We start from the raw sequence: 283,559 nt of genomic DNA, 5'->3' as shown, positions 1-283,559 counted from the left end.
TGGAGAAACATCCAAGAGTAGAATGGCCGACTTGAATGGTAGATATAGATTTAACTCTATAAGAAATTGCCAAGGGGCTCAAGTGGTAGTGCGCTTGCCCAGCTTGCATGAGGCACTGGGTTCGATTCTAGGCACCATGTAAAAATAAAATAAAGATATTGTGTCTACCTAAAACTGAAAAACAAGTATTTAAAAAAAAAAGAAATTACCAAACCATTTATCAGAGTTGGTATGCCATTTTGTATTCCCACTAGCAACATATGAGAATTCAGTTCATTCAGTTCTTTGGCAACACTTGGTATTTTCAATCCTTCTAGTTTTAAGCATTCTAATGGGCATGTACTAATATCTTATTTTTTTCTTTTATAAATTAAAATATAGATTTTTATAGTAAAGTCACGTTTTAATCTGTGGTTTTGACAAACACATATAATCATGTAATCACCACCAAAATCAAGGTCATCACGTCTCCAAATCTCCCATGTCTTGTTGTCAGCCCGCGCATGCCAGATGAGTGCGCTACCACTTGAGCCACATCCGCAGCCTGTTCAATTCTTATTAAATGGAAGGAACTTAATACATTTCTTGATTGAAAGAAGTGCTATAACAAATTTTGGCATGAAATGTTATGAAAATATCAAAAGGTATTATTAACCATCTCTGGGTAATCGGGGAAGGTTTCAGAGAGGAGATGAATTTCGATTTGAATTGGAATTTTAGAATTTTAATTAAGAATTTTAAAAGGCAACACTAAGGAATAAAGCATACTAAATAATCTCAATTTGGGGTGGAGCAGGAGATAGTGGATATGAGTCTGATTGGTCTAGATTATGAGATTGTTGTAAGTAATGCAAGATTGATGTTCATCCAGTAATCCATTAGTAAACACCTGTCCTTGGGTTTGTGTGCCTCTGTATCCCAGTCACATCCCAGATGTGTAAGAGTAATAGAGTAGAAGAAAAACAACCAGAAAGTGGTTACTGAAGACAGAGTTAGAGCCCCAGAATTTGTCACCAACCTTTCTTCTATATTGGAGGTTGGGAGAAGTTCTGAGAGGCTCATTAATCCTTGCCTTGATTTTGGCCTCATCACATAGATTTCAAATGGGTACTGGGCTCTCTACAGGCAGTCTCAGTTTTCTTCTCAAAAAATTTGGTTCAGAATAGCTGGGCAGACCTATAGACCTTAGCCTACATTCCAGCAAGACATACAATCCAAGTTGACTATACAGCCTGTGGGGCCAAAGTTCCCCCAAGTCCATTGATGATATGGTCAGGACTTGCCTGTTCCATTGGCACAATCTCCTGACCTGGAAGATCAAGAGTTGTTGGAGTTTTTCTGAATCTATCCCCACTTTTCAGCTGGCATGTAATGCCTGGAGGTGGGGAATCCATGAATATTATCCAAGTCAGCTGACTGGGTCTTGCCATGCTACAAACCCTCTTTTAAAATAACTAGGACCTATTTCTTTGTTGTTTTAAATGGATTTTCTTTAGTGCTATAGCTTTATGTTAGAAATGTATTCCGTCTATGAGTTGAACACCTAAAGTCCAGGGCCTCAACATCTGTGTGGTTCTACAGACCATGTTCTGCACAAAGGGAGGAGGGATAGGGAATTAAATCCCATCTCTGAGTCGGCAATTCAGATGTGTCTTTAGAAAGTGACTCCAGTGTCCGGTGAGATCAGCTGCTTCTGGATGGTGTGTTGTTATGGTTTAGATATAAGGTGTCCCAGCTAAAGCTCATGTGTGAGACAATGCAAGGAGGTTTAGAGGGGAAATGGTTGGGTTATGAGGGCCTTAACACAATCAGTGAATTAATCCCCTGATAGGAATTAACTGAGTAGTAACTGAAAGCAGGTAAGGTGGCTGGAGGAGGTGGGTCGTTGGGAATGTACCTTAGAGATTTATATTTTACCATGTTGAAGAGCTCTCTCTCGCTCTCTCTCTCCTTCCTGGGCCCCCTGCTCCCCACTGCTTTTCTCTTTCATACACTTTCCACCATGATGTTCTCCCAGACTTTGGGCCCAGAGCAATGGAGTCAGCCATCTATGGACTGAGACCTCTGAAACCACGAGCCCCCAAATAAACTTTTCTCCTTGAATTGTTCTTGTCAGGTCTTTTGTTCTCAGCAGTGATATAATATGACCAGTGGATCTTACGGGCCCCACTTCTGGACCTCCTTAGCTGTGAAGTGGGTCTCCCACTATGTTGTATGTGATTTCATACCTAATAATCAGGCCTTTTATGAACTCCTTCATAGTGGCACTACCTGAGACTGTGGGCATGAAAGGACCAACCATATCCCCAAACAGACATCTGTTTCTGTGAAGATGAACAGACTGGAAGGTCTTCATGTCTAGTTAGTCTTCTCAAGGAATGGGGCCATATGGATTACTTGTGTTGGTCTCTGTTGCCGTAGCTAGGTCAGTCTTTTTGAGAGTCCACGTCACTGACCCCACATGTATCCTCTCTGTCTTTCACCACGCCAGTCTCTTCATGTGCCCACTGTGCCATATCCAGGTTGAATATTGTCAATTGGTTGAGTCATTTTTCCAATTGGTTGTTCAGAGCTTTCTCTGTGGAGAAGCTTTCTGGTATTAACACAAAAAATCTTCACTTTGTGCCCAAGCCCGTGTGTTCTTCCACATTCCCTTCTCCAAGTCCTTCTTATCTCCAGTCTTCTAGTCCTTTTACTTCCAGGTCCCTGAACAAACAGCCACACCCTTGGCTACGGCCCAGGAATTGTGAGTGCTGCTCGGTGGGAAGATCTTTCTTCTCTACTCTCTTTCAAGGTCACTCCTGAATGTGGCAGCCACTATCTATTTTCAGATCATAACCACATATGGAACAGATCTATATGTGCACCAAGTTTGTGTCTTTTCTGTTTCCTCCTGCACCAGACCCTCCCCCTATGACCCTCCATATGGCTAAAAGTGTGAGCTGGGGGAGGGTCTGGTGCAACTGTTTTGGGTGACATGGGAGTTTGAACTACCTGCTCATGAGCTTGTCATGCCCTGACCTGCTCAGGCTTGATCCTAGATGTATGTTTTCATCATTTGATGGGTTGCTGCTAGGCCTGACTGACTTTATGACTTCCGACTTTATGAAAGAATTCAGCTCATAAAGGGATGTTTTGAACTCATAGTTATTGGGTGCTCTATGCAGAAGCATTTTGTATCTAACAGAGCTCAATTATTAATATGCTCCAATTCAGGACCTCCAAGAGACCATCAGAGACCAGGATTGATGTAAGCAGCAAAGAGGTGTTTATTTTGAGCTAGCTTGGTTCTCCACACGCTGACAGCAACTGGTGATGCTGAGAGACCCAGAGCCCAGGGTTTGCAGCAGTTTTATACAGTCTTTGGGGAAGGCAGGGACTTCACATACATCACAGCATCTGTTAGCAAATCATCACACATGGCGGAAAAATCAAACAACAACTCTTAACATTGATTAGCACATTCACTGGTGGGAACAAGTTGGGTAAGGGTGATTGGTTAGTACAAGAGGGGGATTCGTTTGAACAGATTGGTTTAAGCCACGAAGGGAGTACATGCTGAATTACATGGTTTCCCAACATGTTATCAACCACCATAAACTACTGGGAGGGTCATTTGGCATCCCAGGTATTTTCCCCGTCTCATGATGATAGGTGGTTGCTAGGGGGTTGCTATAGGTCCTCACCTAGCCTGACTGAGTCAGGGACACCTGGCTCTGCAGATCTCTCCTGTTATTTATAGATAAACAACTCAGCAGGGTGGGTGTGTGCCTAGGAGTGCTCCGTGGGCTTTTCCAAGGACAAGGGCCACGCCCCGTTCCTTGGACAGGCTTTGCTCTGAGGTAGAGGCTGGTTTCTCATTACATACTAGGAGCTGTTTCTCCAAAAGCCTATAATTCTCTGCTGCAGATCATGGCCTTGCTCCAGAATCCCAGGAGGATGTATTATGCTTCTTCCGCTGGGGCTCCCCATAAACTCCACCTCTCATCTTTCTCTTTTACTATAACATCTGACACCTAAGAGTCTGTTGGACTCTGGCCCAAGTGGCAAGGCTTATTGCCTTGTAGTCTGGACCTGTTATGAAGCCTTTTCTTGCTCCAGGAACTACTTTACACCGGCACTTTGCAGTGTCACCCAGTAAATGAGTTGGAGCAGTATGTCTAGGTATGACAAATGTTGCCTCCAGCAAGAAAGCCTAGAAGGAACTTTGCTTCCTCTTTTGAGGTAGAAGATACAAAATGAAGCAATTTGTTATCTACATTAGAAAGACTATCCTGCCATCCCCCTGGCCCCGAAGACATCACTCAAGCTCACTTCACTAAATCTTTGAAGGGTTTATCTCTCACTCTGTTACTGAGACCTCCAGCACCTAAGACACTTCTTATTTGTCCTGCCTAATCAGCATGATGCCATTAATGTAATGGATTGGTAAGATGTTCTGTGGGATGTCTCAGGTTTATATCTCTTTGGACTGCATTACGGGAGAGGGCAGGAAAGTTAATACAGCTCTGAGGCCAAGATGAAAATGAATATCGTCTCACACGAATGTGAACTGTTTCTGATCTTTCATAATCAGAATTGAGAAGAATGAATTTGCTAAATGAGTGGCTGCACAGCATATGCCCAAGGGCTTATTAATTGTTTTAGCAATGATACCCCGTCTGGCATAGCAGCTGTGATTTGGTTTCTAGGTGGATGAATTTGAGATAATCTATGATTATTTTTCAGGATCCATCTGGTTTCTGCAGGATCCAGACTAATGAATTAAACCGGTACTTGAGAAGAACTTCCACCCCTGTATCCTTTAGATCTGTAATGGCATTTATATCCTCCTCCAACCTGGGATATCATATTTTTCCTTACTATCTTTGCTTGGGCTGGGGGGCACTTCAGAGGCTCGATCTTGCCCATTATGATAGCTGCTATCCCATAAGCCAAGGATCCAATGTAGGGTGACTTCAACTGTCAAGTATGTTGATTCTAGTTATACACAGGGTCTGTGAAAATGCTCGCTGTATGGGTCTGGGGACACAGTGGTCCCATGGTAAGCATGACTTTAGCAAAGACTCCATTTATAACCTGGCCCCCTTAAGCTCCCACTGTAACAGGAGGCTGTAATCATGCTTTAAATCTTTGGATATCAGAATTTACCCAGACCTGGTCCAGTAGTCATGAAAATTGGCATTTCCCTTTCTCCAGCTGTTGGTCTTTCCCCAGCTGTGGGTCTCTTTTGGAGAAAAGATTGGGAATTCATTACAGTGTATGTGTTTCAGTGTTATAAGGTATTTCCTTGTAGGGACCTGGCCCTCCTTTTCCATCAATGGGATGGATAGTGCCGTGTGTGTGTGTGTGTGTGTGTGTGTGTGTGTGTGTGTGTGAGAGAGAGAGAGAGAGAGAGAGAGAGAGAGAGAGAAAGAGAGAGAGAGATATGCAGGGGACTAAACCCAGGCCTGACACATGGTAGGAAGCACTCTACCTCCAAGCTACATCCCCATCCTGGATTGTGACTCTCTATTAGGGTGACTGCCCTCAGCCTTTGCTTACTGTTTTTTGGTTGGTTGGTTTTTGTTTGTAGAAATTAGGTGGGGCTTTATTGGCTGCCTATCTATTTTGACCTTAGTGATGATATGCTCACATTAACCTCTATGACTTCATTTTAACCATAATCTAATCTCCGAGGGTTGTGAGTAATCCAGTCCCAAATCCTCATCTTACCGTTTGCTTTCTTAGACTGCTCTTGGTTGAACTTGCATTACTTCACACCTCCCAAGAAGCTGACACAAAACCAGAATTAGACATATTAGAGATTTATTAGTAGAGGGAGAAGAAGGCAGGGAGAGGCTTTGGTTGATGAAGGTGTGACAACTGTTGAAAGAGACAGAGAATGGAGGGTGACTAGGAAGAGTCCACCACTGTAGTGTGGTTTCAAGAAACCAGACTGATTCAGAGTCTTCAAGTTAGAGGGCTTCCCCATCTTGTCAAATGGGTCTGGCTTCGTAGCCTGCAGTGGTCAGGCATAGTCTATGGGAAGCATGGCCTTGACACCAACACTGAGGTAGATCCAGAGGGAAGACCTGTGCCGCAGTCTGGCTGGGCACAAATCACGAGCCACTGAAGCAGGAACAAACTTTATTTCTAAACTCCACCAGCACACTCCACACACGCTCCCAGGAACTCTCCCGAATGCCACCCACGCGGCTCCTCCAGGAACCACCAACTGGAAATCCCTCCTCCGGCACTTCCCCAACCAATGCGAACTCTTCAGGAATCCCCATGAGAGCTCAACCAGAACTCAATGGGAACTCGAGAGAACTCAAAAGTCATCATCTTAATGGCTAACTGGCGTCGCCTCTCAACCACTACTTCTGGCAAAAATGCCATGCGTCATCCCGATTCGATTCGGCTGTGGCCCTCAACAGACCTGGGTCTGTCAATCAATCATGGCACCTTCATGACTGCCATATGCACTCACCCTGTTCCCCTGTACCTGTTGCCCCAAGAAGTTCTATCTCCTATTCTATTTCCATTCCATTCTCCTGTTTCTAAATTCTCCATCTCTTTCTAACCACTCTGGTTACAACTCATTTAGATACTCTGGCTTCTGATTTGAGTTTTTCTCAAGTAAGTCTCCTAAAATGCTCCTTTCCTTTTCCTTCTTTCATGGATTATAGTTTTCAAACTAGGGAAAACCACTGCTCAAACACTGCACCCTTGTTGAGCTCAGAGCTCAGATCTTTTCTGGGAATATTTCAAACTAAGGTGAAGGCATTAGTAGAACATCTAAATTTAGTAAGACATCTACACTTTTTCCTTTCAGAAATATTCAAGTTACCCAGAGTCCCATTAATAAGGCTCTGAAGGAGACAGGAGCTACAAAAAATCATGTTAAATTATATTTAATAATCGAAATGCTATTTTAAAGGCATCCTCTGGCAGTTTGGGTGACCACATAGAACAGGATTCTAACTAACCATTGAAGGCACTCCATAGGTATCTGTTGAATGAACGAGTACTTTACAGTGGAAATATGAGGCCCAGGGAAAATAGTCATGTTCCTGGCAAATTTACCCTTCCCTGTCCCAAAGGAAGTTCACCCTTTTGTGAATCAACTTTTTGGCTGGTGGAAGGACCCTTTGTCTTTTCTCATTCGCTGTGAAGAGTCTGGTGATATGCGCATCAGTTGATCCTACTACTTGCATATTCTTTTTTTTTTAAGAGAGAGAGAGAGAATATTTTAATATTTATATTTTAGTTTTTGCCGGACACAACATCTTTGTATGTGGTGCTGAGGATCAAACCCGGGCTGCACATATGCCAGGCGAGCGTGCTACTGCTTGAGCCACATCCCCAGCCCCTTACTTGCATATTCTTATGAGTTTTATTATTTTATTTATTTATGTCTTAGTTGTATGACACAATACTCTTATTTTTATGTGGTGCTAAGGATTGAACCCAGTGCCTCGCACATGCCAGGCAAGTGCTCTGCTGCCTCCACAACCCCAGCTCTTCTCATGGGTTTTAGAAGACTTGTGTTCTTGATTCAGGAAAGAATGGTAGACCCTTTGGGATAGGAAACCAGAGAAGGTCTTCACAAGCCCCCTCTTTCTACCCATGACTCTCTGGGGTCAAGAGGATGATACCTTCACTCTGACTTTCAACAGGCTTTGTCTTCTGTTTTAAGATTCCTTGGCTGGGGTTGTGGCTCAGTGGTAGAGTGCTCGCTTAGCACGTGTGAGGCGCTGGGTTCAATCCTCAGCATCACCTAAAAATAGATAGATAAAATAAGGTCATTGTATCAATCTACAACTAAATAAAAGATTCCTGAAAGGACCCAGAAAGACATGTCCCTTGCCAATTTTAAGACTTTAATGTTCTGTTATCTCTGTAGACTCTACTTCCAACCTGCTCACTCCCAGAAACCCCAATGGCTTTTTGTATATTATTTACATTTTCTTTAACCCAGAGATTGATGTTTCTGACTATTAATCCACAGGGTAAAGTGGCTGTTACAAGCAATCTCACACATTTCACCTTCTTCCCAGAATCTTCGGATAATACTTGCTTATTCAAGATGCCATTTTCTAGCATCCCCAGAAGAATATAGTCATCGCAGTCATGGATCAGATTGGTAGAATCATAGCCCAGTTCTACTTGCCCTTCTTTTAGCTGATTCCTCCTCTTTACTTTAGAGCCAGTCAGCACTTGAACTCGATACACTGTAGCAGGCCTGTCCAAAATCACAGTCACATGGCTGCCAGCCTTAACCTCTTTGCTATAAAAGAAATTTTTATCAAAGCTGTAGGCATTCATGAGGAGAGAGTTATTGATGACATTAAGGTTGGTATAAATGGTGGCAGCAGGGTTACTGGGAAGGCCAATGTCATCGTCCTCAAATTCTTTATCTTTGAGGATATTGAATTTGCCGTCAAAGGATGAGTAACTGCCCACATGCTGAAAAAGGGAGGGGGAAAATCGGATTGGTTTTTGCTGCATGCGAAGGTCACGAAAATGGGACAAAAGGTAGTCACAGGACCTTTCTTGGTAAAAGAGGAGAAGGAAACGAACAAAATAAGGGAGGTCTTTCGTGTGAAAGAGTTTTCCAATGAAGCCCAGCTGAGAGAACTCCAGAATCACCCAAAATTTCCTTTCCCAGGCAGAGAGTGTGGTGACAATCTGGGTGACAAATTCTGGGGCACATTTTACATCATCTTCAAGCATCAGGAAGTAGTCAGAGTGGTTGGTAGCAAAGTTCATGAGGAAGGCGTAATCCATGTTCTGCTTGGAGCGAAAAGCTACATAGGCAGAGGTGTCATTAAAGGTTTTCTTAAGGTTCTTCAAAGGATTATAGCTTTCAGGAGGAGTATTGATCACTACTAGCTGCCTGGCCTGGATATGTTGTTTAAAGAGGATGGAGATGCTGGAGGTCATTTTATCAAGCCATTTGGAGTCAGGATCTCCCAGGTGTACCACAACAATGAAGTATTTCTGCTCACTCAAGGAAGAAGCAAAGAAGAGGGAATGCAGGGTGTCCAAGAGGTAGCTCCCTTGGGGACGCTGCACTGAGGAAATTCCTATGGTCATCAGTTCTAGGATTGGGAGAAAAGAGGACCTTTATCAACTTAGAGAAATGTGGAAAGTAGTTGCTAGGGATGAGGTTATGATACACTCATAGATCTTCCTATAGGCCATCTTCATATGTATGTATGGTTGTTTAAGTTTTATCTTCCCCAGGACTGAATATGAATCATATTAGGAATTACTCTCTGATCAAAGGAGAACTTTTAAAAAAATTTTTTTTTAATTATTACCTTTCTCAAATCATGTGGAAGGGAATGGATAAAGATGACATATTAAAATTTTTCTAGGAGCTTCATTCTAGAGGAAAAGACTATAGTCACCTGTTGTCTCCTGCTCCTCTCTGTTACCTGGAGTTCTTGGCTTCAGTTCTGTTCTTTCCAGCCCCAGGACTCACATCATGGACTTTCTCCTAGAAGAACTTCCGCTTTATTTATTTAGACAAAAATCCCTTAAAAGTTTAGCTTGAGAACAGATTTTCCACCACCAGCCCCTTGGTGGTTATTGACTCCGTGATTCATTTGTTCAAAGGCCAAATGCTCTAATAGATCAAGTAAGATGGAGATTAGAAGGTGACCAGTGGGTACAACAATGTGGAAGCCATTAGTTACTTACCTGAACAAGAGTAATTTTAGTAAGGTGATGAGGGTAAAAAAAATGTGTGGTGTTAAAAGAGGTTTTCTCTCTTTCATCAAGATTAGAAAAATTGCCAGGTATGCTGGTGCATGCCTATAATCCCAGCAATTTGGGAAGCTGAGGCAGGAGGACTGCAAGTTCAAATCTAGCCTCAACAACTTAGCAAGGCTTTAAGCAACTTAGTGAGACTCTGTCTCTAAATAAAATATTAAAAAGGGCTGGGGATGTGGCTTGGTGGTTGTGTGCCTCTGGGTTCAATCCCCAGTACAAAAAAAAAAAAAGATTAGAAAAATCGTAGCATGTTTATATGATATAGGAGACAAAAAAGTTGATGGCTTAGGAGCCAGATGCAGTGGTGCATGTCTTTAATCCTAACAGTTTGGAAAGCTGAAGCAGAAGAACTGCAAGTTCAAAGCCAGCCTCAGCAACTTGGCAAGGCCCTAAACAACTCAGAGAGACCATGTATCAAATTTTTTTTTAAAAGTGGTGGTGAGGGGTAAGGCTGGGGATGTGGTTTAGTGGCTGAGTGCCCCTGGGTTCAATCCCCAATACCAAAAAAAAAAAAAAGGCCCAGAAAAGAGCAACTCATTGAAGTGATGTGCATGAGTAATTAAGGTGGAATCTAGTGAAAGTGGAGAGGCTACAACTAGACAGGACCATGGACAGTCCATCTATAGGAAGAAAGGGAACTTTGCTGATGACTGACCATGAATCCTAGAGAGCACAGTGGAAAGGTGTCAGAAGTCCAGGAGATAGGATCAGGAAAGAAGGTATAGAGGAGATTGTGGGGATGAAAACTAGCCTGCGTTTCTTGTAGAAACCTATTTAAACTGGAACATGCTTTTCTTAAAATAGTCTTGAAGTACTCCCACTTCCCTCTCCATGACAATATGGATTTATTAAATGAGATGGCAAATATGAAATGTTTTGACCCACGGTTTTATTTTAGGACTGGGTTATGATAGCAACATGCATATGCAGCCTCATTCTCATCTTCTTTGGTCAAAAATTTCCATGCAGTAGAGCAAGAAGCAGTTGCAACTCTGCTATTTGAATGTTTAAGTGCCTACTCTAAAGACCATTTTTTTTTCAGGCTTTGAGTTTCTTTCTTCAGATTTGGGACTTAAGGGCATTGGAACAGGTGGTAGTGTGATGTATTGGAAAGCTGATTATGTTCTTGGACCCAAAATGCTCTTTCTAATCCAGATTTATGTGAAATGAAGGGGTGGGGGATTATTTTACTAAACTCCTTATCCAACTCCCATGTGTTTCTAAATTGGCCCAAGACCCATAGGGAAGAGAGACATCTGGAAAAATGTTAAATGAAATCTAGCTCTCTACATTGTATGACAAAATACATACACTCAGGACATGGAAATATTGAGAAGATAGTAACAAAAAAAGATGTATTGTACAAATCTTGACAAATAGAACTTACCTATTTCAAAGTTATGCATGAAATAAATCTTTAGAAATGTAAGCAGTAATAATAGATCCATAATTACACTTAGAAACATTTTACCTGTGTCAGAAATCAAGAGAATAGCCTGGTGTGGTGGCACATGCCTGTAATCACAACGGCTCGGGAGGCTGAGGCAGGAGGATTGCAAGTTCAAAGCCAGCCTCAGCAATCTAGTGAGACCCCAAGTCACTTGGTGAGACCTTGTCTCTAAATAAAATCTAAAAAAGGGCTGGGGATGTGGGCTCAGTGGTTGATTGCACCTGGGTTCAATCCCTAGTTCCAAAAAAAAAAAAGAAAAAGAAAAAGAAAAAAAAAGAAAAGAAAAGAAAGAAAGAAAGAAAGAAGAAAGAAATCAACAGACTAAACAAAAATGAAGATCAGGAGTTTTGAATAACATAATTAAAGAAATTCATGATTTATGTGTATGTGGTGTACTGCTTATCAGAGGATACATATATACTTTCAGATATACTTCAAAGATATTGACCATATATTAGACAATGAAGCCAATTTTATTTATAATTGTCCTGAAGATAGCAATTATATGGGTTATATTCTTTGACTACAATGCAGTAAAACTGAAAGTAATCATGGAAGTCTAACCAAAAACTTCCATTTGGAAATGGAAAACCACTGTTTTAAATCTCTAAGATTGATGAAGAAATCCAAATGGAAATTACCAGTTACTAGGAAGTAAATGGTATAAAACACCAGAGACCAAAACCTGTGGGAAATGGTTTAAAGTGGGACTTAGAGGAGACATAATAGCTTTCAATGTATTTGCTACAATGCAACACAAAGAATAAATGAAATGAGAAACAAAAGAACTAGGGCAAAAATAAAACTAAGGGAGGCACATGTAGAAGTAAGAAGGTCAAAGCAGAATGTAATTAATACAATAGATTAAAGGCTAAAGAAGAATAATAAAAGTTGGTTGTTAGACAAAAGATTAACTAAACTTAGAAAGAAAATACAAATAGTATTAAGAATGAAAATACATTGTAACTGGTGAAATGAAGAATTTAAAAAATAAGTATGTGTTAGGTTTTTGTGTCCCAAATGTCCAAACCAGAACAACTTAGAGGAGGAAAAGTTTATTTCAGACTCATGGTTTCAAAGGTTTCATCAGGATCGCTGAGTCCATTGCTCTAGGCCCAAGGTGAGGCAGAGGGCATATGGTGGAGGAAAGCTTCTTCCTTCATTGTAGACAGAAAGCAGAGAGACCAGGTAGGGGAGGAAGGGGCTCCAGGGAACATGAACCTGTTCAAGGCACTCCCCCTAGTGACCCACCTCCTGCAGCCAAGTCCTACCTGCCTACAGTTACCACCCCATCCATTTGAACTGGGAGGGACTGATTAGTTCATAGTTATCACAATCCAATTATTTCAACTCAGAGCATTTCTGCATTTAACACAGGTGCTTTTGGGGGACATCTTATAGCCAAACCATAACAAAGTACTAAAAAAAATTAGAAAAATGGACAAAATTGATGAATTGTCATGTCACAAAAGATAAAACATAAATGATCAATAGACAATTGCTCAACTGCCTTGGTAATCAGGGAAGAACAAATTAAAACCAAGGAATTTCAGAAATTGAAAAATCTGACAATGGTAACAGATGGCAAGGATACAGAACAACATGGATTTGTATCTTGATGGTGGGAATACAAACTGATAAGTCATTGAAAAAATTATTTTTTTTCTGTGTTTTTTCTGTCTTTCTGTGTTTCCTAGACTGGCCTTGAACTCCTGAGCTTGAGTGACCACTTGCCTCAGGCTCCTGAGCAACTAAAAAAAAATCTTTAGTATGTCAGTTTATTTAAAGCATAATTGGCAGTAGAGAGTGAACCAGTGATAACTATGGTGGGTGTACTTTTGTTTTCTTTCTTTTTTTTTTTTTAAGAAAGAGGGAGAGTGAGAGAGAGAGAGAATTTTTTTTTAATATTTATTTTCCAGTTCTCGGCGGACATAACATCTTTTGTTTTTGTATGTGGTGCTGAGGATCGAACCCGGGCCCCACGCATGCCAGGCGAGTGTGCTACTGCTTGAGCCACATCCCCAGCCCCTACTTTTGTTTTCTTTTGGTAACCTATTTTAGGGAACAATTTGGCAAAAAAATCTAACAAAGATATGCCTATCTTGTGTTCTAGCAATTTCACTCCTAAGAATGTACCCTAGAGAATTTCTCACATGTGTTTATAAGGATTTGTGTGCAAAAATATTCGTAGCAACATTCTTAGTAGTAAAAACCTAGAAGTAACCTTAGTGTTCATCAGCAGAAGAATGGGTCAAAACATTGCAGTGACTCAAGGGTGAATGAACAATTGCAATATCTTGATTATATATATAGTATAATACAAATATGATATTAAGTGAAAGAAATCTTATATAACAGGGTACTGCAAATCCTATTATATATTCTATTAATAGGATTGTAAGTGAAAAAGAAGAGAAAGGAATATCACAAAATAATACTAAATGAAAAAAGAAAGTTCTGGAAAAAACACATACACTTTTGTTTTTAGGTACTGGGGATTAAACTCAGGGTCACTCAACCACGGAGCCACATCCCCAGCCCTATTTTATACTTTATTTAGAGACAGGTCTCACTGACTTGCTTAGTGCCATGCTTTTGCTGAGGCTGGCTTTGAACTAGTGATCCTGTCTCAGCCTTTCAAGCCACTGGGATTTAAGGCTTTTGCCATTGGGCCTGGAGGATAACACTTTTTTTTTTTTTTTTTTTTTTTTATGTTGCAGGGGATTAAAACTGAGGCCTTGCACATGCTAAGCAAGCACTTTACCCCTGAGCTACATCCCCAGACCCCCTTGCTACTTTTGTGAAGTAAAAATAGGCAAAATAATATCAATTGAGGATAATGACATATATAGTAAGATTATAGAGAAATATAAGGGAATAATAAATACCAAATTCAGCACAGTACTACCTCTAAGGGAGGGGAAAACCAGGGACTGGTGCTATACTTGGTGGTAAAGCACTTGCCTTGTAGGTGTGCAGGCCTTGGGTTTAATCCCCAGTACTCTCAACAACAACAAAATAAAAAATAAGTTGTATTGACAGGTGAGAAATACAGAGAAGAACTTTAATCGTATAATTTTATTTTTAAACTTGGTATTCTTTTGGTGTATCTTACATATTGCATAAAATATTCAAAAATAAGACTACCAATTACATATCTATTATATTTGAAAATATAGCAACAATGGATGATGTTCTAGGAAAATATAAGTCATCAAATTATCAAGAATAGTGTAGAAAACCTGGATAAAATTTAAGAGTGATTAAAGAACTTTAAAAGAAAGTGAAACTAGGCATGGTGGCACATGCCTATAATCCCAGCAACTTGGGAAACTGAGGCAGGAGCATTATTATTTTGAGGCCAGCCTGGGAAATTTATCAAGACCCTATCTCAAAATAAAAATTCAAAAGGTGATTCTGGGGGAATAACTCAATGATAGAACACCCATTAGTTAACTAACAAATGCAGCGGGGGCAGGGAGAGAAAAAAGAAATTGCATAATTTAGGTCCAGATGTTTTCATAGTAAAAATGAAATACTTGAGAAATAAGTAGTTTGTTAAATGACCTGAAAAAATATGGAAAGTTTTTGCATTGATTCTACCATATTCTTGGATATAAATTCTCTAGTATTGTGCCTGGTATATAGTAGGTACTTACATATTTGTTGAAAGAAAGTAAAAACACAGAGAAATGCACATAGAACTATAGCCCAACATAAAGTAAAACTTTCAAATAAGATTATTAAATAAATTGTATTAAGGGGGACATTAAAAGAACACATAATGATCAGGTAGCACTTATACTGGTAATGCAAGGAAGGCTGTACAATGGGGTAGTAATAGATTAAAGGAGAAAAATTAGTCAATTGCCTAAATTGATTAATCAATTGATGACCCCAATCAATTGATTGCAATCCTCAGCAAGCTAGGATATAAGGTGATATCCATATTAAGTTTGTGGAAATAGACTAATACAAGTTCCTTTGTATAGTAAATGGAAAATATGAATCACCTTTTGAAAAGGCAATCATTTTTAATTTAAAGGAAACTATGAATTGAATCTTTTGGACATAAAAATATTTTTAAAATTCAGATAGTGGCTATAAAATGTTTTAATCTGTACTGTTAAGAAAGTTAAATTTATAACCTTCTGATCAAAACTAAGATCTTCAGGTAATTCATAATCAGAGGTATATTAATTGACATTAAATATTTTTTCCACTCCATTTTCTATCATGCATAAGATATTTTACCTCTTTGTTTTCCTTTTACTTAGTAAAAAGAGTTAAGGACTCTGGTTAAATTGTTTAATTGTGACAGTTTCTGTCCTTATTCATCTGAAATGTGAAACTTTGTGTTTTTACAATCATCAAGGTTTGTGAGATATGTTTCAAATAATTACAGATAATAATGATGTACAGCTAAGATAAGGTGTAATGATCCTTCACAAATTATATTTACTGTTAATCCCTTTTAAATGTTTACAGAACTGGAAATGAACTTGCTCATTTTAAAATATTTAAAATTCTCTTTCTGCTATCCGTTTATGTGTCAACCTGATTAAGTTAAAATCTCCAGTTAATCAAACACTAAGCTAGGTGTTTTGCTGTGATGGAATTTTGTAGGTGTAACTTTAAGGAAGACAGATTTTCCTGGGTGATCTGGCTGAGCTGAACAAAGCAGGAGAAAGGCCTCAGAGCCCAGTCAAGTTTCCCTAGAAGAAATTCCTCCTGTGGACAGTAGCTTCAGCTCCTGCCCTAGTATTTCAACCTGCCCTTTTTCATGGATCTTGAAAAAGTGGATCCCTTTTCCAGTGGATCTTGGAACCCTCAAAAACGGCCCACTGTATTGTTACCTCCCAACTTCTTCCTCTTGATGCAATCTCCTTTCCCCTTGTTTCCTCCAGGACTTTCCTGTCATCTCCTTATTTTATCAGAAGAGGGGATGGGAAGTTCTAGATGTCTGTTCCCCTTTCTTTCCACCTACCTTGCCTCTCTATTCTTGCCTGGATGATCTACATCCCTTACAGACACTCACTTTTTTCCACGGGAAGGGCTCCAATCAAGATGTGGGATTTCACATTTTTTAGTGGTTCTGAATTTTTCTGCATATCTTTGAAGGCTTTGAGGTATTTTGTTCCATCAGATGTGATCTGCATCCGGATTCTCTGCCAACTTACCAGCTTTTTTTCCTCCTGAGGACAGAGTAAGACTCAGTTCTGTGATTCATCACTTCTGGAAATAATGGCTGGATGAATTCCCCCTTTGTACTAAGTAATGAAATAATCTCTAGGACACAGGGCTGATTTTTCAGGCTCAAGTCAAGTTTTGTTCTTTTCTTCTGGAAAAGTTCTGTGCTAAGAATTCTTATGGATCCTGGGGTAGAGGGAGTTGGGATTTCTCTACCTTTCCTGTGATATATGCAAGAAATGATCTAAGGTCATTCTTCCCCTTCAAACTATCCCTATGGTTACAGCCTAATATGGGTCATTAATTCCATGAAGGGCATAGCATGTGTTAAGTGTGAGATGCAGGAGGCCACATAATACTACCTAGTCCCCAAACTAAAGTTCTTCTTGATAGGTAACAGATAGTCATGAGCAGTAGGAACATGAAGTTAAGGGGATAATTCTATAGACTGGGCCTATGTGCTGGCCTTCCACATGTTTTCTTTTAAGAAGCAATTTATTCAAGACCATTCCAGTCCTGCTCTGGCTTAGTCAATAAGATATGTTACATTCCTTGACAAGTAACCTGTTTTTTTATACTCAGGTTCAGGGCTGAGAAATTCATGTCTGAAGATCACTCTGATAATGAGAGTTTACCTTGAAAAAGGACATTTGTGACCTTAACACAGACCAAAGATCCTAAGACTCAGGGAAACAAGAATAATTAAAAGCAAAGACCACCAACCATAAAATATACATAAACAAGTTCCAATTAGAACTGGTCAGCATGGGCCAAGATGACCAAGAATTGCCTTTAAATCTTTAGCATCTCATTTTAATCTCATTGTAATTGAATATTTTTGTTCCCTCATGGGTTTAGCTTGGGTACCTATGGGTAAAATCATGTGCAGCAGGGGCTTAGAAATCAGATGCAATTCTACTGTTGGTTAAATGTTCAGAGGTGGTACCTGGGCAGGACTCTCTAGAAGCATCCCTAACTAAGGGTGTGATGTCACTCTCTCTCTGAAATGACCAGCTGTCTCCCTTGAGAGTGCTTTCCTCTTCCTTGTAATATACTTTGCTTTATTTCTCTTGCTTGAAATTTCTTTTGCAAGAACATGAGCTAAGAGACACACATGACCCATGGTGTAACACTGCCTGTTTATTCCCCACTCTCCCTTTTCCCCTTTGCCTTTTCTGGCTTTTGGTGAATTTCTCTACTCCTTAAAATTTTTCTTGGTTTTGAGAAATGATTTAACTTCTCTGAGGTTCAGGATCTTAAAGAAGGATAAAATGGAGAAAAACGGATAACTTTGAAAACCAAGGGATATTTTCTAAAACAAGCTTATAAAACAAGGAAAAAAATTTCCATCTCATCAGTATCCACAAAAAAGGGCCAAATCTGCTGAAGCATTAAATAAATGCTATTCCTTCCCAACTCTGATTTCTTTCTATTCCAGAGTGTCATTATCCCTTATTGAATTCATTAAAGAAAACTGAAACATTGATTCCTCAAGAATTCTTTTCTCCTTCTTTAAATGTCTGCAGTATTTGTGATAATTTCACACATTAAGATAATGTCTTTTCTTTCAATCCAAGGTTTTCGATTTGGCCCCATCTAAAATTTCTGATACTCACCAAAGACAGGAAACTTGTAGTATCAAAGGGGTTTTCATTAATGAAACAGAAGATTGAGAAAACTACCGCTGTTGCAATAATGATGAGTCTCCTTCGGAAATTTTTCATGGCGGCCAGATTGGGAGCTTATGGAGCTATTTCTCAATCTGCAATCCTTGAATGCATTCTCAGATATCTGCAGTGTGCACACTATTGAAAAAAGTTTGCATTTGATGATAATATGAAAAATACTCTAATTACAAAGAAAACCTTTTTCTCTTTGTAATTATAACTTACAATGGAAAGATATTATCATTAAATATAATTTCCAAAGCCATTGATTCTGAATCCGAGGTTCTTAGATACATATTCTTAAGAATCCTTAACAATTGTTCTCCTTCAAAAAGAGAACTATATATTTCTAACATTTGAGAAAGAGAGGTGTATAGAAATGCATGTTTAGTGCTCTTAATCCCACAACCAGGGCTGCCCTCCTCTTGCATGCAGGTCCAATCCTTCATTTCCCACCCTCTGAACAACACTGTTTAATTAAATTTCGTATTCTTTGCCACCTAGATGTCTCCACCTTCATACTCCCTGACCTGATTTCTGCTGAAGGTAGGATGAAGGGCAGAAAGCTCGTTCCAATAGGAGCTTTCAGGTGCATTATGGGAAACTATTCTCGTTCATATATTTGAATTAGACTTCATTTCTTGAGAAAGTAAGGAAGATGTGGTGAGGGAATGAGTGTGGAATTGATTTTTAATGGATGTTTATGGTAGAGGAATCATGGAAGAGACTATCGACTCCTTTGCCCTTTGACTCTCTGGAGTTAGGAAGACATTCTCTAGACTTTGCTCTTGTCTGTATCCTACATTAAGCATCATGGAATGTTCTAGAGTGAGACATCTGAAGCCTTTACTTCTCCTACCCTCAAACTCTATTCCCTCCAGAGTGTCTACTAGTCCCTCTGTTCATCCTTAATTCTTAGGTTTGATACAGATTTTGATTAGGCTCATGATGAGCCAGGAGTTCTGTGAGGTGGTAGACGTGGTAGTTGTAGACTGTACTAATTATTTATCTTCTTTCTGATCTCTGTACAATCCTCAATGAAAACAGAACATAACTAGCTCCAAGAAAATAGTGGGTCATTTTGTCCTCTCCAAACCCGAACCTTAAGTCAGCCTCTTGTTTTTCAATTGTGATATTCCCTACTGTCCCATGGTGTTTCCTGTCCTTTCTGTATTTGTCTGTCCTTTCTATATTTCTCTAGGATTTGCTTTTCAGGGACTCTGGAATAATTTCAAGTTCTTTAAGGGCACTGTTTAATTAAATTTCATATTCTTTGCCACCTAGATGTCTTCACCTTCATACTCCACCTCCAATGACCTGAAGTCTAGACCCTTTTTGGTTACGTATTCAACATTCCTGATCTTTTTCATGTCATTTTCTTCTGTCCTTCTAGATGACTCACTGAACAAAACATAGCATGGACACTTACTAAGGATCTAAGGTAGTGTATGAATGGGATTGAGTCTGTGGTCCAGGAGACAATCCCTCTTTCTAACGGAGTCTTCCAGTTCTCCAGAACTTCTGGAGAGATAATAAATAAAGAGATTAAAATGTTGGTGGCTTTCTTTTTTGTTTCAAACACAATACATAAGCATCCTCACCTTGGCTGGAGTTGCAGTTCCATCTGAGACTTCCTTGGGTCCACTAGAACTGAGATCCACACCACTTGAGTGTTTAGACCTTTCCCCAAAGATAGGAGAAAATGTAATACTGTGGGGGCTGGGATGGGCCCAGAATATGCACATTCTGAGGCAAGACAAAGTTGGCCACCACTTTCAGATGACAACCCCTGGCAACCATTATTCTCTCTGAATGGGGTCTGTTCATCAACCCCGCCTGGCATCAAGCACCACTCCTGGGTAAAGGGAGATGGTGAGGAAGGCCTTGATATGAGCTTCCTGGGTTCTAGTCCAGGGATGTGGAGTGTATCTCAGTCATATATTTCTCCAAAATATAACTATTTTTTTTTGCATTTCCCCCCTAATTGTAAATATGATACATGTTCAATGTAAACTATTAAATCAATTACAAATAAAAAAAGTAAAAATGACCCCAAATCCCAATGGTCAGAGATCTCTCGTTAATGTCTGGTTGAATATCTTGGATCACAGTGAGAAAAGTGGATTGAAATCTGACTTTATGGTAACAGAGATGAAGTCACTGAGGAACTCTCTAAGCATCATTTGAGCGATTACCAAGTGTGGCTACTCTCAGAATGTTCAGAGAAGGGGTAAGTCTCCACAAATTGACCACTTTTACCTTTTTAAGGAAATTTCCAATTCCCTTGTATTCCAGACAGGCTGTCATTTCCTCCTAAAATTCTCCATTGTGTTTCTTTATCTTGTCATCTTCTATGTCATCCTTCATATTTAATGTTCTATTTGTTTTTCTCACCTCTTACTCTCCTCCCACCGTTCCTGCTCTGGATAATATATACTTTGTTGCTACCTGAGGAAAAAAATGGCAATATAACATCACTTTTATAAGTCTGGGATTGCAATGTCCACTTTGAACCTTACCACCACCAAAAACAAACAAAAAAACACAAACCTAAATCTGCACTAAAAATCAACTTTGAATTGGGGACAATATTGCTTTGGTAACATCATTTGCTCAGAATATTAGGGTACTTTCTCTCCTTTCCCTCTTCCTCTTCATTGTTTTCTCCTCCTTCTTCATCTTCCCCTTCTTGATCCTTGTTATTCCCTTCATACACTTATACTTCTTCTCCCTGTAACTGAAGACCATGCCTAAAAAGAATGATGTAGAGAGGGATGAGCACAGACTTGGCCCCAGGAAGCTGCCTTGGGGGACTTGGTGCTCAGGCACAAGACTACTCAGTGAGCAGGGTGGCTTTGGTCTGGGGGCCAAGGATCATGGTGCCAGTTCCTGGAGGAGTACTGCAGAGGCCTCCTCTTCTATGGTGATGGTTACCTCTGTATCTCTCACCTTTTCCGCCTCTACTGCAGAATTCAAAGCAGTGGCAAGCTATTTAGAAGACAGCATGGATGAAGAGTTCCAGGTATTAGAACTCCTATTGATAAGTACCATCAGGAATTCAGAGACACGGAATAAAATTACCTACACTACCAAAAAAAATTTTTTAAATTATTTTTGTAGTTGTATATGGACAAAGTGCCTTTATTTAATTTATTTTTTATGTGGTGCTGAGGATTGAACCCAGTGCCTCATACATGCTAGGCAAGTGCTCAGCCACTGAGCTACAGCCCCAGCCTCACTACCAAAAATTTTTATTGGAATATATTTCTTTGGTAAAAAGTGTGTGGAGGAACAGCTGCTGGAGGTTTCCTGTGTTTAAAATGGTGGTTTTCACACCATTTACAGCTCAACATCATTAATCACCAGGGAAACGCAAATCAACTGAAGTGAGACACTACTTCATATCCATTAGGATGGTTATAATGAAGCAGATAGACAGCAACATTTTGGTGGAGATGTGGAGAAATTGGAAAACTTCTACATTTATGGTGGGAATGTAAAATGAAACAGCACCATGGAAAACAATTGAATTGTTCTTCAAAAAGTTAAAGATAGGGTTACTATATGAACCAGCTATTTTACTCCTGGTGTATACCCAATTGAAAGTATATGTCTATTCACAAATTTGTATATAAATGCTCAAGTAGCATTATCTGAAATGGTCAAAAAAATGGAAACAACTCAAATATCTATCAATTGTTAAGTGGATAAACAAAATGTGGTATTCTATACAGTAGAATATTATGTAGCAATTCAGGGAATGATGTGTTGAGTTATGTTGCAACACGGATGGACCTTGAAATCATGTTGAGTTATGTTGCAACAGGGATGGACCTTGAAATCATGTTAAGTAAAAAAGCCAGAAACACAAGGCTCTATATTGTGATTCCATTTATATACAATGTCCTGTCCAACAGGCCATCCATAAAGACAAAAAGTAGATTGATGGTTGAGAGAGGTTTGAGAGAGGGGAAAATGGGAAGTGTTTGATATTTGCCACAGGGTTTCTTTGAGTGATTAGAATGTTCTGGAATTAGATACTGTTGATAGTAGCACAATTTTGCAAATAAACTAAAAGTACTAAATTTTACACTAAAAGGATAATTTTTTGTGATGTGAAAATATCTCATTTAAAAAAACTAAGGGAGAGGGTGCTGGGGTTGTAGTTTAGTGGTAGAGTGCTTGCCTAGCACATGTGAGGCACAGGGTTCTATCCTTAGCACCACACAAAAATAGATAAATAAAAGTATTGTGTCCATATACAACTAAAGAAATTTTTAAAAGAAACAAAACAAAACAGAAAACTAAGGGAGAGCCAGGTATGGTGGTGCATGCTTGTAATCTCAGCTACATGTGAGCCTGAGGCAGGAGGAGGACTGAAAGTTTGACTTGGCGATTTAACGAGACCTTGTCTCAAAAAACAAAAGAAAAGAAAAGAAAAGGAGAGAGAGAGAGAGAGAGAGAGAGAGAGAGAGAGAGAGAGAGAGAGAGAGAGAGAGAGAGACACCCCGTGGGAAAAAAAGAAATAAAATTATCTGATTCTCCTGGAACCACTATTTCTTCTACACAGTGACCCTAGTACTTCTCCTAGAGTAGATGTTTGTCCAAGGTGATTCTATGACAGTTTACTGTGAGATAAGTCATGTTGAATGTTTCCCTTAAGAAGCTCCTTTTTCCACATATATGTTGGTATATCAGCATTATAAATAAAATAACATTATAAACCATCTCTGTTCCAAATATCACAGACAGGATAACATGAATTTAATAGCTTTACATTGCTGTGACAAAATACCTGAGATAAACAACTTAAAAAAAAGATGACAACATTCCTTCAGTGGAGGTTGACTAGTCCTGGGGTTAGGAAGAAGGGTTGGATGAGCATCTTCTACAAGTTAATCCTCAATTGTCCTGCTTTGCTCCTCATAGGCACAGGATTTATGCACTGTCCTGCTTTTACCTTTGAAGACCCCAGAGTTCTAAGTTGTTTCAGATGTAGGGACAGGTTATCTGTCCCAAAGCAGAGCAGGCAAGAAGCAGGAGCTCAATTCCAACAGCTCCCATTTTTTCCCTCTCAGCCTGGCTGTCTCCTATCCAGAAAAAGCCATCTGTCTAGTTCAACAGAGCTCACACCATGCCTTCTGGGATTTCTCATTATTTTCTCTGTGTCCTGGTGCTCCCCACAGGAGTTGATCTTGGGAAAGAAAGGTCAGCATCTTTGAAGGGAATATTGGGTATAGTTTTGTTTCTATGCTGTAGCTATGACATGACCCAAAATATATGGGACAGCTTCCTATGTCCTATGTCCTGTGGCCTAGGAGAGTTTATATAAGTGAGACAGATGGCCAACAGGTATCTATTTATTCCTACCTTGAACTTGGCTTTGTTCTGGCTGATGGGGAAAAAGAGTAAATCAATACAAGGAATTTGCCTTGGAGACAAACAACAGGTAAACAATAAAAGTAATGTGACAGCTTGATCAGAAGAGTGCTTAGCTAGGGTGAAGGGGAGGGTTTTACAGACGGGATATTGGAGATATGGGGAGGAGATATGTGGAAAGAGACTTTCAGGCAGAGATATCTGAAAGTTCAGTAGTCCTGAGGAAGGAATAAGTTTGGTGTACTTAAAGGCAGTATCTCACAATGGTCTGCAGGTAAAGACTTGGTCCCCAGGTTGCAGTATTGGGAGGTACCATGGACCTTTAAGAGTGGGGCCTAAGGGTAAGTCCTTAGGTCATTGGGGGTCTGTCTCAAAAGGTACTATGGGGTCCCAGTCTCTTTCTCTCCTCTCTCTGTTTTCTGGTTTAAGGTATGAGCACTCATTCCAACATGCACTCCTGCCATGATGTGCTGCTATATTTAGCAGAGGCCCAAACTAATGAAGCCACCCAATTTTGGACCTGAAACTCCAGAAACCTGACGAAATAAACCTCTTTCTTTATAAGTAGACTGCATCAGGTATTTAATTACAGTCATGCATTTTTACAGGTGGGTCTTAAAATTAAAATGTTAACTATAAAGGAAACAACACATTATTTATTTGGAATTTTATTGAGATCGCATTGAACTTATACATATTTATTACTATATATGATTATACACAAAGAAAATCCTAAAGAATCTAAAACTACTAATAGTTTTGAATACTAAGTGTTTGCCTTTGCTATTAGTGTCTTGCTAGCATTAACAATGTCTTATTCATCTTAGAATCTTTATTGCCTTGAATAGGTCAAACAGAAAGAATTCACAAAATTAATACCTCTGAATGAATATATGAAGAAATGAATGAAGGAATGGTCTCAGTTCCTAAACTATAAATGCAAAATAGGTAGTTTCATTCCCAAAGCTAATGAATTGTGTACTTTTGTCAAGAAAGTATACGGAGTGCTGAGTATAATGCATGCCTGCAATCCCAATGCTTGGGAGGCTGAGGCAGGAGGATCATGAGTTCAAAGCCAGCCTCAGCAACTTAGTGAGATCTTGTCACAAAATAAAAAAGAAAAAAGGGCTGAGAAGGGCTGGGGATGTGGCTCAGTAGTTAAGTATCCCTTACCCACCCCGTTACGTACCCCCCCAGAAATGAAAGTATATCTACCAGTTCAGTAATTTGTGTTTTTTTGGCATATGAAAAGCACCAATAAATATTATGTGCCTTTGTCCTAGAGGAATGTAGATGTGAAAATATACAAAGATTAGCATCTACTTCTAAGGACTTCATGGGCAGCCAAAAGCTCATTCTTGGACTCACAGTAAGGCCCAATGTTTGACATTTTGGAGGACTGGATCTTGCATGAAGTCAGATTTCAGTTCTATGTTCATGTTACATCAGGCCATTGCCAATACTCAAAGTAGTACTTATCTCAGGGTGAAATTTTAGACTAAGAGATCTGTGTGGAATCAAAATTGGGCAAACTGTTGGTGAATACATCCATCTCTCTGGCTCTTTGGGGCCAGGAAGAACCAGTCTTCTTTCTGCCTCTTATAAATCTGTGTCATCTATATTAAGTAGCCTGAAATAACTATGAATGTGATGTTCCTGATGAATTTAAAACCTTTAATTCCTTGACATAGATCCATTCCCAAACCTGATCCTTTCAGAATCCACACTGGCCATTTTATTTCTACTTTGTCAGACATGAATCCAGATATGAATCCCTATAATACATAAATTAGATTGCTGGGGGGCTGTCACTAGCAGTCGCACACATCTTACTTCCTCCACAAAGTCTTTGTCTTGATATACCTCCTGATTGAGCTGGCCTTTCACCAATGGTCCTAACAGGACATAGCGATTACAGATATGTCCTTTCCCTATAGGAAGGTAACCCAATTCTACCTGCCCATGTTCCAAGCGACATATCCCCCATATACCAATCCCTGTAACGACTTCTATCTGGATCACCTTGTAAGACTGTTTAAAAACCACAGTAAAGGTCTGGCCTGTGAAGACATGTTGAGTCTTGAAGTACTTGAGGTCCAGAGAGTAGGCATATTCTGGGAGAAAAAAGTCTCGGAAGAACATGTCAGTGTAGATACGGGCAGGAGGATTGTTGGGCTTACCAAGCTTCTTTTTCTCTTCTTTCTCTTTGTAACAAGAATCCTCAGAAATAAAACCATTGTCCCAAGAGTGGAAGAGTTTGGGAGTAAGGCTAATTGGAGCTGTCTGGCCCAAGAGGAAACCAAAATTTGACAGAAGCAAGTGAGTGGGAGTGTCCTTGAGGAAGAGGAGGAAGAAAGAGGCCAGGTGGGAGAGGTCACTGGAGTGGAAAACTTTCCCAGAGAATGTCAGGCTGGAGAATTCCAGGACTACCCAAGGGTATTCTTTCCAGGCTGATAATGCCCGAGAGATGGAAGAAACAAAATTAGGGTTGCAAAAAATATTATCATCCATCAACAGGAAGTAATCAGAGAGGTTGCTTGCAAAGTTCATGAGGAGGGCATAATCCACTTTCTGTCTGAAATAAAGTTCTTCACAGGGTGAGGATTGGTTTATGTTCCTCAATGAGGAGTCATCCAGAAGCCCGTGGACCACAAGCAGCTTCTTGGCCTTAATGTGTAGTGCAAAGAGGCCTGAAATATTGGCCACTGTTTGGCTGATCCACTCAGGGTCAGGGTCTGACAGGTGCACCAGCACCACTATAGACTTCAGCTCAGCTTCTGAGGAAACTTGGAACAGGGACTGCAGGGTGTCCAGGAGGTAGCTCCCTTGGGGGCGTTGCACTGAGGAAATGCCCACTGTCAGCAGCTCTGGGAGAGACAGGGAGACCTTTAGCACTTCAGGAAGGTGGAGAGTTCCTAGGACTCTCCAAAGACCCTCCCCTTCATGCCAATCCCTGCAACGATTTCACATTTTTCCCCTGGGAGTGTATGGTCCAGGTGAGAGTTACTAAGGGATCAGAAATTGTAAAGTGGTTTCTTTTGTCCAGTACTTTGAAAGGATGTCGGGGAACCTTTGTGAAGGACTAGGCTATTTCTGATGCACGAGGTCACCATGTAGCAAAGACAAATATGCTTAGCAGGACCTTGACCTTCAGAATGATCTCAGTCATCATGGGTCACTCAGACCCAGATTAGAGAACCTCCATGGACCCCTGCAAGCCCCAGGGTCTGGCAGGCAATGTATTGGGACACAGAGCCCACATGCCCCTTTTCCCTCTACCTGGATCTCTCTCCCAGGGCTCCCCTGGGCTCCTCTCTCATCCTGGCTTTCCTCCCTGGGGGCCTGCCATGACTGAGCTTCACATGGGGTGGCTCCATCACAGGGTCACTAAGGTCTTCTCATCCTATGGGGCATTCAAGAGGTAAACAGGAGAGAGAAAAATGCACCCAGGATTGTGACCTGCTTGGAATTCCCTAGCCTGGCCCTGGCTCACAGGGCCCTCCTGTGCTTGCCAGCCACCAGCTCACTCCGCTTTGCCCTCCTCCCCTTTTCTAGTTAAAGTACCTTGTCTGACCTTCGCCCAGTCTGCCTGCTCCCTGCTCCCCCCATACTCACTCTTTTCCTGGGGAAGGGCTCCAGCCAGGAGTGTGTAGTTGGCATGCTGGAGTAGAGGGGAGTTTTTCTGCATCTCCCTGAAGACCTCCAGATGGTTACTGATTTCAGAGTTGATTTGTTCCTGAACTGTCTGCTGAAGGATTTCTTTCTTCTCCTTCTGAGGACAAGATAGATATGTATCAGCCATGAGGTTTATCCCCAGACCCTCTGGAGTCAACTGAGGGGCACATCTCCCCTGAGGGCAGGCTGAATGAGCCCCAGGACCCAGTCACCAGAGAGAATGAATGTCAGGGCTCAACTACCCTCTCTCTCCACCTGGTCACACCTCAAGGTGCTTCCCAGCAGAAGCCATGGCCCTGAGTGGGGCATGTGTGGCCAGGTTTGTGTGGAATGTGTCTGGGAAGTTCCTAGGCCCATGCAGAGTAGACTTGCTCTGGCCACACCCTTTCTTTACCTTCAGCAGGCTGGTCAGTGTCATCTGCCTCTCCTGAGGCCTGGGCTGGGTTCTGAGGGAGACGCTGAAGACAAGGCCTGGTCCTGTACTCAGGGGACTCACAGCCACAGGTCAGTCTGAAGTTTGTTCTCTCGCTCAGCCTAACCACACCCAGTTCTGCACCCCTTCCCCAGGCCACCCTGTGCTTCTGTCTGGCTGGTCTGAGGCAGTCAAGAAAAAATGTGGATTCCAAAGCCTCAGTGCGCCCCATGTGTGATTTGGTCTTCTCACTCGCAGGTGTTCACAGTGGAGAAGTTACTTCAAGTCCCTTCATGTGAGAAATGGGATGAATTACATGTCCCCTGTCAGGTCCTGGTGAGAATGGTGGCAGCAGCCCTGTGGTTGTCATTGCCTGAGGTCCAGCCTAGAAGCACAGTCCTCTAGAGGTATCTGTGCACCACCCTCTTCACCCCTAGAATGCCTCCTCCTCTCCATATCCCTATTCAAGTCCTATCCATATCTCAATGACCAGTGGAAAATGGATATTTTAAAATTATGAATTGAAAAAAGTGTGATTCAAGCTGACATGTTTCATATTTAGTGATTTTCAATGGTGTAAAAAACCCTTATGGAATTTCTGAAGGGAAGCTCTTGAAATCCTAGAGTTTCAGACAACTCCCATCCTTATCCCTCTCCTAAGGTATCTCTTTGGTAACAAATTAGCCATTGAATCTCTCCACTTCTCTGTATCTAATCTTACTTTATTTTCTCCTGGAAATTTCTCCATTTTTTTGTCTATTCTTTTGTACTGTCATTACTGAGTTATAACAAATTACTTTTTCTCCTGCTTCTTGATGGGCAGTTGACAGAAAATAAATTCCCTTTTATTTAGGAAAGTTCAATTAAAAAATTTAAGTTCAATTGAAAAATTTACTTTAAAAAATTCTCCTCTCTTTTCTGAGAGAATTTGTAGAGATTTTAGAGTGTTCCACATAGACGGAGAGCTCAGTATTGACTATATTTATTTTCTCATTTAATACTTGAAAATTGGCTCCATTATCAGGTTCTGGTACTCACCCCAAAATGCTTATATTCACCCTGGTAGATTTTCTCATAGAGCAAGATATTCACGAGGGCCAGCAACATGATTACTATGATCCATTTCCAGTACATGTTAGTGTTGGATGTAGCTCTGAAGAGAAATATGCAGAGAAATATGCATCTTAAGTACCTTCTCCTCAGAGAAGCTCAAGGATGCTCTTTCTCCTTCTACTTCTATTTCTGTGGGTGTGTGTGTGTTTGTGTGTGTGTTGTGTTGTGTTGTGTTAGAGATTGAACCCCAGTAGGCACGTGCTTCACCACTGAGCTACATCCCTAACCCTTTTTATTTTTATTTTTGAATTTTGAGGCAGGGTCTAAGTTGCTGAGGTTTGTCTAGAATTTGTGATCCTATTTCCTTTGAGTAGCTGGGATTACAGGCGTGCGCCACTACGCCCTGCTTCCATTTCTATTTCAAGAAATCACTGTCTTATTCTTTCCTGAGCTTCCCCCCTATACTGACACCCCTCACTCCAAGTTTTTGCCATCTTAAAATGAGAAAGACCAACCAGGGGGCTTGATTTTATTCACTTTCTACATTCTGTACCTTCTGTATGGATGACCAGATATATTGCCATTTTTCAGAGTCTATGACAGGGAGTTAACTAAAGCTGTCTTCATTCATCCAGTTAAGCTGAGGATAATTCTTAGGAAAGGTGAGGAAAAAAAAAGATAGGGAATGCTGTAGAAGAGAAAACCTTTTTGGAGCTGGTATCCAACCAGAAAGCTGTCGTACCAAACAAAGGAAACCAAAGAAGAAGGAAAAGTGCTGAGATACTCTGCAGTATTCCTAAATCTTCCACTCAATTAGAGCTGCCTTTGGGGTTTTCTAGATTCTCCTTATCTCTCCTCTATCATGCTGCTTGATTTCTCAAGCTTCAACTCAATATCTCCTTCCATGCTCATGTTTGGTTGGGTTGGTAGGATGTTTATAGTCAAGTAAATATAGTAGAATACAAGTCCTTCATGGCAAGAACCATATTCTCCCAGAGTGACTGAGGTAGGAAGAAAATGGAAAGTAACCAGAAGTTTCTAGCCATATGAGAACCCTTACCATCACAGGAGCAGTAAGTCCTTTGGAGTGGTGGTGTCTATCCGATGACTCTCAGATCACACATACTCAAAAGGAATTAGAAGTTCCTCAGAGAGCAGGGATTTCTCTGAAACTGAAAAAGAAAATAGGCAAGGTTGAGGCCACCCAATGGCTGCAATAAGATAGCCAAACATGATCATCCTCCCCAAGAGACACCCCGTGGCAACCATTGTTCTCTCTGAATGGGGAACAGGCAGCTCCCAATCCCCGTCATCACAGTAAGACCTGTTTGCAAGTGCAGGTTACCTTTGGGTGGTGACAAATTGTTGAAACCAGTTTTCTAGTAGTGGCAGAGACAGGAAGTCTCTCCAAAGATTCCATTTGCTCCCCTACATTTCCTGGCCCTCTTGCAGTTACCAAAATAGAAATCCTGTATTCAACTTTTAAATTCTGAGCAATAAATATGATAATTATAGATAAACTTTACTTGAAGATGATATTGTTTTGTTAAGAGCTCATGTTTAAAAGTACAGCCTTATGCCATAGGTCATGGCTTATCTGACGAAGAAATAAGCTTCCTCTTCCTCTCTCTTTTCTCCTTTTACTTTCCTGCTTCTTCCTCCATCCTTTTCTGTGGAGAATGGTGACTTGGATCATGGTCTTTGATTGCCTGTGGGCTATGGCTTGCTGCTCTGGGACCTTTCGTGCAAAGGTGTAGGGCAAGATTTGCCCAGTTGCTATGGTGATGCTCAGCCTGAGGAAGTTCTGTGCAAGGCATGGAATTGTATCAGTCTTGACCTTGAGTTTAGACACAGTGGCCAGGGATAGAGAATTACGAGGGTAACTAGATAATTATAATTGCTTGCAAGAGTTTCGACCTTCAAGCCTGCCTGCTTTGAAGAAACTTTTCCACAGAAAGCCTTTTTATAATAAAACCTATATAATACATGTGCTGAGCTAGCTCTGGGTCATTGTTCCTCCATCAGAGGACCATGTCACTCCTGGTCCCAGCTTTCTCTCTGTAAGTGTTCTTAATCCCCTAGCACCCCTTGCTGGTTTCTAAGGTTCAGCTGTGTAGATGGGGGCACTTTTCCTTCTCAGTTAAAAAACAAAACAAAACATTTCCTTATCCTCTTCCCTCTTTTAACCAAAACATTTTTTTTGGGGGTGGGGTGGGTACCGAGGATTGAACTCAGGGGTGCTTGACCACTGAGCCACATCCCAGCCCTATTTTGTATTTTATTTAGAGACAGGGTCACACTGAGTTGCTAAGCACCTCGCCATTGCTGAGACTGGCTTTGAACTTGTGATCCTCCTGCCTCAGCCTCCCGAGCTGCTGGGATTACAGGCGTGTGACACTGTGCCTAGCCCAAAATACTTAAAAAAATTTTTTTTTTAGTTGTAGATGTACAAAAGCATATTTTTATAATAAGCATTTTAAATTTTTTTCATTTATATTTAACAGTGGATTGCATTACAATTCTTATTACATATATAGAGTTCAATTTTTCATATCTCTAGTTGTATACATAGTATACTCACACCAATTTGTGTCTTCATACATGTACTTTGGATAATAATGATCATCACATTCAACCATAATTAATTACCCCATGCCCCCTTCCTTTCCCTCTGTCCTATCTAGAGTTCGTCTATTGCTTCCATGCCCCCCTCCCTATCCCATTATGAATCAGCTTCCTTATATCAAAGAAAATATTTGGCATTTGTTTTTTTGGCTAACTTCACTTAGCATTATCTTCTCTAACTCCATCAATTTACCTGCAAATGCCATGATTTTATTCTTTTTTATTGCTTAGTAATATTCCATTGTGTATATATGCCACATTTTTTAATCCATTCATCTACTGAAGGGCATCTAGGTTGGTTCCACAATTTAGCTATTGTGAATTGTGCTGCTATAAACATAGATGTGGCTGTGTCCTTGTAGTATGCTCTTTTTAAGTCCTTTTTTTTTTTGAGAGAGAGAGAGAGAGAGAGAGAGAATTTATTAATATTTATTTATTTTTTAGTTCTCGGCGGACTAAAAAATAAATAAATATTATGTGGTGCTGAGGATCCAACCGGGCTGCACGCATACCAAGCAAGCGCAATACCGCTTGAGCCACATCCCCAGCCCCTGTTTTTAAGTCCTTTGGGTATAAACTGAGGAGTGGGATTGCTGGGTCAAATGGTGGTTCCATTCCCAGTTTTCCAAGGAATCTCCTTACTGCTTTCCAGATTGGCTGCATCAATTTGCAGTCCCACCAGCAATGTATGAGTGTGTCTTTCCCCCTACATCCTTGCCAACACTTATTGTGGTTTGCGAGAGCTGCCTTTCTGACTGGAATGAGATGAAATCTTACAGTTGATTTGCATTTCTCTAATTATTAGAGATATTGAACATTTTGTCATATATTTGTTGATAGATTGCATATCCTCTTCTGAGAAGTCTCTGTTCAGTTCCTTGGCCCATTTATTGATTAGGTTGTTTTTTTGGTGTTAAGGTTTTTGAGTGCTTTGTATATCCTAGAGATTAGTGCTCCAACTGATGTGCTTGTAGTAAAGATTTGCTCCCATTCTGTAGGCTCTATATTCACCCCACTGATTGTTTTTTTTGCTGAGAAGAAGCTTTTTAGTTTGAATCCATCCCCTTTATTGATTCTTGATTTTAACTCTTATGCTATAGGAGTCTTATTAAGGAAGTTGGGGCCTAATCTGACATGATGGAGATTTGGACTTACTTTTTCTTCCATTAGGCGTAAGGTCTCGGGTTTTATTCCTAGGTCCTTGATCCACTTTGAGTTGAGTTTTGTGCATGGAGATAGATAGAGATTTAATTTCATTTTGTTACATGTAGATTTCCTGTTTTCCCAGCACCACTTGTTGAAGAGGCTATTTTTTTCTTCAATATGTTTTTGGCACCTTTGTCTAATATGAGATAACTGTAATTATGTGGGTTTGTCTCTGTGTCCTCTATTCTGTACCATTGGTCTACAGGTCTATTTTGATGCCAATACCATGCTATTTTTGTTACTATTGCTGTGTAGTATAGTTTAACTTCTGGAATAGTAATGCCACCAGCTTCACTCTTCTTGCTAAGAATTGCTTTGGTTATTCTGGGTCTCTTATTTTTCCAACTGAATTTCATGATTGCTTTTTCTATTTCTATGAGGAATGTCATTGGGCTTTTTATTGGGATTGCATTGAATCTGTAGAGTGCTTTTGGTAGTATGATCATTTTGACAATATTAATTCTTCCTATCCAAGAACAAGGTAGATCTTTCCATCTTCTAAGGTATTCTTTAATTTCCTTCTTTAGCATTCTGTAGTTTTTTATTGTATAGGTCTTTCATCTCTTTGTTGATTACCAAGTATTTTGTATTTTTTTTGAAGCTATTGTAAATGGGGTGGTTTTCCTAGTTTCTCTTTCTGAGGATTTGTCACTGATATATAGAAATGCCTTTGATTTATGGGTGTTGATTTTATATCCTGCTACATTGCTGAATTCATTTATTAGTTCTAGAAGATTTCTGGTGGAATTTTTTGGGTCTTGAGGCATAGAATCATATCATCAGCAAATAGTGATAATTTGAGTTCTTTTTTAATTTTTTGGTTGTAGTTGGACACAACACCTTTATTTCACTTGTTTATTTTTGTATATGGTGCTGAGGATCGAACTCAGGGTCTCAAATGTGCTAGGCGAATGCTCTACCCCTGAGCCACAGCACTAGCTCCTTGAGTTCTTCTTTTCCTATCCATACCTCTTTAATTTCTTTTGTCTATCTAATTGCTCTGGCTAGATTTTTAAGAACTATGTTAAATAGAAGTGGTGAAAGAGGGCATTCCTGTCTTGTTCCAGTTTTTAGAGGGAATGTTTTCAAGTTTTTTCCATTTAGAATGATGTTGGCCTGGGGCTTAGAATAGATAGCTTTTACAATGTTGAGATATGTTCCTGATATTCCTAGTTTTTCTAGTGTTTTGAATATGATGGGGGTGCTGTATTTTGTCAAATGCTTTCTTTGCATCTATTGAGATGATCATATGATTTTTATCTTTGAGTCTATTGATGTGATGAATTATATTTATTGATTTCCCATTCCTATTACTGTAAAATGAATGAACAAATCAATGAATAAAATGAATAAAAAGCAGCCTACAAATAGAAAAGACCAGCTTTAGGTCAAATAGATTGAAAGTTAATAATAAAGAAGGGCATTATACATTAATACAAATTTCAATGTAGTGGGAAAATATAATAATTACAAACTTGTAAGCACCCAATGTCACATCATCAAAATATATAAAAAAATGAAAGAATTGGAGGGAGAAATAAGCAGTTCTACAATTATATTCAGAGACTTAAATAACCCATTTTCTTTTCTTTCTTTCTTTTTCTTTTCTTTTCTTTCTTTCTTTCTTTCTTTCTTTCTTTTTTTTTTTTTTTTTTTTTTTTGTGCTGCTGGGATTGAACCCAGGGCCTTGTGCATGCAAGGCAAGTATTCTACCAACTGAGCTATATCCCCAGCCCCAATAACCCACATTCAATAATGAATAGAGTAATTGAATCATGAAGAAAGAGAAAATAAGAACAGACTGATAATTAGTAAGGAGATTGAATCAATGATTAAAACAAATTCCTGACAAATAAAATCCTTCAGTCTGATGCTTCACTGGTGAATTCCACTGAACATTTAAAAAACTAACAATCCTTTTCAAACTCTTCCAAAAAATGTAAGAGGTAGGAACTCTTCCTAACTCATCATGTGAGGCTGCTAATACCCTGAAACCAAAGCCAGCAAGACACCACATGAAAACTACAGACCAATATTCTTTATGAACACTGTTGCATAAACCCTTAATGAAACACTAGCAAGCAGAATTAAGCAGCATCTTAAGAAGTATACATGGGCTGTGTGTGGTGATGCACACCTATAATCCCAGCAGCTCCGGACGCTGAGGCAGGAGGATCAAGAGTCCAAAGCCAGTCTAAGAAATTTAGTGAAGCCCTAAGCAACTTAGTGAGTGAGACCCTGTCTCAAAATAAAGAATAAAAGTGGGCTGGGATGTGGCTCAGTTGTTGAGTGTCCCTGAGTTCAATCCCTGGTACCAAAAGGGAAAAAAATGAATTATACATGATGACCAATGGTGATATGCTCCTGGAATGCAAGAATGGCTCTACATATTAAAAGTGATCAATGTAATATACCACATTTTAACAGAATGAAGAGGAGGCGCATGATTATCTCAACTGATGCAGATTGTCAAAAGCTTTGGACAAAATTCAATACTTTTTCATGATAAAAACACTCAATAAGCTAGGAATAAAAAGAAACTACCTAACATGATAAAAGCCATAGATAAAAAAAAAAAAAAAACTCATAGTGAACATTAGACTCAAGAGAGAAAAATGAAAGCTTTTCCTCTAAAATCAAGAAAAGGAAAAGAATGACCATTTTGGTCATTTCTATTCAACATCATACTAGATGTTCTAACTAGAACAATAAGGCAAGAAAAAGAAATAACAGGAATCCTAATGGGAAAGGAAGAAGAAAAAATGATCTGTTAACAGGTGATATGATCTTTTAAGTAGAAAACCCGAAATGTTTTTTAAAAACCTGTTAGACCTAAAAAATGAATTCAGCACATTAGCAGGATACAAAACCAACACAAAAAGTCAGTTGCAAATCTATACACTAACGATTAAAAGCCAGGCATGGTGGCACAAGCCTGTGGTTTCAGTCCCAACATTGTGGAGGCTAGGTGGGAGGATCACTTAAGCCCAGGAAATCAAGGCCAGCCTGAGAGAGAGAGAGGGAGGGAGAGAGGGAGAGAGGGAGAGAGGGATACAGGGAGAGAGGGTAAGAGAGAGTGAGAAAGAAGAAGGGGAGAGAATTCTATTTATTATCACATCAAAGAGAATAAAGTATTAGTAATAAGGCAAGGACATGACATCTTGTGTGATAAAACTACAAGTATTGCCAAATAAAATCAAAGAACGCATAATTCACGTTCACTCATTGTAAAATTGTTAAGATGTCAATTTTGCATAATCTTATGCATTCAATACAATGTCTTTTAAAAATCCCATATTTTTTCAGAATACAAAAACCCTTCCTAAATTTCATAAGGAATTTCAAGGAACCTTGAACAGGCAAACCAATCTTGAAAAGAACAAAGTTGGAAGACTCACACTTCCTAATTTCAAAACTTACTATTAAAGTTTCAGTAATCAAAACAGTGTTGTCTTGTCATAAAGACTTATAGACCAACAGAATCTTTAGAGAGCTCAGAAGTAAATGTTCATGGTAATGATTTTCTTTTTTTTTTTAATAAATATTTTTTAGTTGTCAGTGGACTTACTTTCTTTCTTTCAGGTGTTGAGATTTGAACCCAGTGCCTCACACATGCTAGGCAAGCACTCTACCACTGAGCTACAACCCCAGCCTAGTAATGATTTTCAACAAGGGAGCCAATGCCATTCAATGGGGGAAAGAACAGTCTTTTTCAACAAATGTTGAAAGTAGATATTCACATGCAGATATTCACATTTGCCTTATATCAAATACAAAATTAAATTAAAATGGACTCAAATTTTGAGAGATAAAACTATACATCTCTTGAAGCAAACATAGGCAAAATCTTCAAATACTGGATTTGGTAAGATTTCTTAGGTATGACACTAAATGCATTGTCAACAAAAGAAAGAATAAAACAAATTGCATTTCATGAAAATTAAAAAAATTTGATGCATTAAAAAAAAGACATCATCAACAAAGTAAAGGTGCAACCCACAAAATAGGAGAAAATGTTTGCTAGTTATGTATCTGATAAGGGGTTAGTATCCATAATATATAGAGAGCTCCTAAAACTCAATGACAAAAAAAGAATAACCTAAGTGAAAGACTTGAATAGACATTACTCCTAAGAAGGTATGCAAATAAATAATAGGCACATGAACAGATGCTCAACATGAGTAATCATCAGGCAGTACAAATCAAACCACAGTGAAATACTACTTCATACCTATTAGGATGGCTACTATCAAAAACAGAAGCTGGGCGCAATGGTGCATGTCTATAATCCCAGTGGCCACAGACGCAGGAGGTTTGTAAGTTCAAAGCCAGCCTCAGCAATTTAGTGAGACCCTAAGCAACTTATCAAGATCCTGTCTCAAAATAAAGAATAAAAATGGAGCTGGGCACGGTGGCACATGCCTATAATCCCAGGGGCTCAGGAGGCTGAGACAGGAGAATCATGAGTTCAAAGCCAGCCTTAGCAATGGTGATGGGCTAAGCAACTCAGTAAGACCCTGTTTCTAAATAAAATACAAAATAGGGCTGGGGATGTGGCTTAGTGGTTGAGTGCCCCTGAGTCCAATCCCTGGTGCCAAAACAAAAAACAAACAAACAAACAAAAAAACCCAGAACAGAACAAAAGAAAACAAACAAACAAACAAAAAACACCAGCAGCGGAGATGATCACAAGTTTGAGGCCAGGCTTGGTGATTTAGTGAGGCAACTTAGTGAGACCCTGTCTCAAAACAAAAATGAAAGAACTGGGGATGTGGCTTAGTGGTACAGCACCACTGTATTTAATCCCCAGTACCGAAAGAAGGAGAATGAGGAAGAGGAGGAAGGAGGAGGAGGAGAAGAAGACAAGGACGGAGGAGGAGGAGGAGGAGGAAGGAGGAGGAGAAGGAGAAGAAGAAGAGGAAAGCAGGATTTCCAAGGCATATTTGTGTGCTCATGTTTATAGCTACATTGTGTATAATAGCTAAAAGAAGGAAACAAACAAATGGCCACAGACTGATGAATGGGTTACCAGCCATACTCTTTATTTCTCGGCATCCCACTCTTCTTGAAACCATTTCATTGAGGATCCACTTTCTTAGCTTCCTTCCTAACTCCCTGGCCCTCTCACTGTAAGAAAGCTCTTTGTTCTTTCTCCATAAATTGTATTCTCTTAATCCTCTGTGTTTGGGAGGGGCATCTGTCCAAGTAGGTGCTGTTTACTGATTTTGCTTTTGTAAACTGTTATTAATCTTGAGAGGTTTCAGAATCATATTATAATTTACCAGAGGCATGGCCGGAGTTAACCACAAAATGGGATCAGAATTTGTATTATCATGTCTGAAGGGCAGACCAGAGCAAGTCAGAAAATGGACACAATCTTCCTCAGCTGCATAATTCTATGCTTACTGACCCAGTCAACTTTGGCAGCCATTTGGGCATTTATGTTGTCTCCTCCATCTGAGAATATCTGCTTCATTTCTTTGTTCTGGTAACATGGGATCTCTGGGATGTAGAAAACCAAACATATAGACAATGGAGATACATTTCTATCTATAAACACTCTATTTGCAGCTTATATAGCTAATTGAGAACTCTGGAAATTTTCAAGTTTTATCCATGCTGTAATACAAATCAATTAGGAGGTCATTGGTTTTCCTGGAAAGTAAGTTTCAATGGACAAATAAGTTTTGAAGCCAGAATTTGGATACATAAGAAATGACTAGGTGGTGAAGAAACAAAGACCATGAGTTAAAACTGTTAGTACTAGTCACAAACAGTAGGTAGAGAAGGTACAGTGTGTGTTATTTGGATATTTCAAAGACATAAAAGAATTGTGTATATTTGGAAATTAGAGAAAGGAGCCTCTAAGTAGGAAAAACATACTCAATTCTGTAATTCCTGATGTGTTTCAGTTTTGCAGTCAATTTTTATTAGTTCCCTCAATCTTGATGTTATACTGCCACCATGTGGTATAGACTTTACTCTAGACTAGGAGTTGGCAACCTGATGTAAAGAGCCAGATGGCAAATATTTTAGAATTTGAGTATCTTATGGTCTTTGTCACAACAACTCAATTGCCCTTGTAGGATGAAAATAACCGCAGATAGCTCTTTGAGGAAGAACTGTTCGTAGCTGTAGCAGAACTCTGATCCACTGGCTCCTGCTTCTAATTCTCTGGTGTTTTTTTAAAAAACGCAGGAAAGAAATCAGTGGAAGAAGAGGTGGAAATTCATTGAATTGGAATTACTCTAACAAGTCACAATGGAAAACCTCTGGCAAAGATGTGTGTTGACTTGATCAGAGATTCAGAGGAAAAGGATCTCAAAACAAAGGAACAGCTGAAGACCTCTACCAAAATTCTAAGAATCACTCTCAAGAAAACTCCCTGGGGTAGTTAGAGGTTCTAAGTTTCAGTAGAATCCCAAATACATCCACATGAGAATCCAGATGAGACTCTGCAAGCGGCTCACTGACTCACACAGTCCTTCTGAGACAGTGAGGAGATAACTCCCATCACCATCAGGCCAGGCGCTGAGGCTTAAATCACAATTGTAGCTGATTAATCAAGTTTTGGAAATTGGTTATCAGTTGTTTAAAAAAAGAGGGAAGGAAGTAACCACAGATAAAACATAAATGAATAGGGCTATATGTGTTCTAATAAAACCTTGTTTACAAAATCAAGTTAGGAGTCAGATTTGGCCTGCAGCCCCTGGTCCTTGACCTAAACCAGTGGTTTCTAACATATGGGCTAAATATTAAAGTTACCTGAGGAGTGGCTTCTAAAAATGTAGGTACCCAGAAACTTTGGGACCAGGTCACTGGTCCCTGATAAAAATTTCACCAGGAAGTCTGTTGTGCAGTCAAGGTTGAGAATTACTGACTTAAATGCATATACTTCTAGTTGTATGTGTGGCTAATATTTGTTGAGTATTATTATATACTAGATACTGAGCCCAGAGCTTTCTTCATGTTATATTGTTTAATCCTCAAAACTTAATGAATTGGGTACCATTATCATGCCCATTTTATAGGCAGGGAAACTGAATTTTTGTGAGATTAAGTAATTTGCTCAAGGTCAAATAGCTGCTAACAGGAAGACCAGTGATTCAAACCTAGAGATTTGCCACTGGAGCCTGAGTTTCCTATCAGAAGGCTATTCCTTTTGTTATTATGAAACACACTCAACTGCAATTTAACTATTCTTACCATATGTTATATTTTAAATAAGGCATAGGAAGTTAGTCACAACATTTTCCCCCCGGATTTAGTATTATTTTGCTAGTGGCACTGAATTGTTATTTTGAATCAAATTCTTCTCAGACCTCAACCACCTTTGGCACATCATAGAAATTCATTTTTAAGTACCCTTTTGGGTTGTTTCTATCGTACAGATTTTCTCCATTTTAACCATTTGATTATATATCTGCTTGAGCTATTAGTATATTTTCAGGCTATTAATGGCAATCATAAGGTAAAGGCTTAGTATGATTTTCTTCATTTTAGAGGTGATACATTATAGTTGTTTTATATATAGACTTTGAAGACAGTCTTCAGTTTGAATTCTGACCCTGCCATTTATAAGCTAAGCACTTGTGTTAATATTGTGTTGCTGTGACCAAAATATCTGACATAAACAACTTAATGGAAGAAAGCTTATTTTATTTTTTCAGGAAAAGCTTATTTTGACTCACAGTTTCAGAAGATTTCAGACCGTAGTTGGCTGACTCCCTTGCTCTGGGCTTGAGGTGAGGCAGAACATCATGGCGGAAGAGCATGGCAGAGGAAAGCTGGCTCAGCTCATGGCAGCCAGGAAGTAGGTGAGAAGGAAGGTCTGCAAAGAAGATAAACCCTTCTAGAACATGTCCCCATTGACTTACTTCCTCCATCTTAGTTCCATCTCCTAGTAGTCTTTTCAGTCATCAATGAATTAAACTACTGATTAGTCAGAGCCCTTGTGATCCCAAGTGCCCCACCTCTGAACACATGAGACTTTGGGGGTCATCTCAGATCCAAACTGTAACAATACTCAACAAATATCTGCTCCTCTTCTAACACTTTAATCAATTGAAATGGGCTGTTTTGCCTTTGACTCTTCCATGTAATCTCTTTATGCAGTAGCAGCAAAAAGTAATTGGTTACCCAAAGTGTCTTTAAATAGCCACACTTTTATCACCACCACCACCATCACCCAAAAATAATAGCTGATGTTTATTTAGTATGTATTATGTGCTGTTTTATATGCTTTTATGGATTTATTAACTTAATTACTTCATTAATCCCATGAAGTAGGAGTTATTTTCTCCAATTTATAGGCAAGGAAAATGGGGCTCAGACAGTTTAACTTTTCCAAGGCCACATAGATAATAAGTGGTAGAGACAGGTTTTTGAACTCAAGCAAGTATGACTTCATAATCTGTGCCATCCTCTCCTTTTAAGATATTGCTTCATATTGCTAAACTGCCTCCAAGAGGAAATTTCACTGTCATGTATTTCATCAAAAATGTGAGAGAACAATTTTCCAATGTCTCTAAAGCAATGATTGTCAGGCTTTAGGATTTCCCAGGCTACTAAAATTCAACCAATATAGATTTCTAACAAAAATATAGATTTGCCACCTTTAAATTTTGACAAGAAAGGACTTTAAAACTCAAACATTCCCTACCATTATTTACTATTAGCACAAAATAAAGGACAATTTAATAGCAAAAAAAGAGGGTAGACATAATATATAAAGATAGCATCCCACTATTATATGTATTCATAAATTATCCTTAAATGCCTTTGTTGAGGAGAAAGTTTAGTCTCCTTCCTAATTATCAGGGTTAAACAACTTCCATTTAAATATAATAGCAACTTTAGTAACTTTTACAACTCATCTTTCTAGAAAGAACCTGTATCTTTGAGTCTGGAAATTAACAGTGCCATTAATTCAGTTGTTGCTTTTTAATGAAAGGAGGACTAAAAGTTCTATGGATCTTTTGTACTAAAGTGGCCACAGGACTGAGTCCAAGAGGTCTTGCTTAAGATCTTTCCAGTCTTCAAATTTTCAAAGATGAAATAGCTTTCAGAACTAGCACTTCTTTCATTCTAGTACCTTAAAAATGGTAACTATCTTGTTGAAAATTGAGAGCACATTCAGTTAAAACCTTTAAGTTTTTTTATAGTGACAATATATTAACAGGGTCTATGTCTCTTGCATCTTTGATCCCATAGAGTTTGAATGTGAGTTTTCAACAGAGTGCCACATGAGCAGAAATCCATATGCATGAAGGTCTCATGAATTTTTTACTGATAAAGTGAATTGAGAAGGCTCAGTGCTTACCAGCTGCATTTTGAACTTAACTACAAACATGAATTATGTATACATGGAAAATTATTTGAAACAATTTTCTTTTAAAGTATTATACACTTATTTCATATTATGAATTTAGATAAATTAAAATGTTTCACAATTGTCATAAATTATGTTCAGCTTCATGTAAAATTCCTAGTTGATTCAAGCCTATTAGCATGACCCTTGCTGGTAATCTGTTATATAATGCTAGTAAAATGCCCCTGGTTTGCTCCTAATGAACTTTTTTGTCAGTACAAGCTAATTAAAGGGTCCCCTTCTAAGTGTATCAGGGTGGCACTCTCTGGTGGATCCGGCAGATAGGATGTCTGGACCTTGAGTACTGCTTCCCAAGCCAGAGGTTGTCACCCCTTGGGAGCTGCGAGGAAGTTAGAAGGACAAAGGAGAACACGAGTCAGGATTACTCTCAATACAAAGGAAAGAGGATATTCATTCCACGTTGATCCTTCTGAAATTTTACTTGGGGATGGTGACAGATTGAGAAGCTTTTAAGAACCTTTCTTCCCATTTCAAAAAATCAGAAATTTATAGCCTTCATAATGGAATTGTAGTTAAGGCTCTTACAAATCTAGGTCGGAATAGCTATTGCTCAGTCTACGTTGCATGAGTGCAGAGAAAGCGGGGAAAATGACAATGTATGGGCATCTGGGTGTTGAAGTGGACTTGGAGCGTGGGTAGAGGCGTTAGCAGGAAGAATTCTGGAGACCAAGATGTAAACTCATATTTCTAGTCAACGTGGGTGACAGTTTAGGGTCTGACACACCAAACATTTCATAGGAAATAGTGCTAAGACCAAACCATTCAACACAACAGTAGTCCATACTTCTGGAACCCAGACCTTGCCAGATCTGAGGGCGCCCGATGATGACGTTCCCTTGGATCAGGCGGTGATTGGTTCCCATAGAGGGGCCATGACCGCCAACGAGATTTGGAGCCCGAGCCTAAGCCATCGCGAGAGCAGCGGCCTCGGGTGCGGGATGGCCGCGGAGCCAGCCGGAGCTGGCCCGCGGCTCCGGGCACCTGCTCTCCCGCCCGAGGCATGGCTCGGGGTCCCGGCCCACTAGGTCGGTCTCGCCCCGACACGGTCGCCATGCCCAAGAGAGGAAAGCGACTCAAGTTCCGGGCCCACGATGCCTGTTCTGGTCGAGGTGGGCGAGGAGGCGGGGGTGCTGAAAGATCTGGGGCTGTCGGCTGGGAGGGGACTGGACCGAATGGAGGCGAGCGCTCGCCTGCCGGAAGAGGGAGGGAACTGGGGCCGGGAACCTACAGTGAGCAGGTCTTAGTGGGAAAGATTGACGGGAAGGCCTTTACCTTGAGGGTTGGAACTGTGTTTCAGTGACCGTGGCGGATTATGCCAACTCGGATCCGGCAGTCGTGAAGTCTGGACGGGTCAAGAAAGCCGTCGCCAACGCTGTTCAGCAGGAAGGTAGGATTTCGGTTAGTCCATTTATTTTATACCCGGGTCTTGAAGACAGAACTCATGGTTTTAATTCCTGGGATTCTCTCTCTCTCTCTCTTTTTTTTTTTTTCTTTTTCCTGCAGTTCTTTGGGCATCTTTCCACAAACATGTTTGCTCTCCTCTCTGTTCTTATTTTTCGGGCAGGGTGCCAAGAATGGCAGTTTTTGTAGATAAAATATTGTATGTCTGTCTTTGCATTAAAAACGACAACAGCAACAACTTTGGTACTCTTCATTAGTTTCCACTGCTTTCTTCTTAGGTATTAATCTCTTTGCTGTAATTCACATATATTTTACTTTGCAGTTTGCTTCCTTGTTTAATAACCTTGGTGTTATTACACCCCCCCCCCGTTTCTCTTGCTTTCAAGCTTTTTATTCATGGGTTGAATTGTGTTTTATGAGACATACTGTCTAATCCAAGACAAGGGTTAAATTGGATCCAGTTCCTCTCCAACACTGCTTATCAGAATTGTGTAAATGACAATAGAATTCACCTTTTGCTTTTATCCTGCAGGGTTCATAGTGGAGGAATTGTGCATTCTCTTTTTTCCAGGGCTGAAGTTAGCACTTTTAAGGAGGGAATCCTGCAACATTGAACTCAGTTTGCCTATTGCTTTATTATATTTTTGTTGTTAAAATTTTAAAATTTTGATTTCTTTTGCAATCAGTTCTCAGCTTTCTTTCTTACTCCCTCCCCATGCTGATATCTTTGTCAAGTTATATTTTTGGATGATACTGGGTACCATCTCATTTTCCCCATTTTTTTTTTTCTTTTAGTAAAATCTCTTTGTGGTTTGGAAGCCTCCCAGCTTCCTGCAGAGGAAGCTCTTTCTGGGGTTGGTGAGTCCTGTGACATCATCGACAGCAGTGATGAGATGGATGCCCAGGAGGAAAACATCCATGAGAGAACTGTCTCCAGAAAAAAGAAAAGCAAGAGGCACAAAGGTACAGAGTTTGCTTTCTTTGGGCACTCCTGTCTTTGGTGATAATTGAAGCGGTCATTTTCTCAACACAAGAGGAGATCAAAGTGGTGATCCATCGGGAAACTGAGTTTGGAGAAAACCTGGCTCTTAATAAGATCTTAATAGTGGGACAATACCTGTTAATAGATCTGGATTTTTAACTTTTGTCTAAATTTGAGAAGAAAGAAGACTGATAGTAGCCATTATTGAGAACATTAAAAACATGCATTTCTAGATTTCTGAATGTGTGAAGGAAGCTGAGGTGTGACAAAAATGTTTTCCAAATATGTGGATTTTACATAATCAGTTTTGCGTTAGATAAAGTTAGATATTATCATGGACTTCTAAGTACTGTGCTTTATAACTAATAGGTACTGTGGAAAATAGAAAAGTGTATGATGGTTATGTCTTAAAGGTGGTAAGACCTTTAAATGAAACAGAAACTAATGATATATAATGTGCCAAATCATTAGCCAAATTCCCACATTGTGCTCTACACTTAATGAATCAGATTCTCTTGGGGTAGAGCTTAGAATACCTATTGTTAAGGCCAAAGTGGGTTTGATGATCAGCTAGGTGTAGGGGAAGCTGAGAAGTAAGAAATGATTTGTATATTTTTGGTTTCAGATCTACCAGAACTTTCACCTCTACTTGAGAATCACATAATAGATATTTATATTTGTGAAATCTGTTGAAATTATCAGTATATTAAAGAACTTATATTACTTTGCTGTTGTAGCAGGAAGCAGCCTTGGGAAGGTGGTGGAGGGGCTTTTTGCCCAGGAAAGAAGAAAGCTGCTTTTAGTTCTATGATTATGGCTGAATTAAGGGTTAGTCCTTGGTGTTAGTCCATATACATATATCTTTGTGGAGTGTGTTTGTTACTTGAACCTGAGATATTTAGTGGACTCAGGGTCAATAGAATTAACACTAATAAAGTCTGAAGCAGAAGGAGGAGGTAGGAATATCTTATCAAGGAGTTACTAACTGCCCCTGGTCAGGATTATAGGCCAAACTGAAAGTGAAATAAGGAAAAAACAGAAAAAAAAAGAAACACGTTTACAGGAAGTTATTGAGTACACACTGCGCTCATCTGTTTTTTTTTTTTTTTTAATTTAGTCTGCACTTGAAGTTTCCTCATGCCATTTAAAATCAATTTTGTTTTTTACATGACTGAACTGAAGAAAACATTTGGTCGATGGGGATTGCAAGGAAAATCAAAGTCAGGGTTGAAAGTGCAAAGCTGGAATTTGGAGTCAACAGAACCTGGATTCTGTTGATGTTGCAACAAAACAGCCTTGGTGGCAAGGCTCTGTTTTCTTATTACTAAAATGGACACAATAAGTCAGTCACGACAGCACATGCCTATAATCGAAGTGATTAGGGAGGCTGAGGCAAGAGGATCACAGATTCGGGGCTAGTTTTGGCATTAGTGAGAACTGGGATGTAGCTCAGTGGCACAGTGCCCATGGGTTCAATCCCCAATACATAAAAAAAAAATCAATAAAATAGGCACAATAATATTTTCCTTATTTCTGCTGAAAATTTATTAAAGTTGAATGATATAATGTACGTGAAAACACTTTACAAACTTCAAAATAATATGTGAGTATTTGTTTTAAAATGGCTTGAAGAATGAGGCTTATTCACTCAGGCAAAAGTTTTCAGCAGTAGAAGTAGCAGGAAATGTTAACCCCGAGGGGCTTCCTTGAACCTATTTAAACCCTTTTCTTAACTGTGCAAGACCTGAGAGAATTGAAATGATTGCGTATCTTTAGTTATATGTGCAATAGAAAATCAAAGGTTATTGTGGTTTTTTTTTGTTTGTTTGTTTGTTTGATTCTTTCAGAGGACCTGGACAAGGCTGGAGGAGAAGAGTATCCCATGGATATTTGGCTATTGCTGGCCTCCTACATCCGTCCTGAGGACATTGTGAATTTTTCCTTGATTTGTAAGAATGCCTGGACTGTCACTTGCACTGCTGCCTTTTGGACCAGGTTGTACCGAAGGTGCGACCACAGAGAGCTCACTCAAATTTCTCTGTAGCTGATTCCATTGCTGTTTGTGATTTGGAGCTACTCCCTGGATGGTGATCTCTTTTCACTTTCTCTCCTCCATGTCTGGTTATGACCCCAACTTTGGACTCTTTGACCCCTCTCTAGTTTAAATTTAACATTATGAATTTATTCAGGTAATTGTCTTGCTTACAGTTACCTTCTTCACTTTTTTATCTTTGTTTAGCAAGTCTTGCTTCAAGTCTCAGAAAGAAATGACTTTGACTTTTCCTCTGATGTTTATGTTAGCTAGAATATTCAAAAGCTACAAATGGCTACCTGTTTATCTTTCCACTGGATTAGTTGTTTCTTAGATTTTTTCTAGTCACCTGAAATTTTCATGTAGTTTTTGTACTTAATGCTGCCCTATATAAAATCATAGTGGTGAGGAGTGAATAGATTGTATGATTAGTAAAAGGGCTAGCTTTTGATGCAGGGTGTGGAATTGTAGTGGAGATTGTAAATAGTCCGTAAGGTTGTGGTTAGAATGGATGCTGAGATAGTGTAGCAAGCAGGGAGTAGAAAATCTGTTGAGACGTTGGACAGGGAAACCTGATGGCTCTTCTATAGGAGAGGGTTCCCCTGCCCCTCGGGTCTAGGGATTGAACCCAGGGGTGTTTTACCACTGACCTAAATGCTGTCACTTTCTTCCTAAGTTACTGGGGATGGCTTTGAACTTAGAATCCTTCTCTCTCAGCCTTTTGGGTCTCTCTGATTACATGTGTGTACTACCGCTAAAGTATACTATTCTTTTGTCAGTTCAGAGACTTGTTCTTTTGTAGAGTGAAATAGGATTTAAACTTTTAAAATGGGTGAAAAAGTACAGGATTATAAGCTGAAGAATCAAAAGTCACTGCGAAGTTGAGATGGTGATTTGTATGTATATGAGCACTGGGACTAGCTAACTACTGGCCGATGGAATAGTGCAGTGGTGTTCACGTAGAGACCACGAGTCCTAGGAGACTGATGTAGAGCAGGAGAGACAGTCAAATGTTGGTAGGAGTAATGTGTCATGTTTCAGGCACTACACGCTGGATGCTTCTCTGCCTTTGCGCCTGCGACCAGAGTCAATGGAGAAGCTGCGCTGTCTTCGGGCATGTGTGATCCGTTCTCTGTACCATATGTATGAACCATTTGCTGCTCGAATCTCCAAGAATCCAGCCATTCCAGAAAGCACTCCCAGCACATTAAAGAATTCCAAAGTAAGTGAGAGTTAGTGTTGGGGTTTGATTAATAGACTCTTGTATGGTGGCCTGTTACTGTGGCTTATTTTCAGCTTCTCTGATGGGGAGGGCTATAGGTCCCAGGCTGCTAGAGGACTAATATAAACTTATAGAACTCAAAGAGATTTCATTTCTCTAGGATATTCCTGCTGTGCTGGGCTGGCTTGTTATCTTTACCTATAGCTTTCTTGTGCTTTTAGTGTATTCTTTATTCCATTTTAATTTATTTTCATTCATTGTACATTGGACCACTTTAGATACGATGGTTTTGATGGTTTGGGCTAGGAAGAGCATAACTCAAAAGGTAGATGTATGCTATAATTTTTAAAAGGTGCTTAAATCATGATATAAGGACATAACCTGAATAATTCACATACTTTCTCTTTCTAATGTAATCTTGACATCTGGGATTCCCTTTATTATTCTCGACCTTCTTAAAGGATTCTGATGTAGATTTCTTTAGCATTTGCTAAGTGCTCAGTGCTAGGCTGTTGTTGGGCTCTGTGGTAGGTTGTCTCAGAGACCATCAGTTCCTCCAATTCATAAACTTTAGGGCTCTAAAATTATATATGTTTTAGGCTATTTTTATCTCAAGATTCTCCCAGTATTTTATATTCATACATTGTATTCAAGTTAGTGGCATTCTTCTGATTAGTAAGTAGGTCTACTAGTCTTTGGTACATTCTTTCCTTTTCTCCTCCCTGATGAAATGTCTAGTGAAATCACCTTTGTCAAGCTAGACTAGTATAGTAGATCTGATTATGCAGGCAAGTTGATGTCTCAACCCTTTTCTTACTCAACTAATATCATGTCTAAATTTCATCTTTTGAGGTTATAGCTAATTTTTATTATTCCTGTTCCTATCCAAAGTCTGATGTTCTATAGCACTTCCAATTCTCTTGTACTTTATTGTCACGGACTTAATGATTCTTCTCCCCTAGCTTAGCTCTAGGGTGATAATATTCTACCTGAAACATTTGAATTAAAAGGATACTATTGGTAGTATATTCCCCCCTAGGCTTGAAACTGAGATAGACAGGGCCACTGGCCGAGCTCAATTTAATATCATGCTAGCTGATGGATTTAGGGCATGAATAGCATACTGTGTGAGTAGAATTTCACCCAGCAGCTGCTTCTGCCTGTAACTTGAGTAGACAGTGTATCAGTTCACATTTACAGTGCCCCTTCCCCCAGAAGCATTTGATAGTATTAGACTAACTATGAGGAGGTGGGGAATCATCCCAGGGTTAACCATGTTAGGTGTGAATTAGTTACTGGGAGAAGAACAGCATTGGGCAAACTCCTCATGCTTGACACATCTTAGCGGCTCCAGTGCACAATGCAAGTGCTACTGCTTAGCTTCTGAAATACCTATGTCTTCATATTCTTAGCACTGTATATTAATTTTTAAAAAGTAGACTATGAAAAGCCAAAGTGGAATGAAAACCAGGATCTTAATCTAGTATGCCCAGGTCATCTGGCTGCTTCTTTTGTGCCATATTAGAGATCTTCTGAAGACGGTGTGGGACCTGAAGTGGCAGGTGTCCTATGCATGGCCTTGCCATTAGTGTGTCCACGATCGCATGGCATTCAGGGAGTTGCCAGCATGTCTAAAGGAAGTTGTCCCATGTTCCTGGACTCCAGCTTTTCGTATTTGATCCCCCTCTCTCTCTTTCAGTAGCATAGCTTGTGTGGGACACTGGAGCCGTTGTGATGGCAGCAGAAGTGTTTTCCCCTTAAAGCCAAGCCCATTATTTTTGATGGAACAGCAGGACGTACAGGGCATGTCTGAAGGGCAGGACGGCGGACGACCCACCCCTTATCCCCTGGGAGGTACCTCACTTCTTGTGCTTAACCCTAGCTGTAGCTTGACTTTCATCAAGGGGTTCACTCTAGACTGAATTTAGCCCAGCTCAGTGGTTTCTACCAGCTCTCTGCTCCCAGAAGATCCTGAGCAGCTTGCTCCTATTATAGGGCCGGCTCTCCTTGCCTGCCTCATGGCCTTGTTATCATCTTGCCTGGTGGCTACTCACTGCCCTTATATTTTAACGTAGAGCGGTGGCCTGCTGAATCAGAAAATGCCCCAGTTTCTAGACACCATGTTTCTGTCTTTAAAGAAGAGAACAATAGGGGTTGATCTCAAATAGCCTCTGAGGTTGACATATTGGTCCCTCTTCTCCTTATTGAACAGCCCTGGGGTTGTCTTCATGTTGCATCAGTGTCAGGTTGGGGGTCTACCTGTGTCTAGGTAAAATATCAACATTAGGACTGTGGTTGGCTTTAGAGTTGTTAAACAGAGAGGTTTTTCCTGATTATTTTTTGTTACCTTACAGTGTATTTTGATGTTTTCCCCCCTTAGTTTGTTTTATTTTTATTTTTCCATAGTGCTTACTTTTCTGGTGCAGAAAGATTGTTGGGAACAGACAGGAACCAATGTGGGAATTCAACTTCAAGTTCAAAAAACAGGTATGTGATCTTTCTTTGCTTTGTCATTCAGGTAATATCTTCAGATGAATTTCACTAAGTATCTTAATCCCTTTTTGCTATCAAAACAAAGTACCACAGACTAGGTAATTTTTGAAGAATGAAATTAACTTCCTCACAGTTCTGGAGACTGGGAAGTGCAGGATCAAGATGCTTGCAGGTTCTGTGCCTGGTAAAACTCTGTTTTCTCTGCTTTCAAGGTGGTGCCTTATTGTTGCATCCTTTAAAGGAAAGGGACCCTGTCCTTATATAGCAGAGGGTAGAAAAGCAAAGAGGTTGAACCCAGTGTAAAGCCTCTTTTGAAAGGGCCTTCATCCCATTTATGAGGGAGGAGCCCTCATAACCTAATCACTGCCTAAATCCTACCTCTTACTACTATTGCAGTGGAGATTAAATTTCAACATGAACATTGGAGGGGCACAGGCATTCCAGCTATAACACTAGGCATGAAATGACCTTATTACAAATCAAATAGTAGGACTGGGGATATGGCTCAGTGGTAGAGTACTTGCCTGAAATGCACAAGACCCTGTGTTTTATCCCCAGAAATGCCCCCCCCCCGCCGCCAATCAAATAATATACACCAAAACTTAAATAATACCCTGAAAAGAAAAAGGAGGAGGAACTATTTTATATTGAAAGATAAAGGTGACAACCTAATGCAAAGAGTAAACCTTGAGTGGCTTCTGGACCAGAGAACAAAGAACTATAGAAGACATTTTGGGGGCAGTTGCAGAATTTGAATATGCTGTGGCTTTTAGATGATATAAAACTATTAATTTTCTTGTGTGTGGTAATGGTATTGTGATTATGTATAAGTGTCTTTATTCATACTGAATTGTTAAGGTTGAAGTGTCTGTTACTTCCCAAAGGCTTTGTACTCCATTCTTCCCAAAGTATGTATGTGAGGGAGTTGGGAAAGTAAATATGGCAAAATATCCAATGGTGGAGTATATATAGTTTAGTATACTGTACTTTTCTATATATTTGAAGACTTAAAAAGCGAAAAAGAAAAACTTTCATGCACTGAACTTATTTGCTTAAGTTTTCTTTTTTCTTTTGTTCAAACATTTGTAAACAACAAAAATTAATATAGTTTTATGTTCAAGATAGTTTTGGGGAAGCCCTGAGGAGAGAGTTTGCCAGAAGGCTTTTTATAAAACATGAACATTTGTTCGTTTTTTTTCTCTGCATTTTGCCTAAACTATAAGATCTGTTTTGTCATTCTTTTCTTATCCTCAGCAGCTGCATTTTAAAAATCTCTCCTCTAGTTAGTAGCTCACTGGTAAGACAAATTACAAATATAGTTAGTTATCCCTCAATGATAGCAGGTGGGTTATAGATAGTTCTTAAAGTAAATCATATTTTCCTGTTTTTTTTTTCAAAAACATGGTTCAGGGGAAGAATTTAGCTCCCATAGTTCACATTTAGAAAGATAAGATGCTTAAAATCTATGAAGCCTGTTAGACGTTGCTAAAGTGAACCATGGGAGTTTTCTGGGAGGGGACTGAGGGGCAGTGGAGAGATATAACTAGAAGCAGAGACCACAATTACTACAGGAAAGTGAATACTTGTGAGTTCTGAGACTTGGGAATCTTTGGTTTAATGGCACCTGCTCTAGGAGGCCACTTCTGCTTCCATCCCTTTTGTGCATCAGATATTCTTTTAAGTTCGACAAGTCACAAGGAGTTTGCAAACTTTCAGACATTATAGTGTCTCTGGTAGAGACTTTAAGTTTCTATTTGTCTGGTGGCAGGAGTACCATCTAAATGAAGCATAAACCTGTTGCTACATTTGCTCATCCAAATATATTTTCCCTTTTTGCAGAAGGCAGATTTTCTTTGATCTTTGCATAGAAAGCAATAAATATAACAAGAGGAGATAACAGAAAAGTATCGGCTGTTGGATTTTCATTGATGGACTTTTAGAGAAATAAATATTTCCTCTAGGTCATTAGATTAATTTTGGTTCTCTTCAGTCCCCTAGATTAAAGAGCAAATGTATGGAACGATTGCAGCCTCCCATTCAGTATGAAGATGTTCATACTAACCCAGACCAGGACTGCTGCTTACTGCAGGTCACCACCCTCAATTTCATCTTTATTCCAATTGTCATGGGAATGATATTTACCCTGGTAAGTGGAGACTCAGGATTTCATCCACAGCTCTTTTATAAACTTTTGCTATATTTAGAGTTTAAAAGAGATTTGTAAATTCAACCAGTGAGAAAAAAATACCTGAAGAATAATTTATAAAAATTTGAAATTAGGCTTGTATATTAACAGATAGTTGGGGATTAATATATATTAGAATATGTTGTTACCTATTGTTCTCTCTAGATCAGGGAATGTTTTGCATTGTTATGTGTGTGCAATGATCATTATGACTAAAAGAAATAATGAGGAAGCGTGTGCATGCACATTGTATGTCAAGACTGTGAGGCATTCATGTGGTTTCAAATGGAACATTAAGTACAGGGTGAGCAGCTCTACCTTTGTGCAGTGCTCTGGCTAGTCAGCATTTGGCTAAGAATTAGTAAACAGTGTATGTGCCTGTGTCTTAATTTTTCCATGTTTTAAAATATTTTAATTGGATTGGCAACTAGAAAGTTTGGGCTGTTTATCTTTTCTGTGTTTAGGGCTTATGTTCATAGATAGGCAGACTTCCCCTCCAAAATGAAAATAGCTTTATTATTTTTTGAATGGTAAAAAATAATGCTTCATGTAAAGAATTTAGATAATACATAAATATATTGAGAAAGTAAAGGTGACTTAGACTTCCACTGTCTTGTAACTGCAGTTAACCTGGAAACTGTTTTTCTAATGCATCTGTTAATATTCATGTATATATCCTTTCTCAGATAATTTTGAGTAATTGAGATTATGTCATATATGCTATTTTTGTTGTAGGTACTTTTCTCCTTCCTCTTGGTTAAGCCGTATTAATGACCTAGTTATGTATTCACATTCCATATCCTTCATATTAATTCTATATAGAACTACATATGCATATTTGGAGATTTTGTAGTTTCACTTTACAAAAAAAGGGGATCAGGTTTATGTTTCATGCATCATCCTTAATTTGTTCAATGTTATCTAAATCCCTTCAAGTCATCTCTTACTTGACTTTAATGACTTTGATATGTATGTGTGTGTGTGTGTGTGTGTGTGTGTACTAATTTATTCAACCATCTGGAAGACTTTTTTTTAGCCTAGTTTAAATATATGAAAGCTGAGAAGACCTTACACATCTGTAATCCCAGTAGCTTTGGTAGGATTGCCAGTTCAAAGCCAGCCTCAGCAATTTAGCAAGGGCCCAAGCAACTTAGCAAGACTCTGTCTCAAAGTAAAATATAAAAAAGGGTTGGGGATGAGGCCTAGTGGTTAAGTGCCTCTGGGTTCAATCCCTTGATACCAGAAACAAACAAACAAAAAAATTTAAAAAAGTTAAAATTACACTTTTTTAAATGTTTTTACAAAGGTGTTGGTGTTATAACTTAGAGATTAATGTTGCAACCTAGTCAGTATAAATTATTTCTGGACTGTTTCATTTCAGGGTGAGCCAGAGGAAACCAAGTTTTTTTGAATTGGGTATTAAATTTGTTTTTCTCTTCTAGTTTACTATTAATGTGAGCACAGACATGCGGCATCATCGAGTGAGACTGGTGTTCCAAGATTCTCCTGTCCACGGTGGTCGGAACCTGCGCAGTGAACAGGGTGTGCAAGTCATCCTGGATCCAGTGCACAGCGTCCGACTCTTTGACTGGTGGCATCCGCAGTATCCGTTCTCCCTGAGAGCATAGTTATTTCTTCCCATCCTTTGGGGCAGCCCTGAGTCTAGTCCATAAGTAATCAGATTTCAGTTTGAAGGGGATGGTTCTGTTGTATATCTGATTAGTAATGCATATGCTCTTTTGGTTCCTGGGGCTCCTATTATTGGAGAAGGGTTGAATCAAGAGGAAAACAACTATGGTTTATAAACATATTTTAATGTAAAATTTGCATTTGAAAGGAGAAACCTGACCCTGTTTTCTGTGTTAAATCCCATTTGGTGCTATTGAGTTTATTGTTCTATATTCTTTCATCCTATTGAAAATGGATGATCTTGCTCTAGGGAAAAATTAAACACTTAAATCTTCAAGCAAGAAAGTTTTCCCTTATGGATCAGAGGAACAGAGCCAGAGGCCTAAAATTGTTATAACTACTGCTTCCAGTGTAGCTGCCCCTCAAATTCAAGTGAATATTTTCTCATCTCCCTTTACCTTTCTCCAGAAATAAAACAGGTGACAGGGTTTTCAGAATCTTACAAGATCAACTTGTGAATCTTTCTTTTAAAATAATTTTTGGATATTTATTGCATAAATACTGTTTTGCCAGTTTTGGGTTTTAGGGTTCTTTTTTTTTTTTTTTTTTCCCTTCCTTTTCTGCATGACGCTGATAGTGATAATGACTTTGTGCCCTTGGTGGGATACTAGGAACTTTATGTAGTATTCTAATCCTTATAGTGTTGCAAGGTAGGTGAAATTATTTCCAGTTTATAATTGAGTAAATGAATTGGTGACTTACCCAAGGCCATAACTGCCAATAAATGGGCAGAGCTAAGATCTTTTTTTTTTTTTTCCTGATCCAGGTTTTTTTCACTATGCCACAATTTAAAAAGTCAGTTTCATTTTTTCTTGTGGTAGATAATGGTGAGAATAGGCAGAATATAATAGATTTAAAGGTATAAGGTTGAGAAAAATTTGATCAGCCTAAAAAGTATATAAGATTGATGAAATAATCTTTTAAATATGTGTTTTTTAGTAAAATATAAACTAACCAAGAAAGTTATTTCAGGAAGGATAGTGGCATTTTCATTAAGTTGTTAGAAAAGCATTTATTATGCTAAAGGTCATTTTTTAAAAATGCACCGCATGTTGAAACCATCCTCTTAAACCATAAGCACTTAGTAACTTTGCTTTGCTCTGCTTTGCTCTGCCCTGCACTGTACTGCTTCTGTTGTCAGGCCTCTTGTCCAGGTAGAGATGCTAATGTCTTCCTGTTGAGCAGAGGACTTGCTATGGCTGGTGTACTCTGAGAAGAGGATGGTGGGTGACTTTTGTTTTTGCTAAGAAGATAACCTTGCTGCTCCCCTGCAACCCCTATGATCCAGGGAGCTGGATATTGTCAAGAAGGGAGCATTAAGATGACATTTTTAAACATGAAAATTCTGTGGGGGAGATATCATTAAGAGCCAAATACCTAAATTAGCATTTTTTTTTTCCCCTTACCATCTTTCTTACCCTCTGCTATTTAAAGAATATTCTTAGGAAGCATCTGCCTTATATGGTTACTAACAGCTAGCCTTACCCCACATTAAGGGTGGTACTTAAGCTGTTCATAGATAGTGAGCCTGGGTCAGTGAAAAACAGAATTTGGGTAAAAACAAGCCAAAAAAATAAAAATAAAAATAAATCTAAGAACAATAAGCACCTCGAAGATCTCTACAATCAAAAGTTACCTCTTTGTGGCAGAAGGAAAGAAGCACAGTCCCTAGTTCCCTAAACAAAAGATGCCATGGAGTGGGAGGAAGTTGTCCTGGTGGATTGTGTGTCCCCCATTTAGGAGTTACCTTTAAAAGGGGGGTGAATAAATTCAGCTTAATAATTGTGTTCTGATTCAACTTCTGAGTTTTTGTATCAAACTCCATGGTATAATGATAGATACACTTTGCATAATGTCTCTGCTCTTCTCTCATCATCGATTCTCTCTCATAATGGACAAGCCCTTGGTAAATGTGTTATAGTTGGTTATGATGGCTTCAGCCTTCCTTTGCATTGGCTAAGTTGCCTAGCACAATTCACATTTTGTTGGTAAAAGGTTGTGAAGTCTTAGGAATTTCCCTTGGTAAGAACTCCAGGTAGAGAAGAGTTGGAACTTTCTGGACTCTAGGTTAAAAAATACTCCCCACCCCCCCACATCTCCCTCCCTCCCTCCCTCGCTCTCTCACACTCACACACACACACACACACCCACACACCACAATTTTGCTCTGAGGATCAAAGTAATACAAATTTAGCTTTAAACCCCCCCCCCCCAATGAATTGGGATTACTCAGATTTTCTTGCCTTCTAGTAATGTAAGGAAACTAAGCCAAGTGGCAAATATATTGGGGGAAAAATAATAAGTGAAAAATTGTGTCACTGATCTCAACTACAGTCTTTGCTGCTGAAATAGGATGTGTATATATCTATAAATGCATGTGTACACATTGCATGTATATAAAAATTCTTCACACTTCTAGCAGTGCTTACTGGATATTTGTAAAGGATTGAGTAGGCACTGTGATGAAACTTAACAAACCAGATGGAAAAGATGCATTAATAGCCACGGGGTGTGAGGGAGGTGTGGACAGGGTTAGGGAGAAATTCAGGAAAATGGAGAGGTTTAGCTATAGTTGTCAGTCAGGAATTTTGGCCTGAGTCAGTTTTCATACTATGTGTATGCAATTTACAAATACTTCATTTTATAGTAACAGTGTTAGAACAGTCAGATGCCCGAAGGCAAGTGACACAGTTTACTTAAGTGTATACTACGAAATGTATATGGATTTCAAGTTTCTTAACTTAAAAGGATGGGAGAGAGCAGGTGTGAAAGGTGATAACCACTGTCAATTTAGGGAACAGATTGTTACCAAGGACAGGGGTGAGTTAAAAGACAGGGGTTGGGGATATTAGCTGCACTGACGGCCCTGAGACCTTACTGTCGCCAGGTAAAACTCTGGCACTCGGCCACCTCGCTAGCACTCTCCAGGCCGAACCAAGATGGCGCACAGCATCAAAGCGGCGCCCTAGTCACGTGCCAGGGCCGGCGAGCGCCCGGAGGCGGGAGGCGTGGTATTGGGGGGGAGGTGGCCAGGCCACGCCCCTGTGGGTGGGGCTAGGGTATCGCGGGGGAGGGGGCGGGGCTTCGAGGCAGGGCGCTAGGGTGGCGGAGGCTGTATCTACCTCCGCGCGCGCTCAGTTTTCTAGGACGTGTCTCGTTGCCCCGGCCGGGGGCGGCTCCCTGCTGCCTCCGAGCCGAGCTGCCCGCTGCTGGGCCTTCGGCGATTGCAGACACAGGTGAGCGCCCAGAGCCCGAGCTGGGGGGAAGGATGACTCTTATTCCCAGTTCCAGCTCCCCTCCACAGTTTGGGGAGGGGGTCGCTGTCTAGCGCACCTTGGGAAACTGTCCCTTTTTACTCTGGATGTGTCTGCGGCAGGCGCAGATACTGTTTCCTCCGCCGCCCCTCTCCAGTGTTTGCAGTGCCCTGTGCCCTTGGGGATGAGAATGGGGGGCGATGCCGATTTGCAGGGAGGGCGTGGAGTTCGCCCTCCGCTCCATCGTCTTCGCGGGAGGAGGGCTCAGTTGGCTAGTTCCCGGGTGGGAACTGGGTGAACTGATGCACCCTCATTTCCCCTCCGGGAGAATCAGAGAAATAGCGCTCCTCAGCTTGTTGGCCAATCACTCCTTGGGGCAATCTTTTCTCAGGGACAGAGGTCTTCGCGTTTCTGGGGGTCTTAATCCTTCCCGCGTGCTTCATTATATCCCTTGTTACTATTGCCAGCTCTCCATTCCTGGAGCTGTCAGTCTTAAGCTATGCCCCAGATGCCCCCATCTCCGCAGTGCCAGGGCGGTGGGGTGGAAAGAGAGGCCAACCGGAGGCCTGGTGGGGGCGGGGATGAGGGTGGGCGCAACAGGAAAAGACAGCTGGAATAGAGATTCCTGAACTGGGAGGGTGTGATGGGGAGCTGACTTTTGTCCACGCAGTAGAGATGTTTTCCGGTGCAGATCTCAAGGTTTTTGATGGTGGGTAGGAAGAGAGGTCGGGTTGGAGGACTTGGAATGGGTGTGGGTGGTTTTCTTGAGAAGGAGGAGGGATCTAGGACAAAGTGCCACTAGGTGCTGATGTCACCTTTAAGGAGAGATATGTTGGTAGTATTCATTGAGAGGTAGGGGAGTTGAGGCTGCTGTTCATTTCTTCTCTGAGGGGAGCAAGTGATTAGGAAGGAGTCTCTGCTTAGCATGGAGATCCCTTCCTTGTGTGATCTTAAGAGGTCTTTTCAGGAGCCAGGTTGCAGGGACTTCCTGTATTCTTTACAGAGTTGTTGGTACTTTGTTCAATATCCAGCGAACATTGGTCCAGGAACCATATTAGATACTTGGTCTTCTGAAGGCAGTTTAGGGCCATGGAGCAGCTGAAAGGTACTCAATTTATGTACAAATATTAGGTACTCTGTTAACATTCCCCTCACACACACATTTTAATTACATTGCTTTTGAATTATCAAAAGACAGAGCCTAATAGGATTCCAACCCTGTGCCATCCCTACCACTATGAGTTGTTCAGTCCCAGGGGAGTTGCCTTAGAAAAAGGACAGCTTGAATGATTTCCCTTGGTTGTTTTCTTAGATTTTGTCCTGTGGTCTAAGGAGGTTGCTTAAGATAAATAGTATCTGAAAGTAATGAGATGATGGATAGCCCAGTGGTTATTGGGAGCCTCTCTGCACAGTGGGAGACACCCATCTCTGGAAGATGGAAAAGTATGGGGGAGGGGGCATGGAGGGGAAAGCTCATTAATGGTATTGAGTGTGTGCTGTTGAGCATGTCATGTTGTCAGAGTGTGAGAGGTCTGGCAGCTGGGTTTTAAAGGAAGGATGAGAAGGGGCAAGGCAGGCATCAGACTTTTGAGTCCCCTGGTGAATTGATGGAACCTCAGAGTTGGAAGAGTTATCAGGGATTGTCATGTGTCCGTTCTGAGCCTTTGAGGATAGGAGGGCTAGAACTGGGGGGAGGATGAGGAGTTGGACTGTGGTGGCAATGACACAGGTGTGAGGACTCAGGAGGGCCAGGGAGCTTAGTGTCAAGGAGGATTTCAGATACCTGGGAGCCAGCTAGTACCTTCTTATGCCAGGGATACTCTCTGCTGGGCCTTCAGCTCAATTTTGTTGAGTTGGTAGAGGAGCTGCTCTATGAACAAGGAGTGGTGACTGTCTGGAGTTGTGTAAGTGTGTGTGCATGCATGAGTGTGGGTCTGTGTGTGTGTGGGGGGGGTACTGGAGAAAAAGAGTTAGGAGCAGGAAAGACTGAGGGAGTTGAAGTTGCTTCAGAACCTGGGTCCCAGGTAGGGAATTGAGAGAAATGGAAGGGGGGAGTGGGGTCAGAGGGAGGGACAAGTGTATATTGCAGCCACATGAAGTCACCATCTGTCCCCCTCTGGCCTGCTAGCTCACTGACCTATAATTAGCTCTGGAGGGCATACGGTGCTGGCTCACAGGAACATGGCACTTTGGATGGCCAGCGGAGTGAAGAGTACTCACAGGAACTGTGATCCTACGCTGAGGACCATATGCCCAGGACCAGGGCTTCTCTGAGTACTCTGCTTAGAAGGGGGCTGCTTCTAGGTGACCCCCCATATTTGCTGTATTGAGAGGGATACCTGGAGGAACCAAGGATATCATTGGGGGTTGGGCTTGTGGAGGGAAACAGTAGTGGTGCAAGGAGTTCTAAGTGAGGAGGGTGTGAGGACCAGCAAGACCCTCAGGACTCCCTATTCACTGCCTGTCCTTGCCTGGCCACCGCCTTGCCACACAAACTAATTGCTGCCCAGTTCTTTTTCCTGCCTGCAGAGAGGCTTAGGTGCTACAGCCTCAGGTCCTCCTTCAGGTGTCTTCTGTTCCTCCAGAAGAAGTTAGCTGTAGCACAGGCAGCTGCTTGCCTTTCTGTTTGGGGCTGAGACCTTGGCTAGGGCCACTTCCTTCTCAGAGCTGGTGGAGAAACTGCTGCCAGCTGATTCAATTGGTTATATTCCAAGTGATGCTTAGCACTGACCCCCAGGCTGGGCCAGAGAGCATATTTGTCCTATGATCCTCTGAATTGCTCTCAGATGATTACATGTGTATCTGTGTTCTCCCAAGTAGCCCATGAACTTCCTGAGGATGGAGATGTATCTTCCATATCTATAATAGTGTTGGATTCATGGAAATCACTCACTGAGAGATCGTTAGATTGAATTGTCTTCACTCAGGTCCCTTGAGCTCCATGAAACAGGGCCTACTTGCAACTAGAAATATTTAACCTGGAGCAGAGAAGCCTCGGGAGACCCAGTACAGTGCTATTATATCTCACTGGGGGAATTAGATTCCATAGTCAGTAGATAAGATTCATAAATCTCTCTTAAAGCATGGTCTATAGGTTTAGGTTTATAACCCTAAACAATATATATAGTATACACTTACTATATATATAAAGAGAGAAACTTAATATATATGTGTATATATAGATAATATGCATTCTTTGTTAATTATATAAATATGTAATATATACTATTGGATGATAATTTTAAATAGAGTACATATGCCTGATATGATTCTGTAGTTCAATGTCAGATGAAATAGCTGGTTTGCATTTAGAGGCCCTTGTTGCTTTTTTCACCCAGCCAGCAGAGTTGAATTCTCATAAATTGAACACATACCTGAGTGCCTTCTTGGTTATTATCTTCAAATAGATAACCGTCATTTCAAAGATAGGGAGATAGGTTTCCATGTGATTTAAGAAGAACTTCATTGTAACAGTGAGGCTTCCTCATTGAGTAGTGAGGTCCTTACTCCTGAGGGATAGTCAACTAAAGACTCAGCTCTCACAGATGCTGTGGCCACCACTCCCACACACTGAAGGGGAATCTGTAGTTCCAGGTGGGGGTTAGGTGGGGAGAGCTACTGGATAGAGGGGTCCTTGGCTGCTGCTTTAGAAAAATGACTCTTCTCTGCTGAGAATAGAGTAGTGGGGTACTGGGTAGTAGGGCCAGGCTCAGGGCTTGGCCTGTGCTGGTCCAGGAGACTGAGCATTCTGGAAGATGCAGGGGATGACCCCAGCCATCTTGCATGGATGTGGAGCAGTGTATCTTGATAGGAGGTGGTAATTAAAAGGGTGGGCTGGGCCCAGGTCCATGACCTCAGCTTACATTGGGCCTGAAACTTTTGGCCCTGATTGGGACAGAGCACCTGGAATAAGTGGAGTTTTCTTTTATTCCTGTTCTTCCCTCCCATCCCTCACACATTCTCATAGAGGTTCAAGACCACTCATGCACTTTCATTCTTATGCGCAACAGCACTCTTTCCTGATCACACCACATGTACACACAAGCTCTTGTGCCCCCTGAGCACACACAATCTCGAGACTCTGGAATGCACGGGCTTCTTTGACCACATATACTCTCTTTCCCCATGACTGTGCACACACACATTCTCATGACTACAGTCTGATGCGGTCATGAGCCCTGACATAGAATTGTGACCACACACATCCACACACTCTCACAGCCATACACGCCCACCCACTTTCATGCACACACTCTCTAGACCCATAGCCTAACACACACACACACACACACACACACACACACAACACACACACACACACACACATTCTCTTTCTCTCTCTCTCTCCCCTTCTTTTATATATAACCATGCTTTCCCATGGCCCTATACTTACATGCTATGTGGCATGGATACACATTGACCCCACTCACATTCTTTCTTTTTATAAACACACACACATACAACACACACTTTTGTGACCACATTCATATGCATATTTTATGACACCCACATTTCTCAGGGCAGTTGTACTCTGGACCTTTCATGCCCTGGCACCTGTCGGCACTCTGGCTGAACTGTTTTCTACCACATGGAACTGCCCAAATCTGTCCATCTAATGCAGTGACTTCTTAGCAATTATTATTTTTTCAACACCCAGAGAACCCTGTGTAGTATTTGTCCCACACAGACCCCTGGTTTTGAAAGATTTTTATTCTCCAAATATACCACACTTGCTACTTTTGTTTCTTCTTTTGCAAACATTATTTGAGAAAATTCCCGTTAGTTAGTGGCTCTGATTAGTAGAAGATGGCTGGGGTGACCATTCTCTATGATGTACATTGAGTAAAAGCTGTGTGCTGTGTTCATGGGTGCAGCCTCATGTCTTGGCTTGATCTCCATGAGGCTTCTAGAGTGTGGAAAATGGTTGGTGACCCTGGTGCTATCTGTAACCTTCCCGTTTATGGCTCTAGTACTCTGCCTCTCTGAGAGAACTTATGCTTATTTTAAGGAGTGGCATTAGGTGGGTATACTGTGTATTTCTGTAGACAGTCCTTAAACCAGGGATTATCTAACCTCTTTTTTAGACTTAGAACCTTTTTTATACAAATGAACCCTTAATCAGATGTAAACTAACATATTTGAAGAAAACTAACATATTTGAAGTTGATGGAATTTAAGTACAAGAAGGGAGTTCCAAGCCCTTTGAGTTTTTGTCATATTTCTTCACCCTTTTCTTTGCCCCAGGTGCTTTGTCATAGGCCAAGTTTGTGAACTGTGTCTGAAGTTAAGGAGTTGTATGATATGAGTGTCAAAGAAGAGTGTCTGTTTTGGAGGGGCACAGAAACTTTTAATCCTTCTTTCCCTGTTGGTTTTTTTTTTTTTTTTGGGGTGTGTGTGGGGGTACTGGCAATTGAACTCAGGAGCACTCAGCTGCTGAGCCACATCCCCAGCCCTATTTTTTGTATTTTTTTTAGAGACAGGGTCTCACTGAGTTGCTTAGGGCCTCACTAAGTTGCTGAGGCTGGCTTTGAACTCACAATCCTCCTGCCTCAGCCTCTCGAGCTACTGGGATTACAGGGGTACACCACTGTGCCTGGCTCTCCATTGATCTTTGATGTTAGCCCTCTCAGGATGGTACAGTGAGGGTGACCATTCTGCTAGGTGTGCCAGGGACAGACCAGTTCCCACCTGCATCCTGGTGTGGTTGTTAAGCAGTGTCTTCTCCACCCTCATCTGGTTTGGAGAGGGTGCCCAAGTGATAGGCTGTATCTTGGGAAGAGTGGCCCATGACTAACTCCCGGGGAGCAGCTGGAAAGATGAGCTTCGTAGGCTCAGGTCCAGAGAGCATGTTGGCTGAGCAGATACCTCCTGTGTTCACCTGAGTGTGCCAGGCATCAGGCGGACTGAGTGCCAGGGCTGACAGCTGGTGTCATCCTATGCTTTGGTCACCTTTCATACTTCTCTGAACTGTTTCTTGACTGTTATCTCCTCTGAACATCATGTCAACTTGTGAGGCTGCTGGAGTTGTTGTGTGTTGTGTCCTTCATTTTCCAGGTTTGGAAATCTGGTCCAGCGAGGCAAAGTGCCATTGTGGGGTCCAGAGAGCTAGATGCCTTTAAAGGGATTTGGGGCTACCCATGAGAAACTCTAGGAGGAGATTTTCCAAGACTATTCTCTGGGAATGGCATCCTGTAGCCAGGTGGACTTTTGATTTTCTTATTGTGTTTACAGTGGGCCTAATCTTGAAGGCTTGGGCATCCTTGGGTGCTAAGAGGTAACACAGGACGTTGAGTGTCTACTGGGCACTAGTCTAAGCACTTTATGGATGTCCCCTGCCAGCTACCTAGAGTGGCTACTATTATTGCCCACATTTCACAGAGGGGGAACTGAGGCTCAGAGAGGGCAAATATCTTCCCAGGGTCACACAGGGAGTAACCTGTGTCCAGGCCCATCAGCCCACTCCAGAGTCTGCCTTTCAAGACAGGATTTTGGCTGCAGCTTGCTCCCAAGAAGCTATAGTTTTCAGAGGGCAAGTTGAATGACCCTGTTCCCAGGCCTTGAGCCAGGTTTTGCTTTTCTGGAGTTCTCCTTCTTTGAAGTTGTTCAGGGATAAACTTCCAGAAATCGCTGTCACATGTATATGTTCAGTTCCATTCATTAGAGCATCCAAAGTGAAGGAGGTGCGGGTTGTTCTTACCTGGAACCTGGAGTCTGCAGGTAAGATGATGTAAAGTTAGACAAGTGCCAGAAAGAGGTGATGTTGGGACAATGAAGGGCACATCTTGTCTACTAGAGGGAATCAGGAAAGGCTCCATGGAGGAGGTGGTATTGAGGTGAGCTTAGGAGGACTGTTCAGGTCATTAGGTTGACATGGAAATGGAAAGTGGGCCAGGTGAGGTAAGGACTTGAGCAGTAGGTGGGCTCTGGGAGCATGTGAGTGAGCTGGGCTGGGGAGTAGCTGGGGAGGAGGCTGCAGGGGAGGGGAGGAGTGGGGCTTCTTGGGGTCGTGTGTTGGACAGAGGAGAAGCTTCTAGGTAAGAGGGAAAGGGATGGCAGCCTGAGGGCATGGGCAACTGGGCTTCAGTGCCACTGCTGGATAGTGTCTGAATCCACGGGGTGCAGGGAGCAGTGGCTCCGGGGAATGTCTGCCTCTGTAATACCTGCAGGATGCGGCGGGTGGGGGACTCAGATGACTCACTGTGGTATGGGACCAGCTGGGGGGCGAGGGGAAAAATTTGGGTGGGTGGATGGGGCCTTGGAGATGGTTTACTGCTAGTAGGGAAGTAGCCACCTCATGATGTGGCAGAGGCCTGCCCCCAGGCTTGAGGAGGAGAGGAGGAGGGATGGCCAAGGTGAGCTGTCCTCTGGCTGTCATGACCCTGATGAGGGTAGAAAGGGCCAAGGTCCAGAAGCTTTGGCTCCTTGGAGTAGACATGATGCCCCAAGTCATCTCTGTTCTCCCTCTTCCTCTACCCCTTACCCCTCTTTGGAGTCAGGCAGACCTACTGAATCCTAGGTCTTCCCTTTACCAGCTGTGGAGCCTGCTTACATGGCTTTGAGTCCCATCTCTTACATCTGTGAGATGGAAGAAGGATTACATCTTCCTTGTAAGATTAAAATTACTGATTAAAATCAGTAGAAAGATGTCCATGGTTGGCTCGGTGTGGGCACATGGTGAATATTGATAAATCCTAGCAGCGAACGTAATCAGTATAATTGTTCTGTTCCCCACCTCTGTCCTCTCTCCTCAGGTCCCCACCCTCCTCCAGCAGAGGTATATATGACACTCCTCTTTTGCTCTTAGCCCTGAGGGCTCCCTCTTTGTCCAGCTCATGACCTACTCACACTTGAGCACAGCTACCAGCAGCTTTGCCCTGGTCCTTGGGCCTCCGCAGTGGCCAGCAGCCTCATGGTTGCCATGCCCACTCTCAGTGGTGGGGCCTGCCATCTGGTAGGGTGGTAGGAAGCCAGGCCTGTGTGTGTGTGGTCAGCCAGGGCATCAGACCCAAGTGCCCGTCGCTTCTGTTTGTTAGGAAAAGAGGGGGTGACACCTGGGAAACCTTTTGCCTTTCCGTGTTAATAATGTCAGAGGCCTACTTTTTGTCTGATCCCTCCACCAACACACACTTACACCCACTCGCTCTCAAGCCCTCTTCCGTGGTTTCACAGCCTGCCCACACTCCTCCCCCCTGAAGCCCTTTGCCTGCTTTGGGGGCTGGCATCTTTTGCCTCCTCATCAGGACCTGTGAGTGTTACTTAGAATTGTGCAGGAGTTGAGGCAGCTTCTGCTAGCCTGAGACGATAATTGCTCTATTTAAAGATGGCCCTGGAGCCAGAAGAAGCCAGGTGTCCCCATGTGTCTGTGGTAGAGCTGCCTTATGCTCAGTGGCTTGTGCAGGGGGTGGGGGCAGGGCAGGAGGGCCTAGGCAGTTGCCTTAGTGGTATCCGCCTGGCATCCCTCTCTGGGCTCATTTTTTCCACTGGTTCTGTGTGCCATTTGGCCAGAGGAAGTAGAATTGCTACCTGGTTCTCAGGGAGGCTGGGAAAGCGCTGCTGGCCTTGAAACCAGCTTCTTAGTTGTCAGAATGACCAGGAGGATTTGGGAAGGATGAGTTGGACCAAATAGCACCTCACAGCCTGTTCGCCCCTCCTGAGAACTTTTCCAACCCCTTTCCTGTAAGGAACTCTCGACTCCACCGCAGGCCTGCCTTTGTCCTACACTAAGGTAATTCCTTCTCCCCTGCCACGGTGGGGTGCTTTCTTCTTCTCAGAGCTCTGCTCATCAATGACCTCATCCCTCTAAGGCAGACAAAACAAGGGTGGCAGGTTCCATCTTACAGCAGAGGCCTCACTAGTGGTGACCAGCCCAAGGCAGATATCCCAGATCAGCTGGGTAAATACCCCTGAGATGACTTCCCAGGACCTCCTGACTGCCTGAGGTCATCTAGCTGGTCTCTGGTAGAAAGACCCACGTCCCAGATCTCCTAAGGCCCAGCTCTCGGCTTCTTCCTTTGCCTTGTACTGTAGGCTACCTGGGAATTTGCTGGGTTGAGACCACTCCCAGGACACCTGAATGCCTGAGCATACTTTGATCTCCAAAGGATAGCCCCTGCCACAAGGGCCTTCCTAGCCTGCTCTCCTCTTCTGCTCTTTTATTTCTTTTTGATGAGTGGCTGAGTGGGAGAATAGAGGGAATGTGAGCTCAGCTGTTGTTTGGAGAGGGAGGGTGAGGCCTGGGCACAGGGGATGGGAGAATGGGAGGAATTGCTGTTAGCATCAGTGAGATGGCAGTTCTGGCCAGACTGGGACACCAGCCCCTCCCCTCCACTTCCACCTTCTCTGTGGAACCGGGAGGTGAGTGTGGTCTGCCTGGCAGCAGCAACATTGAAAAGGTAGCCTGTAGACCAAGGCGTTCCTTTTCACCTTGGTAGCCTCTCAGAATCCTGCCCTACGTGGTGGGTGTCCAACTAGGGGAAAGGATTCCTGTGATCAGAATTTGTCTCCAGTATCTATGTCTGGGAGCAGGTGTGTGACTACATGTGTATCAGCCCTAGGTCTTCATGTTCCTGTGTCTGCCTCAGAGAGAGAGAGAGAGAGAGAGAGAACGCATGTGTGCACGTACCAGCTTGAACTATGGGCCCCTCTGTGAATGGCTGTGGATATGAACTCTGGGGTTTTCCTGCTGCTGCTCTTTCATCTGTTCATTACTCCCTGCCCCCCCATTTCTGTAATAAGGGCTTCTGATGCCATGGAGAAGCCCCTGCTTGCCTTGCACTGCCCACTCTGATACCCAGAATTCTAGAGAGAGGTCAAAGCAGCCTTGCCCTCCTATGTTTCCCCTGCTGGGTTAGCCATGCCACAGGCCTGCCATGTCTGATGTCTCACCTCACGCTGGATCTTGAGCCTCCTCCATCCTGATCCTCCCTTTCTGCCTCTCCTCACCACTGGTGTGGACAGGAGGCTGCCTGTGTGTCTCTTGAAAAGGGAAGTGGAAGGCAAAGAAGGAAAGCACCATTTATGGAGTGCTTCCAGTGTCCCCACCAGTGTGCTCGGTGTTTCACACCCCTTCGGAGCCCTCCTGCAATGGGAGACCTAAAGACACTCCCTCTGAGGACTGGTTAAGCTGGTGGTCTTCCAGCACTGGGCAGGCAGGTTGGAAGCTAATGGTAGGCAGGGAAACCTGCCTTCTTTGTTCTGCCTTCCTTTGCTCTGACCACTGGGCTTCCCTGTGCCAGGCTTAGGGCATCTATGGAGCCAGGCTGTGCATAAGCTGCCTGCCCTCACTGGTGACTTCTGGCAGTGCCAGCAATGGGGAATTCACCCTGAGGGAGCCTATCCCCAGCCATGAGCTGGTTGTTCCACACCAAAACTACTCAGGGAGAGTGACCCCCTAGTAGTGACCCCATGTAGACCCTGGGTTCCTTTCCATCATTTAAGCTCTGCCCAATGCAAGGTGGTAGGCTATGAACCTAGAATCAAAGACTGCCATCTGCCAGACCTGCTTGCAGTCCTCCTTGGCAGGTTTTAGATGTGGGGAATGACTTGAGCCAGAATCTCCTCCCTGAATTATGGGGCACTGTAGCAGATCAGGGCTCTCTGCCTGTCCCAGTGCCCAATATGTGCCTCTCCAAGACCTCAGCCATGTTGTGCCCGTGGTCAGGGAAGGACCTACTCTGCCCCTGTTTCCTATGACCCGCAGGAGTCTAGCTTCTGTGGGACTCCCACCTACTAACCCTTTAACTCTTCTGCACTTGCCTTGACTTGAGTAGGGGGAGAGGGTTTTGGGGGGAAGGGGCCAGAGACCCTATTTCCTTTTCTCCCACCTTCAGGTCTCAAGACGACTCTGGGCAGCCGGCCTGCTCCCCTACCGCTGACTGAATCATTTCTATATTTGGCCAGTGAGCCACGTGGGTGGGGAACCACTGCGGCTGCACTTCTGACAGCTGTGGGGGGCGGGGGCAGGGGCTGCAGGCGGCAGAGGCTGGGCAGTAGGCATGTGCATTCTTTGGGAGAACTAAAGGCGCCATCAGAGTGAGTAAAGCCCTGAGAAAGGGCATGCGCCAACACCTCCCTCTCCTCCCTCTTCTCCTGCACGTTCTAGTTTCAGGGTCTGCCTTCTCTGCCCCACCCCTTCCCCTGGATGCCCTTCTCCCTTCAGCTAGTCCTCACAGCAGTCTCTTCTCCCACAGACCACACCGCCCTCCAGAAACCATGGGCGTCTCTAGACCCAGCTGCGACTCTGCCAGACTCTGGTGCTCGGTTTAAGATAAGGATAATCTCCCAGGCCTGCTCTCCCTGCCTGTCATGGCCACACTCCGATGCTGCCCACTTGTCTGGGGACACAGGGCACCCAGCCCTAGCCCTGAGATGTTAAGCCAGGCCTTCTGGCTCCAGTCTACAGGGGCACTGCAGGCCCCGGGCTCCCTTCAGAGCAAGAGCAACTGATGCCATGGGAGAAGCCCCTGCCTACCCATCCACTTGCCTGGCCCTGCCTGCTCTGATACCCATGCATTGGGTCCTCCTGCAGGTGCCAATCCTGTGAGTCCCTCCCCAACCCCCTGACACTGAGAAGGCCCTGCCCACCCCCACCATGTGTGAGGTGATGCCCACAATCAATGAGGGGGACCCCCTAGGGCCCCCCCACGGCGCCGATGCTGACGCCAACTTTGAGCAGCTTATGGTGAACATGCTGGATGAGCGGGAGAAGTTGCTGGAGTCCCTTCGGGAGAGTCAGGAAACCTTGGCAGCCACGCAGAGCCGGCTCCAGGATGCCCTGCATGAGCGGGACCAGCTCCAGCGACACCTCAACTCTGCCCTCCCTCAGGTAAGGCCTAAAGCTCTGCGCCTCCCTCAGTCCCTCCCTCTGCCCCTCCTCCAGCCCTGTGGAGTCCAGCACCCCTTGGGCCCTCAGCAAAACTGTATCTACCTGCATATCAAATAGTGGAATTTACAGAACATTTACTCTCCATCTTGCCACGGAAATCCTTTCCCTGTCACTCCCAAGTGTCTCAGCCTGGAGTTGGCTTCACCTGGAGAAATGGGTGGACTTTGATTCAGGGAGAAAACCCAGCCCTAGTTGCCAACTGCAGTGAGCCCAGTCTGCCAGTAGATGGCACCCTAGGCTGGAAAGAAAGAGCCCTGACTGCTTCTCACCAGAGGCCTATTCTTGGAGGTGGAGGGAGAGGGGGAGGGGGAATCACAGAAGTGGAGGTGGGAGCAGCTTTAGAGCTCATCGAGTCCAGCTCCACTATTGCACAGACATCACATGGGCAATTATAGACAGAGCTGAGTACCTTAACATCCCGTTTCATGTACCTCACCAGCATTGCTACTAGCTCTAATGTAGTCACCCTTTACAGTGTATTTTCTAAGGACTGAGCCTTCTGGAGGGTTTATCTCACTAGATTTTTCAGAATGATGAAGTTGGTACTGTTATTACCAGCATCCTACTTCACAAGTGATGGAGTTTAGGGAAATGAACCCCCTGCTCATGGCCATGCAGGAGTTGACCCCTGAAAAGCTGTGTGTTTCCAGGGGCTGTGTCTCAGCCACCACCACATTTCCACTTCAGATCATTGACCCAGAAGCTCTGTGTTGCTTCCTGCTCATCCATCATTTCGTAGATATTCCAGGACAAATGCGTGCTATGGGAATGGCAAAGGGAGCAGGAACTGAGTTATCCTGCTGCTTGTCAGAGAAGGTGTGAACCCTGCCTGGTAACCAGGCCCCAGGTGGGGTGGGGCAAGCACAGTGCTCACAGTGACTGCTTATACGTCCTGCTCTCCACCTCCTCTTAGGAGACAGATGGGTATGGAAACCAGGCACTAGATTCATTGCATAGCGTGCCTGGGGCAGGTGCGTGCCCTGCAGGGGCTGAGGGAGGCAGCCTGAGTTGCCGAACACCTCAAGCCTCAGAGACAGGTCCTTTTCCCAGTGTAAGGAGAAGAACCAGGTCTGGGCCTGGGTGGGTGAGTTTTCGGCTCAGGGCTCAAAAGTGACAGGAGGCTGAGTCTTGGATGCTTTCTCAGTATGAATATTTAGCCCTGGTGAAGAGGTGGGATGGGCGGGTGGCCCCTCCTACCTCACTTTGCAGGAGGCCCTGAGCATGCCCTGCAGTGAATGAGCCAGTTCCTGCTCCCAAGGAGCTCAGAGATGAGAAAGGAGACATAAGAACCCAAAAGACTAGGAGAGAAGGTAGAGAAAGGTAAGAGAGGCCTGAAGGGATTGTTAAACACAGCATCAGTGATAAAAATAGCTGCCTTTGTGGGCTTATGCTAGGTACTCTCTGTATATTGGGTTCATTTAATCCTCCTATGTAATTCCTGGAGAGACTGTTTACCTCTGCCTTTACAGATCAGAGAATGGGTTCAGAGAGGTTAGGTAATTTGTCCAAGGTCACATAGCTAACCAGAGCAGAGCTGAGATTTGACCCCAGGCCTGCCTGACTTCCTCTACTGGAAACTTCATGAGGGTAGAGGTTGTATCTTTCTTGTCACTGTGTCCCCTGTGACCGGCACAGGACCTGGTATTCACATATATTTGTGGTTGGATGGTAGACTCCCCAGCTAGTGCTCTTGATGTTTGTTCAGAAATGTTTTCAAGGGATAGAGGGAGACTTCCACTGGACAGCCTAGACGGTTCCCAGGAGGCTGGAGCCTTTGAGATGGGCTTTGAAAGAGGAATTTTCCCATCAGGTGGTAACAGAGGCTTGTGCTCTGCAGTGAGAGGGGGACTGCTGAGCTAAGGTTGGCATTAGAAAGGCTTGCTGGGGTTTGGAAACAGCAAGTAACCCAGGTTGACCAGGTCTTAGGGTGAATGCAAAGGAACCGTGAGAGAAAAGTTTGAAAACCACTGTAAGCTTGCATTTAACTCTGTGGACAGCATTGTGCTTTTGGAATAATCCTGGTAGCAGTCTGTCAGATGGGTGAGTTGAGGAGGGAGGGGAAAGATGTCCTAGGATGGGGACACCAGGTAGTGATAAGCCTAAAGCCAGGGAAGGGAGAGCTTCACAGCCCTTTGGTGGTGGTGTCATAGTATAGGGCTGGGGGCATGCCATTAAGTCCTGTCTCTGTGTCCAAGACTGTGTGTATGTGCATATGTGTGTGAGTGTGTGTGTGTGTGCATGAAGGTATGACCGTGTGCATGCATGTGTGTAAACTGAGGGGTGAAACAGCATCAGGCTCAGGTCTCAACTGCCAGAGGGTGGAATGCTTGACCTTGATTGTCTTTGGCCATATCCTTGATAGAAAAGCAGTAGTCAAGGAATAGAGTCAGAAGTCCTTGTTTTCTTGTGCTCTGGAAGGGATAGTCCCTTCTTCTTTCCTACAATCCTTTTGCCTGATCCGGAGTGATAGTGGGACTGCTTTGGGAATTCTTCGTTGGTCGGGAATTCTTGGTGTGCAAGGGAAGCTGCAATGCTGGGCGGGGCTGAAGCTTCTGTTCAGTTATTCTCAGACTTTGGAAGCCCTAGAGTTTGGGCCATTCATCTGAAAATCTTTCTGGAATGAGGTGATATTGATTAAATAGATAGGATATGATGGACCTGAAGCTGTGGGGCTGTTCTCTCACCTTAGATGCTCGTGCTGGTGGCAGAGGTGAGCTAGAAAGGTCATTGAAGTGTCTGGGCTTGACATTTATGGATGGGTCCCCCTCAAAGGAATATTTGGTATATGAGTATTCAGTGAAGCCAGGGCATGGGTCTTAGTATCAGGTGCTGGCATGAAACCCTGACCTGATTTGGCAGGGCTCCTGGGAAGCCAGGGCTGAAGCTGCATGGCCAGCTGTTTGGGCAAGTCCAAGTACCCTCCTGCTCCCATGTAGGTGGTTCCTTCAATCCACTTGTCTCACAGGCCACCAACAGCTTGCAAAGCCCTGGGGAGGGTATGGAAGGGAGCTCCCTGGGACTCAGTCAGACTTAAGCTTCAGAACATGCTTCTCTTCCCCCGTAACCTCCATCAGCTTCTGGTGAACCTCACTCGCTCAAACCAGTGGCAGCCTACCTCTCCATCAGTGTGTAAACGAAAAGGCCATTGAATTGCTGGAGAACCAGAAGACTGAGTAGGAGGGTCAGCAGAATCTGGTCACATTGACTGGCAGGGGAAGGGGCTGCAGAGCAGACTTGGTGGCTTTCCCATTTCTGTGTGCAGCTATTTCCTCAGCTCCTAACCCACACCTGGATTGCATGGAGCCCTCTGGGGAAGCTCACACCAGTTGCGGGGTTACTGCCCTGAAATGTGGGTGGATCGGGACTTTCTGGGGGGGGGTAGGTGGAGGAAGGGATGGGTGAGAGGAGACCCCCATGGATCAGGTGTGAGGATGCTGCTTAGGAAGTGAATCCCCATGTACTAAGGAGTCTTGGGGGTCTTCAGGAATTTGCCACCTTGACCCGGGAGCTGAGCATGTGTCGGGAGCAGCTTCTAGAGAGGGAGGAAGAGATATCAGAGCTGAAAGCAGAACGGAATAACACAAGGGTAAGTGGAGATCACCGGGTGCGTGTCTGTGTGTGTGTGTGTGTACCTTGACCAAGGCAGGACCAGGGCCAGGTATAGCCCCACCCCATCCTGACCTTTGCCTGCTTCTCATCCTAGGGTCATAGCCAGAAAATTTAACCATCAGTACTAGGCTTTTCCCCTGCCGTTGCTGGGTCATAGAAACTCAGGGTCCTGGGGGAGAGGCCAGGACAACTGAGTTAAGGCTAGTATTTAATTGAAGAGCAGCTATTTACCAAAGTGGAAGAATGTTAGCATTTTAAGGATGGTATGGCTGTATTTGTGTCTACTTGGTGATCACGTGGGCCCTGCCTGTGGCCCCTGGAGCACATGCTCAGAGTCTTCCCTCCTGTCTTCCCCTGCTTCCTGCCAGCTGCTTTTAGAACATCTGGAGTGCCTGGTATCCCGCCATGAGCGGTCACTGCGGATGACGGTGGTGAAGCGCCAGGCCCAGTCACCTTCAGGGGTCTCCAGTGAGGTGGAGGTGCTAAAGGCCCTCAAGTCTCTGTTTGAGCACCACAAAGCCCTGGATGAGAAGGTATCCCTGCCCCTACTCTCTCCCTAATCCAACCAAGCTTCCCTTCTCTGAGATTTCTGCATTCAGTGTTTAGGGAAATCTAGCTTCAGAACTGGCTTCCTCCTACTGTGGGCCTCATTTCAAGTCCTATTAGGTTCCCTCCTAGGATTTTACCTCCTGTTGGGCCCTTTACTTTCCCTCATGCCTGGCGCTGGTAGACCAAGGCCAGGCTTCTTCAGCCTGGGTCCAGTGAGTCCCCCTTTCTTCCTCTATCTCCTCTTGTCTTGGGCAGGTTCGAGAAAGGCTCCGGGCAGCACTGGAGCGTGTTACCACCTTGGAGGAGCAGCTGGCAGGAGCCCACCAACAGGTAAGCTGCCCACTTTCAGTTTATAGTTGGCAGCTCCTGAAAGTCCAGCTGGCTGGCCCCTTAGCCCCACCCTGTTCCTCATGGAATTCTTCCTCACTGTGGCTGGAGTTGGTAGCCAAGGCTGGGCCAGGCACTCCTTTCCAGAAAGTGGAAACTTAGAAGGGTCTGGAACGTGTAGGAAGCACTCTTTGACGCACTGCTCTGGGCCTGTGCCCTACAGGTGTCTGCCCTGCAGCAGGGGGCAGTGGTGCGGGATGGAGTGGCAGAAGAGGAGGGGACTGTGGAGCTGGGACCGAAACGTCTGTGGAAGGTGGGTAATGGGGAGCAGTATAGCAGGGCCTGTGTTCCCCAAGACAGGAATGGGAGGCCCTGCCCGCTGACTTCAGTAGAGAAGCTGCTAAAATTAAATGCAGAGCTTTCTACAACATTCTCACTTCCCTCCTCCATCTTCAAAGAAATCTATCATCTATTTCTCTATCTGTCTGTTGGTGCTAGGTACATAATATGTTTGTCCACTGGAATTGTTAGGAGCCATCTGCCTGTATCAGTATCAGGCAAGATGCCTTCTATCTCTGAGCCTTTGTTCCTTAATTATGTTCCTTTCTGGGTTGAAGAGACTGAGATAACAGATAAAACTAGAAACTTTTGTTTTTCAAGAGATACACAGCAGAGCCAGGGTGTTTGGGTATTGTCAGGAGTGAGCTGCAGGGGCCCAGGGAAAGAAGGTGTACCTGGAGGTGTGCTCTGAGGTCAGGGCAGAGCTGTGGTCTGTTGTGGGTGTGTGGCCCCTCCTACCATTTCCCTGGGGCAGGGCAGGGTGTAGGATGCCCTAGGCCTCCATGATTGACTGACTGATGGCTCACTGTCCCTGGAGGATGACACGGGCCGGGTGGAGGAGCTGCAGGAGCTCCTGGAGAAGCAAAACTTTGAGTTGAGCCAGGCCCGGGAGCGACTGGTCACCTTGACAGCAACCGTAACAGAACTTGAGGAGGACCTGGGAACAGCCCGCCGGGACCTCATCAAGTCAGAGGAGCTGAGCAGCAAGCATCAACGGGACCTCCGAGAGGTGAGGAAGGGTCTTTCTTCAGTCACTTCATCCCACTGAGTACAGGGGTTTGGCATCTGGGAGAGTGTGGACAAAGGTCCAGGCAGGAGCCGGGAAGTATAAGATTGAACACTTGGCAGGTCTGGTGTGGGGAGGAGTAATGGGGGTTTTGGTTACGGCCAGGAGTTGACAGGGGAGATCATGTTTTCTGGGTTATACCCAGCTAGGTATTGTGGGAGGTGCAGAAAGGAGCAGGGAGCAAAAGTCTGGTGACCTTTCCCCTCTGCTGCCACCCAGGCTCTGGCTCAGAAAGAGGACATGGAAGAACGAATCACCACACTGGAGAAGCGCTACCTAGCTGCTCAGCGTGAGGCCACATCCATCCATGACCTCAATGACAAACTGGAGAATGAACTGGCCAACAAGGAGTCCCTGCACCGCCAGGTAACTCCTCCAGATGGGCCAGGGTGGGCATTGTACTTCACCCTTGAGGGTCTAATGATCCTACTCAAACTATCCCATGGTGGCCCAGGAGCCCCTGGGATCCTGAAGATTCTCTTGGGAAAGGGGAAGTCAGGCATCTTGGGCAGTCAGGAACCAACCCTTGCAACTTCTGACCTGTTACTTGCTCCCTGCTGTGGTGGGGTGGGGTGGGGTGTTCAGTGCTACCCCTCTTGAATCGCTTCCCTGCCCACATTGCTAGTGTGAGGAGAAGGCCCGACACCTACAGGAGCTGTTGGAGGTGGCAGAGCAGAAACTGCAGCAGACAATGCGCAAGGCAGAGACGCTGCCAGAAGTGGAGGCTGAGCTGGCCCAGAGAATCGCAGCTCTCACCAAGGCAAGTGGGCTGAGCCTGGGATCTGCCTCTGTCCCCTATGTCCAGTGGAGCCAGCCGTTGTGGAATCAGGCAGGGAGTGGACAGAGTGGAGGGCACATGGGGTAGGGAGCCAGAGAACTGCTCACTGTGTGATGCTGGGAGTACACTACTTCATGTCTGTCAGTCTGAAGAGGAATTCCTGCCCTCTTCACCCCACAGAGATGTAATGGTCCCATAAGAAAGGGTAAAAATACTTGAAAGAGAAGAAACCACACTGCTGCGAAGTATATTTATTATCATGACACCATTGTGGTTGATACCTCTGTTTGTTTAGGACTAGAGAGGGAAGATTAGGATTTTCATCTCGGGAAAAATGAAACTAAGGGGAGATAGGATCAAAGTCTGTATATCCCTGAAGGGGATGCAGGGTTGCACACATCTTTCTTTACCAAATTGAAGCATTCTAGATCTAGAAACAACCCTGTTAGCCTAAAACTTTAAGATGAATAAAAGTCAATATAATTTACCTAGTGGAGAGGTAATTTTATGGCGTAGTAATTCCTAAGAGGTATATAGGCAGATATCAACTAGGTCTGGAAGAGTTAAATAAATGCATGGCCTTAGATGTCTGATGAGTAATTACATATTAGGAGTCTTTTTAGCTGGTTGGAGGCTTTTGGGGGCCTCATGGGGTATAACCATAGCTACCCCCAAACTCAGGGATAGAAGAAACCAGTTTTTAGCAAGCACCCAGCCCCAGAACCTTTGAAGGATAAGATGCTGGCCAGTGTGCCAGTATGGCATCTCAAGTGCTCTGGAGCTGGAATTCACAGCATCAGTAGGCCCAGGACCAAGTCTGCTTCTGCCACTGACTGGCTTTCTGATTTGGGAAAAGTCACACCCCTCCATAACTGGGCCTCAGTGTTCTTACTTCTATGGTGGTGCTGTTGGCCTTGGTGATCTGTAGAGTCTTTCCAGCCCCTAGGAATGGAGGGTTAGGTTTAAGTTACAGCAGAGGATGTTATGTGTGGGATGCTGAGCAAAAACTGACAAAAAGGGATGGGCTGAAGTGATTAATATGTTCAAGTGAGTCATAGCAGGAGGAGTTAAAGGAAGGCTTTCCTGACTGTAAGATGCGTGGTATTCTGGAAAATCTTGTCAGCAGAAACAATAGGGTCTCCATCTCTGGAGATACTTGACAAGAAGGGAGAACACTCTACCTGGGCTGGTTTAATAATAAAGGTAATAATCATGATGAGGCTAGTATGTTCTAAATGTTTACTGGAGCATTTAATTTAGCCCTTGAAATGGGCCAGTGGGCATAGGTGCTGCTAGTCAAATTTTATAGTTGAGAAAACCAGGCACTTAGAAAGTTCAAGGTCACGTTATTGGTGAAAGATTTGAACCCAGGCTACCTGGCCCGAGCCTGTGTTCTCAAGTACAATTCCATTCTATCTGGAAGCACAGAGATGTATGGTAGCTCATGCTTTCAAATGGAGTTTTTGGGGTTTTTTTTTTCTGGAAACATGGGGAGGATTTACCAGCTTTGAGCCAGGGACCTTCTCCTAGCCAGCTCCCCAGTTCTGGCTAAGGCCAGAGCCTTCCCCAACCAGTTCAGACCAACCCTCCAGGCCTGCTTTCCCAGCACACCTTTCCAGCCTTCCCTCCTAGCTTTCCCCAGCTTCTGTCAAGGTAGCACTCAAGCAGCCGGGTCCCTGACTAGCTCCTCACATCCCAAAGCCTCGCCCTCCAGGCTGGCCCCGCCCCTGCTCTCCACTCCACGACCCTTGAGTTGCCAGCTCTTGATGTAGCTCTGAGCAGGAACCCAAGAAGGACCTGGCAGGGGTCGAGTTTCTGGGGGAAGAAAGGTAGTGCTGATGGTGATTTGCACCAACTTGATAGGTGGAGGGCTGGGTTTCCTTGGCACCTGAGGCCCTGATCACTCAAGACTGCCCTAGCACCAGGATCCACGGGATATGGGGCCTGAGCAGGAGGAACAGAGATCTCCAGGATGCACTGACCTATCCCCGCCCCTAGGCTGAAGAACGGCATGGCAACATTGAGGAGCACCTGCGGCAGCTGGAAGGGCAGCTGGAGGAGAAGAACCAGGAGTTGGCAAGGGTGAGGGCATGAGGTTGGGCTCTTGGGTGACCTCCCTGCCCTCGGGGCAGGCTCATAGGTACTGTTAGCAGAGGGGCACCAGGGAAGAACCTGGCCAAGGGAGAGAGCCCACAGGGTGAGAGGAGCCCACAGCTAGGGGAGGAGGTGGTTGAGAGAGCTGGAGAGAGGATCCCTGGGAGGATGGAAGACTGGGGACAAGAAGGGGACAGGTAAAGCAGGCAGGTAGAACCCCAGGGAAAATGGGTGGTTCTCGAGGAGGGCGGCGTCGACCAGGCCCTGAGGTGGCCTTGTGCAAGGCGGCCCGGCTGTGCAGGTGCGACAGCGGGAGAAGATGAACGAGGACCACAACAAGCGGCTGTCAGACACCGTGGACAGGCTGCTTAGCGAGTCCAACGAGCGCCTGCAGCTCCATCTCAAGGAGCGCATGGCCGCCCTGGAGGAGAAGGTGCAGGGGCTAGGGGGCGGGGAGGGGCGGGGTTACTCGAGGGTCGTGTCGAGTCGAGAGCAGGGGCGGGGCCTGCCTGGGGGCGGGGCTTTGGGATTTGAGGAACTAGTCAGGGGCGGGGCTGGGACGGGTGAGTGCCCCGTTGACAGAAGCTGGCGAAGCTAGAAGCTTTTCCCGCTGGGGAGGGCGGGCTGGGTAGGTGTGCTGGGAAAGCAGGCCTGGAGGGTTGGTCTGAGCTGGCCTGGGAAGGCTCTGGCCTTAGCCGGAATAAGGGAGCTGGCTAGGCGAAGGTCCCTGGCTCACAGCTGTTTTCCCCTAGAACACGCTGATCCAGGAGTTGGAGAGCTCCCAGCGTCAGATTGAGGAGCAGCATCACCACAAGGTACCCAGCTGCGGGGCCAGCCCACCCAGCCTGGAGGGCCTGGGTCGCTGGGAGGAAAGGACATGCCTGTTTTTCATGCAGCTGCTCTGATAACCCAGTATTGTGTTAGCTTCTGTTAGTTCATGTGCATTACATTATATCATCACTCTTCACCACCGCCCAACCCAGTAGATACACCACTACCCACAGTGAAAGAGAAACAGGCTATAAGCCTAGGGTATAGGATGGACAGCAGATTCAGGGCCCAATGAATGGCTTAACCAAAAGATTGGGTGGGGGCCTCAAACCCTGGTGAGGTAAGAGTCAGGTGACTCTGGGAAGATTGGCTGTTGTCCCTTCCTCAGCTATGTGTGGAAGGACACGTGGGTTCTTTGCTGCTCTGCCTGGTTTGCCACACTTTTGTGTGGTGTTAAGAGGTCAGCTGGCTTATTCCAGGAGAGCCCTTCCCTAGACAACCCTCCCCTGCCTGGCCCCTCTGCCACCTTCTGCTCACTTTCCAGTTGTTCCTCTTCTCTTGGCCCCTGGCCTGGGGCCCCTGACTTTGAACTTTGCAGAGTATTCTTCTGCTTTCCCCAAACTCTGCTGTCCTTTTTGTCCCTCTCTGACTCCCACTCTCCCTCTCTGCTCCTCCCTGGCCCCACCCCACCCTGGGTCTGCCTGGCACAGGGCCGCCTGTCTGAAGAGATTGAGAAGCTTCGCCAAGAGGTGGACCAGCTGAAGGGTCGAGGGGGGCCATTTGTGGATGGCATCCACTCCAGGTACTGGAGCGTGGGATATGGGGCGTGCTGGGATGGGGTCCTGCTTGGACCCTGGGGAAGGAGACCTTCCCCCATCAAAAGACCACCCAGGACCTCAGGGTCCTCCTCATATTCAGGGTGGGACTCTGAAGCTCAGAGAAGTTGGTTAGAGTCAATTTATCACTTGGGCATTTAGAAGGGGAGCACTTGTCCTCTGAGGGGTGCAGAACAAGGATCAGATGATACTCCTTTCCTACTGTCTTGGAACATGGGTCACAGGATACTTCCTACGTCCTCAACAGAGAGTATGCCTTGGGAGGTGTCTGCCTGAGTTCTGTGCTCTCCCATGTTGCACAAGGTCCTCTGATAGTGGTGACCTTGAGACACCACCTTTAGGATTGCTGTTTGAGAGTTGAGAGTCACCTGAGTTCAGGTAGGAGGCAGTGAGCAGAAAGGCATTTGGAGGGAATGGAAGTGAGGCAACAAAAACATCCTTCCTGTTGAAAGCTGAGGTTCCCTGTTACTCATGGTTGTGGCATGTAAGAGGTGGAGGTGGAGCTTTTGCCTCTGGATTTTTCTCCACATTTTATGAAGCACTTGGCGTTGAACTCAGACCACAAACATGTCCTCAATTCTCAGCCCAGAGAAGATCGAGGAGAGTAAAGTAAAAGAGGGCCCTCAAGGCCAATGGCTCCCTTCTGTCCATGTTCTTGTCATATCAGAGATCAGCTACTATGAGGAAGTGTTATGGGGTATATATGTATGTTGGGGGGCAGTGCTTGAATTAGGGAAGAATGTTGAGCTTTAGAGAAGAGGCCTGTGGGAACCCCAGGGTGGTGGATACTCAAGTACCAACTTCAAGTTCATTGGGAATTACTGTATGAAGAGAAGCAAGGAACCAAGAAATATAATGGTAGCTGAGATTCTCCCTGTGGATTGGCTAAAAGGAACAGCCCTTCAATTAATAAGATTTGGCCCCAGCATACACCAAACCATTTGCCACTGCTACTTTTCCTTCCTAGCTGGGGGTTTTTGGCTTTGACTTAGAATATCTGGACCTATCACAGAATTGGGGCTGAGTTGCTGAGAGAAGAGGGAGCTAGGCTGCTCCCCTCTCAATTCAGCTATACAATCTCCTGGCCCCTTTGCAATGCTTTCTCTCAAGGGTCCCAAACTGGGAGGTATTGGGAAGAGGCATCACAGGGAGGCTTCTTGACACTCCTGAGATTGTCACTGGGACCCTAAAATCTCAGGTTTGGCTAGACCTTTGGAGCAGTTAAAGTGGTATCTCTAGATACAGCCAGGGCCACCCAAAGCTTCCTAGGGATAGGGTCGGGGGGTGACTGTGTTAAATTTTAGCCAGGGACTCAGTCCAGATTATTGGGAAGCCTGAGAAAAGTTGCTAGGGAAAAGACCACAAAACAAAGACCGTCAGAGTTAAAGGACGTCAGAGATCACCTTCCCAGTGCCCAGTGCCCCAAGCCTTGTACCGTTCTTAACAGAAAGCCAGAGAACCCACACTTGAAAACATCTCTGATGGGGAGCTGGACTTTTTAAAAGCATTGTAAGCCAACTCTTGCCATAAGAAGGTTTTTCTTAGGCTAAATGGAAAGCCATTCCCTAGAATTTTCTTCCCTGGGTCATCCTGACCCCTGGAGCACCAGAGAATAATTCTCATCTTGGGCTCATATGGTAGCCCTTCAGACATTTCTGATAGCTGTGTGTCCTGTTAAGACTTCTCCAAGGTGAAGATCCCTGACTCTTTGAGCCCAGTGTGTGCAGGCTGGGGCTCTCAGTCCTCAGGACCTGTCATTTCTCTCCTTTCTACCACTCAAGGTCACACATGGGCAGCGCAGCGGACGTGCGGTTCTCCCTGAGTACAACCACCCACGCACCCCCAGGTCTGCATCGCCGCTACTCAGCACTGAGGGAAGATTCGGCTAAGGTGAGGGGGTGGCAGGGTGAGTGTGTGTGTGGGTCTCCCTGGGGAGTTTGGGGTCAGTTCGGCCGTGTGCCTGGCTCCAGTTACACGGACGGCTGGCGTGTGGTGCAAATCCTCTCCCCTGCCCTCCCCCATTTCAGTGACAGCTGCAGCCCCAGGGTTGGGGCCATTGTCAGCTGCAACAGCTGTGACCCCCCTTGCCTTGGCCTCCTGGTGGGCAAGAGGTAGGGGCTGGAAGGCGGCCAGCCAGTCCCTGAGGCCCCACTGAGGCATGTGTGCGTGTGCCTGGGTGTGCAGGCGTGTGTTTCTGGTGGCCGGAGGCAGGGGGGCTGCAGAGGGAAGGTGGAATTGGCTGGCTTCCTGAGACAAAAGCTGTGGTTACAGGGGAGATGAGGGAGGGATGATAGGTCTCCTGGCTCTGGGCTTGGCACCTGGAGCTTTCTGAGAAGCAGCTATGGGTTCTTGCTCTCTGAGTTGGCCTGGGGAGAAGGGGGGATGAGGAAAGAGGAGGGGCAGGAGGGCTGCCTTCCTTCTTTCAGGGAAGTCTGATTGCTGCCTGGTCCTCAGTTGTCAGTCATATTCTCTTGTGAGCCCAGGTCCCCCAATCTCTGGGGCCTTAGAAGTTATAGATGGAGGAAGAGGGAACTCCTGGTCTGTGGAGAGGGCATGTCCCTGCCCTTAGGGCCCTAGTCTGATGGCAGTGTGAGGGCACCTCTGTGTCTCACCCCTTTACTCTTCTAAGAACACAGCAGCTGCCCAGGGGCTCAGGATGAAGGCAGCAGGGGCTTGAACAAGAGTCCTCAAGGGGAGTTTGGGGACTTGGGTCCTAGAGACTGTGTGTTAGAGCTCCTCTGGCACCCCTCCTTGTCTCCCCGGCTTTTCTGGCTCTCCCAGTCCACTCCTGTGCTCTCCTCCTCTTCTGGGCCTTTGTCTGTTGAAGAGGTTTGTAGATGATTTTTGAAAAGCCATCACCTCTGAAGGTTGTTCAGAGGGTCCTGTGATATGTCGAAATTATAAGAACACAAGACCTTATCTTAATCCCTGAATTAGTCACCATTTGCAAGTTTGTATGAATAGAAACTAGTAACCTTTATATAGTGCCTATTTTGTGCCAGACCTGATTTTCTCATTTTAAGCCTCACAACTACCTTTGAGTTAGGTCCTGTTACTGTCCTGTTTTATAAATGAAAACCTGAGGCAGAGAGAGATTACACAACTTTCCCATGGTTGCACAGCTAATATTTGGTAGAGTCAAGATTCTAAGCAAGAGCTGGGTACAGTGGCGCAAGCCTGTAATCCCAGTGGCTCAGGAGGCAGAGGCAGGAGGATCATGCATTCAAAGCCCATCTCAACAACTTCAGGGTGCTCAGAAACTCAGTGAGACCCTGACTTTAAATAAAATATAAAGGGCTGGGGATGTGGCTCAAGCGGTAGCGCGCTCGCCTGGCATGCGTGCGGCCCGGGTTCGATCCTCAGCACCACATACCAACAAAGATGTTGTGTCTGCCGAGAACTAAAAAATAAATATTAAAAATTCTCTCTCTCTCTCTCTCTCTCTCTCTCCCCCTCCCTTCTCTCACTCTCTCTTTAAAAAAAAAATAAATAAATAAATAAATAAATAAAATATAAAAAATAGGGCTGGGGATGTGGCTCAGTGGTTGAGTACCCCTGAGTTCAATCCCCAGTACCCCCCCCCCCCCAAAAAAAAAGATTCAAAGCAAGGCCACTTTTTTGGGATTCATCTCTAAATCACTCTGTTAGCTAGCTCCTTGAGTTAGAGCAGAATCTCCTAGACTTTCATATGCAAACAAATAATCTGGGAATCTTGTTAAAATGCAGATTTTGAATCAGTAAGTCTGGCAATGGGGCCTGAGATTCTGCATTTCTAACAAGCTCCCAGGAGAGGTCAGTGCTGCCCATTGGCAGTGGGGCGGGTCCTGCTCCTCAGCCCTCTGGGGTGCCATTACTACTTCTTTATCTTTTTCCTTTGCAAAGGACTGGGAGCCATCTCCACTGCCTGGATTGTTGGCCTCCACAGCCACTCCTGCTTTTGACAGTGACCCTGAGATCTCTGATGTGGATGAAGATGAGCCAGGGGGTTTAGTGGGCTCCGTTGATGTTGTCTCCCCTGGCGGCCATTCAGATGCCCAGACCCTGGCCATGATGCTGCAGGAGCAGCTGGATGCCATCAACGAGGAGATCAGGTTGGGGCAGGGGCGGAGGGCCTGGGAAGTGCCTTGAAGGACAGAGGGCCCATTTCTTAGTGTTTGGCAATGCCAGAAAAAGTTCACGTCTTACAACTGCACCTTAGTACCACAGTCTAGGGACCTTCTCTGGGACATCAGATAAGGTTCTAGTCCAGTATTTCCCCAAAAGGGAAGCTGATTCTCAGGCTTCATCCAATGACGTGACTGGGTGTGGGAGCATGGAGCTGTAGTCCTGGTATTCTTCCTGATCTCTAAGAGTATAGCTTCCACGGCTGAAGCCATCTCAGGGTGACAGCTTTGTGAATGTTACTGTCAGTCTTACTCTAGTAAGTCCTACCCTGAGGTAGGTAGCATGATCTCTGTTTTATAGATAAGGGAACAGAAATTCAGAGGTTACGTGACTTTCCCAAAGCCATGTAGTAAGTGGCAGAACCAAGATTCAAACTGAAGTTGAATCTCAGTCCACTGGGCCTTGCCTTCTGTCCCTAGGAGGCATCACACAGGATCCAGTAGCAGGGAAAGTTGTCAAGACAGACCTTCCCTTGATCCCGCTTTTTAGTGAGTTTATTAATGTTAAGACAAACTGCCAGGAAAAATCTGAGCTGAGCATGCAGCTCTCCAGGCTGCTGAGGTCATGTAGTTCAGTGACTTCCAGCCTTGGATTTCACAGTTACAAAGAAGATACTGGCCTCTCCCGCTACAGCAATAGGGAATTGCCATCATTTTGCTTTGCAAAGTAAATCATTAAAGAAAAATAACCACCATTGACCATCAAAGCCATTCTGAAAAAACAAAAGGACATTTTAACATCTAGAGTGGGAAAGATGTACTTTCAGAATAAAGACACATCCTTCTCCTTAAAGGACAGTTGGCACCTCTACTCCAGTGGGTGTGTGCACATGTTCCTTACTGAGAGTATCTTCCATGTACACAAATGAACCATTATCATTATTTTTCTATGGAACAGGGAAAATCCATTGGGGAACAGAATCAATAAGGCATCATCTAAAAGTCCTGCATCTGGGAACTACTGAGACCCACTCCAGATATTGTATATGTTGGGAAACTGAGGCATTTAGAGCGAAGAGTGTGGCCTGAGGTCACCTCTGTTGTTAGTAGTAGGTTAAGAATTTGGACTTTGCTGGGTGCAGTGATGCATGTCTGTAAATCCCAGTGGCTTGGGAGGCTGAGACAGGAGGATCACAAGTTCAAAGCCAGCCTCAGTCACTTAGTAAGCTCTAGGTTGTTTAGCAAGACCCTGTCTCAAAACAAAAAATAAAAAGGTTTGGGGATGTCAGTGGTTAAGCACCCTAGGTTCAATACCCAGAACCAAAAAAAAAAAAAAAAAAAAAAATAGATGGACTTGTGTTTCATGGACTAAATTGCCTCCCTCCTCTGCAACTACTTTTGTTCAACTGAGGACACAGGCCAACTAACAAGAGAGGGAAATGTTTCTGAGCTCCAGACCTTATATATCCTAACAATGCCAGAAACAATAGGGCGCCCTTAGGCATTGCTGAGTTGTTTGGACCTGGGGTGGTGAGTGTGGGCAGTGCCTGGCATCACCTCCTGCTGCTTCTCACTGGGGCTCTTGGCCAGATCCCCTTTTTGTCTGCCTTCCAGGATGATCCAGGAAGAGAAGGAGTCCACGGAGCTCCGTGCGGAGGAGATCGAGACGCGTGTGACCAGCGGCAGTATGGAGGCCTTAAACTTGACACAGCTGCGCAAGCGTGGTTCTATCCCCACCTCTCTGACTGCCTTGTCCCTGGCCAGTGCATCCCCTCCACTCAGTGGCCGTTCCACGCCGAAGCTCACCTCCCGCAGTGCTGCCCAGGACCTGGACCGGATGGGGGTCATGACCCTGGTGAGTTCTTTGGGCAGACAATAAACAACTCTGCCCTCCCGTGGCTCTCCCTTGGGAGAGTTTATAAGGAATGGCAAGCTCCTTCCTGGTTATGAGCACGGCATCTTCTTCCCATGGTGTGTGCATGCCCTGTGTGATAAGCCACCAACATGTCCTTCTGGGTTAGGGAAGGGCTTTTGTAATATTTTTCTTACCTTCTCCCTTGGATAAGCACAGAATGCTTAAGAATCTCACCAGCTGCCCACACCGCTTCTTTCTTCCAGAGATGGTCTGGACTTTTTTTGGTACCAGGAATTGAACCCAGGGGTGCTTAACCACTAAACCACATCCCCAGTCCTTTTTATTTTTTATTTAGAGACAAGGACTTGCCGAGTTGCTTAGGGCCTCGCAAAATGGCTGAGGCTGGCTTTGAACTCGTGATCTTCCTGCCTCAGCTTCCTGAGCCCCTGGGATTATAGGGGTGTGCCACCGCGCCCAGCTTAACTTCTTTTTCCAGGCCAGCTTTTTCTGCTGTGCTATTCTATCCAGGCCTGTGTGAGGCACTGAGTCCTATGTTCTCATCCTAGGACCCTTGGGTGCCCCTTGGGTGGGCTTTAGGGCAGCCAGGGTGAGCCCAAGCTTACCTTCACTTTTTCTTCCAGCCTAGTGACTTAAGAAAGCATCGGAGGAAGTTGCTGGTGAGTGCTGCCCAATGACCCAGGTACTACTGGGTTAACTGGTCCCAGGCCCTTCCCTTTTGGCTTCTCCCCCAGGGCCCTGGGGTCTGAATTTGAACTTGAGGGGCTGCAGGGCCCCCCTACTGCGTTTTTCTTCAGTTTCTCTGCCTCTCGGTTTCTCTGTGCTCCTCTGCCTCGTCCGGGCTGGGTAGGCAGGCCCCAGATCTCTCCCTCTATCCCCTGACGGCTCCACTGTCTGTTCAGTCGCCAGTGTCTCGGGAAGAGAACCGAGAGGATAAAGCCACCATAAAATGTGAGACTTCTCCTCCTTCCTCACCCAGGACGCTGCGGCTAGAGAAGCTTGGCCACCCAGCCCTGAGCCAGGAAGAAGGCAAGAGGTAAGTGAAGCAGGCCCTACTTCTAGGCTCTCTGTTCCCAAGATCATCTCATCCCTCCCTCTGTCTGTGAAGGGACTTCATCTCACCTGTTATAGGTGCTTGACTGTCTTCTCTTTGAAATATCACCAGGAAAGATGTTCCTATGTCTCCCTTGGTCACCTGTGCTGAGCATATCCCATTGCCCCCACCCCAACACTGACACTTAAGTTCTTCCTGAGGTCTAACTCTCATCTCTCGCTGTAATTTAAGTATGTTTCTTCTTATTCCACCCCCTCCTGGCTGTCATCCTGTAGTGCCTTGGAGGATCAGGGCAGCAACCCCAGCAGCAGCAACAGCAGCCAGGACTCCTTGCACAAGGGTGCCAAGCGCAAGGGCATCAAGTCGTCCATTGGCCGCCTGTTTGGGAAGAAGGAGAAGGGCAGGCTGATCCAGCTGAGTCGGGATGGAGCCACAGGCCATGGTCTCTGCCCCCTTTGTAGCAGAGGGCTGGGGGGGTGTCGGGGAGTTCAGGAGCAGGAAGGCGTGCGGGCATGCGGTCTTCTCTGCCTCCAAGGACCAGTGGGCGGAAGCCGCAGGCAGGCAGATTTCAGCTCCAGAGAAAGTGCACTTTTCTGTGAGCTGTTTCACGCTGGGATGGATTGCCTCGTGGGGGTGAGCTCCTGTGCCCAAAAGTGTCAGGCATCTGTGTCCAACTTGGATTTCCGTACCCAGCGAAAGACCATGCTTTCTTCCAACTTGGAGGTTTGGTGACGCGCTGTTGAGGATTTTAGGAGGAAGCTCTTAGGTCTTTCTTCAGAGGAGTCTGTTCTTGATTAGCACTTATTTCTGGTACATGCAGGACTCAGAATATGAAGACACCTAATTATGGCTTTGTAGACATTGAGTTCAAGAAAGTGCTTGGGCAAGGGTGCACTTTTGTCACCACTGTGGTGACCTAAAGCTCAAGTTCATACTTGGTTCATAGTACCAAGCATGGTAGGTACACAGTAAGTGTCTTTCCTCCCCTGCCCCCATTCTTTTTTTCCCTCCCTTCCCCCCCTCCTCCTTTTCTTTCCATCATCTATTCAGTCATTTGTTCAAACATTTGAGAACTCTTTTTGTTTTTTTGTACCAGGATTGAATCCAGGGGTGCTTAGCCACTGAGGCACATTCCCAGCCCTTTTTATATTTTATTTAGAGACAGGATCTCGCTGAGTTGCTTAGGGCCTCACTAAGTTGCTGAGGCTGTCTTGGAACTCATGATCCTCCTGCCTCAGCCTCCCAAGCTGCTGGGATTACAGGTGTGCGCCATTGTGCCTGGCTTGTTGAAAACTCTTGTATGGCATAGTACAGGGGGTTGGAGCCATAGCTCATTCCTATAGAATGGAATGTCTGATGAAAAGGAAAGAAATAACAAGATGATTCCAAACCCCGGTATGATGGTGGAGCTCGAAGCTAGTTGTGGAGTGGGGGACAGCAGGATTGGCTTCCTCTGCTCCACAGTCCTGAGCTGAAGCTAGAAGGCTCACAAGAATCAGCCAACTGCAGAAGAGGTGTGTGCACACAGCACAGGGGGGCATTGTGAGGAGAGGAGGCTGTGTGGGTGAGAGAGTTCTGTACCCCCTAATGTATGCCCAGCGTGGAGGAGGAGGGCAGGAAGGAGAGGATGGACAGCCATTGGGCCACCTCTTGGGCCTGTTGAAGCAGGTGAGATGTTCCCTGGAGCCACATGAAATTGATGCATGTCATGCAGGGGAGGAACTTAATCAGCTAGAAGAAAGGCACCTTTGAACCCAAATGCATAATTAGACCTTCCCGCACCTCAGGAAGGTGTGAATCAGAACACAGCTGGCTGAGTGAGGAGGCGGAGGTGGAGGATGGGGAAGCTGGTACTTCTGTTCAGGATGTGGGGATGAGGTAGAGCACTCTCCTCCCCAGCCCGGGTGAGGGGAGCCGTGGCGCCTCAGGGAAGCAGGAAGGTCTGATAAGTGGCAGAGGTGTTTGTGCAAAAAAAATTTATGATTTCCTGTTCCCCATACTGTGTTGGCACCTAAACCCAAGATAGCAACTCAGATTGGTTTCTGGATGACCTATACCTGCTGCCCCTGTGTACTATGGGGTGACGAGGACGTCGGTGAATTGTAAGATAAATATTGTAGCAGGAAGCCATAAATACCGTAGCAGGAATTCAGGAGGTCCTCAGTAGGTGACACAGCAGGGTGTGTTCCCCTCTGTAGCTTGTGTAAGCCAGTGCGTGCAGAGAAAGAGGCTGGGAGACAGAGCTCTCTGGGCCCATTTCCCTACCCTGACTCAAGTCAGAATAATCCTCTTCAAGCCTCTTAGACCACTCGCATCTGCTCTCTGGGTTTGCTTTGTATCTTAGCTTGGAGAGGGGAAGGGGTAGGTTCTGTTTAGGATTCTAGGGTGGGACAACTTTAGTCCTGCTGGCTGGAGGTCACCGCCAGGGCTTGGGCTCCCAAGGGTCACCATCTTGAATGAGAATGACTCATTCAGTCCCACTCTCAAACTGCCTGTATGCAGAGGCCTTGGGAGGAGGCTCTGGGAATAACGTGGGGTCCCATCAGACCCACATGGGCTGACCTACGCTGAGGAGCCTCCTGCTGCTGCTACTCTACAACTTCCTGCCCAGGCCAAAGGAGGAGAGGCAGAGGGCCTGCCGACACACCCATCTCTTCCCTTCCAGTTCTGCTAACAGACTCCGAGCTCAGTCTGCAGGAACCCATGGTACCTGCCAAGCTGGGGACCCAGGCAGAGAAGGACCGGCGACTGAAGAAGAAGTAAGAGCCATAAGCCGGGCTCTGCCTGGGCCCCACCCACTCTCCTTCCCTTAAGCTACCATGGGGCTGAGCTCTGGGAACCGTAGCCCAGCAAGGCCCTCCCTGAGCTGAGTCGGCCATCAGTGAGCACATCAGGGGCTGCCCTGAGTTGGGAGAGGGTCTTAGGATGGTCCCAGGGAGAAGGAGGCAAGGGGGCTTTGGGAGAGTGACTTGGGACCCATGGGTCTTGGCAGGGCGGTTTAGAATGACTAATCAGTATGTGTCAGGTCCTGTGCACGGTGAGAGCCTCTGCTCTGTGGCATGGAGAGGTGTTCTTGCTCTGCTTCTTGGTATCGCAGTGCTGCAGGTGTAGAGAGGAGGAGTCCACAGTGGGGAGCAGGGAAGTGGGAGTCCCAACCCTTGACCCACCCCAGTGGTCCCCAGGAGACAGCCCGGTTGAGTCTCTTGTTTCTTCTTCTACAAGACACCAGCTGCTTGAGGATGCCCGCAGGAAAGGAATGCCCTTTGCCCAGTGGGACGGCCCCACTGTGGTCTCTTGGCTGGAGGTGAGCCTGGCTGAGGGCACCTGCTCTGGGGTCTGGGGGGAAGATTCTGTGGGGCGGGATGAGAACTCCTGGCAGCGGTGGTGTTCCTACAACTTTCCCAGCATGTGTCTGTCTCTCCTGTCAAGTTGCATGTGCCAGGTCAAGCATCCAGCTCCTCCCCCCCCCCAGCCCCCTGCAAACACACATAGCACTTTGAAGGACAGAACTGATGCTACTTTGTAACTGAGTTTGGATAAGAGGGACCAATAACTGAAGCCACAGACAATTTGACTCTTCCTAAAGGCTGCCCAGGAGCCATGCAAAGAAAATTCCTTCACCTTCCCAGGCCCTAATTTGTAACCCCCACCTTGTCCATCATCCTACGTAGGATACCTATAAAAACTCAAACTAAGCAACTTTATTTATTTATTTGTGTTCCAATAAAACTTTATTCATAAAACATGTAGATGGCCAGCTTTAGCCCTATGGACCACAGTTTGCCTATTCTTGATATAGTGGAAAAGGATAATAACTTGTGATCATGATTCCCATTTTAACTCTTTTTTAATAACTTTTTAAAATTTATTTATTTTGATTAGGTAGATATGACAGCAGAATGCATTTTGATTCATTGTACACAAATGCAGCACAACTTTATGTTTCTATAGTTGTACATGATATAGCATCGCACTGTATGTGAGGTCATACATGTACCTAGGGTAATGATAGGTATCCTATAACCTTTTACAGTTTTTTCTAGGTGTCCTATATGTTGGATGATGGGATGTAATCTGTACTATGGGAAAGGGAGTTTGATGATAGTCATCTTCATATTTCTAAGTTCCTGTGCTTTGTTTTTGCTATATCAAGATCATGGATGAGACCTAGCCTTTGACCCTGGCTTAGTATGGTCAAAGTCTTGGCAGTAGGCTCAGGTCTTGGGGGAAGGGACTGAATTATTACCCCCTGCCCCACGCTGTGTCCCATGTCTGCAGCTATGGGTGGGGATGCCTGCCTGGTATGTGGCAGCCTGCCGGGCCAACGTCAAGAGTGGTGCCATCATGTCTGCCCTGTCGGACACAGAAATTCAGCGGGAGATCGGCATCAGCAATGCCCTGCACCGGCTCAAGCTCCGGCTAGCCATCCAGGAGATGGTATCGCTGACCAGCCCCTCGGCCCCGCCCACCTCCAGGACAGTGAGTGGCTTATCCCTCACCCAGGACATTTACAGAAGCCCTGGAATAGTGTTAGCAAAGTCTCTCATTGGTCTTCAGAAAGATGGTAGCATTGAGCCCTTAACTTCCCACCTCCACAAAATGCTCTCCCTACTCTTTAGGAGGGTTCAGCATTGGTTCTAAGAGAATCCAGCAGTCCTGGTTCCCTGCCTGCCACATACTGTTTGTGGGCTCCATTTCTCTGTCCCTACCTGACAAAAATTCCTCATCTCTGGGAGGAGACTTCCAGGTTCTGTGTTATTGTCAGGTTGGGGAAAGTAGAGGCGAGAGAGCATTTATGAATTTTGTCCTGTCCTCTAACCTCAGCACAAGAATGCAGACTACTCCACGGACCCCAAGGTGAAATGTCATTGTTACTTGTCACTGTGACTGGGGTCAGCCCCTTTTCAGGTCAGCACCACTCTTTCATATTTGTCCAGGAGACATTTGTGAGTGCTTTCTACTCTGCAGGCACTGTGCTAGCAGTGTGGATACCGTGATAGTGCTCTGCTGTCAGCTTGCTCCCTGCTGGACACAGTGCAGAGCTCTGGGCTGGGCATATGGGGGACTTGGGGGAAGGCAGCTCTGCTCTCTGGGCCTCCAAGCCTTTTAGGGATCCTGGGACACTGCCTTCCCTGCCCAGGGCTAACTAGATTTTTTCCCTGCAGTCTTCTGGGAATGTCTGGGTCACCCATGAGGAGATGGAAACTCTGGCAACATCCACCAAAACAGTGAGTCTGGCCCTTGGCTCTGACCCTGGGGTTAGGGTAAATGACTCCCAGGAGAATGAAGGGAAGACTGTGGGAGGTCAGAGGGGCGGGCAGTAGACCTCAGGTTGGTATCCTGGGTTCCCTTCTCAGGGCAGAGTATTGTGGGGGAAGAGGTGAGACTGGGAAGAGTTAGAGTCTGTATGGGGTCTCCTGGGCATCATGAGCTTACCCACAGCCCCTGGAATATTGCAGTGGAGAAAAGCTGGGCAGGAGAGGGCTTTGTCCTGCTGTGGGCCTGAGGCCTACCCTTGACTTTGACCCTTGGTGGAGGAACTGGGAAGGTTGGGGAAGCTGACATCTTGCCTGGCACTTAGACAAGCCTGGGAGACTTGGAAGCAGTTTTTTTTTTTTTTTTTTTTTGCCATACACATTTGCTCCTGTTTCACCACAAACACAGCCACAGGCACCATCCTGCTGCCCCCTCCTGGGCATCCCATGAGCTTTCCCCAGTTACCTCCCAGCTACTGGGGTGTGTCCTCCTCCTCTCTGATGGGTCCTGGGGCAGGAGCTCCAGGTTGCTTGACTTTGCCTGTTTCCCTGACATGCTGCACTTGTTCCTGCTAGGACAGTGAGGAGGGCAGCTGGGCTCAGGTAAGACTCCATCCGGATCAGAACCAACTCTCAGCTGGTCAGGCCAGGATCTTCCAAGCAGCTTCTCTTCCCAGCAGGACTGTCCCACTCCCAATGTGTGTCTTCCCTCTGCTTCCTGAGTCCTGGATGTAGGTTCTTTCTTGCTGAACCCCCCACCACCTCCTCTTTAGCTGCTTATTCTGGTTGCTCAGGATGGCAGGTGAGGAGCCCTAGAGGGCTGTGCCCCCAGCATGCCTGGCCCCTCTCCTCAGTTGACTGTCTTCTCAAATGGTGAGACTTAGATTGGTATGAATCTTCATCCTTTCCCGGTCCTTCCCAGGGGTACACAGGTGAACTAACCAAAGGCCTTCCATGCATTCCTCTAGTATGCAAATAATTATTAAGCACCTAGTAGGTTCTAGACCTTTCTAAGCACTCTGAATGCAAAAGTAAAGAAGCAAAGCCCCATGGAGCAGTAAACAAGGAAGGGTATAATATCAAAAAGCAAGCAGTATTGGGGCTGTGGCTGTGGCTCAGTGGTAGAGCCCTTGCCTAGCACATGTAAGGCACTGGGTTTGATCCTGAGCACCATATAAAAATAAACAAATAAATAAAGGCATTCTGTCCAGCTACAACTACAAAAAAAATGTTAAAAGAAAAAAGCAAGCAGTATTAATAGGAATACAAAGGACAGTACTGACAGATAAATAAAGGGTCAATATCAGATAGTGATGAGTGTCATAGTGAAGAATGAAGCATGGAGCAGCACTGTGAATGCCTGCAGGGAAAACCCCATCAGCAGGAGACCGGCAGGCCACTGACAGCACATTCACCTGCAGAACACTAGTCAGCGGAGGTAATGCAGGGACCTGGGAAATATGTTAAATGAAATATGCAAATACCAGTGACTTTATAGAATTTGAAGTTAAAATTTTTTAAAAAGCAAAGTTATTAATATATTGTTTAGAAAAAATACATTGGTGATTATAAAACTTAATTTTTTTAAGTGGAGGAACGCTAGACAGAAATCTCAGCGTGGTGAGTACTTCTGAGCAGTAGGAAATGGGATGGGGTAGATTAGTGGGTGCAGAGAATGTTTTGGTTCTTATCTTGGATGCTGTCTGCAGATGTTAACTTCATTTTTATGCTTAATAATGGACATATGGGACACACGATTTTATAAGTGTCAACAATTTCATTTTTAAAATATTTTTTTAGTTGTAGATGGGCTTAATACCTTTATTTTATTTATTTTTATGTGGTGCTAAGAATTGAGCTCAGTGCCTCACACATGCTAGGCAAGTGCTCTGCCACTGAGCCACAACCCCAGCCCCAACAATTTCATTTTAAAAGCTAACAAAATGGAAAATTTCAATCTTAAAATATCAATTAGGGTAAGGGAATAGTGGTGGAAAGCTTGATATCAACAACTAAAGCTTTCGTTCACATATATATATTTTTTAGTTGTAGATGGACACAATATTTTTATTTTATTTGTTTATTTTTATGTGGTGCTGAGGATTGAACCCAGTGCCTCGCTTGCTGTACCACTGAGCTCCAGCTTCAGCCCAACAACAAAGGCTTTCTAAAGCTGGGTGGTCAGAGAGCCCTGCTTGCCCACATCAGGAGGGATGTCTAGAGGGTGTGGGCTTAGAGCCAGGTGGAGGGTGTGGGGTGCGAGCAAAGGTTCTGGAGAGTTCTTGGAGCAGAAGACCAAGTCTTAGAGAACCAAACTGGCTGTTCTGACACAGGCCACTGACCTTTGTTTTTTTCTGTCTTTGGCTAATGTTCAACATCCCTGTTGACTACAAGGCCAGCCATTTCCAGTGAGGCTGGCATCCTATACCCCTCTGTAGGGCACTGCAACACAGCCTTGTCCCTGGGCTCAGTGGTCTGGAAGCTCCCTAAGAACTGGGAAGGCAGGTTGGCAGCACAGTGCCACCCAGGCATTCCAGAGATGACAGGAAGGACGTCGTGTTCTCCACTGTCTAGACAGTTGCTCCCATTCGTTAGGGTAGATAATTGATATGTGAGTGGAACTAGATGGTTCTGGTATCTTGAAAAGTTCCATTTAAAATCCCCCACCACGACAAGCCCCCTAGTGAAAAGAAACTGAAATTTCATTGAACTGCTCTCCCTCCCTCGTGGGTGGAAGATGGAGTAATGTTTCTGGACCAGGTATTCCAGGCGCAACCTGATGGCCCCACTGCCTCCCCCACAGCCTGCTCCTTCTCATCCCACAGACCCTGGCTTATGGAGACATGAACCATGAATGGATTGGGAACGAATGGCTGCCCAGCCTGGGGCTCCCCCAGTACCGCAGCTACTTCATGGAGTGCCTGGTGGATGCACGCATGCTGGACCACCTCACCAAGAAGGACCTGCGCGTCCACCTGAAGATGGTGGACAGCTTCCATCGGTGAGCCAGGCTGGAGCCAGGGCCCCCTCCCTGACACTGGTCTTCTGACAAAGGACTGGGGTCTGTCTCTAGGAATAGAGGCCCCTCTCACCTCTTTCTATGGCCTGTTCTGGGTGGTAACAGGTCTCCTATTGGGAAAGTCTTCCTCTTTGAGTTCTTGCCTCATCCTGCAATTTGAGGATTTGGTTCTCTTAATGCTAACCCTTAGGGCACAAAAAGTCATTTCTTGCTAGCATCATCTTCTTTGCGATTTTTCTCCTAAGTCTGCATTTCATTGCTTGTCTTGGGATTCCTGAATTCTCTGTGCTTACCCTGAGGAGGCTCAAACCAAATCTGGCATTTGATTTAGGTGTCTCATTCCTTCCAAGTTGAGGGGAAAGAACTTTCTGGGACTTTGCCCTGCCAACGTCCCAGCTGGGAGCCCTTCAGCTTTGGACTCGTGTCTTTTTGTACAGGGTATCCAGTCCTCTCCTCTTCTTTACTGAAGGGATCTTTTGTTCAAAAATGTCATAGTTGAAGTCCTAAACTGGCAGCCCGTGGGCAGGATTTGGCCTACTGATATGTTTTGTTTGGCCCACATGCATTTTAAAAATCATGAGTTTAGTTGCCAGTACTTCAACAGTAGGAGATTTTATGCAAACTTCTGGATTTCTGGCTTCTCCTGAAAACTTGAAAGTGCTATCAGTACATTTTAGCTGGGAAACAACCAGCTGTAGCTAGAGTGTAGATGTAGCTTCTCCAGGACCGGGGAGTCCTTTTCCAGATCTTCCCAGCCCCTCCTTCCTGCTTCCTTCACTTAATTACCTGCCTGGTCCCAAGAGGCATTTGGGTTGGAGAACCAGGTAGGTGGTGATCGTTCCAGGAGTTGACAGTTTTTATGAAGTGCTTCACAGCATCTAGCTGCAAGTAGCTTGGATTGCTATTTAAGTCTGGTCTTTTCCCTTGAGTGGATAATGAGACAAGGGGTGGAACCAGGGATAAGTGGCTTTTCACGCTTCCCTCAGGGCTCTGTGGATATCCCCCCAAATGTGGGGAAATGTGGCTGTCCTTCAACTCATATACCATGCAAATTTAAATCTGGAATGGACCTAGTCAGTCTCTTCATTGTGTGGATGAGGAAACTGAGGCATAGGAAGGAGTAGGCCAAGGCCGCTCAGTGGAACCGAGTCTGCTGACTCATCCAGTGCTCTTGCCACCACACTGTAGAGACTCCTGTCCTGGACCCTTCATCCCTCCTTACTCCATGGGACTGGTAAGGGCCAACTTGTGAAGGAAGCTTCTCTCCTCCCTTCCCCCACCCCACTGAAAGGGAATCTTTTGTCTCTGTGCAGGAGGCTGCCAGGCCCAGCTGCACCTGTCCCCTCCTCGGTGATTGATGGGATTGGGGAGAAGGGCTAGGGGATACGCCTGGGTTGCTAGAGGACTGTGGAAGTCCTCCTCATGGCCCTCTGCCCAGAGCCTAGCCGGCCACATGGTCACAGGCCCAGCTCCACAAGCCTCACCTCAGCTGTGCGCTTGCTGCTTTGATTCCACTCAACATTTCATCAGCAAGTTCTTAGGTCTTGGAAAAGCCTTTGACATTATGATTTTTATGACAAGAAGGGGATATTTCAAAACTATTTTACAGAGAAAACAAGCCCAATAGAGGGTGAGTTCTATCAGGCCACTCAGCCAGGTGGTGACAATGGGCTAAATAAAGCCCTCATTTCTTGACACCCAGTTCAGAGCACTTTTCCTTGGGACAGGGCATTCTGTTGAGCAGGTAAACCCAAGGAGCTCCTGTTGGGTAGAACCCGCACACGCAATAATCAGAACTGCCGTCCTAACAGTGGTCCCATTTCTGAGCACCTGCGATGTTCCAGGGGCTGGACCAAACCCTTCCAGTCACTCACCTTTGTCCTCACCACAACTCCAATATAGAGATAGGACCCATCTCACAGTTGCACAGTGCCCCTCAGCTAACAGATGGCAGAACTGCTATTGAAACCTAGTGCGGCCAAACTTAAGGTCTTTTATTGTTTTGCGGTGCTGCGCAACAGCTTTCAAAGTCTCAGTAATTGTAGTGAGAATTATAGCAAAATTAAAATTAGTGGGTATTTGCCATCATGAGCTGTTTGTGTTCATGTCCCTTGCAGGGACCAGGACTTAAATCAGTGGCTTGAGCATTTAACAGGTGGCTCAGCCGGAAAAGGGTTCCTAGAAATGGTGTCTCTGAGCCGTGGAAGAGATGCTTCTTGAGTAGAAGTGAGAAGAAAAGAGAGAATAATCTGCATAATTTAATCTTACAGTGCCTCAATAGTAGAGTCAAAACTGCATTTGGTAGGAAACTTCTATTCTTTCTATTTTCTGGTTGGGGAAAGAAAGAATGAGGGACAAAAGTGTATTTAAGTTAAGCAAGAATCTGCTGTTCTCCCAGTAAGCTCCCCTGAGAAGGTAGTGAATCCCCTGTCACTGGGCATATTCAGGTCTTGGCTCTGTGACTGCTCTGGAGGATGCTGTGGAGACCACTCCTGCCTTAGGAAAAGCTGGGACTGTTGATTGTAGGGTCCCTTCTAACCTGCAGCTCTCGTCTTAGCCCGGCTTAGTTATTATTTATTCAGTGCTTATGATGACCTAATACTCTTTAAGTACTCTCAGTAATTTATGTGAATTATTCCATTTAACTCATTCAGCGTTTATACAGGGCCTCTTATGTACTTAGATGTTTAAGATCAGTGGACAAATCAAAGCTCCTTGACTTCATAGAGCTTACATTTTAACTGGGAGAGACAGTTCAGGAACAATAAACTACGGTATGTTACTGGATAAAAAGTGGTAGAAAAAAAATTAGTCTAAGGTAAGGGAGATTGGGAGTGTGGGCCGGGTGTGATGGTGCTGATGGTGCAGTTTCCAATCTGATGAACAAGGTGACTGGTAAATTGGGCTGAGAAGGTGATATTTGAGCAATGCTTAAAGGACAGGAAGCAGTGAGCTGTGCAGCAGACTGGGGAGGAGTGTTCCAAGCAGAGGGAACAGCCAGTGCAAAGACCCTGAGGCACCCAGACCTAGGGAGCCTGCTGTGTTTGAGGAACAGCAGGGGTGTCATGTGGCTACAGCAGAGAGAGCAAGGGAAGAGTTGCCAGAGGGAGGGTGAGACATGTGAGGTAAGGGAACAGGTCATGAGGCATCCGTCTTATAGGCTGTTGAAAGGACTCTGAGTAAAATGGGGAGGTAAAGAAGTATTTTGCTTTTGCTTTTTCTTTGACTTATGGGTGGTAGAGGTCTTGTCATTCCAGTGCCTGGAGAGAAAGGACATGTTCAAAGCACTTTTGTTCTAACAGTCAGGTCCAATCCCTGGCTGAGAAGGAGGATGCAGGGTAGCAGAGAGCACGACATAACCTCTGCAGGGTCACATGCAGGCCTCCGCAGCAGGAAAAGCACAAGGGGGCTGGGGCACTCTTGTGTGGAGGCAGCAGGCCTGGATCTATTGTGGCTGTTGTGGAATGTTGGGCCCATGGGAGACATGGTCCTGCTGAGGGTCTGGCTTGGGGGTTGTGTGCCTGCAGGACCAGCCTTCAGTATGGAATCATGTGTCTGAAGAGGCTGAATTACGACCGGAAGGAGCTGGAGAAGAGGCGGGAAGAGAGCCAGCACGAGATCAAGGGTAAGCTGGTCAGGCCTGGTGGGGGCCTCAGAAAGGTAGGGCCTGCTGGTCCCTTCCTTGGGCTGGGTGGAGAAGGAGCATTCTGAGCTCAGGGAAGCTCCCAATTGGAGAGGAAGGTGCAGTCCTAACCTGGGACAGTGCTGCAGACTGGGCTTCTTCTCATGGAACTTGGTGATCTGGGTGGGGTTGGATGAGAAACAGAGGCAGGTTTTAGAAGAGACTTTGAAGGTGGGAGAATAAAAGGCCACTTTGGCCTGGGTAGGCAGAAGATTCTTGCAGAGGCTCTGGAGTGGCCTTATCCCAAGTCCTGCAGGCTGGCAGGGGTACAGTGAGGTGGGGCTGGTTCTCCAGGAGTCAAGGTATCAGGGATGACAGAGATAAGGTATGGGAGGTTGGGGGAAGGGTGGGAAACAGCAGAGTGATGGGACATTGAGTCAAGAGACCCCTGGAGGGGAGGTTGGGCCAAACCTATGTCTCTTTTTGCTCCTTCTATTCCCCTGCTCTCCAGATGTGCTGGTTTGGACCAATGACCAGGTGGTTCATTGGGTACAGTCCATTGGGCTTCGGGACTATGCAGGAAACCTGCAAGAGAGTGGTGTCCATGGTGCCCTGCTGGCTCTGGATGAGAACTTTGACCACAACACACTGGCCTTGGTCCTCCAGATCCCCACGCAGAACACCCAGGTGGGCAGCCCTTTAATCAATTGGTCTCACTCTTTTTTCTTTTCTTTCTTCCTGGTGTGTATGTGTGCAGGGGGCTTTTCTTGGGCATGCCCCAGAGGGATTGTAATGCCCTCAAACCTCCAAGAGTGGTCCCTATGCCTGGCGAAGGCTCATGGGAATATGATTTTTCACATGAGAAGATGCCTGTTTTTGTCCCCACACTGCTATGGGGACCTCCACTGCCAACACTCTGCATTCCTTTTCCTTGAACAACTTCTCTGACCTGACTTTTCTTACAGGAGAACTAGCTTTGGTCCCCATGGGGACCAGAAAGCCCATATCTCTTTTGTCTGCCATCCTAGGGACCTGCTCCTGGCCTCTCAGGCTTAAGAAAGCTAAATATACCTGCTAGCACAGCCCAGAGCCTTTCAGCGCCAGGGCTTTGTCTGCCCAGCAACAACTCAAAAGATTAGACATCTCCTTAAATTACCTTTCATAATTACTATGGAGCTGTCATCCAAGAATGTATCTAAATTCTCTTGAACCTATTTATATTTTTGGCCTTTCTAACTTCCTGTGGGTAATGGATTTTAGAAGTACTAACAGTTGTATAAAGTACTTCCTGATTTTATTTGTCCTAAAAATGACCCTGTCAGGCTTCCCCTGGGGAAGGAACTCTTAGTTTAGAATTTTTAAGGATGTTTATATTTGATCAGTTCTCACCTTTTGTGAGAACTGTGAATTTCATAAACTCTGAGTATGTTGCCTCTGGGCCCAAGCCTTTGTCTCTCCAGACAGAGTGGTCTTAATTCTTTTAGCCTTTCCTCATATAGACTTGCCTCTGTCCCTGATCATTTTAGCTGCCCTTGTCTGGACTGTTTGCAGCTGTCAGATCGCTTTTGAAATTCAGCCACCAGGGCTGCATAGGCTATTCTGGGAGCAGATGTGTTTTAGCTTGAGGGAGGGTGGTGCTGTGTTGTGCTGTAGTTCTGGGGTGTGTGTTGGCCTTTGGGGGTGATAGTAGCACACTGGGCCAGTGTGTCCTATAGTACCCCTCCTAATCAGTCAAAATAGATAGTGCAGATCCCCTCTTCTCTAAGAAGATCTCAGATGTCCCCTCAAATGCAATTTCCTTACACTTGCCCATCTCAAACTCACTTGCTACCTTCCTGCTCACTCATATGGCTCTGCAAGGTGTTTCTGAAGTTGATACCTGTCCACTTGACCATTCACAACTCAGAGGAACAGCATCATGAGATTCTTGAAAATATTATCAGGCTTCTCCTTTAAGATCATGTGTAGGACTATCATGTTCTCAATACCGATAAAGACAGTATTAGACTGTAAAGACCGATGCAGAAAGCTATGGTTAATTTTATTTATCACAAAATGGGCTTTTCTTTTCCTTCCTATCTCAAAATGCCTTCAGTTATTTTTTATTTGTTTTGTTTTGGGGGGAGTGCTGGGGATTGAACCCAGGGGTGCTTAACCACTGAGCCACATCCCCAGCCCTTTTTATATTTTATTTTGAGACAGGGTCTCGCTAAACTGCCTAGGACCTCAATAAATTGCTGAGGCTGGCTTTGAACTTGTGATCCTCCTGCCTCAGCCTCCCAAGCTGCTGGAGTTATAGGTGTGTGCCACTGTGCCCAGCTGCCTTCAGTTTTTGTAGATGGCAATATTTCTGAAAATTGTAGCAGCAGCATTTCTATGGCTTTCTAGACTTTCTTATTTCCTGACTCATTCATTTAGCATATTAGCTGTTGGGGAAATGCTATCTGATCCAATATGGAGTCCATTGTTTAAAATGGTCAAAAATATCTGTTGGCATAAAATTTTGAAAACATTCCTGTTTCTGGCAATGTTCTTTGTGAGTTCATTTCTAGGAGGTCTAGAGAAAGCTTCTGTACATCATGCAGCCCAGGGCCACCAACAGCCATGACTGAGCTGTTGGTTTAAATTCATGATATGGAAACTTGCAAATAGATTTATTTAATCCAGATAAGTTGTTTTGGTTATCTGTGGTCTGCATACTTATCTCCCAATCGCCTCCAAAGGTAGTCAGACATGATTTTCCCCTTGTAGACAAAATGTTTGCTTGTTTTCCCAGTAGGTAAAGCCTTTCCATCCATATGTTCTGGGATCCTATTTTTTAAAAAAAAAATTTACATTTTTTTCTGTTTTCACCATATGAAAGAACCTAAAGGTTAACATTTCCAAGAGGACACTGAGGTTTGCTTGGAGGGGTAACCTCAGAAGTGTGAAGGACTAAGTGTATCAAGCCCTGCCACATCTCTGCCCTTGGACCCTAGGAAGCAGGTGAAAGATGACATAAAGGTCCTTAACTATGCCCTGTTCACCTTCCCTTCTCTCACCCTGTGGACTCCAGGCCCGCCAGGTGATGGAGAGAGAGTTCAATAACCTCTTGGCCTTGGGCACAGACCGGAAGCTGGATGATGTGAGTACATGGTCATGAATTCAGGGCCTTGGGGATTTGGTCATGGTCAGTTGGGTTGAAGTTCATGAATTCTTCTTTCCCTGACTGATCATTGGTGGGCTAGCCTAAGGGAGGGGAGCCAGAGTGGATAGAGATGATGATAGGGGGTTGGGGGATTGGGGTGGCAGGTCAGGCTTAGCTGGGCTAGTCTTGGGTAGCAATGGGCTATGAAGAAGTCAATGAAACTCCTTTCTGATAGGCTGAAGGCCCCTATAATTATGCTTCTAGAATTTTCCAACTCTGGGCCCAGCCTTCCTAAGTATGTAGGGTCCAAGGTCTTCCCCCAAGGTCATATCTTTGGGATCATACCTTTGCCTTGGTCTCTGAGACCCCGTGTCTTCAGTGCTGACAGCCAGCATGTCTCTGGCCTGCAGAGTAAGACTGCAGCCCACCCACTGTAGTGTGGTTGTTTGGGGACAGATGCTCTGCTGAGGCTGCTGAATGGCTGCCGTGCTCCCTGTTCCTCAGTGCAGCCTGATGCAGTGAAAACTGGTTCCGGCTTTACCATCCCAACTTTCTAGTTGCACTCTTCTGTCTCCCTTCACTCCATGTGGAAGTTTCCCTCTTGCAGCCCTCCTGCCGCTGAAGACACAGTCCTTTGCCCCTAGTTTCTTCAGGCCTTCCCTTTGGGTTTAGGGACAACCCTGACATCCTGAGCCATAGTGCTCCCCTAGAGATGCTACTTCTGCACACCTGTTTCCTGAGGACACACTCCTCCTCAGCCCCACCTTCCCTGCCCCCACTCACTTTCCTTTCACCAACCTTGCTTGCCCTTGGCTGTCATGGCTGCCGTAGCTGATTTGGCTCCAAACAAGTTTTAAAAAGGGCCCAGGCTATTTATTTTTAGCTTCTCCATCTTCAGTCAGATCATTGTTTCTTAGTTGGGTTTAACAAGGCTAAAAACCACCTTTGTAGAGTGATTGCCCTGCCCTAGTAGACAGGACACACTGGGGAATACACAGAATTTGTGGAGGTATGCTTTCTTCACAGAGGCACCTTGAAATTGTTGGAGGGTGGTAACTCTGTGTGTGTGTTTATATGTGTGTGTATGTGTGTGTGTGTGCGTGTGTGTGTGCGTGCGCATGTGTGTCTGTGTGTGTCTTTGTATCTCAATCAAGGAGATAAATTCGTACTCCCCAACTGTCCCCACTCTAGAGATCTTAATTTTCCCATTGCCTACCACTTAGCCCCCACACACACACCTAGATAGGATCTTAGCTTTCTTCGTTGCTATCTGGAAAAATGAGCCCCATATATATTAGCACGGTGCTTCTAATTTAGAAAATTATCTATTCCTTCAGTTCTTACAGAAATACTCGGAATGCCTGCTGTGTTCCAGGGATAGGCCAGGCAGGGTGGCACAACGTTACAGAGGTTTCACTTTGTGCTAACAGTCATCTATGGAATGGGTTACTATCCCCATCTAGGAATGGGTTACTATCCCCATCTTAGAGATGAAGACATTGAAGCTTAAAGAAATACTTTACTGGGTTGTAGCTCCGTGGTAGATCACTTTCCTAGCATGTGCTAGGGTTCAATCCCCAGCACTGAAAAGGAAAAGGGCAGAGTTGAGGTGTAGAGAACAGAACTGAAGTAGATGTGTGTTGATTCCTGTGCTCTCTCCCCTGCATCCTGCTACCTACTGGAAGCTGGCATGGCTGGCTGATCTATAAGACTTTGAGGTGGAGTTATGGAGTTGAGTGGGTGATGCCGTTGGTCAGTGCAGTGAGGTTTCTGAGTGGGACTATAGAGGACTGGTTCTTGCAGGGAGCTTAAAGCAGAAGCCAAGGCCTGGGAAAGGGTGAAATTTGGTGAGGGGGCTGGGCAGAGACCTGTGGAAGCTGCTTCCTATCTAGCTGTCTAGTGCTTCTCCAACAACCTGGAGCTGTGTCTTGCTACTAGTCCTGTCAGTTCTGGTTCTGTTCCCTTTCTCCAACTTCAAGGCTCTGCAAAGCTGTAGCAAGTTCTCCTTCTCCATGGAGATCAGGACCGAAGGGAAATCTGGAGGGATAGGAAGAACAAGGAGCTTCCTAGGGGACAGAGGAGGAATACAGCAGGAAGTCCTTAGGATTGGCTGAAAGTAGAAATGGGGGCTGAGAGAAAGGGCTCCAGGCTAGTTAGGAGCAGGACATGAGGAAGCTGTAGGTCCCTGCCAAGTTCAGGAATGGACTCCTGTGTAGGGAACCACTGCCACATATTATTTAACAAATATTTGTTGAACGCCTACAGTATTCCCAGACACTACTCAGGAACTGGGGAGACATTGGTTGGAACAAAAAAGATCACGGTTTCTGCAATCATGGAACATAGAATTTGAGAGAGAGGAAAAGAGGGATAAAGTGAAAGGGTAGGGGGAGGGAGGGATTGAGCAGGTAAATGAAGGAGAGGAAGAAAATAATGAAATAATCCCCTAAATCCATAAAAAATGCTACTGGAACTAGTGCTGTGACAGAGATACCTGGTGCTAAGAATCGATTAGAATGTTTGGTCTCCAAGGGCTCAAACAACAATCTTAGCCAAGCCAGGTGACATACCTATAATCCCAGTTACTCAGGAGGCTGAGGTAGGAGGATTGCAAACTCAAGGCTAGCCCGAGAAACTAAGCAAGGAGACTCTGTCTCAAAATAAAACAAAAACAAATCCTGAGGGGATGGCACGAGTAGTTGGGAGAAAAGCAAAGGGTTAGTGTCCTTTTCCCTGCTGGGATCACTGTGCCTGCACCCTGGGGCTCTTTCTCCCACACAGGGGCTGGAGAAAATGAGGTGTGACTACAAAGCAGGGTGGATGTGGCTCTAAAGGGTGGAGTGGGAGGCCTTTGCAGGGTAGCATCCTGTAGGGTTGTGGCCCTGGTGCCCTCTAGTAGAGATAGTTATTTTGGAGACTTGGTGTCATCTGTGAGGTGGCAGATGGATCAGGACTGCCAGTCATGTCCTTTGGAGTATGTCTCTGGTCATCACCCATCACTGTCAAAGGGTTCTCTCATCTGATCCTGTTGGATAGGTAATCTGAGAAGTAGTTGGACAGATGTTGGTGTTCCTGATTTACAGAGGAGGAAACTGAGGCTTAGAGAGGTCACTTAACTTGCCGAAGGGCACACAGCGGGTAATATGGCAGAGTCAAGATTGGAAGTCAGGTATCCTGACTGCCAACACAGTGCTCTTCCAGGATACCTGGGTGATAGTCTTAGGACGCAGAAGGACAGGAGAGCATGTGTGAGGACTGTCCTGTGCGTTTCTATGGGAGACTGAGAAAAGGAACACCTTGAAAGTCCAATGGGTACCCCAAACTCGGGCTTAGAAGATTAATGTGGGTAGAGAAGCAGAGTCCAATGCCAGATGACAGATCTGACCAGAAGGCTCTCCCGTTCTTCCCCCGGGAGACGTTAGAGAGTTGCAAGGACCCATGGGAGTCATCCACCTCAACTCCAGATTTATCCACTGGTGGAAAAAACTGAGGACTAGAAAAGGGAAGTGACCTTGTCCCTTCTTTCCAAAGGGAGTAGTTAGTATCTCCAGAACTAACCACAACTGCCCTTCCTGGGGCAAGGAGTGAGAGTGACGATCACAACCTCCTTGGGCCTCTGCGTGTCTCCACCTTGCAGGGGGAGGACAAGGTGTTCCGCCGCGCGCCCTCCTGGAGGAAACGCTTCCGGCCGCGGGACCACCACAGCGGCGGCATGCTGGGCACCTCGGCAGAGACGCTCCCGGCAGGCTTCCGCGTGTCCTCCCTGGGGACCCTGCAGCCCCCTCCCGGCCCTCCCAAGAAAGTCATGCCTGAAGGTGAGTGACCGGCTGGCTGGGCATGACCGAGGCCCCGCTGGGCGCGGGCTCCAGACCAGGAGTCCCGGGCCAAGCCGGGTGGAGGGCGCGCGGCCGGAGCTAGCGGCCCCTCGCACCCTTGGGCTGACACTGCACTAACGGCTGCCGCGGGGAGCGCTGCGGGCAGCCCCTGCCGAGGAGTGTGTCGCTGCGGCCCGCGAGCAAGCGTGTGCGCGCACTAACCCCGCGCTCTGTGTGTTCTCCCGCTGCCGACTCCTCCCAGCCGGGCCGGCGGGGGCGCAGAGACTGGAGACCTCCACGGTTCGGACCTACTCCTGCTGACCCCCACCCTCCCGCCCCGGGTCTGACGGGGGTGTGCCCCTGGCTCGGGGTAAGTGGGCCAGGCCCTGGGACGCGGGCGCCTGCTGCTGCGCTCGGCCCCACACGCCTGCCCCTGGCCGCCGGCCTGGCCCTGCCACCCGGCCCTGCCACCCCAGTCCCGCTCGCCAGCACTGCCCGGCTTGCCCCTTCCTGCTTCGTGTGGCCTGGGGCGCTTTGTGCTTGGGAGCATGCCGCAGACCCCTCGCAAGCTGCCTCCCAGGGACTGCCTGCCTGCCCACAGCGCGTGCCTCTCTTCTCTCTCAGCTCATTCCCACTATCTCTACGGACACATGCTCTCCGCCTTCCGGGACTAGCCACGGCCTGGGCCGGCGTCCTTCTGGTTTCACAGGCTCAGCCGGCCCTGACCCCTCCTGCTCGTTCCCCTTCTTCCACGGCTCCTAGTCTCGTCCGTCCGTGACCTTCCGGTTACCCTGGATCTCAGAATATATTCATCTATCCCCTCGACATCCCACTACTCCTGAATCCCACTGCGTGTCCTTTGTAAGTCTCGTGGTTGTGGCTGGGGTCTCCCGTGTTGTGGAGGCACTCGGGTTGTCCATGCCTGGGATTCTGGGGGAAGAGAGAAGGGCAGCCGGCAGTGGCTGTGACCTCACCCTCCCTCTGGACCTGGCCTTGTTTGGACTGCGCCCTCCACCAGGAGGATCCTGGGTCAAGGACTGAGATGGCCCTTTCAAAAAAGGTGGCACTTCACACTGTCCTGTTTGGGTTATTTGGTCTTTTGGTCCCTGTCCACTCTGGTTGTGCCAGATTGTCTGAGGGTTGGTTTTGGCACCCTCAGCTCCACCCTCCCCCAGTCCATCACCACCACTTGCAGCTTCTGCCTTGAGGACTTGCTGAGGCCAGGAGAGGATCTAGGAAACCTGAGGTAGAAATTCTGAGTCCCCACTCAAACTGAATCCCAAACATGAGTTTGGGAAGAATCAGAGCAAAATGGACCACAGTTTTGGGCTAAGGTGAGGGTGGGGAAACTCTTAGCCCCATGCCCAGTAAGCCGGGTGGGCAGGCAAGCTAGTAGGAGAGCTGATGACCTCTGGTAGCCTTAAGCTCAAAGGACAGTAGGAATGATACCAGCCCCACCCAAAGGGTGGAGCTTCATCTGGGCTGGGAGGAGGGACCCTTGAGTGCATCATAACCCTGGGGCAGAACAGATCCCACTAGGTTCTGCCCACTGTGACCCCAGCATCTCTTCCCCATCCTCCTCTGCCTTACTTATTCAGTAATCCCAGCCCCCTAAAAATGAACCCGATGAGTGGATTGAATATACATTGACCCTAAAAGCAGATTTGGGAAAAAGACAGTCTGAAGCTTCCTTCCTTTGACCTGCTGAGAAGAAAAAGCTTCCCCTTCTGAGAATCATGTCCCAGGCCTAGGAAATGTAGTGTTGATGAAGGAAATCATTCCTGCTTGTCCCTAAATCATCCAACCCTCTTCAGGACTCTTTTGCTGTGCAGGGACTGTCACCTCCAGAAATTTCTGAGACCCACCCAGCTTTCACCATTTTGTTTTCCCTATCAGCATGGTGGGAATGGGCAGAGGGCTGCAGGTCCTGGTTTGGGAGAAATACTGTTCCCAGAAATCTCTCTTCCCTACCCATTCCTTCATCTTACCAAGGTGCCTGAAAGTGCTTGGGACTCAAGTTCATGGGTTGATGGGATCTAGGGCTTCATCCAAGTGAGAGGAGAGGGAGGGTGTCTGGGCGTGTTAGTTGGAGAGATGCCAGTGCAGCGCCATCCTACAGGTGGCCGGAGCAGCTGGTTTGCAGCCTGTTCCACTTGGCTCTGAGCAGGGCTAGGCTAGCAAGTGGAGTAATGGGCCACAGCACCCTGTCCTGAAGGACTGCTGGAACCTGGAGCTGTCCTGGGACTTAGAGCCTGATGCTCCCTCTTAGTAGAGGGAGCTTGTCCAGTGGTGTGTCTAGGGGCCTCTCCCCTGGGCTGGGCCAGGCAACCACCTGCCCTTGCTCTCTGTCATTGCTTCCTGCCCTTCCTGCCATCAGGCTTCTAGGAATAGAGACAGAGCATACAATGAATCGGGTAGAGAGAACACGCCCCTATTCTTGGGTAACGGATGTTGAAATTATGAACATACTCCAGGTTCCTGAGATGGGTGGAGTGGAGCAGCAGAAGGCCATCTGCCTCCCGCAGGGGAGTCTCATGGCTCGCTGCGTAGGAGAGGCAGCTCTAGCCTCTTCTCTCTGCATCTTCACCTTGTCATGGTTGGCCTTGTCATAGGCGGCAGCTGGGCCCCTTGAAGAGTGTTGCAGGGAGACGATGAAGTGGCATCTACACAGTGATGGAAGGTGGTTGTCTCGGTGTACCCCTTGCCTCATAGTCAATATATTTTTTTCCTTGAGAGTCACCAGTGACCCGAGCCCTCCTCACCAGCCTCCTGTGTCTCACCAGGCCCCTTCTCAGTACTGTATTGGCTCAGTGCATCAGGAGTGGGTGTGTGGGTGTGTGTGGGTGTGAGTGTGGGTATGTGTGTACCAATAAACAACCTGGTTTTAAGACAGTGTACAAGTGGCCTCTGGTCCTTTTTTCTTTTTAAAAACAAAACAAAAAAACAAACAAACTTTGAGCTCACTTGATGGTCCAGCTCCTTTCAGAGTCCCAAGGGCTGCTATCCTCTGGAAAGGAAGTATCAATGTTTTCAAAACTTGTAGTTGATAACCTTCTGTTTACTTATACAACCACAGGATTGATGGGGAAGTTCATGTTTAGGTAGCTTGGGCCACAAAAGAAGAGGCCAAGAGAAAGGGGTGAGGAGCCCAACTCCCGGGCTTGATTGTTTCCTCCTTCATCTCTGAATCTCCTGCCCAGGCTTCCTCGGCTGGTGCTATTCACACCGCTCCCAGAGCTGCTGCTGTGTGCCCTTTCAGCAGCTCCCTGCCACCTCTAGATATCAGGGTCCAGCTCCTCCTCCTGGTGGCCATATGAAGCCATGCATGACTGGGTTCCTTGGCCCTCTTCTCTGTCAGTCTCCAGTCCACCCAGCCCCTCACCAGAATGCAGCCCCACTATTTTTCTTGCCTTTGCAGCTTCAAGTCTTCAGGCCATTTCAATCATCACCCGGGAGATAACGCCTGCCCTTCCCAAGCATAATAGATGACCAGCAGTCCTTAGCCCCCCAGCTCATAGCACATTGTCGTGCTGAGGGTCATTGTTGTCTCCTGGCCTATCTCCATACTGGGCTGAGGACACTTCTGTAGGTCAGTCTCATTGCTCTCTGCATTCCTAGAGGTACTTATTCGAATGATGAACCAACCTTATCTCAGAGGGTTGTTAAAGGATTAATATTAGTAAGAGCTGAAAATTAGTGGGAATTGTGTGGCAGACACTGTTCTAGCCATTCTTTCTTAGTTTGTTCTGGTGCTATGACAAAATACTTAGACTGGGTCATTTATAAATAGCAGAAATTTATTCCTTATAGTTCTGGAGTCTGGAAAGTCCAAGATCAAGCCAGCAGAGTGGGTGTCTGGCAAGGGCCCAGTCCTCAGAGATGGCACTTTCTTGAAACATTTGCACATGGTGGAAGGGGTGGAAGGGCTAACTGGGCTCCCAGACCTTTTATAAGAACACAAATGCCATGCATGAGGGTTCTACCCTCATGATCTAATCACCTTCTAAAGGCCTGTTTTTATTTGTTTTGCAGAACTGGGCATTGAATCCAGCTGCTCTCTGCCACTGAGCCATAACCCCAACCCTTTTTTATTTGTTGTCTTGAAACAGGGTCTCTCTCAGTTGCTGAGGCTGGCCTCAAATTTGCCATCCTCCTGTCTCAGCTCCTGAGCCTGAAGTCTATGGGATTATAGGTGTGTGCCACTGGTCTTGGCTCAGGCCTGTTAATACTGTTGCATTGGGGACTATGAATTTTTGGAGAAACAAACTTTACTCATAGCACATACCAAGTCGATTAATTTATTTAATCTTTACAAACCTGTAATTATATAGAACAAGAAATTTTAAGGCTAATATCACAGAGCTGGGAAGAAAGAGTTGTCAAACTTGGTCTGCCAAACTGTAGGGTCCTTGACCACAGTCCAGATGTTAAAAATCCTGACCCAGGACCAGGAGAGCTTGGCAATGTTACATGCTTCTTTTTTAAGTGAACTCATGCTTTCCCCAAGCTTCCCCAGCTCTTACCCCACCTCCCAGATGGCCTGTGCCACTCAGATGGCTTATCAATTGTCACGGGGCCACATTTGCTCTGTTCATCTAAATGGCAAACTCCCGTACATTCAGCATAATGTGTGGTATATCCTCATCTCCTTTCGTGGTCATCAGTGCCCCAACACTGATGGAGCAAGGGAGGCAGAGTCCATAGCACAGGTGACTAGAGAGGAGCAAGACAAAGCAACATGACACAGCCAGGAAGGGCATACAAAGGCGAGGGAAGGTGAGGGAAGGTACTGGCCTAGCGCATACGGGCCTCTCCCCCTCCCTGAGCCTTGGTGACCAGCTGTCTACAGGAATGAGCTCTGAGGGGCTGGGAAAACCATGCCTTCCTCCCGTTGCCATCCACTGGGGTGGGGATGCAGAGGAGCAGGCTCATGTGGAAACGTGGGTTTGATTTGGGACATGCTGAGCTTGAGATGAGACCCCCAGCATCATGTTTCTCTTAGCATTTGTAGAAAAGAAAGAAGACTCTAGGTTTCTTTCCAGTGATACTTTCCTTTCCCCCTCTAGGAATGTTCTAAGCAGACTGAGAGGCAGGGAGTCTGGGTCTTTGGAGGTCAGAGAGGAGGCACAACTGAGTGGCCTAGAGGTGGTGATGTGGGTTCCCACTCAGGCCTAGGCTGTGCTTCCTTAGCCAAGTCCCCGGCTCAGCCTGGAATGTTCCAGTCACCAGCCTGGAGCCTGGATACCAGGAATTTAAAGAAGTCCAAGAACCATGACATGTTGGGATGGTGTCTTACCCATCAACAGATATCTGAGTTGAAGGGGCTCCTCCCCTCTCACCCTCCATTGTAGCCCCCTAATCTCCCTCTCCAGTTGGTCCAACCACCGACTACACCAGCATTAAAAAGGTTTTCCAGCCCGCCAAATAAATTACCTGGAGAAGCTGGATACCAAGAATGTTTATTGGAGTGTACAAATAGTACTTAAAGCATTCTGCAATTCCCAATAATTATCTAAGAAGTTCCTGTTTCCACACTAACAACTGATATGCCAATTTCAAGTAATTCTTACCTTTTCATTCTAGTGTATTCCCTAATGTCCATAATTAGGTGACATTTGATTAACCTAGCTTGATTTATGGTAGGTGCTTCCACTGAAGAAGGAGATCGAGCTAATTTCCCTAAAGAACTCCACCTCATTATTCATTAATTGGAGTTTTATCTGTAATTCTATTGTGAAGGTTAAGGATTTGTTAATTTAAGAAAGCTCCTTTGATGACAGTTGTTTATTCTGTGAAAATGCTGAGTGAGCCGGGCCTCCTCTGGGTCTCTGTTTGCCATTCACACCTGTGCAGCTCCAGCAAATTGTTTCTCCCCGTGGACTTAAAGACTGTGATGAAGTAGGTAGATAACAAGGGCAGGACCTGTTGACTCTATTGCTGAGGCCCGACTGTGTGAATATGAACCTCAGTTTCCAACTGACGTGATAACTGGAGAGGAATGGACTTTGGCAGACACAACATCTTTGTTTGTATGTGGTGCTGAGGATCGAACCTGGACCGCATGCATGCCAGGTGAGCGCGCTACTGCTTGAGCCACATCCCCTGCCCAAGGAATGGACTTTGAAAATGAATTCTGCGCTGAGGATGTAGCTCAGTGGTAGAACTCTAGCCTAGCACGTGCAAGCCCTGGGTTCAATCCCCAGCACTGTAAAAAAAAAAAAAAAAAAGCTTCCAGCAATCCCAGAGCCTATCAGCTCCTTAGTGTTGTTGAGCACCCTTCTTCTTGGCCAGCTCTAGATCCCAGGAAGAAGCAGGACAAGGGATAGGAAGGTCACCATTGAATTATGCAGTGGAGTTGTATCCTCCCTAGGAGCTTGGGAGGTGCCAGGGCAGAGGAAATGAACCCAAGGGGAGAAGAACCCCTTCCCTTCATAGTTGAGTATTTTGGTGGGTAGTGAGGGAGTGAATGTGGCAAGGCATGGTGGCCAGCTGGTTGCCTTCCTCACCCTAGGGCAGGGAGTCAGGGCTAAGAGTCATGGAAATGACCTATAGAGTCTTTAAACTCAGTGCCAAACTCAAAAAGAAAATCCTACCACTGGGGCAGATTAGGCCAACTTGTGGTTCCCAGTAGGAGCGGCCCTCACTTGTTACTTGGGACAGGCAGGCCTCAGCAAGAGCCTACCTTCTACATCCTATCCCAAGTTCTCTTAGGCTCCATTGAGACTTTGTTCCTATTCTCAGGCAGAGCTTTTAGAGAAACTGGGGTCAGGGTATTAGCCCCGCCCCCCTCTAGGTGCAAGGTCAGGAGGGCAAGTGTGGGGAGATGGCCCACCTAAGCCCAGAGCAAGTATAGATGGTCATCAGCACCTGATAGTTTAAACTGGGTCGAGTCAGTTGTCAAGGGCCCCAGAGAATTGAATGGGGGCTGGAACATACCACGCTCTGAATACCTGTTCTGTAATGATTCTGAAACCTATAATTTGCAATAAATCGTACAAACTTAGCCCCAAGCAGTTGGAGTTAATATATATTAAGTTTTTAGTAGGTGTTCTTGGTCCATTTCAATTCTAAATTTCTGTTAACTCCCCAGATAATCCTTATGTAATCTCTATCCATAAATCTTTGTTCTCAGTTTCCCACCCACCTTCCCCCCTTAGGAAGCCAATCTTCGAAAAACAGCATCCCAAATGAAGAGAAACCCAGCTTCTCTTCCTTTGATGGTTCTTTGTGACCCCCTTTCCCCAGCAGAATCTCCTTCATCTCTGAGCTGAAGGTAGGGACAGGAATCCCACTCTGCCTGGAGGGAAGGGAAGATGAGGGGTTGTGCTATTTGGCCAACAAGGAAGTGAGAGTATTTGCCCCTTGCTCTGATTTAGTCACCTCCCACTTCTCTATAGGGATTCTGATAATGTGGAACAGAGGGAGAGACAGGGATTAGAGAGGAAATCCCCACAAATTCTAGTGATACGCCCCTTGCCCTGGCTGTGGGTACTCCGGGCATGTGAGCATACAAGCATGCTTAATTAATTGAAGGCCAGGCTACTGGGCTATAAAAATTGGAATGCAGCAGACTTGAGCAATATCTATAAGTTAAAGAGCAGTGGAACACTCAGAAGGTCTTCCTCTGTGTCCTGCAAGCATTTCTGTGGAGTCTGGTCTTCATCCAGGCTATGAATCACACCCTCCCAGCTTCCCTTGTAATGGTAGAAAGCAGGTTCCCCAGTGCCTAGTGACCCTCTCAAGGGGGTGCCCACAGCGCTTTTGGAACTACAGTCTTTGGAATCCTTGGAAGCCCTGCCCCTGGAGGGTGTCGGGATGCCTGAGTGGGAGGGGTTGGGGCTGTCAGTCACCCCCCTCCCTCTACATCATCACGGACTCTCTTCTAGCAACCAGTCTTTATTCATTTTTTAAAAAAGGAAATCCAAATAAGTTAGCAAAAAAAAAAAAATTACAAAACAATGGCAAAACCACACACACAATGCTTAGTTAACAAAAGAAATCACCCCAAGAGTCCCGCCCCCTTTTCCTGCCTGTCCCTGGCAACTTCAGCGCAGGAGACCTTGGTCAGATGGCAGCTTTACAAACAACACACAAAACAAAACAAAACATAAAACTGCTGGAAGGTTCCCAATATTCACTGCAAAAGCTTGGCCCCCCAGGGACTTGGGAACAGAGGGTTGTTCCTCTCCCTTTATTCTCTCTCAACTCAGGGCAGGCCCAGCCCAGCCACTGGCATCAGGAAGAGACCAGGACAGGAGATGTGCACACTGGTCCAGGTCAGGACACTGTATTTTTCTCTCAAACCATTTCATTTGAGGGGTGGAATTAAAGGCTGCATTATGATAAAAAGGAAGCTCCTGAGTTTGCCCCCCTAAGCGGGAGGTATCCACAAGGGGGCGCTCTGGTCCCCTGCTTTATCTCCTTGGAAAGGGGATGCCTCTGCTCTTAAGGAGTCAGCTAACTGAGGGCATCCGTTCCCTTGCTGGGAGGTGCATAAACCTTATATGGATGAGGAAGGGGATAGTCTGGCCTGTGGCAGCCCAAGGCTGTCTTCCTGGCATCAGGACAACCTGGCTTAGAAGGCCACCGCTGCAGAAGTGGTGGCACCTATGGCCAGCTTGGGGGCTCACATGGACACCCAGCCTGACAGACAATCTCAGTTGGGTATGGTTTCATCTGGGAAGGCCACAGACACATCCTCCACTGTGATGCTGTCCACGATGGAGGTGAGGGAGTGCAGGTTGTGAGCATCTGTAGGGTCAGCTGCAAGGAGATGATCTGTAAGGAGAAGGTGGGGAGGGGTTACCTAGGTGAGGAAGTGGGATGAGGCCTTTGGAGTGATACAGGTTTACTAGGACAGAGGAATGCGCCTCAGGCGTGTGCCTGATCTCTGAATTCCCCTAGCAGAGGATTTGGAAGCAACTATTCCAAGGTGAAGCCAGGATAGTGTATCCCAGGAGACTGGAATTGCCCTTTGCTGGGCCCAGTTGTGCAACACTGACTCAGCAATTCCCAGGGACCCCTGGGGCAGGGACAGTCTCCTCTGGTTGAGGTCAGTCACCAGGCACCATCTAGGGAGCTACAGGAGGTTGCAACTGCTACTCTTTAGCTGGTCAAGGCTTCAAGGAGGCACAGGGCCTTCCAACCCACTGTTTGGGGCCCTGGGGTCAGCAGGTCCCTGGAGAAGCCACAGGAAGAGGACTGGAGCAAGGACTGAGGTAAGAGGGGAGAAGCCCTAGGGAAGGGTGGAGGGATCAGAACCAGAATCAGGCTTCACTTACCACCTGTATTGGGGCCGAACTCCAGTGCACTGCCCCATTCTGGACTGCAGGAGGCGCTGTGAGAGCTGCATTCACTGGGCACCTGCAAGTCAGAGGCAAAGCCCAAGGTCAGGGCACAGCCATCCTTGGATGTGTCTCTGCCTCCAAGGAATAGGCAGAACCATGGTGGGATTGGAGGGTGGACCACAAGCTGGGACCCTCCAGCCCGGGATACCCCCACTCCAGAATGTTTGCACTACAGAGACCCTGCTTCCAGGCCTGTCCTGGCTCCCTTCCTAGATGATGGTTCTGCCTTCACAGAACACCAGCAAAAAGGGTCTCTGGCTTCCCTGTACCTGGAGATAAGGATGACCAGGCAGAGTATCTGACCTGACTAGGGTGACTTCTCAGCAGGCTTGAGAAGTCACCCAGTGACTCTGGGTGGATTTTATCTGTTCAACCCTACCTGGGACAGGGATGGGGTAAGGAGCAAAGTAGGCTGCTTTGGCTGTAGTGGCCTGGCTTTTTAGGCTTTGACCCAGGGATGGGGATTCATTCTCCACTTTACTCAGGATCATTATGGACCTGTTCCTAAACCCCTCTGCAGTCCTGTGCCAGTGGGCCCCCACCCCATCTGTATCTCCTGCTCAATGCCTTTATCTTGTCTTAAGAGCCTGGGGACACAGGAGGTCAGCTGCACAGCCTAGCCCTGACAAAAGAGGGGGTCCTGTGGCCTCTCAAGGCCCTGCCTGGCACCTGCTCCAACCCTGTGACTGAGCCCGTCTATGGCATCCAGAGACCATCCAGGCGCTTCCCTCTGGGCCCTACCCCTGAGGCAGGTGCACGGCCACTTACCGGGGGCTGCGGCCCGCCCCCGCCTCTGTAGCGGAGGTCGCGCTCCTCCTGGTTGAGCGAGCTGAGCAGAGCCTGCAGGCGCTCGATGTACTGGATGGCGCTGCGCAGGATCTCCACCTTGGGCAGCCGCTGGTTGGGGTTGAGCAGGGTGCTCCTCTTCAGGGCCTCGAAGGCCTCGTTCACCTTCTTGAGCCTGCGCTTCTCCCTCAGCGTGGCTGCCCGCCGCCGATCCACCGACACCGACTTCCTCTTACACACCTTACATGCCCAGGGCAGGCACTGGCCTGGACAGTGCTCGGGGGTCCCCAGCCCCTTGTCTTCCAGGGGCCCTCGGGCCTCGGGGCTCAGGCTGAGCTCAGTCCGCTCGTAGCCCGGTGGCTCGAAGCCCTGGAGGTGGACAGGCAGGTAGTTGTCCCCGTCATAGAAGCGGGGCTCCTGGTAGAAATAGGGGGATGTCTCATAGAGCTCCATGGGGTCGGAAAAGACTTGTTCCTGCCTCTGGCCCCCAAGCTCCTGCAGCCCCTCACGCCAACTGCTGGGTGCCATTTAAACCCTCCCCGCTGGCATGGAACCAGAGATAAATATAGCCAACGCCACAGAAACCTGAGCCCCCTCTAAGCTGTTGCTGCACATCAAGACGTTTACAGTGGATTAGATGTGATTCCCCTTCCCTCTCCCGTGGCCCCCACCCCACCCAGCCAGCCTGCCCCATGGCCAGGGCGGCTCCTGTGCACGGGTCGGGAGGCCGTTGGGTGTAATTTGATTAGTTTTCATTTCTCGGCAGCCCCAGTGGGACAGGGAAGGTGGGGGAGGACACATTCCCCCTCTCATCTGCTCCTTTCAATTACTCCTAGCCGGGCGGGCGGCCTGCCTGCTCTCTCCTTGCTGGTCCCGGAGCAGCAGCGGGTGGGTGTAGGGGGAGGAGGGAACGGGGAAGGGGGCAGTTTAGGCTGAAAAGGAACTTGGGTCATTCTGTCCACCTCCCTGCTGCCTGACAGCACCTTACCATCCTCTATCCCTCCAATGAGACTCTTAAAGGCCCTCTCCAAAGAATGGGGCTTCTTGGAATCTGAAGGATCTGTGGGTCCCCCAAAGGAGGACAAAAACAGAGTGGCAAATGGATTCAATTTCTGGGTTTCCCATTGGCCTTGACCCTGCACTTTCTCTTAGAGATCATGTGATTGGGGGAAAAGAGAGTCAAGAGATTTTTTATTTTTTCTTTTAGTAGGCATGGGGGAGGTTTTCTTTGTAATATATAAGGGAGGGTCAGAGTTGGGGTTAGAACTTACATCCCACACATGGCCAGGTCATAGGTGTTAAGCCTTCTGCCTCTTTTCTCGGTCCTCAAATGTTTCCTGCCCCATTTGGACACCCAAATCTCGCTGACTCCTTCCGGTGGATGGCAGCGGGAGAGGAGAGAAAACAGAGCCCTTTAAGCTCAGTTTACACCTTCCCTCATCTGGACCACCTGTGTGGGTTCTTCTGCCCTTTCCTGCCTGAGACATCAGCTTGTACCCATGTGCAGGTTTCAGATGCATTACACAGGTCAGGTGGAGGAGGGACTATTTAATCTTCAGGCGTCTTAATCCATGGTCACTTCTTAGTAGAGGTCTGGGGTCTGGGGGGACTCATTCTTCCCAATGCAGTGGGCAGGTCTCAGCAGCAGTGAGCAAGGCTCAGTCTTAGGGCTGGGGATTAAAAGGGCCAGGGACGACTAAGGTGACATCCCCACCTTCCACCTTACCATCTAGTGGGCCATGTTGGTCACTTCTTTTATCTCAATCTCTGATACCCAAATCCCCTTCCGGGTGGCCATTGTTCCGCTTATACTGTGTCACAGGACAGCCCATTCCATTGATCCGTAGCTTCAGGAATCCTGAGCTTTAAGCTATAATCTTTTACCCTTGGGTCACAGTGCTTTCCAGGAGCCTGTAGACAAAGTTTGATCCATCCTGCTGTCCCTATCCCAATGGCAGATGAAACTGATAAGTTAAAACCAGCAGCAAGGACAATTACAGGAAGTAGAATCATGCAGGAACTCCTGGAGACCTTCTCAGTGGAGGGTCATCTGCATGGAGTTTGGAGAACTGTGTTCCTTTCCCCGGGGTGGGAAAGAAGGGTGAGGAGGGGACAGAAGTGGAAAATAAAAGAACCCAAGAAAGTTGAGGGAGAGCAGCAAGGCCTTAATTTGGTACTTGGCTTCACCAGAGTGGTGGAAGGTACAGTGTGATATTAGTGTGGCTTCTAAACCTTGCTTGGACCCTGACCAGCTGGGTTGAAGAAGAATCTCTATTTCCAACACACCTCCACCCAAAAAGGAAAATTTAAATTTAAATTAAAAAAAAAAAACTAAACTAAAACAACTTTGCTTCAGTTCACACTCCAATCCCATGAACTCTGGGGAGATGTCAAAAGTTATAGAAACCTAGAAGTGGCATCTTTTGTCAATTTGGGATCCAGTCTGACTTAACCTTAAATGATGCATTTTCCTCTAAAATGGAAGCAAAATGGGCTTGATTTGTGATGTCTCCTACAACCTGACTTTCTACTGAGCCAGCATGGACCCTGAATACCCAACACTCGAATACAAGGTGAGGGTGAGCTTTGTTAATTCCACAGTCTTCGAGAGAGCTCTGAGTACTTGCAAATGTGTGGATCCATCAAGAGGTGTCCCAGGAGTTTAGTAGAATGGCAAAACCATCCAAGGAGGGGGCCTCTGCGGAGGACCTGGGGAAAAGGGATGCACAGGGCTGGGTCTCAGAGAATGGTGGGATTTGGATGAGAAGAGGGGAGGTAGGGGCATTGGCTAGGTTAGCCTTTGTGGAGCTCAGGATTCAGGTACAGGGAGTGGTTGGAAACAAGTCTGTGAAGAGGGAGGAGTTCCAGATGGGCATGGAGGGACTTGGACACTGAGGCAAGAAGACCACCCATGCCACCATGACAGTATTCAGGAGTGAGATGATGAGGGTCTGAACCCACCTAGGGGCAGGAGGGTGGATTTGACCAGGAGAGGATGCATGGAGGATGCATGTTTCTGTCTGGAGAGAGGAAGAGAGAGAGGGAGAGAGTGTGGGAGAGAGAGAGAGGCATGGTTGTTGTAGTGCATAAAAGGGCACCTGGTACCTGGAAACGCCAGGTCCTCTTCTCCACTCCTCACCACCCCCCTCACTCTTAGCCCCTTGATTCTCCACTGTATTGTCTTATTGCCTCCAGGGACCACAGGAACAGGAACTAGAGGGGGGGAAACCTGTCTTCCTCTCCATGTGTGAATATTCACTTGTTCATTCTTTCAATCAAAAAACAAAACAATCCCATGTATTGAACAACATTCCCAGGTGCCAGGGTCACTGATGTGAATAGGACATGATGTCTCTGCTGTCACTGCTCACAGTTGAGTGAGGGAGAGGAGAACACAAAGACACCTATCCAAGGTGAAAGTGTTAGGTGATAAGGGGAAGGGTAGAAGTGCCAATATAATCCGGGGAAGGAAGTAATTCACCTGCTCCGTTCTCTGCTCGACACATATTGTCTGAGGACCTACTCTGTGTGGGTCCCCATTGTGTTGGTGGGAGAGAGCAGTGGAGACACTGTCTGCAGGAAGCTCTGCCGGGTGTGAGCTTGGCCTTGTGTCCTGTGATGTTTGCCTCTGACCTAACACCAGGGCAGGACTGGGAGGTTAGGGTGACCTCGGGTGTCTGGGTCTCTATGAATCCCTGTCTGTGGATATGTTTGTGCATGTCTGAGTAAGCTGGCCCCTGGGGACCCTGTCAGGGCTCCCTGTGGGGGCACAGATCTTGCAAAGACTGAGACGATAAGGTGTCCAGGAGTCTCTGACCTCTCAAATCCCCAGTGGGCACATTGGCCTTTTACCCACCTTGTTCTCTCAGTAAAGCTGTGGAGAAGCCTTGTCTAGGGACTTGGTCTTCCTCCCTTACACCCCTCCCCCCTGCAAGCTGCCCTCTGATGGACGGGGACACATTGATGCCAAGCACAGAACAGCCTTTGTGCTCCGCCACCGGCGGTGATCCATCAGCTCTAACCTGACAGCAGGGCGTCCGGCCCTAATCCCCACCCCTGTCGCCTGGGCACAGAGGGCCCCCTGCCCTGACTGCAGCCTCCTCTTCCAGCAGTCCTGCTCTCGCTGGAGGCAGCCCTTATCCCCTGCGGGGCTTCGGGACCAGGCTGTTGGTCCCCTACCCTGAATATTCCAACTTGACTCTGCCCTGCATTTGCATGCTGGGTCCCTCTCATTTGCGTGGTAGAATTCCCCCTCACCTGCCCTCTGCTTCTTCCTTCCCCTTCTGCTCCACACCTAATCCTAGCTGTCTGGCCTCAGCCTGTTCTAGTCCCTACAGACTGACTTAGGCTGCCAGGTTGCCTGGCTAAAATCAAAGCAGATTTCCCATTCTGGAGTCTCTTGTATTTGGAAACAAAAAGCAAGAGGAGCAGCTTCTGGCTTCTTCAAACAGGTCCCACTTTTGTTTTCCAGGGCTGGTTCTCTGAGTGTTTTTGATGAGGACTAGTGGGGCCTGGTGTTGGGAATACATGTGCATTCCCATAGGAAACAGGTGCACCAACACGACATGCTCGGGAGCATGGATTATTTGCAAGGCAGTCACTTTACATCAGGGTGAGAAGAGATCACAGCCACCATGGGATGTCAGAGGTGCGAGGGGCTCCAGGATCAGCTAGCTCACATTCCCTTTACACACTGGAAACAAGACTGGAGAAGGGACATGACTTGCCTGAGGGTGCAGAGGACTAGGGTTGGAAGGAGGAAGGGTGTCTGCTCTTGGATGGCCTGAGCTTAGGCCTTAGGGCTGAATCCTGGGAGAGTGGCAGGCAAGGAGGGGTGTGGGGGTGGGGGGCACAGGCAGACAGACAGTGAGAGACTGAGAGCTCCAGTGTCATGTGAGTTCAGGTGAGTTGATGGAGAAGGGGAAAAGGGAGGTGTGAGGAGAGGCCAGGGAGAGGCTTGAGGGCTGCAGACGGGAGAAGAGGTCCCAAGCGAATAGGACCAGGGCTGAGAGGTAGAGAGGAGGGGAGGGCCCCAGGCCTCTGGGTCACATTGTTTCCGTTGAGGACTGAGCATCGGGTAACCACTGGGAAATCCTGTCCCTGCCTGGAATCCAGCGCTCAGAGGCAGGATCATCCTTTAAGAATCTCTGGCTTTGGGGTGGGGGAAGGTGTGGGCCTGGAGGCGGAAGAGGTTGGGTCCTGGGAGAGTGGGGGTCAAGGAGAGGTGATAGGTGGAGACAGAGCAGAGAGTTGGTTTTAAAAATAACCAGAACAGGGCTCAGCAGAACATGTGGCATTGGGGACCTGGGGACCTGGCTCTGGGGGGACCTTTGGAAATATGCGTGGGGATTTCTTAAGAGAATTCCATGTCCCTATGAGGATAGGGCCTTCAACTTCTGGTTAGGAAAGAGGAAGGAACCCTGGAGAAAGACTCAGAGCATGCTGCTGTCATGTCCCTACTCTGGGTCTCCGTTTACTCATCTGTAAAACAAGATGCTGGACTGAATGATCCAAGTGCCCCGTGTCCCCCTAACTCAGTGGAGGAAGTGCTAATGGGGTCTGGGTAGGAGGACTGGCTTCTTTGGTTTGTTGGTTTTGTGGTGCTAGGGATCCAACGAGGCTTCTGGCGTGCATACTAGGCAAGCCCTCCTCCCTGAGCTGCAGTTTTGAGGGCTGTTTGAACCAGTCCTAGCCCTGAAGAATGGACCGACAGGATCAGAGGGCAGTGTTCCTTGAGGAGTTTTGTCCCGTCTTCGCTTCTCTTCCTATGCTCAAACTCTCGGAAAGGCTACCAGAAGGTTCTCGGACGCACTGCAGCCTACCTAGAACTGAGCCATGTGCTCGTCACGCTCTCTCTGCACTAGCCCCTTTGCCTGTCCCCCTTCCCCTGCTAGTCGCCCCCTGAACCCTCTCTGTGGGTTCAGAAGCCATAGCATGCCACCCCACCCCCTCCCACTCCCTGAACTGCTTCTATTTCTGCCTCTTTGACAAGTTGTGACATATTTGGGAGCAGCTGCTGCCTGGGTGGAGATGCCTTTGCTTTCCTCCCGGCTCCGTCCTCTCTTCCCCAGTCCCTCTCCCAACAGCTACCCCTTCCCAGAATGTGCCCTGAGACCTCCCTGCATTCTCCCTCTGGAACTCAGACATCCAGCTTTTCCTAGGTCTCTGAAGGGTTGGCCAGGGATCTAGAATTATGCAAAGGGGGTCTTCTGGGACAGAAAGTCATGTGGCCAGGGGTGGGGCTGGGACCTCTTCTGCCTGATTCTAGCTGTGTGGTTTGAGGCATTTCCTCTGGGCTTTACTTTTCTATCCTTAAAATGGGGGTGATGAGTAATTCCTCCCCTGCCAACTGTATGTCCCTTTGCCAACTATTAGCTGAAGAGACTTGACCTCTTCCACGCTCTTGTCTTCTCTGAGGACTTCATTACGTTGCCTCTCCCTACAGGCCTTTCCCCTGAGCCCATGAACATCCCATTGAAATATCCATCCATTTTTCATGAAACCCTCTCAAATATGGCTCGGTCACTGATCTTCCTTTCTTCACCAAGTTTCTAGAAAGAGGATTTATACTTAGTCTTTCCACCTTCCAGTCAATTGTCCACTCATTGGCTTCCATCTTCCCTGGGTCACTAGAACTGTTCTTTCCCATATCACTAGACTCCCTAATTCCAGAAGGAACCTCCCAATTTTAATCTGACTCGGTTGGTCTGTGTCATCTGGCAATGTTAGCCTCGTCCTCGACATTCTCTTCATTCTTAGCTTCCATGACCCCTCCATCTCCTGGTTCTCTGATTTTTCTCACCACTTCTCCTCTTTCTTTCCTCTCCCCTCTCTTCTACTCTCTCTTCATGAACTCCACCTCTGCCCAACCTGTAAGAGGACTTAGTCATCTTTCCTATAGTCTCCCTTGGCAATCTCACCTCTCATCAAGGTTTTAACTACTATGTGTAACAATGTTTGGAGAATGTTAGCTCCTCGTAACTGTTATGTAGCGATTACTCCCAGCTCTATACTCTAGCCTCAATCTCTTCCCTGACTTATAGATCATATAACCAAGGTTTTGGTAGATATCTCTACTTATCTCTCTTATAGGCTCCTAAAGTTAAAGGTGTCTGATATGAAATCTATTCATTCCCCTGCATTCCAGTATTTCTCTTCTTGCTAATTGATACCACCACCCATCCAATAATTTTTCAGCGTCTCTTATCGTCCACATCCAATCATTCAAGTTTCCACGGTCAGTCCATTCCTAGACTCACCTAAGGTCAGAAATTGTTTCAGTTTCCACTAGCCAGAGGGCGAGACCTCATTAAAGACATGGAACATTTAACAGATATTGCAACCTTAGCAATAAAGATTACTCCAAATCTGCCTTCAACAAGTTTAAAAGGACTGGGGTGGTGGGAATAGTTCAGTGGTAGAGCACTTGCTTAGCGTGTGTGAGGCCCTGGGTTTAATCCCTAGCAAAATACGCCCCTCCATACACACATTTAAAAATAAATCTCAAAAACATCAAATAAATTTAACTGTCCGCCCAAAGTCCAATACTCTTCAAAGGATTATAATAAAATCTAACACCCTGTTGTATAAAATTCACAATGACAGTTATTCCATCATAAATGAGTAGATAACAAAGAAGTGGGAACAAATGTGACCCATGGGAGGAGAAAATTTTAAAAATTAAGTTAATTGAAAAAAAAATTAAGTTAATTGATCTAGAAATTATAGGGAAGATAGAAATAATAATTAGGACTATTAAAATAGCTATTGTAAATATACTCAAGAATTTAATGAAAAACATGAACATAGAGAAGAAAATAAATGGAAGACAGAAAAAGTGAAAGTTTTATGGTTGGGAGTATGTGTTAGTTTGCTTGGGCTGTCGTAACAAAATACCGTAGACTGGCTGATTTAAACAACGAACATTTGTTTTCTGGTAGTTCTGGAGCCTGGACGTTTGAGAGAAGGGTACCAGTATAGTTAGATTCTGGTGAGGACCCTTCTGGCCTGCAGGTACCTACTTTCATGCTTACATAACATTTCCTCTTTGGACTATGCATGGAGGGGGTGGGTAGAAAGGGAGGGAGAGGGAGAGATAGAGGTGGAGAGAGAAGGTCTCTGGTATTTTTTCTTTTTTCTAAAGGTACTAGTCCCATTAGACTAGGGCTCCATCCTCATGACTTAATTACCTCCCCAAATTCCCATCTGCAAACACTAGTTCACTGGGTTAGGGGTTTAACATATGAATATTGAGAGGAAATAAATACTTCATAACAGAATAGCAGGTTATACACTGCAGAAAAATGTTTACTGACTATGAATATAAAGCAATAGAACTATCCAAAATGAAACACAGGGAAAAAAATTACTAAAAACAAAGAGGACTTCAGTATCCTATGAGATAATACTATACCAAGTGAATTAACATACATGTAACTAAAGTGCCAGAAAATCGCAGAAAAATATTAGAAGAAACCATGTCTACCTATTTTCCAAATTTGAGGAAAACAGTAATTCACGGATTTAAGTCATTCAATAAACTCCCAAAAGGATAAATCAAGAAAAGCACACTAAGGCATAGCATAATCAAATTGCTGAAAACCAGTGCCAGAAAAAAAATTTAAATATCGCCAGAGAAAAAGAGGCATATTATATAGAGAGGATAAAGATAAAAAATTACCATTGATTTTTCATTTGCTACCATGAATGCCAGCATCTTTAAAGTGCTAAAAGAAAAGACAACTTGTCAAACAAGAACTCTAGATCCAATGAAAACAGCTTTCAAAATAAAGGTGACCTTAAGACTCTTTCAGACAAAGAGGAGAGACAGGATTCATCACCAGCAGATCTTTATGACAAGAAATGTTAAAGGAAGTTTTTTTAAGAAGAAAAATGGTACCAGTTGGAAACTTAGAGGTATCTAAGAGAATGAAGAACAGCAGAGGTGATATATGCATGGCTATCATATAAAACATAAGTTTATTAATAGTTATTTCAAAGGTACCATGAGTGGTCTATTTGTTACTCAATTTATGTTTTTAAAGGTGTTCCACATCTGGGTCAATGGGACAAAATTAGTTAAGCAACTCTATCAATTTTACTGTTGATATTTGTAGAATTTTCTACCTGGCAATAACTTTATACTTATTTTTTTCCAAGTGTACATGAAACCCTTCATCAATGTCACATGCTGGGCCATGAAACAAGTCTCAATAAATTTAAAAACACTCACTAGAAAGAGCATGTGTTCTAACCATAATGGAATAAAATTAGAAACCAATATTTAATAAATTTCTGGAAAAATTTGGAAATCTTTGGAAATTATAATTCTGTACAACTCATGGGTCATTGATTACTGAGCTAAGTAAAAACAAGGGCCTGCACTGAATGAGTCAGAAACTGTGACTCATTTGATCCTCTCCATAAGGTGATGACCATTATTGGGATCTGCAGCAAGCAGAGGTGTAGGCAGCTGGGAAGCCAGGAGCAGAGATTCAGGTCTTTCTCTTGCCAGGGCCCAGTGCAGGGTCTGGATGTCATTCCACAGTCAATGAGTTAGAGCTTTTACCCTCTGACCTTGGGGAGCTGGCCTCCTCCCCAGGCCCCGCCCATAAATCCACTCCAGGCTTGGTGCTCAGAGCCCCCGACTGGAGCCTTGTGTCCTTCCAACCCATTTGAGACTCTCTGTCCCCAGTGAACTTTCTCCTTGGCAGCTCACTGGCTTTCTTAGATGCTCCGTCCAAACTCCTCCCCAACCCTCCTGGCCTTCCTGTCTAGGGGTCCCACCCCCACCCTCACTCCTTGCTCCCCCATCCTGACCCCAGCAGGCCTGCTTTCTGTGCAAGCAAGACCCGAGACACTATGCTCCTCAGACTCCCTCCTCAACACAAACCCACTCTCGCTGGTCACCTGGAGCCACCAGTAGTCAGAGCATCCCCAGACTATCCAGTGCTCCCTTTCTCTTTTTCTTTTAAAGGAGAGACCCTTGAGCCAGATTTCCTGGCTTTTAATCCTGGCATTATCACTTTCTAGCTTTGTGATCTTATGTAAGTGACTTCACCTCTCTGTTTAATAAGATAAAAATAAGACCTGTCTCACGAGGCTCCTGTACAGATTAAATGAGGTCATGTTTTAGTACCTGGCACTCAGTAAACATGAGCTCTGTTATTATTATTATTATTAAATCCACCTTCTTCTGCCCACATCTCCGCAACAGACTGGGAGCCTCCTGAGAGCAGAAGTAGTATTTCTCCTATCACCCCGTCATTCTGGGGGGAGGGCTTCATCACCCCTGAAGAATGGAGGCTCCCCACAGCAGGCACTGCCTGCTCCCAGGCTCTCTCCTCTCGGCGCTTGTCACAGGCTGTGGGTACAGGAGGCCTGGCAGAGCTGCAGCGTGGTGAGGATGTTCTGGGGCCGTCCCTGGAAGCTTGCTCTGTGGAGAGGTCTGAGCCTAGTGAGCGGCCATGCGATTCCAGATGGATTCCTACTTAAGGCAGTGACTCCCAGAGGGAGCTGAGCAGCTCCTGGAACAAGGCCACAAGGCAGCCTCCGGGGGACGGTTCTACCTCCCTGAAGAGGCAGGCTGGGGTAACACCCCCTGTCTACCCACATCACTGTTCCGAGAGAGGCTACCTTACTCTTGCTCAGGGGGTGCAGAATGGCAAGGGGCACAGAGAAAACTGAGCTGGCATGGAATCCTGGCTCTGCCCCTTGCTAGCTGGGTAACCTTTTCCTCATTTAATATCTTGGAACCTTCGTTTCCTCATAGTCAAAATGTTAACAGGAAAACCTGTTTCTCTGGGCATATCATGTGCTCTGTAAGTGCTGGTTGAATGAAGGAATGCATATTCATTTCCTTTCTTTGGGGCAGTTTAGGCGCCGTATATCCAGCCCTGTCTCTGATAAATTGAATTCTAGCATCTGTGGGCAGAACAGGTCATCGAGATGACATTTAATTCATTCTCAGCCTTTAATCCATCCCAGGCACACACTTAAATAAGCTCCCAAAATGGAACCCTTGGTAATGCATTCCTGAGCTTTGGTCATGAGAAAGTCCCTCCTAACATCACATTGCCCCCTCCCTTCCTGCCCCCAGTGGCACATCCCAGGCATGTCATTTCTTTGACTCTTTTCTGTAGCCAGAATGAGGAATGTGGCCTAACTCAGGGAGTCAAGAGTCAGATCCTCTGGATTCTAGTTCTAGCTCTGCCATTAATTCCCATGTGACCTTGAGAATTGGAAACTGATACCAATAGAGCCTGTGCTATGTGCTCCCCATTCACAAAGGAGAAATCTGAGGCTCAGAGGGGTTAAGAAAGTTGCACCACATCACACAGCTACTAAGTGGTGAGTGCACGGATCCCTGATTCCTCAGTTCATTTCCATAGCTCAGGGCTCACTTCTCTGCGGGCCAGTTTCCTGATCTGTAAAACAAGGGAATTGGATTCAGTATTCAAGAAGGGCCTTTGAGTGTTGGTATTTTGCTGCCACCTGCTCAAGGCCTCTGGAAGGAGCTCAGGAAATTTCTGCTCAGCTTCTTGGCTGAGTTTCCCTGCCATTCCCTGACCTTCTCCTTTGTCTCTCTCAGGCCCTCCTCACCAGCCTTTCCAGGGAGTCTGTGTGAGACAAGGAACCAAATGTTTCCCTGGTGTCAGGGTAGTCCATCTGCTGCGTTCCCTGCATAGCTGGCTGTGGGAACGCCACACTCCGCCCCCAGGACCCTGGTGCCTAGAGTGTTTTCCCTGAGCCTCGGGCCTGTCCGCATTCCCCTTCCTGTGGAGTCCTGAGCCAGCCCCAGGCAAGACTCACTGGCTACTCTGCCTCCGGAAGCAGATGGCCTCCAGGGAGTGTGGGTGGAGGAACTGCACTGGCTTCCCAGGCTTGGGGGCTTTTCCTGGTACCCCGCGACCACCGAAGGAGTTCATATAGCTGGACATTCACCCATGGCCATGATCTGTACCCTCTTGGCTCCCCTTAGTCACCCTGACTTCAGATTTCTAGCTGCACCCCCTCAGCCTATGATTTGCTTTTCTGCATTTGTGGATGGGGACATTGAGGCCTTGGAATGTGTGCCAGGGGACCGCCTTGGGACAGGAACTCAGGAAACTGCCCCCATTCCAGTAGCATTGCCTCCACAACCCGGTCTGACTTTTCAAGTCCTGGCTGCCTGTTCCTCATCTTTCTTGACTGTAAACAGGTATTTGAAAACAGGTGTTACTGTGCTGGCTAGTAAGTTGCTCACACTTCCTGGTTCAAGGGCCAGGAGCAATGTTTTCTTGGATACTTGAACCCAGAGCCACCTGACCAGTGTCACCCGTAGGAGCTGGACCAGGGAAAGCACCATGGGCCAGTGTAGGATTGCATGGGGCGGGACAGTGTGATCGCCCTAACCGTGTTATCTAGAGCTACATCATCATTCAGGACATTGTTGCTCATCAAGCACCAGGAAAAATGTTTTAGACACGTTAACTATTGAGTCTCCATGATAATTCTATGAACTGGGTGTTATCAGCATTTCCAGACCGGGACTCGTGGTTAAGGAACTTGGTAAAGGTGCTAATGGAAGATGGAGGCAAGAGAGCAACCCAGCCTGACTTTCTCCAGAGTCAGTGGACAGTCTTGTCTGTTAAGATCTAAGGTCTCGGACTCAGACCTTGGATCACCTTGGTGATCAGAGTGTGTAAACAGTAGGCACTCTGCAAGTGTACACTGTGAGTGTTCACTACATACTTATCAATTAACTAAGCTAAGTGATGGAGCCCACATCACCAAAGCAAGTCTCTTCTATGTCACAGAGTGAGGTTTCAGGACCATTTCTCCTTCCCTGGTTAGACCTCATAATCATGACCTGGGGTGAATTCCTGGCCCCGTGGATCTTGGGGCATCCACTGGGAAAAGACAAGTATGTTATTTGAAAGGGCACAGAATTGTAAACTAACAGAGTCCATGTCCAAATGCCTTGACCTTCAAAAGGGTTGTTGTGGCCTGAAAAGTAGGTGAATTTCGTCAAGACGCCTGGGACTTTGTTTGTTCTGAGGCAGGCAGGCTTGCTCCTGGAGTCGGGAATTTCTGAACATTCCACTTAACCATTGGAGGGGGTGCCTGGCACCGGCGCCTGCAGCTCTGGGAGTGGGTGTTGGCACGATCAGCGGGCTCATGGAGCCTCACTCCCTGCCACATGCTGATCCCAGGCAGGGGCTGGCGAGCAGACGGTGCCTGCTGACTCGCTTTCATTTGACTGGCCGTCCTTGCCAGGCCTTGGCTCTTGGCCTCGGACGCTGGGAACCGACCTCTGGCCTTTGACACCGCCAACCTCCCCTCTCCCACACTTGTTAACCGCAGTGAATTTATAGATGCATAAATTATCAGAGCTGGGAAGCATCTTAGACCAACTGTCTCATTTTAACAAGGAGAAACTGAGAACGAGGGAGGAGGGAGAGACTTTTCTAAGGTGACAGATGGTAGAGTGCAGTGAGCCATACTGGACTTCAGCGGTCGGCCTGCCTTGCCTCAAGAACCAGGAATATTCATTGAAGACACAATAATGTCTTCTACATCCAATCACACTGTCATTATGCCAGTGATCACCTGGGTGGCACCTGCACACATACACACACACACACACACACACACACCTACACACACACACATATTCAGCTTCCCTCTGTACTTCTCCTGGACCTGCCAAACCCCGGGTTCCCTCCACATCCCTGTGACCATCCCCACCACCATCAAGTTCCTTATCCAGCTTTCTGCCTCCTGAGACCTTGTTTCTGTTAGGTGACAAGGAGCTAATAGGACATGGTGTGAGTTGTCTAGACAACTGGCCTCTTGACTTTCCTGCACAAAGCGGGCAGAGAACCTTGATGCTTAGAGCTATGAGGCCTTAGGTTGGTTAGGTACCCTCGCCAAGCCTTAGTTTTGTCATTTTGAAAATCAGGGTAATAAGGCACTTAGCTTAGTGTCTGGCACCCAGCAAGCTAATAGATAATGTCAACTATTATTTGCTTTTATTAGTGTGATTATGATTATTCCTGAAAGTGGTGGTTCTCTGGAGGAATTCTCACCCAGCCTGGAGGACGGGGCTTGGGCTGTATGTACCTTTTCCATGATGGTACCCATCCTCCGCGAGCCCTGCATTCTAGGAGTCTTGGTGGAGGTCTCAGGCCCTCCCTGACCCAAACCATTGTCAGCCAAGCCTCCTACATTTCACGGATCTCAACTCTGCATGTTGCAAGTTATAAATAACCTCTGTCCATCTGTTCTATGAAACCCCAATAGTGAGACCAAAAGCAGAAGCTTCCTAGATCCCTGCCTCCATCCTTCCCCATTTCCCTCTGCTTCTGGCAGGATTTTTATTTTCTCTGCTTTAGAATTTAAAGCTCCTCTTTTTGCACTGCCTCCCCCAACACCAGGCCTGCGTGTAGATTCGCCATCACTGCACGTGTCGGGGAACTCTCGGGGGAACAGTTCTCTTGGAAGGAAGAGCTCATTTAAAGAAATTGCACAAAAGCCATGTGCTCCCTCCTCAGCTCGTGGCTGGCGGGGCCAGCAGCTGCAAAGCGGATGGAATGTGCCCAGGAAACATGAGGGGACTGTGAGGCAGGCACCATTCAGCAATGGAGCTCAGGAACAGTGGCTTCCTGAGCCTTCAGGGCCAAGCCAGTCCTCACCCTTGCTGCCCGGGGAACGAGGCAGAATCTTTGAGATCTTCATTCTCATTCCCACCCGCTGTACTCTTCATGAGTCCCAAGTGCTCTGGTCCCTCTCAGCTCACAAAGTGATAATTCTAGGTGGTTACATGCTGTGGACTGAATGCTTGCCACCCGCTGCCCCAACCAATTCATATATTGTAGCGCCAACTCCCAATGTGCACAGAAGCCATTGGGATTTTATTTTGAGATGTGACCTTTGAGAGACAATTAGTGGTACATGAGATCACAAGAGTGGGGCCCTCGTGGTGGGATTAGTGCCCTTGTGAGTGGAGGCAACAGAGAGCTTGTTCTCTCTGTATTTGCATACCAAGGAATGGCCCCGTGACTGACCACTGAAAGCCAGGAAGAGAGCCTTCACCATGACCCAAGCACACAGGCAGATGGATCCCAGATCCAGGCCTCCAGAACTATGAAAAAGTAAATTTTAGTTGTTTAAGCATCCAGGTTTGTGATATTTTGTTTGGGCAGCCTGAGCTGACTAATGTACTACATTAACACAATGGCCAGGAGGACATGCCCTCTCCTCAGCAAGAGCATCTCATCAGGGGCTTCCTGATGACTGTGGTCTGCTCCATTAGTGAATCCTGGTGCAGAGGCAGCCATGTTTTTCCCATCTTGAACCACACGATCAGGAATCAATATGTGTGAAAAGTATTAATTGCTGTACCAAGTTCTTCAAAATAGAAAGTCATATTTATAAATCATATGTTCAGAATAACAATTCAACAACACTCATATCCCTGCCATCTAGTTTAAGAAAGAGAACATGGCAGCATGTTCAATATGTAAACACAGTTTCCTCCCTCCTGGAGCTGAGGTAACTCTTGTGGTTATTTTTGCATATAAAATTCTCTTTTCTTTACTGAATTAGCACATTTCTATTTCTAAATGACATATTGTTTGATTTTACATGTTTTTTTTTTAATTTGTATTAATGGAATCGAGCCTGTGTCTTCTTTTGTGCCAACTTCTTTCATCTGTGTTGTGTGTGCTGTGCATCGTGTATGTTACAATACGTTTCCTTTTCATGATAGTGCAGAATTCGATTGTGTGAACATACTAGTGATTTCTCAGTTCCATTGCTTATGGAAAGTAGTTTCCCCCCAGATTTGGAGCACTATGCCTCGGGGAGTATTCTACTTCATGCTGCTTGATTTCCTATATGGAAGAGTTGCTCTGGGATCTGTGCAGAGAAGTGGAATTGCTAAGTCACAGAGTCCTTGCCTCCTAAACATGGCTGGATCATGTAAAATTTGTTTTCCAAGATGATTGCGCCAATTAACACTTCTAGATTAGTGATGTTGTCAAACTTAAATTTTTGTTGCTCTTGTATATGCGGAGGGAATAAAATGGTATCTCGTGCTTAAAATTTGAATGTTCCTGATGACTAATCAAGTTGAGCATTTCTTCAAATGTTTATTGGTCATTCAGTCTTCTTGGTGAAATTCCTACTCAGGTATCTTATCCATTTCTATTGGATTTATGCCTCTTCCATTGTCATGGATGAGATAATCAACTTAAAAGGAGGAAATTTTTATGTTGCCTTCTGGTTTTCAGAGGTTTCTATCTATGGTCATTTGGATCTGATGTTTTTGGGCCTGTGGTGATGCAGAATATCCTGGTGCAGAGCACATGGTGAAGCAAAGCTTCTTACCTCATGGTGGCTGGGAAGCAAAGAAAAGAGGCCAGGTTCCCATATCCCCTTCAAGGGCACACCCCCAATGACCTAACTTCCTCCCACTAAGCCCCACCTCTTAAAGGTTCTATTACCTTCTAATAGTGCCACAATTTGACAATCAAGCTTTTAGCACATGAGTCTTTTGGAGAACAATTAGGATTCAAACTGTAACACATCATCATTTCCTTACAAGTTGTAAGAGTTCATAGTATATAATTAATATAGCATTGCATTTCATAAGCTAATTAAGCTAATATTAAGTTTAGGGTCCTCAAGCATGTCCATGAGGGAGACTGATGTGTAACTTTCCAATTTTTCTTTCCTACAAGGTTTTGGTACCATGATTATGTTGTCCTCATAATACAGATTGAGAAAATTTTTTCTCTTTCTATTATCTTGAAGATTTTGTATAAGATTTGTGCTCAATTCTTCATTAAATACTTAGAAGAGTTCACTTGGGAATCCATGCAGTCCTAGAGTTCTCTTGATAAGAAGTTTTTAAATGATGGATTTAAGTTCTTTACTAGAAATAGGAAGAATAATAATTTCTATTTCTTTTAGTGTTAATTTTAGTAACTTGTGCATTTCAAGAACTTGTCCCTTTAATGTCAATTTTCAAATGTATTGGCAGCTGTTTACAACATCTTCTTATTATTTTTTAGCATTTGTAGGATTGATTTAAAATTCTTGATATTGGAATATATGTTTTCTTTGTAATCAGTTTCACAAAGTATTTATTAACTTGATTAGTCATACAAAGAATTAACTTCTGGCTTTGTTGACTTTCTGTTATATTGCCTTTTTATAAAGTCTATATCATTGATTTTTGCTCTTATCCTTATTATTTTATTTCTTGGACTTTCTTTGGGTTTAACTTTCTCTTCTTTGACTGGTTCTTGGATGTTTGGATTATTTTTTTCAGGTTTTATTTGTAATGTATGCATTAAAGCTTCATTTCTAAAATATGAACATAAATTTCCTTCTGAACACTGCTTTAGTTGCATCTCACCTGTTTTGATATTTTGGATTTCTATAATCATTCAGTTCGCAATGTTTTCTAATTTCCATTGTGAATTATTGTATCATTTGTAGGTGATTTCAAAGTGTGTTTAATTTCTAAACATTTGGTGATATTCTCTTAATCTTTTTGTCATTATTATTTTTCTTAGTTACTTGTATGATTTCAAAACCTGCTCCAAAATTTACATTGACATTTAATTGCCATTGTGATAGTATTAAGAGGCAAGGCCTTTAAGAGATGGTTATGTCACAAGAGCAAAACCTTCATGAATGGACTGATGCTGCTACCTTGGAATGGGCTCCTCCTGATGAAAGGATAAGTTTGAACCTCCCTTCCCTCCTCACTCTCATGCCCTCCACCACATTATGATGCAGCAAGAAGGCCCTTTCCAAATGCAGCATTCCATCTTGGACTTTTTAGCTTCTAAACTGTGAGCCAAATAAATTAGTGTTTATAATTTACCCAGTCTGTGGTATTCTGTTACAGCAGCAGAAAACAAACTAAGACAATTCCTCTGTTGTCAGAGCACATACTCTGTGGTTTTAGCTTTTAGAGGCTTGTAGTAATACCTTATGGTAAATGACCTGTGTGTACTTGAAAAGCACATATATTATGCAAGTTTAATATTTGGGTCAGGTTTGTTAATCATGCCACTCAAAATTTCTCTATACTACTGAGTTTTTGACTTTTTAATTTATCAATTACTAATAGAGGTGTGGTAAAAATTCCCATTAAAATTTCCAATTAGAATTGTGTATTTATCTGTTCATTTTGTTGATTTTTGCTTGCTTCATATATTTTAAGGTTGTAACTAGTAGATGCATAAACATATAGAATTATTTTGTCTTTTATTGAATTCATTCTTTCATTGTTAACCTCTTTATTTCTGGTAATATATTATTGATGTAGGACAAATGAGGCTGGATACCTGAAGAATTAACAGGGAGCAGATTTATTGGCTGCAGGGTCCAGAGGGGGTATTGCCTAAAACTCTCTGGACAATGAGTCTAGAAATTCTTGAACTTTGTACCCAGTTTTGAGGGGAGGACTTGGAGGTTTACATTTTTGCAGGAGTCTACATTAAAGTATCTTTTTTTCTTTGAGTTCTCAAAAAGTGCATTTTGTCTCTTTTTTTAGAATAATCAAAGATTTTTACACACTTTAACACAAAAGCCAGAATAACATCATCCAGTCTGCGATTAAACTTAGCTTTTGCAAGACAGAGCAACAGGAAATAGAAAGTTCTAACCACACTGAGCTCTTTTGCAGAAGTCTTTGCTGTTATTCTGTTAACAAGAACAATTATGGTAAGGGTCTCTGGAGAAGCTTAATTAAAATGCATTGGTGGAGGAGGAGGTGCCACTACAATTATGCCTTAAGTTCTCCTTTGTCTGAAATTAGTGTAGTCATACCAACTTTTTTTGGTTAGTGCTAATATGGTATATTTTTCCATCCTTTTACTTTTAATCTTTTTCTGAACTTATATTTAAAATGTCTTTTCTCAGCAGCATTTAAAAACTTGAGTCTGTATTTATGTGGGATATTCAGTCCATTATTATTCAAACAATTACAGATATGAGGTTTAAATATATCATGTTGCTCTTTGTTGTCTGTTTTCCCCAATTCATTTCTTTTTTAAAAAATTCTTGCCTCCTTTTGAATTAATCAATTTATTTACTATTCTATTACTCTCTTACTCTCCATTAGGATTATTATTGATGTATTATTTTATTATTATTTTAATTATGGCATATGCCTTTGGCTTACTATACTTTCAACTACTATTTTTTCTATTTTTTACATAATAAGGATCTCACAACACTTTAATTTCTTTTTGTACCTCCTTTTTTCCATTTAACTCCACACATATATAAAACCCTGTAAGACATTATTCTTATTTGTTTTAGTAATAAATTTCCTTCTAGATTTACTCAAATTTCATTACTTCATGTTGTTCTTCATTCCTGCCTGAATTATCATCCTTCCCTCTGGGATCATTTTACTTTTATGTGTATTTTAGTGTTGGTGGGCTGGTGATAAACTCTATTTAGTTTGAGAACCTTTAACCTACATCTTTTAAAGATTATTTTTGCTTTTTTATAGAATTTTAAGTTTATGGTTATTTGTTTTTAGCAACTTAAACATGTCATTCCATACCTTTTGGCTTTCAATATTTTTGTTGAAAAATCAGCTGAAAGTATTATAGTTACTCCTTTGCAACAATGTCTCTGGACTCTTTCTGTTTGTAAACAATTTCTCTTTGTTTTCTCCAGTTTCACTATGATGTACTTTTCTTCAATGTTGATATGATACTTTTCTCCAGTTTTACAATGATGTACTTTTGGTGGGGGAAGTTGTAGATATTCTGGAATATATAACTCCATTTTGAAATATTCTAGACTAGCATCTTTACATACTGCATCACATTAGCTTTTTTTCCTATCTTCTGGAACTCCAGTTGCACATATGTAGGGCTTTTAACCATGAACTGTTACACGTCTCTCACATATTTCCCATTCTTTGTTAGAGGTCTTTATTTTAATCTGAATATATTCTATTGTTTCATTTTCCAGTTTATGGATACTCTCTTTCACTGTGTCTAATCTGCTGTCAAATACATTGAATGGATTCTTAATTTTCGTTATTGTATTTTTGTCCTAGGATTTCTATTCAATGCTTTTTGAAAGATTCTAATTCTCAACTCACATATGCTATATTTTAATGCATTTTCCTGGACACATTACTCATTGATATTTTAAAGTCTGAATCTGGTTAATTAAAAAATCAGAACCAACTATGGGTCTCAGTTTTCTTATCCCTCTCTTATCTTTTAATCTTTTATGTGCTATCAATTTTGATTGATTTCTGGTTATCGTTTGATAAATTTCAGAAGCTCTACATGATGTTAACTTCCTCTGGATAAGGATTTAATTTTCATCTATCAGGTAGACGGGTTGTTATTAGAAACACTTTATCCAATTGAGACTTCTCTGTTCCCATGACACCCTTACTTCTAAAATATATTCTAGTATCTAGATTGAAAGCCCTGGGATCCTGAGCTCCAGTTTTGTCTTCCATGAACCATAAACATTGCCAAAATTCTGCTGATTTCTTGCAGCATTGCTTCATGTATATACCATTAAGCAAATGCCTTGGTGGGAAAATATCTCTAGACTATTGGGTTCAATTCAATGAATTTTCCCTTTTCTTCAAGCCCTTGAAGTCCTGGCTGCAATTGTTGCTCTTTGTGACTTAAGTTATATCCAGCATTTAAAATCTTGGTGTGAAGAATAATCTGATAACAACTATTTTTTTCACAGGTAGGAGCAGCATAGTAGGTGCTTAATATAGGACAGTCCAGTTCTTGGCTTCAACATGGGTCCCAGCAATAATTTGATTTGTCCTCTGAACAGCAAGTGAATCTCAAAATCCTGGGAGATGCTGCTCCTGAACCTATGGTACCTCTTGGGGTTTTGATACAGATCAATTTTGGTGAGAACTGATCTTTCTAATTTATGTATTCCAAAACATAAATAGGATATCTGTCTTCATTTATTTAACTCAGTATAAGAGGCAACATAATACACAATTAAGAGCATGTGTCCTGTACCCAGATTCCTGGGTTCAAGTTCCAATATATATGTTTGTGATTTTGAAATAATCTCTAGTTTCCTCATCTATAAATGGGATGATGACAATAATAGTGCATTTCTCTTAGGGTGGTTATGAGGATTAAAAAAAAATTTTTTAGTTGTCAATGGACCTTTGTTTTACTTATTTATATGCAGTGCTGAGAATTGAACCCAGTGCCTCACTCTTGCTAGGCAAGTGCTCTACCATTGAGCCACAACCCCAGCCTCGGTTATGAGGACTTTTTAGGTTACTAATTGTAAAACATTAAAAGCACTTGACATATAGTAGGTTCTACAGAAGTGTTTCTTTCTTTCTTTTCTTTTCTTCTTTCTTTATATTTTTGGTGGTACTGGGGATTGAACCTGGGGCCTCAGGCATGTGAGGCAAGCACTCTACCAACTGAACTATATCCCCAGTCCACAAGTGTTTCTTATACTAAGTGATAATTCTTTAATGTTTTTCAATAAAGCTTTAAGTATTTCTTCATAAGAAATCTTGCATATCTTTTTAAAGACTTATTTTTAGTTACCTAGTTTTAAATGATTATAGTATAAGTTACATTTTCTGTCTTTTTTTTTTTTTTACTGGAAATGAATTGATTTTTGTTCATGGAAATAGAATTGACTTGGTGAATTGGATTTTTGTATATTGATTTTGTGTCCAGTAAATATGTAAAGTGCTTCAATTTATTCTAGTCATTTATCTGTGGATTATTTAGGATTTGCCACATAGATATCTTATCATACATGAAAAATGACAATTTTGATTCTCAATTCTTATGCCTTTCCTCCCTCCCTCCTTTATTTTCCTTCCCCCTTTCTGCAGCTTGTTTAAAATTCCAAGTAATTGGAATTTTAATTTTTGGGGGATATAGCTTGGTGGTAAAATATTTGCAGGAGACCCTGGGTTCTATCCTCAGCACTGCAAAAAAATTTTTTTAGAGAATTCACTATTAAATATAATGTTTACTGCAAGTTTTTAAAAGCTATATTTTAATCAATTTCCCTCTGCTTTGAGTTCACTAAGAGTTTTTGTCAAGGATGTGGATTTAGTGGATATACATCTAGTAAAATACATATTTTTCAGCAGCAAATGAGATGATTTTTCTCCTTTAATCTATTAATGAAGTGAATTACATTAATTGCTTTCTTTAAAAAACAATAAAGCAACTTTCATTCCCTGAATAAATTCATTTTGGTCAGGATGTAATACATTTTTAATGTTGCTGAATTTGGTTTGCAATATTTTATTTAGATTTTGCATCAACATTCTTGATAAAATGGCCTTAATCAGATTTTGGTATCAAGGTTCTGCTAGGTTTGTAAAATGAGTTGGGTATTGTTTCTTCTTTTATACTTCTGGAGAAGTATTTGTAAGACTGAGATTGTTTCTTGAATTTGTGGTAGAAATACTAACTTAATTCCTTTATTAGTCATAAGGCTACTTAAGTTTATTTCTTCTTGAGTTAGTTGTGGTAAATTATATTTTTCTAAGAATTTTTTCCATTTCATCTAAATTTTTCATGTTTCGCCATAAAAGTTTTTCTCAATCTGATCTTACATCTTTTAAAATATTTATATCTAGTTTAATCCACCCTTCTCATTTCAAATATTTTTTGAGTTGTGCCTCCTGTTCTTTACTTGATCACTCTTGCCAATTTTTTAAAAAATATTATATTTCAAAAGCTATTTTTTGGCACTATTGATCCTCTCTATTGTTTTCTATTTTATTAATCTGGTTTTTAAATTGCTTTTCCCCTTCTACTTTCTTTGAGTTTAATTTGTTGGGCCTTTTTGTTAATTTCTCCCCCTCTCCGTCCCCTTCCCCCCTCCCCCCTCCTCCTCCTCCTCCTCCTCCTCCTCCTCCTCCTCCTCCTCCTCCTCCTCCTCCTCCTCCTCCTCTTCTTCTTCTTCTTCTTCTTCTTCTTCTTCTTCTTCTTCTTTGTTGTAGATGGACAAAATACCTTTATTTTATGTATTTGTATGCAGTGCTGAGAAACAAACCCAGTGCCTCACACAAGCTAGGCAAGTGCTCTGCCACTGAGCTGCAACCCCAGCCCCTTGAATTTCTTAAATTGAATGTTTAGCACATTAATTTTCAGTCTGTTTTATTTTTAATGTATCTATGACTAATTGTATTTCACAAAATTGACATGCAGTTTTTAAGGTCTTATAAATATTTTGAATTTCCATTATGATTTACTCTTTAATTCGTTGAGTTATTTAATGTTTGAGTAGGTTTTTTTGTTTGTTTTGTTTTGATTTTCACAGCATAAAAATTCTATAGACTTGCCTAGCATGCATGAGGCCAGGTACACTCCCACACACATATCCAGGATGAGATTTATATATTAAATCATATTAAAGATATTATTCCATTGTCCCTTGGATTTCATAATGGATGAAAAAACAATCAGCATAATTGTCATTCTTGACTGTTTCTACAGTCATTCACTGCATAACAATATTTTGGTCAATATATGCAATGATGGTCTCCTAAGAGTATAATGGAGCTGCAAAATTCCCATCACCTAATGAAGACATAGCTGTTGTAACATAATGGCACAACCACATCACTCACAAGTTTGTGGTGATGCTTGTGTAAACAAATCTGCAGTGCTGCCAGTGATACAAAAGCATAACATATAATTATTAAAGTATAATACATAATACTTGATAATGATGTTAAATGACTATTGCTACTATTTGGATCTTGAGTGTCTCCCAAAGGCCCATGTGTTAAAGGCTTCATCCTCAGTGTGGTGCTAGTGGGAGGTGATGGAACCTTTAAGAGGTGGAGCCTAGTGGGAGGTCTTTAAGTCACTGAAAGTGTGCCTGCAGGGGATTGTGAGACTCTGGCCTCCTCTTTGTTCTTTCTTTGCTCCCTGGCCATCAGGTGAGCCATCTGGCTCTGACACATGTTCCTACCGTGTTATGCTGCCTTGCCATAGGTCCAAGAGCAACAGCACCAACTGATCGTGGACTGAAATCTCTAAAACTCTGAGCCAAAAGAAGCCATTTCTCAATAAGTTCATTATCTCAGACATTTTGTTATAGTGATGAGGATCTGGATAACAAAAAAAGTTACTTATTTATGCATTTACTATGCTGTATTTTTATCAAAATTTATTCCTTCTACTTATTTAAAAAATGTTTACTATATAGGGTATGCCACATGAATACCAGCAGCAGCCTCAAACACCTCATGTTTATTAAGCCTCTTGAGTGCATCAAGAGGCCACATTAAGGGTCTGGCCTATACCATCTGGTATGTGTAAGGGCATGTTATGATGTTCATACAATGATAAAATGTTCTCATGGCACAGTTCTCAGAATGTACTACCATCTGAGTGATGTATGACTGTACATCTTTTCTTTCTATTTTTAATATATCTTATTTTTTAAATTTAAAAACATTTAAACATTCTGGAAGTTCTAGAATACTGTGATGTGTTCTAGGTGTGGATTATACATTGTTTATGCTACTTGTGATTAGTTGGACTTTCCAATTTAGTAGACCACTACCAGTGATCTATTCTTCAATTCTGAGAAATTTCCAGTTAGCCACTCTTTAAATACTGCCTCTACCCTTTCTCTTTCTCTTGTCCTCTAGAATTCTGATTAAATCTTTCATACTTTCTATTTCTTTGGCTCTTGGTGCTACATTCTGGATAATTTCTTCAGATCTGTCTTTTAGTACAATAATTCTCACTTCAGTTTTGTCTAATCTGCTATTAAACCTGTCCATCTAATTTTAAAAACACTTTTTAAATTGCAAAAAAATATAACACAATTCAGAAAGGTGCAAAGATATGAATATATATTTTTGGCTATATATTATCAATTACCCAATTACCCAAGTAGAGATGGAACATTAGCAATGGCCCTGAAGCTCACAGTGTATCATTTCCTGAACCCCAACCCCTTCCTTCTTCAGCAAAAACCACCACCCTATCTGTTATGTCATCATTTCTTTGCTTTTTTAAAAATCAGTTTGTCTGCAGTGTCTGATTTTGTTTGCTTGTTCTTTGTAAACTACTACTATTGTGTGTATATTTTGGGTCTGCTTCTTTTATTCAACGTTATGTTTAAAGGTTAATCCATATTTGCATCTGTGATTCCTCTATTTTCAGTGCCGTGAAGTGTTCAGTTGTATATTATAATTTTTCATTCTATTTTTGGTGGATATTCAAGTTTATTTTTCCCATGTTTTGTGGGGAAGCGGTTTCAACAATGCTGCTATGAACATCATTGTATATTTTGAACACACGTGCATGAGTTTCTCTGAGTTATATACTAGACATTGAATGTTAGGTCTAGATAATTCCAAACTATTCTCCAAAATGATTATTTTAATCCCAATTATTTTTACTTTAATCTGTTTTTAGAAATTTTATTTGGTTCTTTTTCAAGTCTGCTTGATATATATTTCCTTTCTCTTTATTCATTTTAAATTTCTTCTTTTATATCCTTAAGTTAATGCTTTTCCAATACAGAAATTTTGCACAAGCAGATAATTTTGTATCTCAGGGTTTCTCAACTTTGGCACTATTGTTGTCCTGGGCCAGATACATCTTTGGTGTAACAGGCTGTCCTGTGCATTGTAGATGTTTAACAATATCCCTGGATTTCATGCACCAGATGCCAGTAGCACCCATCTCCCTAACTTGCCCAGTTTGACAATCAAAAATGTCCCTTAGAGGGCAAATTGCTCTGGGCTGTGAACCACCATGCTCTCAGTTTTATTCCTCAGTGGACTCTTGCTCATGGTGTTTTACTTCCTTGTGTTTTGTGATTTACTTATGTATTTTTTACTGTGAGTTTATTGTCATGGTTTGGATCATAAATATTCTCCAAAGGCTCTGTGTTGAAGGCTTGGTCCCCCGTGATGGCGCTGTTAGGAGGTTGTGGAAACTTTAGGAAGTGGTTCCTAATGGAAGGAAGTTAGGTCACTGGGGCCCTGCCCTTGACCAAAATACCCTTCTTCATTCTTTGCTACCTGGCCACCATGAGGTGAGGAGCTTTGCTCAACCATGTACTCCCCACTATACTATTCTGCTTTGCCACAGACCCAGAACAACAGGGCCAAGTGGCCATGGACTGAAACCTCTGATTACTGTGAGCCAGAATAAACCTTTCATCCCTTCAAGGTGATTCATCTCAGGTATTTTGTCAGAGTAATGGAAAGCTGACTTACACACTCAGGTTTCTAAGAACATATCTGTGGGAATTCTCTGATGCCTGGGTTGGAGGGTGCTTTCCTTTTCTTCAGGAGCATTTTTTATTTGCTATTGCAGACAACTGAGGGCACTTGCAGTCCAGAGTTATAAGAAAGCAAACTCTTGGCTTTCGATTTTTTGGATGACCAAAATGGTATGAATTGGGATTTCAAACCCAAACAAGTGTAGCTGGCAGTAATTAATTCCAAGGGAGGTGTTTTCTCCCCTCTACTGAGTGTCAAATTCAAGACAGACGGGCAGGGCACCTATGTATTTTGAATTCACTCTTTGTGTTCCAGGTGCATTGGGTTTATGCTGGGGGTGTGGTCTTCCATCAGACTCCCCAATGCTGATAAACCCTCTGAGTTTGTGAAAATTGAAGCTCAGTGTCAACGACATCTGTGTCAGGCTCTCCTCTCTGGCTGCCTTCTTTCACATAATTTTAGGCTTCTAGGTTTGCCTTTCATTCTTTTCCAGTTTATTGATGCATTTAAAAAGGTGTTTAAATATTTGGTTCAGTATTTATTGTTGTCTTTACTGTGAGGATTATTCAGTGTACTCTGCTACACCTAAGAACCAAAGTCTATAACTTTTAAATATTAATAACAGTAGTAAGCCAACTGAACAAAGTTGGATTGTTACCAGCAGTTGGATTGAAAACGTATGCAGACACGCTCTCTTAGAGGCCTATGCTAGATGTGGGTCGATTTTGAAACCATCAGTGCTGCCCACAAAAACAGGTATTGTTTTAGCCAGCTTTTTTACTGCTGTGACTAAAAGACCTGACAAGAACAAATTTTATTTGGGGGCTTGCCATTTCAGAGGTCTCAGTCCATAGACAGCCCGCTCCATTCCTTGGGGCTTGAGGTGAGGCAGAACGTCATGGCAGAAGAGTGTGACGGAAGGAAGCCGCTCATATGATGATCAGAAAGAAGAGGAAGACTCCATTCTCCAGATACAAAATATATACCCTATAGCCACGCCCCCAGATCCACCCCCTCCAGCCATACCCTACTCACCTTCAGTTACCACTCAATCTGTATCAGGGATTCATGCACTGATTGGGTTAAGGCTTTCATAACTTAATCATTTCACCTCTGAATTTTCTTGCATTGTCTCACACATGAGCTTTTGGGGGACACCTAATATCTAAACCATAACAGGTATATAACAGACGGAGCCAGGTTGGGTGCATAGTCTGGGAACATCTCAATACAGGCTCCAGAGTTCTATCCCTGGGTTATTGATTCTTAGTGTGGGTCTCTGACCTTTCATGAAAGAGAAAAATAGACCTAGATGTCCAGAGTTAGGCCACATATAGGTCATGTCTGGTACTTATTCAGAGTTGTCTAAAATTCTAGGAAAGCTGAGTCTTCTTGGTGAACCTTAATAAGTTCCCTGGAAATGAAACCCTACCGAGAGGGCTGATGCCTGGAAATGTAGGCATATTCTCAAGTTTGTACACAAAGTGGTAACAGGGACTTTTTTTTTTTTTCTTGGCGCTATGGATTGAACCCAGGAGTGCTTAACCACTGAGCCACATCCTTAGCCCTTTTTATATTTTATTTTGAAACAGGGTCTTGCTAAGTTGCTGAGGGCCTCACTAAGTTGCTGAGGCTGGCTTTGAACTCATGAACCTCCTGCTTCAACCTCCAGAGCCATTGTGATTACAGGTATGGGCCATGGTGCCCAGCTCCAATTCAGAGTCTTTGCCTCTGAACTTCTGTGAGTCTTAGTTTTATCATTTATGAAACTGAAATAATACTAGAAATTACCCACATAGATTTGTTGAGAGGTTCCAATGAACCGGTGCAGGTGACGTATCAGGAATTTTGACTGGGCCATAAACCCTCCATAGAGGTTAACATCCAAAAGGTCAAAAGTAGGACTGGAGCTGTAGCTGATTGGTAAAGCACTTGCCTTGCAGGCGTGAGGCACTGGGTTCAATCCTCAGCACCACATAAAAGATAAATACATAAAAAGATATTGTGTCCATTTACAACTAAAACAAAATTTAAAGGAACAAAGCTCAAAAGTTCAGAAATCTAAAGCAAATCCATACTTGTCCAAATCCGAGCCTTTTCCCCACCATGTGACTTTGTATGCATCAACGGCGCTACGTTTCTGTACGGGTGATGACTTCACTGTGCTTGAAATAGTCATGCAATAAGAAATGAGAGGAGTTCCAGTGGTCAGTCCTGAGTCCAGTGTCCAGCCTAAGTTCAACATGGGCATCAGCAATGTGTCAAACAAATTCCGAGTGTTTACAAGTCTTGTTCTGCAGTGAGGCCCGCAGCCTGATGAGTTGGGTCCCTCAAAGCCTTTTAATCCCCCGTGGCTCTTCATCTGGGAAGCAGCTCAGCAATTCTTCCCCCCAAGTTTCCATGACTTCACCACCCAAGAGCATCCACATAAACAATGTCTCCATACTTGGCTTCATCTTCTCCCCAAATTCAGCTAGCATATGATAGTTGAAGCATGGGGGAAAAAATTTAAAAACCTTGTAATTTTGTTGGCTTTCTCCATGGTATTGTGCAATGAATGTGATTTGCCGCGTGCAGAGTGCAAACTCCATAGTGCAATGCAAACTCCTTTGCAGGGAAATGAACTGCAGAGATCCCTCTGCGTCTGAGTGTCTCATTGCTGAGCCCCATCTACCAGCAGGGAGCTCAGGTTTTGCATATTTATGGCCAAACTCTTTTTTTTTTTTTAACCACCTCATCTTGACAGGTTGAGTTCTAGTTCTGTCAAAAGCCCCTTGTGAATTACACCTTTATGTGTATCTATAAAGCACCAAATAAAAATGAAATGAATAAATAAATAAACCAAAGGAAGATCAGCAGAGTAAAGGGAGGGGGAGTGGGGAGTGGGAGGGTTCCTGATGGACTGCCTTTCAGGCCAAGGGGCTGTGTGTCCCCTCTGGTCATGGAAGGAGAGAGAGAGGTACCCTGATGAGTTGGATCTTGCTTTAATTTTCTGCATTTTTTCCTTTTTTTTTTTTTTTTTTTTTTTTGGTACCAGGGATTGAACTCAGGGTCACTCGACCTCTAAGCCACACCCCCATCCGTATTTTGTGTTTTATTTAGAGACAGGGTCTCACTGAGTTGCTTAGCACCTCGCTGTTGCTGAGGCTGGCTTTGAACTCTCGACCCTCCTGTCTTGGTCTCCCTGGGCGCTGGGATTACAGTCGTGCGCCTGGCTACACGTTTTGCTTTTTGTTTGTTTGTTTAAGTTAGCGGTAACTGGGCATTTATACACTAGGCCCTGTTCTTGGAACCTTCCACGTGACTCCTTGGCTGGGAAGACAACAGATTCCTAACTCACATTTGGCTTTCTTTTGAATGGGGAAGGGGCAGGGGAAGAGTGAGGGGTCTGAGTGAAAATCACCTGTGTCCACACATGTCCTCATCCCGGGCTCCTTGTCTCGCATGACGGCTCCACTCTCCCCTCCCAGGAGAGGGGAAACCCAGGTGACAGGATGGACCCCTCCTCCCTCCCTCCTCAGCTCCCCCATTCCTGTCTCAGGTGGCCACACTGGCTTCTCTCTGTCGGAGCACTTTTTACTCCATCCATAACTATCCACCTCCCGGTCCGTCTTCCCCTCTTAGGATGTCGAGTGTCTTTGATCTTTGATCTCGGATGCTCGGTGCCATAGCAGGCCCTCCAAAAGATGGTTGCAGAACGGGTGGAGAAAGCTCTATCTTTTCTCTACCAGGATTTCTTGAGCGAATTCCTTGAACCCCGCTCTGTTGACTGCCCCAGCTTAGGCCATAGCTCTCGTCACCAGAACTTTTGTAACAACCGCCTGATGGCTGCTCCTTCTCTCCACTTGGCACCCTTCCCACCCACTTTCCTCATTCCCTCAAGGGTTGTTCCCTCTCTAAAGGACAAGTCAGTGTGCCCTAGCTTTGATGAAACTTTTCAACTCTTCTCATTGCACTGTGGGTAAGTTCAAGGCCTCATCTCTTATTTCTGTTCCTTCTGGACTTTGTGTCTAGCCATATTCAACGTTAAGGTAAATAGTGCTGATTTGTGTTTAGAACCCAGGGCCTTTGCACATGTGCCTTCTACCTAGGGTGCTGCTCCCTTTTCTCTAGTTGACAATCTCCTGCCTCTCCTCAAACATCTCTCCTCTGTGAAGCCTTCTGGGACCCTATAGCTTCCACTTCCAGAGGATTAGCCCTCACCTGAGTCCTTGTTTATTACTGTCATAGTTGGCTCACTTATTCATGCCTCCATCTCTACCTACCCTGCTAGACTCTGAGCACCTTAGGAGCACAATCCTGGGCTTGGTATCCCTGGCTTCTTGGTGGGCTTTAAAAAGGACTAGGGGGAAGGGAGGAAGAGATGCAGAGATCTGCCAGCCTCTGTATGCAACGAAAACTCTTGGGTCCAAAGGGTCTGGCCTGAGTTGACACTGGCAGACACAGCTGCTAAAATGGCCCCGCCCTCCAAACATGGGCGTTTGCTGTCGCCTCCTTTCTTATTTCTCTTTCTGTCCTCTCATTTCTTCCTTCCTGCTCTCTTCCTTTCCTTTCCCCCGCTCTTTCCTTCACTTTCTTCTCCTCCCTTCTTCTCATTGCTATGTCACTTTAACACGAATCCCATGTTACACTAACAACATTAGAGCAATGAGTGGGAATCAGCAGTAATAACGGTGCACCAACAATTCTGCTACTACAACAAATCAGATTTTCATTTATCTAGATTCCCTTCCCATCTTTGAATGCCCATGTCATTTTGCGTAGTTGTAATCATGATGTGGTTTTAATTTTGTAGTCTACTTTTTAACTTAATATTGGAAGCATTTCCATGCTCCTATATGGTCTTCCTAATTATCGTTTTAATGGCTGCATAATATTCCACTGAACACATATGCCAAGTTTCACTTAACTGTTTCCTTTCCACTGAAAAGTTCCAGTCTTTCCCTGTTGCAAAGTGCTGTGCCGTTTTTTTTTTTTTACCTCTTTCTCACTCCTTCTGTTCACTTTCTCCTAAGAGAGGAGAACTTCACTACCTTCTTGGCTGTAGCTCTCTTGCCAAGAGCAGTAATTTCCCCCTATGTGGAGACAGAAATCATCTTATTGGACACCAGGATTTTTTGGGAAAAAAAAAAAGCTTAATTCCTAAAAATTAGCTAAAAAAAAAAAATAGCTAAGCATTGCTAAAAATAATAAGATGCTCCTAAGGACATTTTTGCTATTTTTATACTCTCAAAACATGTAAATGCTACATTTCTTTGTTCACAAGGGGTAAGAACACAAGACTAGGTGGGACCAGGTAGGACTTAGGTTGGAAAAGACACAAACTTGTGACAGGGACACATTGTTTTTGATGGGAGAAAATGAGAAACAATGTGATTATCTATCATTAGGGACATGGGTAAATAAACCATGAGGTGTTCACCATAGGAATCTGATATTCTTTTTCTTTCTTTATTGTTTTGTATTGGGGATTGAACCCAGGGGTGCTTTATCACTGAGCTATATCCCCAGTCCTTTTTATTTTTTATTTTGAGACAGGGTTTTTTGAAGTTTCTCAGGTTGGCCTTGAACTTGTGATCCTCCTGTCTCAGCCTCCTGAGTCCCTGGGATTATAGGCCTGTGCCACAGCCGCATGGCTTGAGGTAGCCTAACGAGAGATTGCAGAGCTGTATGTCCTGACTTGGATAAGTAAGACTTTTTATAATGCATTTGGTTGCAGAATATTTGTAGCTTACAATTCACACACACACACACACACACACACACACACCCTCAAAACTCTAGTCCATATAACACTAATAATGCCATATAAAATATAGGCTTGTATTATGTATCATACAAAACTCCTGAAAAAAAAAATACACACCAAACTGATAACTCTGTGTTTAGGAGAAAGGGTCTGGATTTGGGGGACTGATCTTAGAGATTTGGAGCCTGAATTACAATGAATGGTTTTATTACTTCATCAAGAAAGTGTATTCACATATTACTTGTATAATAAAGAATTAATTTTAAGTGCCCACCGCTGTGTTTCTGTTTGCTCCTGCATGCCGAGCAGTCCCTGGCTAGGAGCTGGCCATGAATAAATGACATGAAATCAGAAGTGCTGATAAATATGCAAAGGTCCTTTTAGAACTGGGTTTTTGCTTTTTTCATGCTGGAATGTAGGCTGTTTGGGACAGGCTGGTGGGGCCGGGATGAGGAGAAAGGAGACAAGGACCCCCCAAATTAGACCCTGCCTCCCAGCCAGTCCTCCCCGCCCACTCCTGGCAGGTGGAAGTTGGGGGTTTTAAGTGCAGTCTCTTGCCCTGAGTCCTGGACGGAGGACAACAGATGGGGCCACACAGACCAGGCTCAGACCGAGGGGAACAGGTGAAGGCTCTGGGGTCAGAGTGTGAATGCTGGCGATTCATGAGTGCTGTGGGCGGGCGGAGTGCCCAGCTCAGGGGCAGTGACAGCTGGGCAGCATGTGGGCGGAGGAGGGGGCAGGAGGAAGGGGTGGGGGATGGTGGGTCCAGCCCTGGGGGCAGCAGCCCTAGAGGGCAGAGGACAAGGCCGGGATAGAGTGGCAACTCCTCCCTCCCCACAGCTGTGGTCAGAGGTCCCAGCCTGCTCGGAAAGGCTTAGGAGCTGTGGAGTAAGTGGACATTATGAGAGAGAGGGGTGCCCCTTTCCTACCCCTTCACCCCCTCCCCCATCCCCAGCTGTCCTCTACCTAGCCCTAAACCCAAGGCATTTGGGCCACTCCAGCAGCTGTGCCAGGCCTTTGGCTGGGTCAGGGCATGAGCAGGGGAAGCAAGCAGCTGCCACCCCTCCCCTTGCAGGCCGGGAGTTGGAGAACGAGGAGGTGACCAGGTTGGGGAACTCACCATCACCGGCAGGCCACACCCCACACTTTTCTACCCAGAACTCCCACCTGCCTGCTGAGAAGCATTAGCATAAGAAAAGTCAAAGGACTAGGAAACCCGTAGTGACCTCGAAACCAGTGCTGGCTACCAAGCACTCAGTGCTACTGATCTTATAATGTATCCCCAGTCCCCCTGATGGCCCACCGGGGAAATGGTTGCCTTTTACCGATGAGAAAACCGAGACTTTGTTGAACAGTCCTCAAACTTGCGCACTAAAAGGGAAAGAAATGAGATTTCCTGCCACATTCCCTTGGCTCTGGGGACCAAGCCCCTGTCTGACCGGACCAAGGAGCCGCAGGGTCCTCCACCACCCTCTCTGGGCTCCAGAGCTGAGCGCAGCACGAGGGGCCGGGTGGGAAGCCGAGGAAGCACGGCGTCCTTTTCCCTGGCGCCTTCTCCGGATGGCGGGCTCCCGTCCCTTGGGGCAGGTTGGGGAGGTTTGCCTGGCCCAGCCAGCGCTCTGAACCCCGGGTCCCGGGCTGGGCGTCAGGACACAGTGTCCACTGGGGCGGGGAGGCTCGCTGGGGGGTCCTCGGCGCCCGCCCGGCAGGTCTGCCAGCTCTGGGGGGAGTCGGGGAGAGCCTGGAGGACGGGCCCCCTGGCCGCCCTTCTGCCCAGCCCCAGCTGCCAGGTGAAGCGCGCTCCTCTCCTCGCCTGGGAGTGGCCTCCGAGCGGCGCTGCTGCGGGCCGGCCAGCAGGGGGACCCCGCGACCCAGGCAGCGGCGCCCGGCTGCGCGGCTGTGGCGGCCCCTGGCTCTGTGCTCAGCAGGTCCTCAAGCTCCCTCTCTCCTTCCCTCCCTCCGCCTCAGCGTCCTCCTCTGGGAAATGGGAAAACAGTTGCACTCACTCCACCAACGAGACCGTGAAGGCAAATGAGCTCAATTAAGTGTTGCTGGACTGGGTCTTGGGCCCTGGGAGGAGATCACTCTGCCTGCTCCACTTCCCTCCGTGTTCTGGACTCCACAGTGTCTCAAGGAGCTATTTTAAGTCCTGGATGGAGTCCTCCAACTTTCTGGCCAGCCCAGCCATGGTGGTAGAAATGGAAAAGCACTGAAGTCCGTGTCTCCCAGGGCCCCTGACCGGCCAGATGGAGTAAAGTGGCTTTTTGGCAAGCAGCTGTTTGCTCTCCTGGCCTTCACCTTGGGGACCCTGGGGTGGGCCCACAGAGGGCACTAAGAGCCAGTCCACCCGCCACCTCTCCACCTTGACCTCAGGAAAAAGGCTTGGTGCACCTTTCTTGCAAAGGTCCAGTGCTCTCTGGTAACAGGGCCTGGCTGCAGGGCAGAGGGGTCCAGGCAGATCTGAAGGGAACAGCTCTGGACTCGCATTTAGAGTCCCGCTTTAGATCAGGAACATGGATGGGGTCAGAGAAGACTGGAGTTGAGGGAATGAGCTGAACCAGACTCGGTGGTCAAGGCCACGTGACCCGTTTGGACTCAATGTTATGGTCGAATGCCTAGTGTTTCCACACACCTGGCTTCCATCTTTGCTGGGCCGGCCTTAGGGGGAGGATTTGCTGTAGAAATGTGTGAGTGAGAGGCTGACAGGCTCCCTGGGTCCCCAGCTGCTGACTGAGGAGAGTGGCCGCCCCATGCCAGTGGCCTTCTACCCAGCAAGTAAAAAACTGTTCCTTCCAAGAACACCGCCTGCCCTTCCATCTCAGCCCTCACACCCTGGGACACAAGCACGTAATTAGGGTTAGAGGAGTGAGGTGACTGTTCACTTGATCAGGTTCCCTTTGGATTCCTTCCATTGAGTGGACTGCAGACTCTCTAAAGAGGGCCCCTGGTGCAGCAAAAGAACACTGAACTGGGAATTGAGAGCCCTGAGCTCCTGTCTCAGTTTTAGTATCCAGTGGTCTGGGGCCTCCCTCTGAGCCTCTCTTTTAATCGATTAAAGGATATCAAAATAGCTTTCCACCAGGCACTGTAAAGGTACAGGGAGAATAAAGGTGAGAGGGGAGAAGGGGCCAGACCCCCATTCTCCCTTTCCTTCTGTCTATATCTACCCCTTCTGTCTATATCTACCCCCAAATTGAAAATATGTTTGCACAAAGATTCATTCGGAATTGTTCATAGCAGCATTACATATAATAGCCCCAAAGTGGAAACAACCCAAATGTCCATCAACTAAAGAATGGATAAACAAAATGTGGTATGTCCATGGGGGGGAATATTATTTAGCCATAAAAAGGAAATGAAGTGCTGACACATGGACCAACTCAGACCAAGTTTCCACATTGCGCTAAGCAGAAGCCAGTCATGAAGGACTATATATTGGATGACTCCATTGATGTGAAGTGTCCTGATCTGGCAAATCCGTGGAGACAGAAAGTAGATTAGTGCTTGCCTAGGGCTGGGTGTGGGGAGGGTTGCGAAGTGACTGCTAATGGGTACAAGTTTTTTTTTTTTTTTGGTGGGGGAGGGAGGTGATGAAATGTTCTAAAATTATGGTGCCGGTTGCGTAACTCTGTAAATGGAGTACTCAAAACCATTGGACTGTAAGCTTTAAATGGGTGAACTTTATGATATGTAAATGATATCTCAATAAAGCTGTTAAAAAAATTTAACTGGGTGTCCTGAATTTATTCTGGTAACTGTAGTTGATGAGCATTTGGGTTGCTTCTACTTTTAGGCTATTATAAATAATGCTGCTATGAACTTCTGTCCTGCTTTACTTCCTTTTTCCACCCAGCCCTGAGGGCCTTCTCTCCTGGAACAGGCAGAAAGTGGTGGGGACATTTCTCTTTCGTGAGGGGCAAAGGCACCTCTTGACGGGTGCACAGGAAGGAGGGAGGTGCCGGGAGTCTGCATGCTAGCCTGCCTGACCTCCAACAGAAATCATTCCCCTGCCTCTGTTTCCCTTCTGCCCAGTGAGGGAAGGGGAGGTGGAGGCTCACTTGCCCTTGTGCTCTCAGAGGCTGGTGTCTGGGGAGTCCAGGAAGTGGGGTGTCCGTGCTAGCCGGGCTGAGGAGGGCTGTGCAGGGTGTTGTGAACGCGGACGTGTTCATCACATGGTGGAGTCCTGTGGTCGCCCAGGTGCTGGCGGGTGGCAGGTGGACTGAACAGAAGCAACACACTGGCTAGAGATGGGGCTCGGAAGCCACACTCCATGGCTGGTGCCTTGTGGACGGGGTCAGGACAGGGGCCTGGCCATGGCCTTCAGAAGAGCTGGTGGACAGAAGGCTGTCCTGAACGGACATGCAGAGAGACTGGCAAATTGCTGCTGGCTGTGTGTTGGGTAGAGACGGGGCTTGGGCACAAGGCCTGGGGGCCTCCCCTCAAGACTCAGTGGGGGTGAGGGGAGGTCTGGGGATGGGGAAAGCCAGGCACTTCCGGAGCCTCGTGTCCAGCCAGCTGTCAGTAACTGCTTCTGTCCCTGACGCTGGCTGGGGGTGTCTGCTCCCAGCCTCTTCCCCTCTGATTCATCTCTTGTTGCTGCCGCTTCCCTCCTGGGCTGTGAGCATGCTCAGATCTCCTCTAAACCCAACCTTTCCCACCCATTACAGCGTTCAGAGGCACTCAGATGCCTGTCCCTCCCCTGAAGGTTCTTTGAGTTCTCTGTTCCCTTCTTGTCACCAAATGCAACTGTTACCCCTTCATATCACCCTTTCCCCACAAACACACCCTTTCCCCCTCCTCAGCTTTTTACCACCTTTGACCAAGGCTGCCTCCATCCTCCCCTCCGCTGGTTCCCTCTGCAGGGTCCTGGGATGCTCTTTCTAAACTGGCATCTTTCAGATCCTTCGGTCACTGCTGAAAACCCTCAAAGGCTTCGGAATACCCACAGAGTAGACCATGATGTTTGTCTAGTGATTCATCCTCTAAAATGCACTTTCAGACAAGTCAAACAGGTGATTGTCATTTCTCTTTCATGGATAAGAGAACTGAGGCTCCCGGAGTGGGGTGAGTTGTCTTTGGAGCTTTAATTGGGTTCATGGCCCATTATAGTCCTCTCAGCCTCCCCTTAGGGCCTCCATCAGTGTGGCCCCTCGCTGTCACTATGCTGCCCAGACTCAGGCTGGTGTCCCAGCCAGTCCCCTAGTCTTGCCCAAAATATAGCAGGCAGTTTCCTACCTCCCTCGCTTAGGCTAGGTGTTCTTTCTGTCTGCCCACAAAGCCCTCCCTAGGCCTCCCATCCCTCCTCCACAAAACCAGCATCCTACCCCTCCTTGGGCCCAGGCTAGGTGCTGTTTTCTTCCAGCCCGGACCAGCTCAGCACGCTCTCTCCCTTGCTTGAGGAGCCTAGAACACATACAGAACACCAAGCTCTGGCTGACTGAGCAAGGCTGGACACCAACCCTGCCCTCCAGCCACTGACTTTGAGTTCTTGGGGAGCACCTTAGGAAAGTCCCATCTTGGTAGTAGATCCTCAGTCAATACCAGCTGAATGAATGAATGGGTGCTCTGCTTGAGATTCTCTTCCTCCCAGAAGCCCTTTCGGACCAATTGGCTCAGCCATCCCAACTACTTACTGAGCCTGACACACGCCTTCACATCTGGGGCAGGCCTCCAGTGTCCTGGGTTCCAGTTTTAGCTTTGCCACACGCCTCCCCTTGAACCTCTCTCAGCCTCGGCTTCCTCATGTATGATGAAGGATATTTAACACGGGCTTCATCACTTCCCAGTGTGTGGGGGGAGCATTCTGGGATGCTGTCTGGGGGGTTTCTTTATAAACACCAAACTCCTGTGCACCTGGGAGGGGACTTTATTTTTAGGTTAGTGTGTGCCCACCTGCGGTGGCTCCCTGGGGTGTTTGCATCCTGGCCCCCCTCCCCTGTTAGACTTATGGAAGCCAAGGACCCTAGCTTAACCCAGCTCTGAATTTAAAGAACTGCTGCTTGATCAATTCCCTGAGGAATTCCCAAGGCAGGACCAGGGCCCAGAGCATAGCCCACCTCACCTCCTGGCCCCTCCCCAGACCTTGGCTCTGCCTGATTCACAGATGAGTTTGGACAAGTTTATTCCCTGTCTGGATCTCAGAAGTACATGGAGGAGTTGGGATAAAGCTCAGAGTTTCAAGGTTTTTTTTTTCTTTCCCCCCCAGGGCCTCATACATGCTAAGCAAATAATCTACCTACCACTGAGCCACATCCCAGCCCTCAAGTCTTCTCAATCCACAGAGCTAATAAAATCCATCTTCATACAAAGTCTTACATCAGAAATCCATTTGTGAAATAGAGCAGAGCTGCTCTGCCCCAAGCAGGGGTGGCTCCCTGAGCCATTGGGGTCCTTGATGCCTATGTCTCATTCTTGATCGTGAACTCTTTCTGGAGGTCAAGAGGGGAGGCTACTGTAATTCATAGCATAATTGTTACCACCTCGTAAGAGTTGCACCCTGTTTTTTCTATCCAAAAAATTGATTTATAACCTTTGGTGACATAATGGTCACATGGTTCAATTCTACCTTAAAAGATAAGGAGAGCAACAATGTATTCACTAGTGGCATAGGGAGGTCCATTTGCCTCCTCTGACACTGATAGCTAAGAATTCTCAGAGCATTGTCGGTGTTCTTCCCAAAGCCACCTTGGGTAGTCTGTTTAGGGTACTGCAGTCCCAAGGGTAAACACACCTTAAGTGAGTGGCATTGAGGACAGCACCGGTGCAGAATCTTTGGGCTGGGAAGATTATATTTTCTAAGTCCATATTTTCTAAGTCCATATTTCTCAACACTGTAGTGAATTTTCTCAAGTGTAATATTTTGACTATAATGCAGAAATGGATGACAACTAATGTGTTATTTTTTTTTCAACCCAGAGAAATGTTTGCTAAGCTGTCATGAAAAAAATAACGTGCATTGATAAGGACTATTCAGTTTTGATGTCTTTCCATGAGTATTCTGTGCATCTTAGTTTTATGCCGAAGACAGTTTAGTAATAAATGATTTTTAAGTAATACAGGCACCATTTTGCTTTGAAAAAAGCTTCAGATAATGGTTACATCCTACCTTTTTTTGCAAAAAACAAAACAAAAAAAAAACCGATATAAAACCTGCAATGATTATGTAGTGAAATATAGTGTGGCTTTGTTTTCTCTATATGTCCAGTGCTCAGCCCACTGTGGTACACAAAAGTGGCTTAATAACCAAGTCAGAAATATTTATTGCTGAATAGAATGAATTAATCAATGCACGAATAAATGGTTCTGGGGCCAATTATGATAAGAAAGAATTGAAAGGAACAACCTTGTTTGAGGATTTAGGAAGAGTTGTGCTGTCTGGAGGGACCTGGACTAAATGGCCCCCATATCCCATGTCCTCCTCCCGCCCCACCCTCCACAAACACTTAAACAAATATAGGAACACTTAACCTGTGTTGACATTCTGCATTCTGCTCCTTCCCACAGACTCAGGATGTCCCTGTAAGAGCCCCGACCTGGGAGAAGGCAACTGGAGGGAGGGAAGAAAGGGGACGAGGCCCAGAAACCTACACAGCAAGTCTGGGGGAGGCAGAGGATAGTGGGAAAAGAGTGCCAAGGGTGGTGGGGGAGCTTAGGAAGTCAAGGCAGGGACAGACAGGTGACAGCCCTTTGGAGGAAGGGCCCCAGGCTTCCTTGCCATCCAGAAGTTTTTTTTTTTGGAGGAGGTTATAGGGAATTGAACTCAGGGGCACTCAACCACATCCCCAGCCCTATTTTGTATTTTATTTAGAGACAGGGTCTCACTGAGTTGCTTAGCGCCTTGCTTTTGCTGAGGCTGGCTTTGAACTGGAGATCCTCCTGCTTCAGCCCCCTGCTGGGATGACAGGTGGCATGTGCCACCTCGCCATCGTCCTCCAGAATCTTTTTGTCCTAAATGCCTGCTCTTGCCTAACAGTTCTCCTCCTGCACTGCCCAGAACAAGGCTGAGAAGAGAGATGGAGTCTAAAATATTTCCTGCCTGCTTCTGGAAAGAGATGGAGAATTTCTTTCTCTTTGGGTGCTGGGGATGGAGCCCAAGGCAATATGCGCGCTAGGCAAGTGCTCTCCCACGGAGCCACATCCCCAGCCCCACAGGAAATTCTTCAAATCTCTTCCATTTGCTGGGAGTCCCCTCAAGAGCTCAGCTAAGCCCCCTTGCTGGAGTCCCGGGGTGTGCAGGGATGACTTCAGCCTCCAGGAGAGGTCCTTCCTGACTGGGGCTGTCTAGTCCCCTGTGGGGAGCACCAGGAAGCAGGCAATACAGGGCTGCTCAGCAGGGTTGCCCCCCCCCCCAAGTGTCTTCCCCACACACCAGGTGCACAGGGGTGAGGCTGCTGGTGTGAGGAGCCTGAGAAAGCCAGGATGGGCCTTTGGAAGGAAAGAAACAGGACCCAGAGGTAAAGGGGGTGGGCTATGCTCACTGTGACCTTCTCCTGCCTCCAGAGTCATATGCATAATAAAAGCCTTTCATTAGGAGTCCTTCAGGGCACTTAAACCTGGCACCTTTGAGATCCGCCCTCAACTTTAGTGCCACTGACTGTACAGAGCAGATTTCATAATTCTGAATTTTTCACTGGCTTTCCCTTTCCGCGCTGCCCCCTCCGGTAGTCCTGGTGTCTACCTGCCTTTTAGATTGAATGTCTGTGCTACATACCCTCCCCGCCTAGTCCATGGGTTAAGTCTCACAGCCCTCCTGTGAGGTGGTATTCCCGCACTGATTGGACAGAGGAGGAAACCAAGGCTCGGCTGCAGGAGGCAGGGTAAAGCATGGAGGGTCACATGGCTGTGGGCACAGGTGGGGATGGTTATCTAGTTGGAGGGTCTTGGGACAGAGAGTTTGGGGCTCGGCATCAGTGCCAGTCACTTTGGCTCCACCGTCCCACCTCTCCCTTCCCACAGTGTCCTCTGCCCATGGCAAACTCTGACCTCCTCTCTTCCCCTCCTTTTCTTTCCCCACAAACTTCCTCTGCAGCCCTGATGTTTGCCCCATAAAGAACCAGGACTTGGGAGGTTTCCAGGGGGAAAGACCCAGTCTCCATCTTAGCCTGGCCCTCCCAGCTTGGAATGGATTTTCCAGCCATTGGGGCAGGAGAGGATGAGAGACGTTGCTGGAATGGTGAGTAAACAGACGGGGAGAGGGAAAATGACCCAGGAGGCCACACAGTGAGTGGCAAAGCAGGGCCTAGAAGCCAGCTTTCAGCCCTGCGACTCGCAGTCAAGTGAGTGCTCTTTCCACTACACCAAATGGAGAAAGCTGTGTTCAGCTCTGACCCACCCACTTCCAGCTACAGGCTCTTCCCAGAGCTGCCCTCTGAGAGGGTCCCTGTCTTGTCAGCTCTGTTCTCACACAGGCTGGTCTGACCCTGCAGAAGGCCTGGCCTGGGAACACTGCGGGGGAGGAGGCAGGGAGGGAAGAGAGGCAGTCTGGGGCTTATTTTCCCAGAAGTAGGGAACAGAGGAGTCACCTACAGGTATGACGCAAATGCTTCTACTACACATTGACAATCCAGGGTGAGAACTGGGGGTGGGTGTGTGTATGTGTGTCCACGGGGCTCGGGTCCCCTTCAGAGCTGAAGATGCTGCTGCGAGTTAAGAAGAGTGACCCCTATCACCCACCCCTGCTCTAAGCTGGGCCCTCCTGGGTCTTTCCGAAGGCAAGATGAGTGACCTTTCAGAAACTAAGTGAACATTTAGGAGCAAGCCTTGAGTCACAGAGGACTTGAGTCAAGGGAAGGTGCAGAAGCCCGTGCTTCTGGGTAGTGGTGGGGGTGGGCTGGCTGGGTTAGCAGTGTGAGGGAATCTGGAGGGGAGCCTTCTCCAGCCAGACTCTGGGGAATACTGCAGTTTTGTTATCTGAGGCACAGATTCCTTGCTCCCCCTGAAGGCTGAAGTGAAAGTTGTCTTTTCCACATTGGGCTTCTTCTGCCTCCAAGGAAGATTCAATTATGTTTGCTCCCTCCTCCCAGACGCTCAGGTCTCAGCCCACCCAGGTCCTCACTGCGATCCACCACCACCACCAGCAGAAACAGTTGGCTCACCCTCATCTGATCAGATTGCCTCTCTTGGCATCCTGAGGTCCCACATTGGGGCAGTGTGGCACTGGGGACCTCCAGCTGTACTCCCACCCTCTTAGGGTCCCTTATTAATGTGCACAAACAAGGATTTTGGAGGTTTGAATCTTTGCAAGGCACCGTGATGAGCGAGGGTTTGCCTGGGTAGGTATTAGCACCAATGGGCTACCTAAACTGGGGCTGGCAGGAGGTGGCAGGGACAGTGGGGAGAACACAGAGTGGGGAACCAGGAGCCTGGGTTTTTTTTAAAAACTGCTCCTCTTAGGATTTGTCTTGTGACCTTTTGGAAGTCCCCTCCATTCCTGAGCCTGCTTCTTTATCTGTAAATAAGAGGGGACTGCACTAGATATCTTATGGTTTAGGTGTTGTGCTCTGAAGAGGGAAGAGGAGGAAAGAAATGCAGCACGGTTGGGGGGGGGTGACCCGGGCAGGGATGCTCTTGGAAAGCCAGGTCGCTTTCCTGAGCCTCAGCATCCTCATCTGCAAAATGGTAATTGCTAATAGGCTCTGAAAGATGGATGAGAAAGGAATTTAGTGACTCAGTACAGAGTCTGCGGAGTAATGTGTGCAGGAGGATGTGAGTTCCTAAGAATAAGCAGAGACTGGTTTAACTGGGAGAGCAGTTTGAGGATTAGGGGAGGGTGCCCCCATGGCCGGGCGGGGGGTGGGGGTGGAGGGGCATTCTGGAGCCCTGCAGGTGAGATGTTGCGCTGGGAGGGATGGAGGGGTCTCTGGAGACCAGACTAGGGCTCCCAGCGGGTCGCATTGAGAAAGAAGCGAGTGGTCTTTCGGTCCGGTCCCGAGACTGCGTTCCCATATCAGACCCTTCGAAAACCTCAGGTTTTCCCAGCTTTTCTCACATAGAATCACATCCTTTGTTTAGAGGAGGGGGTGGGGGAGGAGACGGAGGGAGGGGCCCGCGGGTGCCGCCGCCGCCCCCGCCCCCTCCGGTGTGCGGAGCCCGATTGTCACTCAGCTCCCGCGCCGGGGGCGAAGGAGGCGCCGGCTCCCCAATCGAGTCCCCCCTCGCTCCCATCCCCCTGGACCTAACAGACCAGTCCTGGATTCTCCGGGCATTCCTGGAGCGAGTGGCTGCTGAAGGCGTCGAGGTGTGGGGACACTTGGACAGCAGAGTTCAGGTGGGCGGGAGCTCTGTCAGCTCTGGTGTGACCTTGGGTAAGTCTGTGCTTCAGTTCGTCCCTGAGGCTTCCAAGTGAGCGTTCAGGAGAGGGTTGAATGAAGCGCCTGGAATGCCCCCTTGGGGCAGGCGGTGGGCACGGGTTCCCGGCAGAGCTGGAGCAGGACCAGGAGACTGCTAAGAAGGGCACTGGCAATATCTCAGGTGGGTGGCCGCAGGCAGATGTGCGTGCGCGCTAGGAAGTGGGGAGCCTGCGCTCGGGCACGGTCCTGGCCTCAGTCCCTGAGCCCCACGCCTGCCACCCCAGTCCCAGGTGCGAAACGGGGCACTACCTCTTTAAAAGCGCCCGGGGCCAGCCTCTGCCGCACCATGTGATTGCTTGAAAGGCCGGGCTGGGAGCGCTGCGGCGGGAGCCGGAGGACGATGAGCTGCCGCGCGGTGCCCAGAGCCCAGCCCTGCCTGGCGCGGCCCCGGAACTCTAGGCGGCACGGCGTGCCGGGAACTTTGGGCACCGCATCTGGGACCCCCTGCCGGCCAGCAGGCAGGATGGTGAGCTCCCCGCATCCTGTTCTGTGGACAGGGGTGGGCAGAGCGGGCAGGGGGACCCGGGCGGAGTGCGTGTGCTGGGAGCTCTCACACCTGATACAAAAGCCAGTGGCGGAGACAGCGCTGCTATTTTAAGTTGCTGAATAGAACCTCTGGGGATGATAAAGGGAGGGGACAAAGGCTAGGCATAAAAGGGCCTGGGTACATTGGCCAGCCCGGACAGGCACTGGACGTGCCAAGTAGGGCGCATCTCTGCGGGCCAGTGGGAGTTGCGGGGCTGCCTGGCTCCCCTCCTCCTCTAGGCGGGCCTCCCCACCCCAGGCTTCCTGATTACAGGTGCCTGCCTCGTGCCCCGTGGTGCCTGTCTGCTGATGTGCCCAGCCTGTGCCGGCCATGTCGCACTCCATCTCGGCCTTCCAGGCCGCCTACATCGGAATCGAGGTGCTCATCGCCCTTGTCTCTGTGCCCGGGAATGTGCTGGTGATCTGGGCAGTGAAGGTGAACCAGGCGTTGCGGGATGCCACCTTCTGCTTCATCGTGTCGCTGGCGGTGGCTGATGTGGCAGTGGGTGCCTTGGTTATCCCACTGGCCATCCTCATCAACATTGGGCCACAGACTTACTTCCACACCTGCCTCATGGTGGCCTGTCCTGTCCTCATCCTCACCCAGAGTTCCATCCTGGCTCTGCTAGCAATTGCTGTAGACCGTTACCTCCGTGTCAAGATCCCTCTCCGGTGAGTTCACAGCAGTGAAAGGTACTGGCAGCAGCACCCCATCGGCCTGGCTTGAGGGCCATCTAGAGAGGATGGAAGGTAGAACATAAGATCCCAAGCAAGGCAGGTATTCTCTGGGTTATTGCACCCCAGCCCTCACTCTGCCTTTGCGTGTTCTGTGCTGTGGTGTTAGGCTGAGCTGTAGTTGGAGAAGCAGGAAGGGGTTGGATGGCTGGAGAGTTATTAACCTGGTAGTGCCCAGGACCCCAGTATGGAAGATGCTGCAGCCAGGGAACCCAAAGCTGCCTGTCAGACTTGAAATGGAGATGGAGGATTTGGAGGGTACACCAAGACAGGGCAGCAGTGAGTGCTGGGGGTGGGGGTACTAGTTGAATTACACCAGTCCTGGAGAAAAGGAAGAGGAAAGCCCAAAGCTAAGGTGGGGTGAGGATGTGTGAGGGGGGCACTCTAGGGCCAGCTGTGTTGCTGCTTCTCCAACCAGACCCAGGCTGTCTCCCTGAAGGCATTCTTCAGCTTTCACATTCTCCAGGTGTCTCTGTGCCAGCCGGCTCCACCCTCTGGGGCTGTCCTGCTGAACCCAGCAGTCTGATTACCTCTGTCCAACTCCCACTAATGGGATCTCTATTGCGGGCAGGAGGAGGGGAAAATGCCAGCGCCTGCTCCTAATGTTCCTCCTGTTCTGCTGCAAAACTCTCTCTCTCTCTCTCTCTCTCTCTCTCTCTCTCTCTCTCTCTGTTGGTTACAGCAGAGGCCCTTGTGCTGCTTCCAGGCTGCAGAGTGGGGAGCCTGATGGTAGCAGTCCTCAGTGTGGGTGTCCAATCTACATTGGGTCTCCCTACCCAGGCCTGCCAGACCATAATCTCGTCACCAGGCAGTGCCTGGGCCACCAAGTGCCAGCAAGTGCCTGGGCACACTGCCAGGAACTGGCCTTGCTGGGGCACCCTTGTGTGCTTGCCCCCTCTTTACATTCTTTTTACCAATAGATTCCTTTTCTAATGGGAAACTCTGGCCATCTCCGGCACCTGCTGTCCCCAGCGTAGCTTCCTAGATGCTCATATCTGGGACATGGGGCCTCTGGTCTCACTTGGCAACTTACCTGGGCAGGCTTGGGCACTCACCGTGCTCCCTCTGGTCACATTGTACACGTTTAACTTTTCCAAGCCTCTTTTTGTGCCACTTTTTCCCCCCCTGTTCTCACCATGGTCCTATAAGGGAGGTAGGGCAGGACTTGGGAAAGGGGAAGCAGGCTGGGGACTTGATCAATCGTCTTGTCCTCCTACCCTCCTGCCTCCATGCCCAGCACCATGATACCAATCTCTCTGCCCTCTCTACCTCCCTCACCATCACCAGTTTTCTCCAGGAAGGTGGGGTAAAGACTGCTACTCAGGGGAGACAGGAATGCAGCCCCAAGGTCCCATGAGTTCAGTCTCTGAGGGGCCTGTCCAGATGACGCTGGACGTTAGATGGGCTGACTCTTGCAGCCCGACTGTTATAACTAAGTGTGGTGCATTAGGAAATGTTTGCAGATGTAGAAAGGCCATTCCTCAATTCTGTCTGCTGCGTGGGTGCCAAGGCAGATCAAAGGCCCTGTCCTGATGTGACAGATGTCACGGACTGTAGAATGTGCCCTGCTTGCCCTGTGGGGCTGGGCCTGGGGATGGCTGTGTTCTTTTAGGGGATAGCTGCTATTGCTTTAGAGCTTGGGGTCTTGCAGGGCTGTCTTCTGAGGGCTGAGGCATGGATATGCATAGAATCTAACACAGGTCTGGGCTTGAATCCTTGCTGTAAATGTCTGCCTCTGTGACCTTGAGAAAGTCACTAATTTAACCTCTTTAAACTTTAATTTCCTCATCTACAAGAGGGGACATTAATAATAGTACCTACTGCTACATTATGGGAATAATATGAACTCATACATATAAATCACTCAGGACTGGGGATGTAGCTTAGTGGTAGTATGTTTGTCCAGCAGGCTCAAGGCCCAGGGTTTGATCACAACACTGCAAAGCAAAAGCAAAACCAAACAAGCAAACCCTTAGTACTATGCCTGACATTATATGCAAGCCGTAAATGGAAGGTTTATGTTAGTAGTTTTATTATCATTATGAATAGGTGGCTCAAAGTGGGACTGGATAGGAAAGCCCTGTCTCCCTACATCAAATTCTCGTACTCTTATGAAGCAACACACACACACACACACACACACACACACACACACACTTCCAAGGAGGTGTGAAAGTACTGTTACCTTATATCTATACCTCTTTCTTCTCCCCTGGTGAATCACTGGTGTCTCTAGGGCAGTGACCCTGGCAGTGACCACATCTCGTCTGCTTCTATGAATTGTCCAGAATGTCCACCCAGCTCAGTGTCTAGCCCCTGGCAGACATTTCATAAATGCCGGTTGAATTGTCTGTTTCCAGAACACATTCAGGTGAGCCTCAAGCAAGCCTCTCAGGTATCTAACCTGTAGCTGCCTTGCTGTGGATTAGGTCTGCCCCCCATTCTATCTCAGGGCCTGACCACAGCTGCCCCCCCAGCTCAGCGTGGCTCTTCCGCTGCTGTTCACCAGCAGTGCCTGGGAGTGCCCTATCCCATGGAGAGCAAGCAGAGCTCCTGGCAGTGGTGTTGGCCTACTCTAGTCTTTGCCTGACACTGCCCAGGTGTTGTGTAGGACATACAGTGTGCTCTGCTCCCCTCTGGGCAGCTGGAGTCAGTAAGCTGCCAGGTCTGTGAGACCCCTCTCAACCAGAGATCCCCAGGCATCCTCTCCCTGCCCTGACATGTCAGTCAAAAGTAGATGTGGCCTTGGGCACTAAGAAATAATCCTGCCAGGCACAGGTGGGCGTGTCCGGATCATCTGGGTGCAGGAGTCGGTGGGTTCTTCCGGAGCAGGGCATGGGTTGGTCAGTCAGCCACAAATCTTATTTTCTTCCACTTGGCAGAAAGCCAGGGGAGAAGAGAGATTCACATCATGTCGTGTGAGCTCCATTTACAAATACTAAAAAAAAGTTTGAGTTGTTGAATCATCAATAACCTGTGGTCATTTGCATGTGCTTTACATGTTATTTGTATAGTGCCTCCACATGTTTGGTAATCGATACCTTATTCCCCTCACTCCTACTTCTAGGGAATCTTCATCGTTCATTATTTTCTCACCTAGAGATTTCTTGGTAGCATTCTGTGGCAATGTGGTGCCTGCTCCAGGGACCTCCCTGACCAAAGCCCTCTCAGTGAGAAAGAGACCCTAGCAAAGGCTGCCCATGACTAGATGGGTTGGAGTAAAGGGAAGGGATGGTGGCTGTTTGGGACTCAGTCAGACTTGAGTTTGAACCTTGCTGTTACCAGCTAGATGTGCAACCTTGGACAAATTATTCAACCTCTTTCCTGCCATATGTTAAATGAAGGGATTGGATTCAAGGTCACTAAGCTCCTTTTGACTCTTTGTGGGCTCTTCCTTATCCTGATTCTTGCCAGTGCTGCTTGGAATTCTGGGAGGGCTTTTTATTGTGTTTGTAGCTCCTAGTGAGGCATAATGCTGTCTTTATGTGTTCTATCTCGTTTGATGTTCGTCGTCTCTCAGGAGTGGAGTTTATTGTTATCCCCATTCAATAGACAATCCTGTAGATGAACTGAGGTCTGAGGCTCTGGAGTTTCAGCGGTTTGCCCAGACAAACAGCAGAGGAGCAGAGGCAGGCTTGAACCCAGGCCTATCTACAGATGCCTTTAACCTTCAGCCCCAGTGATCTTGCATCAGCCCCAGAAGCTGAAGGATTTATGGATGAGCTTCCCCCAAGCTGTCTGTGGGGTGATTTTTTTCCCACTGACTTTTGCCCATGGTCTCTGCACTCTGCTCAGCCCACATTCAGCACCTCCTCTCCTTCTCCACCTTCACTCCAGTGGGCAGTTGAACCCCTGGCAACCCTGCTTCTGTCCACAGCTGGAAGCCTTCCCAACTGGGAGGCAGGGAATCAAGGAGGCTGGGCTTGCTGGGCTGAGCTTGGGCAAGGAAAGAGATCTGGTAGATGAGGGAGTGTTTGCTCTTAGGCACCAATTTAGCCCGGGATTTCTTGGCAACTAAAGTGCCTCATATGCCATTGCACCCCAGCAGGTATCTGTGGCCTCTGGGTCCCAGAACAGTTGCTCTGAGGTCTCCATCTGCTTCCAGGAGAGATAGACTGTCTCTAGATCCTCTGTCTAAGGATGTATTAGTCATAGGCCTAGAGTGTCTGAGATGAAACAACGACGGAGAAAGCCCTGGAGCCCAACCCCTCACACTTGCAGACTGACAAGGAAACCGCTCCTCAGGGAGAGTGGGAGCTCTTGCCTCTTCCCAATCCAGACTCTTGTCCTCCTACCTGTGATGTAAGAGGCTAGAGCAGGAAGAGAAATCACAAGCTGCTGGAGGTACAGAAAGAAAAATGAGTGAGGTCTGCAAATCAGCCTTAGGAGAATGTGATGGAGGGAAGTCACTTTGTGGTGATGATGATGATGATGATGATGGTGATGGTGACACTGGGATTTGAACCCATGGGAGTTTTACCACTGAGCTACACTCTCAGTCCTTTTTATTTTTTAATTTTGAGACAAGGTCTCCCTAAGTTGCCCAGGCTGGCATTGAACTTACCATCCTGCCTCAGTCTCTCAAGTAGCTGGGATTATGTTATAGGCTTGTGCCACCACCATTAACTGTTCACTTTGTGATTTAAAAGGCTATTTCTTTCTTTGGATTGGGGTATCCTTCAGGTGGGTTATGCCTAGGAGCACAGGTGCTGTGGAATCATCTGGATCCCTTCCCCCACGCATCAGATGGCTTATGGAAAGTCTCTGAGAGCCTAAGGGGCAACCTGGCCAGGTGTCAGCTGCTTGGAAGCAGAGGAATGGCCAAGACGCCCTGGAAACCCCCTTCTACCCATGGGTCATAATGTGGACCCATAAGGGCTGCACCCTGACATTTGATGTTTGTTTCTGAGCATAAAAGCAATCCGTGTGGATAATGAGAAATATAGGAAAGAACAAGGATGATAAAATCACCAGCAATCTGCCACCTACAGAGAACTACTGTTAACATTTTGATGTTCCAGAAAATTTTCCACACACATGAATGTAGATATAGATACATTACTTTTACGTATTGACAGAATCTATCTAAAAATGGTTTTATAAGCCAGGCGTGGTGGCACATGCCTGTAATCCCAGCAGCTTGGGAGGCTGAGGCAGTAGGACTATGAGTTGAAAGCCAGCTTCAGCAACTTAGCAAGGCCCTAAACAACTCAGTGAGACCCTGTTTCAAAAATAAAAACATTAAAAAATGGTTTTATATCCCTTTTTATTCACTTACCATTTCCTTGTGTCAATTAAAATTATTTTTAAGGACTTTATGATGATATAACACTGGATTGTATGATTACTCATCTTTTAGATCTCGTCTGAAATAGCTCCTCTCTAGGGAATCCTTCCCTCACCTCTCTCTGACCAGATTCATTTTCTGTTAGATGCTGGGATTGGGTTTATTCCTTCCATGGTTTACTCCTTCCATGTTACTCATGGCCCAGGGAGTTTCTGGGCTTCATAAGGCCCACAGAGCCAAGGCCAAGTCTGCTTACATACCCATGTATCCCCCATGCCTGGTGCAGAAACTACAAACATTTCTGGAACAAATGAATATTTGAATATTGTATTTATTCATTCTTAAATTGGTGGCTACTTAGATTGTTATCGTTGATTATTATTATTATTATTATTACCAAAAACACTTTGATGATTCCCATTGTTTGTGGGGTCAGAGTCAAGGTCAAGCACGGTGGGTTGTGCCTCCTGGTACACAGCACAGTCTCTCTGAGGATGTTCTTCTGAGACTATTTCCCAGTTCCTTTCACCCCATCACCCCAATTCCTTGCCCACACTCTCCACACTGCAAATCCCTGAGGGGCACTTGATGTTCTTCACCCCAGCTGCCCTTCGGGGCTGGGAAGGACAGGGCAGAGCAGGTTCAAGATCTGGCTTATTGCCTGCTCTCTGTTCCCTGAGGCCTTGACCTCTTCTTGAGGAGAGCAGCCTCCAGACTGGAGGGCCAGTTCTTGGTTGGCCCCATTTGGCAGGGGCACAGATGTATGGAGCAGAGACAAAAGGGGTTGAAGCACACACCACCTCTCCTTGGGCTGCATGAATCACTCCTTCAACCTTGGCCTTGTTAACTCAAGCCCAGGAGAGGTTGCCAGTTGAAAGGTTGGAGAGTGGGGGTGGAGAAGGGGAGAGGAATAGGAGGCAGGAAGGTGGGCCTTGGCACTCATGTCTTCTTAGAAACACTGATTTGAAGGTGGGCAAGGAGATGGGCTTCCCTAACCCTGAAGGAGAAGAGGTGAGGCACCTTCTCTGTCTTGCCCCATGCCCTGACAACTTTTCTGGTAGGAAAAGAGTTATGGGGCTGGGGACTAGTGACGCCCAGTTATCTATTTCATGTGCCTCGCATGGCCTGGTAAGGGAGATTCACAGCCTGGTTCAGTCACAACCTCTGTGAGCTCTTAGCCACTATAGAGATTATGGATGTCTGCAGACCAAGGTGGCCAAGGAGACCTTCTTGGCCCGCCTGTGGTAGGAGTAGGGGACGTAGGAGACTGGTACCTGGCAGGTGGCAGTGCTGAACCCCAATCCGCATTCACTATCTGAAGCCCAAGTCCACGAGGGAGAGGCTCTTGGGGACTGTCTTCCTGCTATCTGCTTTTAGAATTTCTCTGCCTTTTGGAAAAGAGGGCAACTGATCACCTTCGAGTATCCCCACCCAAGACCTATTGTAGACAGATCTATTTGTTCATTCATTCGAAAAGTATTTTTTCGAGTGCCACATATGTGCTGGGCACTGGTATGATCCTTGGGAGTCATTCCTTAACAAAACAGATCCTCGTGGAGCCTGCATTGTCACGGGCTGGGGGACAGATGCCAAACAATGCTTAAATTATGTAGAATGCTAGAAGGTTGGGGTATTGAAACAGGCAAGAAGAGCAGGGAAAATGGGATTGGGAGTGCAAGGCCAGGGGGGAAAGAGGGTTGCCACTTTAAATAGGGTGGTCAGGGAGGCTCCATGGAGAAGGTGCCATTTGAGCAAAACCTGGAAGGTGAGGGCATAGGCCATGCCGACATCAGGAGAATGTGCCTGGCGGGAGAGAAAACTAGAACAAAGGCCCTAGGATAAGAATGTACTTGAAGTGTTTGGTGACCAGCTTGGAGTCCTGTGCCTCTGGAATGGGGTGATAAAAGAGGGGAGTGGCTGAAGATAATGAGCCATTGGTTGGCCCCATAGGACCTGGAGGCCTCTGGAAGGGAAATGGGAGCCATGGCAAGGCTTAGAGCAGAGAAGGGGCAGGGTCTGCCCTAGGTTTTAGAGGATTGCTGCTGTGCTGAGAACATGCTCATGGCAGAGGTGCAAGCAGGAGACCAGCGAGGAGCCATTACAGCCATTACAGACAGTGGGGGCTTGAATCTGAACCATGGCAGAGGAGGTGGTGGCAAGTGGTTAATTCTGGATGTGCATTTTTAAATTTTACCTTTTTATTGAAGTGAGATTTTCATGCAGTAATGTAAATGTACATACATCTTAAGTGTATAGCTCAATGATTTTTTTGTGATATGGATACACTTATATAGCCACCACTGGATTAATACTTACAATATATTCTATACCTGAAAGGGTCCCTTGTGCCCCCTTCAGTCAGCGCTCTCCAAAGGGTAGGCACTATTCTGACATTTATTCCCATAGATCGATTTTGCCTGTTATGAACATTTATAAATGGAATTGAGCAGCAGGTACCCTTCTGTGTCTGGCTCCTGAAGCCCAAATTTAGGGCTGAGCCTCATCCCTGTTATGTGAAACAGCAGGCTTCCCCACCCCACTCCTGCTAGAATTCAGCATATGAATGCATGCACTATGATTTGTTTAAATGCTGGATCTATTTTGAAGAAAGAGCCAAAGACTTTGCTTCTGGCTTGGATGTGGGAACGAACCTATAGATTGAATATGAGAAAGAAGAGTCAACGTGACCACTTTCAATCCGAGGCAACTGGGAGGATGGAGTTGGCATCATCCAAGATGAGAAAGGCTGCAGATGGTGCAGGTTTGGGAAGCAAGCAAAGGAGTTCAGACTTAGCTATGTTGCACTTGGAGTCTCACAGATCCCTCAGTGGCGTGTTGAGCAGACAGTGGGATATAGGAAGAGAGAATTCAGGAGAGAGGCCTGGGCTGGGGGATATAAATGTAAGAGCCACTAGCATGTAGCTGGGGTTGAAATTCACAAGGCTGGGTGAGATCCCCAAAGAGACACAGTACAGATAAAGAAGAGGACCAAGGACCAGGCATTGAGAAGTTGGCAGGAAGAAGATGCTCCAACACATTGAAGATGAACCCCAGATGTAGGAGGAAACCCCAGAGCCAAGTGTGGTCCCGGAAGACAAGTGTAGAAAGTACATCAAAATGGGGTGAGAACTCAGCTATTTCCAATGCCACCAACAGGGAAGTGAGATGAGAACTCAGAGGTATCACCGAGGGAGGCCAGGCCATGGGTGATCTAGATAAGGGCAATGTCAATGTCAATGCAGTGTGAGGGCCACAAAGTCTGATTGGAGAAGGTTCAGAAGGGAAGAGGAATAGATTGAAGGCCACTGGTTTGATGACTTTTTCAAGGAACTTCGTTGCAGAGAGCCAAGTATCAGGCAGTGGCAGTCAGGACCAGTGGGGAGCAAGCATTTTGCTGTGTGTGTGTGTGTGTGTGTGTGTGTGTGTGTTTAAGATAGAAGAGTGTTTCATATGTTTGGTGCTGGCTGAAATATTCAGAGGACAGTGGAACCCTAATGATAGAGAATTTCTAGAGTGATGTGTAACCTAGCAGGGTGGGGAGCTAAGGTGTACATGGTGGGGTTGGCCTTGGATGGACCCCAGAGGCTCTTCTGTGTGCATAAGTCGAGGTGCAGATGCTGGAGGTGAAGTTCTCTTCTGTTTTGGCTTCCTCAGTGAAGAGGGAAGCAAGGTCATCAGCTGAGAGGGAGGGTGCCGAAGGAGGTATTGGGGGGAGGAGCAAGTGTGAAATAATTCTGTAGGAAGTGGGGAGTGACTAGTCTCGGGAAGTCTACTCTAATTGGGCGCAGCATGAAGGGTCCACCTGAAGCTCACAGCAGTGAGTTGGAAGTGAGATTCAGCCACGTGGCTGTGTGTTTATCACTGGCCATGTTCAACTACGCAGATGCAGGTGTGGACAGGGCAGGAGGCTCGTCCTTTGTCAGTTCAGATGTACCAGATTCCTGCTGCCATTAGGTATCTTATCATGGTCTAGAAGTTGACTTTGGTCCCTGCATTCATGGAATTTAGAGACTAGTTAAGAGACAGTAAATAGACCTGTCAACAAGCAGGTAGGCACAATTATCATTTGGGAAGAATTTGAGGGAGGAAACCATCTTGGTATTCTCTGTGTCTGTTCTTTGCTGGTGTCTCCAAAACCCTGTGTTGACATCCGGAGGGACCCACAAGGGCTCAGGGCTCAGGTAGGGCCTTGTAGTCCATGTGGCTCATGGTCAAGAGTTTGGATTTTATTCTGAGTGTACTGAAGCCTCTGAGTGGTTTAAGCAGGGAATGTCATAATTCAAATTACATTTTAAAAAGGCCCAAATTCCTTAACAAAATATTAGCAAATCAAATCAAGTGATATAAAAAGGATAATATATCACCGCCAAAATGGCTTTTCTGCGTATGCAAGAGTGACTTCACATTTGAAAAAAAATCAATCAGGGTAATTCACCGCATTTGCATGAGAAGATCAGCCTGCCTGTATGTGAGGACTGACCGAAGCGGCTAGGAGAGGACCAGAGGGAGGCAGGTTGGGACTGGGACAGCCGGGGGAGGGGGGGTGGGGTGGTGGGGGGCGGCGAGTGACACAGGCAGTGGAGATCAAGAGGACAGGCAAGGTTTCATACGTGGTAGAGTGAGAGCCAGCTGGGGATGAATGCACTGGCTGTGCGGAGCAGGGAAGGACTCACAGGTGACTCTCTGGTTAGTGGGACGGCCCCTGGTGGAGGACGGTGCCACTTCTGGAGATGGGGAAGGAAGAGGAGATTGGGAGATTTGGAACCTGTGAGGTTCACAATGGAGGTGAGGTGACAGCAGGGTCACTGGTGGCCTTCTCCCTTCCTTCTCCTGTGGGGTCGGGCAGATGGACCCCTCCTGCCTCTCATGGTCTCAAGGACAGTGTCCTTCAAACCTCCAGCAACCTTCCTGGCCACCTCCAGCTGTTCCATCTGCTCCCCTCCCCCTCACTTCTCAGGAGGCCATTGGCTTCCTTAGACTGGGGTGGCAGAGGTCAGGATGTGTGACTCTGGGCTCCACCAAACAAAGGAGGCTGCAGAGTTGGGGGTCCTGCCCTCTGAGGGGTTCCATTCAGCCTGGGAGACAGTGGCTTCTGGGACAGCGAGGGCCCACTCCCTACCCCAAGCCTCCACTCCTCCTCAGTGGCCCAGTCCTGGACAGTGTGCCTCATTTCTTCCTGTCCCTGGAGCCCACCCGATGGTCTGCATCGGGGGTTGTGTTGACCCCTGTGTCGTGGTTGTCCCTCTCAGCAATCAAGGTCCCCTCACAGCTGCCATGGGACACTGAGTGGCCCAGTGTCTGCTAGTGCAGCAGAGAGGGTGGCCTGGCACTAAGCAGGCAGCTGGAATACCAGCCCTGATCCATCCCAATGGCATGGCAGGCAGCCTGGGGACCCCAAGCCTGGCCTGGGCACACGCTGTGTCCCTGTCACTCCGGCCTCCTTGTAGCAGCCCTTTCACACAGAAACCATCTCCTTTGCCTTGTGGAGCAGAGAGCTTTGCAGTGCAGTTGGCAGCAGTGGCGTGGGCACCGCCTGCTCTCACCGCCTCCTGGCTTCCAGTTCTCAGCTCCCCGCCCCTGGCCAAGAGCGGCTTCCCAGCCCTTTCTCTGTCCCCATGGAACCCAGGGCTCTGGCAGGCAGGACCAGTAGCTCCCCAGAGATCCTCCTGGGGACAGGAAAGAGGAAGGTCTGTTTAAGAAAACTCCTGTACTCAGATATTTTTAATGATCTGCCTTCCAGAAAGAGCATCTCCCTCCCCGTGTCTTACGAGGGTGTCTAAGTGACATGAGGAGTAAGAGCAGTCTCTCCAGACAGACAGACCTGCAGCACAATCCTACTTCAGGCACTTAGAGCTGTGTTCTCTCTCGGATAAGTTACTTAGCACTTGTGTGCTTCCATTTCCTCTTCCGTAAAATAGGTTTCTTAATACTTCCTTTCCTCGGCCTGCTGTGAAGCTTAGCGATGATGATGTCCAGGGGCTAGTGCATAGTAGGCGCTCAGTACAGGGGCCATTACTATTGTTAAATAATGCAAAGCTTCTTTTTTATTTACCATTTGATGTTCTGTGACTCAACGTTATGTGACTGTGGTGATCCCCCTGGGTTCAGGTCAGTGTCAAAACAAGGTTGCGTGCACGAGAAGGCTGGGTGGGGTCCGTCCCACTGTCCTGCTCACCAGGGCCAGTGGTTAACACATGCCTGGCTGGCACTTAGTAAGTGTCTTAATTAATGCAGGAAGGAGAAGAGGCTCATCTGGAGGAGGGAGGTAGTAGAGGGGAAGAATGGGGCCAGGTTGGAAAATCAGTTGGGTCTTCACATTTGCCCACACGGGGCAAGGGCAGGTGACGAAGGGCCACTCGGTGAACACGTCCTTGCGAGTTAGAGGTTGGAGCACAGAAGGCAAAGGGCTCCCCAGGCTTACCCAGTCAGCTAGAGGGTGGGGATCCTGGCCTCCTGGTCCCCAGCTCAGCTTCCTCGTCCCCTGTCATCCCATGATGACTGTTTGTATGAGGCAAAGGGTGGTGAGGGTCCTCTGCCCTCCCCAGTGCCCTCGTGCCCCTAGGAACTCGTCCTGGGCAGCATCTATGGGTGCGGGCCTTTGAGGTTGCTGAAGCAAGGGCTCCCTTGGGTCTGGCAACTCTAACTTGTCTTGGGCAGGAAATCATTTGGTGTGTTTGGGGACTGGCTGTGTTCCACAGACACCTGCCAATGGTCCCCTATAGACAACAGTGCCCCACCCCCGCATTAGGGACTGTGATACAGCAAGGCAGACAGGGTGCAGGGCACTGTCGGCCCCCGGGGCTGACCGCAGTCTGGGAGAGAGGGGTGGGCAGGTATGAAGCCCCAACCTCACCCCCACCTCTGTCTACTCCCAGGTGTGTGTTCACACAGGCTCACGTGAGCGTATGTGAGAGTGCACACGTGCATGTGCAGGGGGCTACTGCTGTTGGTTTTATGTCAAAGAGTAACTCTAGGCCTCTAGGCCGCCTGTTCAGTCTGCTCACCCACTTCTCTGCCCACCCAGTAACTTGCTCCCTCATTTCCAGGGTCCCGACAAGAGTCTCTGCAAGCCAATTTGCTTGTGTCCCACCCAACGCTCACCCTCCTCCCTGACACAGAGACACAGTTTACGTGTCCAAGTCCATGAGTACTTCTGATGACTCCGGTCCTGTCCTCAAGGGCCCAGGGGAGACTGACAGGTGCTAGCAGGAGGCCACAGCAGGCACACAGGCCAGTCGGATGCTCAGTCCCACGCCTCCTTCTACCTGTGATCCAGGCTCACTTCCCTGTCCCCCGGCCAGCCACTTCTTAGCCTATCCAGGCCTTGGAGATGAGAAGAATGAGAAAAGTCTAATTCCTCCTCCTTCTTGAACAGGCGGCCCTCAGCTTGGACGGCACCTCCTCTAGGAAGCCCTCCTTGTTTGTCCTGAAGTTCCCACTCCTCCCTGTGCTCCTCTTTAACACAGCTCTTCCTGCCAGGGACAGTGGTGCAAGCCTGTAATCCCAGCTACTCTCGAGAGGCTGAGGCAGGAGGATCGCAAGTTTAAACTCAGCCTGGGCAATTTAGCAAGATCCTGTCCCAGGGCTGGGGATATAGCTCAGGGGTAGAGCACACCTGGGTTCCATCTCCAGTACCAGAAACAAAACAAAACGAACAAAAAAACATGCCTCTCTCAAACTGAGCTGACCTGTGAGCCATGTGAGCTATTCATCTCCGAATCCAGTCGGTGGCTTAGTGCGTTTGGTATTCAGTGAATCCCTGAGTGATACAGGGCGGCCCTCAGCACCCAGGACTTGCTGGGCCCAGGCAGAACACTTGCATGAATGGTCCTGTTTCAGTCCTTGCACAATTTTATGAAGAGGCACTAGAAGTATTTTATATGAATAGTATAACATATCCCCGTTTCCACACATAAATCTGAGGCCCAGGGAGGTTTAACAACTCGCTCACGGGTAACGCTGCTAAGTGTGACCAGAATTGGCGAATGAATAACTGCGTGATTGAATGAAAGGACCTGTATTTCAGCCTTGACTTCAACACCTGCTGGGCGACCTTGGGTAAATCACTTCACCTCCTTGGGTCTTGGATCTGTGTTTATACAATAGGCATAATTCCAATCCCTGCCACTAAGAGTTGTCTGGGAACAGGAAGGAAGGGTGAATGGCCTCCCTGTTCAGCCCTGGCTCTGGGGGTGTGTGTGTTTGGGGGTGGGGTGGGGGGGTATGAATCCGGTCTGCAGCCCAGGCACTGCCCATGGGCTGGCCTGATGGCCTGGCACTGAGGGGACAGCAGGAGCTGATGTGGGCCACAGGACTGGGGACATGTGAGTGGAGGAGAGACCTGAAAGACAGAGGAGCTGTTCTGGGAAGATAGGAGGGGAGGGTCCGGAAGCAGATGGCGCTGGCTGCTTGGCAGGGGAGCCGGTGTTTGAGGAGAAAGCTCTTCCCTCGCGTGCCACGCTGCTTACCACCTGCGGCAGCTGTGGACGGCTCCCAGCTGCAGGGAGAGGAGCCATCACGACCAGTGAGCATGGGACCTACAGAAGGGCAGTCCTGCCCCGGCCACCTGCACACAGGAGCAGGAGACTGCTGGGGTGGGGAGGGCGCCACCGTGGTGGCCAGGGCAGGCTGGCACTGTGCTGTCAAGGACCCTGCAGCCCCGGGACCTCCGTGTAGGGGCTGGGTGTGAGGAGGAAGTCCACCCTGCAGGGAGGGGAACTTCCCTAGGCCCTGAACGTCCTGTCGCCGTGTGGCTGGGTCTGCCCTCAGCCCACAGTCAAGACCCCAAAAAAAATGATCAAGAGAAGCCCCTGTGAGGAGAATCACAGACAGGGAGCCCCCACCCAAACTGGGGAGGGTCACTTCTCTCCTCGGTACAGGGAGACTTGCGGCTGGGAACCAGGAGGCCTGAATCTGGTCCTGGGACTGGCCGCCTCGCCTTCTCTGGACCTGCATCCTCATCGGTAAACAGGCTGACTTCTCTGGGTGGATGCTGGCAAGAATCCAATGATGGGGACACGCAGGGTCTGGCAGAGGGAGGGAGGCACAGTGCATCCGGGGGGCGGGGGCCACACATGGGCTGTGGATTCCGGCTGGCTGAGCTCGTCCCCCGATCCTGGCTCTGCCATTACTCTATCATTCTTTCGGAGCCTCAGTTTCCACATCTGCCCAGTGGAACCGAAGACATCTGCTTCATGGGATCATGGAGAGAAACGTGTGTGAGAACAGATGTGTAACCCATCTCCATGTACCACGGAGCTCGTTCCTTCCTCTTCCTGCTGTTCAGTGGGAGGGAGGGGGATGGCTGGGTGGTGGCCGGCAGGTGTGTGTCTGTCTCTCTTGTGGTTGGGGTGGACAGTGTGGCTTTGAGAGTTCCTGATCCAGCACGCCAAGCCTGCCATTGGTAGGCTGGCCTTGGGGAAGTGACTTTGGTAGGGCCAGGAGGTGCAGAAAGCCCTAGGAATAGATGACAGTGTGCTCTGCCACTGTTCTGGGTACAGTGCCTGGGGCACCTGCCTCCGAAATATCAGGTGGACACCTCCCTTCCAGTAACTGCTCCCTTCAAGCAGGTTGCTGCTTCCAGCAACTCTGGGGGCCCTGAGGCTGGCACCAGCGGGTCTCTAGGAAGGAAGCCTTATGGTCTTGCGGAAGAGGGAGTACTAGTGTGTTGAGTAGCTCCTTGATGTCAGCTGCAGCGTTGGGTGACCTCTTTGGTAGCATATCTAATTTTACTTAGTCCTGCAAGCCTGGTGGTGTCAACACCCCATTACAAATATAACCATAGAGAACCAGGGATATAAGGTAATTTCAAAGTCATTACCCAACTAGTAAGTAGCCAAACTGAGATTTGAATGTGTCCCTGCCACATAACCAGGTGGATGCTATTTGTGCTAGGCCACTGTCCGCAGGACTTTCCAGATTGTGGAGAACCATAGCCCCTGTCCTTAAGGATCTTCTAGGCCAAAAGGAAGATAATACAAAATCTTGCAGATAGCAAGAGAAATTGGTGCACCTAAAGAAGGCTGAGATTTCTGAGAAGTCTGGCCTGGCCTGCTGCCTGGTTTCTTTTAGGCCCTGCCTACTTTCTTTCTAGCCCTAGAGCCTGCGTGTGCTCATTTACACAGCTGCCTCAGTCACAGGTGTAGGAAAAGCTAAATCAGGAGGTGTTGCTAGCCTCACACAGCAGAAATAATCCCACGAGGCCCATGGGGCTGAGTGGTGGGGGTGGGCTGAAGGGGCAGCCCAGCAGGGTCTTGGGATGGTGCAGCGCGGGTCTCAGGGAGACCATGTCTACAGGAAGGAGACTGGGCTCAGTCTTAGCTCAAACACAACCAGACAAGCCACAGCCTTGGGCCTCAATTCTCCTGACTGTGAAATAGGGAGCACACAACCTGCCTTCTTCACCTTGCCAGGTGATGGGGCCTCCAGCAGGAGCATGGTTTGGTAGTGCTTTGCCAGTGGTACTGAGATATGCACTGTAGAGCTGCGGGGCAGCCTCTTGGCCCTCTCTCTTCTGCTGCCCAGCTCCCAGACTCTCTCTCCCCATACGGGGAGGTGTTCGGGGGGTTGCCCTGAACAGGAGCTATGCACACACCTTTAAGTCCTGAGTAAAGAGGTCCTGGACTGGTATTGCACCCATTGCCACGCAAGTGGACTTGAACTCCGCTCGGATAGGAAAGGTGCAGCCCTGGGAGTGGGCGTCACCAGATGGCGTTGGATTACACCCACCTGTTTCTTGTAATCCTACCCTTTTGCCCTTTTTTGGATGGAATGTTCCATGGATTAGCTCCCCCCGGAAATAAAAGCCGAGCCTCAGAAGGTGCCCCCTCTCTCTCGCCAGCCTCTCGTTTTTCTCCTACCCTCCCCCCACCTTTGTGGGAGCTTGAGGCCGGGAGCCGGGAAAGCCATCCTGATGCCCAGAAAAAGGTATCCCGTGTCTGCGTGGTCATTTTGTGTGACCCCAAATTCACCCGAGTGACCCTGGTTCAGTAGCCGGCGCTGGACGGGGGCTCCAGGGAGGTGTTTCTCCATTAGGGGCAGTAGATCACATGGATGGATGTGTGATGGACGCTGCGGGACTCTGTTGTGTTCCTGTTTCCTGCACGATCCGGGACAATGCCTTTGTTTTTCTGGGCTTCCTCCTTCACCCTCCTCCCCAAACAAGGGTGGAGAGAGCTACTTTTGTGCAGATATTGGGCTGTGTGCCACTGGATCTGGCTACTCTGTGTGTGTGGTCAAGGACGAGCAGCCTTGGCATTTCCTGGGAGCTTGTTGGAATTGCAGAATCCCAGCCCCACCCCTTCCTAGGCTTGTTGACTCATAATCTGAATTTTTAAAGGACCCAAGGTGATTCATATAGACACTAGAGTTTGGGAAACTCAGGCCGTAAAGGACACTGGGGAGTGGACCCTCAGCTTCCTCACAGCCCCTTGGGAACATCCATGCATGAACACAAAGCCCCTGCTTTAGGATTCACTTGAACAGCTTCAAATGTAGAGACTTGCTTGTTGCAGAATGCATTCATATATCAAAGATCACTCGATGGATGCTGTGGCATAATCCCAGCAGCTTGGGAGGCTGAGGCAGGAGGATCTCAAGTTCAAAGCCAGCCTCAGCAAAAGTGAGGTGCTAAGCAACTCTGAGAGGCCCTGTCTCTAAATAAAATACAAAATAGGGCTGGGGATGTGGCTCAGTGGTCGAGCGCCCCTGAGTTCAATCCCTGGTTCTTTAAAAAAAAAATCACTTAACACCCCATAGCCATATACAATCATTGTCAATAAAACTAAAAATAAAGGTCATGAGACAAACAAGCCAAAAACATAACAGGAGGCTGGCCTGGGCTGAAGTTGCTGGGCTTCAACTCCAGCCCCTAGGTGCCTGCCCTTGGGCAAGGCCCCAGGTACCTCTGAGCAGAGGAGATGGAAACCTTCGTCTGAGGATGGTGGTGAAGAGTGGAGGGGAGATTGTGTAAGAGCCACGGCCAGTGGTACCCGTGGAATCACTGGGAGGTGGGTGGGGCCCAGAGCAGCCCTACAGCTGAGGAAACTGAGATTCTTAGAGGCCATGTGATTTGCAGACACGTCAGTGTGAGTCACTCCCAGACCATCTCTGCCAGTCAAAAGCCGGTGGCAGTATTTTGTTGCCTTGAGCCATGCCTCCCTGGCCCACCAGTGTGCCATGTTGGAGACAGTGGGTGCCAGCCACATAGGACCGACGGGGAGAGGGGGAGAAGCGTGGAAGGTCAGGTCTTTGTGCGACTTGAAAGCTGGAGCCTTCCAAATGGCCCAGATTGTGGTGTTTGTATCTGCTGGGGAGGGTAGCCTCTGCCTGTGTCCCCTGCTGCCACTGTTCACGTGTCCGCCCTCCTCCCGTGGCTGTGGCGCGTGTCCTGCTTGAGTCCCCCAAGGCCCATTACTGCTGGCTGTCCGCGTTTTCTTTTTCCAGCTCTGAGCACGACACTTTGAAGTTTTCGTGAATGGTGGATGGAAAAAAAAAAGCTCTGATTTAATAAGCTTCCTCCTCCCCCACGCACATCATAATGTGAGATTCCCCCATCCAGGGTCGCGGCAGGTGGGTGTGATTTATGGGGCCTTGCAGAAGTGGAAGAAGTGCCTGAAAATGAATTTATTGATCAGCCCTTAGAGAAATTGCCCTGCCAGGCCCCTGCTCTGGGATGCCGCCAGCAGCTACCAGGCGGCTCCATTCTCTCAGTTCAAATGACAGGGCACCTCTGAGAAAGGAAAGGAGGAGGAGAAGGACGAGGAGGAGAAGAAAGAGGTGGCGAGGGTAGGCTGCTCCCTATGGAACCACCCAGCCTGGCAATGAGGAGTGGGGTTGGTCCTGCAGCAGGAAGAAGTGTGGTTAGATTCTTGCTAGAACTGCCAGATAAAAATGGCTTGAGATACTGGGGCTGGACAAAAGGGCAGGGTCTCAAATGGAACTCTCTAGAATTCTATAGTAGGTCCCTCATCTGTGAGGGCTGGGCTGGGGCTCCTCTACCTGATGAGAGGGATATTGTTCAGATGAAGGAGAAGCCTCAGACCGGCTTCCCCTTGCCTTCCCTCCTACCTTATGCACATGGAAAGGGATTGTTGATATAGTTGGCTTGTCTGCCATGTTTGTGACTGATTTTGATTCATGGTACTTTTTCTTTTTTTTTTTCTCCTCCTCTTTTTCTGCCTCTTTGATCCCGATTGAACATTTTATATGGTTGTTTCGGGTGCTTACTGTGTGCCAGGCTCAGTGGGAGTGCTAAGAAGATGACCCTGAATTGGGCTTTGTCCTTGTCCTGAGGTATTGGCAGTTGTGCCCTCAGGGAGGGAAACAGCATTTTTTTCTGATTGTCCGACGTAGGGAGGAGGAAGGAGTCGGTCCCCACCACAGTCCAGGGCTCTACTGTGCCATCTCCTGCTGCCGGCTGCCCTGGGAAGGGGGTCCTGAGCCTTGCCTGCATCCACCTGGGTGAGCCTGGGCGTCTCCCCCCACCTGTTGCTACATCTGTGTATCTGGGCCCCTCCACCCCTGGAGCTGGGGACGGGGCTTGAGAAGATGCAGTGGGCTGGTGGGGCCCAAGGCCACTGCTGTATGCTTCCGTGTGCTCGCCCTGGGTGGCTGCTGGCCGGGAAGGGCCGGTTTCTGGATTGGGCCTAGCCTGGGCTTCATGTGAATGCCTTTTCCTTGTGGGGCTGGGCAAGTGTGCATGTGCTGGGACACAAGGTAGAGAAAGTATCGGGAGGACTTCACAAGGACAAAACAATCAGAAATTGCTGGGGACCAGGGTTCAGGGGCTGTTGGTTTGTTTGCAGTGTTAGGGGTGGAACCCAGGGCTTTGCCCATGCTAGGCAAGGGTTCTCATATGGACTATGCCCCCAGCCCCCAACTGCTATTACTTGAGTTTTGAACCCTACTGACCTGGCGGCAAGTTGGGGAGAATGGCCAGAGGCTGGGAGAATAAGACTGTACTTTTTCCATGTCCCAGGACTGGTCTCTCCTTGGGTTCGGATGCAGCAGAAGGGACTGGATTTAGACTCTGGGAAGGACTTTCCAATGTAGAAGTACAAGGTCCAGATTGGAGATCCGAGGATGGATGTGGATTCTTTCTTTGGAATGATTTCCAAGGTGGAGAGCTCTCTCTGTCCTTTCTGTCCTCCTCCCACATCCTGCCATCTGTCAATTTTTTTTTCTGGAACAGAGGGCTAGATGCTGTGAGCTTTAGGGAGCCTGACAGCCCAGGGCAGTGAGAACAGAGAAAGAAACAAGTCCTGTAAGAGAAGTTGCCTCCTTCCTCCCAGGGCCTCCACCCCGGCTGGACTGACTGGTGGGAGTGGGTGAGTTACAGTCCAGTGGTGGGAAAGGGCCTCCAGATGCTCAGGGGGGAGGTGGGGGAAGGACCTGGCTTTCCCTGAGTCTGCCCCCCACCTCCATCCTCCATGCTGGCCACTGCACAAGAGAGATTCCCAGAAGGTGCAGCTTCTTTGGGACCCCATGGTGGGGGCCGGGGGTCCCAGTGCTGTGCTGGGTAAGTTCTCAAACCTCCACCCACTGCCACCCTGGACTTTAGTAAGACAGATCAGGGCACTGACTGAAGTCATAGCCAGCTGAGTGGGAGACCCGGCTGCAAAACAGAAACGAAAGCCCTGAGACTGGCCTTCCAAAGTGCAGCACAAGTCATTTTTGTTTATCTATGTCCTGTAACCCGTTTGGTGTCTCTTTAAGAGCTGACCGTGTTTCAGAGAATCGGAGGCGCCCTTCTGTTGTGATAACCTGGGTCCCTGGTGCTATTTGCTGAGCCCCTGGATAAACTCACAATGCCCCTCCCCCTCTTCTTTTCCCAGTGTGCCCTGGACAAAGCCCAGGCAGGGAGACTCATTCCAGGACCAAGGCCACAGCTGTTAATGGGGGGAGCCTTGGTGTGGACTTGAAGCTTCCTCCACAGCACACTTCATTCGTTCGTCTTTTCCTTTGTTCACTCAACAGATGTCCAGTTCTCTTTTCTTTCCATCTTGCTCCCCATCTTCCTCATGTGGGACACGCATTCCAGAGAGCATGGGGTCCCTGGAGGAGCACCTGCCTCCTGGGGAGCAGCCCCAAGCTGCACAGAGGTGAGGGGAGTTTCTCTGTGATCCTCCCTCTGCCTGTCCTGAGCTCAGCCCTCCCTGGAGGAGGGCCCACACATCCCAGAATAAGGAAATGTGACCTGCCAGAACCAGGAAAGTGTCCCATCCGATCCCTCATCCTGCAGATGGACAAAGCCCAGGCAGATGCCCCCAGATGGGAAGGGTCTCGCCCAAGGCTGCGCCTGGATCAGAAAGTGTCTCCCAGCTGGGCTCGATGGTGCACATCTGTAACCCCAGCAGCTTGGGAGGCTGAGGCAGGAAGATGGCAAGTTCAAAGCCAGCCTCAGCGCTTTAGCGATGCCCCAAGCAACTTAGTGAGACCCTGTCTCAAAATAAAACATTAAAAAAAAGGGCTGGGAATGTGGCTCAGTGGTTAAGTGGCCCTGGATTCAGTCCCCAGTACCAAAAAAAAAAAAAAAAATAAAAGAAAAAGAAAAAGAAAAAAGAAAGTATCCTGACTCCTGACTCCTGCCACATTGAGGTATCCCACGGTAGGATCGCCCTCATTTGGGTGTCCTAACTTTGGCAGCAATGGGCCCCCTCTGCTCTGTGAGCTGGGAGAATTCTGCCTCTTTAGTTCCTTCCTGCCCTGGTCTCCCCATGTGCCAACTGGGCTCCAGGATTCTTTGCTGCCTCTTGGAAGAGACTGTACTCGGCCAAAGCCAGAGAGGCCTCCGGGAAGCCAAATGACCCGGCCCACTCCCTCCCCCACGGTGACAGGCCTTTCCACTGTGCTGGAAGAGGAATTTTGCCCTTCTCACCAGCGTGGTCATCCTAGAGAGACCTCGCGGCACCAGCTGCTCACAGGTCACTAAGTCCGTGTGCAGATGAGATGGTTTTTTTCCGCCCACTAGATGAGTCAGAAACAGGTCCCCGTGGCAGGTGAAGCCATGTGGCCTTGATTCTTTCTCCTTCCCAGCCACATCCTGAGAGCTGGAGGCCTGCAGTGCTGAAGTCTGGGTCCAATTCTTGAATTTACTGTGCAGGTCAGACACCCTCCTCTTCAAGGACCACCCCCACCAGGTTGTGGGGACGGTACCTGGCCTTGGGGAAGGAGGTGGTTGCATCTCAGCATCACCTAGGCTTCTCTCTTGACGGTGTCGTCCTGGAACATTCTGGTATGTTCTAGACCAGGGGAAAGGAAGGGGGTCATAGGCTATTATACCTGGAAAATGTGCCTTCCCCTTTGAGGTCCCTTTCCCTACACCCTGTCCCTGGTGGCCTCCTCTGAATCAGAACCACTCAGCAAGCCCAAACCTGTTTTTGTGGGGTGGCAGGGCACACCTGGAGAGGAGAGGTGCTTCACCCCAAGGTTTGCGGCAGAACTCAGGACATGCTGTGTGAGCTTGGCGTCTGGGGTTTGCTGGTGGCTGCTGGAAACCTGTGTCACCTCATATGTCACTCGCATGTCAGGCTGGGCCTCCCCCACAGACCCGGAGTTCCTTTAGGGCCAGGGCTGTGTTTCTTCTTTGTACTCTCAGCACCCAGAGAGGGGCTCTGAATGGGAAGGAGGGAGGACACAGGAGGTTCCTCAGGAAACAGGCCATTTTGGCATCATATACATAAACTTAATTATATTTCCCACCAGGCTGTGGGGTTGTGTGCCCTCAGCAAGTGACCAGGAGCTCTTTCCAAGGCCCATTACACTAATGACCTAATCAGTTTATTCAGCTCTTTTCTTTCAAGTGGCTCAGAATGCACCCCTCCTCTCTGTGGCCCTGTGGGCTGGCCCTGGCCATGTTGGCCTGACCCCTCTTTGGGGGATCAGTGGACACCGATGTTCGAGATGTCGGGTGACGTCACAGGGTCAGGAGTGAGCAGGGTTCTTAGGCCCCAGACATCCTGCCCCCCTGAGCCAGGCTCCCCTGGGCAATGTTACTATTAAACATTTGGCCCCTGGAGTGTGCCGAGCGCCTTTGATTGTATCTGGTTTCCTGTTCTCCTTTGGGAGGAAGAATTTCTCTGCAGGAAGTAGTTTAATAGTCTGAAAGCCTTACTTCCCTGGCCTTGAGATCCAAGTTTCCAGTTTCAAGTGGCTAGATCCTTGATAAGAAGAGAGGCAAGAAGGAGGGGGACCAATACCACTTCCTCTCAGCCAAGGGCGAGGGAAGGGAAGATGGAGGCTCTGGCCTCTGACTATCCCGACTGCAGGACTGCAGGAAGATCAAGACCCTCTGCCATGCCCAGGACCTGGGTGAGGAGCAGATGGTAGCAAACAGGGGCTATCACCCCAGCCCTGGTCTCAGCAGCCGATGGGGCACGTTAACCTACTGTCTCCTTCACACACCCACTGTACCATTTCTCTCCTCTGCAAAGAAGGGGCTGGTCACCTTGCTCACAGCTCACCCACAGGTCTGGCAGGGAGGTCTTTGGGACACCCGGGCTCAATTCTTCCTGCTGGGACTTCACTCCTGAACTTCCAGGGTCAAACAAGGAACACAGAAATCATTTGAGGTGTTCACAATTTTGATGCCAGGAACTGGTGGCAGGGGATGGAGCAGCTGAGACACCAGTTTGGGCAGGGAGGTAATGCAGAGCCTGACCCCAACAGGAATCTGCCCCTGGGCTGAAGGACAAAAGGAGGCGTGTTGTTCCTGGAGCCTGGACCCATGGTGGGCCCTTCTGGTGGGAGGTCAAGTCAATGAGAGGTCCCTCCCTGTTCCTCTAGTGCTTCAGTGTTTCCCACGGACTCAGCTGACCCAGGGGCTTGGGAAGTGCACCTGCAGGGGTCAGCCCTTCCGTGATATAGTGCAGGGCAGAGCTAGGAAGGAAAGCCGAGGGCAGACAGCTTCAGGACCAGCATGTTCCAGTCTTGTTCAAGTAGCGACACAGTGGCTCCACTCATTAAGGCCTCCAAGCCCACCCTTTTCCACGGCACCCTCCTCTTTTCCCAATCAAATACCTCTTCACCAGCCTGGGTCCTGTGGTACATTCTTCATCTGATGTCCTGTGAGCTTTTCCTGTTCTAAGGAAGCTTATTGCTCATGTTCTCAGAGTCAGCCTAAAAATCAGTCCCCAGTGGTGTCCAGGAAGAGCCCTCCTCTGAGGCTATAGGCAGGGAGAGGCCACCCCTCTGTGCACAGTTGGGCCTCCAAATGGAAGTGATCTCATTCACGAAAGGGGACTATTCATGAGGCAAAGGACCAATGAGGAGCTGGGGTGGTCTCATTGCTGCTGGGATCTTGCAGGACACAGAGATGTGGCTTCTCTGGGCTGCAGGCTGGAAGACTGGGGAGCCCCTCTGCTGGTCTCTCAATATGCTGGGGCTCACAGCTGCTGAAACATGTTGGTGGCTGGCTGCTAGACTGGTGGCACTTGTATACATCTCTCATCAGAGGTCCTCATCATTGCAGCCGTAGGTCACAGGACCTAAGCAGGGGACCAGGAGTTATTTGATTCAGCATGAGATCCCCTGCAGCTCCCAGCTCAGTGGGGGACTAGGGTCCTCATCCAGCACACTGTAATTGCCTCCGGGGTCAAGACCATGCCCATCTAGCTGACCATCTCCAATTGAGCAGCTATCATTTAGTCCTTATCTCTGACTCTCTGAGCTGTATCATGTGGCAGCACCTCAGTCAATCATTTCTGAATAAAGGGATGTTTGCATTCATTAATCCATTTTTACAAGTATTTATTCATTCAACAAATAGCTACTGGGATGCTGAGTTGATTATGCAAAATAAAAGCTCTATCCTAATTGAGCTTTTACACTCTAGTGGAGAGAAACAGATACAAGTGCATCAATACACATATAGCGAGCCAGAAAGTGAGATCATCTCTATCAGGAAAATTAAACATGGCATGAAGCCGCGGGGTGATGGGGACTAGTTTTACAGGGTGGTCTGGGAACTCTGAGGAGGTGGCATCTGTGCTGAGACCTGAATGAGGGGAGAACTAGCCTCCCGGACACCCTAGGAGATGAGCAGGAGGTGCCAAGGTCCTGAGCGGGGAGAGTGTCCCCTATAGGCACACACAGGAGTGTCTGCGTGGACAGTGTGTGTCCCCCGGGAGAGGAATGGGGTTCCACACAAGGGGACGAGGGCAGGGAGACTTGCTTAGTGGTCAGGATAAAAACCCCAGACGACTTGGTTCTTTCCTCTCCTAGGCGTTCACACTCGAAGCAAGTCTTATTTCTCCTGAGCCCAAATATGTTCCGAAGCCACACCCTTCTCCCTGCTGTCCCTTGTGCCCGCTGGGGCTCCTGGCCCTCATCTCCTGCCTGGGAGGCTAAAATGGCCTGCGTTGGCTTTCTTGCTTCCTCTCATTCCCTGCTACCACACATTCTCCATGTGGCACCTTGAGTTATGTTTTTAAAGCAGAAATTAGATTATATCCCTCCTTTGCTGAAAACAGCTTTCTCCTCCACTCAGAACCTTTTCTGTGGCCCTCAGTGACTGTCCCTGCCCAGGTCTCTGGCTGAGACAGCCTCTCTCTTGCCCTCACCCCTGGGCCTTGTCCCCACCAGCCCTCTCCTCCTTCCTCAGCACCTTCCCCTGGCGGGAATGTCTGGAAGGCTCTGCCCCAGCTCTCTGCCGAGCTGCTCACTGGTGATCATTTAGCTCTCGGCTCTTGTCTTCTCCTCAGCGAGGAGGGCTGGCTCACCCAGCCCAAGTTGGCGGCCCACTCTGCCTGTCCCTCCCTCTCTCAGTGCCTTGAGGAGCCACTTGATAGATCTTTTCACTCTGGAATGTTCTGGTGCGTCTGTTTGCATGCCTATTCTGTCTCTCTGCCTTCAGAATGGTACTTTTATGAGCACCTGTTCTCTTCTGAATTCCCAAACCCTAGCGCTGAGTTCCTGGGCCTGAAAGGTGTTTAAGGAGTATCGGTTTAATGATTGAAAGGGAGAGAGAGCCCAAACTGCCTGGTTGCCCCAGTGGGAATAGAACAGGTGGCTGAACACCTGGGCAGGAAGTGTGCCTGATGGCTTTGGGGAGGAGGAGGCTCCAGAGCAGGGTATGGTGGCATCCTCAGAACTACTTGGTCCGGGAGGTTCCCTGGAGCAGGCCAGGTTAGCCTTCCCACCCTCACCATGGCTCCCTCCACAGTGCACACCTCCCTCATCTTCCATCTTCCAGAGAGGCAGAGCTGGCTCAGTATGGGTTTTGGACATGGACACGCCTCAGTCTTAGAAATCCCATCTCTGCTTCTTCCCGACGGAGCAGCCTTGGACACACTTCCCCATCCCTCTGAGTCTCAGCTGCTGTTCTGGGCTGTGCTGAAGAATCTGTGAAATCGTGTCTACATGGTCCCCGCCCAGCATATGGAAGGCAGCAAGGAACGTTCTCTGTCATCGGCATGTTATTGATACCTATCAGCTAACTATTGCCTTTCAGCACCCCCCATCCCCATCACTTAGCCTCAGAATCTCCCTCCTCTCATGGCAGCCTGGCCAGAGCCCAGGGAAGAAGCAGTGACTTCTGCCCTGTCCCATTAAAACACAGACCTACAGATCTCATCCTGGAGAGTTTCAACAGTAAGCTTCCTTCCACTTCCTTCCTCAGTGGTCCTTTTCCTACTTGGGGTCTTTGCAACCCTATTGTTCCAGGGACCCAACTTTTCATGTGACCCTCACCAATAAGAAGATACTCACTAATTTCCTATGGTGTTATCTTGCTTTTTAAAAATATGCCTGGAGAAGGCAAGTCCTTACCCTAAAGGGACATTTTGTAATGGTGGGACTCTGCATCTCAAGGAAGACACCTGTATCTTTGTGTCATAGCTTTAAGGAGCTGTCTGCCCTGCCGGCCTGAGGACAGGCCCACTTGGTGTTTTCCTGTCTCTATGGTCTGAGATGGAGCCCTCCTGGGGTGGCCCTCTTTCTGGTTGTTTCCTAGCACAGTACAGTACCTGGGATGGGGAAGACTTGGGCCTCACTGGGAAGGGATATCCCCGAGTATTGGAGTCACTTCCACACATCCCCACCTCATGCCTGCATCTGCTTCCCTTTCCCACATGTAAGGAGAGGTGAGTGTCTCCCCCGATCCTGGGAGGCAGCCCCCGTGAGAACCTGCCCCACTGAAGCCAAGGTCCTGAGCTCAGCCTTTCCCACCAAGGAGAAAATAGCAAGAAAAACAGATGAGAACTGATACCCTGTGCCCAGGGTCGGTTGGGACCTGGTTCTGGAGGAGCCCCAGGAAAGCTTTAACCCCGGGGGCTCTGAGCAGTCAGGGAGGGTGGGGGATGGGGGTGCACCTCTCCAGCCAGAAGTGGTCACTTCCTTCCCCTAATCTGGGACACTGTCCATGTACTCCTCCCCTCTTTCAGTAGGTCATCATTGAGGTCACTGGGCCCACCCTCTGTCTCTTCGGTGGTATCTACCTTCAACAGGGTCCAGTGGTTCTCATTTTAAACCTCTTAGGCAAGGAATATTCTGAATCTGTCCATCTTATGGATTAAAATGACCCACAATCAGCCTGGACCCTGGAGGAGAACTGGGCTTAGAGTCAGGAGCCTCGGGTGAGTGGAGCTTTTAATCTGTTCCACGGGATCCATTATCTGCAGGCCTCCTGGCAGGCTGGTTCCTGGGCTCACCTGAGCCGTGACTGTTAAAGGGCTGCATAAACAATAAACGTGATGTAAACCATAGATGTAAACGGGACAGCACCTCTGGCCTCACTCTTGCAAAGGCTCACCCTGGGGATGTGGCCCTACACTCTACCCGGGGGACAGACAAGACAATTTTTCCCACAGAAGGATCCCTGTTCCTTTGATCTTTGCTCAGAGACTCATGCTTAGAACTTCTTTCACTGCCCCTGAGAGGACATGCAGGGGACAGTGAGATCATCGGGAGCCAGGCCTGAGTAAGACGTTTTGCAGTCCTCAGGCTGGGCTTGCTGGGCATCTAGAGACACTGGAGTTTTTCATGTGTGTGTTTGTCTAGGAGCTTGGAGGGGTAAGAACTCAGGCTAAGGATATTGGCAAGATGTGTACAGACATTTGCACATAGAGTATCTCATTCCATCCCCTCCCTCTGAAGTAGGTCTCATTGTACAAAGGAGGAATTGAGGTAGCACACTGCAGACTTGGGTGGACTAGAAGCCCACACATTTGAGACTTCTGATCCAGCGTCTGCCATAGGCCTCGCCATTCTGCTGAGGATTCAAGGAGGAGGGAATGGGATTCCCTTACTGCAAGAGAGTTAGGCACAATTGAACTGATCAGCCAAGACCCCTGAATGGTTTGGGGACACAAGGATCCTAGGATCACAGAGTAGGGAAGGGGCAGTGCTGTACAGCTGTTGGAGTCATCTAGGGTCCTCAGTTTCTCCACTGGAATGCTGCAGAGATCAGATGAGGTCCCAACAGTCTCTTTTAGTGTTTGTTTTCTAGATGGGACAGGGAGGAGGCATCTAGCTTCTCCTGCTCTCCTAATGGTCACTCTTCCCATCCCCATAGCCTGCACAGAGCAGGTGGGCTTTAGCACATAGTAAGAGATCTAGAAGAATCATTGCCCAGGGTGAGGGGGCAATTGTCCTGAGAAGGCGAGAGCTGCAGATTCCATAGACACAGGACAGAAAGAAACAATCAGAGGTCCCCCTCCTACCCCAGATTTCAGGAGCTGTTTACGTGCTTAGGAGGGCACTCCATCCCTCTCAGATGCCGCACTGGAAAATAACAACTGGGCAAGTTGCTGCTGCTCGGGCAGCCTCGGCACAGTGCTGGGCGGGCCCCAGCCCTTGGCACTTGTTCCAAGGCCAGTTTGTGGGCAGATGATACGATGACTGGCTGCTGGTTGGGATGGTTTAGAGGCAAGTGGGGAGCCCCCAAGATATTCAAACCCTATCCTCAGTATTGGGTTGGGGACAGGCCATCACCTCTGGACCATGTCTCCACATATGATCCTGATGTTTTTCATGCTCTGTGTGTCACAAGGTGAGAAAGGTTGGAAAGCACTATCCCTTGTCATCATCCTGTTCGTATCCTTTAAGGCTCCTATCATGATCTGTAGTGGTCCCGTTTATTGGGTCATTCCCTTAGAACTCCTAAAAGAGGTCCTTTGTTATTTTTTTAATCATTAACCAGAATTCCCTCCTTCTGCAGGAGAAACAAGCCAGTGCATTGCCAACTTTGCCCTGAATTTTAGATACTGAAGACTCAGCCCTTGGGCAAAAGATCCATCCCTTTCCACTTTCTCTGGACCCTCCTGTAGGAGCACCCCCCCCCCCAGGGGCTGGGTGAGTCTCAGAGGGATCTTCATGGCAGCTAGGAAGCAGTTCCTCATACCCTTCCCTCCTCTCCCACAGGTACAAGACGGTGATGACCCCACGGAGGGCAGCAGTGGCCATTGCTGGCTGCTGGCTTCTCTCCCTGGTGGTTGGCCTGACACCCTTGTTCGGCTGGAACAACCTGCAGGAGGTGGAGCGGGCCTGGGTGGCCAACGGCAGTGTGGGGGAGCCGGTGATCAAGTGCGAGTTTGAGAAGGTCATTAGCATGGAGTACATGGTCTACTTCAACTTCTTCGTCTGGGTGCTGCCTCCGCTGCTCCTCATGGTCCTCATCTACCTGGAGGTCTTCTACCTGATCCGCAAGCAACTCAGCAAGAAAGTGTCAGCCTCCTCCGGCGACCCGCAGAAGTACTATGGGAAGGAGCTGAAGATCGCCAAGTCGCTGGCCCTCATCCTCTTTCTCTTTGCCCTCAGCTGGCTGCCCCTGCACATCCTGAACTGCATCACCCTCTTCTGCCCCAGCTGCCACAAGCCCAGCATCCTCATCTACGTCGCCATCTTCCTTACTCACGGCAACTCAGCCATGAACCCCATCGTCTATGCCTTCCGCATCCAGAAGTTCCGGGTCACCTTCCTGAAGATCTGGAACGACCACTTCCGCTGCCAGTCGGAGCCCCCCACTGACGAGGACCACCCTGAAGACAAGGCCGATGACTAGCTCTGCCTTCTGCTCCCACCAACCCATACCCAGTGGGGTCCCACCAGCCCTCACCTCCCGGCTGTCCCACTGGTCTTCCTGAGCCTTTCCCCAGCTGGGCTGTGGGCTGTGGCAGTGGGAAGGGTCTAAAGAGATGCCCACGGAGCAGGGGGCCCCTCCACAGGGAGTTAGCCGCCCTGCACCTCGGGGTCCTGGAGGAGATTTGTGAGGGCAGCCCAAGGGAAGGATCTTGTGCCCTGAGGCTTGAGCGCCCCCTGCCTGATAGCCCATGAGGCGTCTAGCTGAGCAGGTCCTAGGGGCCAACTGTGGAGGAGCCATTGGGGGCTGGGAGAGGAAGCTCTGGCTCCTTCAGTGAAGCAGAGGAGTCTACTGGTGTAGAGGGTTGGTGGCATGTCCTGGGACCAAGCTTGAGGATAGGAGAGAATCCCCTCTGAGATGGAGACAAGCAGAGAAGGGGGGGGGGTGTCCTGGCCTGCTTTCTGTCCTGTACTGTAGGGGAAGGTGGCCAGGAGCAGGAATCCAGGAGCCTTAATCTCTGCCTCCTAGGATTCTGTGCCTGACATGCTGGGCACCAGGGTGCCTGTTCTCTTTGTCCTGGGAAACCCAGGATTATATTGGAAGAGGCAGAAAGAGGGGTCCAGAAGTCATTTCCCACGTTTGTTTACTCCCCACTGGCTGTCCTTTTGGCCCCTCAATGGGGCCTCTGAGCCCCCAAAGGTGGTGTGGTAGGTGCCAGCCGTGGGCAGCCACCAGGTGGCAGCACCGAGCCCTCTGTCTTGCCCCAAGCTTCCAAGGAGCCTGTGGCCAAGCTCCAACAGTCTTTAATGGTAGATCTGGACCCTCCTAGGTGACCCCATCTCTGCTGCTTCTGGGCCCAATAAAGAGAAGAACCCCAGAGACACCACTCTTAGGAGTGTTATGCCTGCCTAGGGAGGATGTGAGAAGCATCTGGGGGGACCCAGGGCTGACTGTGGGCACTCCTGGGGCGGGGTGTGGCAGGCTGGAACAGGCCAGAGAGGACCACTGTCCTGAGAGGCCTCCAGGGAGGGCCTTGCTGGCATTGAACTATCCCTGGTGTTCAACTCAGTTTTTCAGGGACTTTGGAAGCTGGGTTGCAGATAGAGTCCAGGCCTTTAGGCGTCTGGGGAAGGAGGACTGATTCACCCCCTGCCGAGCCTGGAGCCCCTGGGTGGAGGGTGGGTCGGGGAGGAGAGGTGGTTGTCAAGTGGACAGGTTCTAAGTGTGGATATAGACTCCAGACCCTTCCTCTGCCAAAGGTGGGGTGTCCCCTGGCTCCCGAGCGAGGCCGATGTGACTAATAAAAAACTGTGAACCCTCATGGAGAACACACTGCTGGCACCACCCACCACTGTCCTGGGGGAAACAAGACAGACTTCGCAATAAAGACACAGCGGTGGGGGATGGAGGAGAAGCTGGGAGAGGGGAGGTGGGGGCTGTGCAGGTGTCGGAGCCAGCAGGGTTCCGAGAAGGTGTGTCTGTTTCTATAGTTACATACTTGGGATAGCAAGCCCTGAGTCACAAAACAAGGTCCGACCATTCCCATGTCCAGAAAATGCCCTGGGACATTTTGAGACCCTTCCTGCTGGCTCCTTCCTCAGGGTGGTGGATCCACCCACACATGGGGACACAGTGCCTCCCCTTCGTGGTGACGCTCACTGCCACAGAGGCCACAAACTGTAACATCACACACCTTTATTGGAGTGCTTCTTGCTCAGGGTACAACTCTGCAGGGTGTTCCAATCTCTGTTCCTTCCGGGCTCCCTGGTGCCCAGAATGCCTGACCTGGGGCCCGCCAGGCCCTCTCCTGAGTTCTGAACTCCAGCCTCCGGGGACAGGAGGTCATCAGGTAGGGGCCGTTCCATCAGTTGTTGCTATGGACATGCAGGTCATTTGGTATCTGCTGAGCTAGATTTTGGGCCTGGGGGACGGACCCCTCAGGCCTGCAGGACCTGGCAGAGAACATGCTTCTGAGCCCTGGTGGCAGGAGGCAGAGCTGGGCTGCAGAGCTACAGAGGGTGGGGGGGGAAGCAGCCCCTGGTCCCTTCCTAGGCTTCCTCCACCTCCTGCCCCAGGGCTGAACTCTGCCCATCACAGTTCTAGATATTTCCTTACTTATCCAGAGCCTTAGACATACCAGGGGAAAGAGTGCGGGGGCTGTTGTTCCCACTTTCATGTTGAGGAGACAAGCCCCTGCTTGTGGCTTGGAGCCAGGGTTAGACCCCTGTCTAGCGGACCACATCACAGGGCCCTGCACCACTGATGCACATCTCTGGGCAGGCACCAGAGCTGCCTGGGACTGCAGATTTGTTCCCAGAGCTGACTTCTGCCTTCCCTCTTATCCCCACCCCCTGTCCCCAGAGGTAGCAGAGGGAGTGGGTCCAGTCCTTTACCTGTCTCCTCACACCAGCCTCCTCCATTGCTCTTCAGTGTGTGGCTGAGGCTGGAAGAGATCCTGCAGGTTAGAGCTTAGGGGAGGAGAGGAGGGAATATCGAGGTTCAAGGTCACGTGCTCCCCCCACTGGGCCATCTTCCCCCTTGGAAGGTCATTCAGAAGGCCTGATTTGATCCTCACCACCCCCTTCTCTCCTGCTTTAATCTTCAGCTCTCAGTGGCACCCAATCCAACCCCAAAGAGGGAATGTCTCCTATTGTCCCATCCATGGCGTGGTCCCCAGAGAGCAACCCTTACCTTTGACTTCCAGCCGGCAATCCACGGATGCCTCCCCCAGCACGTTGATGGCCTTGCAGGTGTAGACCCCGGAATCAAAGGGGCTGGGTTTCCGGATCTCCAGGGTGCAGACCCCTTGCTCAGAGAGGGCACGGTATTTGGGGTCCCCCTGGATGTTCATTTGGTTTTTCATCCAGATGATCTTGGGCTGGGTGGCATAATCAGAGGAGAGCTGGGAAGGATGCTCTCAAAGGGCCATTCTCAGGCCCTTGGGGAGATGCTGGGATCTCCCAACCCTACACTGGCCCCAGCCCCGGGCCCCTCACCTTGGGCGATGCTCTGACGCTGCAGAAGAGCTGAGTGCTGTAGCCGGGGGTGGAGGTGTGGTCAGCCAGCGGCTGAGTGAACGAGGGGGCTTCCGAGAAGTCTCGCTCAATGAACCCTTTAGGTTTGGCAGCAATATCTGGGTTCGAGGGAAAATTTGAGGATACAGAATTTGAGAATACATAAGGTTGACTTTATCCAGAATTTTTGAGAAGCCTTGCTTTTTTGTGGGAGCTTAGAGAAGAAAAGTCAAAGAAGCCAAGGAAAGAACCCTGGGAGGTGAAACCATCCAGCTTTGGGCCCCAAATAACTTTGAAGTGGGAGAAGGGGCCCCTGGGTCACTCAAGTGAGCTCCCAAGAGGGAGTCGGGTGGGTTGGGGTGGTAAGCAGAGAGAAGAGTGGCAGCAACACAGAGCAGGAGAGCAGATCTCAGTGGAAGGCGGAGACCAGTGACTCGGAGGTCTTTGGAGACCTCATTCTGTTTTTAAAACAGAAACTTTCTCCTAATTTTGGGCAGGTCAGGCTGGTGTCAAAAAGACTGTGTCTTCTGGAGCCCACACACACCCTGGGTGGGGAAAAGGACTTGGACATAGAAGGTGACAGAGAGAAGGGCCTGGGATTTAGCATTTGACCCAAGAGGGCCAGGCGCCCTGTGGAGATGCTGTAGTGATCTCGTCCATCTGTATGACGTTCTCGTTGGGCAGTGAGTTTGCTGCTTTTACGAACTCGCTGGAGTCTACAAATCACGTACATATTGCCCTTCAGGGTAGGTCCCTTGGGACACTGTGCATGAGACCTAATGGCTGCTGTGACATTCGAAGCCATACACATCTTTAGAATAAGTACACAGCCTCCCTAGGGGCACTGCTCATTTGCATGGGTTTGCTCTGATGTGTTTGTTAAAGCCCATCAGCCACATCCCTTACTTTATAGCCACTCTGTGTGTGCGCGCACACTCATGCACACACTCACACACAGCGGTGGAGTCAAAGGAGGGCAGAGAATGTTCCAGGAAACAGGCACCCAGGAGAAGTCCAGAGGGAGGGATGCAGGGACGCGGAGGTAGAGGTAGAGAGAGACAGGGAAAGAGTCCAGGGCAGGAGCTGCTGGCCCTGGCTTGGTTTCGGGCCTGAGCCAAACCTACCCGCCTTCCGGATGTGGGCGAGCTCCTTGGTGGAGGTGGCTGAGTCGCTGAGGCCACACAGGTTTTCTGAGAAGACCCGGAAGTAGTACGAGTTGCCAACGATGAGATGGGAGATGGTGCAGGTGGTTGGGTGGTAGCGCTCCAACACTGTGAACCATTGCTGTGGGGACCCCGGCCCCGTCACACTCACCCCTCACCTTAGTCCTCACCCTCCCGGTGGCTGCCTTCCCAGAAGGGTTCATTCTATGTCTCCAACCCTGGGAGGTGAAACCATCCAGCTTTGGGCCCCAAAGGACTTTGAAGTGGGAAAAGGGGCACCTGGGTCACTCAAGTGAGCTCTCTGGCACCTCAGAGAATTCTAGAGCCTTTCTATTCTGGATGTGATTGCAACCTCATTATCACCTGGGGACTTCAGGATTCAGTCCCAGCCAGGATCTACTGAATCGGAATCTGCATCTTAGCAAGATTCCTAGGTAACTAATATGCCCATGAAGATTCCAGAAACACAGCTCCAGAGTTTGAAAGGCCTCCGACAGCCCGGGCCAGCCCTCCCTGCAGTCTTAATGGGGAAGAGTCTTGCCAAGGGTCACATAGGGAGTCAACAGTCACTGCACTGAAACTGATCCCGAGACTCTTGGTGGGATGGGCCTTTGCAGCCACCTTAGGCACTTCCTCCCCGCCCCACTCTGTCCCAGCAGGCCTCACCCCCGTCTTTTTGTCTGCCTTCTGCACCGTGTAGCCCAGGAGCTCGGTGTTGCCAGTGTCCTGGGGTGGTGTCCACTCAAGGGCAGCATTGCAACCCCACACGTCCAGTAGCTTGATGCTGCTGGGGGGCCCAGGCTTCTCTGCAGGACCACAGAGGAGGGGAGTGAGCATGAGGCTGAGCCTGCCACAAAGACCCCACACCCGAGATTTGGTTCCTTCCGTGCTTCCTCAGCCTGCTCCCCACCAGCCATCAGCTCCACGGGGGGATGTTTCTACGTCCCTGAGGACCAGTCCTGTCTCCCCTGGCCCCTTACCAATCACCAGGATGTCGATGGCTGCCTTGGCCTCCAGACCTTCCAGCCCCACAGTGAGTTCATAGCGGCCTGAGTCAGAGCGCTGGGCGGAGCGGATGAAGAGGATGGAATCCTGGTCCCCGTTGCGCACGTTTACCCGCTTGCCGTCCAAGGCTTGGCCGTTGTGTGTCCATGAGGCCTGAGGCTTGGGCTTCCCCTGATGGGAGGGAGCCCGCAGGGTGAGTGCAGGTCAGGCTGGGCCCCCACTCCCTCCAGCTCCGGGGTGTCTGGAGCTGTGTCCTTGGAAGCCTGCCCCATGGTCCTTCCCAGGAGGGGCAGCAGGGGCTGGAGCCATAGGTGCTGCCCCAGCCTTGTCCTCCAGGCGTCCAGCTGCACTGGGGACCCACCTGCCAGTCCCCAGGCTGGGGGTCACACTGAGTCATGGTATGATCAAGGAAGGATGAGGCCTTCTTGGTGGATTCCAGGCAGAGCCCTTGGGGGGATCCTGATTTTTCCGGGGCTCCTGCTGTGGACCTGGCTGGGACTCTGGTTTCCACCCAGACTCTCCCTCTAGGTAGAGGCATACCCACCTGGAAGGGGATTTGAAGGTTGATCGACTCTCCGACCTGGCGGATGTAAGTCTGCCGAAGGTGGCGGGGGACACGGATCTTGGGGGGCTCTACATGAAAGCAAGAGTCTAGACTTAGCACAGCAGAGGGATAGCTGAATGGGGGCTTCTGACACAGGGGTAGGGGACAGCTGGTTCTGGCCAGGCAGCAGCGCTCCTGGGTATGTTCTGGCTGCTTCCTTGTGGGAGAGGCAAAGCTCTTACTCGTGAGATCGTGGGGCTCAAATCCTATAAGGCCCTTGGGGAGCTGAAAGCCGGGAGGTTCCAGAGAGGTCAGGGCCTCCATGGTGTGAAGTGGTAGGCATCCCAGGCACTCTCTTGGCACCTTGACCCTGCCAGGCTGGGATTTGCCCTGCAGCCCAAGCATTTGAAATCTCCAGATGGGCTCTGCTGGCTCTCTGGCTCCCCCTAGAGGGAAGCAGGCGCTGCACCTGTCAGACTGTACTCCCAGGACAGAAGGCAGTACTTCTTCCTGCTCACCCTGCACCCCGCACCCCCAACAGCCTAGGACTTTCAGAGAAGCCCTTATGAAACTTTCCTTGCTCAGTCCTCGGCCTCTCAACCCAACCTGGGGGACTAAGGTCTTTCTCTGCTCAAATGAGGCCAGAGCAAGTACACCCCTTCTCTCTCTGTGGCCCCTCCCAGTCTTCAAACCTCATGGTTGGAAAGTCCTTCCTGAAGTCCTGCCTCTGCCCCGCTATGGCTTGTAACTACCTTCCCAACCTTCCTCTAATCAGGTGCAACCAAGGGAATCACGGGGCATTCCAAGGGAAGTTGCCACAACCTTGTCCCTGGGGTGGGGGTGGGGGTGCATGTGCTGGGCCTGGGACGGAGGCTCCTCAGCAGCAAACAGGTGGCAGCAGTTGGTCGGTGGCATGAAGGGTGGCAGAGAAGGAGGAGACAGCCAGAAGGAACACTGTGTCTCCAAGGATTAGCTGAGCGGGCATTTGGCTTGGGAGCAGCAGGCGAGGAATGCTCTAGGGGCAGCTGCAGGAGGTCAGGAATGCTTGGCAGCTCCAGGTGGCCAAGGAAGGACAGCTGAGCAGCTGAGGATCCTGGACAGGGTCCCCACCCCAGCATGCTCTCCCATAAGAAGCCTGGCTGTCCCCTACTTGTTTGTGGCCTTCTTCTCCTCCTTTTCTCTCCAGGAAATTCCCTCCTCTCCCTCCAGTGGAATTTTAATGGAGAAGCAGGTCTGAGTCTGGCTGAGTCTGGCTGGCTCCTGAGACACCAGGCCTCAGAGGCCTCTGAGTCTGACCTCCTTGGGGCCCAGGGGGAAGGTCGGGACTCCCCCAGGCAGGAGGACTTCCTGACACCTTGGGGCTAGAGTCAACACAGCTATCATGCAGCTGCCACATCGGCCACGACTCATCCAGACTCAAAGGCTGGGAATGTCCCCTGTAGCTTGGTGAGGCATGAATGGCCTTCTGTGGCCATCAGTATCTGGGAGCACCATTGAACAGTTGGGTGACCTCTTGATTGTCCCTAGGTCCCTTGGGATCTGCTTGGCTTGGATATGTGAACCATGACAGTCTGGTTCTATTTCTTTGAATCCAAACTTGACCCCTCCTGTGGCCTTGCTACCCTTTCCTTCTGAATTGCCTGGTCTAGAAGGGTGGAGTTCTGCTCCCAGCCTCCACCGGGAACCATTGTCCGCCTGGTGGAAGAACTAGAAGGAAGATGGAGAAGGCCTCAGGCCACCTGTTTGCCTGCCTGTTTCTCCACCCTGGGGCCCTGCTCTGTCCCCAGGGACCTGAGATCAGACTAAATGACTCATTGCCATTAACAGACTGAAATCTGATCGGCTCTGGGAGGGTAGTGAGGGTAGGATTGGGCTAATGCACCCTGCAAATAGAAATATTAGCAATGGGGACAGCAGCTGGCCTTCAGGTCCCTAGTGAGGCACTGCCCCTTGGGGATGGAGAAGCCCTCACAGGCCTTTTGCGGACCCCCTTCCCCTTCCCACTAGGGCTCTGGGAAAACAGGGGCAGCAGGCTTTCTCTCTATTCCAGAACCTTTGGGGGAGATCTGGAACCCAGGCTTAGGTAATGGGCAGAAATTGAGCCTCCATGGCCACTGGAGGGATTAAGATTGGCTAGAAGGAAATCAGATGGTATCTTAGCACTGGGACTCTGAGACAGGTGACCCAGGGACCTGAGCTTTCCTTTCTGGACATCAGGAAACCTCTCCCCAAAGCTTTGGGGCTGGACTACTCAGGGAAGTGACTTCTTTGACACCCCCAGAGACCCCTGGAAGCTAAGAAGCCCGGCACTTTCTCAAGTCAAGATGGCGGGAGCACGTGGCTTGTGCATGTGAGTGTGGGGTGGGGAGAGGGCTTTGTGGATCTCACGGCCCGTGGCTTCATTTCCTCCATGAGATCAGGCTGGGGAGCAAGAGGTGAGGTTTACCTATGATCTCCTGGATGTGGACAGGCTGGTCCAGCACTGCAGGTGGACCAGCCCCCACGGAGCTCACTGCGGCCACACGCAGGAAGAACTTGTCCCCTAGAGCCAGGTTCCGCAAGATCTGCTGGGTCACCATCATGGGCCGGGCATTCACAGGGACCCACTCTGAGGCTGCGAGGAACCGAGAACATGTGAGGTCTTGGGACATGGTCAGGGCCACCCTTTTCAATAGGGCATCCCTTCTCAGTGGTGGTCTGGGGATGTCGACCTCCCTCTCTGGGCTCATTTTCCAGTTGCTCCACTTTCCTGAATTCTTCATGTCCAGTGTGGCATCAAAAACACGGAGGGGGGGAGGGTTAGACCACTGGAATGGTGACCAGAGATGGGGTTGCTGAAGCCCAGTGAGGGGTAGACACCTTTGCAAAGTCACACAGCAAGGTGGGGGCAGAAGTAGAGGCCCAGATGAGGGTGACTGACGTGGAGGGGAACGGAGGCAGCAGGAATGGAGCCCAACGCTCCCCATTCTCTGTTTCTCCTCACCACCTCCCTCTCTGCACGGCACCTCTCTCCTCCCCAGAGCAGTGCTCTGTTCTGTTATTCAGAGGCTCTTTGGAGCTGAAAGGTGAGGCTCCTGAGGTCCCTGCCATCCCCCTGCCTTCAGAGGGCCCCGGTGCAGCTAGAAGTGGGGGCGGGGTTAAGGAAACTACTACCTGTCCTCCTCCCTCCCATGCCCCCAGACTGGGACTGGAGGTGCCCCTGCTGCCCTCCTGGCCACTCACATGGGGCATCCGCTGGGCTGAGCACTTACTTCCCTCTCTGCAGATCTCCACCACGTAGCCCTGGAGCCCCAGCCTCCCCAGCTTCTCCGGGGGCTCCCAGCTCACAGTCACGGAGCTGCTGCTCACATCCTCCACGGTCAGCAGCAGCGGTGCGCTGGGGACATCTGGAGAGAAGCCAGGATGAGATGAAGAGGTTCATGGCCATAAGTCCCCCCTGGCACGCCTGCTGCCCTCCTCCACCTGCCCGGCCTCGGATCACCTTCGCTTGGGGGTGCAGGCTTAGTGACCGTGGGAGCTGTGGGGGCCGGTGCCTGAGAAGCAGGGTCCTGGGGCTCCTGGGGCTCCTCCGCCTGTTCTTCTCCTTGGGACTCCGATGCTGCCACTTCTCCAGAAGGCTCTGTGATGGGCACACTGACAGACTCAGATGCTGTCTCCTCTGGACCAGAGGCAGTGGCCTCGGAGGTGGCCTCTCCTGTCATTGTGGGGCTGGAGAGGGTGAGGCTGGGGCGTGCAGGGGTCAGCAGTGGAGGGTCTGAGCCTCCAGGGTGTCTGGGATACCTAGGACCAGGCTTATATAGCCAGGGGCTGCCCCACCCCCAGCCAACGATTCCCAGCTGTGGGGTCAGGTCAGGCAGGGGGTGGGGGTGGGGTGGGGAGGCGCCCAGGCCAGGAATAGCTCTGGGGGAGGAACCACGGGGCCCCTTGAGGAGTGCACTACCTTGCCGTCACCCTGTTTGGACCTCACAGTCAGGGTGCTAGTGCTTGGCTAGGAGCAGGTACAGATAGGTGAGCTGGGACACCATTAGGACCAGTGCCCAGGTTTGGGGCAACGGAAGACAGCTGCCGTTTAGAGAAGGAAGCCCTGTCAGCTCTGGGAGTCTGGCTTCCGCGAGGCCACTTGGACGCAGGTCTTTTCAGACTGGGGTCTGGGGCCCAGACAGCCTGCTCCAGCCTCCCTGATGAGCACTCGCTCCTGACTTTGCCCCTGGGGTCCTCTCTGCCCTGGGAACTCTCCCTTGTGCTATGTGAGGTCAGGGCCCTACCTAGGCAGGGAGTTGAGATGCTCAAGACGGAGCTGGCAGGAGAAGGTCCTCCAGCATTGGGACTCCAGGAAGAAGGACTGTCCCTGTGTATTTTCTTGTGCTCTAACAGAATACCACAGAGGGGTAAATTATGGATAGATGTTTATCTGCTCACAGTTCTGCACGCTGGGAAGTCCAAGAGCATGGCACCCTCATTGGTGAGGGGCTTGGTGCTGTCATCACGGGGCAGGTGGGCAAGCGAGACAGCAAGAGGAACTTGGCTGAACCCATCCTTTTTATCAGGGACCCATTTTAAGATAACTAACCTGCTCCCACAATAATGACATTAATCCATGGGTGAGGGCAGTGCCCTGGTGGCCTGATCTCCCCACCTCTCATAAAGACCCCTCCACTTATACTGTGACAATGGCGGTTGAACCTCAATGTGAGTTTGGAGGAGGCATTCAAACTGTAGCAGGGACTAAGCCCTTTGGTTCCTGTCTCTGCTGGGAGGTGGATACCGATCCGCCTTCCCTCCCTGCCTGGGGCTTCTGTTTTCCTTGACCAAGTTGGGTGTGGGATGAAGTTGTGGGCAGACTCAAAGGGACCCTGCTGGAGGGTATCTCTGAAACTTCTAGCCTCTCAGAACAGGACGTGAGAATGGACCTGCCCAGTGTGGGAAATGATGAAGGTATGGCCCAATTCCTAGTCACTCACGGAATAAAATGTTGGAAATAATTTAAATGCCATGTGCAGGAGCGGGAAATAGTGACTTCCATTGCTGCTGGTGGGATAGTTGGGAGCAACTTTGGGAAGAGTGACACAGAACCTGGAGATATGGACAAAGCACCTGCTCAGTGACCCTGATGTTCCACTCCTGGAAACGCTCACCGGGAGGCCAGGGAGGCCCGGATGAGAATGTTAACAGCAGTATTACTTGTACTAGCCCAAATCTGGGGTGTGTGGGGGGGGGGCAGCTGTCCTTCAGCAGTGGGACAGATAAACCACTGGAGAGCATTTATACAATTCAAAAGCAAAATCCAGAATAAAATGAACAAACTTCAGTCTCATACAACACCATGGCTGCTCTCACAGACCTAATGGTGAGGAAGGGAGCCAGGCACACAGAAATGGGGCCATCTCACATGCACGAAATCCAAACACAGGCCACACCAAGCTACTTCTTCAAGGTGCACCCATAGGTGGTAAAGCATGCAGGAAAGCAGAACACAGTTAGCATGGAAGTCCAGGTAGTGGGTCAGGGTTGCAGGTGATTGGAAAGGTCCTGGGGTGCCATCAAGGTTTCATTTCCTGCCCTTGGTAGTGGTTACGGGAGTTTTCATAGTTTTCATGCATAGTGACTCTAAATTAAACAAATACATTTATACACTGTTTACTATGCATGATGTATGCCACAATTTAAAAATAAGCAAGCATGTTATTTATTGAGGGCCCTCATCAACATGCAGACTGTACCCCTTCCTCAGAACAGGGGGTCATTAGAGTGTGGCCTCCTCTCAGCCCTGGCTGTCCTTGTGGGGAGTGGCAGTGGAGAACCCAGGGTGCCTTGGATGCAGCCCTGTCTGGGTGCTCATGTCCTCTGCCAGTTGATTCAGTGTCCTTCTGGGCAGGGAGCAGGCCCTGGAGACCCGATCTCCATCCTTGGCCTCTGACTGTGCAGCTATAAGCGAATGTGACTAACCCTACAGGACCCTGAGTCAGCCCTGCCGAGCCGTCCCAAGCTCAGGGGGAGGGTTGCCCTTGGGGCTGCTGTGTGGCTGCCCAGAGAGCCCCTCAGCCCTGGGGTTTCAAATACCCCTTGTGTGACAGGGCAAGCAGTGGCAGGGTTGAGGGAATGCTTGGCCACTGGCCAGCCCTGAAATGCTAGGTACCCCCTAAGGCTCTGGCCAAGTTCTTTGCCTTTAGCAGAGCTGTGACCTTGGAATCAGCTGCATCTGCCCTGCTCTGCTTGGTTCGGATTTCAGGGCCACAGATAAATATTTTCTTCCCTACACCTGAAATCAGAGTCACAAACCATCAGACCAACTCGTGATTATCCCAAGTCACAGATAATCCAAACATGAGGAAATCCATGAATAAATTCTCTTTAGTTTTGGAGGATGTATCTGGACTCTCTTTGGATAAAGTCATTCCAGGGCCCTGGAAATTCACAGAAGGCTGGTGAGGGCATCTCCCCCTCGTAAAGCATGGGAAACTGGCTGCTCTTCTGGGTATCTGATTCCCTCAGCCCGCCCTGGCACCACGGCCCCAGACCAGCTAGGCAGAGGTCAAGGGATGAGTGTGAGAGGAGGGACTGCAAGGACCCTGGGCTACAGACAAGGTCATCCTTTGGAAAGACACGGCTTTCAGCACAGCAGGGCCCCTGGGTTACTGACATGCAGGTCACTGAGAATGTCAGAGGCTAAAGGCCATCCTTCAAAGCCCTGCAGAGAGAGGCTCCTGCCCTGGAAGGCAGGGAAGGTGCATGAGAGGACATGTGTGTTTCCTTCTGGAGCTGAGGGTCTAGGGTTCAGGGCTCTCCAACCCCATCCTATGATGGGCTCCTACCACCTTCCTGGGAGCCAGGAGAGATGAAAAGCTGGGATTAAAAGCATTCCTTCCTGGTGTCTGCTAGTCCCCAGGAAACAGAAATGGTTTCTTTCAACAGAAACTTAATTTGGAAGTCTGGATGGCAATGGCTTTCGTATCTGAAAAGCCATCAGCCACGTTTGGGTGAAGCCCAAGGCAGGAGAATCTAAGGAAGCTACCTTCTGCTGGGGTTTCCTGCATCCTGGTGGTGAGGACGTGGTGGCTTCATCTCTGCAAACTCAGGGCTCCCAACCCTCAGGGAGAGGAATCCAGAAAAGATAGGGGGAGGTGAGCGCGCGATGGTCCAGGGTGCCGTCAAGACAGACCAAGCAAGTGCGATGCACCGCTAAGCTCTTGTATTTTACTGAGCAGCTGTGGAATTAGGAAAGGGAAATGGCATAGGAGATACGATTATGGATTATGTTCCTAAATGAAGGTTTCAAATTGGGCTTTGCAGAGGATATAATTAGTGTGGTAACTGACTCTTAGGATGTTTGGCTACTTGGTGCAAGAGCTTGCCAAAATGGTGTCCTTTCATTAGGAGGGTCGGGGGTAAACAGGTTGAAGAATTCCCCTGTGCCAGGCTTGGGGTCTATGAGCAGTTTTATTCATCAGCAGGTATGAACTGATACTGGGTCTTACACTGTGCTGGTCCCTAGACCCTCACTGACCCCACAGCCCCATCTCTGGTGTTGCCCTTGGCGAAGGCTGTGGGGAGGAAGACGGAGGCTCAGATGGGAGATCAGCAGTGCAGGTGCTCAGGCTCCCGGCCAGCAGGAGTCAGAGGGTGTGGGGTGTCCTTGGACCCCACGGTATACAGAAAGACAGGGCTAAGCGGCTGAGAGTGCATCCTTGATGGCATTGATGAGAGGGAAGGGTAGATTCTGGCCACAGAAGGAGCCCCGGAAGTCATCCAAATCCAGGGCCCACACCGCGGCACCTGCCAGTTGCTTCTGTTTCAGGTACTGCACCTGGGGAGGGAGGTCCAGAGGGGGAAGGGTTGGGTTCTCCAGGGCAGAGTGCCTATGGGGGAAATGCTATTCCCAGAGGAGGGGACCCAGGTACCTGAGGCTGACCCCCACCAGCAGCCCAGACCTCAGGGCAGGAGGCTGACTCTGGCTGCTTGGAGCAGGTTCCCCCCTCCCTCTTTGTCCTGGGGGGTGGCCTGGTGAACTTACCTTGCTTCTGACGCTCTCCTGGTCATCGTATCCCACCCACTGGTTGCCCTTGGTGGCGTAGGGAACCAGCTGGCTGGGAATTCTGTGGACCGTGGCTCCATGGAGGAATTCACAGATCTGAGCAGAGAATAGGACATGGGTAGAACAGGGAGACTTTGCAGGACACCAGGAGAAGTCACTCCCCAAGTCTCTGTCAGCCCCTCATTTCATCTTGCAGCCTCATTCTCAGGGGCTTTTCGAGCTGTAGGCTTCATGCAAATGTATGTAAAACAGATGCAAATGTACCCCCAGTTCAGCTGCCATAGCCTGAGGGCTTTAAGGGATTCTGATTGGCTCCTCCATCTTTTTATTTTTTGGAGATTGAACCCAAGCGTACTCTAGCACTGGGCCACATCCCCATCTCTTTTTATTTTGAGACAAGTTTATGCCCATTGCCCAGGCTGGCCTTGAACTTGCCATCCTCCTGCCTCAGCCTCCCAAGTAGCTGGTATTATAGGCATGTGCCACCGCTTGCCTTCTCCATCTGAAACAGGGATGGAGAAGGCTTGGATGCACACCAAGTACTGGCCCCTGGCCACAAGAACATCAGAAGCTAGACTGGAGACCCTGCCTCTTAGCCATTGCACTTTGCTGGGCTGGAAGGAAGACTCCAGTTCTGTAGCCAAAGGAATGTTCCAGGGGTTGGTGGTGCAGACTCATGCTGCTGGAGACTTTTGGTAGCAACGGGCCTGACTTCTCTCTTCCTCCCCTCAGGGATGTGAGGTCAGCTGGATCTGATTTTATTCCCAAACGAGAGAAAAAGTGGGGGTGGGGTGGAAGGACCCCCTCCCCCATGGCTGTAGATAGTGCTGGGACAATCTTAGCTTCTCCCCCAATTCTGTTACCTCGTAGTAGGCGAGGAACCCTTCTTCCTTGGTGAATCGGCCTGGTATTCCCGGCCCTGAGATGGGGGCTCCAACGCCCGTCTCGGAAGAGGACAGAGTGAAACTCCTCCCGAAGATGGGAATGCTCATCACCAGCTTGTCGGCTGGGGCCTTCCTCAGCAGGTACCCCACAGAGTAGTCCTGGGTGGGGACAGAGCGGGGACAGGAGGAGCAGTTAGCTGGGCTGGTGGCGCGGGGATCTGAAAGGGTTACAATGAACACTGCACTGCGACAGGCAAGGTGGCGGTGGCACGGTGCGTCTGGGATTCCCCATTCCTCTGGGAACTGATGGTGTCAGTTTAAAACGGATTTTAAAGTTCCATTCTTGAAAAGCTCCCTTTACACATAGGAAGGGATCATGATTATTTGACAGATGCAGAAATCAGGTGCCTGGCTCAGACTGCACAGCTAGCAAATGGCAGCTTGAAGACAGACACCCACCTCCTAGCCTCTAGCCTCTCTTATGCTGCCCCTACCTTCACTCAGTCCACCCCACAGCCATGAGGATGAAGGATTTGGGCCTCAGTGTTCTCCTCTATAAAATGGGTCTTACAACCCCTGCCTTGTGGGATTCTACTGAAGATTGGAGAGGTGAGCCCTGGCAGGCGGCAGGACTTTGTGACCCCCCTCCCTCCCTCCTCCTGGGTACCCACAGTGTTGCTGTATCTGTAAGAATGGGTATCCTTCTGGCCTCGAAACAGGGGGCTGTGATGTCCTGTGGACCCGCGCCAGGCTCCATGGAAATCGTAGGTCAGGGTGCTGATGAAATCCAGGTGTCTAGAAGGAAGGGGATGGAGGGTGAGGTGGGAAATTAGAAAAGCTCTTGGCCTCACGGCCAAAGCCCCAGCAGGATGTGATCAGGGGAAGCAGGCAGTTGACAGACAGACCATTAACCCAAAGCCCAGGAGTTCCTGGTGACCGCTGTCCTGGCTGCTGGCCCACCTCCCCTGGGCCATGCCAAGGTGTGAGCTCAGGGTCCCAGGAGTGTACTCAGGGCCAGAACAGTCCTCTCTGTTACCTCCCGCCCCAGCACATGGCTGGCCTCTATCTCACCCCAGCCTCTGCTCTCCTGCCAGGCTCATCTGGGTGAAGCAGGGAAAGAGCCCAGTGGGGAAAGAAAGAGTGGGGACAAAGGATGGCCCCACCCAAGGAGCCCTGGAGGGAGGAGGAAGTCCCCTGCAGGCACGCTGGTGAGGGAACTGTAAGTGGATGACAAGAATATGAGCTTCAGAAATTTGGGACAAATTGTTGAAAGCCACCTCTTTCCCACCAAGTGATCACTTGAGACACCGAGTCTACACTTGTAAGATTCTAAGAGTGACTGGAGAGTCACTTTTCTTGCCTGCTGGGTTGGCCACTGTCCTGCCTGGGCTCTGGGGAGAGATCACACGTGGCTTCCTAGGCGGGCAGGATGGAGGGGCGGCAACAGGAAAGGGGGCCGCCTGTGTGCGCAGGCTCAGGGGTACCTGGAGACCCCCAGCATTCTAGAAACACAGGGTCTCACTGCTGCAGGGCCTCCTCCCCCAGGCCCAGCACCCTGCTCTGCTGGCCACGGGAAAATACTCTGTAATGGTGGGTGGCTTTGCATATTTTTTTCCTATTGCCTTTCCCAAATACACCTAGAGGAATGCTCTCAACTGGTCAGCAATATCCCAAGTGAAAAAAAGAAGGTCAGAACTCATGTTCCATTTGACAGATGGGGACACTGAAGCACAGGGTGGGAAGGTTCAAGTTCACATATCCAGATTTGGGAGGAACCGGGTCTAGAAGCCTGGTCAACTGGGTCTTCATTGAATTCTAGGGTAGAGGAAGCAGTGGTGTGGGCGGAGGCCTCCGGGGGCTGTCTGGGCAGGGGACTCACTGGGATATCTGGGCGATGTCATAGCCGCTGTCAATGTCAATCTTCCCTGGGGACACAGCTGCGCTGAGCAGGAGCTCTTGTGCTCCGGACTGGGCTTCCTGTGCAAATTCGGCCTTCAACTCCTGGATGGGAGATGGGTGGGTGAGTGAAAGAGACCCAGGCGGCAGGAGGGGGAGACTTGTGGAGGGAGGCCAGGCTCTCTCGGCACCTCATGGACCTTCCCTATCTGCTGGGACCACCTATCTGCTCAGGGCTCAGAGGCCCGTCATGGTCCCATTCTCAGGGCCACCCATCTTCTTTCTAATAAACTGGACCCATCTCATCCTCAAACCCCATGCCCACCCAACAACACTCCATCACTGCCTGTCCTGGGGGGACCATCAGAACAGTGGGTGATGTGGTTGACAGACGTGTTTGCCTTTCAGTCTGTGCTTTGTTTTAGTCGATCTGTGAGATCCTAGGATCAGGTGGTGTGGACCATCGCTCTGTCCCTGGGAACTGGAGGTGCTTGGGCTGCCCCAGGTGGAGCTGAGTGCCCCTGGCTGCAGTGAATGCTGGGTAGCGGGGGACATCCGTTTTGGACTGAACTGTGGACAATGGATGCTCCATGTTCACTGACAGTGGAGTGAGGGGTGGGTACCCTGCTCAGTCATGGCCTTCTGCCTCTTAGGACCCCATACCCACCTCCCAACTGGGGTTACAAAGAGTCTTTCTTGTTCTCTAAGAGTTCCAGGGCTCAGGGGCCTTGGATCCTAGCCAGGAGGCTGAAGTCCCCCCGCCTGTCCTCAGGAGGTCCTCTGTGGAAGATGGCTTCTAACCCGCTCCACCCCTGACACCTGCCCCCCATCCCCACCCCGTCCAACCTGACCAGGACCTTGATCAGGGTGGTGTGAAGCTGCTTGTTTCTTCGTCCGGGGGTCAGCCAGGCTATTTCCAGCCCATCAAAGCCATGCTCCCGCAGAAATGGCGGCACTGACTTGATGAAAGTGTGGCGCTTCTGCTCGTTAGAGGCTATTTCCGAAAATCTAGGACGAAATTCACCCCCCCCCCCAACAGCGTGTTCTCAGCATGAATAGGTCAAGTGCTCCCAGTTTCTACTGGGGCTCCTGGGGCCTGGGGAGCAGGGAGCCTGGACTGATGCAGCCCTAGGAGGACCTGGCAGGGACAGTGTGCACCTCCAGCATTAGAAAGAGCCAGGTGCCCCTGGTTTCCAAGCCACTTACTCACCAGCCACTTCAGACAGGGCACAGCCCAAGTCTCAGTTTCCCCATCTATAAAATGGGATCATTATAATACCTCCTGGTGCTCTCATGAGGGTCACATGTGACCGTGGTGGGAAGGGTACCTGACCCTGTGAGCATTAGGTTCCTTCCAGCCCTCATGGCAATAGCCCCCAGAAGTTCTTAGCTTTCAGGTCAGAAAGGTAATAAAAAGAGGATGGGTAGGGAACCAGGAGGTACGCTGTGAACTTGCTGTGTGACTTCTGGTAAGTCCCTCTCCCTCTCTGGGCTCTGGTTTCTTGGCTATACATGAGGCAGGTCTCTGACAACCATTTAGGCCTCTCTGCCTAACCAGCCTGGGACCACTGTACCCCCCCCCCATAGTGGGTGGAGAGAGCCAGGCCTCCCCACTCCCATCCCTTCCTCATGCTCCAGTAGTAGGTCCTACCTTTGAGAGCCAAAGTTCCATCCTCCAACAGACAGAAGGGTCTTCAGTTTGGGGTTCCTGTGGGGCAAAGAGGAGGGATGATGGGGTGGAATGAAATGTTGGTGACACTGAGGACCTCTGTGTCTCGGTGGCTGTAGTGGAGCTCTATCTTTGAGTGGGGGGCTGCACTGGGCCTCTGATGACCTCCTGCCCCTGAGACTCAATATTCTTTTATGTTTTGTTTTTTGGTACCAGGGATTGAGCCCAGGGGCATTTAATCACTGATCCACATCCCCAGTCCTATTTAAAAACATTATTTAGAGACAGGGTCTCACTGAGTTGCTTAGGGCCTTGCTAAATTGCTGAGGCTAGCTTTGAATTTGTGATCCTCCTGCCTCCGCCTCCCAAGATGCTGGGATTATAGGCTAGAGGTCATAGACTTGGTGGCCATTACTCTGAGATAATGCTCTCCCTTCTCGTTGCCCCTGGTGGAGAAGCCAGAGAATGGCCAAGTAGGGTCACAAGCACTTTCCAAGCTCCCTGGATAGGCACCCCTAGGGGAGAGAGAAGGCCCTTTCCCAGGGGAGCTACAGTCTGCCCGTCATCACCCAAACACTGCCCAACCCCACCTTCACACCTCCACCCACTGCAGCTGAGGACCTCGGCTCTCCATCTGGAGGTGGTCCTGGGGGCCTTCACCATTCTCTTGAGCAAGTAGCCCTACCCTGGAGCCAGCCCCGCTACTCCACCATCTTCCTCCCGTCCTGGCCAACCTGATTTTGAGTGCGTTCAACATGCCATAGAGTGCCTCGTCGTTCCATTCGAAGATGTCAATCTCATTGTTGCTTATGTTGGCAAAGCTGTAGATGATGTGGGTGCAGAGGGAGGGGCCAATGGCATCTGGGAAGCAGCTCCCGTCACCTTCCCGGTACTGGGACCAGTTCGTGTAGTAGCAGACCAGTTTGTATGCAAAGCCTGAAGGAGAAATTTAGGGTGGGACCTGGGCTGGGATTTAGCCAGAGACACTCCGGTTGAGCTCAGAGTTGAGCACCAGTGGGGCGTGGGAATGGGTGGGGGGAATGGGCCAGAATCCTGAGCAGAATGAAAATTCTGACATAAAAGAGCTGGTGCACGCCCCTGCCTCTGGGGGGTTCCCTAAGTGATAAAAATGAGGCCCGTTCTGAAGGCACTTGGAACAGGTCAAGTGCAGCACAAGATCACACTGCAGGCAGAAACAGGCCTCGTGGAGGTCAAGATGAAACAGGCCTCCTGTGCAGGGCAGGTCCAGGCTTCCTGGAAGCAGTGGCTTTGAGGGAGGGCAGGGACCCGGCTCGAGACAGCCAGTGTCAGAAGACACCCTGGCCTTCCTGCCAGGACCCTCCATGAGGTCTTTAATCCCAAAGGGGCTCTGACTGTCTCTTCTCTCTGTCCAGATGGAAGTGGCCCTAATTGTAACCCACCCAGAAGGGCGGTCCCCAAACTGGTGTACAATATCACAATATCCTCTCATTCTAATTCCCCTTACAGCAAATGATGTCCTTTCTGGCATTTTGGTTATGGAAGACAGTGGGCATCGCTTGTCCACGTAGTCCCTGGGCCCCTGACAGTGGTGGGTCCCTCGGTCTCCTAGTCACTGAACATGAGCTTTTTAAAGTTTGTTGTTTTGAAAAAGTTCAAATCTATTGAAGAGTAAATAGTACATATCCATAACCCCAGCCCCTTGGATTAAAGAATGCAAATAGTTCTAAGCCTTTGGGGTCACTGAAGAAACTGCAAGAATGTTCTCTGGCCCAAGACCTCCTTCTCATGGGTGCTACACCTTCACCAAATGCTAGGACACAAGGTAGGGGTGGGGTGGGGGCGGGTACTTACAGCACTGCAGCAGCACCAGGACCGCAAAGCCTGAAGGGAAATCCAGGGTCAGACTCCCTGCAAGTGCATCCTGCCCCCTCCCCAGACCACCATGGCCCTACCATAAGCCTCCACCCTCGATCCCCCCCCCCACTCCCGGCTCTGCTTTGTCCCTGCTGGTCTCCCCTACCCCAGAGACAGGAGGCTGGGACCCTGTGCCATGGCTCTGTGGGATGTCTGGGCCCTCCCACCCGAAAACCCACAATCCCCACTTGATCCAATCCCCCTTGGCTGGACCAGAGACCTGTCTGAACCACCCTCAGACCCATCCTGGCTGCAGCAGAGAAGGACAGGGGTGGCCTCTTCCCAGTGCTCAGCAGCTCCTGGTGCCCAGCTGCCCAGACAGAGCCTCTTTCCCAGGATTCACACTTCCTATTTATACTGGTCCCACTCTACTCCCCACACCCCCAAACCACCCCCTTTACAGGAACTAAGCTTGTATCAATGACGGAAGCATCAGGCCCCTGAGTGGGGGTGGGGGAGCCTGCCGGCCACCAGAGGAAGATTGAGAAACTGTGGACTTTTGAAAACTTTGCACCAGTTCTTCAAGATGCACCTGCCAACAGAAGAGCCACCCTGGACATGACTGGGGGTTCCCAGGGTGTGACTCAGCTGCCTTTCCAAAGCCTTCTTCCTGTTATCCTGCCACAACTCGCTTCTTTCCAGCAGTTTCCGAGCTCTTCTGGCAGCTTCTACCTCTGACCAGGCCCTTGGCCAGGTTGAAACAGGGCACAACTGCATTGTGTGAGCCTCGGCAGCAGAACAAGGCTGTATTATCATCTTGCCTGGCCTCCCCCCTCAAACTCTCTGTCTCCTGGCTGTACCCACAGCTGGCCCAAGTCTAGGCCAAGGCCAGAAAGTCTTGAGAGTAGGTGGGGAGGGGGTCCCCCACCTCTTCCTTTTAAGCAGTTTATATGCTGTTTGTTGAATGGGGGAGCCAGGAGAGAAGAGAGACATTTCTGAGAATGCTCTGAGCCCTGACACTAGTTTTTGTTTTTTTTTTTCCCTTTCTGAAATGCCAACAGTGATGTCTGCCAAGGGCCTTTGTAAGCCTGCGGGAAGTACTATGGGGTAAGCACGGGAGTAACTGTGGGCCACTCGTGATGTCCCCCAGGAGCAGCGGCTCAGAGACTCGCAGAGAATCAATCATCTCTGCTCCTCTCTCAGTGATGCTTTTGAAATCCCAGCCCAGTGAGGCGGCCCCTCTCTAAATCCTTCAGTGACTTCCCATCACTTTCAGCAAAAGAACAAGTGTAGCTGGGTAGTCAGATGCTGTGTTAGCATGCCCCAGGGCCTGATTTCCACACCCGAGCCACCCAGAACAAAACAGAACACAACCACAACACTCACTGCTTAGTGAGGCTCTGCATGGTTCAGCCCCTGTTTTTTTTTGGTCAAAGTTGGAAGACAACTGCACTCTTTGCAGGCTAGCACTTGTTAATAGGCAGCCAGTGGAGAAGAGTTCAGAACTCTAAGAGTCAGAATGGGTCCGAGAGCTTCCCAACCAAGTCCCTCTATTTTTACCATACCTTTAGGTAATTGTCAAATGCCATCCACTTGGCCCCGCAGCTTCCCGGGGAGAGGCCTCTCCCCATCCCTGCCTCTCCTTTCTCCCCCTCGGAAACTCCAACAGCCCCTCCCATTTGCTGTAAGAAGAGTCCATTAGCAGTGGATGTTCTGCATGGTACTTGGTGAGTATTAAAAAGTCACCACCTCTTCCTTTAAGGTGACTGGCTTCTTTTGTACTGATGATTGACAGCAATGACAGACCATGAGAAGTTTTCCCTGTTCTTTTGGAAGCACGGACGGGGGGACTTCCTTGCATCTCTGATGGAGATAGTATACAGCAGACTGGGCAGGCAGACATTTCCCCCACAGAGAATAGGATGGGAAAAGAGCATCGCCTACCATTACTCTCTGCTTTTGTTAAAAATCATCTCATATGTTTCATTGGCCACGCCTGTTGTCCTGTGAGCCTTCGGGCTCAGTTTGTTAATTTCACAATTCTCCATGGAAATAGCATTGTCACAACCAAGGGTCCAGACACTCCTTGGCCTGCCACAGCAGGACTGGCCAAGGGTCCCATTGTATATCACCTGCTACCTCATCTCAAGCCATACTCCCCTCACCCCCGTACTCCTCCAAGCATGGCTCCTTCTCAAGCCGTGTGCTTTTTCTTCTTTCTCCCACCACAGGGCCTTTGTGTATACCATCAACTTGCCTGTGCATAACTATGAAGGGCCTGAGATTTTATGCTTCTTGCAAATTAATGAAATAGGCAGCCACCGTTTTATGAATGCTGACAGATTCTACTCCAGGGACAAAGGACTTTTTAATCCTTTGGCAGAGCAAGCAGATGAACTTCATGTTTGGGCCACTTGCCCTTGGCCCCCAAGTCCCATGAGCGTGACGCTGGAGCAGCCGGGAGGATGCTGTGCTTGCAGCGGTTCCGTGACAGCAGAGGAACCCAGAGTTTAAGGAACTTAGATCTACAGCGAGCAGGAAGCCTGCCTCACCTTGACTTTGGAAAGAGATATTATCTTTATTATTGTAGACAGGAAATAACTCCAGAGGGAGATACTGTTTCCATCTCCAAGGCTGTTTGCTCTGCAGACATCACTGAGAAGAGCTTGCACCGCAGACAGTGTCCTGTGGGGGACACCTGCACTCATGCAGGCAGCCCTGGAGATGCCCCCAGGACCTGCCCTTCTTCAGCCAGTTTATCCTCCTCATCCTTCAGACTGAAGCTTGGCCACTCCTCTGGAGAGGGTGGACTCCTCTGGGGCTGTCAGATGCTTCCTGCCTCGCTCACTAATACCCAGCCCAGCCCAGCTCTAATCATACCCCCACTCCATTTTTTTTTTTTTTTTTTTTTTTGGTGTGTGTGTGGCAGGAGGAATAGAAAAAGTCTTGGGCAGGAAGAGACTGTCATGGAAGATTTCAAGAGAGGTTGAGACGCCAAGCGTGGGGCACGGTGCTTGATGCAGGATCAGGAAGGAACTTGTAGGTGGACATTGCCACCCCTCACAGGACATGTTCCCGGGACCCCTGACATGGCTTCCCAGGCATAATCATTTTGAGGCTCTCTTCCTCTTGCAAGGGGTGTCATTGCAAACAGGTAGAGTTAATGCTCCCCCAAATACCTGAGCAGGGAGGTCTCTTTTCTGCATAGAGTTCTCTCCTTCCAAGTGGGGAGTAGCTGCCAAGTAGGAATTGAAATTCATTTCTAAATCTTCAGCTCCATCTTGGAGTCTGCCCAGAGTAGATGCTGTCACAGGCTCAGAGGCAGAAATATTTGGATGAGAAAACAATGATTTAGGAAAGGTGAAGGGGAGTGACATTTCCTGAAGACAGGCTCATCAAAAACAGAACAGCAAATACTTAAAGGGAAAAAATGATGACCAAGGTTACCTTGCTCATGGCAGAAATCTGTAGCTTTCTTATGTGTTCCTTATAGTCAGCCAGCTGGCAAAAATCAGGATAAAACCATTTTTGTCAATGACTCCATACTTATAAGAAATAGTCAAGGCTTGTGATTTTGGAGTCCATACCCCACCTAATAGCATAACCTGTTATTTTTGGGTTTTCTCCAGTTTTGGGTTGTCCCACCTCCTCCCTGCAGTGGTTCTTAGTCATGAGTGAAAGAGACCAAAGTGCCAGGTTTTTCTTTTACTAATCTCTCTTCCCTGTGGGCAAATTCTTGCTTTGATTCATGGATTTGACCATGTAAGTTGCCTAACAATTTTCTGACTCAGTTCTATCCAACTGATATTTTCGTTTGTTTGGCCAAGATTTATTTCAATTGGCATAAATGTATTGTCCATTCATATGTAAATATTTTCTTTTAATATGGTTAGCAAAACCAGAGTCAAATGCTAGTTAAAGCTTTACAGTGGGGCTGTGGCTGTGGCTCAGTGGTAGAATGCTTGCCTCACATGTGTGAGGCACTGGGTTCGATTCTCAGCACCACATAAAAATAAATGAATAAAGTAAAGGTCCATCAACAATTAAAAAAAATATATAGTTTAAAAAAAGACTTTAAAAAAGCATTACAGTGAACTTCTGTCTGGAAAGCCCTTATGATTGGGAATTATAATAATAATTATTATTTTGTAGTACTGGCTATTGAACCCAGTGGCACTCTACCATTAAGCTACATCCCCCGCAACCATTTCTCAATATTTTTTAATATTATTTAAATATTATTCTTAATATCTCTCAATATTTTTTAAATTTTGAGAGAGGGTCTCGCTAACATGCCCAGGCTGGCCTCCTACTTGTTGGAGGCCTCCTGCCTCAGCCTCCAGGGTAGCTGGGATTACAGGTATGCATCTCTGGGCCTAGTTGGGAATTTTATGTGTGAAATAATCATGGGAAGTCCTTATCAGCACTATTTTCTCTAAGATCTCCATGTTCATTAATATTCCTGGACTGACAAGAAGTGAAATTGCCTGTAACCCATAAGACTGGAATTTCATAAGTCATATAGCTACACCAGTGTCTTCTCAAATTTCATAGGTGTTCTTTTGACATGTAAAGGGTGGCCTTTCTTTTTTAACCTTGAGCTTATCCTATGACAGAAGATTCTTTGCTTAACTAAACTGTAGTCAGGCTTCTGAACCTCCTCCCTTCTGTATTTCCTTGTAAAATCCAGTTTTAGCAAAAAGCCCTGCCAAGTCAGTTAGCAAGAACCCCCCACCCCGTCCTCACTACCTAACCAGGGTTCTCCTTCTCCACTACCCCCCAGGTAACATCTGATCCCCCTGACAAGTCAGAATCCCCCTTTCTCCTGCCATTTCCTTAAGTCATTTCCCTCCACAGACCCCCACCCTGACCCTTGGCTATAAATCCCCTCTTGATCATGCTCTATTCAGAGCAGAGCCCACTCTCCCCTCCACACACACTGCAAGACCCTGTTGCTGTGGTCCCCATACCCATTGTCATGGTCCTGAATAATGTCTGCCTACCCGTGCTTTAGTAAGTGTCACTGGATTTTTTTTTTTCTTTAACACATATTTAATTAAATGGAATTTTTGGCACAGTCAATATCTAATTATATTCTGGTAGTAAAAATGACAGTTTCTATATAAATAACTTACGTGATCACAGTCATTGGTTCCATCTAGAGGTGGATAAATTACACCAGCTTATATAGTTACATTTTCCCTTTCGAATTTATAGAACCATGCATTTGGGCAAAAAATAAAGAAACTTGTGAAGGTACTTTCCTTTTATGCTTGGTTGTCATCGGTTTGTAAATAAGGCCAATCAATGTGAGTTATTATTAAAAAAATGTGCACAATTAATTGTTTTTAATGTTCTTATCCTGATGGTATATTAATTTATAAGCTATATTAAGATCTCATGGATTTTCTTTTTAATTCTGAAATTTGAAAGTTCTATTGGGACAAAATGACATTTAAAGGGCATTTCGATGTGCTATAAGTATAAAAATAAACACTAGAGGGCTGGGGCTGTAGCTCAGTGGCAGAGTGCTGGCCTAGCATGTGTGAGACACTGGGTTTGATCCTTAACACCACATTTAAAATAACCAAATAAGGGCTGGGGATGTGGCTCAAGTGGTAGCGCGCTCACCTGGCATGCGTGCGGCCAGGGTTCGATCCTCAGCACCACATACAAACAAAGATGTTGTGTCCGCCGAGAACTAAATAAAATAAATATTAAAAATTCTCTCTCTCTCCCCTCTCTCCTCTCTCACTCTCTCTTAAAAAAAAAATAAAAAATAAAAAAAAATAAAAGTAAAAAACCTGACAGCCAATTGGATTTGTCCTAAGAGCCACAATTTGCTGAATTTTGTTCTCAGAGTCCAGACTAAACCATTCTAGAGAGTCTGACTCAGTCACTTGGTCTTGCGTAAGGTATTCTTTCGTAAGGTTCAATCGAAGGTCCACGGTCAGCTCACAGGGCAACCCGGACCCGGGGTGCATATCCTGGTATACTAGAGTCAAGACACCAGATTCAGCTCTTTGTTGATGTTCTGTTGTTATTTCTTCCAGAAGACTGCATTCCTGATCTTTAGCCTGGAGTCGATGCCAGGCAAAAAGAAATGTCATCTGTGTATAATGAGATTAAATGGTTCTAGTTAATCCATAAGAATGGAGGAGAGTGGAGTCTTTTACTAAGGTATAATTTGCAGTCAATTTGTGTGAGGGAAAGAGGACACTAATAAATCTCCAGGGCCTTCATTGTCTCCCAGTCAGAATCCAACCAACTGTTTTTAAAGCCTAGAGACAAAATTTAAATGAATGAACATCTTGAAAATTATTGTGTCAGTCTTTGCACATGAACGTAAAACGTTTCTTTTCAAAGTGAAATGTGAGTATGACTATTTTTCAATAGAATCGTTGAGATATTTAAGTTAATACATTTTGCTTATAAATACTTGGTAAAGCTGAATGTTTCTTCATAAATAGGATGGCATTTATAATTGTGTTGAGCTAATCAATCATTTGAAGAATGTCAAATATAGCTGGTTATTTTTAAATCTCTCTCCTTTTATAAGGTAAAAGAATAAATCTCCGTGTTACCCATGGCCATCTAAACAATCTGTTGCAGCTCAGTGGTAGAGGCTTACCCAGCATGCATGAGGCCCTGACCCCCAGCACTGCAACATAAAATAAAATAAAACATCTCTCGTTTGCTGCAAAAAAGCATCTTTAAAGTCCTACTATTCTGAATATGGGGCCTAAGTTTGGGCAAGGTAAAATTTGAGATGTAAGATGATATAAGATATGCATATACATAAATATTAAAAGGTAAGAAAAAAGAAATATTTATAAATAATATTTTTGAAACATATAGCAATAAACAGCAATAATTAATAAAAAGATTAACTTTTTCTAAAAAAGAATTTTTGTTAAAATATAAAAACATGCCAGACAGAATGCAGTAATGAATCATATTACAAAATTTTAAAAAATGTAATAGAATATACTCCTGTTGTTCCAAATGGCCTTTTTTCCAAATGTGGTATTATCATTTAAGTACTTACACAAATGTAAAAAAAAATTAAATTTCTAAAACATTTTTTCCCATTTTCATTCTTTAAATCTTTTGATTTAAAAATAAAAATTATTTTTCTTGCTAAAACTATAATTTGGGGCTGGGAAAGGATAAGGCTTTTGACTGCAGATTTAATTAATGAACTTGGTGACTAGGTTACATGATAAGAGCAAAACGGGATTGCTAAACAATTTCAGAGTTTTGAGTCAGGTGTGGAAGTGACTCTTGATGACTTGGGAGGCTGAGGCAGGAGGATCGCAAGTCCAGTCTCAGCATCTTAAGCAGACCCTGTCTCAAAATAAAAAATGTGGGGCTGGGGCTGTAGCTCAGTGGTGGACTGCTTGCCTCACATGTGTGAGGCACTGGGTTCGATCATCAGCACCACAAAAAAATAAAATAAAGGTAAACAAAAAAGTGTTTTAAAGGGCTGGGGATGTAGCTCAGTGGTCAAGGGTCCCCTGCGTTCAAACCCCAGTATTTAAAAACAAAGAAGCAAACATCTCAATTAATGTGTAATTGTATAAGAAGAAATATTTATATATTTGTAACTGAGATGACTGTTTGGAAAAATTAAACTGATTTAATAATTTTGGTTTAAAAACAAGTCTATTTATGCCTTCTTGATTTTATCACCTGCCGATGTGAGCACCAAGTTCTAGTTTATACAACTCTTTATTTTGTCATGAAAAGCTCAATTATTTTGAATTGCCTAAATTTCACTTACTATTTTTGCTGATCAGATAACCTAACACTAATTTATTAGACATTTTTAAATTTCAAAATAAACTATACAGCTAAATTAATTATCATAATCAATATCTTATATAAGAGACACATTTTTAATAATACTAAAGATCACATGGACTTAATATGTCAGCAAAAATTATAATTTCTTTTTATATATATATTTTTAATTGTTGATGGACATTTATCTATCTATTTACTTACTTATATGTGGTGCTGAGGTTTGATCCCAGTGGCTCATACATGCTAGGCCAGCACTCTACCACTGTGCTACAACTCCAGCCCTAAAATTGTAATTTCTAAGATAGGCACTGTGGTGCATGCTCACAATCCCAGCTATTTAGGAGATTGAGGCAGCAGGATCGCCAGCCTCTGAGACTCGGATGCTGTCTCAAAAGGAAAAACATTTTAAAAAGGGCTGAGATGTAGCTCAGTGATAGCTCAGTAATAGCTCTGGGTTCAATCCCCACTGCTGAGAAAAAAATTGAGATTTTCAGATCTTTAGTTAACTTTAAGAATTTAAACTAACATTTGTTTGGGTAAATAATTAATAATGTTTGGATATTTGAGTGACGTAGTTCTAAAATACCCCTGCTGTTACTTAATAACATATAGCAGAGGGACCAGTAATAGGCTGGATAGCTTCTACAGAAACCTCTGGATTACGTTAGTACATATACTGAATTTTTTCTAGAAAGGTGGGCACGTACGTATGCAAGATAATCAATGTTTTGTTTATGAAAGGGAAAATGGAATAATTTTGTCTTAAAACTAAAAATGTTCTTGGTAAGCCAAAACATAAGAGAAAATAATAAAAGACAAATTTGAAGTTGTACCATAAGTTCAGGTGGCCTAAAGAGACCTAAACTTTATTATCTGGGGTTTAAAATAGCTACAAATAATGAGTTTAAAAGGAACAATGGTCTGCTCCCTGGTGCCATGTCCTGAGCCGCTTTCCTCTGCCACATCCTTCCCCTTGATGTTCTGCCTCACTCAGGCCCCAAGGAATGGAGTCAGCCATCTACAGACTGAGACCTCTGAATAAACTTTCCCTCCTCTAAAAGAAAGAAAGAAAAAAGCAATGACATAAGTCAAATTAGTTTAATAAAGTTGGCTGGACATTGATGAATTTATTCATTCGCATTATATTCCTTTCTACAATCATTAGTATTAGATTCTTTATATCATTTGCACAAATGATTTACACCAAGAGTTGAAATTGAGCTCTGGTTGTTTATAGAACCTCTTCTCAATTAACATAAGACCCTTTTATCTTCCACATACATGATTCCCTCCAGAAATGATCAATTCTATCAATTGATTTGCTCAAAGTCATTTCATTTTTGGAGAAGAGGTAATTTTATCACTTCCTGTGCCTTTTGAAGGAGCTCCGATGGAGCAAAAGAATCTAAGGCAGAAGTGGGCACCACCTGCATCTGTTCAGAAGGTTGATCCAGGCCTGGACTGTCACTCAGTGCTAGACCACTTGGCCAGCATGTCCAGGGCCTTGGGTTTGATCCCCAACAGGTGTATTCTAACCCCAAGAAAACCCCAATACTTGATTAGTGAAGGCGTATTATTAAACACCATTAGGTCTTTTATTTTATCTTAGTTCTACTTAGTTATACATGACAGCAGAAACACCATCAGGTCTTTTGGAGGGAAGTATCACTTGAGCATCTGAGTAATTTGGAGATTTTCCTTTTAATTTAGCAAGACAATTCCTTAATATCCCTAATGCTTCCTAACACAATGTCTCCTTTTTAACCTTATATTTAAAAAAAAAAATCCAAAGGGACATTACTGCTTGAATCATTTGATTAGGGAAATTAAATAAAAGCTGATTTGTCTCCTTTCATCTTTGGTACAGGAATTTCATCTCTGTAGCTATCGACAGCTATTGGGACCACAGGGACTTTAAAAATGAGAACTTTGGGCTGAGGAAGGAAGCTCTGAGCTGAGAATAAAAGGAAGCCCCTGTAATGCAGAGAATTCTATGAATTATCCTAAAGACACCAAACGAACTTTTAACCTTGTATTCTCAGATGCCAGGAAATATCAGAATTCTCAGAAAAATACATTCACCCATAAAGACTACTCAGGGGAATCAGATTCCAGAAACCTGGCCTGCTGCCCCTGATGGAAGTCACTTAAAGCCTGGACATTGCCTCAAGCCCAGATTCCACTCTTGATGCTACCCACGTGGGCCCCTTGGCCATGTGCCACCAGAGCCATCACCAGGAGCAGACTTGAAAATCATTGCATGAGCTCTCCTCAGAGGAGTGAGAGGAGGGTGAGCAGGGCTTCCCGGGGCCCAAACATAGAAGGGTGCACTGTGGGTTCCATGTGTCTGTAGACTGCATTGGTAGGTGCCAGGTGGCCCATAGCTAAGAAATAAGATGTCAGAGGAGGACCAGGGACTAGTGCATTTAGAAAAGGAAAGAAAACATTCACTCACAAAGTGTGAACATAAGGAGTCAGTCGGCTTTCAGATGGAACTAGTTTCAAATACAAAGAACAAGTATTTAAAGGGAAAAATCCCAAATGGCCACAATTATCATGTTTACATTAGTAACGCCTCTTTGGGGTGGAAAACAGCAACTCCTTCCCGTGCTCCTCCTATCCACTACATATCCTCAGACTACAGCATAGCTAAACTCGGGTCAAACTGCTTTTGCTTAGGAATCACATTTCTGGGAAATATTCAAGTCTTCTCATTTGGGGGACTAGAACCAGTCAGGAGTGGTATAAAGTGATGGACACGTATTATGCCAGCACCTCATGCTGCATCCTGGAATGGAAATATGGGTCGTTTCTCTTTCTCAGGAACAACAAACTTAACTTGGAGAAGACTAAGAACTTGCCCAAAGCCATGCAGATCTCACGTGGTAGAACAAGACTTGAGCCAGACTCGGTTCTTTCCACACTGAACAAGGGGGTTGCGTAAGAAAGGCTGCCCTCGTGGGGAAGATAGAGGAGGAGAAGAGGGACAGAAAGACCATATTGTAGCGAGATTCACAAGGCCCAGTCAGACAATGGAACTCAAGAGTTGAAATCGCTACTGTCCCAGATAACTGTAGAGATCTTGCCAAGAAAGGAAGTCAGGAGCTAACTATAGATCAAGGACCGTGACGGTAGGAAATCGGTGGGTCTCTGGACTCTGCCTCTTCTGGTCAATTATCTTCCATTCTTCCTTCTGTTTCCCTGCAGTGCCTGGTGCTTAAACCCCAAAACTGAAAGGGACAGGTAGGAAGTGGGTCGCCAGCCTCTGTCCAGTTCTGCAACTAGTTCAGGAGGAGAAAGAAATACCACAATACGGTGTTGGTGTGGGTAGTTTTCAGAAAATTTAAAAATAAGGGAGGAGGTGGATAAATGCCTGCTGCCATAAAAAAAAAAAAAGGAGAAAAAATGTTCTTAGAGCTGCCTGAGACCAAGGGCTGCCACACAGATTCTTCCAGGAAAGGGTTACTGAGTCCCCATTAGGTACCAGATGCTGGGCTATGCCGTGTCTGGTGAGAAGAGGGCAGGAGGACCTGCTTTAGTCTGGAGGGTCAGGGAAGTAGGCTTAAGCTGAAGTCTGATGAGGGGGAGCGAGGCAGGCCAAGAAGTGGGAATCATCTAAATGGAGGAAACCACGTGCAAGGTCCCAGGGTGGGCCAAGCAATGTGGCTAGAGTAGATGAGTCAGGCAGAGAGAGGCAACAGGCGGGGTGCAGAGAGTGGCAGGGTCTGGCTCAGGGGGCCCTTGTTAATCACTGAGGGATCTTTTTAGTTATAGATGGACACAATACTTTTATTTATTTATTGTATATAGTGCTGTGGTTCGAACCCAGGGCCTCGTACATGCTAGACAGTTGCTCCACCACTGAGCTACAGCCCCAGCCCCACTGAGGGATCTTATTCTATGTGTGACTGAATCTCCCTGAACATTTAAGCAGGGTACAGGATGGGACATACGTTTTGGAAAGTCACTCTTGCTGTTTTGTGGCAAACAGACATAGAGGGAGGCAGATGAAAGAGGCCATGGTATGAATAGCTGGTTTTTTTTGTTTTTGTTTGTTTTTATTTGTTTGAGACGGGGTCTTGCTATGTTGCCCAGACTGGCCTCAAATTCATGGGCTAAAAGGAACGTCTTGCCTCATCCTCCCGAGTCACTGGGACTATAGGTACGAGCCACCATGCTCAGCTAGGAGTAGCTATTCATGAGGTCCAGACAAGAGATAAGGTGGCCTGCACCAGGCCCATGGGACGGAAGTGAAGAGGAGGGGGCAGGCTGTAGACGGTCACTGGAGGGAAAGTCAACCAACTTACTGGTGAGAGGAGAAGAAGAGGAGCAAGGAACCATCTTGGGGTCCTACCTTTCGCAACGGGGACAGGTTGGGGAACTTCCTAGAGCAGAGCACCTGTGCCGGGGGTGGGTTTTATTGTCCTGGGTCCGTTTGGGGCGTATTCAAGGTGAATTGCTCCGGTTTCACCTGAGCTCTGGAGCTCAAAAGGAAGCTGGAGGCAGGAGGTAGATAAATGTAGGACTCATTAGCATAAAGATACTATTTAAAACTGTGGAAGCCATGAGCTCATTGAGAAAGGAGGGGCCTAGGCCCAGGCCCAAGTCTGAGGTCTTCTGACGTTTAGAGACCAGGTGGAGGAGACTGAGGAGGTGTGACTGCGGCTGCTTCTTTCAACTCCCCATATACAGCTCCTGCAGGCCCCCTTCCGTGTGCTGAGCATCTGGGTATCTGGGTGTACAATGTCTTACCCCTAAGGGTTCACCCTCCATGCAAGGAGGCAATAGTATGAGTCCATAATAACATTACGACATGGTCAAGTATTTATAGAGAAGGATCTAGAAGAAATTTCTGTGGCCCCTGGTCCTGAAAACTGAGAGTATGGGCAAGTCTGTGGCAGGGGTCAGGGGCCTCAGAAAGACGGAAACCAAGAGTGTAGAGGCTGGGAACAATTCCATATGTGGCTTCCTCCCTCAGGACCCCCTGAGTCCCCGGGCACCAAGATGGACCTTCCTTTCCCCTCCCCCAGCAAGTCCAGTTTCCATTGTCCCCACACAGCCTGGTCTTCTTCCCCCTGCAACTCCCACTCTCTGGCCACCTGCCCATCCTCATTTCCGTCTGTCCCCACGACTAGACACCCAGGCCCACCCCTTCTCAGTCGGGCTAGCCTCCTTCGGAGAACTGTTTACTAAAACCAGGATTAATGTGACAGAAAAATGACCACAGTCTGGGGCTTTGCCCTCCCTCAAGGCGGGTTGTTTTCTCAAAAAAAAAAAAAAAAAAATGGTTGCTTCATTTCCTGCTGTTGAGAAATCCAGGCCTGTTGACCTGCTTAGATTTCACACTTGAAGAAAAGAGAAATCTGCTCCTACTGAGCCTCTCAGAGAAAAACAAGGTTAACCCCCTCATGCCCACAGGAGAGGCCCCCACGAGCACCAGCTCCTGACGGGCTGCACCTGCTGCCTGGGTCATGCCAACCCCCCTTCCCCAGGCTCGCTCTCTCCTGAGGCCAAGTGCAGTCCTGGAACCTGCCTAAAGCTCTCTGTATCCTTACCTTGGGCTGCTTCCCTCCTGGATGCACCCCTCCAGGCTGGATGTGCCCTGGGAGTCCTAGCTCTGAGTCTCCAGTCTGACTACCTGAGACTACACTGAGGCCTGACCCTCACTCAGGGCTCAGGCTTTGTGCTGACACCCTAAGGCTTTAACCCCTACTGTCAGCAACCAGACAGCCTTTCTCCTTCCTTTGAAATGTCTGGTTTGCTTCTTTTTCATTGCTTATGGCTCATTTCATCCAGAATTATCATACTTCGATGGCATGCCTTCTCCCTGATTCTAGATTCCGTCCACTGCAGAAGATCAAGCCTGGAGTCTGGGGTCAAATCTCACTTATGTCCATCCACAGCCTCAGCTGAGAGCTTGGGCATGCTTGTGAAAGGAATGAATTTTGATTTAAGCTGATATAGGAAATGCAACCGAGGACTTGATTTATTGGTTCTCGGTGAAAATACTCCTCAGACAGCTAAGAGCAGAGTCTATAAAGGGCTAGAGAGCAGTCTCATTCGATCACTCAATGAGCATATTTTAGGCATTCACTGTGTTCCAGAAATGGTGTTAGAAGCTGGAGATAAAGTAATAAACATTCTTGAGTACTGGAGATTCTCTTCTAGTAAAAAGAAAGATCATCAGAGATGAGGAAAACGTCGCAGAGCGGTAAGTACCAGAATGAAAATGTCAGAGGGACGTGATGGCATCCTGGGAGGTGTTTGGAAGGACTCTGAAGAGGAGAGCAGGAGGATGAGCTGGTGGGCCGAGGGGAGGTCTGGGCAGGGGCAGTCCAGAAGGCAGCAGCTCCCTCAGAGCTGGAGGTTGGGGAGAGGAGACGGGATGGGTTGATCAGGTCCACAAAACACAAGGGAGGAAAGAGTGGCTGCAGCCTGGGGAACCAGGGACATGAGCCAGGCCGGGGGGCAGTTCGATAGAGAGCTTGAGGTGAGGAAGCCAACAAGAGATGGCCCATGTGAAGGGCAGGAGCTCTGCCCTGAGTGAGGATTTGACTGCTGATGCTCATTATCAGTGGTAAGTGAACTTGAGCCACTTTTCTGGGTCTTATTCTCCTCATCTGCAAAATACCTACTCTTTGAGTTCTTGTGAAGATTAAATGATATAATATTACAAGTAAGCACCTATTCACGCCGACTCTACAGTGGGCACCCTGTAAGAATCTGAAAGCCAGCATCACGTGGTCAGGGGTGGCCAGAAGCATGGAGCCCACGGAGTGGTGAGCTAGCAGCTGGCCTAGAGGAACTGTTTGCTCTCTCCTCTCTTTCCTCTTCCCTTTCCCCCTACCCTGCCCTTCACCTTTTTCTTGTTTTTTTTTTCTTCCATCATGATTTTTCACTTTCACTTTCCTTTCTATTCTTTCAAGTCAGTTTAACTGCCCCAAATTTAAAAGATATATTTTAAAATCCTGTCTTGCTCATGTTCATTTCAGATGGTTTCCGTCTGGCTTGAAAAAAAATCAGGTGTTTTTCGTACTTTATATACCTCTCGTAATGAAAAAGAAAGAACAGCAGCGTCGACACCAAAATAAGTAATTTTATACACTGATCTGGCCTTGGATGATTAGGTTTTTCCACTGAAGTCACTGTCCTTTAATAGAAAATGGTTCCCACAACTGGATTAAAGGATTAGAAAGAGATTGTCTCGAGGCATTTGGGGCCCGCTGTGCTGGGAGAAGGTCTCTCCACCAGCCAGCTGAGGAGGGGCGGTCTGGATGCTGTCCAGAGGCCAATGAGTCACTCCAGGGATGCTCTGGACACAGCTCCGCTGCTGTCTGGCTTTGGCCCTGTGGCCGCCACTGCAAGGTAGCACAGGTGGACTGGAGGGAAAGGAGGCCTGCCGGGGTCAGCTGATGGAGATCGAGACCCAGCGTAACCTATAGGGACAGGCCTTGGCACTGAGTGCAGTGTCAGACATGTACCCATCCCCCTGCCCTGCCCACCCGCTGCTACAGGCCCTTGTGCCTGACCAAGAAAGGACAAGGTTCCTGTGTGCGTGCCCATGTGTGTGGCAGCACCACAGGGAGGAGAGAGCAAGTCCCCACATCCAGCTCAAGGCTCATACTGACAGGAGCCTTTTGTCTGGGAGAGCAGGGTGAGGGGCAGCATTTGGCCCTGACTAGAGGATCGGCCCTGCCTTGCTTTCTTGTTTCGTGATCCGGTGGTACAATGGTTGGCAGCAGCTGTGGCCAGTAGGTTACCTGGTCCAACCTGCCCACTGTACAATAGGAACCCGAGGACTCCAGATGGGAAGTGGCTTGCTCAAGGTCACACAGGGAGGCAGGGCTAAAGGCTGCCTCAGAGTCTAATAGGCTGACATTCTTGCTCTGACTTGGAGTCCCAGATGTCTAGCATGATGCCCTCCTCCCCTGGCTCCTGTAGGGGAGTCAAATCCCCTCCTACTCAACGGCTGCCTTTCCTCGAGGCAGGTGGAGAGAAGGAGGCCGAAGCCGCGCACCAGAAGGCAGTGGAGGACTTCGCCACAATGCAGAGAAGCCACATGGGGTGCCCCAGAAAGCCCACTTCAAACCTGAAGAGGGTGGAGAGTTCCCAAATAAGGTCATATGAGCTACTGCTACAGTGTGAGGATCTCAAATCAGATGCCAGGAGGGAACTCGGGGAAAACAAGATCACTCGCTGGTGGGTCTGGGCTTGTGGGGACGGGCTGGCTCCTTGGTGCCCAGCTGCCCTGCTCCAGGGGAAGGTCAAGGACAAGTCGTGATGGGGCAGGACAGGGAGAGATGGGCGCTGGGTCCTTGTGGACTTTTCTTCTAGATGCCTCCCCTTCTCATGCAGCTGTCTTACTGTCCCTCAATGGAGTGTGGTCTCCGAGGGATGGAGGGACTCACAGGGTGGGGGATTGGAAGACAGGGAGGGTGGGTTCTGCTAAGCCCCGGCTTCTGGCTGCCCAGCGTGTCCGTTTATTATTGGCCTGGGTGACAGCTGGGAATGACAAGGACACCCTGGAGAAGGGAGTGGAGTGAGATCGGGGCCATCCTAAGCTCCCAAGATCTTCCAAAACGCCATCTGGTGGGGCCAAGGAAGGCAGGGGGGTGACAGGAATGCCTCTGTGCACCCCGCCCCTAAGCCCTGAACAAACCTGGCAAGTCCCAAAAGGAAGGACCCTGGGCCTCTGAAGGAGCATTTCTGCCCTTCAGACGTGTGTGGCAAACATTTGTTGCCCAAATGCCTGGACCCGGGGGAGTGGCAGAAGGCTGAACCAGCACAAAGAGGGCTTTTTAGTGGTCAATCCACCCTGGACCAGGTGGTGGCTTGCTCTGAAAAAAGCATGACAAGGACAGAGCAGTAGCTGGGGACCCTTGAGCCACATTCCACTCCCAATAAAATAGGCCTCATGATCCTTTCAGCGGTGGCTCTCTCTGAAATGCTTTGCCACCTTCTACATGACATTGCTCCTTCAGCCAGGGTCCCTTATGGTTCACCCAAATGGAGTGACAGTAAGCCCTAGAGCCAAGGACACATGTGCCTTTCCCACTAGAGAAGAACCTGTAATGTAAGGGTTCTTCTCATGGTGTGTGTGGGGGGGTGGGGCTCAGGACAGGAAGGAAGGAAGGAAGGAAGGAGGAGTTAGGGAGCTGGTTTACTGAGCCTGGATCCTCTGGAGATCCCTGAGGAAATCCAGTGGGAGGAGGTGAGGTGCCTCCAGATGAACCATGTTGCCAGAAGGTTCTTAGCTTCACCACAGGACCTTCAAAATCTGCCTCCATTGCCGTCACCTCTGGGAAAGCTGCTGGTTTGCAGCATCTGACTCAGTCTTCTTCAGAGACTCTTGGAGATGGGGTCAGACTGAAGAGATAACCAGAAACCTCTCCATCTTTATCTCAAATGGGGGCTCCTACTCAGGGAACTCAGAGGTACTGAGTTTTGAGTAAAACAAGAGGAACAAGAAGACCTTTTGCTTAGAGAGGGACAAAAGTTTCAGCTCCCCACCTACTCAGGGAAAAATAGAAAGTGCAAGGATCCTGTAGCCACCAAAGACATTGACTCAGTTACAAGTCATCCTCAGAAATAGCCAGCCAAGATGGCTTTACCGATGACTGCTACCAAATGTTCAAGGAACAGATAAGTCCTTTAGACACAACTGTCAGAAAATGGAATGAGCCAAACTCCCCAGCTCATTTTTATGAGGCTAGCAGAACCTTGATACCCCAGATCAGTTTATCATCAGCCTGGGCAACAGCTGGGGTGGCCAATGGGTCACCTAGCTCAACCTAGAGTGTGGCAAGGACACCCTAGAGTGTAAGAAAGCAAACATGCACCCCTTCTTGCTCATTAATAAATGCAAAAATGTGAAAGAAAATATTAACCTAATCTGGCAATGTACAAAAAAGATATGTATCATGATCAAGTTGGATGAATTTGAGCGGTATAAGATGCAGTTAATCAGGGAAATTGATTAATATAATTTGCTTTATTAATAGAATAAAAGCAAAAATCTATAAATAAAAAAATATTTGATGAAATTTGCATCCATTCTTATGAAAACTCTAAGCAAACCAGGAATAGAAGGAAACTTCTTTAATTCCATAAAACCCATAATAAATAGCATATTTAATGCTGAAATATTGAAAGCATTATCTTTAGTTCAAGAACAAGGCAATTTTACCTTTACCACGGTATTAGAGGTCTTAGTGGAGTTGGCAAGAAAAATAAACCACAAGTTTAAGGTTTGGAATGGAAGAAGAAGCAAAACTTATTTGTGCTGTGGTTGTCTACATAGAATACTTGTTAGGATTTGCAGAATAATCATCAACATTTATAATAGAGTTGGGAAAATAGTGGGATTCAACATCAGTAGATGAAAGTCAGTGACATCACCATACAACAGCAATAGTAAGTTAGAAATTTTAGCTTTTACAAAAGATAAAATTTTCAGTGGTAATCAAAAATAAATATAGATTTATGAGTTAGTCTAATAAAAGACGTGTGAGATATTTAAGAATAGTATCAAACAATTTTATTAAAATCTGTTGTAGGGAGGAATAAAAGAACTTTAGATAGGGCAAAGGGGAGGGAGGAGAAGGGAGAAGGCAAGGGGGTAGGAATGATGGTGGAATGAGTTAGACCTCATTACTCTAAGTACGCGTATCAAGACATGAATGATGTGAAAATACTTTGTGTACAATCAGTGACTTGAAAATTTGTGCTCTATATGTGTCATATAAAATGAATTGCATTCTGCCGTCATGTATAACAAATTAGAATAAATAATTTTTTAAAAAAAGAAAAATAAATAAATAAAATCTACTTAAGAAGACAACTAAATAAAGAAATATGTCTGCCAGGCGTGGTGGTGCATGCCTGAAATACCAGTACCTCTGGAGGCTGAGGCAGGAGGATCAAAGCCAGCTTCAGCAAAAGTGAAACTCTAAGCAACTCAGTGAGACACTGTCTCTAAAAAACAAAAAAAATACAAAATAAGGCTGAGGATGTGACTCAGTGGTAAAATGCCCCTGAGTTCAGTCCCTAGTAACCCCCCCAAAAAAGAAATATGTCATGATTTTACATAGGAAGACACAATATCATAAAGATGTTGATTCTCCCCCAAATTGACCCATAGATTAAACCATAGATTCAATGCAATTCTAATCAAAACCTGAGGATTTTTTTTCTTTTATTCTCCTCTTCTTCTTTGCGTCTGTGTCTATGTGTATGTGGGGTGGGGGGGGGGGCGTATGTGTGCACATTCCTGTGCATGAACCCAGGGCCTTGTGCATGCTAGGCAGGTGCTCTACCACTAAACTACAGCCTCAGCCTTGACCAGAATTTTTAGCAGAAATTACCAATATGATTCTAATATAAATATGGGAAAATAAGCTAAGAATAGCCAAGACATTTCTGGAACTAAGCACATAGTAGAAGGACTTGCCCTACTAGACATTAAGATTTGTTATAAAATTTTAGTAATTAAGACAGTGAGTTACTGAGGCAGTGAAAGAAAAGTAGACCAATGGACTAAAAAGGTTACTCGTGCATATATAGAAACTACTTATTTCAGTGGTGGCATTGCAGGTTAGTATGAAAAGAATAGATTGTTCACTAAATAGTGCTGGAATAACTGTTTTTATCCATTTGGGGAAAAGTAAAATTGGATCCTAACCTTCCAGCATTACTCAAATGTCAATTTTAGAAGGATTAAAGAGGTAAAGGGAAAAACAAACCATAAATCACTTAAAAGATAATATAGGAGAATGTCATTTGACCTAAGACTAGAGAAAGATTTCTTTCTTGTTTTATTTTGTTTTTGTTTTTAAACCCAGGAGCACTTTACCACTGAGCTACATCCTCAGCCCTTTTTTAATTTTTAATTTTCTTTTAAATATATTTTTTTAGTTGTCAATGAAATTTATGTTATTTATATATTAGGCAAGCACTCTACCACTGAGCCACAATCCCAGTCTCTGCTTTTTTATTTTTGATTTTGTGACAGAGTCTTGCTAGATTTGCTCAGGGCCTCGCCAAATTGCTAAGGCTGGCTTTGAACTGGTGATCGTCCTGCCTCAGCCTTCCGAGTCACTGGATTACAGGGGTGTGCCACCATAGCCAGCTAAGAAAGATTTCTTAAGACACAGAAAGTACAAATCATAAAGGGTAAGATTAGTAAATTTGATTATATTAAAAGACACCAAAAGAGAACAAAGACAAGCTCAAATTGGAAGATCCAACCAAACCTGTGACCATCAAAGGATTTGTTCTGGGAATTTGTAAGGAATTCCTACATGCCAATAAGAAGGAGACAAAGCAACCACTAGAAAAATGACAAGAGGTACGATGACCTAGTCACAAAAAGACAAGAGCAAAAGATACTGAAGCTAACGAGAATTAAGAAATCTACATTCAAACCATATGGAATACTATTTTATTCCTTAGTTTGGATAAGATAGGGTGTGTGTGTGTGTGTGTGTGTGTGTGTGTGTGTGTGTGCGCAGTACTAGGGATTTAACACAGGGGTGCTCTACCACTGAGCTGCATCCCCAGCCCTTTTTATTTTGAGACAGGGTCTTGCTGAGTTGCCCAGGCCGTCTTTGAACTTGAAATCCTCCTGCGTGAGCCTCCGGAGTTGCTGGGGTTACAGGAACATGCCATCACACCTGGTTGGGGAAGGTGTGATGTAGTGATGGGGAGAATAAGTCCCAGGAGAATTGGGAGAAAACTACACAACCACTGAGGGAAAACCCATCACCTGCACCTGGTAAGGCTGAACACGGCCACACCCACTTCCCATTAATTCCACTCGTAGCAAATCCTTCCCAGATGCACCAGGACCTCATTCAGAGAGTTCAGGGCAGTATTGTCTGCATTCACCCCACACTGGGATGTTTGCCCACACGACTGTTTGCCCACAGTGGAACGTGTCAGCAGCAGTGGCCTGCTCGCGAGATGGAACACTGTTCAAGGTGAGAATGAGCTACAGCTACAAGGAGCACAGGACTGGGCTGCTGGAGACACCACAGTGTAACTCCATTGACATAGCTGTCAAAGCAGGCTAAGCTAAACTATGGTGTGTTTGGAAATGTACGCAAAATTCAAAAAACTAAACAAAGTGAACAACAGAGTGAAAGCCAAAATCTAGCTTGGGGGATCAGGGAGGGGATTCGGGAGGGACACCTTAGTGGCTTCCAAGGTGCTGGTAGTGTCCTGCGTCCTACCTGGGCCATCGGCTTATGGGGTCCACTCACATATATATTTTGAACATGCTTCTATATGTGATATATTTATAATTTGAGTTAAATAAAAAAAATAATGAAGAGTTTCAGCTCCAGATAGGGTGTGGTCCATTTGGAAGTCAGAGAGAGACCTCTGGTAGCCTGCAGGGGGTCTGGAGAGCGGGGTCCCTCATCTGACAGGTTGTGGGGGTCAGGGGAAATTTGCTGCAGATGTGGTGTTGAATGCTTTCAGGGAGAGGGCCTCAGAGACCTCACAGAGTGTCCTCACCATGAGGGAGAACAGCTGGACGTTCTTGGGGACACCACCAAAGTGTAAATACCCCCACATTCCTTTCAAACTGTATTTCTGAGTCAAGCACGTCCTAACAATTCAAGCAGCCTTTGTGCCTGTCTTCAAAGGTCACACTAGGTCGCCTCACCTTATTAATATGTTCAAGTGTGGTGGGTGGTAAGGGAGAGTCTTGTTTAAATAGTGGTATTTGCTTGTGGCTGGAGCCCAAGCTTAATAAAGGGGAGTGAGAAACCCACACCAGCTAGAAGCAAAGGGGCGCCCTATATGTAGAGAATTTAAATTATCCTCATGAGCCTGCAGCTCCCGAGTGTTCGTGAGGAAGCCCCCTCCCCCTCCCTCAGGGCCACCTCCCTGACCCTTGGCGATGCCAGGACTGGAGTGCCCCACCAGCAGCTGGAACGGCGGCGAGGCTGGATTCATCTGTGCCATCTATTCTGGCCCAGCATAGCTCCTGGAACATGGCAGATGCTCAGGAAATGCTTACTGGTTTAAGCATTATTAAATTTCATGGCCAAACTATGAAATTAGATGTTATAGAGAACAAGACCTGTGGCATAGGAGGGTGCAAGGAGGGGGCGGGGAGAGTAATGGAGACCATGGGGGCCCTGCAGCCCTGCTCCACTGCTGGCTTGGTTTCTGCGTGTTTGATCCCACAGGACTGACGTCAAGGACTTGTTAATGTGCACACTGAGGCGTGGCCAGGCCCAGCAGAAATACCCAATATACATGGTCTGAGGAGATAAATAAAATGAACACAGCCTTAACTCAGCGAGGAAAAGCCTGCAGTGTTCTGGAAGGGGCTCTGGGCATGGGTCTCATCCACATCAGCCTCTCAATCCTGCTTTGCCAGATATTGCCCATTTAACTGGAGGGAAATGAGATCATGATACTTACTTTGGAGGGACTCAGAGGATTAAATCACATGGGTTCACTCATTGACCACTCACTCAGCAAATATTTATTGCATGCCAAATGATGCTAGTATGGTCCCTGGTCATGCAAGAAATGTTAATTTCCTAATGACTGGACATTAACATTAAGAGGGCAAATGATATTCAATAGAAAGGCTTGGGAAAGTAGTAATCTTCTCACAAAATGAGATAAGTACTTAAGTTTGGAAATTCTCTACCCTGGAGACAGAACCAATTTCTGCACCTGAGGACAGAAGAAGAAGAAAATCAGAAAGGGAATGGTTCCATTTTTATTGAGTCTCAAATGAGTCATGGAGAGGAAAAAAACCAACTAAGATGTTGTCCTTGCCCTTAGGAGCTTGGAACTAGGGGGAAGATTGTAGCCTGCACCCAGATAACTGCAGAAGCAAATGGGCTGGCCCAGTGCTGCAGGTGAAGAAGCCGTTGAAGTCCAGGGCATGTGGGGATGTGTCCTGTAGGAGGCAACCCGTGAGCTGATTTTTTGAAGGGACTAGAAGAAGTCTGGTGTGGAAAAGAAGAACAGGAAAGGCAGATGCTCAAGCAAGGCATGGCACCCGCTGGGACACGCCCACCACCCAGGTTATGGCTACAATGCATGGTGGTTTCCAGGCAGCAGCCTGGAGCAGATAAGGAGCGGACCATGCAGAGCCCTGGGCACCAGAGCAGAGCAGTCACCAAAAGCTGACTCTGAAGGCGAGGTCACACTGGCCAGGAGCAGTGACCTAGGAACCCTGACCTCAGTTGCTATTACTAAAAGGCTACTGATCAGGTGGGAATCAAGGTGACTGTTGACCTGAGGGACTGGGGACAGATATGCTCTGGGAGACAGGCATGGAGCTATGATCACAGGCACTGGACTGCAGGAGGGACCCTCATTGAGGGTGCTTTCAAGGCACAGTGTGCCACGGTTCCCCCACCCCCCTTTTTCACTTTTTACCTGTTTACTGTGGGTGTCCCCCCTCTATAGCATGGCAGCCCCAGGAAAGCAGAGCTGCTGACTCTTGTCCAGCTGTGTCCACCAAACATCAGGCTGGCATGTCACAGACACTTGGTCTGTGCTGAGGGGACTGAACTAGAACAGGAAGACCCAGAGAACTCTTGGGGCCCAGAGGCCATGTTGGAGGCAGAAGGGATGCAGTCTAGCACAGATGGCTTTGGGGGCGCAGTCATTGTTCCTATCTCAGGAGGATTCATTCAAGAAATGAGGTGGGCCTGAGCTAACAGGGTGACAGCAGCAACTGGGGGTTCCACATTAGGAGTCAGAGTGGCTGAGCTCCATGCTGATAGCTGGGGCACCAGGGGACCACATTGGGATGGGGATGACAGGAGACGTAGGAACTTTATTCTTTGGGTGGGGGGAAGCTGTTGGTAGTTTTTTTTTTTTTTTTTTTTTTTAGAGAGAGAGAGAGAGAGAGAGAATTTTTAATATTTATTTTTTAGTTCTCGGCAGACACAACATCTTTGTTGGTATGTGGTGCTGAGGATCGAACCCGGGCCGCACGCATGCCAGGCGAGCGCGCTACCGCTGAGCCACATCTCCAGCCCCGTTGGTAGTTTTTAAGCAAGGAAAGTGACAGGACTGAATCCCTAATTTAGAAAGAGTCAGCTGGTTGCAGTGTGCAGGCTGGACGGGAGGAGGCAGGAGATAAGTACTTAAGTCAGGAAGTGGAGAATCCAGGGAGAAGCCACATCTAGAAGAAAGGTGACCAGCTGAGGACTGTGAGTTTGGGGAGGCGCAGGGGCTGTGGACAAGACTTCCTGAAGATAAAACTGGAGCAGATGCAAGAGTCAGTATTCAGGAGGACTTTGGCTAACTGGACAATTGTAGAGGCCTCATTCGGCTAGACTATGCTAGAATCTTGACTTATCCAGCTCATAGAAGGCAAGGTAAGGGCCAAGAGGCAAAGAGGGAGTGCTGGCCACCCGTCAGGCATATAGTACTCCTTCAGTCCTCACGGCCACCCTGGGAGGAGGACAGCCCCAACTGACAGTAGTGGATTTCTCTGCCTAGAGCCACAGGGCTCCATCAGCCAGAAGTCTCCCCTGTGCCCCCTGGGCTCAGGCACTCCCCATAAAGAAACCCTCCCCTGGACTTTACTGGGAACAGCTAGACAGCTCTTACTGGGATGTAGATGTGATCTGTTCCCTTCTGGTTGAGAATGCAGAGGATGGGAATGGGTGTGAAAAACCTGCTCTGGCCAGCAGAAGGGCAGGGCAGAGGAGTGGAGAAGGTCTTGTCAGGGCCATCTAGTGCTGAGTGCACTCAAGGGAGGGACCTGGTCACTTCCCTGTCTCAGCTGTGCACCTGTGCCTCACCCCAAAACCAGCTTTGAGAGTGACAGGCTGGACTATTAGGTTATGTGCAATTTTTCTTCAAATAGAACTACCAAGGTACAACCCAAAGATACAAGGGATATTTAGATTACTCTTTCCTCAGTGATGCTGTGTGCGCATGCTCTTCTGGCCTGTCTTGGCCCCTTTGAGGGCTCTGTTCTGGATTCAGAGCAGGTTAGAATCAGTCTACAGTTAAACACCTACAGTTAAATACCTACACGGTAAGGAAAATAATTACTCCGGTGTCATCTAACGAATGGGAGCAGTAGGTGAGATGAGACATGTGAAGGGCCCCCCACAGGCTTTATTTCAAAGCCAGCACTTGGTCCTGGGAGTCAATTCGTCCTCTATGCCAAGCGACTGCAAGCAGAGCACCTAAGTTGCAAAACGCTCTTCTCTTCTGCCACCTAGTGTTTATCTTGGGAATAACACCCTAGTGAAGGTCAGCAGAAAAAGTGCCTTTCTCCAAAAACTTCTGAGCCCGGCTGAATCTACATATGTATATTTCCTGACTTTTTGTTCTCATAAATTAAAATGTTTCTGTAGGACGGCCAAGCCATATTAGTTGTATTCCCAGTTTTGAACCAAACTGTGATTAAATTCATCTTTCCTTTTTATATTTTTCTCTCTCATTTCTGATGTAGGTAGGTGACCGAATCCAGTTAGTTGGGACCCTAGCAGCCTCTGGCTAGGCTCCAGTAACGGGGTAACTGAAGGTGGGTTCATGGAGGTGAGACCTGATATATAGGAGTTCACACATCCTAAACGGACTGCCTTCCCACCTTGTTCTGACCTGTGCTTGCCTTATGCCACCCTCCCTACTGGCCTTCCCAGGGCAGTTTTTGAATCAACAGTGGGCTTTAAGAGCCACTTTGAGTCACCACATCTGGGGAGAGAGGGCTACAAATTAGATATTTATTTTTCAAGTAAAAGACGCAATCCAGAAGTCACAGGGAAAAGAAAAGGCAGTCAGCAGGAAGCCTGGTTATGGGAAGACCACAGGGAGGCCCTAAGAAAGGCAGGCTGAGGCGTGATCCCGGGCCCCAGCTTGGGCATGGCATTGGACGGGTCCTAGGGACTCATTTCCAGGTGCAGCATTTGCAGGAGGCACTGAACACCAGGCCTTGGGGGCAGCTTTGCTGGAACAGCCAACCCTCTGCACAATTGTAGTAGCTGGACGGATCCTGAGGGTTGGGGTAGAGCCCGTTGGGTTTGCCCTGGCAGAAGTTGTCTTTTCCAGGGCTGGGGCTCTGCTCAGGTTCAGAGGGATGACCTGGTGCAGGAACTCCAGGCTCTAGGGACCTTGGAGACACATATGGAAGACCTGGGAAGAAGACAATGAAACTCAGCTAAGGTTCAGTCAAAAAATCTCAAACCCACATGCGGAGCACACAGGCAGCCGCTATAGGAACCCAACACCCCACACCCCAAGGGTGGAGCACACAGGCAGCCGCTATAGGAACACAACACCCCACACCCCACAGGTGGAGCACAGCTGCACCTTGAGCTGGGCACAGCTCAACAGACCACACCTGGGCTGCACATGTAATGGCACTCAACGGCCATATACCACTGCAAAGGCCAACTGTATACTGACAAGGGGTTCCGGGGGTCCCACACAGCAGTTGGGCACAGACTTTCCTCTTGACAAAAGAAGAACAAGGGCCCTCTTGAGGGCCTGTGGAGGGAAGCCCCGTCACAACACCCTGCCAGGAGTTGCCACAGCAAGGAAGAGGAAGAGGAAGAGGAAGAGGAAGAGGAAGAGGAAGAGGAGAGAGAGTGCAAAAAGAAAATCCTTCCAACTGTCTCCTCAGCTCCAGGGTTGCATGAACTATGCAAAATCACAATGTTGGGGCCCAGTCATTTTCTCAGAAGGGCCCAGCCCCTGTGGTTTGAGATGTGAGGGTTTGTAACCCACTCTGAATCCCCCCTCTGCCCCCCGGCCCCTTACTCACTCAGCTCCCGCCTCAGGGTCTGGATGAGGGGGTATCGGCCCTGGTTGCAGAAGGAGCCCGCGAAGTCATCCAAGGACAGGGTCCAGACCATGGCCCCGCCCAGTCCCTTCTGCTTCAGATAGCTGACCTACGTCCGGGAAGATGGGAGTGCAGGAGCCAGCCAGGCCAGCCCCAGAGCCCAGGGCCTTTGGCGCCCAGGACCCTCAGTCCTATGGGCAGTGGGGGTTTCTGGAGATGGCCCTGGGGTGACGGCCTGGTTAGCTGAGACCTGACCCTGTTGGGCACAAGCATGGCCTGGGAGGGCCTGGGGGCAGGGGTGAGGAGTGGTGATGGTGGGTGGCCCTGTCTCAACATCCTGGTCATTTCGGGCTGAGCTCCTGGTTGTGATGTGTTCAGGTACCATAGAAAACGCTTAAGCTTCCCGAAAAGTCTGCATGGAGTTTTCCTCCCAGTTCATACCTTTGCCCTCCCTGAGGTTCCTGAAGGAGCATAGGATGGCTCTTCTCTCTAGAAGAGAGAGCTTTTCTATCCCCTCACCCTGCCAGGGGGGACAGGGTGCTCACCCCTGGAGTGTGGTTGGGGGCTGGTCTGAACCCTTGCTGGCCCCAGCTCACTCTCCAGCCACCTCCCCTCCTGTCTCAGCCATGTCCCACAAGAATGCCTACCTTGTATATTTCAGGACTTGTCTCCCAGCACCTGCTACCACATCCCTTCTGCCATCTGTGACCCACTCCCTCCTGGAATCTCCCAGAGTACTTTGTCTGTCTATACTTCTAGAAGAATTTGCTACTGTCAACTCTACACCATAATTGACATGGGATATGCGGACAAGCAGTGTCCTCTTCAGTAGCTGGAGAGAGACATGTTGGGCAGGAGGAAGGGGTCCTATAGGTAAGCCAAGGCCCATGATTTGAACATGCTCCAAATGTTTCCATGGACTGAATACAATCATAGGCCTCATTATGCATATATCTCCTCTTCATGTGTCTGCAGAATTTGCTTGTATTTAATAAAATACAAATCCATTTAAGATAGTTGATCCATGTAGGGTGATTTGTTCATTGTGTCTTTTCTTAATCAATAGGTGGTCAAGGTACAAAATGCTATCCCATGGGGATTTGTGAAATGTTGGGACACTGACAAGGAGATTCGTCCTTGAAGAGGTTCCGGATGTTGTCATATGATGTTATTGACAGGCCTTGGGGTCTGCCCGGGACATCCCCCCCTCCCAGCAGGGCTGGGCCTCACCTTGGCTTTGAAACTCTCCACATCATCAAAACCCACCCACTGGTTGTCCTGGAAGACGTAGGGCACCTTCTGGTCCTCGATTCTATGCACCCCCTTCCAGGAGCACACCTGCGGGAACAGAAGGCTGTGCTGGGAAGGAGGAGGGAGACCTGGCAGGTGCCTGCCCTCCCCTCCAAGAAGGAGGCCAGAGATTGGAAAACTCCTGTCAGAGGAAGTCTGGAGAACATAAGAGCTTCTAGAAAGCATGAATTTCATCTTTTAGCACTTGGACTTAAGGATAAATCAAAGATGGTGGGAACAGGATAGAATTCACCAGGCCAGAATTCTCTGTGCCTGTGTCCTTACTCAAACTGTGGGGGAAGCAGCCCTCTAGTTCCCAGGCATGCCCCTCCCCCACAAATTCTCAGGGTAGTTATGAGTCTTCCTACCTCATAGTAAGCCAGAACCCCTCCTTCCTTAGTGAAGGGGCCCGGAGCGCCAGGCCCTGTGGCTGGGGCCCCCACTCCAGTGTCTGACGAGGAGGCCAGGGTGAAGGATCGTCCATAGGTGGGCATGCCGAGAATCAGTTTGTTGGCGGGGGTCCCCTTCTGCAGCCACAGTTGTACAGCGGCATCCTGGTGGCGGAGAAGGAGGAGCCCATTAATCTCCTCTGCCTCTGGCCTGGTTCTTGTCTAGGAATGTGCGTCCCAGAGAGGGCCAGGAGGCAGGGACTCCTCCGCTGGAGACCCCAGGGTCTACAGCAGTGTTCCAAACCTGACCATCTACTTCAGATCTTGTCTCAGGCCCTCAGCCCCGTGAAAGAAGCTGGGTGGCAGGAGAGCCAAAGAGCACGGCTCTGGAGCCAGACGACACTCACGTCAATACTGATCGATGGCCCACTGTGGGCCGGGCTCTGTTCTAGATGCTTGGGGTAGTCAGTGAACAAAGAAGACAGAGACCCCTCCCTGCCTTCCCCAGCAATTTATTTAAATATAAATAATAAAAACAGCCATCTCTAAGGGCACTGAGTGAATTAAAGGGTATAACGCTTGGGTGAGGTCAAGGACAGAGCAGGACAGGGGAGCCAGCACGGTCGTCATTATTACTCAAGCTGTGAGTTCCACCTGAGCGCAAGAGCAGGGAACTGGGGCTATTTACTTATCTCTGCCTCCCCGGGGCCAAGGACAATGGCTGGCACTTGGATGTTCAAATAGATCAATGGTGTAGGCAGCCTCCTCACTCACCTCTGAACAAGACTGTCCCTCGATCATGAATTACTAGATGTCAGACCCTGGGCCTGTGACAGGAGCAGGTTCCAGATGGAAGCACACTGGGTAAATGACTGGTGAAGATTCTTTCCTTACAGCTCACGTTCCCAAAGAAGCTGCTCTAGGTGACTCAGGTCTCATTACCTGCACCCTCAGCCCTTAGGAAATGGGGCAGTTTCACTGTATCGATCCTTCCTTACTCCCTCCCTCCCTCCCATCCTTCCTTCCTTCCTTCCCATACTGGGGATTGAACCCAGGGGTGCTTAACCACTGAATCACATCCCCAGCCCTTTTTTATGTTTTATTTTGAGACAGGGTCTCGCTAAGTTGCTGAGGCTGGCTTCATACTCGCGATCCTCCTGACTCAGCCTCCGGAGCCTCTGGGATTCTAGGCGTGCACTTCTTTTTATTGGTCTACGTAGTTTATCTTTGACAGACCCTGCTAAAGCAGATGGTACTTTGGCACAAGTTTGGAAACATCACCCCTCTGACCAGAAGCAATCCCCAGATGCGCAGTGTGGTGCATAGAAGGAAGAAAAGGGCCTCCCGACCTGCCTCCACACAGGGCATGCAACCTAGAGAACACCGTACCAGTGGAGTTGCCTGTGTGTGTCTCCTCATCACACTGGGGGTGTCTTAGAGGGACAGCTTCCTCCAAAACTCACATGGTTTCCCAGATGGGTCAAGACTCAGGGTCAGGCCCAGGGTCAAACCTGGACACCTGACTCACCAGCCCACAGAGGGCACTTCATGATAGAGCCATAGGCAAAAATATCCCGCTCCATCTGAGAAGCAGAGGTGTGGGCTCTCCAAAAGTCAATGGCATTTTGAGACTTTTGTGGTCCTGTGTGTTTTAAGAAAGAGAAATAATATGACTACTCTTGACTTTTAGGATACAGAGTGGGGCCCAGAGCAGTGGTGCACCCCTGCAATCCCAGCTTCCGGGAAAGCTGAAAGGCAGGGGGATGGCACGTTGGAGGCTAGCCTGGGCAATTTAGTGGGACCCTGTCTCAAAATAACAATTAAAAAGGGCTAGGGGTGTACTCAGTGGCAGAGAGCCCTGAGTTCAATCCCCAGCATAGGAAAAATAAAAAAGAAAGCCTACTACCCACCATGATGCTGCACAGAAGGGAGGTTTTCCCTTGGCAGTGGCAGAGAACATGAAAATAAAAACAAAAAGCAAGCAAACAAGCAGTCCTGATTTCTTGGCACTCTGCTTGGTTTTCCTGTTTTAATTTTCCACCAGGACCTTGAGGTTCAAAGGTCACTGGACCGGGCCTGTCCCACAGGGGAGTCCTGCCTCCCCTCTCTGGCCACTTACCACGTTCAATGTGGCGGCTGCACCGCTCTCTCCCTGCCTCTTGAAGAGAGGGCTGTTGTGCCCTGTGACCTTCTCCCAAGAACCATGGAAGTCGTAAGCCATAAGGTTGATGAAATCCAAGTTCCTGCAGGAGGTGTGGGAACAGGCACAGGGGGTGAGACAGGCATCAGGGTGGGTCCCTCTCTCCTTCTCCTCCCACAGCCAATGACCTGGGGTGGGCCCTGTGGTCAGAGGTGGGGGTGGCAGCTCCCCCAGCTCTGTAGGTAGCACTCCCCAACCATTCCCCCTAGCCCCTGGGGCCATTTTTGTTCTAACTGTGAGGCTGGAGTCTTGGCAACTTCTCCTTCCTCCCCTCAGCACCCTCAGGCCCTCCCTATTCCCTATTGATGCCGTTTTTGATATCTTGGAGGGGAGTCTAGCTCGGTGTCTCTCAAACTTTAATGCATATTAAAATCCCAGGAATCTCACTAAAATGCAGATGCTTGCTCAGCAGGGGTGGGCCTGAGAACCCACATTTCTAACAGGCTCCCAGGGGTTGTGGGGGCTGTGGGCCCCACAGAGGAGCCGGGAGCCAGATGCTCATTCTTTTGAATTTGCTTAAAGGCCTCATTCTCTGCTCCCCCGCCCCCAGGGGCATTTTTACTTTCAGACTGAGGTCCCCAGGAAGAAAGCACAGATCTCAACAGAAGGACCTAGAATAATGGGGTAGCAGACCCAGATAGTAAAGCCTTCCAGAATACCTTGTGTGTCCCAAAGCCATATCTTGCAGAGGAAGATATGGACCCCCGTATCCAGTAACCTGCCTGAGACTCACCGAGTGATTTTGTCCACCTCATAGCCAGCATCCATAATGCCTTGCCCTCCCGGGACGGCTGCACTCAAAAGGAGTCGTTCCTTCCCTGAAGTCGAGGCTTCCTGCTGGAAGGCCTTGGCCAAGTCCTGCAGGGACAGCTCAGAGTAAGCCCAGCAGGCCCTGAGGGCCCTTGTGGGTGTTCACTCCTGGGAGGCTGAAAACTGACCCCAGGGCCGGTCTGAGCTCTGCAAATACATGAAGCATGGGACCCTGAAGCCAGAGCAGCACTCCAGGGCTGGGGGACCACCTCTCTGCATCCCCTGACAGGCTGGGTGACCCTTGCCCACCAGCCATACCTGGACCAGGGCTGTGAAGCGTTCCTTGTCCACAGCAGGGCTCCCCCGGCTTCCTGGGAACTCCCAGTCAAGGTCAAGGCCATCAAAGCCATACGTGCGCAGAAACTTGATAGCTGAGTCCACAAAGGTCTGTCGATTGCTAGGTGTGGCCACCATGTCTGTGAACCTGTGAGGTGATGGCGGAGGTGTGGGCCAAACAGGAGATCCCCATCTACCTCGGGTGAAACCACTCAGGATGCTGATGCTTTGGTACCTAAAGCCAGGAGGGGGTCTGGGAAGGCTGCTTCAGGGGCCACGGGGAGCTCTGCTGGGGGGTTATAGGCGTGGTTAAGGGAAAGGGACAGTGAAGTGCTTCCTACCCCCACACTGGTGTGTCACTAGGGCACACAGATGTTACTATACACGAGAGCTCATGAAGACGAGGCATGCTGAGGTGCGGAGGAGGGGAGAAGTGCAGCCAGGTGAGCCAGGTTCCCTGGCGGGTTAACCTGGTCACCTTTCTTCTAACCAACAGGCATTTGTAGAGTGCTTCGTGCTGTGACTATGACAGTCCAGAGCTCTTTGAAACCCCCAGGCCGCCCCAGGAGCCCCTTCTCCACATCTTCCTTCCTCAGCAGCCCCTTAGGGAATCCATGAACTTCATGAGGGTCTTAAAGTTCCTCCTAACTGATCCTTTTCAAATTCACTTTTATTAATTTGGCATTTAGCTTAATTAATAGCATGTTTTAGGTGGGGTCCACATGCCTGGAGACGCTGGATTGAAAACCCCTGTGTGTAGGCCAGGTGTGGTGGCGTACGCCTGGAATCCCAGCAGCTTGGGAGGCTGAGGCATGAGGATCTCAAGTTCAAACCCAGCCTAAGGAACTTAGTGAGGCCCTAAGCAACTTAGGGAAATCCTGTCTCTAATAAAATATTTTAAAAGGGCTGGGGATGTGGCTCAGTGGTTAAGTGCCTCTGGGTTCAATCCCAAGTACAAAAAAAAAAGGCGGGGGTGGGGTGGGGAGGAGAAAAGAAAACCCCATGTGTCAATGAAAACTCTCAGTATTAGCATTACCTGGGGAAGATGGCTTGTAACATTCATCTTATTCTCAAGAGGGTTCATGATCCAAAAAAAGCTTTAGGAAGACCGTTTACAGCTTTGGGAACCCCAGATTCTGAATTTTCTAGAAAAAGTCTAGTTCCAAATATTGTCTTCTATTATCTTCATAGATTTTCAAAATTTTCCCAGAAATGCCAATCATTTGGCATGCAAGTCCCATCTCATGGACTGCCTTTGATATCTAGAGGTGGGATAAGCTATCCCACATCAGAGCTCAGAAATATACACTCTGCACACCGTCTGGGGTCAGCTGGCATCCTCTCTCCCCATTTCAGGGAAGGAAAGACTGAGGCCCGGAAAGGTCAGAACCCTCCTGGCTGTCTTAGAGTCTATGCTTCGGGCAAGACTGGGTGGATGACAACCTGTAGCTAAGCCCGGTCTGCTGCCCTACCAATGGGGCACCAAGAACTCAGAAGGAGAGTCAATTCCTATAAGCTCAACCCCCCTCACCATGGACACACTTTGGCCTGGCCTGACTCCCTGATCGGTGCTCTCTTGGCCAATGCACCAGGTCCCCCTACAGAGTCTCTCCCACAGGGGTGCCCACAGTCCACTCACTTCTGAGTGCCAAAGTTCCCGCCCCCGATGGCTAGCAGAGTCTTGAGCTTGGGATTTCTGAAAAGACAAGAGATAAGTGAAAATCTTCCCCACCACCACCCTAGCTTTCAGGGCTTCCTGGTGGGGACGATGGGGTGGGGACGGACCGGGAGGGGAGAAGGGTTGCATAAGTCCCTATGCACAGAGGCTGTACTGTGGGAAAGCTGTGGGTGGCAGAGACAGACATTGTTTGTGACTTGGAGAACCTCCTATCTGGGGAGACACTAGGAATTCAGGAGACAAGTGATCAGAGGTCCTCAGAGCAGCTTTGTAAAGTGAACTTGGATTGAAGGACCCATTGATTTCGGGGCATTCCCCAGAGGCAGGAAATGCCCGGGAGAGGGAAGCTGTTTCTCAAACCAGCTCCTACTTGGACCCAAGCTGAAAGGCCCTTTAGGGTTCCCTAAGGCACCCCCGCCTCTTCCATATAAGTTCAGGAAAGTCCAAAGAGGTGATGTGACTTGCCCAAAGCCGCACAGTAGCTCTATAGCAGTGATGGGGGAGGTTGGTGACTCTGAGAGGAGGCATCTGCCCTCCTCACCACCCATCACCCCTCTTCCCCTGCGGCTCACATCTTCTTCAGGCCATTGAACTCCTGGTAGAGAGTCTTGTCATTCCACTCTACGGAGCTGAGCTGGTGGCTGCTCATGCCAGCGAAGGCATAGATGAGGTGGGTGCACAGGTTGGGGTCCACATTCCTGGGCAAGAAACGAGCCGCCCCCTCTCGGTACTGGGCCCAGTTTGTGAAGTAGCACACCAGCTTTTCAGCAGAGCCTGAGCAATTGGGGCAAAGGCAAGAAATGACTGTCAGAAGGGCCTGTGAGAACAGGAGCTCTCCCCTCACCCGGGAGCAAACAGTGCTCTTGCCTATCACACGCCCAGAGTGAGGGTCCTGGCAGAGACGCGCCTGCTTTTGCTTGGGCAGCGCCTCACAGTTAGGAAGCCATTTTCAGAGGCCAGTTTCTGGCTCTCAGGACACCTGAGTGGACAGGACCATGGCCACCATCCTCATCTCACTGTGTGGAAGCTGAGACTCCTGAGCTCAGACTCATCCCAGTCTAAGCATCTAAGAGGGCACAGTGACTGGTCAGTCCCAAGTCTCCTGACCCCTGACATCCCTGAAAGTCCCCAGGCTCAGAGCCCAAGTCCCCATGGCTGGGGACTGGTGGGCAGGCTTCCTTACCCCCATTTACACTCTCCCCTCCAGGACCTGAAATGTCACAGAAGGTAGCCCCAGGCAGTCCCGATGTCCAGCCCACAAGGAATTAAACAGGGCATGTTGATCTGCCCAAGGGAGGGAGGCAGAATTCACCAAACACAGTTTGGAATATTGCAGAGTGTTGGTTAAAATGCAAATACATGGAGTAGCAGAGAGAAAGCCCCAGTTACAGGCCAGGGTTTATTTATTTATTTATTTTTAAATGTTGCATTAAAGCTATTTGCATTTACTTATGTCCCTGGTAGAGAATCTAAATTTATAAACATCACTGTGAAAGGACTAATGACTTATTTTATCTAAGAAAAGACAGTTTTTCCTCCCTGGCATCCCGTAGAATGGGGTATGTGGGAAGGCTTTGCAGGGGAGTCTGTGTTCCCAGTGAGGTCTCGTGGGGATGGCCACCTCAGAGGCCAGCCCTATGCTGGATGGGCTAGGACATCAGAAAGCAAGAGTGCTGCTGGGCATGGTGGCACATGCTTGTGATCCCAGCAGCTCAGGAGGCTGAGGCAGGAGGATTGCAAGTTTGAGGCCAGCCTTGGTACTTAAAGTTTTCTTAAAAAAAAAAAAAAAAAAGGACTAGGAGTAGAATTCATGGTAAAGTGCCTCTGGGTTCAATCCCTAGATATTAAAAAAGAAAAAAAAAAGAAGATAAAAAGGAAAGGAGAGGGAGAGGTGGAGAGGGAGGGGAAGGAAAGGAAGGATAGGCGAGGGAAGGGGTGCTTGTCTTCATTCCTGCATCTGCCAATGGGCATCTCTTCTTGGGGTTCAGGCCTCTCTGAAATGACTCTGAGGTCCCTTCCTGTCCTGAGCTCCGGGTTATATGGTTTGTATGGGGGACATTCTGTGTCAGGGACTTGATGGAATGGTGAGTTTGATCAGGAAGGAGCACACTAGCCATGTTTAGACCCAGGAATTTCCCTTGTCCCTCTCAGCTCGCCCTCCAGTCCCCCTGGGGCCTGTGAGAGGGTGGAGTACAAGGTGACTATGAGAGAAAGCTCAGGCCTCAACTGGATCCCTGGGAGCATGAAGATCTGACCCGATCCTGGACACAGGATGGCCCTGGAAGAGGAGGAAGAGGAGCTGGGTGGTCCCTGGCCTGACACAGGTCATCCAGGAATGGAGCTTGGTGACAGAGTGGGCGTGTCGCTTACAATGATCTAGAAAGAGGATTGGTGAATTCCCCCAAGGAAAAGGAAGAAGGAAGGGATTGACCCACAGAGCATGTCCCCGGAGCAACGAGGAGGGAGCTGGAGATGCTGTCAGCCCATCCTGCTCTCCTACAATGAATGCTCTGTGTGGCTTTTTGTAGATAGAATCCATCAAGTGTGGCAGGTAGGAGCAGGGCCCTGGGATGCCAGCCCTGGGTTGAATCCCAGCTCTGTGAGTCATTGGTCATGGAACTTGGCTTCCTTCTGAGATGGCATCCATCGTACCTCACACACAATGTGCTTCATCGGACATCTGTGTGGCCAAGAGTTCGCATATGTGAACCCCCAGACAAGCACCCAGTGAGCTCCGTTCAGGATGCTTTGCATTAATTAACTCGAGTCTACACAAAGTCCTACTTTTTTTTTTTTTTTGGTCCCAGGGATTGAACTCAGGGGCACTCAACCACGGAGCCACATCCCCAACCCTATTTTGTATTTTATTTAGAGACACGGTCTCACTGAGTTGCTTAAAGCCTTGCTAAATTGCTAAGGCTGCCTTTGAACTCGAGATCCTCCTGCCTCAGCCTCGGGAGCTAACAGCCAACAGGCATGCGCCACCACACCCGGCCACAAAGTCCTGCTATTTTTGTTATGGTGCAGGAAAGCCCAAGAGCAGCTCGGATCCAACTGTTTGAGAGGTCTCCAGCATTCCTACCTCCCCATACTTGTTATTTCTGTGGCCCCTGCTGGTCCCCTCCTGTAAGACCAAGAGGGAAAATGTGCATCTGATGTCACCAGCAGCTTAAGGGGAACAGTCTCAGGATGGGGGTCTGGGGCCAGATTCCTGGGCTACCGATGCGCAGGGAGTGGGTGGGATGGGAAGGAGACCTGGGAGTGTGAGTTGCTAAAAATTCCTCTTCTTTTCTGTGACACAGGAGTCCCCTTCTGCCTCTCCCAAACTCTAGAGCCATTGACAAACACAGGAGCAAGTGTGTCATTCTTGCTGAACTCAGAGGCTGAGGAGGCAGGGTGGGTAAGACGGGGTGCCTCAGCTCCAGGGGCTCAGTGTTGGTGGGGAGGCACTAAACTGATATGGAGGGCAGGGGTTCAGTTAGTCAGTAAGGAGGGAAGACCCCTTCTGGGAAAAGGAGCCGCAGGGCTGTCGGGGATAAAGGCTGAGCATTGGAGCACAGTCCCTCAAAAATCTGGCAGGCGCTCTTGGTGTGTGTGTGTAGAGGCTAGGGTGGGGTGCAGCAGAATCCAGGAAGGGACTGAGAGGGCCAACGCCTGGCCTAAGAAAAGTGCCACTTACCCCACTGGGTCATCAGCAGAGCCATCACACCTGGAGCAGAGAGAAAGCAGCGGTCACATGGTCATTCTCACTGCCCCACACGCTGGGGGCGGGGGTGGTACAGGTGGTCAGGGGGACCTGGTTTCACCCAAATAAAGCTTTCTCCTTTCTGAAAAGGCCCACAAGGGCACCGTGTCCATCCTTTTGCCCAGGCCAGACACCAGGAGGCTAGGAATCGCCCCAGAAGCCAATGGAAGGTTCTTCCTCCAGAGCCTCAGTGGAGGATCATGTGGATTTAAGAAGCTCCTGGGTCACATTCAGAAAGAAAGAAGAAAGCCTGTCCTGGGGCAGAAAGAGCCTGGGGGAAGGGCTGGGGGTGGCAGATCCTCTGTCCCTGCAGGCTATGGGGCCTCTGCTAGGTTGAGGATCCACTCCTTACAACCCAGAAACTCTTGAGCTGAAAGAGAAGCACCCACAGGAAAGGTAATCAAGGCGCTACAAGCCAAGAGGCAGGGGGATGGATGGAATGACCTTCCAAAGTTCTCTGGAGTGCTCCTGCTTCCTGGCAGACAGTAGCAAGGAGTCACAGGCCACGCACACCTCCTGAGGGGTCCATGGCCCCTGAGGTCCAGCCCACTCTCCCTTCCGTGGACACGTACCTGCCCAGATCATGCTGGCTCAGCCGCAGACCTCTTGGGTGCAAACCAGATTTCTGGGTCTTGCTCTTATCTGACTGCTTCATCCCACACTGGTCAGGAGTGTCAAAAGTCAGGCTCTGGAGGGAGGAGAGAGAGGAGCCTGCGGGTGGTGGCAAGTGGGAAAGTAGGGTGTCAGGTAGCATGGATTGAGCAAATGTGACACAATGGCCTTTAGTAATTTTTGCTTTTTCTGGAACAATCACAGGGTGTAAACTGAACTCTTAATGTTGCCAAATGGGGAGGCAAAGAGGAAAGTAGGAAGTGTTTGTAAACTTCCTGCTGGCTGAGCATGACTCTGATCTTTGTGTGGGTCGACAAGGACCACAAGTGGCACCAAACCTAACAGAGTTTTGGAGAGGAGAAATGATTCACAAGCCTGGGCGGCTGGGTTCTAGAGAGTTCTTCTGCCTCTCTGCAGCCTTCTCTTGAACTCAGTCTTTCCATCTGAACTCTAGGGGTGGCAGGGTACAATCTAGGGGACAATCCTTCCTTCCATCTTTCATCTTAGCGTCTGGTGGCTCCTGGCCTGCCACGGCCTGTGGTAGCATCCCTCCAACCCTGCCTGCATGTGGCCCTTCCCTGTGTCCACGTCTGTCTTCTTTCTGTTTCTCACAAGGATGCTCTAAACCATGAGGACCTCATCTTGACTTCCTTCCTTTTGTGAAGACCCTTACTCCAAATAAGTCCTCTCACAATCTGAGATTCTGGATGGAGATCTTTTGGGGGGCACCGTCCAGCTCATCTCAGGACATGTGTGAGTGCCTGTTATTCATCCTGTCTGTAGACAGGATCTGTGAGTGCCTGAACTCCTGGGTCCCCGGAAAACCCTGCAGCATCTAGAGGAACTGCCCCCACCTAATATGGGGAGAATGAGTGGCCAGAAGGCCAATGGGCTTGTCTGGTGGCTTTTTTCAATATCTATTTTATTATTGCATTTTTCCACATCATAAAGTTCTATTTTATTTTTGAGCTCATACAAACCTAGGTTAATGTTTTTCTGATCAGTTTTATTTTTTGACTGTGGAGTTTTTAAACATTGCAATGGAGATTTCACCTGTGTAAAGCTACAAGGCCTTTAATATTGTCTTATGTGTTGTATGTTTGTGTGCACACTTCTGTTTTGTGTTGTATGTCTGTATGTGCGTATGTCCATATATCATATATGAGGAGCGCTCATGAAAAAATGGATCCGAATTTTTTTTTATTCACGTGATTTTAATGGTTTAATTTAAATTAGGTAAACAGCTGTTAAGGATTGTTTTTAAAGGTGGTTAATAGATCTGTTTGTTTACTTTCACCTTTCCTTTTCATTATATTTAATAATTCTGTTCAGGATAATGTAAATTGTTCAGAAAATTGTTTTCTTAGTACCTGTTGGAATATTACATATTTTTTTAGCATCATTGCCATAGCCAAGTAGGAATGACATGGTATTTTGCATGGCATTTTGGTTTGAAAGGTGACCCTGCTCAGGGATTAGGGTGGCTCCAGGTTTAGGGTGGATCCTGCTGGGAATAGGGTGGCTCCAGGTTTAGGATGGATCTTGCTGGGAATAGGGCGGCTCCAGGTTTAGGGCGGATCCTGATCCTGCTGCCTCAAGCACCCACTCCTTCGGAGTTCCCGTTGAGTTCTCACGGGGTTCTGAGAGTATTGGTACGCAGAGCCCGGTGGAGGGAGTGTATTTTCCCAGAATGTGCATGTAGAGTGTCGGTGAGAGTTCGAGAATAAAGAGTTGCTGTTGGAATCTACAAGTTTTTGTGGTGGCTCCGTTATTTGTGCCCAGCCAGACTGCGGCAAGTACCCTTAGGCATCTATCTTAGGAAAGAAAGAACAATGTAGGTCCAAAGCAAATAGAAGAAAATAGATAAAAACTATGGCAGAAACCAATGAAATTAAGAAGAGGACTTCAGTGGAGTAAACTAATGAAATGCAAAGTTTGTTTTTATTTTTTAAATTGGGTTTCAATTAATTGACTAATTTATTTTTGTGGTGCTGAAGATCAAACCCAGGGATGTGCTCTACCACTGAGCTAATCCCCAGCCCCAAAGCTGGTTTTTAGAAAAGATCGACAAAATTGATAAACTCCTAGCCAGGCTAACCAAGAAGAAAGTGACGCTGTTAATTAGATTCATCTCCAAGCCCATGAATTTGGTGACTTAGATCAAGTGAATCAATGTCTTGAAAGATACAAACTACTCACATTCACACATGAAGAAATAAATAATACACACAGACCTATATCTATTAAAGTAGTTAAATAAATAATTAATAATGTCCCAAAAAAGAAATCTAGGACATTTGAGTTCCCTGGTGAATTCTACCAATTTTTTCTGAGAACTTCTCAGAGATTGAACCCAGGGTTCTTTATCACTAAGCTACATCCCTAGCCCTTTTAATTTTTTATTTTGAGACATGGTCTTGTTAAGTTGCTGAGGCTGGCCTCAAACTTCCAATCCTCCTGCCTCAACCTCCTGAGTTGATGGGCTTACAGCATGTATCACCACACCCATCTGTGAAATCTACCAAATTTTTAAATAGGAAATGATATTAATTCTCTACAGTTTTTCCAGAAAATAGAAGCAGTATAAATGCTCCCTAATTCATCCTATAAAGTTATTATTATCCTAATAACAAAAATCATATAAAAACTTCACTACAGACCAATATATCTCATGAACATAAACATAAAACTCTTAAAAATATAGACTCAAATAAAACCCAAGAGTATATAAAAGTAATTACAAGCTACGACAAAGTGAGATTTATTACAGGTTTGAAGCCTCGCTTGACATCTGAAAATCAATTAGTGTAATCCATAGTATCATAGACTGAGGAAAAACCATATGATCATATGATCATACAGAAAAAGCATTTGACAGAATCAAATATGCATTCATTAAAAAAACTCCTAATGAAGTAGTGTTGAAAGAGAACTTCCTCAGCTTCATAAAGAACATCTATAAAAAGCCTAAAGTTGTTAGGTGAGTTGGTGCACACCGGTAACCCCAGCAGGTTGGGAGGCTGAGACAGGAGGATTGCAAGTTCAAGGCCAACCTCAGCATTTTAGTGAAGCCCTGAGCAACTTAGTGAGACACTGTCTCAAAATAAAAATAAAAAGGGCTGGGGATGTGGGTCAATGGTTAAGCACCCCTGGATCCAATCTCCAGTATTCCCTCACCAAAAAAGGCCTGAAGTTAATAAAGTTAACATGTGAATTATAGAAATTAGAAGCTTTTATCTAATAAGGGGAAACAAGTTGGGGGAAAGCAAGATGTCTTCTCTCACCATTCCTCTTCAACATTGTACTGGATGTCCTAGCTAATGCAATAAGAAAAGAAAAGGAAATACTTATTGAGCATTTCCTTGATTGAGAAGGAATAATTACAACTCATGATTGTCTATGTTGAAAATCCCACAGAAACAACAATAATGAAATTCTAGAATTAATAAGCAATTACAACAAAGTTGTAGGATACAAGATTAAAATACAGAAGTCAATTGTTGGGCTGGGGATGTGGCTCAGTGGTAGAGCATCGGCCTGCCATGAGTGAGGTCCTGGGTTACAGCCACAGCTTCACAAAAAGGAAAATATCAATTGTTCTCCAAATGCCAATAATGAACAATTAGAATTTGAAGTTAAAAACACAAGACCAAAGTGCCAACAGGATCCATGTCATCTAAGGCTACATGCTGCTTCCAGGATGCACCTTGTTCTGTGTGCACACTTGGTGCAAGAAATGGAAGGGCAAGAAATTGCTTTCTTCAAACTTGAGCCCTTTTATAAAGGTGCTAATCCCCTCCCAGAGTTCATGCCTCTTAATACTGGTGCATTGGGAATAAAAGTTCAATGTGAATTTTGGAGGGGACACATCATTTGAACTGTAGCAAGAGGTACTGAAGTTAAAAAATATTTAACAATGTGCTTTCTTTCTGTTGCAGGTATTTCACGTTCTTCTTTTATCTCTCTTGCCTACTTTTGAACTAAGCATTGTTATTATTTTATTCTTTCTATCAGTTTAGAAGTTATATAATCTTTTATAATTCTGAAAAACTTTGTTGTTCATACTAAAGTGAATTGGTACTTCTCTCCTTTTTCCAGCAATGCATGTGTAATGGTTTATTCAGTTTAAGCTGCTTTTAACCCATGAAATTCCTCTATATTTTATATCCTAAAAAGGGTTGTTTTGTCACATATACAATATTAATCTAGATTTACCTATGAATGTAGACTTTTGGTTGCTCTAAATCCTTTATCTATCTCTAGCCTGCCATCTGGGATTATTTTCCTTCTGCCTGAAGAATATCCTTTAGTATTTTCTTTCATTTTCTCTTTATCTGAAAATGTCTTTATTTTATATTCATCCTTAAAGCAAATTGCCTCCATGCCCCTGTTGAGACATTGCCTATTAGTCTATTATTAGTCTATTTTTTGCTCCCCTGGATAAATTCAAGATTTTCTCTTTCTTTTTTTAATGCTAATATATATATATATATAATTCCCTGATATATATATCAGGTAATTTCCTTTAATTTGTGTGTTTTTTTTTTTTCAGTGCTGGGGATCTAACTCAGGATCTTGCACATACCAGGTAACTGCTCTACTCCTTGTGTTTTAGAATCAGATGTAAAGAGTCATAAAGTCTGTGCTCTTGTGTCTGGCTTATTTCCATCAACATGGTGTTTCTGACACTCATCCACTTCATTGTGTATCAGTAGGTTGTTTCTTCTCATTTCAAGAAATGATTCATTTTATAAATATACCGCAGGTTATCTATTCTCCTGTTCATGGACTTGGCTTGTTTCCAGATTGGAGTTTTTATGAATGTAAAGTTTCTGTGAATATTCATGCTTAAATCTCTTCATGGACACGTCTCCATTTTCTCTGAATAAATATATAGGTGTGAAATTACAGAGTCATTGGTGAGCAGCACGTTGAATTTTATAAGAAACTGCCAAGCTTTCCCAAGTAGTTGTTTGTACCACTTCCCACATTTAAGAGCAATGTCTGAGGTCTCCGTTATGTCAAATGCTTGCCAAGAGGTGCTACCAAGTCTTTCTAATTTTAGACCTCCCAGTGGGCATGTGGTGATTTGTCAATGTGGTTAAATCTCCTTTCCCTGCTGAGTAATGATGGTGAGCATTTTTCATGTGTTTATTGTCCCCTTGCATATCATTTGTAAAATGCCAGTTCAAGCGTGTCATCCATAGAGTCAATGAGTTGCTAATTCAGTTGTGGTTATTGTTATGGATTCTAGGTAGAAATCCACCTTTAGATATACGTGCTGGGAGTGTTTTTTACTGGTCTGTGTTTTTTAAAATTTTTTCTTATCATGGTTAAAAATTAATATAAATTTTACCATGTTAACCATTTTATAAGTTCACTATATTTCTATGACAGATCTCTAGAATTTTTCTTTTTTTGGATTTATCTTTATTATTCTTTTTTATCAAGACATCATAGTTGTACATCTTTATGGGATATAGTATGATGATCCAGTACATGTGTACAGTGGATATGGCCAAATCAGGGTACAAGCCCTTTCATCTCCTCCAATGCTAATCGTTTCTATGTGTTGAGAACTTTTATACTCTTCTAGTTATTTTGAAATATATCTTTCCATCCCTTCTACCCAGGACCCTTCCTAGTCTCTAGTGACTATTATTCCACTCCATTCCTCTATGATATCGACTTTTTGGCTTCCACAAATAAGGGATAACGTGTTTTTCTGAGTCTGGCTTATTTCACATAACATAATGGCCTCCATTTCCAAAGGGCAGGATTTAATTCTTTTCATGGCTGGATAATATTTCATCATAAAGCTTTTTCTTCTTGCAACATTGAAACTCTATACTCACTAAACACTAATTTCCCCCTCCAAATCTCTCCCAGCTCTTGACAACCATCTTTTCACATTATGTTTCCGTGATTTTTGACTCAGATACTTCATATTTCATTATTGTATAATATTTGCCCTTCTACGACTGGATTACCTCAGTGTACTTGAGGTGCATTCATGTTGTGGCATGTGACAGGATTTCTTTCTTTCTTTATTTATTTATTTAATTTTTGGCACTAGGAATTGAACTTAGGTGTGTTTAACCAGGGAGCAACATCCTCAACCTCTTTCATCTTTTGTTTTGAAACTGGGTCTTGCTAAATTGCTTAGTGCCTTGCTAAATTGCCTTCTCCTTTCTCAGCCTCCCAAGCCACTGGGATTACAGATGCGTGCCACCACACCCAGCAACAGGTGTGGTGTTCTTTTTTTATATAAATTTAAAAAATTAGTTATAGTTGGTACAATACCTTTATTTTATTTGTTTATTTTTTATGAGGTGCTGAGGATCAAACCCAGTGCCTAGCACGTGCTGGGCAAGTGCCCAACCGCTGAGCCACAACCCCAGCCCATCCCCCCCACCCCGTGATGTTCTTTTTCAAGGGATGTGTATATATCATATTTTCTTTATCCATTTGTTGCTTCCTCCTCTTGTTTTTTTTTTTTGGGTGGGGGGATGAGGGGGTACTGGGAATTGAATTCAGGGGCACTCAACCACTGAGCCACATCCTCAGCCCTATTTTGTGTTTTTTATTAGAGACAGGGTCTCACTGAGTTGCTTAGTGCCTGGCTAAATTGCTGAGACTGGCTTTGAACTCATAATCCTCCTGCCTCAGCCTCCTGAGCCACTGGTATTATAGGCATGCTCCACCATGCCTGGCCTCTTGGTTTTTATGAGTAGTTCTCTGATGATCATGAATGTGCAAATATCTCTTTGAGTTTTGTTTTCGAGGAAGTGAGATTACTGAATACTATGGTAATTCTCTTTTTAATTTTTTTAGAAATCTCTATACTGTTTTCCAAATTTTATATTCCTACAAACCAATTACATGAGGGTTTCAACTTCTCCACCTCTTTGTTATTTTCTGTTAATAGTGGTTGTCCTAAGGCCGTCTGTGAAGTGATATATCACTTCCCTTTGTTTATATTCTCTAGATATTTTCTCGGTTAACATTGAAATTACATAAAACACACAAAAGCCTCAAAAAATAAATAAATAAATAAATATAACGAAAGAAAGAAATTGAAGAAGACCTCAGAAGATGGAAAGATCTCCCATGCTCTTGGATAGGCAGAATCAACATTATCAAAATGGCCATACTACCAAAAGCATTATACAGGTTTAATGCAATTCCTATTAAAATCCCAGTGACATTCTTCATAGAGCTAGAAAAAGCAATCATGAAATTCATTTGTAAAAAGAGAGAGCCAGAATAGCCAAAGCAATCCTTAGCAAGAAGAGTGAAGCAGGAGGCATCACAATACCAGATCTTAAACTAATCTACAGAGCTACAGTAACAAAAATGGCATGGTATTGTCACCAAAATAGACACATAGACCAATGGTACAGAATAGAATCACCAAGACAAACCCACATAAATGCAGTTTTCTCATACGAATCTCATACTAGACAGAGGCGCCAAAAACATACATTGGAGAAAAGATAGCCTATTCAACAAATGGTGCTGGGAAAACTGCAAATCCATACGTAGCAAAATGAAATTAAACCTCCATCTCTCACCCTGCACAAAACTCAACTCAAAGTGGATCAGAGATTTAGGCACTAGAACAGAGACCCTGTGCCTAATAGAATAAAGAGTAGGTCCAAATCTTTTTTAAAAAATATTTATTTATTTATTTATTTTTAGTTTTAGATGGACACATATCTTTTTTTTTTTAAAGAGAGAGTGAGAGAGGAGAGAGAGAGAGAATTTTTTTTAATATTTATTTTTTAGTTCTCGGCGGACACAACATCTTTGTTGGTATGTGGTGCTGAGGATCGAACCCGGGCTGCACGTATGCCAGGCGAGCGCGCTACCGCTTGAGCCACATCCCCAGCCCCTGGACACAATATCTTTATTTTATTTTTATGTGGTGCTAAGGATCAAACCCAGTGCCTCATGCATGCTAGGCGAGCACTCTACCACTGAGCCACAACCCCAGACCCCCAAATCTTAATCGTTTAGACTTAGGAGCTGACTTCCTTAATAAGACTCCTAAAGTGCAAGAAGTAAAATCAATAATCAATAAATGGGGGCTGGGGATGTGGCTCAAGCGGTAGCGCGCTCGCCTGGCATGCGTGCGGCCCGGGTTCGATCCTCAGCACCACATACAAACAAAGATGTTGTGTCCGCCGAAAACTAAAAAATAAATATTAAAAATTCTCTCTCTCTCCTCTCACTCTCTCTAAAAAACAAACAAACAAACAAAAAAACACAATAATCAATAAATGGGATGGATTAAAACTATAAAGCTTCTTCTCAGCAAAGGAAACAATCAACAATGTGAAGAGAGAGCCTACAGAATGGGAGCAAATCTTTACCACACACACCTCAGATAGAGCACTAATTTCCAGGATATATAATGAACTCAAAAACTTAACACCAAAAAAACAAGTAACTCAATTAAAAAATGGGCAAAGGAACTGAACAGACACTTCACAGAAGAAGAGATACAATCGGTCAACAAACATATGAAAAAATGTTCAACATCCTTAGCAATTAGAGAAATGCAAATCAAAGCTACTCCAAGATTTCATCTCATTCCAGTCAGAATGGCAATTATGAGGAATACAAGCAATAATAAGTGTTGGTGAGGATGTGAGGGAAAGGTACACTCATACATTGCAGGTGGGACTGCAAATTGGTGCAACCACTATGGAAAGCAGTTTGGAGATTCCTCAGAAAACTTGGAATGGAACCACCCCTTGACCCAAATATCCCACTCCTTGGTTTACACCCACAGGACTTAAAATCAGCCTACTACAGTTACAATGTTTATAGCAGCTCAATTCACAATAGTTAAACTATGGAATGAACCTAGATGCCCTTCAACAGATGAATGGATAAAGAAAATGTGGTATATATAAATAATGGAATATTACTCAGCATTAAAGAAAATGAAATTATGTCATTTGCTGATAAATGAATGGGGCTGGAGAATATCTTGTTAAGCAAAATAAGCCAAAGCCAAAAAAAAAAAAAAAAGACCAAATGTTTTATCTGATAAGCAGATGCTGATCCATAATGGGGCAGGGAGGGAGGGAAAAATGAAGGAACTTTGATTTGGACAGAGGGGAGTGAGAGGAGGAGAGGGAGTGTGAGGTGGGAAGGACAGTGGAATGAGATGGACATTATTACCCCATATAAATGTATGACTACATTATGGTGTGACTATGCACCATGTACAGCCAGAGGAAGGAGAAGTTGTGCTCCTTTTATGTGTAATTTGTCAAAATGCACTCTACTGTTATGCATAACTAATTAGAACAAATTAAAAATTTTAAAAAAAGAAAATACATGAAACAAAACATCTTGATGTTAAAGCAAACTCTTTTTTAATATTTAATTTTTAAATTATAGTTGGACACAATACCTTTATTTTATTTATGTATTTTTATGTGGTGCTGAGGATTAAACCCAGGGCAACAACCGCTGAGCAACAACCCCAGCCCCAAAGCAAACTATTTTTTATGGATACAATGTGATGGTTTCTTGATTAAATTCCCTTGCTTTGGAAACCCTGTTTGCCTCTGTGTGTGTGTGTGTGTGTGTGTGTGTGTGTGTGTGTGTACACATACATACATATACATATATATTTTTATAAACTTTGTGGAGATAGGTTGCTGAAGCTGGTCTTGAACTTGTGATCCTCTTCCCTCAGCCTCTCCTATCACTGGGATTACAGGCATGTGCCACCATACTTGTGCATGGCTTAAAACCACGCTTTTATTCTGAACCTTCAAATAAGTAATTTCAACTGTGGAATTCATACACTTGTCAACTATTTGCATGTTTTCTTTTGAGAAATATCCGTTTCAGTCTCCTGCACATTTTAAAACCAGTTTTGTTGTTGTTGTTTTACTTCTTATTTTGTGCCACCGAGTCTTTGAATTTCCTTTTATGTTCTGGATATTAACCCCTTGTTAACTGTATAATTTGAAAATATTTTCTCCCGTGCTCTCAGTTATCTCTTTAGTCTGTTGATTGTTTCCTTTGCTGTGTAGAAGCTTTGTGGTTCAATGTAATCCCATTGGTTTATTTTTGCTTTTGTTTCTTGTGGGTTTTTTTTTTTTGTTGTTGGGGGGAGCAGAAGGGGCTTTTCCAAAAAAGACTGAGGATGTAGCTCAACAACAAAACACCCCTGGGTTCAATCCCAGTGCCAAAAATATAAAAGGGTTTGGGAATGTAACTCAGGGGTAAAGTACCCTTGAGTTCTACTCCCCAGTACTGGAAAAAACAAACAAAAAAGAGTGTTTCCTATATACCTAAATAGTTGCTGAAGTGTTGGCATTATTTCTTATTCTTCAAATATTTGATATAATTCACTGCTGAGACCACCTGCCATCTGTGCTGAGAGCTTTTTCCATAGGAAGGTTTCAAATTAAACATTCAATTTCCTTAAAAAATATTAAGCTATTTGAATTTTAATGTATTTTTTCTGTTTTTAGTAAATTGTACTTTTTTAAGGAAATTTTTAGTTTCATCTAAATTGTTGATTTTATTGGCATCAAGTTGTTCATAGTCTCTCCACGTGGTCCTTTTAATGTTTGTAGGATCTGTTGGGGTGTTTACTTTCTCTCTCTTTTTCTTGATAGTCTTACAAGGGCTTAATTAATTTTATTAGTCTTAATGAAGAACCAACTTTAGGCAGGTGCAGTGGTGCATGCCTGTAATCCCAGCAGCTTGGGAGGCTGAGGCAGGAGATTTGCAAGTTCAAAGCCAGCCTCAGCAACTTAGCAAGGTCTAAACAATTGAGCGAGACCCTGTCTCAAAATAAAATATAAAAAAGGGCTGGGGATTTACTGCAGTGGTTAAGTATCTCTGAGTTCAATCGAAAGAAAGAAAGAAAGAGAGAGAGAGAGAGAGAAAGAGAGAAAGAACTACTACCTTCTATTTTGTGATTTTTTTCATAATATCTAACCTATTTTCAGTGATTCAGGCTCCTGTTTTAAATCATTTCTTTTCCTCTGTTTCCTTACTTTTCTGTGTTCTTCTCTTTTTATCTCCTTAACATGGAAATATAGATATTTGATACACTTATTGATTTTTCTTTTGGAACATTGCCATTTAAAAGGACAATTTTCTCTCTAAGGACTGCTTTAGCTATATCCTCTGTTATCTTATTTCTTTTGATATTCACTTTGAAATAGCTTTTTATTCCTTGTTCACTTTGAAATATCTTAAATTTTCTCTTGCCGTGTATTTTTTTGACGTACATATCATTTAGCAGTGTGCTGTTTAATCCCCAAATACTTGGAAATCTTTGTGCTATCTTGCTACTGTTTTTCTGGTTTAAGACTGTCGCTAAAGAAAAGAGACTAAAACAAAATATCTGAGATAACTAACTCATAAAAGAGAAAAGGTTTATCTGAGCTGGCTCACTGTTTTGGACCTTCGGGTCTCTGTTCAGGTGGACCCATGGCTTTGAGGCCTCTGGTGGGGGCGAGGGATGGCAATGGTGGGCACTGGCGGCAGAACACACGGCTCACCTCATGGCCAGGAGACCAAAAACAGAAGAAGGGCCCGGAGTCCCACCACCTTCTTTGGGGGCACACCTCCAGTGTGACCTAAGGACTCCCACAAGGTGCCACCTCTCACAGGTTCTACCACCTTGGGACGTGGGCCTTAGGGGACGTTCAACATCCAAACTACAGCAGTGCAGGAAAGAACGGCAGAGGCTACGTCAGTCAGCCCATGCCTTGAGGAGGGGCAGCCATTACTCCTGGGGGTGTCAGAGTGATGGGCACAGCCACTCTGATCTGCCACTGAGCTGAGACTGGGCTTTTGGAAGCTTTAGTTGGATTCCACTCACCACTAGTTTCAAGTAAGTTGAGGGCAGGATGAGCACCTTCCCTCTGGCAAGTACCAGGAGATTCCAGAAACTTCTTTGTGCTTTACAGTCTAACGCTTAGCTTTGCTTTTCTTTCTTTCTTTCTTTCTTTCTTTCTTTCTTTCTTTCTTTCTTTTTTTTTTTTTTTTTTGCTTTGCAGGGTGGGGTGGGTACCAAGGATTGAACTCAGGGGCACTCAACCACTGAGCCACATCCCCAGCCCTTCTTTGAATTTTAGAGACAGGGTCTCGTCAAGTTGCTTAGTGTCTCACTTTTGCTGAGGCTGGCATTGAATGTGCCATCCTCCTGCCTCAGCCTCCTGAGCCGCTGGGATTACAGCCTACCAAACTTATAGTTTTTTGAACTAGGGGACTATACCACTTGGCTTTAAAGACTGGCTGCTAGCTTTGAGATCTTTGGGGAGATTTCTTCCCTCTAATCCAGATCCCCGACCTTCTGGAGATCTCTCTCCACCCTGTAGGGCCGAGACAGCAGACCCAGGGCGTGACCAGAGCTGGCCTGGATGCTCAGTGCTCCTTCCTGCTCCCAGCCCTAGAAGACACTGCCTGTGTGATCCTCAGGGAGGCCTCTCGGCTCTCTGCCTCCTCACATCTCGGGCAGCCTCTGCTTATTACTCTGTGAGGCCCAAAGTCCCCGGGAGGGTTTTCCTCAGTTAATGGCCTGCACTCAACAGGCCCTGGGTGTGTCCCTGAGGAGAGGGGCTCTCAGCTCCCAAGCTCTCCGCCCCCTTCTCTGGGGAGGCCCATGGAGAGTCCCAGGGAGCAGGGCAGACTTTCTCTGAAGCTGGGCTCCTTGAGGTCCTCTCCCATCTGGCCGCCCACACTGGTTTCTTCTCCCCCTTATCATGGCGGCTTCCGCTCCCTCCCCGGAAAGCACTGTGGGACTCATCTTATGACTTTCTGGAATTTTAATTTATTTTTGTTTTGTTCTGTTCTGTTTACAGCCTCACTTCTGCTCTCTGATGGGCTTTTAAGTTATGGTTTTTATAGGTGTCCCAGCTAGCACATGATGTTATAATGGGAGGGAGGCTCTCTTAGGGTTTTCTGCCTCCTAAGTGGGAGCAGAACGCCCCCAGCTGTGTGGTTTTGTTTTTTTTTTTTTAATCATGTTCAGCACATTGTACTTGCAAAACTGTTTGTAGGAATAATGGAGACCTGAAATGATGTCATTTTTTTTCCCTGAGAAAATTATCATTGGCTTCTTCCAAGCCTAGGGAGCTAGGAGGGCTAGCAGTCTGAAATATCTTTAATCCAGTTTCAGAAATTGGAGTTTTTCTAGGTCATCCAGATGACCTTTGCTTTTAGGATGCAGCCCTTTAGGATTTAAACCCAAAGTGTGTCTGTATGCATGTGACGGGTGTAACCAGGCCTGTCATCTTGGAGATTCCAGATCCCACCTTTTGTCCACTGGCTCCATGGGCTGTCAGAAGTTGTGCTCAGCCTCTCCACTGCCCATTCTTGATTGCTAAACTCTGCGAAAGGCAAGATCGCTCACCTGTACTGGATTGTCATACAATCCCCCAGGTGCCCAACTTGCATCTGTTTTCTTCCAGATTCTAGCTTGTGAATCTGCACACGTTGTTAGTGTCTCTTTGCTTCAAGTGGGTGCTTTAAACTTTTGTTCAGCTCATCTTGTCCTTAGGAGGAGGATCAGTTCAAATTACCTAGTCTGGGCACCAGGTGCAGTGGCGAAAGTTTGTAATCCCAGCAGCTCAGAAGGCTGAGGCAAGAGGATCTCGAGTTCAAAGCCAGCCTCAGCAATATAGTGAGGCACTAAGCAACTCAGTGAGACCCTGTCTCTAATAAAATACAAAATAGGGCTGGGGTGTGGCTCAGTGGTTGAGTGCAATCCCTGGTACCAAAAAAAAAAAGAAACAAAAAAAATGAAATTACCTAGTCTGGGGCTGAACACGCTCAGTGGCAGAACACGCATGAGGTCCTGGGTTCAATCCCCAGTACCACAATTTAAAAAAAAAAAAAAAAAGTCAAATTACACCTAATTTACTATACCAGAAGCTGCCATTATTAGTTAATTATTTGTTTTTTTCCAACTTTCAAAAAACTAAGAGTGATATTTTGCCAGGCATGGTAGTGCACACCTATAATCCCAGTGGATCAGGAGGCCGAGATAGGAGGATCGAAAATTCAAAGCCAGCCTCAGCAACTTAGCAAGACCCTGTGTCTGAATAAAAAAAATAAAAAGGCTGGGCATGTGGCTCAGAGGTTAAGCATCCTAGATTCAGTCCCCAGTACTTCCATCCCCCCAACAACAAAAAAGCCTAAAGTTAACAAAGTTAAGTGAAACAAGCCAAACTCAGAAAGTCAAGGGGTATATGTTTTCTCTCATATATGTAAGCTAGAGAAAAAAGGAAAAAAAATGGAGAGATGGATTTCATGAAAACGGAAGGGAGATTGGTGGAGTAGAAGAAGGGTACCAGGGGAGGGGAGGAGGGAAGGAAAGGGGAGGTACTGGGCAACGTACCTGACCAAATTACGTGTGTGCATGTACAAAAACATAACAATAAAGTCCCCTATTATGTATAATTATAATGCACTAAAAATTAAAACCCAGTTTATAATCATGAGTTATTATGCATAATTTGAAGAATACTTTTTCATCACTTTTATTGAGATTTATACCATATTAATCACAATCATTTAGTTTGCATTGTTTATTGATTTAATTGTTCTTTGCTTTTTCTTTTACACTTTTTTTTTTTACGTTGAGTTCTTTGTTTTGAATAATTTCTCAAGTGGCAGGAATAGTCCTTCAAGCAAACATTTTCAAAAAGTACTTATGAGGGGCTGCGGATGTGGCTCAAGCGGTAGCGCGCTCGCCTGGCATGCGTGCGGCCCAGGTTCGATCCTCAGCACCACATACCAACAAAGATGTTGTGTCCGCCAAGAACTAAAAATAAATAAATATTAAAAAAATAAAAATAAAAAAAAAATAAAAATAAATAAAAAAAGTACTTATGAAAGAGCTCTCTCCACCAGTGCCGTCCATTAGCATCCTGCAGTTAATCATCTGTTGCCTGGCAGTGCCCAGTCCACCCTTGGTGGGTGCTGGGCCTATGCTCCCCTTGCCATCTGGCACAACATGAAACTGTCTGTAGAGGGCAGCGGGAGATGGGGAAAGAAGAGGCTTCCGGTTCCATCTGGGCTTTGCTTGCTACTTGCTCCAGGGTCTCTGAAGCCAGCGGAGCTCCTCTCAGCAGTTTCCAGGGTCCCACCCACAGGTGTCTTCACAGCTCTTTCAGAGGGCATCCCACCTGTTAGCCTGTGGGGAGTTCAGTGCTGCTCTCTTGGGTGGGTTCCTGGTAAAGGATAAGGGTGACCCTTGGTTTTCAGGAAAGCCCAGCCCCCTGCAGCAGCTCCCTTTCTCAAGCCTGTAGGTCCAGCAGCATCCTCCAAAAGCAGCCTCCTGGGGGATGTTGTAGGTGGCCCAGGAGGAGGCCTGCAGCCCACCAGCCTCAACCTGTGGTTCTCTGCCCCATCTTGGCTCTTAACTGTGTCTAGTTCTGTCCAGGAACAACCTAGAGACCTTCTCTGCCATCTGTAGGCTGTAACCACACCTCCAAAAAGGACGAAATCTCAGGGTTAGGGAGGCCACCCACTTTCAAGTTCATTCCTTCTTTATTTTTACTCCCTATCACCCCTAGGAGATTCTTTAATGTTCTCATTTATTCACACTAGAGGTTTAATTCCAACGCTGGCACACAGTCCCTGTGAGCTATGGGACACTTCTTGGCCTCTACTCCCAGTGGAATCCTTATGCTATTAACACCTCTGAAGCTGGGTGCGGTGGCGCATGCCTGGAATCCCAGCAGCTCAGGAGGCTGAGGCAGGGGGATTGTGAGTCCAAAGCCAGCCTCAGCAATTTATCGAGGCACTAAGCAACTCAGTGAGACCCTGACTCTAAATAAAATACAAAATAGGGCTGGGGATGTGGCTTAGTGATTGAGTGCCCCTGAGTTCAATCCCTGGTACCCCAAAAAACACAACAAAACAAAACACCTCTGAGTATTGCACTGGTTTCTGGAATCCATGCAGAACAGGAATCCTGCAGAGTTGCAGCTTGCTGAAAGGGTACCATGTAAGACGATATCACTGCAGACCAACAGGGCGGTCAAACCAGTTAGAGAAATGTCCTTGGTATTCTATAAAACCTACCTCAATTTCTCTTCCATATCAGTGGGCCCACTGTTCTTCTGGACTGCTTGGCTAGACTTGGTGTCCATACCTGTTAGACAGCAGATAAACAGAAGTGGGCAGTGGGCGAACATAGAGTTTAAAGGGTTAATTCTATAGACTGAGCTAACCCTCAGCCTGTCTCAGCAGCCACAGCCGGCCATTCTGACCCGGCTGTGGTTTAAGAGATATCAGTAGGACTGGGTTGTAGCTCAGTTGCAGAGCGCTTGCCTAGCATGTGTGAGGCACTGGGTTTGATTCTCAGCACCACATATAAACAAAGTTCAATTGACAACTAAAAATTTTTTTTTAAAAAAAGAGGTAACAGTATGTTACCATCCTGGACTCACAAGCTTGCTATTTTCCTTCTTGGGATTAAGAAGTACGATTCCAAAAACCCATCCATGAAAAAAACAGCAGAATCCTGACTGGACCCTAATGAAAGAGAGCCTTGTGACCTTTATAGAAACCAAAGGGACGGAGAGTTGCCTTTAGGTAAAAACATGTGCAGTCCAGCTGTCAATCAACAGCTCAGAGGTACTGCCTGGGTGGGATTCTCCTGAAACCTCCCCTCCTACCCCAATAAAACGGAACTCACAAAGAAGTGAGTTGTCACTCTCTTCTCTGGGAGGACCCACTCTCCCCCTTGAGGGTGCTCCCCCTCTTCTTTCTCTTCTAATAAACTTTGCTATACTCTTACTTAGTCTCATGTCTTGCTTGAAATCCTCTCATGCAAGAACACAAGAGCCAAGAACACAGCACAGTCTCTGGCGCCGTCTTATTCCATTCCATTATCAATATCCTCTCTTAACCACCTTGCTGCCACCACCCTGCCCAGGCCAGGCCCTGACCACCTAGCCCCCGTGGTGGCTTCCCTGGGAAAGCTATCTCCTCTCACTATTCCTGGAGCCTGAGTGGCAGAAGCCTCCCTGTCCCCGCCCCCAAGAGCCTCCGACCAGCTTGACTCAGTGTTCCTCCCTGCTCTGCTCACTCCTACTATCTGTGTCAATCTCCAGGAACTTCCCACCTCTGCTCTGTCATGTACTTGATCTTTCCTGCCAACCCAGCTGCTTGAGGAGAGGGAGAAAACACCACTTACTTGCATGTAAATGGCGCCCTCTGATGGTGAGGGAAATGTATATCATGACTGAAACTTAATTAGCTGTGTAAGGGCCAAAATAGAACCAGAGATATTCAAGAAAACACAGCTACTGTTCTCTGTTTACCATTTTCCCTTAGCATATAAAAATCAATCAACTGACCAACCCACCGTATTTTGACTTCTTACTCTTATGGTGGTGGTGGTTCTGAGGCTGGGACTCAGGATCTTGTGCCGTGTCCCCTCCTCCCAAATCACAATCGCTAACATTTATTGGGTAATCACTACATGCCAGGCACTGGATTAATTTCTTTATATTATATAATTTATTCTGGTGGTGTAGCTTATCGGTGGATCACATGCTTACATGTGTGTGGGTGAGGATATATATATAAACTTTGTAAGGGATATACTTGGGTCAGTTTTCCTAAAAGTAGAGCCCAAGGCAGATCTGAATGTGTGTCCTCCATTAAGAAGAATCCTCAGAATTAAGACAAAGGAGGACAGAGTGGGGGGAGGAGCCAAGCAAGGCTAAACTTTCAGCTGCAGCCAAGCATCAGCCTCACCTCATGGGAAGCGCGGGAGCCGGTGCTGCACTGGAGTTGCCCTACTGAGGGACAGGAGTGGCCTTTCAAGCCATGTCAGTCAATCATCAGGTGAGACCCCCCAAATAAGGCAGCATCCATTCACTCTGGAGAGGGAGCGACTGAACCGTTAGCAGCCGACTCTCACAGCAGCTTGGGGAGTGCATGGCCCTGTAGAGGGGGCTGATGGGGCACCCATAATATCAACCGCGGTCCTGTTATTTCTGCCTTCCAAATGCAGAATCGTAATCTGCTGTGTTATAGATTTTGAGTGTTTTTGCTCTCATGATCTCATTCCAGGTGGCAATAACCTTGAGAAGTAGACATCATGATCTCACGAACAGGAGGGTAGGAGCCGTCTCAGGACTGCCCAGCCAGCAGACATGTCACGAGTTTGTAAATGGCATCTTCTCAGGTGAAAGTCAGTGGGGCCTCTCCTCAGCCCTCCAAGCCTTTTGAACTCAGACTGAGCCCTGCACAGCCTGAAGCTGTGGCCTCCCTGCTGAGATTAGGTAAGGGGACTTATGCCTCCCAGGAGAAGGGCTGTGTGTGATACCTCCTGGGCTTACAGTGCTCCCCCAGGACTGCCCTGAATGAAGGATTCTCGTAGGCACTGCTGCCTGTTCAGCAGCTTGGCAAGGTGTCCTCGGGGGTATCTCAGATTCCGTCAGAGGAGAGCAGGGCTGCAGCCTGGGAAAGAGCCCGGGCTGCCTGAGAGCTGCCACAGAGCCAGCTGTGCAGGGGTCCTGTCGCAGGGGCTGGAGTTTCCTGGATCTTAGGGGAGGCATCGCCCCCTCTACCTTCTCAGGGATTTTTGCCCCCAAGCTGCCTCTGGATCCAGCAAAGAACCTCAATCCACCTATGGAATGAATGAGTTTAAGGAGCCGCTTTGGACATGCTCCCCGCCTCCCCTGAATCCAGCCATCAGAGTCTCCAGTGCAGTCAAGCCCTGCATAATGACGTGTCATTCATAGACAGGTATCCCATAAATTTACAGTGGAGCTGAAAAACTATTGCACAGTGACGTCATAGTGCAATGCACCACTCAATCACCTGTGGAGAGGCTGGTGTAAGCAAACCTACTGCACCGCCAGTTGTATTCAAGTATATCACATACAACTTTATTCAGTGCATAATACTTGATGATTTAAAAAAGTTATTTTACTGGTTTCTGTATTTACTAGACTGTATCTTTTTTTAGTTACAAAATTTGATTGTAAGGATCAAGCAGTGGTTATTGATCAAACTGAGCCACATTGACAACTTGGAAGTTTGCAGATAAACTTCAAAGGTGATTAATACTGATTTGATTTTCACAACAGTTTAGATCTACATAAACTTGATTCTGGACATAGTTCAATACACAAGGCTGCTGGGCACTGTGGCTCACACCTGTAATCCCAGTAATTTAGGAGGTTGAGGCAGGAGGATTGCAAATGTAAGGTCAGCCTCAGCGACTCAGCAAGGGCCTAAGAAACTTAGCAAGACCCTGTCTGAAAATAAAAAATAAAAAGGGCTATGGATGTGGCTGAGGGGTAAAGTACTCCTGGGTTCCACTTCCAGTACCAAAAAAAGGTTGAAAAATAATTGTGATATATGATTTAAAAAATATATTGTGTATAAAAGTTCAAAAACCAGATATGCATCTAACTGGCAAAACCTTGTCTTGAAAGCACAAGGCCCTGGCCCTGGTTCAATCCCCAGCACCAAAAAAAAAAAAAAAAGTTGACTGTAAAACAGTGTGTGGTGTTCACTGGCAGCAACTCAGGCATCTCGTGTCCACTGCGTCTCTTGGCTGCAAATGGAGGCTGAGGATCAATTGCCCTGCACCTTTGGGTTTTCGAGGCACACTCTGTGACATTCACCTGCGATGCCACTGTCAAAGGATGCAGCTGTCACCACAGAAGTTCCTACTGCTCCTCACCACTCCACCAGATCTCAGGTGGCAGGTTGGTGAAGTAAAACAGGTTTCTTCAAAGCTGACCCTGAGGAAGTTAGGGGGTACCTTCACTGCTTCCTATCTCTATATATGGGGGGGCTCAGGGGCACAAACAAGTTTTATAAAAGAAGAGGGGATACTGAGGGACCAAAGGCAGAAAACATATTTCTGACTAGGCTGTGCTAATCAGAAATATGTCAATTTCCATTTCCTTTGTGCCCAGCCAGGGTCAGGGGGTGGCTTTTCGGTTTCCATTCACAGCATGCAAAAAAAGCTGTTACCATGGAGTTGGGAAGTAAGAACATTTAATTCCAAAGAGGCTGTGTTACAGCAGCACATAGAAGAGCCCCTGAACCTCACATTATGGTGGGAAACCAGGCTCAGTCCAAATCCCCCATCGCATCACTTCCTGGACATCACAGTTAGAAACAGGTAGAAACAGCAGAAAAAAAAATCACAAGAGTGGCTGTTCTGACGTCAGTGAGTGGCCCTTGTCCTAAGAGTTCGGGTAGCACCCACCTGCCAAGCAGCACAAAAGAGGTGGGGACAAACAAACAAACAAAAAAAGCCAGAGAGCTGCTGCACAAGCTATGACGTAAGGAAGTTTCCCAGAAACTGTGGCTAGACACATCCTTTTGCTGCTCATTGGCAGAATTTGGTCACATGACCTCAGCTGACAGCATAGGAGGCTGGGAAATGTAGTCTCTGATCTGGGCAGCCATGTGTCTAGCTAAAATTTGTCTTGGATAATGTAGGAGAAAGTTATTGGAGAACCACTGGCATGTGTGGCCTTAGGCCATCCTCCTGACCTTTCTGGGCTTGGAGATAAAGCTATCTTACCATAAACAGGTTGCATTAATGGAAGGCTCATACGCACAGCATCTAGCCCAGAACCTGGGACATACAGACAACTTTCCCTTCACTCCCCCCCATCTCCAGATTTTCTGGAGTGTGTAGTGGTAGGTCTCATACTCTCAAATGTGGCCACAGCTCCTGCAGCCAGGGTCTGAGCACTGAGCCCTCCCAAACACCCAGAGTCAGCCAGAAACTTCTTGCCAGAGCTTCTGAGCCAAACCTCAGCATTAGTAGACTAATTGAGCCCTACACTGACCACCCTGGAATCTGGGAACATACTTCCCCCACCTCTCTGAGACAGTTGCATGAGAGAACCCCTGCCCAGCCCTCACCACAGCCCCAGATTCCAGTCTTGTCCTGACTGGTGCTGAGAACAGAGTGCAGCGAGGACTAATTCAGAGAAGGGCCTCAGACATTCTCCAGCCTGAGAAAGCTGAGGGCAGCAGCATGGCAGAGGGCTCCCTGTGCTCCAGGAAGGAGATGTCTCTTTGTGCACATCAGAATTTCAGACTCTTCTATCCAAAGGCCCCCAGAGGCAGAGAGGTTGACCCTTAGCTAGATAATCCCTGTCTCCCAAGTTTATTTTATTTTTTTTAAGAGAGAGAGAGAGAGAGAGAGAGAGAGAGAGAGAGAGAGAGAGAGAATTTTTAATATTTATTTTTTAGTTTTCGGCAGACACAACATCTTTGTTTGTGTGTGGTGCTGAGGATCGAACCCCGGCCACACGCATGCCAGGCGAGCGTGCTACCGCTTGAGCCACATCCCCAGCCCAGTCACCCAAGTTTAAAGTGTTGCCTAAAACAAGTGACCATAGGTCAAAACTTTTTCTTTTTTTTAGAGGGGGTGTGTGTTTAAATGAAACTTTGTTGCAGAAAAATTAATCAGTTACTAGCAGAACTATTAGATGATCACTCATCCATTGACAACTCTTATCATTTATTCAGTGCTGTATTAAACAGTGTATTGGAGGACAGATGAACTAATGTCTCCAAGCTTCCTAACAATTTAAACGAAAGTAACAAAATGTTTTGAGATCCTATTTTGTAATACAAAGAACATTTGGCTTCTAGTTTCCATTCTCTGTAGAACAAGAACAGGTCATTCCTCCATTGACATGCATTTAAAAAAAATCACATTTTTCCATTCTGCTGATGCTATAAATACAGTCCCAATCCTCCAGCCACTTCAGTTATGAGCATCAAGTATATCATGGGACCTCAAATCGCTCACAGCGGAAGGCTTACACGGAAGGGATGCTGCTAGAATAATGCTGTTTCCTTTGATGTGACAACTGAGCATCCATTTTCCTCCCCTCCTGATGACTTTTTGAGCATCTTAGAACAGTGGGGAATGGTTTGAGTTTCATAACCAAGTTAGAGTGAAGACATTGGCCACATAATATACACGCTCCATTTTTTTTTTTTTTAAATCTGAAATTTGGGCAACTGTTCTCTTGCCACTACTTTGCAGTTGCTAAAAGAAGTTTTTGTCCAAGGCTGGAAGAACTTAAATCTTCTCAAATGAGCATGGGAATGAATGGAGGGAGGTAAACAAAAAATAAAATTAAAAAAGATGAGGTCTGGTAGGGGAACAGCTGGATAAGAAAATCGAAAAAGGAACAGGAATTTAAAGTCTCCTCCAGCTCTAAGCAGGTGATTCTGACATTAAGGCAGTATCTATTCCCAAGATGTTGTGTTGTACTTATCTTTGTCTGTTTTATAGATCTGTATGTACTCTGGCATTAAAGGGTCATCTGGGTTTGGATCACACAGCAGTGAACAAATAAATAAAAGAACTTTAGAGCCAGACATGGTGGTGCACACCTGTAATCCCAGGAGCTTGGGAGGCTGAGGCAAGAAGATCAGAGTTCAAAGCCAGCCTCAGCAATTTAGGGAGGCCCTAAGCAACTCAGCGTGATCCTGTCTCTAAATAAAATGTAAAAAACGAGGTTGGGGGTGTGGCTCAGTGGTTAAACTCCCCTAGGTTCAATCCCTGCAACAAAACAAAACAACCAAAAAACTTTAGAAATACTTATAGCAGGGCCGGGGTTGTGGCTCAGTGGTAAAGAGCATTTGCCTACCATCATGAGGCATGGGGTTTGATCCCTGGCACCACATAAAAATAAACAAATAAAATAAAGATACTGTGTCCATCTACAACTAAAAATTTTTTTTTAAAAAATACTTACAGCATTGTGGTCTTAAATTTTGAGACTTTTCGATTTTAGAATTTTGCTGCCATTGCTGTTAATATTTGGATGAGAAGTTCTTGTTGCAAATGTAAATGCAAGTGATTTGAAGGTGTCGACTGTAGGAAAATGAATTGTCAAAAAGAATATGCCAGGCTGGGGATGTGGCTCAAGCGGTAGCGCGCTCGCCTGGCATGCGTGTGGCCCGGGTTCGATCCTCAGCACCACATACAAAGATGTTGTGTCCGCCGAAAAGCTGAAAAAAATAAATATTAAAAATTCTCTCTCTCTCTCTCTTTTAAAAAAAAAGAATAATGCTCTTAAGAACATTATTAAAAAAAGAAATATCAATGAAAATATAGTTAAAATTTAAAAAAAAATAAAAGAATATGCCACCGTGATAGGGGCTCTCATTGGATTTCATAATTGTGGTTTGCCAGTAAAATACTGCAGGCCCCTCCTGGACCTGCAGAACGTGTGCTGAACGCCATGGTCTGTGCTTTTGCTCAGGTCCTCACTATCTTGGTGGGTGCTCAAAGGTCAGGCCAAAACTCTTGATTATCTCCGTGACTCACACTGGTTGTGCCATACCCAGGTGCAGAGAAGCCTGGGTCTCTTTCCCATGCAGTCAGGTGATGCCTCCCCCGAGAGGCTCAGGCACATGACACAGACACAGACACAGAACTACTGTCAGCTCTCAAAACACTTCAGTCGTATCTTTCTTCTGAAAAATTCAAGATTCACATTTTGCAGGTTTAGCTCAAAAGACACGTCCCCATTTCTTTTTCCTAGTAAAATTAACACTCCATCAAAATAGACCACAGTTAATCTCTAGTTTCACCTGTCCTGGGCACAGTGATCGTATCCTTGAGTCACTGAAAAAAATCTCACTTCATTCCTGCACGACCTCAGGCCATGGGAACTCTTGTCCTGACAGATTTGGAAACAGATGGTCAAGAAGGTTAATCAGGTTGCTCAAGGTGACACGTGGAAGAACTGGTTGAACTGGGATTTAGTGCCTGGTCCACCTGGCTCCAAATTTGTCCTGTAATCACTAGGTAGGCAGGTGTCTCCCCGCCTAAGGTACTGACCCTCACCCAGTGAAGGAAGCCAGCTCAGGAATCTTGTCTACCTGAGAGAATCAAGGACTCATGGTCCCTAGAAGAAAGCCCTCTTCTAGGTGAGGAGATGAGCCTTGGGGACTACAGGTCCCCCCTCCTGCAGTTACCATGAAGCCAGGCCAGGAAGGTACTTAGAGGCTGGGGAGCCGATGTCACTCATAACATGGGACCTGCCTGTACACTCCTCATCTTGCAAAAATCCAAGACTAGATAGGCACAGGGAAGACCCAAATCCCTGGGGGGGAAAAAGGACTATATTGTAATCTGCATTAAGACCTGGTCCCTAAAGCTCACCACCTAAAGTTTTATTTTAAAGGCCTCTTAACCAAGGCGTGTCCAGGAGAATCATCAGATCAAGCTAGTCACAGACACCTTCTCAACCTGCTTGTTCTCCAGAGGGGAGAAAGAGGCCTCACCCAGCAAGACAAGCTGGTGGCTCCTGTAACCCAGGAGGTTCTGAGAGCAGAGGGAAGGATGACATAGGAGGCTCCTGAGGAGGAGAAGTGCGCCCAGGCCTAGATGGTCCTCCCTCCCTGGCTGGCCTCTGCTGCAGAGGGAGCCTCCAACTTTCACCCTGGGGTCACTTCATCTCTTCCTAGAAACTCTGCCCCCTGCTTGAAGGCAGGGGTGTGACTTATCTGGACATTTCCTCCCAGGAGTGGTCCCAATGGGACATTTTCAAGGCCCTTGTTCTAGACCCAAGTTCTACAACAGGATCCCCAGCCCAGCAAGCCCTTGTGCCCCAGGGATGGTTCCTATCTTGCAACTGTTTCTCTGTGCATCTCTGACTATCTGCTAAACATGGGCGACTCCTCTAGCCTGGCCCAGGGTGCTCACTAAGTGGGCTCAGAATACAGAACGGATCTGGTATTCACTCTTGGCCACAGAGGACATGGCAAAGGAAAGGTGCTAGCTGATAGAGAAGGAAAGTCCCAGATGAGATCTCTGGCTGGGTTCTGGGAGACCAGTGATGTCAGTGGGTACTCCTGCTTCCTCTTGGGTCCTTGGGTGAAGGAGACAGACTCTCCACCTTGCTGTGGGATCTGCAAGACTTGCTTGAACTCTGAGCCTCATCTTTACTTCTGTATGACAGGGAGGTAAGTCCTGCCTTCATGAAAATGAACAAAGGTAAATCACTATGATTCTCCGAAATAGAAAGAGAGGGAGAGCACCAAATGTCTGTATTCCTCTCTGTGTCCCTGTAGAAACCAGTTTGATGGTTGGAACTCTGGTGTGTTCCCAAGCACACCAGCAGGGGGAGCCAGACCCCCATTTTAGAGCCTGAGCTGTCCTGGTTGGGAGCTGGGAGTGTCCTGTCTTAACAGGTATTGCCCCAGGCAAGGTGTGTCTCAGCCCAGAAAGGGCCCCCAATCTTGTGCGATCTGAAATAGCTGGCTATGTTTATTTAAAGTCAGTCACCATTTCTCATCGTCTGACTTCCTCTGGGTGCGTGCAGGGCTGGCGGTGCGTGTGCACAGTGACTATGTGACTCTGGGCTTGTGCCCAGCTGGGGTAGGACTTTGGCCAGCCCACATCCTGGGCTCCATGCAGTGTCCAGGCAGATGGTCCCCAGGCCTGGAAACAGTGCTACTGGTGCTTCGGATGTACCTCCTTTGGACTCTGCCTGTAGAGGTTGCCCTGTGTGCCCTTCATGGGGAAGGACCACTCCAGCAAATGGTAGGCCTATGGCCTGTGGTCCTACAGGGCAGAGAAGAGGACACAAACTGTGAAGCAGATTTGGCCAGCAGAAGACTTTCCCAGCAGCTGGCTCAAAACCCCCATTTCATAAACACTTATTGGGGGGGCCCCCACAGGATCTTCCTTTCCAACTTAGGGGCACAGGCAAGGAGTTTACTGAACAGGAGGCCAGAGAATGACCACAGAGGAACTAGCCCTGAAGACACATCCTGAAGAAGGAGGTGGTGGCTGCAAAGGCCTCTGAGAGCCTGGAAGAGGCCATGGTCACCCCGAGTCGTAAGGAACCAGAGGAGTTGTCCAATGAGACCACAGGAGGCCTCCGTATGATTCCTGTTCTTGAGGGACCAGGGGACCAGGCAGGCACACGGAGAAGTGGTGTGACGACTCAGGGCAGACTACAGCACTTTACAGCTTGCCAAACTATTTAACAGATTTTTATTCTGTGAGGTAAATCAGAAATGGAAAGTCACAGAAGTTAGTAACTTACCCCGGGACACTCAGCCAGGACTTGAGATTCTACTTCCCCAGTTCCAACCTCAACTGGTCTTTTAGGTAGCCTCTGACCCTTCTCCTGCCCCAACTCCCTTGGGCAAACCCTGGTAAACACAACAGGGCCCGTCTTGGTTTGACAGGTCGAGAGCTTGTTTTTGTTTATTTTGGCTCAGGTCACCCAAGTTGGTTAACATCTGGAGGCCCAGCTTACCCCACCCAACACACAGGAGGTAGGCGGGCAGACAAGGCCACTGTGGTCCTTTAGAGGGAGTGCGGTTCTGTCCAGAAGGCTGGCGTTCGGATTGTCTCCTTCTTTTTTCTCTTGCAGTGCTGGGACTGAACCCAGGACTGAACCCAGGGCTTCGCCCCGCTGCGCTCACCCCAGCTGCGCTCACCCCAGCTGTAGTGCCAGGATCTGCTCAAGCCACCCATTCCCTCCTGTGAGTCCTGGCAGAGCCAGAGGAAAGGAGCCAGCTTTCCCCCAAAGGATTGCTCAACCTGTCAGACGGGGCCCAGAGGCGAGCAGTGCAGTGTGCAAGAACCACGAGGCAAAGGGCAGCTTAGGAGCCCACCTGGCTTGACTCTTACCTCTCTGGTTCCCCAAACCAAGTCCCTGGCAACTCCTCAAGTGCCAGCCTCTTTACCCGGAAATAAATCATAGAATGACCTGAGAGCCACAGGTGGGGGCAGATACAAAATCTAGTGGCAGCTCTCACCAGTTACAGGCAGCTGGGCGACTTCCCTGTCCCTACAGGTGACCATTTTACAGTGACCACCCACTACAAGTAGACTTTCCTTGCCCCAGTCAGTGCCTCATAGGTCCCTGCCATGCAGGGCACAATGATGCAGGTCTGTAAACCCAGTGACCGGAGGCTGAGATAGGAGGACTGCAAATTTGAGGCCAGCCTTGGCAACTAGCCCTTGCTGTTCCCTGGCCCTTATTGCATTGTCTCTGCACAGTTAAGTGCCCAAACAACTCATTGGGCTACAATTTTAGTACCACTGTCATGTCAAGGAGGAGGAGGAGAGACTGCAAGGTGGTGGAGCCATTCTTTGAGTAGACTTGAAGACACCGTGTGCCTCAACCACACGCCCTCCAAGAAGACAGACTTCCAAGTCCAGGGGACCTGGGATCATGCGCTACTATATGTGACCCTGGTGCGTTTCTTACCCTTGTGGAACTCCCTTCTTCACCTATCAACTGGGGCACACACCGATGGGACTCTAGAGAGGGTTACAGTTGAACCAATTTTGTTTTTTGTTAAGGTGGTGGTGAGGTCTCACTCTGTTGCCCAGGCTGGACTCAGACTTCTGGGCACAGGCAAAGCTCCTGACTCAGTCTCCCTCCTGAGTAGCTGGGACTATAGGCATACAGCACCACACCCAGCAAGAGAGGATTATAGATGAAACTTGTGGAGTGTCTGAAGCCTTGCCCAACACCTGGAGGGATTCATAAATGATAACTGTAATCCTGACAGCCGGGCAGGGTTCCAAAAGAGTCAAATTCACAGATTTGTAGACGTAGACGAGATTTTGTAAGTGAACTACTCCAGGGGCCCATGGTGGGCAAGAGCCGCTTCACAAGCAGAGGGCTGAGGGAGCTTTCTGAAGACACTGGGACCAGGTCTGTTGTGACCCTTGGATCAGTGTGGTGACCCACTCGTTGAGCCAAGCAGGCCCATGTGTATGGACAAACGTGCACATGTGTGTGTTTTCTATTCTTTTGTCTCTCTCCTTCCACTGATCTGTCCCGAAGTATCCCGGAGTTGGAGGGGACGAGAGTTATCATCTCATCCATTCGCTGCTTCTGATCGGGATGGTCTATGAACCACTGGCTGTGAGTCAGATCTTCAAGCCAACTTCCCCTTCCCACCCCACGGAGGGGGTCAGTTCACGCTCAGCTTGGGTTCAGTCACCACGTTTCCCCTTTGGCCAAAGGCACACCCTTCTGACTGCAGCGTTGCGCTGGCTTTGTGTGCTAAGGGGAATCTGCTACAGCAGAGCAGACAGTCCTGGTGCCAACCCTGGGCCCTGCCTGCTGGGTGATGAAAGGGCTGCTGGGGCTGAGCCTGGCCAGGAGGAGGAGAGGAGGGGCAGAGGCAGCTCCGAGTGTGAGCAAGTTGCCCTCGGGGCGCTGGGGGAGGCTCTGACCCAGCGCTGTGTCTATTTATAGCCGGTCACACCAAGAGACACGCATGCGCAGCAGAGGACTTTTTATTTCCTGGAAACATTTACCGCCTCTCTTCGTACCAGATTTCCCAGGCAGCGTCATCCCGAAAAAAGCAGAAGTGCATGCAAGAAGAGATCTTTGGAAAACCCAAACCTGATGGCTCCGCTGCCCTTTGGGAACCTACAGTGGTGTCCCTGGCCTCGGGGTGATCTTTCCAGGCATTCCAGACCACCCTGCTCATCTCTCCATTTCATGTGTCACCCCCAGACTTCCCCACACTCCTCCCAAACCAAAAAGCGGTCTTGGCCTCGGCTCCAACCAGGCCGAGCCCTCTACACCTCGGGACAGGGCGCACACAACCCATCTGCCAGGAGCGCGATCCCCACCCGGGTCCTTCAGCAAAGCCGTCCCATCTCTGAGATACGGCCCACAGACCCCCCACAGGTGTCTTTTCTCACCTGCCGGGTTGGCACAGGATCCAGCGCCCCTGAATGCTGAGGACTCCGCCCGCTTATCTCACTTGTTCCTAGTCACATCTGTGTCCTCCAAATCATGAATTCTTCAGGGTGGAGGACCGTGTCCCGCTCCCCTTCGCGTTTCCAATATGTAGGTCACCACCTGAAGCAGAGCTGATGCCCAGTGGGGCACTGAGAGGAGGCCTGAGATTGCCAGGGTGGAGTGCCAGGCTCAGGGCCAGCTTCCCGGAGGGCCTGGGGCAATGCCTGCCCGGTCCCCTGCCACCTGTGAGAGGTTCCAGCTGCTCAGCCTCTCCAGGCGTTCGTTTCCTACCCTGTGAGGTGGGAAAAAAAGAATCGAACCTCACTTAGAAGATAATTGTGAAATTTCTGCGACACTGGACATAAAGGGTTTCCTAGAGTCCCTAGGGTGTACACCGATTATTTTCTCTCACAACCTACATTTTGTCTATTAGCAACTCCTGTAGACTCCTCCTGTAAGACAGCCACTCCTTATTTTCCAATAAGACATAAAGGATCCCCTAGAGTGCTGTTTAGCTTACTGGTCTCAGGATTTAAGCTTTCCTACTCTCAACCTTCAAAACCTACCTCTATACAAGAGCTCAGTGCCATGAGACCACAGAGAGCTCAGCTGTAAAATCCTGGAAGAGCGGCATCCCAATGCTCTGGGCTGGGCGCAGGCCTCTGCTCTCTGGCCCTGGGCAGTCACAGCTGACTCAGGAGGCAGAACCAAACCCTGCTTCTGCCTCAGACTCAATTTTCCCCTCCTCTTAGCCCAACCCAACCCCTGTAGTGGTGGCTTTGCTGGAGCTCCTTTTCGATGGACCTATGCCCTAGGGAGAGGGAGCCTTGGGACAGGACCTCAGGAGAGAACAATGGCAACACTGCCCACAGCTGCCCTTTGTCAGTTTTCTTCTTCTTCTTCTCCTTCTCCTCCTCCTCTTTCTTCTTCTTCTTTTTTTCCCCCCCTGGGACCAGGGATTAAACCCAGGGGCCCTTTACTACGGAGCCACATCCCCAGCCCACTTAATTTTTTGAGACAGGGTCTTGCTAAGTTGCATAGAGCCTCACTAAATTGCTGAGGCTGGCATCGAACTTGTGATCCTCCAGCCTCAGCCAACTCGGCCGCAGGGATTTCCAGCGTGCACCACCACGGCTGGCTTGTCTGGTTTTCTTGAGGTTCCCACAGGTCCTTCCTAGGAGGGAAATCAGTGCCATCCTCCTGGGACTTGATTTCCCCAAAAAAGCAGTACTTTGGGTTTCACAGGGTCTCAGAATTATCCTTTAGGCTTTCTTACTCTCAACCTTCAAAACCCACCTCAGGAATCCAGGGCCCTGGTTTTGTGAATGTTTGTCTGATGTGCTAGCCATTTTGGTTACATTCAACTGGACTTCCCATTTGAACTAGGAGCAAAGTTGCCTGTGAATTCATCCTTACTCATACCCCCCTCCCCAACCTACAGAAGTCCTGTGAGAGGACTGGCCTTCTTTCCCTCCTGTCCTCCCTCACCTTCCTGCCTGTCTCCCGTTCCTAGTCCTCCAACCCATGGCTGGCAACCTCTCTGACCTCTGGCACAGGTGGGGGACCCTCTTCTGCTCCCAAGCCCCTCCCTCTGTTCTAAGAACACTTTTTCCCAGACTCCCAGCTGTGAGTGACTCATCAGCTGTGGGGACACAGTGCACCTGGACAGAGTGAAGGTAGAGGAGGGGGGCATTGTGACAGGACCTGATAAAGTCCAAGAGCAGTAGAAACTGAAGAAGGCCGCAAATCCGTTGCTCTCCGTCACAGCGTGGAGGCTGGGTCATTAGGCAAAGTCTGTAAATAACATCTGAGTGGCCTCACCCAGCTGGGTTGGGACAGTGACGTTCTACTCCCCAAATAGAACTCGGTCATCTGCCTCGGGCATTCCCCTGGCCCTGGGAGAGCAGCAAGAATCTGTCCCTCCCCCTGAGTACTCTAGAGCTGGGACCCAGAGTGTGGGGACCCCCCAGCTCACAGGTCCATGGCAGGATTGGGCCAAAGGTATGGTTCACGTGTTCTTTGCAACCTGTTTCTGTCCCTGGAACACTCAAGGTCCTTGTTTTCAACAGTTTATAAGAGGAACAAAGAATGCTGTTCCCCCAGGAAAATAAGCAGATTCAGATGCTCCGGGGACATCAGAGTGGAAGCAAAGGACATCTGTGTTTAGGCCTACAGAAAGCCATCCACTCACTCGATGTGTTTGGGGTCTCCCAGGAGGACGCTGACCGGGGATGCAGTGGGCACCCAGAAGTGCTCCCTACGGGGAGGTGCCGAGGGCCAGTGGAGCCAAGTGTGACCAGAGCCATGCAAATGCACAATCAGGCTTTCTGTCCCTTAGAGTGACTCTCTCCTGCCACCCTTTCCACTCCAATAGCCCCTCCTCCCTCTGCAGAGCGGAGGGGTGATGTTTAGACTGCCATCTGCCACCTCCCCCACACGCCAGGTCCTTGAGCAGGAGTAATCTAAACGACTTGGGTAACTGAGATAAGATCCTTTGCTGCCATTAAACATTGACAGGCGCCAACATGGTGAGAGCGCTTGGTTGCAGAGAAAGTCCTGGGCTAGTCGATGGGGTGTGGGAGGCCACAGCTGCTGGGCCATTAAAAATGAATGGAAACTCCTAGAAGGGGCTGCCTCTCTGCAAGTGTCATTAGCCAGGGGATGGTGCCAGCAGGATTTAGAAAAGGCCCAGACTCTAAGTAAAAGAATAGTCTTAGTTATGCCCTTCACCCTCTGTTAGTTGGATGGAAAGAACATGAGCCCTGAATTTGAGTCTCATCTAGACTCTGTAGTATAGCTTTAAGCATCCCGAACCTTAGTTTATCTGTAAAATGGGCTTAATACTTACTCAAAAGGTCACCATAGCAGGGTGCGATGGTGCACACCTGTAATCCCAGCAGCTGGGGAGGCTGAGGCAGGAAGATCACAAGTTTGATGGCAGCCTCTCAGCAATTTAGCAAGGCCCTAAGCAAATCAGCGAGACCCATCTCTAAATAAAATATAAAAAAGGGCTGGGGAGGTGGCTCAGTGGTTAAGTGCCCCTGGGTTCAATCCCTAGTACAAAAAAAAAAAAGAAAGAAAGAAAATTGCCATAAGAATTAAATGAGCCAGGTGTGGTGATGTGCCCCTGTCATCCCAGCAGATTGGGAGGCTGAGGCAGGAGGATCAGAAGTTCATATCAGGGGCTGGGAATGTGGCTCAAGCGGTAGCGCGCTCGCCTGGCATGCGTGCGGCCCGGGTTCGATCCTCCAGCACCACATACAAACAAAGATGTTGTGTCCGCCAATAACTAATAAATAAATATTTAAAAAAAAAAAAGAAGTTCATATCAGCCTCAGCAACCTAGTGAGGCCCTGTCTCAAAAAAAAAAAAAAAAAAAGGCTGGGGATGTGGCTCAATGTCAGAGTGCTTGTCCAGCATGCACAAGGCATCAGATTCAATCCCAAGAACTACAGACGAAAGAACACAAAGGAATGAAGTGAAATGGTATGTGTAAGTTGGTTAGTACAGAGCTTGGTTTATTAGAAATGGTTCTAACAGGATACCACCTGCCCCTGCCCCGACTCCTCTTGGAAGCGGGCAAACCTATTTCCACTCTCAAGTCCCTCAAGGAGACTCTTTCTGCCCCTGCGGAATCTCTTCTCTGCCCCTTCCCACCTCAAGGGTTCTGGAGACCCTGGTCTCACAAAGGATGGAAGGAATTGGGTCACTTGGCACAGATCACCACAGGCCGTCAGGCCCACAGGACCTCAGGTACAGTTAGTCCAATACCCTCATGTATGGCAAAGAGGAGGGACTGAGGCTCAGCAAGTTGGTAGCATTCAGAGAGTTCAAGGTGCTTAAAACCATACTCCCACCGGGCGCCATGGTGCATGCCTGTAATCCCAGTGGCTCGGGAGGCTGAGGCAAGAGGATCGCGCGTTCAAAGCCAGCCTCAGCAATTTATCGAGGTGCTAAGGAACTCAGTGAGACCCTGTCTCTAATAAAAAACAAAAGAAGGCTGGGGATGTGGCTCAGTGCTAGAGCTCTTGCCCGGCATGCGTGAGGCCCTGGGTTCACTCCCAGCATCACAAGGAAGAAAAAAGAAAAAGGAAGGAAGGAAGGAAAGAAGACATCACTCCTGACTCCTGGCACCATGCAGGAGAGCTGGGGCTAGGGCTGAGAGGCTCTGCCCCTGTCCCTGGGCAGGTGCTGTGAAGGGTGAGTGACTCACTCCCAGCTCCACGGTCAGCACAGAATGCAGGCCCAGGAAGCTCTTGTGACCTCCAGGCCAGCAACACCGCTCCCTCTCAGGGCACCTGGAATTTCTTGTTTGCACACTGGACGTGCACTTGACCCGCACATTTTGTTTCTGGCAGTGGTGTCACGTACTTCCTTGATGCTGGGAGGACAACAATTGAGCGGGAGTGTTTGAAGAGGAAAGAGGATGAGCCAAGTCTGACAAGGTCAGTCCTTTCTCTGCCCTGTGTTTGCCCCCAATTACCCCTGACTCAACTTGTTACTAAATTGTGCTGTTATTACAGACCACAGTCTCCTTCCTGCTGCAATCACCTTGGGCTTCCTAGTAGCGTCACCTGGGGCAAAGATGGATGGGATCTGGATGGCTTGTTGGAGCAGGGAGCCAGGAGGTAGGAGCTCCAGGTCCCATCCCAGTTGGCCTCTCGGATAACATCTTATTAACCTAAAGTTCAAAACCAGTCTGGGCCGCTCAGTGAGACCCTGCTTCAAAATCAAAAAGAAAAAGGGCTGGGGATGTAGCTCAGTGGTAGAGGGCCTTGTGTTCAATCCCCAGACGAATAATAAACAACTTAGCTTATTCTGTGGGATCATTGTGAAAATTAAATAACACAATAAACATGAAAGTTCTGGGAGATAATCCATATCATTATGACACCGGGAGGGACTGAATGAATAGTCCGGGGCACGTTGGCCAACCAGGTTTCTTACACTGAAAATGTTCTCCAACCCTCCCCACTCCCAATGGGCCAGAGTGACTCATATCACCCTCCTGCTGTTGGGAAAGTGCCTGTGTGCTCTCCATGGTCCAAATGAAGAAAGTGAGACTTCCTCTTGCTGCACCAGAGTTCAGGGGCCAGAGGATGGATAGATAGGCAGCTAGACAGACCCATATATTATATCGAATATATGCTACATAATATGTATGCATGTGTATGTGTGTATGCCTACATATTACACTGGCCTAATTCAAAAGTGTCAGAATCAGGGAAAGACTCATTTCACAATGGTGGAGGAAGACGACAGGGCCTCTCAAGTGAGACCCTTTCTTAGAATAACAGTATTTATTGCAGCCCTGGGTCTTACATGCATTACCTCATTATTCAACAGCTATTCCATGTGAGAGATTCCACTGTCATTTCCATTTTGTGGATGAAGAAAGAAGTCCGGGAAATAGGAAGTAACTTGTCCAAGCTAGGACAAGCAGTGTGCCACAGCTGTCTGCTCCATAGACCACCTGTCACACTGGTCTTAGAGATTTTTGGGTGAGGAGGAACTTTTGTTACAATGACCAAGCCCAAGGAAAAGTCTCTGGACCTTTGGAAGGATGTTCAAAACCCCGTCTCCATCCCAGTTCCTGCTTGATAAGCCAGGAATCAAGTTGGATGTTCCACAACGTTCTGCTCCCTGGCCAATAGGGCAGGTGCTGGCCAGCACTTCCCACCTCAGAAGTTCACGGGTCCCAACAATATGGGCGGCCCACTAATGGTGGGCTGTGCCAATGGCTTTCAGACAGGAAACTGCTGGGTGGTTTGCCTTCCTTCACACTTCTGAGGAGAGATGACCCAGAAGGACAACCTGATGAGAACTGAGATCTGGAACTGCTATGACTGTCCCCACTTCCAAAACCCCCAATCATTCTCTGGTTCCACAAGACTTGGCTCTGCCTGGCTCTCAGGGCCCCTCCTGCAGCCAGCAGCTGTTCAGTGTTGATTATAGGATACCAATGAATCCCAAACTACCGTGATTCACAAGAGGAAAGAACACATGTAAGCCCTCCATAGCCAGAGAGCGATTTGTATTTGTTTACGTAGTCCCATTGAACAGAAACAATTCGCTTGTGCTGCTAGGGAACAGAGGCCCAGGACCAGCCCTGGGGGAGTGAACTTGTCCCCTCTCAGGACCTCAGGACAAGGAAGGAGGTGTGATGGATAGAGAAGCAGCAGATCACTCAAGTGGAAGACACTTGAGGCTATGTCCCCCGCCCTCAGCAACAGGTGCACTGTGAATGAGTGAGCCCTGAGGAGTTGGGGTGGGTGCACTCTGCCGCCCCAGCAGGGGGTTTCAGAAGGCAGGACCACTTGCAGAGATGGCAGCTGGTGGAGACCTGAGGCCTGGGGAGTGACAGGCAGAAATAACGGATCCGGTGATGGCATCCCTTACAATGGGCTTTGTAACCACAGTTTCACTGGGTCTTAACAGCCACCCTGGTCATTTTTCTTAGGGAAAAAAAAAAAAAAAAAAAAACTCCTGAGGTTCTCTTTCAGGTTTTTCTGAGTGGCCTGGAATTTAGGGCTTCTGCTTCTTAGTCTTTCTTTTTTCTTTTCTTTTTTTGCCTGGAACAGTCATGAGAAATCTCTCCTGGGAGGGTCAGCCCTCAGGGAGTATACCACCTGGCTTTATTTGTTTATTTTTTTATTTGGAACCGGGTATTGAACCCAGGAGTACTTTACTACTGAGCTACATCGCCAGTCTTTCTAATTTTTTATTTTGAGACAGGGTCTCACTGAGTTGCTTAGGGCCTCACTAAATTATCAAGGGTGGCCTCCAACTTGTTAACCTCCCAACCTAGCCTCCCTAATTGCTGGGATTACAGGAATGAGCCACCACTCCAGGCACAACCTGGTTTTCTCAGGAAGCTGCTTCCTCCTAATCCTGTGCAAAGCTTCTCAGAGACAAGTTATGGTAGTAAACAGTGTGTGTGCCAGGGCCATACTGGTGAGAGTGGGTGTCTAGAAGTCAGCCAGCAGCAGCGGAGGGCACTCAAGTCTAACTTGCAGGTCCTCCCAGGGAGCATGGATGTGGCTTCAGCAGGCAGAGTTCACCCCACAAGGACATGTGGGCCCCACAGGCTGCCACGGGTCTTCCTCTTTCTGCCAGGGGAGCAGGTACAGGCCCGAGGGTCACCTGCTTGCCAAGGTCTTTAATCACAAGAGTAAGGGTGAGGGCAGCTATTCTTGGTCATGAGGCAGCAAGGGAGAAATGGGTGGCTCTGGGTGGCAGAGGGAAGAGGTGGGTTTGGGTGAGCGCTCCTGCCGGGAGGAAGTGGAATTGTTACCCAGTGGCTTCTCTTCTAGGCAGAATGCTTGCTTTCCTCCCAGGTGGTGGGGCTCCCCACAGAGGCTGAGGGCTGGAGGTTTCTACTGTGGCCCTAAAGAGACTGACACGGTCTTGGGCTCTGTGTGGTGTGAACAGCTGGAAGCCCTGAGTCTGGCCGCTCTGGGAAGGCTCCCCTCCTGTCTTCCAATGGATCCTCTCATTCCCAAGACTTGGGTCAGCCCAGAGGACAGATGCAGCTTCCCCAAATTCTAACCGAGGCCTCCTCCTTCTGCCCCCTCACTGGGATGTGCTGATAGATGAAAGGAAACTTGCTTTGTTTGAGCTCCTACTGTGTGCCCTGCCCTGGACTTGACACTGGAGTCCGGAAATGAGTGACTTACTTCCTGCCCTGAGGAGGTTCAGTCAGACTAACCTCTCCAACACAAGCAATCAAAGCTGTGCAAGAACCCAGAGGGAGACTTGAGGTGCAGGGAGTAGCTGAGAATGAGAAGAGAGAATTCACCAAGGGGAGGACTGGGCCGGGAGCGGCTATTTTCAAAATATTTCCACCAGCGCTTATTCTCATGACTCTCACGGTAAGGGACTCCAGCCAGAAAGTGTCCCCCCTGTTTCAGTGAGAAGGAAATTGAGGCTCAGAAGGGCTCAGTGGCACAGGGAAGGGCAGAGCTGGGAGATAAACACCTTGTATTTCCATGGTTGCTGCTCTTCCTTTCAGGCCAGGCTGGGGTCAGGATGGAAGAGGAGGTGGCAGAGGTGATGAGGAACAAGAGGGACCTCAAAGACATCTGAGAGGCACAAAGCCACCAAAGGCAAGACTGGCACACCTGATAATTCTGGCTAACTCCCCATGAGGTTTCCTGGAGAGGACTTCCATGATTACTGCTACTGCTACTAACAGTAACAGCAGTTACTATTTTATTAAGTACCCACTCTGTGCCAGGTA

General features: G+C 47.3%; 7 protein-coding genes across 16 annotated transcripts; 3 read left to right on the top strand and 4 right to left on the bottom strand.

The window, feature by feature from the left end:
• Window positions 1-42,730: 42,730 nt before the first annotated feature.
• On the top strand, window positions 42,731-55,595 carry Tmem183a (transmembrane protein 183A). Its single transcript, XM_026397193.2, has 8 exons — window positions 42,731-42,919; window positions 43,108-43,197; window positions 44,007-44,174; window positions 46,041-46,200; window positions 47,267-47,447; window positions 49,854-49,934; window positions 51,931-52,086; window positions 53,568-55,595. Exons 1-8 carry the CDS (start codon window positions 42,811-42,813, stop codon window positions 53,751-53,753), a joined length of 1,131 nt encoding a protein of 376 aa, XP_026252978.1. The 5' UTR covers window positions 42,731-42,810; the 3' UTR covers window positions 53,754-55,595.
• Window positions 55,596-56,916: 1,321 nt separating this feature from the next.
• Ppfia4 (PPFI scaffold protein A4) lies at window positions 56,917-106,569 on the top strand. 5 transcript variants are annotated; one of them, XM_026397246.2, is made up of 31 exons: window positions 56,917-57,050; window positions 68,258-68,892; window positions 72,437-72,538; window positions 72,930-73,094; window positions 73,366-73,440; window positions 73,661-73,750; window positions 74,315-74,506; window positions 74,783-74,929; window positions 75,189-75,323; window positions 77,340-77,423; window positions 77,737-77,868; window positions 78,188-78,250; window positions 78,917-79,008; window positions 80,824-80,932; window positions 82,925-83,133; window positions 84,760-85,000; window positions 85,642-85,677; window positions 85,921-86,054; window positions 86,348-86,514; window positions 88,738-88,831; window positions 89,295-89,376; window positions 90,351-90,551; window positions 90,897-90,929; window positions 91,238-91,300; window positions 91,904-91,930; window positions 94,153-94,328; window positions 97,874-97,971; window positions 98,480-98,655; window positions 101,024-101,092; window positions 104,733-104,910; window positions 105,535-106,569. In XM_026397246.2, the coding sequence occupies exons 2-31, from the start codon at window positions 68,659-68,661 to the stop codon at window positions 105,582-105,584; spliced, it is 3,654 nt and encodes a 1,217-aa protein (XP_026253031.1). In that variant the 5' UTR covers window positions 56,917-57,050; window positions 68,258-68,658; the 3' UTR covers window positions 105,585-106,569. The 5 variants fall into 5 exon arrangements, with proteins under 5 accessions (XP_026253031.1, XP_077658872.1, XP_077658871.1 ...); XM_077802746.1 differs by lacking the exons at window positions 56,917-57,050; window positions 90,897-90,929 and adding an exon at window positions 68,024-68,099; XM_077802745.1 differs by lacking the exons at window positions 56,917-57,050; window positions 91,904-91,930 and adding an exon at window positions 68,024-68,099.
• A 6,234-nt stretch (window positions 106,570-112,803) lies between these two features.
• Myog (myogenin) lies at window positions 112,804-115,573 on the bottom strand. Its single transcript, XM_026397188.2, has 3 exons — window positions 115,026-115,573; window positions 114,192-114,273; window positions 112,804-113,688 (listed from the first exon to the last, which is right to left on the bottom strand). The coding sequence occupies exons 1-3, from the start codon at window positions 115,569-115,571 to the stop codon at window positions 113,567-113,569; spliced, it is 750 nt and encodes a 249-aa protein (XP_026252973.2). The 5' UTR covers window positions 115,572-115,573; the 3' UTR covers window positions 112,804-113,566.
• Window positions 113,977-190,524, top strand: Adora1 (adenosine A1 receptor). 5 transcript variants are annotated; one of them, XM_077802741.1, is made up of 4 exons: window positions 113,977-114,128; window positions 156,072-156,215; window positions 159,191-159,588; window positions 188,297-190,524. In XM_077802741.1, the coding sequence occupies exons 3-4, from the start codon at window positions 159,248-159,250 to the stop codon at window positions 188,934-188,936; spliced, it is 981 nt and encodes a 326-aa protein (XP_077658867.1). In that variant the 5' UTR covers window positions 113,977-114,128; window positions 156,072-156,215; window positions 159,191-159,247; the 3' UTR covers window positions 188,937-190,524. The 5 variants fall into 5 exon arrangements, with proteins under 5 accessions (XP_077658867.1, XP_026252969.1, XP_026252972.1 ...); XM_026397184.2 differs by lacking the exon at window positions 156,072-156,215; XM_026397187.2 differs by lacking the exon at window positions 159,191-159,588 and having other exon boundaries at window positions 113,986-114,128; window positions 188,297-190,522.
• Mybph (myosin binding protein H) lies at window positions 188,890-198,468 on the bottom strand. Of its 2 annotated transcripts, none has more exons than XM_026397183.2 (11): window positions 198,162-198,468; window positions 197,932-198,066; window positions 197,127-197,294; window positions 194,681-194,769; window positions 194,112-194,307; window positions 193,798-193,937; window positions 193,093-193,252; window positions 191,951-192,087; window positions 191,646-191,832; window positions 191,348-191,397; window positions 188,890-188,913 (listed from the first exon to the last, which is right to left on the bottom strand). In XM_026397183.2, the coding sequence occupies exons 1-10, from the start codon at window positions 198,379-198,381 to the stop codon at window positions 191,381-191,383; spliced, it is 1,449 nt and encodes a 482-aa protein (XP_026252968.2). In that variant the 5' UTR covers window positions 198,382-198,468; the 3' UTR covers window positions 188,890-188,913; window positions 191,348-191,380. The 2 variants fall into 2 exon arrangements, with proteins under 2 accessions (XP_026252968.2, XP_026252967.2); XM_026397182.2 differs by lacking the exon at window positions 188,890-188,913 and adding an exon at window positions 190,635-190,906.
• A 3,638-nt stretch (window positions 198,469-202,106) lies between these two features.
• Window positions 202,107-209,364, bottom strand: Chi3l1 (chitinase 3 like 1). The gene is made up of 10 exons (XM_026397164.2): window positions 209,278-209,364; window positions 208,995-209,024; window positions 207,896-208,097; window positions 207,144-207,200; window positions 206,350-206,500; window positions 205,476-205,597; window positions 204,268-204,391; window positions 203,576-203,755; window positions 202,692-202,808; window positions 202,107-202,484 (listed from the first exon to the last, which is right to left on the bottom strand). Exons 1-10 carry the CDS (start codon window positions 209,300-209,302, stop codon window positions 202,344-202,346), a joined length of 1,149 nt encoding a protein of 382 aa, XP_026252949.2. The 5' UTR covers window positions 209,303-209,364; the 3' UTR covers window positions 202,107-202,343.
• A 25,323-nt stretch (window positions 209,365-234,687) lies between these two features.
• Window positions 234,688-246,624, bottom strand: Chit1 (chitinase 1). Its single transcript, XM_077802942.1, has 11 exons — window positions 246,483-246,624; window positions 245,904-245,933; window positions 242,797-242,998; window positions 242,186-242,242; window positions 240,529-240,694; window positions 240,194-240,318; window positions 239,380-239,503; window positions 237,240-237,425; window positions 236,812-236,919; window positions 235,564-235,690; window positions 234,688-234,932 (listed from the first exon to the last, which is right to left on the bottom strand). The coding sequence occupies exons 1-11, from the start codon at window positions 246,622-246,624 to the stop codon at window positions 234,688-234,690; spliced, it is 1,512 nt and encodes a 503-aa protein (XP_077659068.1).
• Between the last annotated feature and the right edge of the window lie 36,935 nt (window positions 246,625-283,559).

This window comes from Urocitellus parryii, chromosome 9, assembly GCF_045843805.1.
Source record: "Urocitellus parryii isolate mUroPar1 chromosome 9, mUroPar1.hap1, whole genome shotgun sequence".
NCBI lineage: Eukaryota > Metazoa > Chordata > Mammalia > Rodentia > Sciuridae > Urocitellus > Urocitellus parryii.
The sequence above is the reverse complement of the archived record's forward strand: the minus strand, read 5'-3'. Positions and strand labels throughout refer to the sequence as shown.

Bases quoted from the DNA above. Each gene is read 5' to 3' on its own strand.
- Adora1 (XM_026397184.2), top strand. From the start codon at position 159,248: ATGTCGCACTCCATCTCGGCCTTCCAGGCCGCCTACATCGGAATCGAG. The intron at 159,589-188,296 runs GTGAGTTCACAG...CCTCTCCCACAG, and splicing joins CGTGTCAAGATCCCTCTCCG to GTACAAGACGGTGATGACCC.
- Chit1 (XM_077802942.1), bottom strand. From the start codon at position 246,624: ATGAAGCAGTCAGATAAGAGCAAGACCCAGAAATCTGGTTTGCACCCA. The intron at 239,504-240,193 runs GTGAGTCTCAGG...CACCTCCTGCAG, and splicing joins GAGGTGGACAAAATCACTCG to GAACTTGGATTTCATCAACC. The intron at 234,933-235,563 runs GTGAGTAAGGGG...TCTTCTTCCCAG, and splicing joins GACCCTGAGGCGGGAGCTGA to GTCTTCCATATGTGTCTCCA.
- Ppfia4 (XM_026397246.2), top strand. From the start codon at position 68,659: ATGTGTGAGGTGATGCCCACAATCAATGAGGGGGACCCCCTAGGGCCC. The intron at 74,930-75,188 runs GTAACTCCTCCA...CCACATTGCTAG, and splicing joins AGGAGTCCCTGCACCGCCAG to TGTGAGGAGAAGGCCCGACA. The intron at 89,377-90,350 runs GTGAGCCTGGCT...CCATGTCTGCAG, and splicing joins CTGTGGTCTCTTGGCTGGAG to CTATGGGTGGGGATGCCTGC.
- Mybph (XM_026397183.2), bottom strand. From the start codon at position 198,381: ATGACAGGAGAGGCCACCTCCGAGGCCACTGCCTCTGGTCCAGAGGAG. The intron at 193,938-194,111 runs GTAAGGGGCCAG...GTGGTCCTGCAG, and splicing joins CATCGACATCCTGGTGATTG to AGAAGCCTGGGCCCCCCAGC. The intron at 192,088-193,092 runs GTAGGTTTGGCT...CCTCGAACCCAG, and splicing joins CGCCCACATCCGGAAGGCGG to ATATTGCTGCCAAACCTAAA.
- Chi3l1 (XM_026397164.2), bottom strand. From the start codon at position 209,302: ATGGGTCTGAGGGTGGTTCAGACAG. The intron at 206,501-207,143 runs GTAGGACCTACT...ATTTCGTCCTAG, and splicing joins TGGAACTTTGGCTCTCAAAG to ATTTTCGGAAATAGCCTCTA. The intron at 202,809-203,575 runs GTAACAGAATTG...TTCTCTGCTCAG, and splicing joins GGTTCCTCGCCTACTACGAG to ATCTGTGAATTCCTCCATGG.
- Myog (XM_026397188.2), bottom strand. From the start codon at position 115,571: ATGGCACCCAGCAGTTGGCGTGAGGGGCTGCAGGAGCTTGGGGGCCAG. The intron at 114,274-115,025 runs GTAAGTGGCCGT...TCTGACTTGCAG, and splicing joins GGGGCGGGCCGCAGCCCCCG to GTGCCCAGTGAATGCAGCTC. The intron at 113,689-114,191 runs GTAAGTGAAGCC...TTCTCCTTACAG, and splicing joins GTTCGGCCCCAATACAGGTG to ATCATCTCCTTGCAGCTGAC.
- Tmem183a (XM_026397193.2), top strand. From the start codon at position 42,811: ATGGCTCGGGGTCCCGGCCCACTAGGTCGGTCTCGCCCCGACACGGTC. The intron at 44,175-46,040 runs GTACAGAGTTTG...TGATTCTTTCAG, and splicing joins GAAAAGCAAGAGGCACAAAG to AGGACCTGGACAAGGCTGGA. The intron at 47,448-49,853 runs GTAAGTGAGAGT...ATTTTTCCATAG, and splicing joins GCACATTAAAGAATTCCAAA to TGCTTACTTTTCTGGTGCAG.